At 42.0% G+C, this 284,070-nt stretch overlaps 1 protein-coding gene, 1 long non-coding RNA gene and 1 other non-coding gene across 7 annotated transcripts; 1 reads left to right on the top strand and 2 right to left on the bottom strand.

Moving 5' to 3' along the window:
• Positions 1-63,388: 63,388 nt before the first annotated feature.
• Positions 63,389-253,468, top strand: ABCC4 (ATP binding cassette subfamily C member 4 (PEL blood group)). 4 transcript variants are annotated; one of them, XM_010959689.3, is made up of 31 exons: positions 63,389-63,846; positions 101,522-101,632; positions 102,167-102,287; positions 111,525-111,749; positions 130,316-130,405; positions 131,407-131,570; positions 132,770-132,895; positions 134,018-134,267; positions 137,521-137,622; positions 140,666-140,755; positions 141,553-141,744; positions 145,239-145,333; positions 145,585-145,671; positions 150,725-150,821; positions 153,969-154,178; positions 155,485-155,625; positions 156,432-156,469; positions 156,855-156,949; positions 158,638-158,784; positions 192,952-193,031; positions 209,573-209,723; positions 211,341-211,460; positions 212,676-212,786; positions 213,694-213,794; positions 214,863-215,054; positions 222,808-222,963; positions 232,242-232,331; positions 233,991-234,163; positions 234,545-234,650; positions 242,662-242,796; positions 251,736-253,468. In XM_010959689.3, the coding sequence occupies exons 1-31, from the start codon at positions 63,773-63,775 to the stop codon at positions 251,841-251,843; spliced, it is 3,978 nt and encodes a 1,325-aa protein (XP_010957991.1). In that variant the 5' UTR covers positions 63,389-63,772; the 3' UTR covers positions 251,844-253,468. The 4 variants fall into 4 exon arrangements, with proteins under 4 accessions (XP_010957991.1, XP_045376129.1, XP_074234521.1 ...); XM_045520173.2 differs by lacking the exon at positions 63,389-63,846 and adding an exon at positions 82,386-82,926; XM_045520174.2 differs by lacking the exons at positions 63,389-63,846; positions 101,522-101,632 and adding an exon at positions 108,862-109,089 and having other exon boundaries at positions 102,170-102,287.
• Positions 69,864-93,706, bottom strand: LOC141579778 (uncharacterized). Of its 2 annotated transcripts, XR_012511751.1 has the most exons (3): positions 86,897-93,706; positions 77,579-77,660; positions 69,864-71,737 (listed from the first exon to the last, which is right to left on the bottom strand). It is a non-coding gene; the product is annotated as an uncharacterized LOC141579778 (long non-coding RNA). The 2 variants fall into 2 exon arrangements; XR_012511750.1 differs by lacking the exon at positions 77,579-77,660.
• On the bottom strand, positions 173,219-173,292 carry TRNAF-AAA (transfer RNA phenylalanine (anticodon AAA)). Its single transcript has one exon. It is a non-coding gene; the product is annotated as a tRNA-Phe (tRNA).
• Positions 253,469-284,070: the final 30,602 nt, after the last annotated feature.

Genomic DNA, 284,070 nt, shown 5'->3' with positions numbered 1-284,070 from the left:
CATATGTTCTGATTTTTAAATTTTTTTCTCTGCTCTGTATAATCTGCTGTTAACCCAACCATAGTTTCTAATTTCTATTACTCTCTCTTTTTTAATTTCTAGAAGTTCCATTTTATTCTTTTTCAAATCTGCCTGTTTCGTTTTTCTAATCTCTTGTTCTTTTGTCATAATTCAAGTGCCCTATTTTATTTTTTAAGCATTAATGTTATTTATTTTATATTCTGCAGCTCATTATTCTCATACCTGTAGTTTTTGCAGGTTGGGTTGACTATAATTTTTCCTAAAATTTTGACTCTCTTACACATTATGGTTTGTTAAAATATGTGCTCTGTGCTTTGTGATTGTGAGCTTGTGTTCTTTGCAACTTTAGTCATGGAAATGGAGGAGTGGAAGCAGAGAGGAAGGAAGGAGGGGAAGAAAGAAGGAAGGAGGGGAAGAAGAGGGTAAAGGATGTACACATCTTAGCTTGGAAGAGTAGTGTACTAAGTCTTCATGGAAGGCAGACACTCCAAGAGGTCCAGGAGAGGGAATTCTGAATACAGCCTGTGAACTGGGTAGTTTAGAGTGCGCCCTCTGCTGGTACAGAGAACAGCAAGTCCAAACAGAGCTTCAGGGAGACCTCTTCAGAGCAATGTACTTCTGTCTCCCAGGACAAGAATTCCCTTCTTTTTTTGCAGGCAGGTGGCAGTGTGAGGGGAAGACAGGATAGAAATAGGAAATACTGGACCTGTGACAAGAGATTATCATTTGATTCTGGAAAATATGAACTCCGTCACTTTTCCCCACCTTCCCCATCCCAACAAAAGCTGAAAACCTGAAACTATTTGTGTCCCCGGGGTTGAGGGGACTCACAGGACACAGGACATATCTATTGTTTTTCCCATATATATTTTCCTTTTGTTGTGTTTATCTTTAGCATGCCTTTCAGATGATCAACTGACTTATTAGCTTATTTAATATATCCTATTAGGCTTGCTTATGTTTCATAAGCTACTTGCTTACCCACTATCTACACTTAACATTATGAGTTTCATTTGTTCTGCCCATTTTCCTTGTCTCCTACAGCAGAAGTGACCATTGCCAAATAACACAGAAAAGGTACTATATGATACTTGAGAGGCAGGCTTTGGTCTCTAGCAAAGAAATTCCCAGCAGTCACGGTCATGTGGCAGAGATTTCTGGAAAACAAAGCACCTTCAAATTGTCCTGAAATCACCCCAGGCGGGGAAGTCGGTCGTAACTCTTCAGAGGAACCAGGGAAACTATCAGATGACCAAGTAAGATGAGTAAATGTATAACTGATAGTCCTCCTTCACATTTCACACTTATTGAAGTGGGGAATATAGCCATATAGGTATATGGAGAGGAAGGGCTGTTCTCACAATGCTATATAGTTCTGAAAAGAGCGACTGTCACAATACCTCTGCAGGACTGTATTTCTGTCTTTGAGTCAGGCCAGAAAAAGAGACGTCCAGACTACATTCATAACAAAATGCTCCTTGCAACATTGTCTTGCTCCTGCGGTCCTCCCCTTTTCCAATTTCTGTCAGCATATACAATTCCTTTTCCTACCATGAATCAGTAAAAATAGGAACACAAACTTTTTTGAGCATATGTGAATTAATGTTTAAAGAAAAGAAAGGAAAAGGTAAGGAAATAAAAGGAGAGGGGAGAGAAGAGAAGAGAAGACAAGACAAGACAAAAGAAAAGAGCTAAAGAGCCCCAAATAAAGCAGCAGTAATGTTTCCCAAATACAATAGATGTAGTGAGGATCCCTACAGTTACCTAGTTTGGCCACCAGGTGGCGCCATCCACCTGTAAGACACCATGGCTACCGCGGTGCAGGCTCTTCTGCAGGTTTGGGTCCCATGGAGGGGTGGTGACCCAGAGAAGGGACACAAACAGAATGAGGAACTCAAGGAAGTGAATGAAGGCTGAGACATGGAGGCAGTGCAGAGTAGAGGTGAAGAATGTAGACTGGGATCAGATTGCTTGCTTCCCATTCCCAGCTACCCCACCTTCCTAGCCATGGCCTTGGGCACCTTAGCTTTGATTCTCATTGAGAAACTAAGAGGACTTGCTCAGGGTAGGTCATTCGGTGGGAAACAAATGGGCTGATGCTGTCAAGCATCAAGCACAGCACCTGGAATTCACTAAGCATGCAGCACTGATGTGGGGGCTGGAACATGGTAGAAATTCAACTGTATTATGTTTGTTGAGGGGACAACACCAATGAGACTTTGCAAGTTATCTCTAATATTTCTCATTTTGCAGAAAGGAGAAACGAAAGCCGGATCCGTTGAACAGATTTATGCACAGCTTGTTCATAATGCCCCCGAAATGTCCCCTCTCCTCCGTCCTCTCTCTCTCCTTCCGTCTGTCAGCAGCACAGCTGGGAAAGTGTCCTGAGAGGAGGCGCTTGTTCCCCAGGAACTGCCCACAGGTGCTGCCCTCTCCCCAACCAACATGCAACTGCCTCGCCTGTGATTAAGGAGAATAAGGAGTTGTTGAGGGGGGTTGTTTCAGGGTATCGGTTTAATGATTTATTTATTTTGAAGAAGAGAAAGGAAAAGAACGAAGAAGAGAAAGGAAAAAACAAAGAAAAGAAAGTTCACCTGGCATGACACTGATTTTTTTTTCTTTTCCTTTTTCTATATGTGTATAAAAGCAAAGACGCAATTGCCTTCACGGCATGGATCACTTATAGGTCCCTTTCCCATTTTAAAATTAAGTTTTAAATACTTGAGCTTACCATTAACAATTGTACAGTTGAGCAGAAATAGAGACGCCTAAGAAAAACTAACCTTGGCTATAATTTGGTTGACATTCTTCTCTGTTGTTCATTTTGAATGAAAGTTGTGGTTTAGGAAAGATGTTTCATTCCTTCAAAAATAAAAAGGTAAAACAGTTTACATTTCAAGATGCTTACTTATTCAGTTATATATACCACAGTGCCACTAGAGTGCTTGACACTTTCTGCTCTGTCTCTGGTGGAGGCAATAGAAACGTGGTATCAAATTACCATAATTTATGTAAGAGGAAAAATAAATCTTCTCCTCCCACACTTTACCATCATGTCCAAGGGTGCTTGGGTTTTGTCAAGAATCACCTGGAGATCAGGGCACAGGCAGATGACAAGCACTTTGTTCTCTAGTTTGCCCTGTGGCCTGGGGGCCACCTGGAGCCAGAATCCTAAGGCCCCTGCTGGGGTGGGTGTGGTCCCCCCAGATCACCTGGGAAAGTCCAGAACTACCGCCTCTCCTTCCAATCCTGCACACCCAGACTTCTCCTTTTTACAGAGCTACTTCAGTGAAAACCACAGCTGTAATACCCAGCTGTGTCTCTGTCTTAGCGTGTATGTGTGCTCAAAATCTGTTTTTAAAGGAGCTTACCTGGGAATTGTTAAATAACGCACAACTATACTTAATCCCTCTTTCCTTCAAATCACAAATTTCAAATAATGATATTATTATCAGCACTTGACATTCTGGCCCAAACAAATCTCTTGAAGTTTTCAAAATCCTCTTCACTAATAGTGAGACAAGCCTGTTTTGAGAAGGCTGTTGGAGTAGGCTGTTTTGAGAAGTCTGTAGGCAGAAGATACAGCATAGACTGTGCAGTGACCAAAGAAGGATGGAGTCAAGAAATGTTTTGTAAGAGGGGAGGGTATAGCTCAAGTGGTAGGGTGCATGCTTCACATGCACGAGGTCCTGGGTTCAATCCCTAGAACCTCCTCTAAAAATAAACAAACCTAACTACCCCCCCCCAATACACACACACAAAATAAATTTTAAAAAAATAGTTTGTAGGTAGAAACGCCTGGACTCGGACATGGGCTGGAGGAGAGAGGGGCAGAGAAGACCAAGGCTGTGTCAATAATAATTGCAAGGTTCAGGGAATGCACGTCTGGGTGCCTGGCAGTGCCCCTTACTGATGTGAGGAAAAAGGCAGAGAATCGGTTTTAGAGGGGAAATCAGGGCTCAGATTCGGACCTGACAAGCCTGACAAGCGTGGGCCACATCCCAGTCAGATGATCAGTTGGAGATGAACGTGTGGAGCTCAGTCAGCGCTTCCTTCTGGACCAGATGGACCAGAGACCCAAAGGAAGACGAGGAGAGGGTCCTCTCAAGGAAGCTGGGAGAAGAAAGCATGTCAGTGGAGCCTGCAGGCAATGGCATCGGATGCCGTGAAGAGGCCGGCACATGAGGACTGGGAACGTCCGCTGGACATGGAACACCAAGGTCCCAGGGGATCCCTGCAGACGTGGGTTTTGTGGCATCCTGGAGGTGCAGGCAGACTGAGGTGGGTGGGGGAATGATTAAAAGTTGACAGAGTAGGAAGAGTAAATCGAGAAAAAAAATTTTAATGCTTTTCTGGGAAAATAAACAGACAAAAGGCAGTGACTAAAGGGGGATAAGGGTTTTAAAGAATTTGAGAGGTGTTTTCGGTTTGTTTTGCTTTTTGTTGAGATATAGTTGACATATAACCTTGTATTAGTTTCAGGTGTACAGCACAGCTATTTGACATACGCATACATTGCAAAGTGAACACCACAGTAAACCTAGTTAACATCTGTCACCACAGTTTCAAATTTTTTTCCTATAATGAGAAATCTTAAGATCAAATCTCTTAACAACTTTCAAATATAAAATACAGTATTGTTGAACATAGTCACATGCTGTACATTACATCCCCAGGGCTTATTTATCCTCTCACCCAAGTCCCACACCCGCTTCTCCCAACCACCAATCTGTTCTCTATATCCATGAGCTTGTTTTATTTGTTGTTTGTTTTTTAGATTCTGCATGTAAGTGAGATCATATGGTATTTGTCTTTCTCTGTTTGACTTCTTTCACTTAGCATAATGCCCTTGGGGTCCATGTTTTTCTTTCAAAGATGAGAAAAACTTCTGCGCCTTTATGTGCTGATGGGAATGATTCAGTAAAAAGGAAGAATTCGATGATGCAGAAGAGAGACTAGGGGAAACTGCAGGAGCCAAACTGTGAACAGGCTGGAAGGGATAAGTGGGAGCATCTGTGGCGCCACCGGCCTTTGTCAAAGGACCGGGGAGGGGTGGGCACAGCTGAGGCCCTTTCTGCTGGAGAAGGGCACCTGTCAAAGAGCCCACCTCCCACAGCCTCACTACAAAGTTAGAATAAAACAAGCTTCAGCCAGAGATATTTATTAGGCAAATAACTATTAGTACAGAAGGCACAATACAGTTCCTGCAACCAGGTCTGCAAGCTCAGCCCACTCAAAGCTCTGCAGCCTCGTGAGGTTGGAAGGTTGGATTTGTGTCCACATTCCTTGCTGCTGCCCCAGCCACCTTGAGCTTGGTCCTGTGGTTTGCTTTGGCCAAAGAAAGGTGAGTGGAAGTGATGTGTGTCTCTTCCAAGTAGAGGCTCTTAGTAAGATCCTTCCCTTGGTCCCTCTGCCTTGAGACCAGTGTGTCCCAGAGAGGGGCTGCTCCCCAGGCTCGGGGAACAAGGCGGATGTGGAGTAGGGCCTCAGACGACCTGCAGCCAACATGCCCTCCACTCTGGCTGCTGTCAGCCCTGAGGATCAGGGCACTGTCTGTTACCACAGCATAAACCAGCTAAGGCTGACCGACACCTAGGAATTCCAGCCTCCATTTTCCCACTCTAGAAGGATTCACTTGGGCAACTTTCCCAGGGCACCATTCTGCGCCCTCTCTCTGCTATCATGCAATCAGAAATCCTCCTAAACCAATGACTGGACACGGGACGCCATGAGCCTCGTCCGTAGCAGGTGCCGCCAGGAGGCTTTGGTGAACATTTGTCCATGATCAGGGAGGTGGGAGGTGGGGAGGTGTTTTCAATCTCTTTTAGTTTGTCCACATATATAAAATACTTTTAATATCCCCAAGAAGTGGCCTTTCTAACACCCACCACTCAAACTAACAGGCTGATAGTTTTGCCAATAAAAACACATTTCATAGCATCTTCTATATTAATAAGAGAAGGGTCAGTTCTGGACTAAGATAAGACACAATATCAACATTTATTGTGTTGGTACAGCCATTTTGGAAAACAGTATGGCGATTCCTCAAAAAAACTAAAAATAGACTTACTATATGATCTAGCTGCTGGGCATATATCCAGAAGAAACTCTAATTTAAAAAGATACATGTACCCAGTGTTCATAGCAGCACTACATATAATAGCCAAGACATGGAAACAACCTAAATGCCCATTGACAGATGACTGAATAAAGGAGTTGTATATTTATACAATGGAATACTACTCAGCCATAAAAATAACAAAACAATGCTATTTGCAGCAACATGGATGGACCTGGAGCATGTCATGTCATTCTAAATGAAGTAAGCCAGAAAGAGAAAGAAAAATACCATATAATATCACTTAAAGGTGGAATCTAAAAAAAAAAAAAAAAAAAAAAAAGGCACATGAACTTATTTACAAAATAGAAACAGACTCACAGACATAGAAAACAAACTTATGGTTACCAGGGGGAGAGGGAGTCAGAAGGGATAAATTGGGAGTTCGAGATTTGTGGGTATTAACTACTATATATAAAATAGATAAACCACAAATTTCTACTTTATAGCACAAGGCACTATATTCAATATCTTGTAGTAACCTATAATGAGAAAGAATATGAAAAGGAATATATGTATGTGTATGTATGATTAAAACATTATGCTGTACACCAGAAATTGACACAACATTGTAAACTGACTATACTTCAATTTTTAAAAATGGGTTTAAAAAAAAAAAGAACTGGTGTTAACCAGCCACCTCTGTTTTCATTCATAAGAGAGCTACCAATTTCCCTATGGAAAAGAGGTCTTGATCTCCACGATAAACCCAGAACATGGAAAGGATGGAATTAACTGAAGTTCCCTTTGGCCTTTGCCCAAGTTGGCTCTGGGAAGTTTGGCAAGGTACAGGGACATCACTTGGAGAACTCAGAGTAGACAAAAAACCACACAGGGGAGCTCCAGGGGAAGCAGATCAAATGAATTAAGAACTTGACCTGGAGTTAACTGGGGAACCTGGCAGGGACATCACGAGCAGGTGCAGCAAATGCCTCCCAGACCTAGAATAAAGAGAGGAGACTCTCCCTAAAGATCTCGCCAGGGCCATGCTTAACTTCGGGGTGCATCACTGTGCATGCATTTATGGCCACGCTTTTAAAACAGAGACACAGACAATTCTTCACTCCCCTTCCCCAGAATAGCAGGGCTGAGGCCAAGAGAAGGCTTGTCATGTCTACATCACCAGCCCCTGGATTGTTGAGAAAGCCCAGAACTGAGAGGTAGGGAAGAGGATGAAGTGAATTAGTGTCCTCCAGCCCCACGGCTGGTCCTGCCCCTGCCCTTACCTCCATCATCTCCCCTTTCTATTCCCTCTGCCCTTGTGTCTGCCCATGGACTTTCCCCTCACATCCACTCACGTCTCCCAGAGTTTTATGTCAGCGCTAAACTCTTTCTTAGGATAACTTCTCTGTTGTTTAAAAGCATATCCCTTGATATTTGAGTGGCTTTACTCAAAGAGCCAGGAGGGGAGGGTGAGGATGGAAAAGGCTTAAGGGTCCAAGGTGTTGATTAGTTTCTTCTCTCAGCTTTTAAATTAGGGTCTGGGGCATGTAACTTGCAGCAAAGGCAAACATCATAGTATTTTCACCAGAACCAGGTCCCCTACAATTGTGGCAGAGAGGTGTCGATGAAAAATTAATCAGTTGATCTAAGAAAGAAATGGAAAATTTATTTGAGCCAGATTTGAGGATTATAACCTAGGAAAAGCATCTCAGAAAGCTCTGAGAACTGTTCTGCTGGTTAGAAATCAAGGCACAGTTTTGTAAGCTTTTTGAGACAGAGGGCTGTACATCAAATGATGTATTATTGACAGTTGACATAATCCAGATCTAAGGGTCGTCCTGGTGGATCATGCGACCCCTACAATATCAAGAAGGAATGTTATCTTTTAAAGAGTTGTCTTGTGGATGCTGGGAGAATGTTGCTCTTCATGGTTCAGCAGGTATTCCTGCCAATGAGGGAGGTATGGTCCATGCATAACACAGACACACAGTGCACAGTGTGGACAGAGGAGGTCAGAGGGCAGAGAAGGAATTCTTTATGTTTGACTTTTTCTTGTCTTGCTATAAAATATGAATTTTATTTCACAGAGGAAAAGTTACCTTTGTTGACCCATGACCTCCATGTGGCAGCCCCTCCCACCACTCCAAGCCTTTGGTATGTTCATACCTCTCTCCAAAATCATTTGTAATTTCTGAGTTCAGATGTTGGGTGGAAACTATTTGATTAGGTTATTGTATTATAATGACAAAAGAAAAGGAGTGGTATCAAGATAAGACTGAAGCTGTTTATCCAGTGTTTCAAAGGGAAGAAATGAATCATTCCAGAATCTGCCATCACGTAAAATTCCAAAAAGTGCGCTATTAAATGGCTTGAGGCGATTTAGAAAAGGAAGCAGTGGTCATTAGAACAACCTCCTGCGTTCAATAAGTAAAGAAGTGTAACGCCAGATGAAATGCATTTGCTTATAAAGACTGACAGATCAGAAGAAAGCTATATAGCAAGATCCTGTGTAAAGATTTCAGCAGGCACCCGACCAAGTGTCTCAAGACGTTCTTGAGACACACACACACACACACTTGATGTAGTTAAGGTGATTATTAAATGTGATAATGGTACTATGGTTATCCATCATAAGTCTTCATCTATCAGAGATGTGTACTGGAGTGTCTGTGGGTGAAATTATCCGTATCCGGGAGTCGTGTCAAATCCTGGAGGCAACCCAGCAATAGTGGAGAGTTGAATGAAATAAGACGGACAACATGTTAGTAATTGTTGAAGCTTGTCTCAAGGAAGTTCACTGTACTATTCTACTTTTGGTTACGTTTGACATTTTCCACAATAAAAAGTTTAAACACATACTTCCCAGGATAGGATATAAATAAATGTTTGCTGAGTAGAAAAGAGTGAGTGGAATAAATTCCCTAAATTTTATAATTGTTATATAACTGTATCCCCACCCATATTTCTTTTTTTAAAGGCTTCTTTTAATTTTTATTTTTTTGTGTCAATTTCCGGCGTACAGCACAATGTCCCAGTCATGCATATATGTACATATATTCATTTTCATATTTTTTCATTAAAGGTTATTAAAGTTCCCTGTGCTATACAGCCCACTCACATTTCTAAAGCTAATTATATTTATCAATTTATCTAAAGTTAATTATATTTACCAAGCTATACATTATATCCCTAGTCCTTATTTATCTTATAACTGGAAGTCTATATATCTTTCGACTGCCTTCATCCAACCTCCTGACTTTCTGTGATTTTTTTAAAACTATGTAATATTTATCTTCTTTATCCCTAATAATGCTTTTTCTATTTTCCTTTTTCTTTTCTTTTTTTGCCACAGGCTCTATCTTATCTACTATTAATATATTAGTCAGTTAGGGCTGCCGTAACAAAACACAGACTGGGTGGCTAAAAATCTCAGAAATTAATTTTCTCACAGTTCTGGAGGCTGGAATTTTTAAATCAGAGTAGCAGCAAGGTTGGTTTCTAGTGAATATTCTTTCTGGCTTTCGGAGAGCTGCCTTTGCTCTGTACTCATATGGTCTTCCTCAGTGTGTCCTCATGGAGAGGGAGAGAGAGAGAGAAAAAGAGAGAGAGAGCCCTGGTTTCTCTCCTTCTTACAAGGACACTAATCCTACTGGATCAAAGCCCTATACCTCCCCAAACACATTCACACTGGGGTTTAGGGCTTCAACACATGAAGAGGGGTGGACACAAACATTCGGTCCGTAACACTCAATATTGCTATCCCAACTTTATAGGGGAAAGTGTTTTCTTCATATATCATTTCCCTGCCCTTTAAACCTTTGATCTCATTATGCTTTGGTTGGATTTCTTATAAATGGCATATATTAGGATGGTGCTTCTTGTCCAATCTGAAAATCTCTTTTATGACTGATGAATGTAATAATAAAATACACACATTATACATAGGAGAAGTAGAAAATACTATACTTAACATTTTTTTGTTCATTTTAAAATCCTATTTGAGATGGCTCCTGGTTTTCCTCAATTCTGGACAATTTTCTCTTCCAAAATGACCATTTTACCTATTCTCCCTCACTTCTCCTCTGGTTTCATACATGCCATCCTTCATTTCTCTTAGTCATGCTTTTGTATATTTCATCTCTTCATTTCTCTGTGCTATAATCCAAATAATTTCATATTTCTCTTCCAATTTACTAATTCACTTTTCAGCTACGTCTAAACTGCTACTGAATCTGGTAATTGGGATTTTACAAAGTGTAATGGCCTTCAAAGGAGATTATCTTCTCTATGGGAGTTCCATGTGACAGGGTTTGTGAAAGGTATTCTGTCTAGTGGTTTTAAGTTTGCTTCTGCTGGAGATGGGGGAGGGTCAGTGGTTCTGATTAAACCTCTCTTTCCCTCCCTCCCTCCCTCCCTCTCTCTCCTCTCTTTTTCAACTAATGCTTTAGTTTGGGTCTGTATAAATCAGGCTCCAATCAGGAAAAGAGAAATCATACTCGTACTTTAAACAGAGGGGATTTAATACAGAGAACTGGTTACTTAGGTATTGCAAATCTGAGAGCAAAACAGAGATGCTGAAGTGGCCCTGAAATAAATAACTGCAGGAAGTCAATAAAATCCCTTGGGCTGAGAACACAAAACAGAAGAGGTGGGGTGACCGGAGCTGGAGGCTTGAAAGAAGGTCACCACAGCTGCTGTTTCGACTCCTGAGGGGAGTGTACACACGACTGGTGCTCAGAAGGCGGACAAGGGCTGTTACTCAGCAGCTGTGAGGACCCTGAGAAAGAGGCCTGGCTCCACCACAGCGGCTCTGACCGCCAGGAGGCGAGTTCTGGGAAACGAGGAGTGTAGACGGGGCACCAGGGAGCTAGCTCCATGGCTCCTGACCTCACTGAGAAGGGGTTCAGACAGCTACTGGAGGAGCTGCAAGAAGCTGGCGGGTTTCTGGCAGAAGCCAACACATGAGGCCTCCTTTCCCTCCTCTGACCTTCAAGGCGCCCTCTGGTGCCTCCCGCTGACAGAATCTAACAGGAGCCAACCAGAAAGGGGGTCTGGGAAAGGGGGTCTCCAGAACCCTAGCCCAACACTCCAGAGGTATCTATTAAAGGATGGCTCTATACACAGCATGGAATTAATGTGGTAGAAATGTTTTTTTGGTTTTATCTCTTTCCCAGTCCCTAAATCACCACCCACTTTCTGTTGTTTGAATAGTAAAGGTGATACCAAGAAAGAGATTGTGGTGTAAACAGATGTGATAATGTTTGAGATCAAGAGATCAGCAGTTCTCTTAGGGCCATCATTGAAGATCTTGGGTTCTCGGACTGCCTTAAACTGAGTATTTAAAGTCCTGAGTTTGTCATTTTCTTTCTTTAAGGCTTTTTGGTACAGTCAGGAGTAATCATCCAACCTCATGGTCCTTGCACCATCATTCCCAACGAAATGTTAAATGCCACAGCCACTTGGTGTCCCAAAGCCTTGTCTTCAAAAAGCATTTCATCCAAGGCAATCACAGGCCATAATTCAAATACTTTTTTTTTTCTTTAATGGAGGTACTAGGGATTGGAGGTCCCCAGGACCTCATGCATGCGCTCAACCACTGAGCTATTTCCCTTTCCCCCAAACAACTCTTTTGCCATTGCATGCCATACCCTGCCCATGTCCTATTTTTCATCAGCCATAAGGTTGTTACTATATTCCAGACCAATCAATTTGCTGACCAATCTCAGATTCCCATCTTTGAAAGTCTGTTTTTTTTTTTTTGTGATCCTTTCCTGGTACCAAATACTGCAACAGTCAGTATCCAGCCCAGAAAAACATAACTGTGTATTTCCAAAACCATTCTTCTGCACTGAGGAAGACTGAGTGAGACTCAAGTTTCTTAGACACAGCGGGTAGGGAGAGCTTATGTGAAGATGCTCCAAGGAGAAGGGGACACACTGGACTTTTTGTAAATGGGGCACATGGGTACGCAAGAGTTTCTCTGGAAAAATGAAAGTGGGATGACTGTGCTTGTACTTGGACTGGATGAAGCAGGTCATACTGAAGAGCCTACATGATCTGCCTCTTAAACTGGAGACCATGGCATGGCCTTCATGTAAATTACTCTTGCTCTTTCTGACTCTTCCAGCCTTTGGGAACTGACATATGTTTATCTTTCTAAGAACGTATCCTGTCACCTTAATGAGATTTCAAACGTTGATGACAACAACCAGGAATTATTTCCTTCCCTAGACCTGTAACCTTAAAGCACAATGATTGATGCCTGAGGGGACAGGAAGAGACAAACTAATTCACCCTATTGGTCATCCCTTGGATCTCAGAAAACTGAAATTATAGATTAAAAACAACTTTAGTAATAGAAGTCACAAAATAGTAAATGATTTGCAGAAAGTAAGTCTAAAATGGATTACTAAAGCCAAACCAGTCAGGGTTTTTTGCTTGAGTAGCAAAGTCTCAATTCTCATCTGTTTTTGGGTCTTCTCAGTTTCCAGTTAATATTGTACAATTCATTGGTCCTCATGCACCCAGTTTCTATTTGCTAAACTAATAAATAGACAACTTCTATAACTTAACTCTTACAATGGGATGAGCAATTAAAAAATGTTAAATATTAACTTTTGGAGTGAGGGGGTAGGTCAGTGTCAATTCATTTAAAAAGTACAGAGTAATGAATTAATTATTGGGGGGAAGAACACAGACTTTACATTCAAACCCCTGACATTTTATTTTCAAAGCAATACAACTGAGCAGATTTGTGTTGGTAGCTAGAGGTAGGAGAAAATGAAACCAGAAACATCAGGTGACTTGGCCAAGGTTAAGCCATTTCCCTGGAAAAGCTGCAGCAGGGATACGGGTAACTTGGCGCTGAGCCTAGTGGGCACCCAGCCAGAGCTTCTCTTCACCGAAAGTCACTCCTCACTTTCCTGCCCTGCTCTGCACACACAACCATCATTTGAGGCTTCAGAACACACAGCTGCCAAAGTTTCTCTGTGTGATGTCACTGGGACTGATTAGAATATTTCGATAGAAAAAGGCAACCACATGTGCTTTCTGGGTAGGGCTGGTGGATGGGAGTGGGGAAGGTTTTCTGCTTCTGAAACTCTAGGAAAGGGAGAATGAGCCCCCAAGAACAATCTTATTTTTGATTAGGAATCATCCCTAAGTGATAAAGAAAGATGCTCATAAAGAAAGATGCTCAGTTGGGGAAAATGTTTATACCATTTACCTTTTGGTCTTAACTATTTCTATTCAGATCCTAGCAATCCTAAAAATTACTTTAAAATTAGAGAAAGGGGTGTTGGTAGAGTGTATTCTAAAAGAAAAATGGGGGGGTGTCTAGGGAAGATTCATCTAATTTTTGCCTATTATTACCTTTGAATAAAATTTAGTTTTCAAAAATATAACTTTGACAGATTTCTGCTTTCAGTCAAGATGGAATAACAGAGACTGGTTTTATTTTTCACTTGAAAGAAGAACAACAATAAATCAGAAAAAATATATGTGAAACTTTAACACACTAGACATCAAACAGAGAAGGGCAGTGACCCCTGAGACACAGAAAACCAAAGAGGTGAGCCAACAACTGATCCAACTTCCTGCCCTGAAATAGTTTCCAGGCCATGCACAGGGAGTGGGCACCGGGCAGAGCCCACAGGAGTCTCTGAGTCAAGGAGATTGAGCCAAGGGTCCTGGGAGCCCAAGATGACTAGAGAGCTCCACAGAGAGACTCCCTCAAGAATTCACCAGAATACTAATCAGCACATGCACGTGAGGAATGTGCAGCTTGAGAAAGAATCATCTGATAGGATGAGAAGTAACAAGCCTTGGTGCTTACACAGGACCAGGAATCATGTCTGTCATCACTAGTCAGACTGAAAAACTCATAATTCATGGGCATTTGGTAGAGTACTCAGGAAGCTCTTGCCTCAATAATGGGGAATAATTAGCTCTAGACTAAATATTACTCCAGAACTTCCTAACAAATTATAAAAACAAACCCTAAAGAATCTAATTTCTAAGCAACACATTGCAGAATAAAGCTTAAAAATATTCATAGGATTACAAAAATATCCAGCCTATAGCAGGAAGCATATAGCTCAGTAGTAAAATGTGTGCTTAGCATGCACAAGGTCCTGGGTTCAAATCCCAGTACCTCCACTAAACAACAACAACAACAACAATAATAATAATTCCAAATTTGTTGAAAATGTTAAAGCCGTGGATTACAGATGAACAATTAACTCCAACCACAAGAGACATGAAGAAAACTAAATTGAAGTGCCTCATAATCAAATTGCTCAATGCTAGTGACAAAGAGGAGAACTTAAATACATCCTGAGAGAAAAAGAGAAAAGGGACATGTTAAATACAGAGGAACAAAGATCAAGGTGACAACAAATTTTTTGTCAAAAACAAATGCAAGAAAAAACACACTGTTATAGAATCACTGAAATACTGAAGGAAAAGACCTGTGAAACTAGAATTCTATGATTAGCAAAACTATCTTTCAAAAGCAAAAGCGGAAACAACTTGGTACATTTACTGAAAATCACGGAATTGTACACCTGAAAGGAGGAAATTATATGATATGTAAGATATACCTTGATAAAGTTGCTTTTGAGTCCCTCTGTGAGGGCTTCGCTCTCCAATTTCCTTTTTAGGAGGAAAATCTCCTGCTCTGAAGGAAATTACCTTTGTTGCATCAAATTTATAAGAATTTCATAACATTAAAAACAAAAGACAAAATACTTCTGCATACATGCAAAAGCTGAAAGAATTCATCACCAGCAGACTCACACTACAAAAGTGTTATAGAAAGACCTTCATGCATAAGAAAGATATTATCAGATGGAAATCTGGATTAACAGTAATGAATGAAGAGCACTGGAAATGCTCACTACTTTGGAAGTATATATTAAGTACTAAATAATACTAACTACTAAATACTAAGACTTTTTTTCCTGAGTATTTAATCTTTAGAGGGAGGGTATAGATGAGTGGTAGAGTGCACACTTAGCATGCACAAGGTTCTAGGCTCAATCCCCAGTACCTCTGTTGAAATAAATAAATAAACCTAATTACCCCCCCAAAACCAAATAAATAAATAAATACTTTAAAAAACTCTTTGAAAGATAGATGACTGTTTAAACAAAGATAATATCAATGTATTATGGGATTTATAAAATATGTATAAGCAAAATGTATGACAATAGCAAAAACTTTGGGAGAGGAGAAACGGAAATATACAACTGAAATATTCTTATACTATATGTCAAGTGATATAATATCTCTTGAAGATAAATAAAGATCTGTTGATAAATAAAGAAAAATAAAAGTTTTTATCTTAAAGATAAAAAAGATAAGTAAAAGATTTATACTATCAACCTTTAGCAAACACTAAAATAATAAATAATTATGCAAATAATCCAACAATGCAGACAAACTGGAATTATTAAAAAAAAATACTCAGAAAAAAATAAGGCAGAAAAATAGGAAACAGAGAACAAAGACAGGATAAACAGAAAACAAATAACAAAATGAATAGACTCAAACCTAATCATACCAGTGATCACAAATGCAAATAGTCTAAACATCCCCAATTAAAAGCCAGCCATTGTATGATGTACACATTAAACATCTTACAGTTTTGTCATTTATACTTCAACAAAGTTGCAGGGAAAAAAGCCTGAGATTGTCAGATTAGACTTTTAAAAAGCAACTGTATGTTCCCTATAAGAAACAATGCATTTTACATATAAAGACACAAACAGGCTAAAAGTTAAAGGATTAAAAAAATATCTACCATGCTTATATCAGTCAAAATAAAGCTGGAGTAGCTTTGTTAGATTAGAGCAAAGAATATTACCAGGGATAAAGATGAGAGGGTCAACTAATCAAAAAGACCTAATAATCTTTAACATGTATGCCCTGAATGATATAGTTTCAAAATACATGAAGCAAAACCTGATAGAACTGCAAAGAGAAATACACAAATCTACAATTCTCAGAGATTTCAAAACTCTCTCCCATTAACGGACAGAACAGGTAGACAGAAGATCAGTAAGAATATAGTATATTTGAACAACATGACTAGCCAATGTAACCTAACTGACAAATTTATAGAATCCCATGGAACATTTACCAAGATAGACCATATTCTAGACTATAAAACAAGTCTCAATAAACTTAAAAGGATTCGAGTCATATAGAGAATAGTCTCTGATCACAACGGAATTGAATTAGAAATCAGTAACATAAAGATATCAGGAAAATCCCTAAATATTTGGAAATGAAATAATATACTTTTAAATAACCCATGGATCAAAGAATAAATCACAAGGAAAATTAGAAAATATTTTGAACTGATTGAAAGTAAGAACAGAACATACTGGAATTTGTAGAATGCCAGCAAAACAGTATCTTACCTAGGGAGAACTTATAGCACTAAATATCTATATTAGAAAGGCAAAAAGGATCTCAAATAATTGGTCTCAGCTTTTCCCTTAAGAAACTAGAAATGGTTGCATAACCATACCCAAATTAAGCAAGAAAGGAAATAATAGAGATCAAAGAATAAGTTGATTAAATACTAAGCAACAAAACAACTGTGAAAATGAAACCAAAGATCTTTGAGAGTATCAATAAAATTGTTAAATGTCTAGTGAAACATCATTTAAAAAAAAACTTTTATTTTTATCTCCTTAACAGAGGCATGGGGGATTGAACCCAGGACCTTGTGCATGCCAAGCATCCACTCTACTACTGAGCTATATACCCTGTCCCCCACCCCGAGACATCATTCTTGTATACTCTTTCCAATATCTTATAAATTGTTTTGAAGTCCAATGAAATAATTTTGTGAAAAATAATAATCAAGATGTGACTATAAGTTAATTTCTAAATGTCTAATTCTATGGTGCTACATTTTCTATAAATTACTAAATAACTTGAAATTGTAGAAAGTTAATAATTAAGGCAAAGTGCATTTATTGGTCAATTCTGTTAGATTTCACATAGCTTGGTCAACAAGGAGAAAAATGGGATTGTTTGACCCAGAACATGCCCATCTTGTCTCCATGATGCCAAACCATCTTTGTGGAGATTTCACAGAAGTCTGTTGCTTCCCATCCCAGAAAACTACAGATGGCAAAGCTAAAGCAAATATCCTATAATCCAAACCAAGATGAGTATTAAACATATCTTTTAAGCTCACACTGTGTGACACTCTGTGATATAAGAGAATGGATTTTGAAGCCAGATTTCTATGTTCAAATCTTAGCTCTGTCTTTTACTTGAGAAATGCATTAGACCTCTGTGCTTCAATATCATCATCTGAATACTTGAGAGAATACTGGGTCCCAATGCATAATTTATTTCTAACTATGGGTCCCAGTCGAATAAATGTGAAAGCCACTGGTGTAGTAGCTAAGAGCCTAAGACCTGGAGTCAGGAATCCACCTAGATCTGAATTCTTGTTTTGCAATTTATAACACAAAAGTTTTGGGGAATTTGCTTAAGTTCTCTGTGCCTCAATTTTTTAATCTGTATAATGGGAATAATCATAACAATTACCCCCAAAGGGTTGTGAGCTATACTTATAACATGAACTTGTTTTTATTAAGTACTTAGATCATTACCTGAGATAGAGTAAGTGAGCTATAACATAGGTTTTTTTTTGTCTTTGTTTCTTGGTTGGTTTGGGTGGGTACGTATCTCCTTGAGGAAAGGCTTGAGGATAGTGGGTAAGCATCCTAGCCAAGTACTGATCACAGAAAAAATTAAACCAAAACAATCAAAAACTTTTTTTTTTAACTTTAAGGCAACACATTCAATGTATGTTCTACAAAAACCATGCAAATTTCCCCATCTTTACGTTTCACCCAAAACACAATGATAACTTGATCACAAGGACTAAATCTTGTATTTACTTTTATCTCTGGCAGCTAACACGGTGGTTGATATGTAGACTTTTGGTTAAATCCAACTTCAAGAGCGTAAAATATAGCAGTGGCCAGGGCACAGGATAAGAATTGAATGTAAAGATTTGCAAAGGGGAAATAAACTACTTGCTTGACTAAATTAAAGAAGGAAGAAGCATGTGTTAAAGATGTTTGCTCTAGAATTAGGAGACCAGATTGGCAATCGATAGAGGAAAAAAGAGAAAGAGAGAGAGAGAAAGAGAAAGAGACTTGTCAAGAATGGCCTCCAGTTTGGCAGCAGGAAAACCAACTCAGGAATTTGAGATGCCTACAGCAGAGAGGGGAATGTCCAATATTCCCCTCATAGTGTGAATTACAAAGTCCAAAAGACACGGCGCTGCACCTTCTAGCAAGTTAACCACATAGTCTTGCCCTCATAGTTAGGATTCTTACAGGTATCCTGGAGTTTAGGGACAATCAAATGCCATCTGCCAGCATCTTCTTTGGAAGCATGTTCTCTTGCAAACTTCCCAGAACTGTTCCTACAGTACCAAAGGCTGGAGTAACTGCTGTCACAGAGTTGTGGGCACCACTGTAGAGACAGATAATGAGAGGGGAGAGGATGCAGGGGAACCCAAGTCTCACTTAGCTGAGTAAACATTTTCCAGCCACACTGGTTCAGGGATAAAGTAAGATCACGGAAACCTGGTAACAGTCCATGGTCTGGCCCCAATTTGTAAAATCAATAGATCCTAGCTGTTCCAAGTTTCAACAGGTATTCCTGGACATCCTCACATGTGCTCACGAGTGGCTCTGGCTCTCTCCCTGTGGTTAAAGGGTCAGCTGCTAACATCACGTGTCTCTCAGGGGTGTGGTGTCGGTGTCTAGCCTCTTGCCAGAAATGTGTTTGCTGTCCTTCCAAAACAACAGCTCCAGGAAAAACTCACTCAAGGGTGGGGAGAACCACTCTCCTGTTGGTGCACTAGGCACTGTCAGAAGTCACTCAGGAGGTGGTTTCCTGGTGCTTCCAGGCAGTGCAGCGCTTTATTTTCCATGTCAATGTAGCGTCCTCGGAACCAGACAGAGGTACTAACGGCTGGGCTGGTGTACCATCTGCATTGCACCACCCTCCCATTGCACATCCACAGTCCACATCCATATCCATCTCAAATTGCCTTCTTGTAAAGTCCTGGCATTTCCAAGACTGTCCTTCATATCACCAGGTAGAGGTGGTAGAAAGACAAACACAACACGGCTAGGAGAACAGGTCTTTTAACCACCCAAGGGAGGATCATGACTGGGGTCTTTCCAATCAAAAGGAGGAATCAGGTTTCACCCTGTGGCCCTTCTGAGCATTTGGTAGCCCAAGGTTAATCCCAGCTCTGAGGACCTCCCCTCAGCCCCTTCAGCAACACAGTTCTTGCCCTGTTGTATTTTCAAGTATTTAAGAATTCACAGTTGATAGAAATTGCAAGACAGTTTTCATTACATCTTGGCAATATTGCTTCTACTTCATATCACTAATTATATACTTGATATTAGGTCACGGCTTGTCTTCTTTGAATGGCATTGGCTTTCTGCTGATACTTTGCAGAGGACACTGATTTAAATCTACAACTAAATCAATGAATTCTCACCATTGTTACTGAAAAAAGTTTTATTTCATCGAAATATTTTTGCTAAGTCATCCTTACCTTTGAATTTTGAAAGGGAACACAAACTAGATCTTGCACGAATAGCCTCCTTTTTGGATTTTCTGACTCAGTTTGGTTCCAAATTCCAAGTGGGGTGAGCTCCAGGGCAAAGTATAGGCTCTTGTATCTCAGAGAGTGAATGCGTGGCCCAGATTAATGTGTAACTGTTCAGTCCCAATGTGCAGCCCCAGGTCACAGTACCGCTCAGTCTATGCCTAGCCAGCAAGCTTTTGATGCCTACAACTTAAAGTCAGTCCCTCTTACTTTTCTCAATTCAATCTGGAGTCCAAGTTAATGAATGCATCATATTATGCTGACTGCTGCTGTGGGATATATCACAACTGAGATGAGAACTAGCTTGAAGGGTTCCTATGACTCTAAAAAATGCCCAAGTGATCTGACCAGAAAAGAAAAATTGGGGCGCTTGTTTCAGGCGGAGTTTCTAGGACCTGCGCTGCTCCTAGGTAGACAGCACTTGACTTCAGCAGCAGCACCTGGAGTCAAGGATGTGCCAAGAGGCAATATCTGGAAGGAAACTGAAACAGAAAGGGAGACAGTGCCACTCAAGGCATCAATCAAAGGGACCAGGAGAAAAGCAGAAAGTGCAGGCCCAGGTTCAGGTCCAAAACATTCAGAATCAAGCTCATATAAGAGAGTTCAAGATGGAGACTGGGGACAGAGTCCACGGAGATCCCCAGAGCATCTAGAATGCAGCCTCAGCGATGATCCATGCCTTGCCTTTCACTGTTCCCATGGTAATGAGAACTGACCAAGGCAATATGGCTGTGCACAGCTATTAGATTCTTTTTGGTAGATTCTGCAGCTGCCAAAAGTTAAGTAGTAGAAAAAGGCTAACTACTCTCCCACAACCCTGCTACAGAATTTTAATGACAGCTGATTTCAGATGGAATTCTGCCATTCTTAAGAGTCAGTTATTATCAAACATTTATGAGCAAGCAAGCATAAAACCAGTTCACATAACTTGTTCTGTAAACTCCATGAAGTCTCAGCTCCCTGTCCTTGTATATGCTCTAACTACCCCTTAAGTGACAGGTTGACTGAAACAGATACAGCAATCTAGAGACAAAATGTAGCTAACCCATGGCAATCAAAATTCTCTGAAATCACGGCCGGTCACGCAAGACATTTCAGAAACATGCCTTGGGACCCATTCCAAAAGAAGAGAGAAGGAAGGCTTTCAAAGTCTGTTTACCCTGTTCATGTAAGATGTGGTTTACATGATGCTGTCCAAAGTATTTCAGCCTATTCCTGTAGTTTGAACACCACTGGATCACCAGTGAGGGTCTACTTCTAGCACCCAGTATGCCAGTTATGAGATAGACATTTCACCAGTGAAAACCCACTAGTGCACACTGGATTCTGTTTGTATGCAAGAGCTTTTAGCACTTGGTTTCCACGCTATAGGAGTGTTGTGTAATATGGCTTATCATTTAGGTCTTAGTTATCTATAATCTCTACAGAGATGCCATTCTCTCAGTCCTGATCTGTTGTGGGTTGAATTGTGACACCCCCCCAAATAGACTGAAGTTTAAACACCAATACCCCCACCTGTGAATGTGATCTTATTTGGAAACAGGGTCTTTGCAGATGTAGTCAGATTAAGGTGAAGTCATATTTGATTAGGGTGGGCCCTAAATCCAATGATTGGGGTCCTTAAAAGGAAAGAGTCTATCCTATTTATTGTATTTATTTCAAAGCACTTCCTATTATCTGAAGTTATTGTTTTTCCAGCTTTTTTTTTTTTTAAATGGAGGTCCTGGGGATTGAACCCAGGACCTTGGGCATGCTAAGCACACACATTTACCACTGACTATACCCCACCCTTCTTCTCACTTCTTTATACATACTCCTCTACTGGGCTGGAAAGGACCCTACTTACTTGTTTATTTCTGTATTCTTAAGAGTGATTAAGAGTCCTTAAGCGTGCTTAGTACATCACAGGTGCTCAATAATTATTTCTGAAATCAAGTATGAATGAATATGACCATACTAGTTTTCTAGGGCTATTGTAATGAAGTACTACAAACTGGGTGGTATGTAACAATCACCCAAACAAGAAATTTATTCTCTTGCAGTTCTGGAGACCAGAAGCAGCAATAGTTCTCAGCATGGGGGACGGGGGGCTGGGGGTGGAAATACAGACGAAGGTGCTTCCTCCTAGAGGAAAACCACCTAGTGAAAAAATAAAATCTGGTCTGGGTGATGCTAAGGTGAAACTGGAAGAATGTCTGTACTGAGGAAGTCAGGATCCAGTCAATTAGACATAATCTAGTGAAACTGAGGTAGAGAATTTGCAGCCCATAGCTCATGCACATGGTTAAGTGCAACAGAACTGGGTAAGGGATCTCCCAGCTGAGGCCATGACTGAGTGTTCAATAGACTATTCTATTCATCACCGTGGTGAAGGAGTACATGGTAAGACCAGTGAATCCATTACATTGCATTACTTCTTTTGCTATCAAAGAGTTCCTTAATCAGAATCAACTTTTTGAGGGGGAGGGTATAGCTTAGTGGTAGAGCACGTGCTTAGCATGCACTGGGTCCTGGGTTCAATCCCCAGTACCTCCATTATAAACAAATAAATAAATAAAAAAAATCTAATTACCCCCCAAATTTTGTTTTTAAAAAAGAATCAACTTTGGAATGAAATATATGATCTTGAATAAGGCATTCAGTAAGTCCCATGGATGGTGGAGCTGGCATAAGTATGGTGGAAGGGAAATCACATCCAAATCCAGTATGTGTCTATTCCACTGAGGACAAATTGCTGCCCTAGCTACAATGGAAAGGGCTGGCCACAAGATGGCTGGGGTGGCTTTGCATACCCAAGGTATGGTAGCATATTGAGGTTTCAGGGTTGGTTGCTGCTGCTGTGGGCAAGCTGGACATGCAGCAGTGCCAGCAACCAGGCTAGACTGGTGAGAGGGAATCTGTGTTACTGAGTCTAGGCACAGCTTCTATCCCTGGCACCTTTGCCATCTGGCTAAGTCTTGAAGAGGCTGAGCAAAGAGCTTTCGGAGAGTGGGAATACTGGACTTAAAAACATCCTCAGCAGTGAAGGACTTTCAGGGAGCATTCACTGAGGACGAAAATACTGTCTCACTGTGGGACTATGCCAAGAGATCCATGCATCCGTTCATATATCTCTGCCCTAGAACTTGTTACAAATCTTCCAACCATTAATTCCTACCATCTGGCTAAAATTTTAGCCATAATAGATAGACAGATCAGATAGAGAGAGAGAGAGAGAGAGAGGGAGGGAGGGAGGAAGAAAGGAAGGAAGGAAGGAAAGAAAGGAAGGAAGGAAGGAAGGAAAGGAGGAAAGGGCATATATCTTTATGTCAGATGTCAGGTCATCTTTCTCAGGCCATGCCATCTAGGCAAAGTGGGTAATGATGTATGCATACCACTCAAAGTTTTATTGACAGGGAAGATTTCCCATCAACTTATTCAGTTCTATTCCTAAGTGTGGCTGATACACCAAAGCAGTTCAGGTCTCCTTAAGATAAGCGTTTTGTGCAAAGCCTGCTACTTCCCACTCTATAGGCTCTACCAGCATGATGTCATCAGTGTAGTGGACCAGACTAATACCCTGTGTGACAATGAGATGATAAAAGTCACTGCAGACTAAATTATGGCAAAATGCCAGAAATTTGTCATTCTACATCAAGATAAAAGCCACTGCTTATTATGTTCCCTGTTTATTGGGTGAGAGGAAATAAACTGTCAGCTCAGTAGCTACATACCAGGTACCAGATGTTATGTTGATTTTCTCTAGGAAAGAATTCTATCTAGAACAGCAGCTGTTATTAGAGTTACCATCTGATTAAGTTCATAATAATCCACTGTTTTTATTCTAGATCGATCTGACTTCTGTGCTGGCTAAACTGGAGGAGTGGTAAGATTTGCCATCTATAGAAGAGTTATTAGTTATTTCCCAATGTCTTTTCTTCTCTTATTCCATAATAACAGAACCTTGTTTGTGGCTTGCTATATGGCTCTTCCAGCTAAGAATAGCGATGTGACTAATTTCTGGTTAATGGAATGTAAGTGGAAGATTTATGTGCTTATATTTAAGGGTGTTGTTGGGGACCTTCTCCTTCCCTTTTTTATTCCTCCTGATTAGAATGAGACTGTAGTCACTGGCCTTCCTGCAACTGCAGAGTCATAGGAGTGGATGAGATCACCTTGGAGATTAGTGCAGATGAGGAAAAGGAAAGTTCCATTGTTAGGAAACTGGAAATAAATCAAAAGAGGTGACTAACTGTAAGGTAGGAGGAGAATCAAAAGAGAGTTATGCCCTAGAGAGCAAGAGAATGAAGTGACTTACAGGTATTACAAAATACTTAAAGGCTGAGTAAAATCTGGAAAGAGAAATGATTACTGAATTTGGCAACATGAAGGTCCTTAGTGAATTTTAGGTTTATCTCTTGCCTTCTCATGATTAAATTCAGGTTACACATTTTTGGCAAGAGTACCACAGAAATTATGCTGTGTCATTCCAGAGAAAAAGAACTGATAGGAGATGAAATAAAAGTCATATATTATGGCAGGACAAGAAAATTTAAACGTAAAAATTTCCTGTCTGCTTGGGCCTTCTCCCTCCCCTTTAGTGTGTACATCAGCATTGACCAGACCTCCTTAGGAGATAACCTTCCTTCTTAATCTTATAAGGGGTCACATGTCCCACTACTTCTGTACCTGCAGATCTAAATTGTGTAACTGTCAATAGATCCTTTGAATATAACCCTTTTTCTCAAAAAGGTGTATAACTGTGCTTTGACATTTAATATGGCAGAACAGTCCTCAGAACTTTCTAAAATATTTTCTCCAGGGGTTACAATCCTCAGCCTGGCTCCAGTAAAATTTTCCATTTCTTTCTTAGATTGACAATTGATTTATTTTTTCATCAACATACACCTATATGTATATATACCTATATAAAGGAGATTTATTATGAAGAATTGGCTTACACGATTATGAGGGCTGAGAAGTCCCACAATCTGCCATCTGCAAACAGGAGACCCAGGAAAGCCAGTGGTGTAATTCAGTCCAAGTCCGAAGGCCTGAAAACCAAGGAAGCCAATGGTATAAATACCAATCCAAGAGCAGGAGAAGCTGAGGTGAGATGTCAGCTCAAGCCATGAGGCAGGAAAAAATAGAGTGAGTTCCTCCGCCTTCTGCCCTGTTTCTATTCAGGCCCTTAAGGGGTTGGATGATGCCCACCCATACTGGGCAAGGTGATCACCTTTACAAAGCCCACTGATTCAAATGCTAACCTCATTTAGAGACATCCTCACAGACATATCCAGAAACAATGTTTAATCTGAGCACTCTGTGGCCAGTCAAGCTGACTTCACAGCAGAAGACACATGATGTAGGTATGTTTCAATATTAGTGATCCTAACTCAATCACAGGTTTCTCCACTGTAAATTTACTATTTTTTCTTTCAACTAAGGACTTTGTGGGGATATACTTTAAATCTATGCAGATATTCTGTTTCTCATCATATTTTTGGCTATTAATTTTACCATTTATTCTTGCCTATAACTATTATTACTGTGATGTTTACCATATGGTAATTTTTAAAATTTCTGCCAACATTTCTACATTTATTCACTGGAATTTACTCTGAAAAAGAGTCTTCTGCCCACTTCTAAGTGAGAATGGATAGGACTGTGTTTTGGCTGCTGGCTGTGTTATTTGTGGTGATGATTCATGGTCACCTTTGTCCAGGAGGTAAGACAAAAAATTGGGAGGTAGATGGAAAGGCATTAGCCTTCTGACCATGGAGAAAAGAATTCACTTTCAGTTTTTCATATTGTTCTCTAAATTGTATGTGATTATACTGCCATAAATTTAATAACACTTTTACAGTAAAATAGAGCATAACATGATTGATTACCTTGTGGGTGACTATATCCACTAGGTCAGAAAGAAAAGAGTGGGGGTAGGGTAGAAATGAAATGAAAATTTTCCATTCAATTTCCCCTGCACATGAAAAGCAAAGAAAGGACAGACTTCTCAAGCTCAGCAGAATGAAAAGATGACCTTTATGAACCCTGGTAGCTTTAGATAATCTAACAAAGCCTTTTCATCTGACTTGGCTGGAGGCTCAGGAGGTGCTTTTGACTCAAGAACAAAACTTTGATTTGAAAGGGGCTTGGGGTTATATTTTTTCTTTATAGGAGTAGAAAACACAACCTTTCCTCTCCTACAGAAAACAGCACTCTATAGGTAGAGAAATAAGGGCAGAATCTTTAATCAGGTGAATTCCAAGTGTTTTGGAGTTGGGAACTCACCATTCTTCACAATACTTCCTTACAGGCAGCCAAGGGATAGAGAATTATTAGTCTTTGTGTAAAAACCAAGGGGAGAAGGGCACTACTGCAAAAACAAACAAACAAACAAACAAACAAACAAAAAAACCAAGCTGGCCTCTGTAGACAGGTAGGGACATCGGACAATTTCAGCCCTCGCTGCTAAGGTTTGTTGCCAGTGATTTATGCAAGTTCGTTCCAGAGCCCTCTCTCCACTGCTGTCTCTTCTCAGGATTTGCTCTTCAAATCTCCAGACTTCCCTCATTCAAAAATAAGCCTGGAAATACCCTGCCTTGCTAATCTTCAGTCAATTCCTTGATCAGACTTTTACCCTAGACGAGCGTTGCATCAACAAACTACAAAGGAGTGAAAATGAACTCTGTTACCCTTTTGCCAACTGACTATGAGTATTCCCCAACACAAACAATGTTGAAGAAGGGAAGCATAGAGGCGATTGAGGGAGGACTAGACCGCCGTGATGGGTCTGTCCACCTAAATACTGTTGAGTTCATCTTCTGGTCTCTCAAATCCCATCTGCTTATCTGAGCTCCACCTTCACCACTCAAGCCCAGGTGATGAATATTTCTCCCCTGGAAGACAGTAACAGTGACCTTCCAGCCCAGTGGTTCTCAACTGGGAATTGGCTCCCCCAGAGGGCATCTGGCAATGTCCGGACACGTTTTTGGTTGTCACAACTAAGGGAGGGCAGTGACTACTCTGACATATAGTGAGTAGGGGTCAGGGATGCTGCTACACATCCTGCAATGTACAGAACAGGTCCCACCACTGACAAAGAATTATCTAGTGCAAAATGTCACTAATGCCAATGTTGAGAAAGCCTGCTTCCATTCCCCCTGTAATACTGCTAATACACAGCCATGCTCTCTTTAAAGAGCAATTTGGATCGTGACATGCCACTGATTAAAAACTTTCAATTTTTCCCATTATTCCTACTATGAAGAATAACTAAAAAACACTTGGCTCCTTGAACATGAATGACTTGGCATCCACTCTCCCTCTTTTCTTATATTCTGTGCAGTAACCAAACTTATTTTATTCCCTTTTTTCTAGAAAGTATACTTCCTCCTATCTCACTGGGTCTTGGCACATGTTATTTCCTCTTATAAATCATTTCCCTCCCTCTTACCAGCCTCTCCCTCTTTTGCCTGCTCACTGCTGCCTTCCAATCCTTTAGCCAAGACCCCAGCTCAAAGTTTACTCCATCAGAGAATCTCTCCCTGACCACTAGGCTATAAACAGCCTAAGATGAAAGGCCATGAGGAGAGAGAAACCAGGCCATCCCAGCTCTTCCAACCATCCCAGTTCATGCCTAAAATGGAAGTGAGGTCCAGCTTGGACATCCAGTGCCAGCTGGGGCCCCCCAGCTGTCAGCAAGCCTGTGAGTGAGCCCAGTGAGGCCAGCAAGAAAACTGCCTCATGGACCCTCACAATTGTACTAAATAATAAATAAATCAGTGACTACTGTTTTAAGCCACTTATGTCTTGGGGTGGTTTATGTGGCAATAGAAACTGATTCATTCCTACTGGCGTTCTTGAGTTGCACGCTGAGAGCTCCCTGATACTAAGTGGAATTTCCCCCTCAGCTCCTGGCTCTGTCACCCTTCACAGGACTGTTGCTCAAGACTTGAGTTTCTGAGTCACAGTCCACTTGAAAGGATGACTTACTTCTCAGCAGGTCAGTGAGTACAGGTGGGGAAACTGTCCCCTCTCCCCACCTCAGCATCCTGCCTCTCAGCCTCCCTAGAACTGCAACACTACACTGGGCGGGCAGATTCTAACTTAGTTTCCTCAAGAGTTGGAATAAATTCAGAAGGGTATTTCAGTGCAGAAGAGAAGTGGCTAAAGGTTTTGACAGCTTGTTTTTTTCCCAGATTCTAAACGGGAAATCTCTTAAAGAATTTGGTCTTTAGCAAAAAGGTCCCTTCGTGGGAACTCGCTGACATCGTTCCTCTTGCCCGTTGTGAGGGCCCTCCTTCAACTCTCCACATGGATGTACGCCCATCTCCTTCCGGAAACCCATCCTCCTAGGAAAACCTCATTCCCATGAAGGTCTCATCCCCTGAATCAGGCTCTTTCCTCCCACCAGTCATGCAAGTCTCAAGTCTAAATCACTCCGCTATGAGTGACAGGGGCGTTCCCTGGGGGCGCAGGCTCGGGCATCTGATGGAGAAAATACTCTGATGCTATTGGCTCCTGGGGCTGGTGTGAGCCTGGATCTCTCAGACGATGGCTTTCCTTCAAGAATCCCACCTCTGAGAGGTTACAGAGTTCTTGAAGCCTTTGACCTGCTAGGATCAGGTCTATAAAACTCACCTGGCTTCTGTCAGGAGGTGAAGCACAAGTTTCCAAGGGCAGTCGTCACTTTTCAAGGGAATGGTGCAGACCACACTCGAAATTAAGAAACAGATTATGTCCCGTATCTCGGGCACTAGGAGACATCGCACGCAGTTCCTGGGCTAAGGGGGTTGCATCGCTTCCTGTTCTGTTACCGACCCTCCTGACTCGGTCCCAACAAGGGACCTTCTGCCTCGTGTCACCTAGAATGAGCACAAGTTCGGTTCAGGAACAAAGGAAAGCTTTCGTCTTTGATCAGAGAGGGAGAGATGGGCGCGTGAGCTCCAGAGCCCCTTGGCTGGCGGCTTTACCGCGTTCCTGTCAGCGGAGGCGGGGGATGGGCGAGTTCCGCCGGGGGAGGGGCGAGTTCCGGTGAGGCGGGGGCGGGGCGAGTTCCGGCGGGGGCGGGGGCACCGGAGGCGGGCCCAGCGGTGCTGCTCAAGTCGCTGTGCCCAGCAGCCTCTGCACACGGCCCGGGCCGCTGAGGTGTGGGCGCTGCTGTTCGGCATTCAGGACTCTGGTCTAAAGAGCTGGGTGCGAGGCCTCTGCACGAGCCTCTCTGTGGGCAAGTGAAACTCGACCTAGCACAAAAGAGAAAAAAAAGTTTAGACTTTATGACCGAGATTCTCCCAGGGAGTCATTGATGGGCTTTGCAGGTGACACATTCCTCCTCTGTCTCCGTCCTGCCTCTGGTCCTTGAGGGGCGCAGGTGGGTCATCTGTCTGTTTCTTGCAGAGTGTGGGCATCGTCGGGACCCAGGAGAGAAGCGGGTCTTCTCCCCATTGCCTGTAGACGTGTCTTGTTGTCCCTGGGCCTCAGACCTAACTCTTCTGACCTTGGGCAACCCCCATTTGGAGTTTTACAGATTCTAAGGGTCACTGAGGGGCCCAGGAAAGGGTCAAACCCAGTGGTGCTAGCGTGGCCCATGTGACCCATGCTCCAGACTTAGTCTGACAGATGAGGTGGCCTGGCTTCTGCCAGCCAAGTGGCTTCCCCAGGGGTAGCCTGTGCCCCCAGAGAATGCCCCTGTCGCTCACAGCTGAGTGATTTAGACTTGAGACTTGCATGACTGGTGGGCGGAATGAGCCTGATTCAGGGGATGAGACCTTCATGGGAATGAGGTTTTCCTAGGAGGATGGGTTTCCAGAAGGAGACCGGCTTCCTTTAGTCAGACCACTTGCATCCATATAAATACAGCTCTACGTCCTGGCCAGAACACAGACCCCTCCCTGGGGAAGCTAGCAGATGATCCGAGGCAACTCAGTCACCCAGGACCACACTAGCCCAGGAGTCAGCAGACTTGTGTCATGGCTGGAAGTCCAGGCTGGTCTCCTTAGCCACCGTCACCATGGTAGCTATTACCTTTTCTATGGTGGCAGTGTTGTATATGGCTCCCTGGCCAAGATCACTAGCTCCCCTCTGAGTGCAGTGATTCCTGCAATTAGAAGTCTCCTCTTTGGGGACACAATTTTGTTATTTTTCAGAAGAGAAGCTCCAAGTCAAAGAGAGGTTGACATGAGTAGTCAAGGAGATCTGTTACCCAAGTTGTCTCTCCGGAGGTTGGGGCTCTGGGCCCCCTTCACTTGAGTGTGATGTCCCCACAGAGTGACCCCCTGCAACTTCTGGGCTGATGGGTGATTAGCATCACCAAGTGTGGTCTATTCCCGTCAGGAGAGAGCAGGTCTTGTGGGCTGCTGGTTTTCCAGGTTTTTTAGAGACATCAGTCTCCTGGCCAGAATGGGTGGTGGACCAGGTCGGTGGGTGCGAGCAGCACCTGGTGACCATAGTTTCTCCTGCCTAGAGGGCACACTTGAGTTGCTCTGTTTCAAGGGGCTTAAGTGTCCCTTCTCTCGGGTTTGGAAAGTGGGTCTACCATACATGAGCTCAAATGCACTTAACTTTAAGTTACCCAGGGAAGAATTCAAGAGCAAGCCATAGTAAAGTGAAAGTGAATTTATTCAGGGAGATACACACTCCACAGAGTGCATGTGTCTCAGAGGGTGAGAGGCCCCAAATATGAGATTGTTGGTTTTTAGGAGTGGGTAATTTCATAGGCTGCCAAGTGGGAGGATTATTCCAACTATTTTGGGGAAGGGGCAGGGATTCTCTGGAATTGGATGCCCCCCCACACCTGCCTACTTTTTGGCCTTTTATGGCCAGCCTCAAAACTGTCATGTAACCTATGGGTGTGTCATTTAGCATGCTAATGTATTACAGAGAGAGTACAGTGAGGCTCAAGGTCTACCAGAAGTTGAATCTTCTGCCACCTTGGGCCTACTTAGTAGCTTCTAACCAGTTTTTGTCGTATCCTCAATGGCTGTGTCACTTTTTTAATGATTATGTCCTACCCTCTTCCCTCCTGTCTCAGGGGTGCATGCATGGGGAACCAAACCTGGGCTTATGGGTGGCAGGCTAAGATGATTTTATCAATATGGAAACAGTTTCTCTAGCCTGGTAATGTGAAGGATAAAGAATACGGATTGTAGATCTAACCTGATTACGAGTCAGATTATCTAGATTTAAGATGTTTTATTTATCTTCTTATTGTTTACTCTTAAACTTTAGCCACTTTCCTGGGCAGATGTTTTTAAAATTTCTTTTTAAAATCAACTCTGCCATGGGATTTTAAAGGAAGGATGTAAGTGAGTCTTCATCTATTCCTCAGCTGGAGGGTATGTGATTCATCTTCTTCTGTGGCCTTCTGTTATCCTGGCTCACAGATCTCTGTAAGCCTGCTGCTTCCCCCTTTCTGAATTTTGTGAATTAAAAATATTGCCTGCCAGAGCAGTAAACAGAGGACATTGCAGCCATTAAGCCATCACTTTGCTGCCACCTCCCCTCCCCAAGGGTGAGCTCTGAAGGAACACAGGGTGGAAACAGGACGCCCACCATCAAGTAGTCAGCCACTGCAGGCACTGCCAACAGTGCACCCTAAGGGGACTCAGGATGAGAAAGCACCGGATGCTGCCCTAGGTGGCTGAGGTGCATAGCAAAGGAATGATTTCAGCAAGCCCAGTCTCTTGCGCCTTCCCTTACACAGAAAAGCATTAAATTCTTTAACTTGAGATTTCTGGTTTTCTTTAATTAATCTTTTGATGTTCTGACTGTGTGGTTTATTGTTGCAAAATTCCTGTATATCCTGGCTCCTCCCTTACTTCTTGGGAGTAGTACCTTATAGCCATCTAGGAGGCTGACATATCTTAGATATGACATATCTTCTGTATCTTAGAGCCATCTGAGAGGGCTTGAAGTCCTCAGAAAATCCACCAAATAAAACGTAACTCTCAACTTTTCGGTTGTGGTTTTTTTTTTTCCAGTTGACAGTTTTCCAGACCCCAAGTGGGAAATCTGGGCTTTTCTACTTTACTTGTAACACAGGCTGATGGCATGGGAGTCTCCTCTACAAAGCTACCAACTTGCCTGGCAGATGTCAAGAGGTAAGGAACGAGCTGTGCTTGAAGGGGGTTCTCTCTTACTCTGTATATCCACTCTACCTTGATGTTGCCCAGGAGTTCGGGGATGGTGACAGCTGGGGACAAGGATCTCCAACTCTCTGCCTCTTGTTCTCAAAGCTTTGCTGTCCTCTGACTTGGGTTTTAATCGCTATTCTGTGGAGGAAAACTTGATTGGTTAAGTTTTCTTGCAAACTACACTGCCAGCACCAGTGCCTTTCACACTGAAAACTCAAGAATTCCATTCTTTCATTCCTTTTGCACTTCGTGTGGACTCCTATTTCTTCCATGACAAGTGGTGAAGAAGGAAGGGCCACATAGTGACAAAGGCATTACAGGTATGCAAAAATGACATCGCACAAGTATGTGAGAGGGCCTTTCTTTCAGTAATAAGAAAGCTTTTGACATCAGGTCATTCCCGTTGTTGCTCAGGAAGACAACAGGGATTATAAAGATGAGTATGTGACACACAGAATCAGGCAACAGGCTCCAAGAACTTCAGAAGCTGTTCAAGGAGGCAGAAGCTCCCATAGAAACTGTTGAAAGGGAAGAGGAATCCTCTGATACAACAGGCACATAATAGGGAGGAGTTAGGAAGCTGCCAAACAGGATTTAGCTCACAAAGAGCTTTAAAGTCCAACCCCTGAGTGTTCCTAGCCTCTGTAGCAGCAAAAGTGGCAAAGCTCTGAAATTGCCATGGGAACCTAAATCAGCTTTCCAAATGCTGGCTCCTGACCTGATTTCTGGAGTTCAAGTAAACAAAAGTTTTCTTCATCAGATAAAGTTCCCAGATCTCTGTGCTTTTAAGTGCTGTTGATCTAAGTAAGAGACTGATAACTACATAGAGACAAAAATATGAATTTAATATATTCTGAACAAAATAAGACATCCTAATAGCAAGAAGAAAACATTAGGCCACTATTTTTACTTTTTGGAGCAATTTAAAAAATTCAGTGGAAATAATGATTAAAGATAGATGGAAGGCTCAACACCCTGTGTGGCCCGTCGGTCAGCTGCAGCAGCACCTGGGAGAGGGTAAGAAATAGAAATTCTCAGGCCGCAACCCAAACCTACTGAATCAGAATCAACATTTTAGCAAGATTCCCAGGTGATTTTTGCAAATTAAATCTTGTGAAACACTATGCAACTTTAAAAGTATTATAAACAATAAAGGCACATATCTGTTCATAACAGCATATTGAAGTCTTTGGAACAATGCAGTTAATATGTTAAAATAATATTTATTTCATATAAATCCAACTGGTATTGTTCATTATAATTGTTTTTAAATCTTGCATAACAGATTTTAGAAATACACATTTACTTTTAGTTTCGAATCATTTATGTGTTGGGAAAATTAGCAAAGCTAAGTCACTTTGAATTTTCAGATCTTCAATTTCTTTTCTTTTTTTTTTTTTTTTTTTTTTAGTTTTTTTTTGGGTGGTAGGTAATTAGGTGTATTTAATAATTTTTTTGATAGCGGTATTGGGGATTGAACCCAGGACCTTGTACATGCACTCTACAACTTGAGCTATACCCTCCTTCACTAGAATCTTCAATTTGAAGAAAAATGTAAATGCTTTTTTTAATTGAGAGTAAAACCAAGGATCATTAAGGTCTTTTTTTTTTTGTATATACTTTTTTTATTGAAGTATAGTCAGTTTACAATGTTGTGTCAATTTCTGGTGTACAGCGTAATGCTTCAGTTATACATGAACATACATGAACTTACATATATTTGTTTTCATATTCTTTTTCACCATAGGTTACTACAAGATATTGAATATAGTTCCCTGTGCTGTGCTATACAGTATGAACTTGTTGTTTATCTATTATATATATACTTGTTACTATCTGCAAATCTTGCACTCCCAATTTATCCCTTCCCACCCTGGTAACCATAAGTTTGTCTTCTATGTCTGTGAGTCTGTTTCTGTTTTGTAAATAATTTTGTTTGTCTTTTTTAAAGATTCTGCATTTAAATGATATCATATGTTATTTTTCTTTCTTTCTCTTCTTGGTGATCGTTACGGTCTTGAAATGTAACTCCAACAGCTACTCAAGGATAAGAGGATGTGATAAAGGTTGTAAACTAGATATTGAGCTTGAGCTAGGGAGAAAAGGATTCTGACTATGAAGACATTAGGCTTACTCTATCTGAGAGCCAGGCACATCTGGACAAAATAACTGGTCTCATGGTCCTGGCTGCCTCTTTCGCGATGTATGTCGTTTCCCACAAGAAGACATGGTTGTTACCACAAATTTAAAAAGCACGACCAAATATGGCACGTCATCCTTATGCCAGTGGGCAATGCTTTATTTAGTTTTATTCACTGTCTTGAATCCACACCCACCCAGCAGAGGGCATGGTGTGGTTAAATTGTAAATCCTTAAAATACTTCCTACTTCCGGTGGAAGACATGTTCAGAGGGTGACACAGATAGCATTTGTCTTAAGCTGAAACCTGTTTTTGGAAATTACTTTTCCTGAGAACTAAACAGGATTTTGTACCCAGTTCCATTGTGACACTGGGCAGAAGGGCAGCAGACTATGAGCAGTGAGGCAAAGAGTCTGCTTGACCATGAGGCTTGCCCAGTCCACCCCTGGGTGATATATAAAATAGAAGGGCAGGCTTCTTTAGCAGAGTATTAGATGAAAGCAAACTCTCCCTAAAATCCCACTGAGTAAAAATCTGTTCTCAGTAAGACCCTTGAGCAAGTGTACACAGAAGCCAAAAAATCATTCTGTCATGAATATGAATGACTCTGAAAGAAGGAAGTAAATACCCTGGGGATCAGCACAAGAACCCCAGAGTACAATCAACAGACCTCAGATACAACAAGAACAATGGTCCATATCTGCCTGAGAATGTCCCCAGTTTCCTTATTAAAGAACAAAATATTAATATCAGAATCTCCACTATGTGTATTTACAGTTTGTTCTTTAAGGCTGTAGCAGCAAGTTTCAAAGTATGCTCTGAGGACTCCTAGGGCACCCAAGACCCTTTCACAAGGTCTTCAGGGTCCTCCCTTTTCCAGCTACATATCAGGGTGAGGCCAGATTTTCTGCATTTCCTTCAACAGAAACAACATGTAATGATGGACTGAATACAAAAACAAGTATGAGAGTCCAGCTGTTGTCTGTTATAATAATGGATATTAAAGAGATTTTTAAGTATGGAAAACTTTCATGCCAATCTGAATAGGTTTATGATTGTTATTTTTAAGTGACTTAATAAATATTTTAAACATTGCTTAGTGTTACTGTCTAATATGGTAAATATCAACAGATTTAACCATAAGAGGGAAATGAGGATTCTCAATAATATTTAAGAGAATGAAGGGGTTCTGTAACCAAACACTTTGAGAACCAGTTCTCTAGAGTTTCTCATTTCATAGTTTGAATCCCCATATTCTCTGTTTGTATGTTATTGCATTGAGAGATGTTTAAAAAGTCTTAAGTGAAAGAAGCCCTAGCTTTTTCAAGGGGCTCTCCATGTGACTTGGGAGCCTGAACTACCAGGATAAATCACAACTATGTCAGTTTGTCTGCTTTCTTCCTTGAAAAACCTCTCTGCCTCCCAAATTCTCTCTGTTACATTATCTGTAATCATTTATTATGGCAAATGGCTTCGAGATCATTCATAAGTGATGTCCATTGACTTGTGGTAATTCATTGTATTTGCAACCGTTTTTGGAATGTCTCTAGTACATTTCACCATCAAATAAAGAATAAAAATTAAACTCTGTTTGCCAGGTAAAAAACATGGACAGGTTATCTTCGCTGTGGAGTTTATCATTAGGATACAAGAGACATAGCAAGAAAAAGAGTGTCTCTAAACACAGAAACAGTCCTCTTGTTAATCAGGATAGTGGATGATCATTCAGGTGGTAGCACAGTTTGAACCACCAGTTTATCTGTTGCATCACATCTATAGGGACCTACTGTTTTTTGGACACTCAGCTGCTTTTTGTTTTTAATGTTTCTGCTAAAGGACTTAATATATATCCACTGAGAGAGAACTGATAATCCAGCCAGTAATCATTTAGCACAAGGAGTTTATGGGGAAGAACTTTAGGTCACTCCACCCATTGGTTACTGGCCAGCTTGTAAAGGATGATGAGTTAGGCACCCTCATCGTCTGGCAAAATGGTAGTCCATTTGGGACCAAACATGGGTACTCATGTGCAAAGAGCCATTCAGAAGGTGCTGTTGGCATTATAGGTGCTTTGAGGCTTCGAATAAGGGAGCTTGACCTGTCAATGTGAACAACCTTAGCCTATCATTCAACTGCCTTAAAAATCTAATTTCAATCTACTTTTCTAATCTTTCTCATCATTTCTCTTTCATTAATATCCTACATTTCAAAGAGCAAGGAATCTGGTGATTCTGATATACAAGAGTCATAGAGCACAGTTTGGAAAACCTTTCAGCCCTTTGAGTACAGGGACTCTGTTTTATTCACTAATGTATCACAAATTCCTGTGGCACATGGTCTATATGCAATGAGTAATTTGTAGGGTAGGAGGATGGATGGATGGATGGATATGTAGACTCAGGGACTTAAAAACAGGGTAAACCTGAGTAGAAAAAAGAACTTTAAGGTTTCTAGGGTCCAAAGATTCTTTGAACTTAATCTTTTTCTAAGAAAGTTTTTTTTTTTTTTTAATGGAAGGACTGGGGATTAAACCCAGGAACTTGTGCATACTCTTTACCACTGAGCTATATCCACCCCTCTGAACTTAATCTTAAATTTCTGATACAGCATATGTTGCATTTGCCCTCTGATTTTGTGCAACCTTTATTTAAATATCGTCTCCCTTTGTTAATAGATTTTTTTGGTTGTCATTTGAAATAAAAATGACATTTTTGTAAAATGGCTGTAAAAACCCAACCTCTACATTTCAGTTAGATGTGTACTCACTCAGTGTTCCTTTATAGTATCTCCTTTTTGCACATGTTGTTCTCTCCCTAGAATGCCACTTCTCTACCATTACAGTTAGGAGTTGTCTCATCCTTCAAGGCTCAGCACATGAAGCTTCCTTCATATGAACAGGATAGGAATGATGACCTTATTTTACAGGGAAGAAATCGAAGCTTGGATGCATTTGATGACGTGCCCCAGACATGTTCTTGGTGATACCAGGATTAGATCTCAGGCCTTTTGACTCTCTACTAGATCAGTGCTCACTTAGTTTAACAGAGAACCTTGTAAATGTAACATAAGTGCCAAATGATTGCAACCTGCTGTACTCTTAAAGACAATGCAAAAAAACAAGGCACAGTGATACAGATGTAACATTTTAATTAAAATTCAACTATTTTCTTGCTTAAGTGATTGTGGCATGGAAAGGTTAACATTGGAAAAACATTTCAAGGAGGATGGGTGTAGCTCAGTGGTAGAGCACATGTGTAGCATGCATGAGGTCCTGGGTTCAATCCATCAAAAAAAAAAAAATACACACACACATATAACGAAAAACACTTCAAAACTGTGAAAATAGTTCAAAGATTAAATAAGAATTTCTCTATTTAAAAAAGATGTTATTAGAGTTAGTTATGAACAAAAATTCCAAAAGGGAAAAACATAAGGTATTTAGATATCAGGAATTAAACTTGCTTCAAAGAATATAGCTATTGATTTTCTGTTTTAAAAATATTTGAGGGAGATTTGAGACTGAATAAGTACAATAAAACACAACATTAACACTCTGTTTTCAGGAGTCCATTGTCATCCCACTCTGTTCATTGAATTGGAATGGTCAATGGATGCACTTGACAAACTGAGAAGATTCAAGTGGGACTTGATCCTGGGGCTTTGGGCCCACCATTGGGCAGTCCCAGTCCCAGACAGCAGCCATGAGAATCCTTTTTTCTACAGAGGCCTGTTACCTTACTCTGTGTAGGTCACAGTAAATTATAATTCAGAACTTCCAATGATGACAATGGGAAGAGAAGGGCCATGTTCCCTTAATGAGTGTGACTGCCACCATCACATTCTGGCTCAAGCATGGCCACCAGTATCTTCTTTTATGTCTCATAGAAATGCAGCAACTGAATAGAGCTGAGGGGAAAAGAAAAGAAGAAAAAAAAAAAAAGCAACAAGGAGCTTATACAGAGCTATTACAGAAAAATTGAAGTTAAAAAAGACAGTAGCACTAATAAAATACTATCAATAGCTACAACAATAAGTCTACTCGTTGAGGTAAATGCATGAAGTGACTTCTAATTTTTTTCTTTCTTCCAAAAAAACTGGCTCAGCTAGTCTCTGTAGTCATCTTTCCTTTAATGAAATCTGACTAATGTTACATAGTTTGAGTTCATAAGACTCAGCCCTGTTCAATTACAACTTCAGTTTTACACTCTACTCAAGCTCTTCTCCTCACCTACCCATCAAGCTCCTTAGACCCTGGGCCCTATATCTGGGTCTCCCTATCTCAGCTCTGTTGACATTTAGGAGGGCTTTCCCAAGCATGCATTGTTGAATGTTCAACAGCATTCTTGACATCTGCCCACTAGACACTAGCAGCACCCTCCCAACTGTAGTGACACCAAAAAATGTCTCCAGGCATTGCCAGATGTCCCCTAGGGGGCCACATCTCCCTGAGTTGAGAACCATGGCCCAAGAAGTTTGGAATGTGTTATGAAAGTTGGGATATGTTCTGGTTCTCACACAACTCTCCCTGGTGCCAGAATTCTGTAGTCAAGAAATTGCAACCCAGCTGTCTATTTCCTTTTTGGAGGATTGGGGAATTGGTAGAGGGAAGGTACAGGGACTGTCTTAGTTCATTTCAGCTGCTACAACAAAATTCTGTAGAATGAGTACCTTATTAACAACAGAAATTTCTCACAGTTCCAGGAGGCTGGAAGTCTGAGAAGAGGGTGCCTGCATGGTTGGATGAGGGCCCTCTCTCAGGTTGCAGACTCCTCATTGTATCCTCACACGGTGGAAGACACATAAGCTCTCTGAAGCTTCTTTTACAAGGACAGTAACTCTTTCATGAGCCCTTAGGACTCAGACACCTCCCAAAGGCCCTACCTCATAACACCATCACCTTAGGGGTTAGTATTTCAACATATTTATTTGGGGTGGAGCGGGGACACAAACATTCAGACCAAAGCTAGGGACAAGCCAATTTCATATTCTGATGAAATATCTTGCCATAATAGCTTCCCCTTACTGAATATCTCCTATGTTTCAGGAACTGTAATAAGCACTGTCACATAAACAATAACTCTGTGAAGTAGATACTACTTTTTAGTGCCCAGTTTACAGATGAGAAACTGTAGTTTAGAGAATATGTGTCATTCAACCAGAGGTAGAAGAGTTGTAAAAGATGGAAGACGTGAATGTGGAGCTCCAAACATTTCGATCATGCTATTGGCAAAGGGAACAAACATAGCAATATTGGGAAACTAACTCAGTGTGTGCAGTGATACGTTAGAGCTGTTTATATGGTTTGCCTGACTATAATTTCACAATGGTATTGTATGATTCTTCTTGAGTTGAGGCTTCTGAATCAGTTACATGAAGAATGAGGACACTTCTATCACTCAAAGTTCCAAATGAATCTTTACCAGGTGTCCATGCCTGACAGCAACTCTAAACAGTTTATTCAAGGAGTGATCTTGTGACTTCTACAATTTTTGGAACTATGTTTTACCACATGGTCCCTCTGGAACAGAAGGAGAACTGCAACAAGGAGACACTCTGCTATGATCACCAGGATCAGCCAAGATAGAAAGAGATGATGGAGTTGATGGGTTTGAGCTCTATCTGAAGGTAACTTCAGCGGAAAGTCTATGTCTCTGCAGCACGGATAAGGGCCCGAGCTCAGGAAGGAGTTGCAGGAGGGATGTGCAGACCCATGACTCTGCTCATGTAGCAGATGCGGGCATCCTTGCCCTTTAACCATAGTCCATCTCATAATTGTCTCCAGATGTCTGAAGGCTTTCAGATGCCCCAAGCCTTCTAAAGGTTCATGTGGTTCCACATGGGTATTTCTTCTTGGGTGTATGGTTGTCTCATACTCTTATGAAGTTCATTCAAGATCATCTGAGGAGGCCAAGTCAAGACTGCTGCCCATAATACTCAGGGGAATACCAATGGCCAGTAGAGACCTCTGTCCTGTTCTGAGGACATTATCTTCAGTCTGCATATTCTGTAACATGTTTCTCAACAGCATCCAAACACTGACAAATCCACAGATTCATCATGTCCTGAGATGGTCCCCAGGAACCCATATGTTAGGACAGTTCAACCCCCTCTTTGCTGAATGGGTAAATGTGATAACAGAACTTGGCTTTATCATGAAATAGGAAAAGCTTGTCTTCGACCATTGTAGAACTTTCTCTTTTAGTATAGAACCTCCCCCTCCCGCCTTCCTGAGAGGTCCCCTGAGGCCACCCACAATGAGACAGAGAAAGGAAGATGACAGACCACAATGGAGTTGTCTTGCTCAGTTTACAAGGCCACTCCTTCCTTTGCAGGATTTAAATCAGAACTCCCAGGAAAGCAAAACTGAAGTTTCTGAGTTCAGCTTGGGTCATTCAAGCAAGAAAGTTTAAGCTCACACTGAGGATTTCCTGAGCTGTAAAATAGAACCAGTGAAATGAAGTTCTCCACTTGTGCGTCTGAGTTCTGATGGTTTTTTCATATGTGGCAGTCTGACTTAGCCCCTCATAAAGGGAAGGAAAATCAGACTCAGACTTACAAGAAACAGAATTCAACTTACTAAATCAGGAAACAAGTTATTATGGCTCTTGCATAATTCACAGAATGTCCAGTAGGGGGGATAAGTAGGATTGGAGGCTGTCCACAGGAAAAATATGTCCAACATTGTGCCACCCAACTAGGCTCGTGAAGATGCCCTTGCTACTGCCACTGACCTCTCACACTGTTTCTGGACCGTCGACCCTGCTATTAGAACCATGACCTCCACAGCTCTGCAAACTGGTGGTTGTAGCATTACCTGAGCCAGAATGGATTCCACCCAGGACTGTCTCTTGGCATCAGTAGTTCTCGGGTCAAAATCTTGTGTGATGAAGTCCAATTGACAGAGGTTGGACAGGTATCTGGCCAAGTGGGCAAGTGAAAGAACATTGCTAGTTATTACCCTTCTTCCTTGCTGGCCTAGCCCCAATTTTGTTCTGGTGTCAGTGGATCCAAGAACCTCAGGAGTGAATCTAGGCCCTTGCCAGTAGACATGTGATCCAATTTTAACAAATGAGATGTAAGGATAAGTCTGTTTCAGGAGGTACAAAAACCAAGACACTCACTTCTAATTTTAGCTGAACAAAACAAGAGAAAACAGGGCCCTAAGTATCCTCTGTACCAGAGATTTGTAGTCTCATGTGTTTTATCAATGACCTTTACTCTGTGTATGTGCTTGTGCGTGTGTATGTGCGCATGTGTATGTGTGAGGTATGGGGAGACAGCTGGCCTGCTCCCATAAAGCAACATGTCAGAGTGGGGGTGGGGGGTGCTCAGCACCACTTTTTCCCCCATTGAATGCCCCAGTCATAGCACATAGAGTCTCGAGTGTTACAGGAACCTATGCCGATATTTGGGTCCAAAAAGCAATTATCAGCTTCAAAATATCAAAAGAAAAACTACAATACTGAGATTTATAGTTATTTAATTATTCATACAACACACCCAGTAATGATTCTATTCATTGTGAATTTTAATATTTATAAAAGTTTTGTTATTGAAAGTGATTTGAAAGTTCTGATTTTCTCACTGCACAGGGATTTCTAAACATATACACTATTTGTAGGGATATCTAGGTTTAGAACTAGCAGAGCCAATCATAAAATAAATGAATTACTTGTAGCCACATAATTTCAAAGCAAAATACTTTCAAAAATGATTCCAATGTAAAACATATTTTCTATAGAATGTGAGTGCATCTTGATGTGGGATCAAATGTGGGGTGGGATCACATTAGAAGTGTCCAGAGTGAAGGCCAGCTTTGTGAACTTGTAGCCTGTTGTGAACGAAAATACTGCAACCATATCAGTAAACAAAGAATGCTGAAACCAAGTTGTCAGTGGCTGCAGCCACCCCTCAGTGAGGACAGGCCTGCAGCCCAGCTTCTGCAGCCACTCACAATGGTGCACTCTGAGCAGACTCAGAAAAAGAAAGAACAAAATAATGGCCATAGATAGCTAGATTCTTGTCAAAGGAATGAATTCAATGAGCCCAAATGTTTGCTTCCTCCCATACATAGAAAAGCACTAAATTCTTTAACTTAAGATGCCTGGTTTTCTTTAGATAACAAGTAATCTTTTATTGTTCCAACTACCTGGTCTTTGTTGTAAAGCTCATATATATTCTAGCTCCTCCCCTACCTCTTCGGGGCAGTTCCTCAGAGTGATCTGAGAGGCTGTCATCCCACCTCGAGTCCTCTAGCCAAATAAAACATAACTCTCCACTTTTAGGCTACGCATTTATTTCAGTCAACACTGTGTATTAGCGCAGGGCCCACTGTTCAGAAGCCTCCTGGGATTGGTCTGATGATCTGCTGTCATCGTCTTGGAAGTCATATATAATTTTTTTATACATTCTTTTTTTTTTTTTTTAATGTTTTCTTTTCCCTTAATGGAGGCACTGGAGATTGAACACAGGACCTTGTGTGTGCATGCACACCAAGCATGCACTCTACCACTGAGCTATACTCCTCACCCCCAGAAGTCATAATAATTTTCAAAAAATCACCCCCATATTTTCATTTTTCACTGGGCCTTCAAACTGTGTAGCCGGTCCTGTCCAGAACTTAATAAGATTTTTAAATAGCCCTGGGTGGAGCTATGCAGCATTCTAAAACAATGAAGCTGTTGCTTCCTTTGCTTTGGCTTCTTCTTAGGCCTGTGTTTAGTTCATTTGAAAAATGAATGAGATTTTATAATTCTTACAGTGTAGCCTAGATTTTAAATGTTGGGGAAATCACTAAACTACATGAAAAGACAAAAGTCCCATTAACTAAAAACGCACCAACATCAGAAGGCATTACAAACAGTACCAAGAATTTACAAAAAATAAAGGTTACTTCAGAATTAAATTCAGGCTAAGCACTTCATGAGGCATTGGAGGCCAAATTGCATGTAGATGTAGACTGGGAAGCAAGAGTGAACAAATACTTACCTCCACAAATTAAATTTTAAGTGGCTGCAGGACATTTTCATCTAGTTCAGAGAAATTTTTAATATCGTTATATCCACAATCCATCAAAGTACTGTCTAGACAAAGGGCTGCATTTTCTGTTTGGGGAAACCAGGGGAGGAAAAACCTCGGGGCCACATCCTGCTGATATCCTAGGAGACTCAATGGCAGGATAAGGCCCTGAGTGTTCACTTAACCCTCCCCTTTCCTCCCACGCCCTGAGGAGTCAAGGGCCAGGTGAGGACACTGCCATTTGTAGACATAAAAGGGAAACTCAGTCTGGAGACTGGTGAGCGGAGGCACACACACCCTAGGAGTCTCCAGTGTTCTTTGGACAGGGTGAAGGGAAGGGTAGCCAGTGGGCACGGGGTCAGCATCATCCTCATCAGTTTTATTCTTTAAATAAAATTTATTTTAATTTGCTGGCCATTTTTTTTTTACCCTAAAAATGGTATCTGTTCATCATGGAACACTTAAAAATATTTTCTAAAAAAAAGAAAAATAGGCTAGAGTGGTAAAAAATAGTTCAGTGGTATTGTACATACCTAGTATGCACAACGTCCTGGGTTCAGTCCCCAGGACTTCCATTAAAATAAATAAATAAAAACCTAATTTCCTACCCCCCAAAAAAACAAAAGAAAAAAGAAGAAAATATAGGGAAAAAATAGAAGGAACTACCCATAATTTCACTTCTTTAAGAAAAACCAAACATTATTAATACTTAAATATCTTTCCTTCTAGTCTCTCTTCCACAATAATGTTTATATTTATAAAGATTGTGTAAAATATATGTCCATTTTGTACATACATAATTTTATTTCCTTTTCCTCTTAAATGGCACAACATAATCAGGATAAATAAAAAATAAAATGGTTGAAATAAGTTCAAATATACCAGCTTTTATAATGAGTTAATACTGACTAGTTTTTCAAAATAATAGAAATAAATTGTCATATTGGATGAATAGCAAAAGCCAGACATGCTGTTTGCAAGAGACAGAACTAAACCATAAGGATCCATCAAGTTGAGAGAGAGAGAAAAAAAAAAAAAGGAACATTAATGACATATTAGGTAATAATAGCTAAAAGAAAGCAGTAGCCATAATCATATCATGCAAAATATATTTAATCCCTAAAATAATATCTTAAAAAATGAAAATATTGCCCATCAAATCTTATAGACTGTAGATAAACTGTACTTACCAGGAGTTGCCTGGTATCTGTCTCTTCAGCATCTGTACCTGGTATTTGGTTATCTGTATCTCTGCAACTACATAGTTGTTCCAAACTCCTTTGTATTCTTGGCACATGGGGGAAGTTTTATTTTGCCATTTTTAAATTAAAAAAATGTCATATTGAATTATGTACAGTAATATGTAAGTTACAGGTGTACAAGATATTGATTCACAATTTTTAAAGATTATACTCCATTTAAAGTTATTATAAAATATTGGCTATATTCACCATGTTGCACAATACATCTTTGTAGCTTATTTTATACCTAGTAGTTTATACCTCTTAATCCCCTGCACCTCTATTGCCCCCGCTTCCCTCTTTCCACGGGTAACCACTACTTTGTTCTGTGTGAGTCTGCTTTTTTGTTACATTCACTAGTTTGCTGTATTTTTTAGGTTCCACATGTAAGTGATAGCATACAGTATTTGTCTTTCTCCGTCTGACTTATTTCACTTTGCATAATTTGGCATATGTTCTCACTGCGTCCCATCTCTCTGGCCCCAGCCCTTTCCACACACACATTTTTGATATGGACAGGATCAAAGTAACCTTGTTTCGATAGTTGCTACAAGATGGTTACAGAAAAGGATATTTTCAATTTTTTCTAAATTAAAGAGGTTATTCACTTTAGACCTTTTGAATGCATTGAAGGAAATTAGTGAAGGAAAGGTAAGTTTCCCTCCCATCCTAGCCCCTTGATCACCGTCTCCAGAGGCAGCAACTGTTAAGTGTTGTAAAGTCCTTCGTCCACACACATGCAGGAATGATGCTCCTGTTTCTGTTTTTTCACAAAGGGGATAAATATATATAAGTACTATTTTCTCTCTTGCATTTTCTGATTTCGTGATATATTTTGGATAGCCTTGTATATCAGCACATAGAGTTCTACCTCATACTTTTTGTCTCCCTGGTATTCGACTGTATCAATGCCACATAATAATTTAACCTATCCTCCATGGCTGAGCACATATAGCATTTGGAATCCTTACTTTCACAGCCAATTCTTAAAATAACATCTTTCTTCAGAGATGTCAACCCACAGGCATGGCTATATCTTTAGGATGTGTCCCTGTTGTGTTGAAACACATGTCCATCAAAATTTTTATAGATTTATTTTTTCATAAAATGTCAGCAAGTCTTATAAAGATGTCTGTTTCCATATCCTAGCCAACACTACATTTTTTGATCTTTGGCACTTTGTAAGGTTAAAAAAATTGTATCTCATTATTTTAATTTGCGTTTCCCCAATTATGAGCAAGATATTGAGTACCTTTTCTCCAGTTAGTAAGCATTTTGCTTTTCTCCCCCTATGATAGACCTTCTGGATCTTTTGTTCAATTTTCAGTTGGGTTGTTAGTATTTTTCTTACTGATTTATCCAATATCACTGTAAATGAAAGGAACAACTCCCTTTATCTGCAGCATAGCCTGCAATTATTTTTTTTTCCTTCCATGTCATTTATATTTTGATTTTTCCTTATATGATTTTTGTCTTGTAACAAACTTCAATTTTTAGTAAATCCATTTTAGCAGTCTTGTTCCCCATGGTGTCTGGGTTTATGTCTTTTAAAGAAAGCCTTCTCAAAGGCAGGATTATTAGAAAGAAGTCACCTATGTTAATTTCTAGGACCTTTATAGATTCGTTTTTTAAATATTTAAATCTTTGATTCATAGATAGATAGATGGATAGATCGGTGTAAGATGACATATGTATCAAATTTTATCTTTTCCAAATAGCCTATTACTGCAACACTATTTATTGAAGAAGGTATCCATTCTACTGTGACTTGCTGCTTTTTATCAAACACTAAATTCCTTCATGGATAGTTGTCCCAAACTGGAATCTGTCATATTTTATTATTCTGTGGATGCTAAACTTGTGTCGGTCTTTTGCATTGCTTCTCTGAGGCGTCAACACACTTCTAGTCCATTTCTATTTTGTCTTATCTTTAGATTTCTTCTTGGAGCTTTTGTTTCAGAAAGCCATATTTGATTTAATGGATTCGAGTTTCCCCTAAATTTCATTCCATATTCTTGACATCTGCTGATTTCTGATGAAGGTTTAGCTCTGCAGGGCAAGGCTACTCCTTAGGTAAATAGGTAGGCTCCATTTTCCTGGGAGAAAGAGTGTTTATCTTGGAATTATCTCCATTGTGCAGGGAAGAGTCACTTGACTGGAGTCTCAATTATACAAGTGTATAGTAAGTAGGCCTCCAGTAATGTGGTTTATCTTGCTGTAACTTTGACTGATTAGCTTAGAACTATGTTTAAGTTGCTATGTAAGGTGACTAATATCATGTCAGGAAGTAAAGTTTAACTAGACTTTCTCTTTTAAGTGTCTTTGAAACAGAGCAGGACCCTGTGGGTCTTCCCTGATACAAATCCTTTCTGTGTCCCCATTTCTTTTTTGTAGGAAATAGGCTTCATTCATCCTCCTTGACTTTCCCTGAGTTCCAAAGGGCAGATTCAAAGAATTGTTAACCAGGGAAGGGAGGGAATGCAGAAAGAAGAGAGGAGTGGTCAAGAATTCAGTACAGCCTTGGGGCAGGGTCTGGTTCCTCCTCAAGGAATATACATATCTTTGAGTTCTTCTGCAGTAACTAAGGCCCCCACACAGGTGAAGGATGGCAACTTCAGGCTGAACACAAGATTCCTGAACACCACCGTTACCTCACCATCATACAATCAGAAGAAAATCACACACCTTCCAGTCCTCACCCAAAATTTTGCCTATAAAAACTTCCTCCCAAATCATCGGGGAGTTTAGGTTTTTCCAGCACGAGCCACGGATTCTCCTTGACTGGTCCTGCAGTAAACCTTCCTCCGCTCCAAACTCTAATATTTCAGTTTGTTTGGACTCACTGTGCATCAGTAACAGCTTTATCTGTTAAGAAGGAAGTGGGGGAAGGTGGGTCTGCCTGAGTCAACTGACTAGGACATTCCAGACCAAGCCCTTCAGAAGCTGGACTATACTTTAGACAGTGATTTGGTTTGTGAGGTAGGACAGATGCTGTCAGTGAACAAAATTTTTTGTGCTGGATCCACAGTGAGGTCAAACAAACCGAAACGTTGGAGTTTAGAGCAGAGAAAGCTTTGTTGCAGGACCAGTCAAGGAGAACCCATGGCTCATGCTGGAAAAACCTAAACTCCTTGATGATTTGGGAGGAAGTTTTTATAGGCAGAACTTGGGTTGAGGGTTGCCAGATGTGTGACTTCTGATTGGGTGGTGGTGAGGTAACAGGGTGGTGCTCCAGGAATCTTGTGCTCAACCTGAAGCTGCCATCTCAAAGAACTCAAAAGATAGAGTTATGTGTATTCCTTGAGGAGAAACCAGGACCCTGCCTGAAGGCTACACTATGTTTCTTGACTGTTTCTCCCTTGTTTCTGCGTTCCTTCCCTTCCCAGATTAGCAACTCTTTGAATCTGCCCCTTGGAACTCAGGGAAGGTCGAAGAAGCTGAATGAAGTCTATTTCCTACAAAAGAGAAATGGGGGACACAGAAAGGATTTGTACTAGGGAGGGACCCACAAAGTCGATTTATGCTCTGCTGTGTGCCTAGCCTGTTTGGATGTGAGGCCAACTTGACCTGAAGGAAAGCCTTCATACAGTCTCTGTGCAGTGGCTCCGCCCAGCAGCAGCTGTAGCCCTGGAAGCAGAGGATCATGCTTTCTCTATTATTCTCAGAGCAGACTCTGTTTTGGGAGACTCTGTTACACCGAATCCCTAGTGCCAAAGTCTCTGTACTTCTCCACTTTTTAGATAGGCTGGCCAGCTCCAGCTGCCCCTCAGCAGCCAGAAAACTACTTGGCCAGCCCAAGCTGGAAAGGAGGACTGAGAGGAAAGGTACTCCTTCCAGGGACCTCAAACTAAAGGTTCCCCTGATCCTTCCTGGAGGATCCCTGGTGAACGAAGGGGAGGAGGCTGGCAGGGGAGAACCTGGATGTCTTCCCTCAAAGCACTCTGGGGATGACTGGGACACACTACGCCCCAAATCAAAGAGAAACACCTCCACTGCCCCATTAACGAGTACACACTGAGGGTGTATAAACAGCCTTGGCATTGGACCCTAAGAAACTGATAGACAACATGGAGGAACTTGGAGGGTATTACGCTTAGTGAAATAAGTCAGACAGAGGAAGACAAATACTACATAATATCTCTTAATGTGGAGTCTAAAAAATATAACTAGTGAATGTAACAAAAAAGAAACAGACTCACAGGTATAGAAAACAAACTAGGGGTTTCCAGTGGGGAGAGGGTGTTACAGAAATGACAGGCCAGCCAAGAAACGAGCACCACTTGGAGGGTTGGAGTACTCAGATTTATTACGCCTGCGGGCTCAGAGGGGCTTCTGCTCTGAGGCTCTGAGCACCTCCAAGACGTGCGCATGAGGTTTTACAGGGTTAATTACAGGCTTGGGGTATTCGGCCAATAGGCATGGAACAGCTTTAGCAGCATCATTATCACAAAAGTAGAGGCAGGGAGGCAGCAAACCAACATTTCAAGGCCAGATATGTCTCTCTGAAAATCCAGCTGGCTAGCAAAAAAAACATGAGCAGGGAATCAGCAAACCGACACTTACTAACTTAGATTTACGAGTTAGCCCAGCTCGGCTTTTCCTTCACAAGGGAAGAGGGGAGGGGCCAGACAGTGATACAGGATTAAGAGGTACAAACTATATGTATAAAATAAATAAGCTACAAGAGTATATTGCACAGCACACAGAGTATAGCCAATAGTTTAAAATAACTCTAAATGGAGTATAATCTTTAAAAATTGTGAACCTGTAACTCATAACAGTGTACATCAGCTATATCTCAGTAACAACAACAAAAAGTAAAGGAGAAATAAAGACTTTTTCAGACTTCACAAATTGAGGGACTTTATTGCCAGCAGAACTGTCTTGCAAAAAATGTTAAAAGAAGTTCATTGTAAGGAAAAAAAGTAAGTCAGAAATTCAGATGTACATAAAGTAAGGAAGAGCATCGGAGGATTAAGTGAAGGGACATTTGTGCAAGAGGAAGAGGTAAAATGGTATTGACAGCTTTGAACAGTGGCCAAAATGAAAGAAGAATTTAGGAAACTCTATCCTGAGATTGAATCAGGACCCTGTGGCGTCCTCCCTGGGACAAATCCTTTTGATGTCCTCCATTTCCTTTCAGTAGGACAGAGGCTTCATTCAGTGTACTTGACCTTCCCTAAGTTCCAAAGGGCAGCTTCAAATAGTTCCCTCAGGAAAGAGAGCAGAGACAAGGGAGGTTCAGTCTAGAATCAGTGCAGCCTTGGGGCAGGGTCCTGGCTCCTCCTCAAGGAATATACATAACAATACTGTATCTGTGAGTTCTTCTGTGGAAACTAAGGTCCCCACCCAGGTGGAAGATGGCAACTTCAACCTGAGCACAAGACTCCTGGAGCACCACCCTGTTACCTCACCACCACCCAAACAGAAGAAACTCACACACCCTGCTGCCCCACACCAAGTTTTGCCTGTAAACCTTTCCCCCCAAAACCATCTGGAGGCTTAGGGTTTTCTAGCATGAGTCTCCCATCCTCCTTGCTTGGCCCTGCTGTAAACCCTTCTCTGCTCCAAATGCCAACGGTTGAGATTTGTTTGGACTCATAGTGCAGCAGGCACACGGACTTCTGTTCAATAACAAGAGTATAATGATGCAAGCAACTGAGAAGTTGTGATGTTCTAGTAAGGAGGGGATTAGCCTCTGCCTGCCATTCCTGTTCCTTCATTTCTCTTTAATGGCAACCACATGTTGTCTGTCACCTCACCTGTGGACTCAGGGTCAACCGGCTCCCTTCTTTGTATACTGACCCATGTTTACAGCACTGATGCCTAATATCTTTTATTGATTCAACTGTGGGCTCTTTCTGGATTCTGAACAGTTGACTATGGTACCTAAGGATATTACTCTTTTTCACTTTGCAGTAGGTTTTGCTGGATTCTGCCTGGGGATGGTATTGTACTACTGATCATAGTCTACCACACAGAGGACCCAAGATAAGGTAGTAGATTTGCATAAGAAGTAAGCAGGAAATGGCAGCTGGCATTTGCCCCAAAGCTGGTAGTTTTGGTCAGAAAGTCTGAGGTGCCACTTTTCCAAATGAACTAGTCTGTAAGTGCACATTTAACCCCATGTCACAGATCCATGCAAAGTTCAGAATCACACTGTGTGGTACAGCTGCTAGTATCCCGTCAGAGATATCCCATCCTCCCAGCGGAGAGGTTATAGCTCAAGTGGTAGAGCGCATGCTTAGCATGCACAAGGTCCTGGGTTCAATACCCAGTATCTCCTCTAAAACTAAATAAATAGATCAATCTAATTACCTCCCCCCTACCAAAAAAGTAAGAAAGAAAATACTCTATAGGGTATATCATAATGATGGAAATGTCATTATACATTTGTCCAAACCCACAGTATGCACACCACCAAGAGTGGACTTTGGGTGACTATGATGTGTCAATATAGATGCATCAATTGTAGTGAATGTAACACTCTGGTGGGTAGTGAAATGAAATTTATGTTTCACACTTTCACAAAGTTTATAACTTATACTGCAGTTCCCATCCTTAGCGTCACACATCTGGGTTAAGGCTTTTATTATAATGTAGACAACGGAAGTAAAGTCCATTACATTTCAATATCAAGACAAATGCTGTTAACTTTTTTGCCAGGCATTTTTCTAAAATGTAATGCTGATCTCCCTCCATTCCTAGAGTATGCAGAACATAATGACAAACGTTATTAATTATTTGGTATCACTACCAGCATCTAATATCATGCCACTTTGTACAATACTCTTAAGGGCCGAATGAAACACAGGTATAGGGTTTTATAGATTTACTTATACATATTTAATAATTACAACTTAACTTTTTAAAATTTCACATCTATTTTCTTCTATATTTTTAATACTTCTCTCTTTTCTAATGCTTTTTCTTTTTTACTATTTTTACTACTTTGGTATCCGCCCAAATAATCCAGTCATATTCTATAGCTGAGCCATATTTGGCAAATCTGTCCATGCATGTAAATCTTTCACTCAGCATTCTAAAGTAAAACTCTTAATTATGAGTAGGCAGCCAGAAGTCACTAGACATTTTAGAAACATGAAATTTAGACCCAAACAAACAAAAATAATAATTTGAAAGAAACAGTAATTTGCTACTTTTATACCTACAGCTCTCCTGAGTGCCATTGAAAATACATATCTAAAAGTAATGAAGACTCTTTCCAGAAAACCAAAAAGAATTCTACAGTTCTTTGTGTTTAGAAAGAGTACTTCAGCTTTTTAAGTCCTAAATTTAATATAATATACCCATGAGTATCCAAAACAGAGATTAAACATTAATAATATGTAATGCAAATTAATTTTGTTTCTTTCTTACCTCGAGTTTTATTTACCTTAGTTTTACATTTAACAAAAAGAAGAAAAAATTTTAATGAATCAAAAATGGACCCACTAATGTTAATTTGCAAGGGATGGAAAGGAGGTTATGATGATAACTTTGGTAGTGTTATATAAAGATTTTTTAATTGACATGAGAAAAGCTGTCTGGTCTTATTTTCTTGATTGAATCAACAAAACGTTGTACGTCTATGAGATGATATATAAGCTATGAAATTCTCTAAGGGATAAATGAGATATTTGATTAATATGAATCCCAATCTATAACAGTTTCAGAGGTTACATAATTTTACAAAGACTCTCACTGAAAAGCAACTCTTTCTACACTGTACTATTTTATTCTCCCAGAGGCAGCCACTTTCAACTATTTGGTGTTTCTTTCTCTTATCATCCCTATCATTCAATCAGATACCAAGATTCTTGGTTTGTATTTTTCAGTTTTAAGCATTGAGCATTGTGTATGTTTTTTTCTTTGGTAGGGGGAGAGCATTGTGTATTATTCCAATGGAACATATAAATTTAGATCATTTCATAACACCCTCCCCACCCACTACACACTTGCATGCACCACATATACTCAATACATACACTCACTGCAAACATGCAACCAGTGCATACATCCTCCCAATAGAATTCTAGCATAATTTTGGCTATACTGGTATTTAGCATTTATATTATGACAGTTTTCTTTAATAAGTTACTGTTTCTTTCAAATTATTATTTTTGTTTGTTTGGGTCTAAATTTCATGTTTCTAAAATGTCTAGTGACTTCTGGCTGCCTACTCATAATTAAGAGTTTTACTTTAGAATGCTGAGTGAAAGATTTACATGCATGGACAGATTTGCCAAATATGGCTCAGCTATAGAATATGACTGGATTATTTGGGCGGATACCAAAGTAGTAAAAATAGTAAAAAAGAAAAAGCATTAGAAAAGAGAGAAGTATTAAAAATATAGAAGAAAATAGATGTGAAATTTTAAAAAGTTAAGTTGTAATTATTAAATATGTATAAGTAAATCTATAAAACCCTATACCTGTGTTTCATTCGGCCCTTAAGAGTATTGTACAAAGTGGCATGATATTAGATGCTGGTAGTGATACCAAATAATTAATAACGTTTGTCATTATGTTCTGCATACTCTAGGAATGGAGGGAGATCAGCATTACATTTTAGAAAAATGCCTGGCAAAAAAGTTAACAGCATTTGTCTTGATATTGAAATGTAATGGACTTTACTTCCGTTGTCTACATTATAATAAAAGCCTTAACCCAGATGTGTGACGCTAAGGATGGGAACTGCAGTATAAGTTATAAACTTTGTGAAAGTGTGAAACATAAATTTCATTTCACTACCCACCAGAGTGTTACATTCACTACAATTGATGCATCTATATTGACACATCATAGTCACCCAAAGTCCACTCTTGGTGGTGTGCATACTGTGGGTTTGGACAAATGTATAATGACATTTCCATCATTATGATATACCCTATAGAGTATTTTCTTTCTTACTTTTTTGGTAGGGGGGAGGTAATTAGATTGATCTATTTATTTAGTTTTAGAGGAGATACTGGGTATTGAACCCAGGACCTTGTGCATGCTAAGCATGCGCTCTACCACTTGAGCTATAACCTCTCCGCTGGGAGGATGGGATATCTCTGACGGGATACTAGCAGCTGTACCACACAGTGTGATTCTGAACTTTGCATGGATCTGTGACATGGGGTTAAATGTGCACTTACAGACTAGTTCATTTGGAAAAGTGGCACCTCAGACTTTCTGACCAAAACTACCAGCTTTGGGGCAAATGCCAGCTGCCATTTCCTGCTTACTTCTTATGCAAATCTACTACCTTATCTTGGGTCCTCTGTGTGGTAGACTATGATCAGTAGTACAATACCATCCCCAGGCAGAATCCAGCAAAACCTACTGCAAAGTGAAAAAGAGTAATATCCTTAGGTACCATAGTCAACTGTTCAGAATCCAGAAAGAGCCCACAGTTGAATCAATAAATAAATATGAGAAAAATTAAACTAATTTGAAAACCTAAAAAAACCCAAAACAAACAAACAAAAAACTCCTGAACTCCCCGATAGGTTTTTTTTTAATTGAGGTATAGTCAGTTTATAATGTTGTGTCACCCAGATAGTTTTCAAGCAGTTTTTAATAGGCAAAATTTGGGATGAGGGCTGCAGGGTGTGTGAGTTTCTTCTGATGGGTTGGTGGTCCAGGAATGGGGCGCTGCTCCAGGAATCTGGTGCTCAGCCGGAAGCTGCCATCCGCCACCTGGGTGGGGGGTTCCTAGAGGAGGACTCAAGGATATTGTTATGTATATCCCTTGAGCAGGAACTAGGCTCCTGCTGTAACAGCTGCACTGTCCTTTCTTGATTGCTCCTCCTTTGTTTCTGCATTTCCTCACTTCCCTGTTTATAACTGTTTGAATCTGCTTTTTGGTATTCAGGAAGGTCTAGGAGGCTGAAGCCTTTTTCCACAAATGAGAAATGGAGGGCTTGGAAAGGCTTTTGTGCCCTGGAGGGTCCCACAGATCCTGCTCAGTTTCCTAAATATCGCATCAGTGCGGGAGGGTATATCTCAGTGATTGAGTGTGTGGTTAGCATGCAGGAAGTCCTGGGTTCAATTCCCAGTACCTCCATTAAAAAAAACAAATCTAACTACCTCCCCCAATTAAAAAAAAAAATAAGAATAGCATCAACATTTCTGATATGCTTGATGTAATTTAGAACCAGAGCCTTGCTGAGTAGAACGATTGGAACGCTGTGCTCTCTAAACCCTGGAACCAGGGACAGTATGATCACAGTAGCAGAGAAATCAACTTGTACAGCAGAGATATGGGTTTTTAAAAATTGCCCAGGCCAAGAAAACACAATTTTAAAATATATCAGAGCTTAAAGGGTTAAAAATGGCACAGATAATTACTTAATTACCTGTTGTAGAATAAATGTTTGGTCAGAATTAGATTCTTTAATCACACTTTACATGAGAACAGCTCTTACTTACCTACCTACCAGCAGTATTTACTTACAGGTAAAATGTAGACTAATCTTTAGGAGACAAGGGAGAAAGAATCCTGTTAGTTCCATTTTCAGCTTAAAAAAAAATGAGCTAGTAAGTGGATATCAGCATCAGAGGGAAATAAATAACTTCAGACTTTGTACCCATGTATGAAACCCATCTGAATATATATGTCAAGTTTTATCTGAAGAAAGTGCATTCAAAAGTTATTTCTGGAACGAATAATGAAAGAGTGGTATAAACATACAATAGCATATCATTCATCCTTAAAAACAAAGGAAATTTTTAAACATGCTGCAGCATTGATGAACCTTGAAGACTGTGAAATTGTGATTTTTAATTAGAAATATATTTGATCTTCACACTGTTCCTGGCACCGATCTCTTAAAACCCTTAGGAGCCCTACAACTAGAGTGACAAGGTTTCTTTTGTTATTTAGAATAAGCCCCTTTCAACCACACCTGAGTTTTTGTGAAAAGTCTGCTCATCAGGGAAACCACACACCTGTTTAAAAGGGTGAACCTTTCAGCTCCATCCCCCACCTCCCAGGAAGGGAGAACGGTTGGAAACTGAGTTCAGTCCTCAATGGCCAATCCTTTAAACAACTGTGCCTAGGTAATGAAACCTCTATAACAACCCCAAAACTATAGTATTCAGAGAGCTTCCAGGTTGGTGAACGTGTGGAGGTGCTGGGAAGGTGACTTGCCTGGAGAGGGCTTGGGACCTCCTGTCCCCTCCCCTATACCTAGCTCCATGCATCTCTTCCATCTGGCTGTTCCTTAGTTGAATCCACTTATAATATAAACTAGTAATCTAGTAAGTAAACCAGTTCCTGAATTGCAAGTCACTCTAGAAAATTACCAAACCTGTGGAAGGGTTGTGGGAACCCTGATTTATAACCAGTTTGTACGACATACAGGTGACAACCTGGATTTAGGACTGGCTTCTGAATTTGGGTAGGGGGCGCAGTCTTGTGGGACTGAGCCCTAACCTACGAGGTCTGATAACACAGGTAAATAGTGTCAGAACTGAGTTAAGTTGTAGGATGTACTGGTGTCTGGAGAGCTAGAGAATTGATAAGTGTGGGGAAAAAAAAATCCACACATTTGGTGGCCAGAAGTATTGAGAGCCACCAAAAGACAAATACTACGATTCCACTTATATGATGTACCTAGACTAGTCAAAGTCTTAGAGAAAGAAAGTGGAATGGTGCCTGCCAGGGGATGAAGTGGGTGGGGTGGGTGGGGAGTTGTTTAATGATACAGAGTTTCAGTTGGTGAAGATGAAAAAGGTCTGGAGATGGATGGTGGTGACAGTTGTACAACAGTGTAAATGTACTTAATGCCACAGAACAGTAAACTTAAAAAATGGTTAAAAATTTAAATTTTATGTTATGTATGTTTTACCATGTAGTGGAGGGGAAAATTCCTTTTTCCTCTACCTTTCTAGGTCCTCTGACTGGGGCCCTGGAAGTTCAACTGATACGAGACAGATGAACAAGAGAAAAACAGTCTATTGTCATGTGTAGCAAGTGCACATATGGGAGGAATGCATTGATGAGTAACTCAAAGGGGGTCCTCTCTGTATCTGTGAATCTGCTTCTTTTTTATTATATTCACTAGTTTGTTGTATTTTTTAGATTCCACATATAAGTAATAAAACACTGTATTTGTCTTTCTATTTCTGACTTATTTCACTAAGCATAGTCCCTTTCCTTTGCATTTGAAAGATCATTTCACAAGGTAGAGCATTCTAGGTTGGTGGTGCTTTCTCTCAACACAAAAATTTTCACTCCACTCTTCTTGTTTGCGTGTTTTCTGAGTTGGATGTAATCCTTACCTTTGTTCCTCCATAGCCAACATGTTTTCCTGTAGTTTAGAAATAATGGGGGAGGGTATAGCTTAAGTGGTAGTAAAAAGTAAACAAATAAACTGAATCCCCCCCCCCCCCAAAAAGGGAAAATAATCTGCCTAGGTTCAGGGGCTTTTTTGGACATATATTCTGCTTGGTGTTCTCTAAGCATCCTGGACCTGTTGTTTGGTGTTTGACATTAGTTGGGGGAAATTCTCAGTCATCATTTTTTCTAACATCTCTTTTGTTCATTTCTCTTTCTTCTTCTGGAATTCTCACTGTACAGATGTGGCATCTTTTGTATTTGTCCCTCAGTCTTTGGATATTCTGGGTTCTGGATATTACATTTTTGTTCTCTTTGCTTTTTGGCTTTTGTGGATTCTATTGATATATCCTCTGTTTTTTATTTTTATTACTATTTTTAATTAAAGTATAGTTGATTTACAATGTTAATTTCTGGTGTACAGCATAGTGATTTCAGTTATACATATATATACATATTCTTTTCTATTATAGATGATTACAAAGTATTGAATATAGTTCCTGTACTATACACTAGGACCTTGCTGTTCATCTTATTTTTTTTTTCACTCTTTTTTTTGAGGAGGGTAGGTAATTAGGTTTACTTATTTATTTCCTTTTAATGGAGGTACTGGGGGTTGAAACTAGGACCTCATGCATGCTAAACACGTGCTCTACCACTGAGCTATACCCTCCCCCATCTATTTTATATATAGTAGTATATATACTGCAAATCCCGAATTCTCAATTTATCCCTCCACCGTCGTGATATATCCTCTAGCTCAGAGATTCCTCCTTCAGCTGTGTCCAGTCTACTAATAAGCCCATCAGTGGCTTTCTTCATTTCCTTTACAGTGATTTTCATCTCTAGCATTTCATTTTGGTTCTTTCTTAGGATTTCCATTTCTCTGTGTACATTGCCCATCTGTTTTTTCATGCTGTCTAGTTTATCCATTAGATTGCTTGTATATTAATCATATTTGCTTTAAATTCTTGGTCTGATAATTCCAACATCTCCACCATGTCTGGTTCTGATGCACACTCTGTTAAAAAAAATTCTTATTTTTTTTGTTTTTTTTGTTTTTAGTATGCCTTGTAACTTTTTCTTGATATCCAGACATGATGTCCTGGGTTAAAGGAGCTGCTGCAACAAGGCCTTAGTAACGAGGTGGAAGGTGTGAGGGCAGGCAGTTCCCACAATTAGGTTTCAGTCTGTCAGTAAGTCTGTGCCTCTAGACGGTGAACTTTACAAGTATTTCTCATTTTATTCTCCCTTCACTCCTTTTATGTGGGACGGAGTTACAGCCAGCTGGAGTTGGATATGTCCCTTCCCCCGGGTGAGTTAGTCTCACTTAATACCCCTGCAGATTAGGCTCTGGTTAACTAGTTTCCCCTGAGGTTTGTGAAGAAGATTGAGTGTTCTGGTCTATTTCAGATTGGCTCCTTTTCCCCTCCCCTAGCAGGAAGGCTCAGGGAATTCTATTCACTCTGGATGCTGGTGGAGCTCCTGGAGGTCCCAACATTGTTGGACCCCCATGACTGGGTCCCCCTGGGGTTTTTTACCCTCAGACTTGTCCACACTGAGCCTCCAGCAATTTGTCAGTTAGGGTTCTGGTTCTCTTCCCCCAGCACGGTTCCCCTGGTGGTTTTCACTGAGTCTCTGTTCCAGGAAGCCTGGATGTCCTCTATTTCCCTGTCTGCCTCCCCAGTCTTGAGGGTGGCAATTTGCCTAGTGTCCTCTCCTTTCTTATAGATGCAAGAAGAGTTCCTACTTCTTAACTTTTTAATCTATAGTCACTCACATTATCTTATCCAATACCATGGACTTTTTGTTTTTATTCTTTGTTTTTTTTTTTTTTTGTTTGTTTGTTTTTGTTTTTGCTCCCAGATTTGTACAGGCCTGGCTCCTTCTTGGTTTTCCTCTTTCAGCTCAAGTCTCTTGTCCAAGCAGCCTTTTTTTTTTAAAAACACATTTATTGTGGTATAATTTCAGTACAGTAATCTACACATATTTTAGATGTACAGTTTGATGACTTTTGATAAATGTATCAAAATACAGCAGCCTTCTTGACTATTCAATTTAAATCAGGGCTGGTCAGCCATCCCCCACCATTCTCTTTCACTTCTGTTTATTTTCTTCATAGCCCTCATCAAACCTGATATTATCTTGTTTATTCATTTATTTGTTTACTGTCTATCTCCCACTACTTGAATGTAAACACCATGAGAAGATAAATCTTTTATCCCTTGTTTACCAGTGATCCCCAGTGCTTTGAAGGGTGACTGATGTATGGTAGGTATTCAAAAAGCACTTGTTTAAAAATGATTCGTGACATTTAATCATTCTGCCATTGCTGAACTTAGAAGTTAGGATGTTTCTTAATTCTATTATAATATTATAAGTACTGCTCTGAAAAACAAATTTTACATAAATAATTGTCTATACTGACTTTTTGCCTTAATAATCTTATAAATGGAAATCCTATAAGTAAAATTGAATCAAAGAGGATGAACATTTTTAAGACTCTTAATAAATATTACCAAACTGTTTTCTGAAAAGTCTATTCTAATTTTTATTTTAGAGAGTATATTACAGAGCCCATCACACTGTGCCTTCATTAGCATGCGGTATTCTGTTTTTTAAAAAGTATTGCTAATTTAATAAGTGCAAATGAATATATTTGTACATTTATTTTATTATTTGTATGATTTTGCTGTAATTTTCTTTTTACCTATTCTTTTCCTAGAGCGTGAGTCCCTAATGAAAGCAGGGATTTCTTCTTTTTAGGTATATCCTTTTCTTAGCACATCGTTATCAACTCAGCGGTTTCTGAACAACTTATCTCAATAATGGATTAGTTTCCCAAAAGACTGAAAACAGAATAACTCAAGCTTCCCATATTATCACACCCCAAAAGAAGACCAAATAGAATATACTAACCCAAATTGGCTTTTGTGAGCAGTTTTACTTAATTATTTATGCCAGTGGCTCTCTACAAAAGTGACATAATGCAAACATGACTGAGGTTCATTGGGAAGTGACACAAATTATCATTACTAATAACAAAGTTCTGAAATCTGAGGATAACTTCTTTTCATGAATGAGATCATATTCAAATTTATCTGTATAATAACATGAACCTTATTCATTTGCTTTCTTGAGTGGGAGAGAAATCTGTGGTGCTAGAGCCTGTCCATTGGTTATAGCCATGCTATCCATAGAAATATAAAGTAAACCACATCTGTAATTTTAAATTTGTAGTAGCCACATTAAAAAGTAAAAGTAAAAAAGTAAGACAAGTGAAAATAATATTAGTAAGATATCTTTGAACCAATGTGTCCAAAACACCATCAACATGTAATGAACGTAAAAATGGTTAATAAGACCAAAAAAATGTTTTATAGTGTCTTTAAAATCTATTGCATATTTTACAATTAAAACATTTCATTTTGAACCAAGTCCTCACAATCTTCATGTGAACAGTGCTGCTGTACTTGACAACTCAGGGTTTATAGTATTAGTTAGGACTTTTATGGGTACAAGGGAATGAGTGTATTTTTTAGTAATTGGAAGGATGTTCCTGGTAGGTGTCTTAGTTTGGGTTCCTCAGTCGCAGACCCTAAGATAAGGATTTGAGTGGAAGTAGTTTATTTTGTAAATGATCCCAGGAAGGCACTTGTAGGGAGTAGAGAATTGAGACAGAGAAGGGAAGGAAGCCAATAAAAGTGTGTTAACAAGCAAGTTACTACTGAGGCAACTGGACTCCTTCCTGCTGGGTAACCCTGGGAGACAGAATTATTCCATCTGACAGGCAAAGAGACTGGGGAAATTATCTACCAACTCCGCATTCATCACTGGTTGAATTCAAGGGTTTTGGCTTGCCTTGCCTATGGCCCCAATGTGCTTCCTTTGGCAGAAGACAGTTCTTGAGCAGAGAGTTGCAGATAAGCAGTGAGCTGCCTTAGTCCTGGAGAAGTGTCCAGAAGTGAAGCTTCTGCTACAGCAGGTCACACAATCCAAGTAGGGATCCTATTAGCCTCAGGATCCCAGAGACTTGATGCCACCAGGACTCTCCTTTATACCACTCATCCTGTTCACTTACGTATCCCTAGCTCCTGGAACAGTCTTGGCACACAGCAGGTGTTTAATAAATAGCCATTGACTATGTGACTTTCCTTTGGGTACCTGCTTTATTCTTTCAGGCCTCTTCATATAAATGGGGGACACGGCTACCAGCAGTTATGGGTCGTATCTTTATAACTTCGTCACCAGAAAGGAAAGAGAGGCTTTTCCTTTTCTAGCTCCAGGAAAACAAAACAAAACAAAACAAAGCAAACCTCAAGGAAGAAAGCCAGTTGGCCTGGCATGGACCTTGAGGTTTTCTCTGGGCCAAACACTTCGGACATGGACATGGCATATTATGTTGGATAGATTTAAGTTGGGTGCCAAATCCTGAGGTTACAGAGGTAGATCTATTACTAGAAGGTGTAGGGACAGAGAAATTGTCACCATATTCAGAAGCGTGGATAGCCACAGGGGTTATGCTGAAATTGTGAATGCCATTCATCCTACATGTTTTGGCAGAAACATGCTTGAGGACCAGAACTGTCTTAGCTGAACCACTAGTACTGCTTTTATAGCCACTGCAGATTTAACACTTGATGCTTTGACTGACAAGATATTGTAGACCATTTAATAATTTATAGTTTGCACAGGTACACATTTACATTATGTGTCCCTGAGGTTTGAGAATGAATCATCAAGTCCATCAAGATTGAATATCTCCTTAGAAGGTGCCTTATCCTCCTCATTGGAGTCAATGGCTGGCCTCATTAACTCAGCCCAGTGTTTTCAATGTTCGTCCACATTGTAGCATGCATCAGTATATCTACCATTTTAGTAAAATGCCAAATAATATTCCATTGCCTGTAATACCATGTTGTAATTTATCCATTTATCAGTTGATGGACACTAGGTTCCTCCCACCCCCAACTCACTTTTGGATTTTTATGAATAGCGCTGCTATGACATTTGTGTGTAAGGTTTCATGTGGACATGTGTTTTCATTTATCTGGGGTGGATACCTAAGAGCAGAATTGCTGGGTTACATGTACCATTGCAGCTCTACCGTTTTACATTCCCACCAGCAACCTGTGACAGCTTCAGTTTTGCCACATCTCTCTCAATACTTGTTATTTTCTTTCTAGTTTTAGTATTGGACGATTTAAGATCAGGAAGTGCAGACAGAGGTCTTACGACTCCTGCCCCATATTTGTAAACTCCATGTCTGGCCTAGTGGCCATGCACCTAGAAGGCATTCACTAGACATCTGTTCAGTGAAAAAAAAAAGAGCTTCTTTTATTTATATGTTGCCTTAGGTTTTACAAAGTATTTTACAAAGTACATTCACAAGTTGTGAGGGTCACAGTAACCCTGTAGGAAGTAGGAAGAGTGGGGATTTTGATTCTCATTTTACACCTGAGAAAGGTTGGGTAGTAAGTGAAGCATCTTAAATCTCTGGTCCCAACTCCAGATCCAATCTTCCCTGTACAATCCAACACTGGTTCTCAGTAACTCTTCTAAATAGCATATTAGTCAGTGTTCAGAATAGAACTCTAAGAAGTTTCAAAAAATCTCAAAAGTTTCAAAGAAATGAGGCTGAAGTGTTTTTGACAGTTTGAAAACTGCTAATTACGGTTCTGAGATAATTGTGGGGACTCAGTAGAGTGGTCTGGGGCAACTGACAAGGGAAGTTACTAGACTTCTAACTTTGGCATGCAAATTCTTCATTTTGGAAGTAGAACTGAAGCTAAAAGCCATTATTAATAATACTATTTTAGCCAAGGCATATGGGAAATTATCAAAGAATAATAAAGTGGTCTTGTTATCAGCACCAAGAAGTTTGGTCTTTCTTCATTTAAGCTGGAAGGGAAGAGAAGCTGCTGAGCTGGTTAAGACGGCTACACACATAATTAAATACTTAAGTGGGAGCCCAAGATTTGTTCATTCGGCCCTATAGTCATTCATTCATTCAAACAGCATATTCTAGGCACTTGTCACACACACTGTCCATTCACCAGTGAGACAAGACCACGCTGGACTCTCACTTGAGTTCAGATGAGGACTTTATTAATTCGAGTGCCTTGGACAAGTTCTGTTGTTGAACCTCATTGTTCTTGTCTGTAAAATAGGGACATTAATATCTTCTTGAATAGGGCATTGTTAGAATTAAAGTGAGATAAGGTCTCCAGAAATGAACATAAATGGGTGTTTTGTAACATATCTTTATTCCACTAGGATCTGAGCACATGATGAAAGAAATCATAAGGCAGTCTCTCTCCCCCCATATTCCCCTTTTCCAATTTATGAGGGCAGCAAAAAGCTCACAGAAGTTCTCCAAACAGTGCAACCTGTGAGATGCCAAAAGCCTGTCCCCAATGACAGCATGCATTCATCTTTCAAAATCATTTTTTTTTTCTAATCCTGTTATTTTTCTTTAGGTCTTGCAGCTCTATAAACATAATCTGTGCTAAGCCCTGCTGTTGTTCGAGGTCAAATGTTTGGCCGCAAGTTGGAGAACCTCCCACAGCACCCTAGTTTGGTCCTGATGAGGGCAGGGTGTCCAGAGGGCAGGCTGCAAACACCTTCTGCCAGATTTCTCTGGGTCTTCAGAAAGCCCCGGCTGAGGGGGCGTTTCTGAGCGGCAGGGGCGGGCAGAGCCGGCGCCTCCCCTCTCCACCTTCCGGGTGGGTACTTGGGTTGAAAGCACAAACTGAGGCCGACTTTGCATCCAGGTGCGTGCACGTGGGCGCCTAAGGCGCCGGCCGGGTGTGCTGCGCGGTCCGCCTACCCACCTCCATCCAACGGCGCCGGCCTCGCACCCGCGCTTGGCTCCGAGCAGCGTCCACCCGTCGGCCCCTTTGTCCCACCGCCCCCAGACCTGGCCCGCTGCTCCCGGCGGGATCCGTCAGCCTCGCGTAATCGGCGCCCCCGAGAAGGCCCGGGGAGGAGGCGCGGCCCAGGAGGCGGGGACCGGGCGGGCCGCAGGCGCTCCACTCCCGGAAACGTGTGGTTCTGCGGCTCCGCGGCGCGGATCCGTGCGGCAGCGTGAGGTCCAGCATCCCCGGCGGCTCTTCCAGGAGCAGCGGGAGCGGCACCGGCGCCGGAACAGCGCGACCTCGGCCCGCGCCGCCGCGGCTGGCAAGATGCAGCCCGTGTATCCGGAGGTGAAGCCCAACCCGCTGCAGGACGCGAACGTCTGCTCGCGCGTGTTCTTCTGGTGAGCACCCCGCCCGACCTGCGACTCCCGCTTTGGGCTGCGCTGACGCCGCCGCCGCCGCCTTTCGGGGGCGGAGGGTTGGTGCGAGGGAGCGCTTTCCGCTGGCGTCCGGGCCGCCTGGCTTCTTGCTGCGGTGGAGACACCCAACGCCGGCCGCGTGGTCCTCGCCTGCGTCCATGGGCGCGGGGGCTGGGGGACCAGGGCCACGGAGGGGGACCTGGGGACGGTCGCGCCGAGTCACCTTGCCTTGCCGCCGCGCCAGCCCCCGTGCTCGGGAGCAGCAGGCGGGGAGATGGAGAACCGAGTCAGCCCGGGGGCAGTCGCCGCCCAGTGGGAGAACGGACTGGATACCACATGCGCCACCCTTAGCCGGCTTCACCCGTACCGCTCAGGAACTCACAGTTCTGAACTAAAGCTTCCCCCTTTTTTTCCGTAAGCTAGCAACTTAGAAACAGCTTCCTTTAAATAAACCCTAGACCGTTGCCATCTTCCAATAAAGTCCTCGCCTTTTCCTGTGTTCCTTAGGTAACAGTTGTGTTCCAGCTCCACTGGTCTCCCTGTTTCCGTGTGTCCGTGACCGTGACTCTCCCTCTCTCCGTATGTTGTGGTGTCTAGTTGTGGCAAATTCCATGTGGTTAAAAAGACTAATGATTTTTATTTAATGAATGTGGGGACACTATTCTTGAACACGTTTTGATTTTGGTTGAGACAGTCTCGACTGGAGTATGTATTTGACCAGCCTCTTTTCTTGTTGGGACTATTTCCACCCCCACCTTTGAGGACCACTGTGGGGATGGGGTTCCTGAGTCCTTTGGACGTCTTATCCGGATCTCTAGCCTTTAGGAAAGGTCTGCGCAGGAGTCCTTTGGTTCTGAAACCACTAAAGGGCCTCTGAGCTGGGAAGAAACACAGATGGACAACAGCTCAGAGAGGTGAAGCTCTTTAAAGTTTCCCATCTAATAGCTGGCACTACTAAGTAGGTGGGCCTCAACCTTTGGGCTTTAATCACACTTGGGTGATTATTAGATGTTTTGTTTCTGGACCATAACCCAGTCATCTTTCCCTCAAACTCTGATATTTCCTTTTTTTTTTTTTTTTTTAAATGGGACATCTTAGGCGATCCCCAGGGGATGGGAGCTCTTATAACTTGTTTTGACTGGTGTATTCAGTGACTGTAGCTACATCTCTTGGCAGTTTGGTGGCCCTTAAGGAAAGGGGCCTTGAAGGAGGAATATGCCTGTGGTTACTGTAAATAATAATGAAGTAGGCAACTTTCTCCTTAACTTCAGGCAGGGCAGGGAACTCTCCAAGCACTTGCTGTTGGTAGATTTTCCAAATGCATGTGCATTCAAATGGGAAGGTGAGGACTTACTGATTTTATTAGGCACCCATTTCCAGTTGTCCTGCTGGAGGGAAAGGAGCTGTAACAATCGTATTTCACACCTGAAGGCACTGAAGCAGATAGGTTGAGTTAGTGGGGTGTCATTACAGGTAGTAAGTGGCGGAGCAGGGTCCCAAACCAGGCAGTCTGGCTCCGGAGCCAGTGTTCATCCCGTAGGTAACTGCTCTACTGAGCTGCTTCTATTGAGATAGTTATTCTTAAATGCATGGAGGCGATGCCAAACACACCTTTGTTGTTTTGGACAGGAGTGCTTTTAAGGGAAGTTCTTAAAGTTCTTGCTGTTGAAGATGATGCACGTGAAACATATCTCCAAACTTCAGGGGGACTGTTGTCAGAGTGAGTGCAGCATCCTCAGCACCTGGGAGCTTGTTAGAAATGCACAGCCCCCCACATTCATTTCTATACCTATTTTATAAAGTTAGAAACTCTGGGGATGTGGTTTCAACAAGCCTTCCAGGTGATTCTGATGGAAGGTTGAGACAGGCTACTTCTTTAAGCCACTCTTCCCATTAGCATTGCTAGTTCAGTGTTAACTTTAAAAAAAAAAAAAGGATCCAGACTTTGTGAATTTAGTTGATGACCATGATTGCCATCCTGTGGTTAAATTCTGAGGTACCTTAGTGATTTCCTCGTGTACCCCACACGCTGCCACTGAAAGCTAAATTGAGCCCAGCCAGGAGTGCTGCCCAGAGACAAGGGCCACCTTGTAGAGAAAAGCCTTGTAGAGTTTTCATCTTATCATTGGGTAATTACTTTCCCTCTTAAATTTCATCTGGGTTTTAGTGTTTTCACAGCGCAGTTTGGAGTGAGGGCCTAAGAAGAGTTACACGTTATGACTATTGGTTATTGCTGGGGTTTTTAGAAAAGATTTTTTTTCTGTAAGAAATCTTAAACTATAGAAAAAAAAGGAATAAGGATTTATTTTTATTAGCCAAGTACACTTGCTGATATTTTGGTTGTCTTTCCTCTAGAACTCTGGACATGTGCATGGGCACACATTTTTTTTCTATAAAATGAAATACTTTTGAATTCTCAATCCTTCTTAATTTTGTATGGTAAAGATTTATTTGTGGCATTAAATAATCTTTAAAACTTGGTATTTAATTCCAATTTACGCAGTGTCCACAGTTTATTTCTAATTATGATGTCATTCATACCCATGACCATATATTTCGGTGCATCTTTCCTTTTTCTAGTAGAATAGTAGTAGAATATCCGGTGGAAGACCAAATTGTTTTCTATCAGGTTCAAACCAATTTGCCCTCTTAGTGGTTGGTTGTGTGCTTATTTCATTGTCAACATTGAGTACCTGAATTACATTTTTCTAGATCAAAAGGCTAAAAATAATATCAAACAGTTTTGAATTTATTTGAATTCTGGTAATGGAACCTTTGTGTCCATTGACCATTTATTTGTATTTTTTTGAACTGTCTATTAATAGATATTTTCCCATTAGGCATTTATATTTTTAAAATAACTTGTAATAGTGCGTATAGTATTTTCCCAGATTTTCATTTGTCTCTTAATTTAGAGGTTTTAAATTAGATCATTATTTATATTGAGCTTTTCTTTTTGGTTTCTATTGCTTTTGTAATGTCTTTTTTAAATTCCAGCACCATGTAAGTCTCCATAAGCATTTTATTTTAACTCTTGTTTCATTTTTAACAGTAAAGGCAGCTAGAGTTTCTTTTAATGTTTGATATTTTTTCCTGAAACAGCCTATTTTCCCCTCATGATTTATTGAATAATTCTTACTTATCCCCATTATTGGAAATAAGTGGCATAGTTTATGAACCGTCCAGCTGGGTACTAGATGATCCAGTCTGCTGAGACTCTCCTGGCAATGTCCCTGCTCTCCTGCGCTGCAGGCCTCTGGGGTGTGCTCTGCATCTCTCTGGCCATCCTTGTCCCAGAGGCCAGCATGTTGGGTTTGCGCAAGACTTGTCCCCAGCAATGAGAGTTGATTGGTTAGACTCGGGCCAGATGCACTTGGCCCATCAGAGAGTGGTTAAATCCTCATTGCCCCGACACTGGCCATGTCTCAGTCAGTGAACTGTCACCTTGCAAAGGGAGGGCGGTTGTGGAAGCTGCCACTAGTGTCAAGACAGACTCTCAGAGAAAGATGATGACATGGGGGGATTTGAATTGACTGAGGGCCCTGATGTTTTAGAGAGGTTGGTTGTGTTAGGCCCTCAGTCACTGTGACCGTGAATGCATAGAAGTGTTTTCATTTCAAACTTGGCTTCTTTGCACCGTTTTCAGAACAGCCTTGTATTAATCTTGTTTATTAACAGTCAGAAATCCAATGTTGTGGGTGGAGGCTGGGTGAGTTTCCAGGGCTCTTTCTGTGGCCTGCCTGTTCCCCTTTCTTAAGTGTTTAGTTTGATGAGTTTTGGTAATTTTATACAAATCCAGCCCCAAACAAGATGCAGAACACTGCAAAGGTGTATTAAAATTTACTACTAAGTCCTTAGAATGAAATAAACAGTGTAACATATTAAGCTTATCTCCTGTCATTTATTCTTGATTTTTTAATTTTGTCTTTATAGTCCTGAGTCTGGTCGGCCTGAGAGGTGTCAATTAGTGTCCATTCAGATGAGTCAGGTAGATGATTTGCCTTTCTGAGTCGTCAGGGGTCCCCTAATTGTGTTGACTCCCTTCCCTCTGTTGACCTGAAACAAATAGACTCATATTTTCTCCAGCCAAGATGGGTTTATTTGGGATCAGCAGAGAATTACAGTTCAGGGTCTGAAACCATAGAGAACCACCTGCAAGTCCCTAAAGGGCAGAGGAAGGAGAACTCTTTTATAGAGGGGACAGGAGAGTTGGTGGGGCTGTAGAAAACGGAGTCCATGGCTTTTCATTGGCTGAGTCCTCACGGGGAAAGTAGAGTGTTTTTACTATTGGGCTCCGCTATTGTTGCAGGTGTGAGAGCTCCCCCTTCTGGTCTCCTGACTATTTAACTGAGGTTTGTGTTCATTGATTTTTTTTGTACCTCCCTGTCTCCTAGGCTATGTCTGCTCTGTGGCATATGGAGCACCTTTATCCTAAATCTAGCCTGCCTGTGACTTCAGTGGGCCCAGGGGACCCTGTCCCTCTTACCATGAGGATGTCTCCATGGGTTTCTTCCACTTTGTGTCAGATAAGCTCATGTAGATATTTTCTGTGTTTCTGTGTCCTGGATAGGGTATGGGTGGATGCCTGCAGTGCAGTGGGAAGGTCTGGGCTTCGAAATTGGATAGATTTAGGTATTGTCGGCCCTGCAAATTCTGTGTGGCTGCACGTGTGCATGGATCTCAGCCTCTGCCAGCTTAAAATTGGGAGGCTGGAGATGGTCCTAATGCAACTCACCCAGTGTCCAGAGTTAAGCCTCAGGTGGCTATGGTCAGGGGATGCCTGAAGACTAGAAGATAAGTTTCAGATCCATTTAAAGATGAATCCTTTTAAGATCTCTTTAAATTAGATACATACCTAAAGATAACTGAAAAGGGCAGAGTTACCCTTTTAATATTCTTTAGATGTTAACTTTTTTTTTATTTTTAAAGATGTTAACTCTTGTTTACCCATTTTCAGCAGTATTTTTTGAGAAGCTGTTAAAATGCAGATACAAGGCCCTTTCCCGCTTTGCCCCCGGATGTTCTGGTTCGGGTAGGTGTATGACCTGCATTTGTTACTTTAGGGCACCTGCTCCAGTTAGTCCTCAGAGATGGGATCATGTAGACAACAATACTGATAATCACTAACACCTATCAAAAGCCTCCCGTGGGCTCAGAATTTTGCTTACTGTTTTTACATTTATTATCTCCTTTCATCCTCAGATTCCTATGAGGCAGGCATCTTGTGAATACTTCACAAATGAGGAAATCCAGGTCTACCGAGGAGCGCAATAGCTGGAAGGTCTCAGTGCAGTGCCCCAGCTGGGACTCCACCCACATCCTCAGCACCTGGGGAGGCTAGCAGTGCTCAGGCTTCAGCTTTAGATCCCACAGGCTGAGCCAGTTATAAAGAATATGCTGGCTATCTAGCAGAGTTAAAAGTCATATTAGTTAATGGGAGGGTATACCTCAAGCACTAGAGCACATGCTTAGCATGCACAAAGTTCCTGGGTTCAATCTCCAGTACCTCCTCTAAAAATAAATAAATAAACCTAATTCTCCCACCAATAAAGAAAATAAAAATATTAAAAAAAAATTAGTGACTGAGTATGCTCTTTCCGTCCACATATATCTGGGGCATGTTTTCCTACCTTCTCTTTATTCTGCTGCCTCCTGAATTGCTGCGTGGGTTGTCCACATCCTTATCCATCTATTTCTTAAGGCATCAACCTGTCAGTTTCCCTTGACTTCTTCACCCTCATCTGCTGACATCAGATCCTATTGATTCAACTTTAAACTTGCCATTGGTGTCATTCATTCCTTCTTTCAGCAACTGTTTCCTGGATGTGGCTGTGTGGGGTCCACAGGGAAGGGAACCACAAAGATGCTCGCCTTCCTAGAGCTTGTGTCCCGCCCCATCCCTTCTCCAGCCTCACCTAACATTCTTGGCTTCTCTTCCTCCCAACGGGTCTGTTACGAAACATGCCTGTCGCACAATGAGGCCAAAACAAACCTCAGTGTCAGAGTTTGAAGCACAGAAAGGTTTATTGCAGGGTTGAGCAAGGAGAACAGGGTGGCTGCTGCTTGAAAACCCCTGAACTCCCCGATGGTTTTTGGGGAAGTTTTTCTAGGCAAAATTTGGGGTGAGGGCTGCAGGGTGTGTGACTTTCCTCTGATGGGTTGGTGGTAAGGTAACAGGGCGATGTTCAGGAATCTTGTGCTCCACCTGAAGCCTCCTCCACCTGGGTGGAGGCCTTAGTTCCTGCAGGAGAACTCACAGATGTTGTTATGTATATTCCTTCAGAGGAACCAAGACTCCGCCTTAAGGCTGCAGTATTGTTGACTGTTTATCCCTTGTTTCTGCATTCCCTCCTTTCCCTGATTAGCAACTCATTGAATCTACTCTTTGGAAGTCAGGGAAGGTCAAGGAGGCTGACTGAAGCCCATTTCCTACAAAAGAGAAATGGGGAACATGGAGAGGATTTGTACCAGGGGTTACCCCATAGGATCCTGCTGTTTCAGGTCTTCCTGCTACCAGCCTTTCCCCTAAACCAAGTCCCTGCCATCCTTCTGCTTAAAAACCTCTCCTGCCTCCCCACTGCTCTCAGGAGTAATTCTTTAGTGTGGCCTTAAAGGATTCTTCAGAATCTGCTTCCTTAGCCTCGTGTCCCATCATTTGTCACACTCTGGGCTGATGAGGTCAGGCAGATCTTATAGCTGTTCTGCCTTTGCAGGGCCATCAGAGCCAGGACTGGGCTCCTGCCTGATGAAAGGCAGGCACTTTTGAGTGAGTAGGGTTACCCTGGGCCATGGGAGTAAATGCAGGAAAGCAGGGCGATGCCCATGTTGGTTTCCCAGCACCATTGCCAGAAGCACATTTATACAACCCTGAGCCCTCATCCAGGTTGGGTGCAGTGAGTAACACCCCATCTGAAGCCTGATTGCTTGGGTATTTTGAATGAAAAATATTGCCTACAGTAGCACCATAGAAAGGATATTGCAGCCATCAAGCCATCACAATGCAGCCATCCCCCATGGTGAGCCCTGAGTGAACTCAGGATGGAAGGGACGGGATACTGGCTTAGAAGGCTCAGGTGCACATGAAGGAATGATTTCAGTGAGCCCAGGCTTTTGCATCTTCCCATCCATAGAGAAGAGCTAAATTCATTACCTTGAGACATCTGGATTTCTTTACCAGTAATCTTTTGATCCCCCTACCTAGTTTTTGCTACAAAACTCCTATGTATCCTGGCTTCTCCCTTACCTCTTCGGAGAAATCCGTTAGAGCTATCTGGGAGGCTGTCTTCCCGGCTTGAAGTCCTCAGAAAGTCCGCTGAATAAAACAAAATTCTTAGCTTTGAGGTTGTGCATTTTATTTCTGGTCCTCAGTGTAAATCTGAGCTCTGCTCCTCACCTGACCATTATACCTACCTCATAAAATTGGGAAGAGTATTAAGTGACACAAACAGTGGTGAAATGGTTAGAATAGTAAGCAGTAAACGAATATTGAAAGGTAACCGTGCCACCTTCTTCATACTTAGGAATTGTAAGCTAACATTTTTTGTTTGTAAATTGCCATGGTTGTTTCCCAGATAGGTTAAAAATATGATTTTCTGAGTCTCATTCCTTACGCATAATAAGATCGTAATCTCCTGGGGTTGGGGTTGGGGTTGGGGAGGAGGTAGCATCCTGAAATCTCAGTTTTGAAACATGCTTCCTGGGTGATTCAGATGCTCAGGTTTGCGAACCACTTCTCAGGTCTTTCTCAACCTTCAAAGTCCATTTCTATTTGAGCAGGAAGGAGGCCAAGGTACTGATTTGGTGCTGATTCTCTGTGGTTTGAATTACTCATTCAGCAAAGTCTTGCGTGCCTTCCTCATTGCTGTGTTCAGATCTGTAAAGATAAAAGAACATTTCTTTTCTCAAAGAGCTTACACGGCCTAGTCGGGGAGGTAGTCACGGTATTAGTTCTGTGAATAATGCTAGCTGCTGAGAAAACAAGCCCCAGATCTTAGTGGCTTAGTTGAAAAAAAAAAAAACAAAAAACCCAAAGCAAAACCATTCACCCTCATTTTGTATAGTCTGTATCGTCCATTTTGGGTTGGCTGGGGCAGGGGACTACACCCATTTATGCAGTAACTGGACTTTTTAATCTTGTCGGTCCTTGGGTCCTCTCTATTGAGTTCACTTTGCTTAGCTGCAAAGAGGTTGCATGTGGCTGGTTTTTGTGTTCCAGCGTTGGAAGTGACTCACATTATTTATACTCAAATCCTGTCAGCCAGGTCTTAGGTGGTCGCCTCTGACAATAAGTAAGGGCCAGAAACTCTGAGTGTCCAGCTGTCTGCTGCAAGAGTTAATCACCAAACTTTGGGGCATGTAGTAAGGGCTTGAGTAAGGTGTGCACCCATGGGAAGGTTCGAGGAGGGGTTGGATGGAGGAGGAGGGAGTCATTCCAGGCAGGTGACAAGCATGTACAAAGACAGTTGTGCAGAGGTGGTGTGTCCTGAAACAACCAGAAGTGTGTGGATGCCCCAGCTGGTGGTGTTTGATGCAGTCATTCAAGGTCACACTCCCCCCCTATTTCATCCCTGCCGGCTTTCAGACTTGACTTAACCCGTCCCCTAGTCCTGTACTCAGTGAACACCTGAAGTCCTTTTGTGATTTCTGGCTTATCTCCTTATTCCATTTCCTGGTTCCATGGGTACTTCTGTACTGGCCTCATCATTGGGCTAGTCTTTGTCAGGTCTTTCCCGCAGCCCAGCTCCTGTCTGCCCTACTTCCAGTGTTACGGGATCATAGGGTTGGAAGGGAGAGAGCTTCTATTCCGTACTCAATACAGGAATCTCTTCCAGATATTGTGCAATGGAAAAATTTACTGCTCTTATGTCTTCATATTAGAGTGCCAGAGTGTGGTCTATTGATCCAGTTTTCTTTTTGGCAATTTCTACCCATCTGTCTCCTTTTTAATTTTTTGTCAACACACAGGATGTTGACCCCCCCCCCTTCATATGATGGTCTTCTGATATTTAAGGACAACTGTCAGGGACCCACTAAGTATTGTCTTTTCAGAGAGCAGACGTCAGTTCCCATGCTGCCTTAAAGTGGCAGGATTTTCAGACCCTTTTCTGTTTGGTTGAACTGAATGCTGTTTAGTTTATCAATATGTTTATTCTTAAGCGGCATCTGGAACTGGACAGGCTTGATCTGGCCAAGGGTAGTGTTTTAACTGATTACGTAGGCAATTTAACCAGTAATTTGTGTGCTTTCTGTGTTCCAGGTTATGTTCTATACCAGGAGTTGTTGAACTATGACCCATAGGTCAAATCCAGCCCACTGTCTTTTTTTTGTAAGTGAAGTTTTATTGGAACACGACCAGGCTTATTCATGTTTATATTGTCTGTGGGTTACAACAGCAACTGAGACTGACCTGCAAAGGCTAAAATATTTATGATCTAGCTCTTTATAGAAAATGTTTGCCGCCCTGTTCTAGGTGTTCGGGATATAGCAGTGAGCAAAAAAATGACAGTACGTGCCTTCATGGGACTTAAACTCTAAATAAGATAAATAAGTAACATATAGTTAGTATAATAAGTAACATATAGTATGTTAGATAGTTTTAAGTGCTGAGGAGAGAAAACAAGGATCGGAAAGGGGTCAGGAGCGTGTGTGGTGGGGAAGAGAGATGACAGTTTGAAGGGGGCCACGGAGAGCTTCCCAGAGAAGACCACACAGCAGAGTGATGACCTGGAGGAGGTGAGGGAGTGAGTCATGCACGTTCAGGGGGAGGGACAAGTGTAGGAGAAGAGAGGTTGGGGATTCTGTTGGCCCTTGGAGGACTTGGGCCTTACAGGGAGCGAATGGAGCCCACTCAGAAGTTTTGAGAAGAGGTATGATACCACCTTAGGATTTAGTGAGAGCGCTCTGGTTGCTTTACTGGAAATAGACTAAAGAAAGGGGCAGAAATGGGGAGGCCAGCAGTAGTTCAGGCCAGAGATGCTGGTGGCTTTAACCAGAATGGGAGGAACAGCAGTGGTGAGTAGCTGGATTCAGGGAAGAGCTTATTTAAAGGTGGAGCTGGTTGGAGGGACGTGGCTTTGGTTGCTAGGTAGACAGTGGAACTTGAGAGGAAGAGGGTGTCAAGTTGCCTCTGTGGATTTGGCCTGAGCACCTGCAACGATGAAATCCCCATTAAATGAAATACTGAAGCCTGCAAGAGGAATGGGTTGGAGAATAGCAGGAGTTTGGTCTTGACTGTGTTAAGTTTGAGATGCCTGCTACCCATGGGAGAAGTTGAGCCAGGCAACTGGTTACGAGTCAAGGGCTCAGAGAAGTTGAGCTGGGATAAAATTTGGGTGTCATAAGCAATGCATACAGTTGAGATGGACCCACGGTAACTGACCTCACAGTTTATCCCTCTGCAGACTTGTGTTTTATTCCTTCTTAAGTTCATTTTGTTGATGTCAAAGTTCAGCATCTCACTGTTACCTGTAGAAAGTTCTTTGAAACCTTTTGTAGTTTTTATGTCAGAAAGGACAGGTCCTGTGACTGTCCTCCAGGGTTGTGGCTGATCCGCTAATGAACACCGTGGGCAGTGGATGAATTTGGCCACAGGTATCAGTAGAGGTCAGGAGTCTGTTGGTATCATATCTAATGGGCAGTCGTTCTGAAATCCTACAAAGACTTGAGGTTAGACATGATTTCCTCTTTTTGGGGGGATGGTAATTAAGTCTATTTAATTCTTTTTTTAAAATAGAGATACTGGGGATTGAATCCCAGGACCTCCTGCATGCTAAGCGTGCGCTCTACCACTTGAGCTATACCCTCCCCCAACATGATTTCCTCTTAATGAACACAGGCTGGCTCTTGGTGTTGTCTGTCCTGAATATACTTGTAAATTCCCTTCAAACAGTTGATGTGTGTACTTTCTATTAAGCTTGCTGGCTCTATCTTGTTTAAGTTCTTTCTAGTGAATACACAGCAGTTTCTTAGCCCTCAATATGATTGGATCACCTGGGCAGCCATAAAATTTGAATGCCTGCTTCCTCAGTTAGGCCAATTTGAATCATCATCTCTGGGCCTGGAACTCGGACATCAATATTTTTAAAAGATTCCCTACGGGTTTGATGGGCAACAAAGACCAAGAACCACTTCATTAACAGTTTCCAAAGGTCAAACACATTCCTGTGCAAATTTTCATTTCTCTGGCCGGGGATTCTGTTCTGACCTCATCTACATCCACTTTTCAGTTTCCTCTCGAAGCATAAGAACAACTGGCCCAATAGGGCTTGGCTTTTTCATCTCTGTGGGGCTCAGCAAGGGGCTTGTTCATCTCTGTGGGGACTCAGCAAGGGGCTGGGGAGGAAGGGGGCTTGCTCTGTGCAGGGATCTTAGACATGCTTGGTCCTTGGATCCTTCTAGTAACCCCTTGTTGAACCTGATTTAGTCCTCCCTTTACCGAAGTGGGACATTGTGGAGCTTGGAATTGAGTCAGGGTGACAAATTCCAGAGCATGAGCTATGGCCTCTTGTATTGCTGAGTTTATTTCCTCTCCCTGGGCAGACAAGGATGCCTGGATCCATTGAGCTTACGAGGGTAATTGAGTGGAAATCTCACACTTGTCAAATAAAAGCTGGTGAGCATAAAATTGTTCACCTAATAAATTGCTTTTATTTATAGACCCTTATTGGTGTGTTAAGTTGGTCAGGATGTGACTGAGATTATTTGATAAACCCAACTGGCTACTTCTTTAAATGTCTCCCACTGAAGGGTTCCTTCACCCAAGTAGGCAGTTCGTTCATGTGTTCTCTCTCTCTTTCTCTCTCCCTGTCGTACAAAAGGTGTCTGTCTTGTTTCAATAGAAGGGAGATTTATCAATGGCTTCAAACTTTAAACTGGGCCTGGAGGGATTGGGGTCTCAGTGTTGTAGAATCCAAATGTGGCATTTATAGGAGTTCTGAGTGTTCACCGAACAGCACAGTTTGTTTACCTGTGAAAGAGATGGCTTTTTGATAGACCTGGATATACCGGATTTACCTGGTATAGGACATATAAGTGCCTGCTGCATGCGAGGCCCTCAATAAATGGGGACTGTGGGGAATTTTGCAAAACTCAGCTTTCTATCATGTCTTTTTTTTTTTTTTATTGCTTTAAATGATTGAGTGTTATTTAAGTAAAGACATAAATTCATTTGTGACTTAAAAAAAAAACATTGTTAACTCTGAGGGCAGAAACTAGTGTCCTACATCTCTCGGTGCCTAGCTGATCATCTTGCCCTTAATAGGCTTACTCATTGATTGTAAATTACTTTAGTCTTTTCTAATTTGGAATCGCTGACACCTCTACCTTCGATGGGAACAAGCTGAGTATAAGGAGAGAGTGTCATACTGGAGCCAGGGGACCCGGGTCCTAGTCCATGATCTTATTATCTGTGTGACCTTAGGCAAGATACTTAACCACTCTGGGCTTTGGTACCTTCTCCTGGAAGTTTGGAAAATTAAACCTCATAATGTGTTCCAAAAATTAGATTTTGGATTTAGTACGGTAAATAATTAAAGCTATATACACTTATTTTTCTCTCCCACTTCCAATCCCGCAGGGCAAGACAGCGGGGAGGTAACATGGAAGTGGCACAGGGTGTAATATCTGTCTCTGGTGAATGGGAAAGTGACCCCTTAGTAACTGCCCCACAGAAATTAAGATCTATTAGAAAAAGCAACAGAGGGAAATGTATAATTTACACTTCGAGCCAGACCACCGTCTGTGGGAACACTTGGAAAATTGTAAGGTGGTGGTATTATATCTGCCGGAAGACTTCTGGAAAGCAGTCTCGCCCCAGAGCAATGTGGCCGAAACCGCACAAGTCAACTTCTGACAGTGTCATGCTTTCCCTTAATGGTGTCAACACTTTGATCTTGGCTTTCTAACCTCCAAAGCTGTGAGAGAATCTATTTCTGTTGTCCAAGTCCCTCTGTGGTGCTTTGTTAGGTAGCCTGAGCACATGAAATGCCCCAGGGGCCCCATGAAGGTCGTGGTCGGGCTAGTTCCCCTGGTCATTGACCCGCCTTGTATTGTGGTAGTTGTCCTGTAAGACTGGATTTGCCAAGGATTCTGACCCCACAGCCTCACCCTATATCTGCTCATTATTAGCACTGCTCCCACATATTTTTTGAGTTGAATTCAGGTATAATCCCTGAAACTCTTCAGACCTGGAGCCGATCCTCATAAGCCCTTCAGAGCGCTTTACTGGGGAGGAGAGTGCATCTGTCCCTGGACAGGCAGGCCTGGCGTTCTGAGTGTAATTTACTGCTCTTGAAATTAGATTCCTCATTGTTGCCATTAATCCCCCAGCACCAGGTGGGTAGGTCTTTGGGGTAAGGTGTCCAGTGTAAGTGCTTCTGTTCTTTCGTGCTATGAGGTAACTCAGACTCATGCTCTGAACCTTCTCTTTTTCATCTACATGCAAATTTACCAAATTGTTTTGCTTTTGGGAAAACCCCATGCAAGTCCTTAGAGAATCTGGCATTAATGGCTGACAAAAGAGATGGCTGTGTTCTCAGGCAAGCTCAAAGCCCTCTTTCTTCTCGCCCCTTAGAATATGATGTAGTCCTAGTTTTTCCTTAAAACAAATATTTTAAAGAGAAAACTAGTCCCTTTGAGTAAGCCAGATTAGGACCCCGCTCCTCTCTCCCTGCGTGTCTTGAGTGGATTTTGGTCATCCCTGCTCGGAGCCACTTACTTGGACAGTAAATGAAAGCCTTCTGAAGGGAAGTTCCACAGGGCTGCCTCATCAGCCCTGTTCCTCGGGAGGGATTCCTTTCCTGGAAGGGGGAGACACATTTTCTAAGAAACTCTTCAGGAAGGATGAGGAGCAGCAGGAAGGAGTCCCACAGGGCAGCAGCTCACAAACACAGAAAAGGGAGTTAGTGGCCTTTGGCTTCTGGGAACTGGCCTTTTTAGGGAGGGCGGAACAGCAGCTCCCGCTGCCCGTGTGTATCGGGCTGTGGAAACGGCGTTCCGTGGGGTCGAGATGAACTCACAAACCTCAGATGAACTGGAGGCTGGCTTAGCTACTCTGACTCCCTGTCACCTTAGGGTAATTCTCTTGGAAAGTCTTAGAGCTGAGAAATTGGTGACAGGCAAGCAGGGGAGGCCCAGACGGGTTGAAGTCGAGGAGCCCGGGGTCACTCAGGCAGAGAGTCTGGTCCAGAGTCACTGTGCGGTTTCCTCTGTCTCATGTGCTGAGGTTGGATTCCTGGCAAGAATTTCAAGGCAGGAACAAGTGGACACGAGCACTAAGGCAGCGCCCTGTGGGTGGAAGGACCCACCGTGCCAGGCTTGTGGAGAGCAGGGACCTGAGTGTGGCTGGGGTGTCCTTCAGGGTGGCTGTCCCCAGCAGGACAGGAAGCAGAGCAGGGCCTGCGGTCTCACTGCACACTTCCTGCCGCTCTGTACTCTCTTCCTCAGGCCTCTGTCTGCCTCCTGCCCCTGCCTTCTCCTGTGTTCTCGGGAACTGTTTCTGCTCCACACCCCCCTCCATTTACTGGTGTCCACAAAACCCCACGCGCAGTGAAGTTTGACGATCTCAGGAGATTCGGGTTGAGGATTATCAGGGGAAGGCCTTGCCCCTCTCCCCACAGCTCCCCTCCCTCTCCGAAGTAAGAGGCAGTGTCTCCCCTCCTCATAGGCACGGTCACTCTGACCACACCGGGACCCGCTGAGTCTTTCAGGATCACTTTTCTACCTTATGCACATTCCTACGGTACCAGGTGGAATGCTGCCATAACCATGATTCAGGTTTGTAAAGCCTGGCCAAGTGCAGCCATATGCTTTGCCTCCAGCTGAGGAGACTGAGGTGCAGAGAGGTCAAAAAATTTCGTGCCTAAAGCAACACAACTTAGTAAATGGGGTGAAGGTAGTAGCTCTCAGCTTCAGATGTTGGAAGTCCCAAGCTGAGGTCCTTGGAAGGCAGAGGAGGGAGACTTAACATTGAAACTTGTGTTTGCTTGAGGAGCTGGTGTGATCCAGGAACAGGACAGGTGGTGCTTGTGAAACTACATTGTATCTTAGTTTGTACAGAAATTCTCTTTCCTTAAATCCCTTAAGAAATGCACCTCCCAAAGCATACCACTCCATAGATGATGACTTCTTAGCTATGCTTAGCAACCTGGTGTCCATTTTCAGGCCCAGTCTTTATTTCTAAGGTGTCCCCTGGTTCCTGACAGTTTCAGCCCTTGGCTTGACTGTAGAGAAAAGGGTTTGCGATCTCTACACCCAGGTCTTTTGACAGGCTATGATCTTGTGTTGCGTCTATATTTTGGAAGGAAATGATTTGGTGTAGCAGCCTCCCTCCTGCCCCTCTCCCCCAAAAGGAAAAAAAAATATACCTTGACTTGATACAAAGTCAGATTAATAGTAATTTTTAATTGTCTGAGGTTATAGAGCTATTGTCAGTCTCTGTTTTTAAAAAGTGTTTTTCTTTTTACCTGTACCAAGTGCCTTGGCTATTTGTTTGGGCAGGACTATCCTGGTTTACACCCCTTATCACACTGTAATTATTAACAGCACCTTGTTTTACTCCTAAGAGTATCTTAGGTTGGATGATAAATAATATGATGGCTCTAATGGAGCTGAAGTTCATATTCCACAAAGTGTGCCCCTCCCCCGTGCCGTGGAGGATGGGCTGGAACTGTGGACAGGGTGATGCCAACATTTGCTGAACTTTTACCAAGGGTTACGACTAGTGAACACCTGTTACTATCCACACTTGAGCGGGTATCCTCCGAAGATAACCCCTGACCTGTGGTTGTTTGCAAGAGCGATGGCTGTGAAAGCTACAGGGAGAGCGTGTCGTCCTCGAAAGGTGGCACTTGGCAGGCCAGGTGGGTGGGCGTCTGGGTTGATTGGTTGAGCTGAGGGAATGTGGATGGTCACTGGGAAATCTCTTACCTCGTGGGTCTGGTCCATGGATCTCCTGAAGATGTGTGTGAGTCCAGTCAGTGAAGCCAGCTGAACAGGAAGCCGAAGTGAGGGGACTGTGAGCCGGCCGGGCACAAGGGAAGTCCTGGTTAGGTGGAGAGGCTGGCAGGCCCCCAGATGACTGGACCTTCGCTGTCTTAGCTAGCTTGGACGATACGCTGATTGCTGTGCTTTTACAGTGGGCCAGGAGGAAGAGTGGCCAAGAGCTCCGAGGGGCTGGGCGGCTCCCCTGTGCTGTTGGGGTCTGCAGAGGCTGATGGAAGAATCTTGGGTCTGCAGCAGGGCTCAGTAAGCTAGTTCAAACTCTGTTTGTGGTGTCTGTCCTGGCTGCTTCCAGCTGTGTGATCTCCAGCTGTGTGATCTCCGTGCAGTTACCATCCGAGCCAGTTTCTTTCTTTTTTTTTTTTAATGGAGATGCTGGGGATTGAACCTGGGACCTCATGCATGCTAATAAGCATGTGCTCTACCACTGATCTATACCCATCCCCTGAGCCAATAGCTCATATTAGTGTTAACTCTGGGGTGATGAAGACGTTAGCCACGTTTGCTGCTTTTTCTTCCGGGACCTGAAGCCCAGCTCCTTCTCCTAGGTTCCCTGATTCACTCCCTTTTCCAGGATATTCTTTTACAATTGCTCCTGAATTGGAGGCAAACACTTAGTACTGGAGGATTTTCCTTTAAGTGCTTTATGCATTTGAACTTCTGCACTTGGTGTTCTCTTTGCTTGGAACACGATGGACCCCGCTCTTGTCCTTCAGGTCTGGGTCCTGGCCTCCTCTGTGAGCTCTGCTTGGTCACCCATCTAAAATAGCTGCCATGTCTCCCTGTCTTAGTCTCTCTCTGGTCATTATTGTTGTTCTGAGCTTATCTTTTTAATTTTGTTATAGCCCCTCTTCCCTTCCTGAATTTGAGCTCTGTAAAAAAAAAGACCCTGTCTGACGTCCAGAACCTAGAAAAGTGCCTATTAAATGGTGGGTACTTTAGTTAATTTGAACTAATGACTGTTAGAATTCTGGATTCCCTATAGTCCTGTTGTTGAGATTCGTGGTGAAAAAAAGTGAGATGTGGGTGGCATCCTTTTTTTATTAATAAAGGGGTTGTGCATATGCGATTTGAGGGCAGCTTCCCTGGGGATGAGGAAGAACTCATTTGACTCTGGCCTCTTTGGAGGGAGGAAGAGGGGGTGGCACTTCCTTTGCTCTGGGGTCACACAAACTGGGTGCTGGGGAGTTGCCTTTTCACTGTTCTTAATCATTTGTATGTGGGAAGGTGGTCTGCCTTGCCTCTGTCCCACCTCTTCTTCTGATGAGGTACAGGTGACCTCCAGGGGAGGGGAGCAGGGAGCCTTGTGATGGAGAATCAGATTCCCTTAAAAATGGCATTCAGATCACGGGGCTGGTTTAACGCTGTGGGGAGACCAAGGACAGCCTGGAGCCCAAGTGACAGGCCATCTGTAAAGTATCTCCCACATAGCATTCACTTCCCTCACAAAACGTGTTGGTATTATTTTCAATTGTTTTTTTTTTTCTTTTCCCACCTCTGCAAGCTTTTGTGGTTCTTGTAGAATCTTTTTTTCTTTTTTCTTTTTTAAAGTGAATGGGAGAAGGTCCCAAAATTATTAAGGAAGCTGTTTTAGCCTGTCCTAGGATTCACTCTGGAGTTCTCTGTCTCAATTTACTTCCTACCAAATACGCCCTTTAATAGACCATGTACAGAGGCTTTTCAAAGAATGTTTTTGTTCTTTCTGAATACACAGCAATTCAAGCTGAGAGTTGGTATGTTCATAATTGACCTAATGCTTCAAAGAATGAACTGGTTTAGCTAGAATTTTCCTAAAGTCTGTCCTATTGACTTAGTATTGCCCAAATAGAAAAGTGTATGATTTATAATTAGCTTTTCCCTGTTGACTCTGAATAACAGGCAGAAAGGCTGTTACATTTTAAATTGGGGTTATTTTGGACAGCTCTTCTCAATACTGTGTATAAAATAGAGTACATGGTCTTATATTTGGGTATAATTATTTTTGCTTGTCAGAATATGGCTGGCAAATTCCACATTTCCAGGTCTGGAGTCAGTGCTGAGAGCTCTAAACAGTTGTCTAGAAGAAAGTTGGACAGGAGAGTCATAAAGGACTCACCTGGTGTGGAGGAGTGGTTTCATGTTCAAAGCCAGTGTGGGCACTGGGGATTTTCCCGTCACCTGGTGCCTCAAGGTATAAGGGCCTTGTATGTTTTGTTCATGGAGCTTAAGCAGTCTCTCAGTTATTAGCTTGTAGATAATTACCAGAAATATGAACTCCAATCGGTGCTTATTTATTTAACCCTTTGCCTTTTCTCCTAGTCATGTTGGTTGGTGACATTATGAAAACTTAATGAAAAAGTAGGCTCAACTATTTCATTAGCTGTTCTGTTGATTGACTTGGACTAAAATCATAGCTGTGTAATCAGCTGCCTTTCCTCTTCAAACCTCATTCCATTTGCCAAGAAATAATTTTAGATTGTAGGACAGCGTGGGCCAGGGGGCCGAAGTCTGTGTCAGAGTGTTTCTGTGGGACCTTAAATTTTAAAAAATGATTGCTTCTCTGTATGATGACATAGAAAAATCCCATGGCCAGGCCTGAGGAGAAGGAGGCTTGGGGAGGAACACACAGAGCTTCGAGCAGGTTGTTAAGCAAAACCTGGAGCTGGTGGAAGAGGCACTGACAAGAACAGGGGATCCAGGGCGCTCCAGCAAGGCCTCACCTTCCTCCACTCTCAGTAGCACAGAAGGAAATACACCAAATGCTGCCTCAGTGAACACGGTGCCTTTAATTTTAACTTTCTGTGTTTTGGAAGACTTACTCCTCTGGGGGAACTGCAGGCACAACTTGAGTCTGATAGGTGGACCTGAAGAGTCATGACCCCAAGGGGAGGGACCAGGAACCAAAGACAGCAGTAACAGGATGTTATTCAGGACTTCGCACCTGAGCCAAGCTGACCGAGCTCCGGGGAGCCTGGGCAAGATGGAATCGCACCCTGAAATTCACTCCGACGTTGAAGGGGGCCCAGGATCGTCCATGCTGAAAGAATCATCAGGAAAAGAAAAATGTCTAAAGATTAGAACTGTGCTGTATGTAGAATTTGGGAAAAAAGTTTTGAAGTTTTGGGGAGGTTCCAAATAAGTAGGGGCCTTGTTCTGAATACGTTGTTCTTGAATTATGAGAAATAATTGATTGTGATAGTTGCATCATCTTGATTTTTTTGTGGCAACACCTGTTGTTCTTTCTTGTCTCTTTTGAGGATGTAAAATAAATAGGGTCACTAATTGGGGATAGGTGTTTATTTTTGTGTTAAGTAGCAAGTATTTAGGTTTGCCCAGAACACACTTTGCATTATAAATCAGGTGCTGTGGGAGATGAAAACAGTAAAGACAGCCTGTGGCCTCCTGGGGTTTATAACTTCCAGTGGAGGGGATTGAGTTAGATTGCATGTTGGACTGAGATTTCTGGTGATTTCAGCAGCGGCTGGGCTGGCAGAAGAAGGTGCTTTCTTCCCTGCCCATGAAAGGTTTTTCCAAAGTATACGAACAGTATAAATTAGAAGCCCTGCACTCTAGAATGTTTTCCCTAAGGAACTTGTCTCAGGTACCTGGGATTAATTAGCTTGCACCTCTTAGTGTACATCCAATAATTTAGATTTCTCAAGATTTCCCATTCAAATGGCTTTTTCTTAGAGTTAGTGGCAGAGGCTTGTGATGGGAGTTCTTGGCAGGGAGAGGGTCAGAGCTTCCTAGGTGTCCAGCCTGTTTCCCAGGCTTTGGTCTAATGGTGATTATAGGCTGAGGGAATCCTGTTCTCTTCTGGTTTCATGCAAAGCCATGTCGTGCTGTGTGCCCTGTTTCTCTTGGGCTCAGAGTCTGTTATGTAAATAGCAAAAGTACATAAAGTTAAGTAAAGCTAACCCTAAATCCAAGAAAGTTCCACTGCAAGCCAGAGCATCTCCAAGTATCTGTGGTGGTTATTGCCAAATTCTCATCTGCTTCCTGCAAGTTTTGGACAGATGGGGATATTTGTATGCAGGTTTTATAAACACCGGACTCCTAGGATGTCCAGGGCTGAGGTGACGCAAATATTTGCCAAAGTTTTTATAGACAAATGGTCTGTTAATCATAGCTGCAGCCTCAGAGTAAGCAGCTTCCACATGGGCTTCTGTTGTAAGAACGGTATGGCTGGTGGGGCCTGTGTGTGAACCCAAGGCCCACGTGTGACCTCTTGTCCTCTGGTCCTCTGCTCCTATGCCAGTAGTCACTGTTCCGTGCTGCGGCAGTGACTGCCTGGGAGATCTCGCTGTTGACAGCCCTCTCCTCTGACTCAGGGTGGCAGATACTGTTTTTGATAGAACCCAGCCAACTCGTATCCTGTTGCACACAGTGATGTAATCCGTCTGCAGCTGTTTCTGGATTCATTTGCTTGCTGCTCTTTAAGACCCGAGTTAATCATAGGTCTGAGTTAAACTTTGTCATGGGTCAAGAGAGAAAGGCCAGCTGGCTATTTCTGGTTGGGACGTTTTTGGTGTGTCTTCCACTGCTCATTTGACTGCCTTCTCTTGAGGCATCAGAAATGAGAACTTCATTGGTGGGGAGCTCTGCCTGGAGCCTCGCTGCTCTGAGCTTGTCCGCAGACCAGCAGTGTTGCCATCACCTGAAGCTTGGGAGAAGCGTCTTGCCACAGACTTAGGGAGTCAGAGTTTGTATTTGACGTGGGGCTCCAGGTGACCCACATACAATGGGCCTAGGCCAGTCTCCGGTCGTCTGCTTGGTTGAAGCTGAGTTGCTTCCTCATCTGGGTTTGGAGAGTGTAGGGAAGGTGCTCATGGTTTTAAGGTCTGGGTCCTGCGTGTGAGTGGCACCCAGCCCTTCCTCTCCTGTGCATCGTGGTCCCACCTAACTCCAAGAGGGCTAGGAAATCGAGTCAGACCATGTGCCAGGAATGAGAAGAGGAAGGACAGACTCACAAATGGGCCAGGTGATGGACTGGGTGAGCCCCACTGAGGATGGAGTTCAGCTGTCGACATTACTCCTTTTGTTACTCCTTTACTGTTTGTTTTTCTTAAATCATTATACTTTTAAGTCTACTCATTGTTGATGAGAGAAAAAGATATTCATTTTATTTCTAACCATGGATAACACCAATATTAACTGTTGAGTGACTCACTTTGATCGAGAAAATACCCAACGTCTAAGACTATGCAGGTGTGGGTTTCCCCCTAGTCTGTCTTCTTCCTCTCCTCTCATGATGGAAAGTGACCAGCGTACACAAAAGCAGAGGGAGTGGTGGAATGAACCCCTGAGCACCCGACTGTGACTGTCAATATGTACATCCACTCATGGCTACTCTTGCTTCAACCCTCCACCGACTCACTTCCTGTCCTGGATGTGAAGTGTCCGTGTGTGTGTGTGTGTTGTGTGTGCGCAAGTTTGATGAGTAAAGAGTGGTGTTATGGGCTAAATTTTGTCCTTGCAAAACTCCTGTGTTGAAACCCCAGAGCCCAGTACCGCAGAAGTGACTGTTTGGACATAGGACCTTTAAAGAGGTGATTGAGTTAAAAAAATAAGATCAGGGTGGGTCCTAATCCAATACAGTTAGTGTCCTTGTAAGGAGAGAAAATTTGGACACACAGGCACATGCGTGGAGGAAGGGGTGGCCGTCTGCAAGCCAAGGAGAGAGGCCTCAGAGGAAAGCATCCCTGCCTTCACCTTCATCCCGGACTTCTAGCCTCCAGAACTGTGAGAAAGTACGTCGCTGCGGTTTCAGCCACTCAGTCTGTGGCATTTTGTTGTGGCAGCTCTAGCAAACTAATACAAAGTGCGTATCATTGCTGTTTTGTTTTTTTTTTTTAAAGGAAGAGCACCAAAACCCACTTTTGTTACTAAGTCATTAACGCATTTGTTAGGTAATTTTCACAAGTCTTTGTAGGAAAGGGTCAATATGATTATGTATACACATAAACACTTAATAAATCGTTGAAATCACATTGTACCTCTTCTCAAGTCACAATTTTTTTAGTTTTTATGTCATACAACAGGCACAAAATACTATATAAAGCAGAGGGATAGCTTTAGAGAATTATTATAAAGTTAACACCCTTGTAACCACCACCTAGGTCATGAAATAAGGGTCTGCTAGCTCTGCTCCCCCCCGACTTAAGGTGTCCCAATCACAAGCCCTTCCCTTTTCTCCAAACGAAAGTCAACATCAAACTCTTCATGGTCTGTGTTTCTTTTATATCTTCCTCAGTATACCTGTAGTGTATTTCTTTTTTCAGAGTTTTCATTAGCTTGCATACTTGGGTTCACATTCTACTTTTTAAAAATGTGGTGTTATTTAATTCAAGCAATGCCTTTTGATAACCCAGGTCCTATATTTATTTATCTTTTAAAACAACTCTAAAATAGGCTGACATGCTCATATATTTTAGCCATTTATCTGTTCGGGGGCATTTGCAATTTGGCTACTTTTGAAAGTAGAATTTTGAGTATAATCATCACCTCTGGACTGATTCTTTAATTCTGCACCATATAACCATTCATCCTGAAAACACACATCCAGCACCTTGTCTGCCACAGGAACTGGGAGCAGGCATAGAGGAAAGAAAGTGCTGGGCTTTTCCCATAAGCATTAAAGCTTAGCTCTGTAGAGTCCATTTCTAAAAGTTAAATCTGAGGCAAAGGATACACTGGCTTTGTAGGTTTAATTCAACAGAACGGGGTCATTTAAAAAAAATTGGATCAGTTTGAAATATGTCAGTCTTGTAAACGTGTCTGTGTTGACTCAGAGCCCGGCCAACATTGGAAGGGAAAATAAAACTGGGTCTGGCGTGGTACCTTCGAGTCAGTCTGATTCCCAGTAAGGCTGATGGTTTTGCAGCACCATTTCCTGCTGGGTTTTCTGAACAGGTCAACTCTCTATCTCTAATGGTCCCTTACCAGTGAGATAGGGCCAAGCTCTCTCCTCATTGGTGTCCCTGACTTGAATCCAACCCTCTTCTTGCTGGCGTGGCTGCAGGTGCTCATGCTCGTCCATCAAGAGCCCTTCTCCTACCTCATGCCAGTTGCTGCTGTCAGTTTCCACAGCTGTTCGGAGCCTTAGACCCGTTTCACTTCTTCTGAGCCAGTGGTCAGGGATGGTAGGACTGGCAGGTGTGAGGGGCCACTGGTGACGGGGCCCATGGTCCCCATTCAGTGGCTGGTGTCCTAGGCATCATCCTAAATCCTTTCGTCCCCGTCCTTCCCTCAGGCGTCTACCACAGCTAGATTCTAGGGGCAGGGAGGGATCTTTGACCTGCCCTTTGCAAAATCCCTCAGGCCAGGTACCCCGGAGCGTGAAATTTGGTTCTAGTTCAATCATTTAGCTGACCTTGACGTCTTGGGCCAGTGTTCCTCTCTGGGGTTCATGGGCTGTACTAGATTTTCCAAGATGTGTTCTAACTCTCACCCACTATGATCCAACAATCATTTACCACCCACTATCTTTCCTGGAGAGGTAATTCTCCATGCGGTTCCAGACCAAATCCATGAGGAATGCTTGTTTAAAATGAAGATTTTGAGGGGTGGGGTTCAGCTCAGTGGTAGAGCTCATTCTTAGCATGAGCAGGGTCCTGGGTTCAATCCCCAGTACCTCCGTTAAAAATAAAATAAAATATAGATTCTCAGTCTCCACCCTAGATCTGCAGACTCAGAACCTCAGTGAGTGGAGTCTGTTTTTAATGAGCTTCTCGTGTGACTTCATTGCAGATTAAAATTGTGAGACGTTCATCTTCGAGTTAGAGTGTGTGGCCACAAGGCAAGAGGAGGGAGCTCTTAAAACATCCCTAGTATCTTCCTTCAGTGCTGGCAGAGGGGTTCTTCATAGTGACAGCAGTGGGCTGGTGGGTGCCAGGTCTAGGACTGTGTTAACTGAGGTTGTGGGAGAAACAGGTGTTTAAAGCAGAGGCGCCAGTTGGTGTGGGACCTCACGGCCAGCAGAAGCTAAGCAGGTGGTGTCCTGAGATAAGAGCTGATGATGTGGGGTCTTAAGCTCTAGGGAAGAGTCCCCCTTGCACCAACTCCCTGGAGTTGACCCAAACCTCACAAGCGAGTGAAGGGCATGGTCCTCCACAAGGCTGCCCTCCCCTTCAGACACTAGCTCCAACCAGCGGTCCTAATGGCCACCCTCACTTCTGACCAACTAGCTGCAGTAAATTCAGGGGTTCCCACCACCCCTTCCAGTTTAATTACTTGTTAGAACACAATTACTGTTTTATTATGACAGATACAAAGTGGAACCAAAGGGAGAGAGTCCACAGGGTGAGTTCTGGGAGGATCTCAAAACTCTAAGCTTCTTTCTGTTGTCCCCGAGGGGGCAGGACATGTCACCCTCCTAGCACATCAGTGTGTGATAATACTCAAGAGTATGGCCAACCAGGAAATCTCCCCCAAGCTTTGGTGTCCAGGGTTTGTATTGGGTTTCATTATATAGGCATCATCAGTTTCACCATTGGCCATGTGACTGATCTCACCTCCAGCTCCCTCTATGGTGGTCAGGCTGATAGCATGTGACTCAAAAGGCCCAACCTTTTAATTCAAAGTTTGATCTTTCTTCTGTGTCTAGTCCCCATCCTGAGTCATTTGTTAGCATAACCTTTCTAGGGCCCAACCATGAGTCACCATGTTAGCATAAACAGTCAGGGCCCACACTTAGATTACTTGGGAAATTCCATGATTTAGAGGAATGAGGACAAGTACCAGCCAAAGTTTTTTTCCCCTACCTTTCCAGCTTTACTGAGGTATATTGACAAAATTGTAAGACATTTTAAGTTTACAGTGTAATGGAATGTAATGACTTGTGTGTGCATTGTGGAAAGATTCCTCCCATTGAGTTAATTAATACATCCATCACTTCATGGTCATCCTTTTTTGGGGTGTGTGTGTGTGTGAAAACATTTAAGGTCTATTTTAGCAAATATCAATTAAACAATATACTTTCATCAACTATAGTCACTCTGATTTTAATTAGATTCTCAGACCTTATTCATCTTAGAGCTGAAAGTATGTACCCTCTAACCAACCTCTCTCTTTTCATCTGTGCCTCTGTCCCTGCTCCCTCCATCACAACCACTTTTCTTCTGTTTCTGTAAGTTTGACTTTTTTTTGTAAGATTTTATATGTAAATGATACCATGCAGTATTTATCTTATTTCACAAAAAAAGCGTAATGCCCTCCAGGTTCATCCATGTTGTCACAAATGACAGGATTTCCTTCTCTTTTAAGACTGTAGAATATTCCATTGTGTGTATATGTGTGTGTGTGTGTGTACATATACACATCACATTCTCTTTATCCATTTGTTTGTTGATGGACATGTAGGTTGTTTCTTTACCTTGACTACTGTGAATAATGCTGCAGTGAACATGGGAGTACAAGTATCTCTTTGAGATACAGATTTCATGTCCTTTGAAATGAAACTACTACCAGAAGTACAATTGCTGGACCACTGTATGGTAGTTCTATTTTTAACTTTTTGAGGAATCTTCATATTGTTTTCCACAGTGGCTGTACCAATTTACATTCCCATCAACACTGCGTGAGGGTTCCCTTTTCTCCACCCCCTCTCCATTTGTTTCCTGTCTTTTTGATGATAGCCATTCTAACCAGTGTGAGGTGGTAACTCAGTGTGGTTTTGGTTTGTATTTCCCTAATGACTGGTGATGTTGAGCACCTTTTCATGTGTCTGTTGGCCATCTTTATGTCTCCTTTGGAAAAATGTCTATTCAGATCCACTGCCTACTTTTTTTTTTTTTTAACATTTTTTATTGAGTTATAATCATTTTACAATGTTGTGTCAAATTCCAGTGTAGAGCACAATTTTTTAGTTATACATGAACATATATATATTCATTGTCACATTTTTTTCTCTGTGACCTACCATACAATCTTGTATATATTTCCCTGTGCTATACAGTATAATCTTGTTTATCTAGTCTACATTTTGAATTCCAATCTGTCCCTTCCCACCCCCAGCCCCCTTGGCAACCACAAGTTTGTATTCTATGTCTATGAGTATTTCTGTTTTGTATTTATGCTTTTTTTTTTTTTTAAGATTCCACATATAAGCGATCTCATATGGTATTTTTCTTTCTCTTTCTGGCTTACTTCACTTAGAATGACATTCTCCAGGAACATCCATGTTGCTGCAAATGGCGTTATGTTGTCAGTTTTTATGGCTGAATAGTATTCCATTGTATAAATATACTACATGTTTATCCAGTCCTTTGTTAATGGACATTTAGGCTGTTCCCATGTCTTGGCTATTGTAAATAGTGCTGCTATGAACATTGGGGTGCAGGTGTCATTTTGAAATAGGGTTCCTTCTGATATATGCCCAGGAGCGGGATTCCTGGGTCTTATGGTAAGTCTATTCCTCATCTTCTGAGGAATCTCCATACTGTTTTCCACAGTGGCTCTACCAAATTGCATTCCCACCAGCAATGTAGGAGGGTTCCCTTTTCTCCACAGCCTCTCCAGCATTTGTCATTTGTGGATTTTTGAATGATGTCCACTGCCTACTTTTTAATCGAGAAGTTTTTTTGCTGGTTAAGTTGTGTGATTTCTTTATATTAGATATTAACCCCTTGTTGGATATGTGATTTGCAAATACCTTCTCACATTCAGTAGGTTTCCTTTTCATTTTGACGTTGGATTGCTTTGCTGTGCAGAAGCTTTTTAGTCCCACTTGTTCATTTTTGCTTTTGTTTCTCTTGCCTTTGGATCTTAGCAACAAGAATATTGCTAAGATTGATGTCAAGGAGGTTACTAGCTACATTTTCTAGGAATTTCATGGTTTCAGGTCTTATATTGAAATCTTTATTCCATTTTGAGTTAACTTTTGTCCCTGGTGTAAGATAATGCTCTAATTTCATTCTTTTGCATGTGACTGTGCAGTTTTCCTATCACTATTGAAGAGACTGTCTTTCTTCATTGTATGTTCTTGGCTCCTTTGTTGTAAATTAACTGTCTCTATATGTGTGGGTCTATTTCTGGGCTCTTAGTTCTGTTAGGCTGATCTCTGTGTTTTTAATGCCAGTGCCATACTGTTTTAATTACTATAGCCTTGTAATATAGTTTAAAACCAGAGAATGTGATGCCTCCAGCTTTGTTGTTCTTAGGATTGCTCTGGCTGTTTGGGACCTTTTGTGGTTACATACACATTTTAGAAACATTTATTCTAGTTCTCTGAAATATGCAATTGGAATTTTGATAAAGATTGCATTGAACTGAATCTGTAGATTGCTTTGAGTAGTATGGATATTTAAAAAATATTAATTCTTTGTATCCATGAACATGGAAAATTTTCCGTTTATTTGTGTCTTCAATTTCCTTCATTGGTGTCTTACAGTATAGAGGCCTTTGATTTCCTTGGGTTAAACTTATTCCTAAGTGTTTGTTCTTTTGATGCAACTGTAAATGGGATTGTTTTCTTAATATTTCTTTCTGATAGTTCATTATAAGTGTACAGAAATGGCACTGATTTCTGTAGACTGATTGTGCATAGATACTTGTATTCTTTTGATGAATTGACCCCTTTATCATTATATAATGACTTCCTTTGTCTCTTATTACAGTCTTTGGCTGGAAGTGTTTTTGTTTGTTTGTCTGTTTGTTTTTTGATGTAAGTATTGCTCCCCCTGCATTCTTTTGGTTTCCATTGGCATGGAGTATCTTTTTTCCATACCTTCATTTTCAGTTTGTGTGTGTCCTTATAAAACTGGTGTGAATCTCTTATGGACAACATATGGGTGGGTCTTGTTTTTTATCCATCCAACCACTTTGTGTCTTTTGATTGGAGAATTTGTTCTATACACATTTAAAGTAATTATAAATATGGAATTTTGCCATTTTGTTAATTGTTTTTTGGTTGTTTCTGCTTTGTTCCTTTCTTTTGCTTTCTTTGTGATTTGATTCTTTTCTGTAGTAACATACTTTGATTCCCTTATCTTTTATCTACCACAAGCTTTTGTGTTGTGGTCAATAAACAAAAGGTCTTGAGCCTTACATGATACATATTTAAAACAGTCTATTTTAAGCAGATAACTCCAAACACTTATAGAAGCTCTACCTTTTTACACTCCCACATTTTATGTTTCTGATATCACAATTTACATCATTTTACATTGTGTATATTAGGAAGTTTTAGTAAGTTTTTGTTGTTAGTTATTTTTAGTAATTTTGTCTTTCAACCTTCATACCGTAATTATGTGATTTACCCATCAGCATTATAATGTTGAGTGTTCTGAATTTAACTATATATTTACCTTTTCCAGTGGGTTTTATAGTTTCATGTTTTCCTGTTACTAATTAGCATCCATTGCAGCCTGAAGAACTCCCTTCGTTTCTTTGTAAGGCTGGTCCAGTAGTGATGAAATCTTTTGGCTTTTGTGTGTTTGGAAAACTCTTTGTCTCCTTCACTTCTGAAGGACTCATGCAGGTAGAGCATTCTTGGTTTTTTCTTTCAGCACTTTGAATATATCATGTCAGTCTCTTCTAACCTGCAAAGTTCTGCTGAAAGATCTGCCGATAGCCTTATGGAGTTTCCCTCTTATGTCACAAGTGGCTTTTCTCTTGTTGCTGTTAAGATTCTCTCCTTGTCTTTATTTTTGTATTTTACCTTGATAAGATTTTATTTTTATACTTTGTCTCTGTTTATGCGATTTTCGTTGTGTGTGTGTGTGTACAGATACTACTTTTAAACGAATACCATAGAGTTTTGATTGTCTTTGAAATGCTTTTAAAATCTGGTCATTTCTTTTAACTTTTTATTTGAAATAATTTCAAATTGACAGAAATGTTGTAACAGTCACAGAACTCCTCTATGCCCTTCACTCAGATTCCCTAATATTAGATCCTACCATATTTGCCATTTTCTCTATTCATGCATATTATTCCTTTTTTATCTGAAGTATTTGAACGTTTGAGGCTTGTAGACATGCTCCATTACCCCTAGACATTTCAGCATGTATTTCCTAAAAACAAGGACACTTACCTGCATAATCATTGTTTATCCGCCAAAAATCATAAATTATCATTAACACACTTCTGTCTAATCCTCAGACTGTGTAACTAGTTTTCCCACATTGCTGTTTTAGGCCCAGGATCATGTGTTGTATTTAGTTGTCATATCTCTTTAATGTCCTTCAATATAGAATGGCTCCACAGTGTCTCATGTCCTGGATAGTTTGGAAGAATATGTGGATCATTACTCTGTAGAATGCTCTTCAATTTGGGTTTGTCTGATGTTTCATCATAGCAGGAATTCAGTGAATCACCCAATGACCACTTGTCTCGTTACTCACGATGGTAACTTTTATCACTTGGTTAGGATGATGCTTGCCAGGTTTGTCCATTCTAAAGTTAATTACTAAACAAAACAAAACACCTTTTTAACCTCATATTCTTTGAAGGTAATATCTTAAATAAGTTTTCAACTGAAAACTTACACTGTCATTAGGATATAGTAATGCAGTTGATTTTTCTTTTTTTTTTTTTTTGGTTTGTATATTTTACATCTTACAATTCTTAGTTGGTAGTATTACTGTTGGTATTTTTGATATGTTTTGCTGGTAAGCAAAATTGCTCATGGATATAGTTTTTAATATATTTAAAATGTAAGTGTATAAAATGTAAATTATGGAATTTTTAATGTAACGCTTATGCTAATAAAGGAATTTAAGAATAAATCTGATATAGAGTTACAAATTCAGTTCATATTAAATAGCAATTAAAATTTTTTTAAAGGAGGACTTTAAGTTGCAATGTTTTTTCTTGTTTTGGCTTTCTAGAGTAAATTAGTAATCGGAAGTTGAATTTTAAACTCTGATTTCTGATTCACTTCGGTTATCTTTATGGTAGAGTGGAGGAGTTCCAGGGTTAGGACCAAGCAGAGGGAGGTGAGATGAGTGTTACTGGAGGGGGGAGTAAGGCTGGGAGATTGAATTGGATCTAGTGTACTTGAAATGTAGGAACATGGTTAATTGTATTGGTCATACCTTCTTATTGTGTCTTTCAACCAATTCCTGCCTGGTTTCCTTGCCTTCTTCAGTCTATCGCCTACAGAGCGGCTTAAAACTTGCACTAGTTCCCTTTCACCTTCAGGATAAAGTCCAAATTCTTAAGTTTGGAATATAGGCCCTTTGGTTCCCTTCTTAGCACAGAAACCCGTGCAGTTTTGAACCTGCTATCCCCAGGCAGTATGTCTTTGCAGTCTGGTTTAATTTTTCTGGAAGGTTTCTCTCCTCTTCCTCCTTGTCTTCTCCGTGAACAAAGTGACTCTCCTGGACTTGACTCAAGCTTTGTCTCTTCCTGGAAATCCTCCCTAGCCTCCCTCAAGGCTAATGGTTCCCAGGCCTGGCTGATGACCAGAGTTGTGCAGGGGGTGTTAAAAAGGCCACCAGCTGGGTTCCATCTTGACTCAGTCAGATGCATTCATTTGGGATGGGACTCCAGATACCTGTCGGTCTTTATTTTAAAACTCCCCAGTCTGAGCTGGGGATTTTGACTTAGCCAGGGTTGGGACCATTGGTATAAATACCAGACCAGGTATGCCAAGGTACACTCTATGGTGGGTTCTCAAACCTGAGCTGCCATCAGCATCACCTGGAAGACCTGGTTCCGGAAGACTGCTGGGACCCACTCTCAGAGTTTGGTTCATAGGTCGGGTAGGGCCTGAGGATTTGCATTTCTGACAAGTTAGGGGATGCAAATTTTGCTGCTCTGGGGACCACAGTTTGAGAACCTGTGCTGTACTGAAGATGGGTGGACTGGGCGATTGATCCCTTCGCCTTGCTTTGGTGGCTAAGGGACTGCTGCCACTGCCCCGTGGCTACTCTCTGAGCAATCTTTGAGGTAAAGCTTTTCCAGAAAGAAAAGAGTGGGTCAGTGGTTTTGATTCAGGAGATTTTGCTCCCCAGGCAATGTCTGAAGACATTTTTGGGTGTCACAGCTTAGGATGGGGGGATGCTCCTGGTATCCTGAGGAGAGAATCCAGGGGTGCTTGTCACTCTGTTACAAAGCAGGGGAGATCTCCCTCTAACCAAGAAGCACGCAGCCTGAAACGTGCTGAGCCTGCGAGGTTCTGCCTTAGGGTAGGTCTCTCTGTGAGATCTGTCTGCATGCCTCTCACTAGTCCTTTACCCCAGTCCCTGCTCCTGGACTCCCTGACCCAGATCACCCTAATCCCCTATGTGCCTGCCCCATGAACCTTGCCTAGGCTTGGCTCCAGGAGCCTCTTGTCATCAGGGCTGGCAGAATCTCCAGGAAAAACTAACCAATGATTAATAATTTGCCACTGCGAAAAGTGCTTTTAAAATGCGTTATTCTTTCAACAATAAATGAGTGACTTGAGTGCATGAGGACACTTGTTGAATGATTGACTGACCCTGGCTGACCCACACATTCCCTCCTCCTCATAGAGACATGTAGGGAGGGTTGTGCAAGTGAGCGTTCTCTGCCGCTGCTTCTCCACCAGCGAGTCACACGTTTACCTCATCAGCAGAGTTTTGAGTGACATGCTATGTGCCAAGCCCAGTGAACCACCACAGAAAGACTGGATCCTGCCCTCATGGAGCTCTTGTTCAAGAGGAGAGGGAGAAAAGAAATCAGTGATTTATTCTTTTCTCTCAACAAATAGATTGTCGTAAATGGGTGAAGAAAAGTTGGAAGAAGGAATGAGAGAATCGGGATTTGCTTTATTCTGGACAAAGCAGTCTAGACCTCGGGAGGCGATGATTAGCTTGAGACCTGGAAGAGAAAAGGTCCAATCATGGGGGAGAATGAGCCGGAGGTTCTGTTCCCAGCAAAGGGACAGCAGTCAGGAGCGGGGCAAGCTCTTGGGACCACAGCAGGACAGTGGGGCTGGAGATGGGTTGGGGAGCAGGGGGGCCCCGGCACGCACAACACTCCGTCAGGTGTGTAGGTGTAATTCTAGTGCAGAACAGCACGGTCTTGTACTTTGAATACATCATTTCTGGCTTCTCATAAAAGATCACGGGGAAGCCTAGTGGAGGCGGGCAGGTCAGTCAGCAGGCTCCTGCAGCTCTGAGAACCGCTGGTGACTTCGGCCTCACTAGGAGCAGCAGAGCTGCCAAGAAGAGGTTGGGGTCAGGCTGCGTTTTGGGGGTAGCAGCTGGGGGCCCAGGTGATGGGTTGGCTGGGTGGGTAAGGGGAAGGGAGGCATCAAGGGTGACAGGTTTCTGGTCTGAGCAGTGGGCTCTGTGAGGTTCACCTTCACAGAGATGGGGACAAGCAGTTTTGGTGGGAAAGCAGGTGGTCCCTTTTGGACATTAGAATGGAGATGCCTCTTAGACATTTGGGAGGAAATGACAAGAAGAAACATAACTGTAGGTGTCTGGAGTTTGGAGGAGTAGCCTGGCTGTAGACTTTAGGTGGTATTTGAGGGCACAGGAGATGGAAAGGTAAACCCCTGGGAAAGGTAGGGGGGCTCCGCTCAAGTCAGTGGCCTGCAGAGTAAATGAGAGGGTCTCAGGTGCAAGGTCACACCATCAGTGGGCATCGTAGGGGGTCTGAAAGCCCATCCTTATATGTTTAACGGAAGATAGAAATAGGTCCCAGAAGAGATGAGAACAAGAGAGTGAGCAGCTGGGGTTTCTGTTGGATGTGGAAGTGACTTGGACTGATGCTGGGAGTTGGGGTCAAGGGGAAGCCAGACCCAGCAGCTAAAGCTGCCGAAGAATAATAGGCAGAGACAGAATTTTCTGGAAGGTAGCCTGGGCCCTGGCCTTCATAGGTGTCAGAGGTCTTTACTGGTAGGTGGGGCATGGGGCCAGAAAATGGAATTGGAAACTGGAGGGCCACCCACAGGCTACAGGGAAGTCATGTCCCCAGGGGCCGAGAGCAGGGAGCTGAGGGTAGAGGGGTGTTTGCTAGTCACAGAGAGAGTTCCAGGGAGTTTGATGGGAGGCCGGGGAAAGGGGCCATATTGGGGGTGTAGAGGGAGGCTAGTGGCCTGGTTTTGGTGGAGGTGCAGGGGACTTACAGGGGAGTGGGGCGTGTGTGGCCCGTAGTGGGTCCAGAGGCTGCATGGAGAACATGCCCTTGGGCGGAGGGTTGGAGGGGGGTCAAAATAACAAACCCTTCACGGGGCACCGTTATTGGAAAACTGTGCCCACTTGATATTGAGAAAGTATAGCTGTGACGCCACTGCTTCTCCAGCTCTGTTCCCCGAGGCCCTTGAGTGAGAGGGGTGAAGGGGGCCCCTATGGAGTGTAGAAGTGTCAGCTGAAGCAGCTACCTGCAAGCACCGCAGGTCTTTGCCAATTTTTCTGTTTGTTCAGTGTTGACTTGTTTTTGGTTTTTTTTAAAAAGCTGTACAGTTTACTAAAACTTGCAGGACGATGTGCCACTGTTTCTGTGGCTCTGTGTGCTCCCGGGGCCCCTGTGAGTCCTCCCTGCAGTGTGGGCGCCCTCACTCAGGCACACGGCTCTGCAGGGCATTTGGCCTTTACAGCAGAGGGAACAGATTGTACTGGATGTTTGACATGTCACTTCCTTCTCACTTTATGGGAAACGAGACTCAGGAATGGTGGCCAAGTGTGAGCTGCGGAAGGAGGAGGCCTTCCTCAGAAGAGACCTCAGGTGTTCCCTCACCTTCACAGTGTCCTGGGAACCGAGTTGCTCAAGGAGGGCGCAAACTCTCTAGGACACCGTCCTGCCGTCGCGTGAGCCTGGTCTGTGGTGATAGTGCTAAGTGCTAAGCTACACCAGTGCTTTTAAAACATAAGACCTCAACCCATTAGTGGGTCATTACAACAGGTGTTTCTTTTTAAAAATAATTTAAAATAATTCTTTAAAAATTATTTTAAGAAATGTGGTAAATTACATGTAACACAATGTTTACCATCTTAACCATTTTTAAGTGTACAGTCAAGTGGCTTGAGTGGCATTATACCCCTGGGCAACCATCAACACCACGCACAGAATTCTTGGGAAAACTGAAACTCTGTACCCATTACTACAATTCCCTGTCGCCCCATTTCCTCATCCTCTGGCGGTCACCATTTTACTTTCTGTCTCTAGGTTTTTGACTCTTCTGGATACGTCACATAAGTTGAATCCTATGGTATTTGTCTATCCTCAGGGTTCATCCATGTTGTAGCAGGTGTCAGAATTTCCTTTTTAAGGCTGAATAATATTTCATTGTACAAGGATACCACACTTCGTTTATCCATTCGTTGGTTACTTGGGCCGCTTCCACCTTTTGGCTGCTGTGAACAATGCTATCATCATGGTATACCATGACCTGCATTTCTTTTTTTAATGGAGTAGGATAGAATGGCAAATATCAGAGTAGAATAGAAAATACCAGCGGAAACGTGTATGTAGTGTGGGTGGACCTTCTGAGTGTTCAAGAGCATTTGGGAATCTGGATTTTTATGGGAAATTTCCTTCTTTTAGCGATTATTTTTAATTTTTATTTTTTTAACATAGGTATTATTTTTTAAGATAATGTGCACCGTTATTATTACTTGTTTGTTGTAGGGATCTTGTGTGTGGGCGTCCAGTGAGTGACTTCCGGTATGAGAGGATATGTACCAAGGATTTTTGATAAGTGCTGCAGAAGCTGCCCATGGGTCCAGGGAAGGAGAGGTTTGCTGGAGAGAGGTCAGAGAGGACTCTACAAAGGGGCTAGAACTGAAGCAGGTATCGATTAAGTCGAATTTAAAAATAGGGGCAACAGGAACACTTATTGCTGGTGGGAGTGCAAAATGGCCCAGCTACTTTGGGAGACAGTTTGGCAGTTTCTCATGAAACTGAACATACTCTTATTATCTGATTCCAGCAGTTCCTCTCCTTGGCATTTACCCAAAGGAGCAGAAAACTTGACATCCACACAAAACCCTCCACACGGATGCTTATAGCAGCTTTATTCGTAATTACCAAAGCTTGGAAGCAACCAAGATGTTTTTTCATTCGTGAATGAATAAATGAACTGTGGTCCGTCCATACAATGGAATATTGTTCAATACTAAAAAGGAAAAAAAATGAGCTATCAAGCTATGAAAAGACATGGAGGGACCTTAAATGCTTATTATTCAGTGAAAGGAGCCAGTCTGAAGAGGCTACATAGTATGTGATTCCAATTATATGACATCCTGGAAAGGTGGAACTGTGGAGACAGTGAAAAGATCAGTGGTTGACAGGGGTTAGAGGGAGGGAAGGATGAGCAGGTGGAACATGGAGGATTTTCATGGTGGTGAAACGACTCTGTGATGCAATAATGATGGATATCTGTCAAAACCCATGGATGTACAGCCCCAGGAGTGAAGCCTAATGTAAACTGTAAACTTTGGTGATAATAATGTGTCAGTGTGGATTTATCAGTTGCAGCAAATGTACCACTCTGGGGGATGGTGGTAATGGGGAAGGCTGTGTGTATTTGGGGGGAAGGGGTACGTGGGAACTCTTGACTTTCTGCGCAGTGTTGCTGTGAACCTATTATGGCACTAAAAAAACAAAGTATTAAAAAGGATGAAGACCTTCTGGGGAGATAGTGCTGGGGGATAAAGGTAGTAGTGTCAGTGTGTGTTCACTGTGCCATAGGATGGCTATGAAAAAGGGTTTCTGCTGGGATAGAGGGATAGGTGACTGGAAAATCAGGTTTGGGCTACTGCAGATATGTAAGTACTTACATCAGTGATGCTTGTACTGGGGCACAAGGCTCGGCTTTGCAAGCTGCATGAGATGACATATCTTCTAAATTAACCAAAATGCACCGATGTTTATTTCCCATGGACTGATAAACTTCAAGCAGTCTGTGAGAGCCTCAGGGTAACGCACTAAATTCTATCAGTTATAGCAGCCCCCAGCGATCTTCCCCTTTGTATTAATTTTTTAAAAATTTTTTATTCTTTGGTGGGGGAGGTATCTAGGTTTATTTATTTTTAGAGGAGGTACTGGGGAGTGAACCCAGGACCTTGTGCATGCTAAGCACATGCTCTACCACTTGAGCTGTACAGCTCCCCCGACCCCCCATTCCCTTTGGAGCCAGTGTTGTGGCTGGACCGGCCCTTGTGGTGGTTATGATTGTGAGATGCGTCTCTGGAGGGTAGAGGGCACCCCTGGGGCCACACAGCGAGGTCCTGGGCAGAAGGAGAAAGAGTGCTGGGGATTGTATCTTTTTGGGGTTGTGGGTGGGGTTTCTGGAGTTTCCCAGATTCACTCTCTTTTGGTTAATTTAACACATAAGAGCAGGAATTAAAGTGCAGGAAGGGAGAAGCAAGCGTTCAGTGGGATGGTCGCTTATCAGGTCTCCTGGAGCTTTCTAAAAGGGAACTTCATGGGTGGGGTGGCCTGACTCATTTATTTTTTTTAATATCATTATTTTCTGTTAGTAATTCACTAAAAGACTTTGTTGTCAGAAGACCTAATTGCCCATCTTTTCTGTTAGTCTCCTGAGGGACAGTGGGTAAAAAGCACATCTGCTTGTGTGTGTGTGTTTGTGTGTGTGTACGTGTACTCAGAATTTAAAAAAAATTTAGTACAGTTTTAAAATGTTATTCTCCATTTGCAGTCAATACAAAATATTGGCTACCTCCCCCATGTTGTATAACACATCCTTGAGCCTGTCCTACACCCAGTAGTTTGTACCTCCCACTCCTCACCCCCTGGACTGCCCTCACTTCCCTCCTGTCCCCACCCACTGGTAACCACTAGTTTGTTCTATATCTGTGAATCTGCTTTTTTGTTGTTGTTGTTGTTGTTATGTACACTAGTTTGCTGTATTTTTGAGATTCCACATATAAGTGATATTGCACAGTACTTGCCTTTCTCTGTCTTATCTCATTTAGCACAGTGCCCTCCAAGTCCATCCACGTTGCGGACTCTTTATCTAGCTATGTAGCTGGCCTGTATTTATTCTGGACGGATGTCTTCGAAGTGGATGTCTCAGAAGCTTAATGTCAGGCACTTACAATCAAACAAGCTAATTGTCAGGTGCTTACACACACTGTCCCAACCATGGAATGAGTCATTGCTTAAAGATCCGTGTTTCCTTTTGGGGAAGAAGGATATTAAAAAGTCAAGATCTGGGTGAAGGGGGCCAAAAGGCATAAACTTCCAGTTATAAAATAAGTAAGTCATGGGGATGTGATGTCCAGCGTGGTGACCATAGCTCATCATACTGTATTGCATTTTTTTTTAATGGCAGGAGAGGAAATTTTAGGTTTATTTGTTTTTTTAAACAGAGGTACTGGGAATTGAACCCAGGACCTTGTTTGGCCGGGCATGCACTCTACCTCTGAGCTATACCCTCCCACTGGATTGCATTTTGAAAACTGCTGAGAGAGTAGACCTTAAAAGCTCTCATCAGAAGAAAAAATTGTGTATAGTAAAAACAAAAACAAGATCTGGGGGCTGAAATTCTTTGCTCCTGTTGTGTCATTGCTTCCAGGACATCTCAGTTAATAGAGTCAGGGAATATATTAAATACTTGTGTGTGTGTGTGTGTGTGTGTGTGTGTGTGTGTGTGTGTAAACCCGTCTAATTCCCCCTCATATCTGTACATATTTAAAAGGTAGACCTTTTTTTTTTTTTAACACAAAGTCCATGAATATAGGATTCTAATTAGAGATGTGTAATTTGGATATGTGTCACTTTACTTTTCTTTTACTTTTAACAGGTGGCTAAACCCCTTGTTTAAAATTGGTCACAAACGGAGATTAGAAGAAGATGACATGTACTCAGTGCTTCCAGAAGATCGCTCCAAGCACCTTGGAGAAGAGTTGCAAGGGTAAGCAGCTGGCCAGCAGTCAGGATAAGAGGAAGGAAGAGCGAGATTCTCCGTGTGGCTAATGAATGGTTTCAACTGGGTTTGCTTTCCTCTGGGTCCTTCTTCCCCTAACACTGCCAGGTCACCCCCTCAGGCTGGCCCCGGCCATGGCCTACACTGTGTTTCCAGTGCATTTTGTGGGAGGGGAGGGAGCTGGCAGCAAAGGGCCTGGATGCAGAGCTCGGTCCCTGGAGGTGGTGTGGCCAAAGGAGGTTGTCTGCCCTCTGGGGCGGCTCATGGCCCTGTGAATCCAGCAAAGCTTGGCAGCATCTTGCCTCCCAGGACTCCTTCCCTCAAGGTCTGTTTTTCTGGTGCTTAGGAGTTGGCCCTGCTTATCTTTCAGGAGCCCTGCAAGCTGTTAGCCAGCATTTGTAGGAAGAGCCACGATGTGCCCTGCAGTAAATGCCTCTCTTCCCTCTCCACCTCCCACCCCCTGGGCCCGTTTTACCCGAGATGGGCTCCCTGTTCTCCACTGTGCTTTGTTTCCCACTGCAGGTACTGGGATCAAGAAGTTTTAAGAGCCGAGAAAGACGCACGGGAGCCTTCTTTAACGAAAGCAATCATAAAGTGTTACTGGAAATCCTATTTAGTTTTGGGAATTTTTACGTTAATTGAGGTAAAAGCTTTTCCATACAGTGCATTGGTTTTCAGTGTAAGCGGATCAGTACTGCGATGGACGGGACCTGTGGGGAGAGAGGCCAGTAGTTTAAGGTCTGAGGAATCGTGACATAGCTCAGCAGTCGTCTTTATCTTTAGGATGGGAAAACACTTAAAGGACTGGACTTCTGAGCGATTACCGTTTTTCTTTTAATCCATTAAAATGCAGTGTCATGGCTGATGACACTGAAAAGACATTTTAAACCGTGTTAGGATGTTCTTGGTGCTACTAAATGATCTAAGCGCTAAGAGTGATCCTTATCCAAAAGAAGACCCTACATCCTCAAGGAATATGTGGTTTGGAAGTAAATTTGGACCCCAGCCCAGAAGAACTGAGGCATTTTATGAGTACTCAGAAACTAATTGTTAACCTGAGCAGGTCACGTCAGATAAATGCTTTTCTAAAGGCTGCAACTGATAGAGCTCGGGCCTCTCTTTCAGGAGGCTGGCTATTGGGCGGTCAGGGCAGAAATGTGGGGAGTAGAGGACCTGGCAAACGTGGGGGCTCACCCTCTAGCAGTGCTAGAAGTACTCACAGCACTAAAGGGGTCTCACACTCAGTAGTAGTGTTGGTGGCACTACTCTTACTGTAGTAATAATGTCACTTGCTGAAAAATCAGCCTTTGCACCCTGGAAAGTGAATTCAAATTCAGAGGCAGAGTTTTGGGAGCAAAGAGAAGAGCAGCTTTATTGCTTTGCCTGCAAAGGGATCACAGCAGGCTCATGCCTTAACGACTGTGAGCCCATCCTGGGGTTGGGGTCTTGAGGTTTTATAGAAAAACTGGATGGGACAGGAAAGGTGATAACAATCAGGGTGTTTTACAGGGTGCTACATTCCTCTTAACCTCTGTGTATCTTCAGGAGGAACCCCGGAGGGTCTGTCCATTCTTCTGAGATTATCAGCCTGTTATCTCCTTCCTGGAGTGTAGCCTCTGGGTTAAAGTTCTTCTCAGTAAAGAAGGAATCAGCAAACAGTTTCGCATCAGGGAAGTCAGTTTGTTAGTTTGCTTTATATTCCTTCAATAATAGAAGTGAGTACTTCTAAAATACTATGTTTTGGGAACTGCCAGGAGCACTCTGCAGTATCTCTTTGATTCCTCAGTGAAGAAGTAGGTATTATATTACAAATGAGCTTATTACAAACCGGCAGGCTTGTCCTCAGTAGCCCTAGAGGCAGTATGGGGGCCAGCAGTAGTGGTGGTGGGGGCGGCTGTAGTACGGTTGGTAATCTAGTAATACAGTAGTAAGTAGAGAAAAAATATTACGTATCGGGAGCTGCTATGAACACTTGTGTGATATCAGTTTTATTCCCTGGGCCAACTCGGTGAAGTCGTAGATATCATATTACCCCCATTTTAGGAAGGAGGACACTGAGTGCCAGGTAGTTACATAGCGTGTCTGTGGTCACACAAAGCACAAAGGACAGGCTGAGGTTCCATCTGATTTAGGATCCGGGCCATTTCAATGACTGATAGCTTGTCCAGTATCAGGAAAGCTCATCTTGAGAGTTCTGTCTTCAGGGTCTCAGACACATGCAACTTGGACTTGACCTGAGGATAATACGTAGGATGCTAAGAAGGCCCTGGAGCAGGAAGTCACATTGGGGAACATAAGTGAGGGCAGAGTCCAGGTGACCACTTCTCCGGGTGCTGGAAGTGACTAGGGCGTTCACACTAGCAGCAGGTCGTGCTGTGTTCAGTGTACCAGGAGCCCTTTAGGAAGGCATCTTCCACCGGACACCGTCCTGGAGTATATGAGGTTGTGCCTGCCCTGGTGAGCTAAGTTCTAAACATCCATCCAGACTGTTAAAACACCATTCCAGATCAGCTCCTTTAGATGGACTACTGGGAAGGTAGTGGGTCTTGGGTGGTGACTGCGTTGATTGTGATGATTCGGGCACAGGCCAAGTCCTGTGTGTTGTTACTTAGTGAGAGTGCCTGGTTGCTTGCTGACAGCTGGTGTCTGTGAATCTGGGGGTGCATTTGCTCGGTGGGAATGAGAACCCAAGTCAGTTCCTGGCCTGTGGAGCAGTTGTCCTGTTCCGTTGTCTGAATCCTCTTTCTCACATGCAGGTGTGCCGCAGGCTGAGGTCCTGGATGGCAGCTGGGTGGGACCAGACAGTCCCAGGGAGGGTAGCAGGTAAATCAGCCATCAGGTGGAGCTGGGCTTTCTCCCAGGAGGGTGATTGCTGTGCTCAGGCCAGTCTCGGTGGTTTATGGTATCAAGTTAGAAAGTGGCCTAGATTCCCTAGGTGAGCCTGGTGACTGCCGTGTGATCCTATTTCTAAAACTGTAGTTAGAATAATAAGTGGCAGAAATCTTCTAATACAGTCAAGTTCAGGGAGCTCCAGGCCATTAAAGCTGAATGAGAAGTAAATCTTGAATTTTTTCCTGGCAGCCAAAGAAACCTGAAATCCAACACAAATACTTCCCTTTTCCTAGGCTTCTTGTTGACACGCTGCTCCTTTGGAGAAGTTAGAGAGAAATGATTCCTTACGAGAAAGGTAGTAAGGATCTGTTACATTCCAAAAATCATTTACAGGTGCCGTTTTGAGTTTTTGGTGATTGAAACTAGTTACTGAGCTAGATGGATTGAATGTTAAAATAATTGATTTTATGAAGTAGTTTTCCATCTTGTGGTCTATCTATGCCGCTTGTTGGTCTTTGCATTTTAGATAGTAGAAGATCTAAACTCAGGCCAGGATTCTCTAAAATGTAAACACATGTCCTGTGTGTGGCCTCCAGCCCTCTTAATTCCTTTGGTGCACAGAATGCCTCGTAGATCACCCGTGATTCTCAAACAGCGCGCTGTTACCACCCACAGCGCAGGCCAGGCCGACCCTGGCACTGCTGACAGCACCAGCAGGAAGAGGCAGTCCAGGGTGAGGCTTCTGGGGTTAGGATTTTGAAGTATGAAAACCTCTGTCCTATGAGAATTGAGGAATGATGGTAACAGAGAAACAAGGACCAGGCTGCTGTTGAACGCCGAGCTCTTGCGGGCCATGGCTAGTTAGAACAGCCAGTGAGTTGCCAGCACTCCTGGCCCCTGTGTGTACCTCCATGGGGGACTGTGGGTGGGGAGGACAGGTCTCTACCTGCCCAGGGCCCTCGGAGTGGAAAGGAGGAGCCTGATGCCTCTGTATGGGCCAGAGACACAGAGGCCACCTCCCCATGGCATCTGAAGCCTTCTCTGTGAGAGATGAGGTCTCTACCTGCTGGTGTGTAAGTGGGGTGACCTCAGAGCAAGTGTGGGCTCACCCAGTCCCTTCCCCTGAGAGGGGAGGAGTGGCCAGGTTATGTCCTCATCCTGGGACCCTTAGAAATGGCCCGGCCTTGTCTGGTCACTTAGCCTTTGTCCAAGGCCGCTCTGCTGATCGTCTCTGGTCCAAGTGGAGCCTGTAGGAAGGCACACGCTCATGTAAATCTTCACTTTGGAACTCAGCTGATGCGCTGGAAGTAAACAGAATCCTCTGAGTTCCACAGTGGGATTGATGCCTCGACTCAGGGCTGGTTCCCAAGAGCTGTTCTGGGCCTTTGCAATTATTTCCCACCCCTTTCTTCCAAGTGTCCCTCACCTCCATTCAGCTCAGGAGGCTGAGACATGGCCACTGGTGGCAAAGATACTGTGGACAGAGAGCAAACACTGAGTACCACACAGCAAGGAAGAGGTAGAGGGGGCATTGAGAGAAGTGGACAGGGGCCCGGCAGAGCAGACCTGCTGTGTACACCCTGCTGGGTCTTGAGTGCATAGCGTTAGCTATTAGATATTCAAATATCTACAGTGATGACCTGAGTCATAAATGAGGGTTGTGCTTTTCAATCCATTTTGTTTTTTTCCCCAAAGTCTTAATTGTTGTATTAAAATTTTTAATTGAAATATAATTGACTTATATTAATTTCAGGTGTACAAAATAGTGATTCAATATTTTTATACAGTGTAAAATGATGACCATCATAAGTCTAGTTATCCTCTGTCACCATACAGAGTTACTCTGGCATCATTGACTGTATTCCCTATGCTGTATATTGCATCCCCATGACTTATTTTATAACTGGAAATTTGTACCTCTTAATTTCCCTCACCTACTTCACTGGTCCTCCCACCCACCTCAGGCCATTGTCTTGAAGTTAGGGAAGTAGGTGATATTTTTTTAAGGTTTGCATTCAAAATGGTTAAATTTTTAAGGCCTGCTTACAAGTGAAACTGTTAATTACTGTCTAGGAAAACAGGCTTTTATGAATGACTTCTCTCAATTTCTTTTTCTACCATGATCACCTGAAAGCAGTAATGAGTTTTCCAAGTCCTTTGTAAACCCTGCCTCTGCTATTAAGAATAGGTCTCTTCCCACAACTTGTGTTTAATAAAATTGATCGCAGCTTACGCTTATGTTTATGTTGGTTTCAGAGCACTTTGAGCTCTGGTGTCTCATTTAGCTGTCTCAGGATAGACAAGGCAAGTGTTTCTGCAGATAAGGACTTGGAGGTGTAGGAGGGTGCATGATGGACTTAGGGTCATGTGGCTTGCTGGTGGCTGACCTGGTTTCTGAAGCAAAAGGTTCTGATTCCTAGGCCAGTGCTGTTTGCGTTCTGTCCTGATGTTCCTCTCCTGGCACAGCCCCCACTGATGGGTCAGAGCCAAGAGAAGGTATTTTTTTCTGGCAACAGCTCTGTTCTCTGTCAACTGCTTCCTGCATTATTATTTTTTTTTCTTGTAGGTTTTAAAGAACATTTCAAAAATGTAAAAATAGAATAGGAGTGGTAGGTAGAGAATGCAACACCCTAGAATATACTTCTTTGGCATAAAGATTATTTTGAGCTGAATATTTTTTAAGAAATAGACACAAGGACATTTACATTGATAAAGGAAATCTCCATTTGTAAGGGTGTCTCCCTTTCTGTACTGGGAAGAGAAGGATGGCTGTAAATCACAAAAGAATCCTGTCCATGGAGAAGTTCTTAAGAAGACTTAAGTTTGCAGAATAAACCCAACCCTACCATTGTTCCCTTGCTTACCCTGCTTTTTGTTTGAAATTCTCCTAAGTCTCCCCTTTCTCCCATATTTTGTCTTTAGCTGGAGATGGTATTTAAGGTGGTGGCTTGGGTAATCTCAGGTTGTTACTCACTTCTTCTGTGTGTCTTCAATCTATACAGGAGGTATAGACTTAATAAACTTACTTTTTCTCTTGTTAGTCTATCTTTTATTACGAGGCATCTCAATCAAGAGCTCAGAAGTGTAGAGGGAAAACAGACCCTGTGTTAACACTAAGCCAGCTTCAATAATTACCAACTCATGAGCAGTCTTGATTTATCTGAACCGCCTACTCTTACCTCTCAAGATTATTATTATTTTTGAAACACCTTTATTGTGGTATAATTCCTGTACACATATTTCAGATATACAATTTGATGAATTTTGATAGACATATACACCTATGAAACCACCATCACAATCAAAATAGCTAACATTTCCATCACTCCCCAAAAGGTGCAAATTTGGAACTCCCAATTTATCTCTTCCCACCCCCTTTATTCAAAGATTATTTTGAAGTGGTTCTTAAATACCAAATCATTTTTATCTATAACTATTTTACTATGTGTCTTTACAGAATGTGGAATCATCCTCACGCATAATCCTAAACCCATTATTGTTCGTAAACATTAACTTTAATGTTAATGATATTAATGATATCCAGCAAGTGCTCACAGTTGTCTTTTCTTCCCCCTTATATCGAATAAGGTATATTTGGTTGATACAACTTGTATGGGCTCCTTTTCTGCCTCCCCCTCTTGTTTTCTTTCCCTCTCAGCTATTTGTTTTATTTTTTTTTTTAAATGTGGGAAGCCAGGTTGTTTGCCCTGTAGAGATTCAAATAGTCTCGATTTGGCTGATGGCTTCTCCCCGTGAGTCATTTAACATGTTCCCCTGGCACCGTGGATTGGTGGTTAGATCTAGAAGGTAGGTCTGACTCATTCAGATTGCATACACCCCTCAGCACCTCCTCTCCCCCACTTTGTAGGGTTGTAGGCTTGTGTATCTGCCTTATGAGATACATGTCTTGTATTTTTGTGTGTGTGATGTTAGGAGCTATTCACAATCATTGCTCAAGGTCCATTAATTCATTAGGGATTGCAAAATGTTGATGTTTTAATTCTAATTCTTTTATTTATTGGTGGAATTATTTTCATAAAGGGAAGCTTTGTCATTTTCAACTCTTGGTTACCCTGAGCTATGGTGTTTACAGGAAGGGCAGGGGAATTTCTTCATTTTCAACTTTTAAAAACTAATTTTCAAAGTGATTCAGTTCTCTTGGGTCTAATGAGTTTTGTTTGTTTGTTTTTGTTGTTAATTTGGTTTGGTTTTATGAGTGATGGGATGTGCTCCTGTCTAGAGTCCTGATGGTTATTGTTTCCCCGTGTTCACTGCTCTTCCTCCTTATCTCTCATTCTTTTCTATTTATATGTTTTACTCAAACATTTTTTCGCTATCTGATAGGTGGTTTCTATTTCCTATTTTTTCCCCCCCTCATAAACCAGAGAAGGTAGAGTTGGGCAAGGAGTGTTTCAAGTACATATGGAAAAAGGAGGAACTGTACTCACTGGGGAAGTTCAAGCACTGAACCGCATAAGAAGTTAACCTAAGAAGCAAGAAGTGAAGCCCAAATGTCTGGTGCTTTCAGAAGGCTGAATACCCAGGACTCCACCATGAAATGTCTGCTTCAGAGACTCAGACTCTCCTGGAACCTTCAATGTTGGGGCATTGTGGTATTATATTGGGCTGTTTTAAAAGTCCCCTGTGATTTCACAATTGTGAAGACTTCTTGTGAAGGAATAAGAACTATGTTCTCAGTTGGTTTGTGGCAGGAGTCTTTACTGGGTGGTGTCAGTGACAAAGGGTTCATGAGAACCATTTTTGACCTTGTTCCTGTTTGTCCAGGAAGTGTTTTTTTGTTTTTTTGTTTTTAACTTTTATTTTTTTGTGGGGGGGAAGTCATTAGTTTTTTGATTAGTTTTTTAAAATGGAGGCACTGGGGATTGAACCCAGGGCCTCATACATGCTAGGCATGTGCTCCACCACTTTAGCTATACCCTGCCCCCTAGAAAGTTTTAACTTGGTTAATTTGATTTCAAGTTTGATAAGTATTTTCTTACTTGTTTTATTTCTTACTAGTTGAGGGTTAGGATCATGACTGGACAGAGGAGTGGAAGCTATGGGCCATGAACTGGCTTTACTCCTTAACGAGGCTGTTTACTCAACCGGGTTATTAAGTACAAGTCTCTCAATGGAAAAATCCAGTTGCTTAGGCAGTAGTGACCTGCCTTCATTTTGTACTTTTTGCTGCATTTATTGCATCTTTCAGCATTGCCCTGGGTGGGTGGTATTTTTTTTTTTCCCCCTTGGTGGATGGTATTAATCTTACTTTCTCTTATAATTACACTGATGTTAGGCTGAAATGGAGAGCAGCTGAATAACAGGCAACAGATTCCCAAAGACAATGACAGGTTTTAGGAGAGTTTGGGACGGCAGGTGTTACCTCTGGGCTTCTGGAGAGCCCCACGTTTGCAGACTGGGCTGCCCTTGGCCATACCTGAGCTGTGATGCCCATGTATACAGTTTGACGTTCTTCCATGTGTAAGCTTCCAGCTTTCCATCTCAGTTTCTATAAACAGTGGGCTTTACAATCTACTGTAGGATGGGCTCTTCCATGAGCTCTTAGTGTCTCCTGGGATGAGTGAGTGGACATGCTAGAGCTGCCACAGTGAGCTTTTGTGTTCTTGAGAGCTGATCATCTTACTTACAGTTCTTCAACTAAACCGTACCCCCTTCTCTACAGTACGGGAAAACTTCCGTGACATCAGGAAAGGCAAGGCAGTTGGCTCAGGCTGTGAACGTGTGTGTTCATGTGTGTGGAGCAAGACGGGAATGTTGAGGTTTCATGTCACGCCCGTTTGAGGGGTGAGGACAGCTTTATGTAAATATGCTGATACGGACTCCAGTTGGTTGAGCAGAAAAAACGTGTTAGTTTGTTTCATGTTTGACGTTTTGGATTTTCCTTCCCTTCCTTTCCAAAGTCAAGTTCCTGAAAGATTGCCAACCTTGTGGCATTTGTGTTTTGAGAAGTCCGAGGAGGAAGTGATGCTGAGGGCCTAGGTGTTTACTGTTGGTTACTTGGATTTGTGTTGAGTGTTTGATGTTCCTTGCTGAGGCAGAAGGGCACCTCATAAGGGGTGACTAGGGGGAGAAAGTAGGTCGTGGGGTGCAGTGGCCGTTTGGCAGGATGGGCAAGTGTTGCTGTTTCTTTACCTTTAGTTTTGGGAAAGAAAATTGCTTTCCCTAAGTCTTACTCAGGAGATAAGCCCCAATGTCCCCCAGCTCTTCAGTTTAGTATTTTAATTTTTGTCTTAGGGAGTAGATGATTGGTAATTTTTCTTCCACACCAGCACCTGCGGTATATGTCAGATAGAGAACCACAGATAGATCATTTTTTTTGGTTTGGCTTCTGCCGTGTTTAGTATTTAACTCCAAGAAACATCCCAGCTTCTAGGAAGGTGGAGCCATACTGACACAGTGCCTCCTGGGGCTGAGAGCCTGGAGACCCCCCAAGCCCGGTTTCTTTGTGATACATACTCCAACAGCAGCTGGGCTCTGTTCTCTTGATCTACAGACCCACTGAGTTTGGGCTGGGAAAGATGGGACCTGTGTTGGTGCCAACGTCTCAAAGCGTAAAGTTTCTCAAAGCAGAAGGAGATGGTTAAGACCATGCCTTCCATACATGAGCCATCTTGACTTTTTGTTGGGCTGGGATGTTGAGAGAACAGGGGGCTTGTTCACATGTAAGCCAATTCCTTGCCTTTCTGCTGCCGCCTTTTCCCTTATTTGCCTTAGGCCAAGACTCAGAATTTTGCCAGATGCGTTCTGAAGCACTGGTTTTAATATTTATTGCAGATCCACAGTGTACCTAGTGTGCTGTACTAAAGCTTGATTGTCTTTGTAAAATTTTGGCTTAAGGTGAAAACTGTTGTCTGCTTGTCTTAGAGAAGAGAGTGGATCTACCTAGTTTTCTTTTAGATTAGCCATGAAAGTAGCATTTTGTCAAAATACGTTTTTAACTTGCGAATAATAAATGTAAAAGTTGTGTTAATCAAAAACTGGTATGGCTTATATTTCTAATTAGGGTTTTTTTTTCCTTTACTTTTAGGAAGGCACCAAAGTAGTTCAGCCCTTATTTTTGGGGAAAATCATTAATTATTTTGAAAACTATGATCCCAGCGATACTGTGGCTTTGCACGAAGCCTATGGCCACGCTGCAGTGCTGAGTACCTGCGTGCTCATCTTGGCCATCCTGCACCATTTATACTTCTACCACGTTCAGTGTGCGGGGATGCGGTTACGAGTAGCCATGTGCCATATGATTTACCGCAAGGTAAGTGTCATTCTGGACCAAAGTGTGTACATGAAGCACTGGAAGCATTTCGGTAAAGATTTCAGTAAATTAAAAATTTCGTTAACTAGTAAAAATTGTGAATCACTATATTCTACACCTGAAGGTTATATAATATCAATTGTACTTCAATACAGTTAATCTATGAGAAAAGATCTGTAAAATTTATAAATACAAAGTAGATCTAGAAAAGATTTCATGGATTGAATTTTTTATCTGTGAGGAGACTGTATTTGAGAAAGGGAATGATTATATTTTGAAGTGACCAATTTAATCATTCTATGTAATTGTGTTAATGAAAGAAAAATATATGCAGATAATAACTAATATATATAAAATAGATAACAGATTCATACTGTGTAAGCGCCGGGAGCTATATTCATTATCTTGAGTAACTTATGGTGAAAAGAATATGGAAACGAATATATGTATGTTCCTATATGACTGATGCATTGTGCTGTGCACCAGAAACTGACACAACATTGTAAACTGACTATACTTAAGTAAAAATAAAAGTTTAAAGAAAGAAAAAATATAGATGGAATCCACCCCACATACAGACTCATTCACTATATTCTATAGTTGTGATTAGTCTTAGAGTATTAGAGAAAATAGTTGGGTATTTGGGGTTAAACTTGAAATTTTACATTGATTTGATTGATTTTGGAGAGAATTTTGGTTGCTCTTTATTCAAGTTATTTTTCTAGTATAATTCTTTTTCTTTAGTATACATGATAGCAGTTTTAATAAGATCTGATTTGATGTGTCTGTGTTTTTGTATTGAGAAAATACCATAAAATCATTCCATAGTTTGCTCCGGTCTTAGCGGTAAGACGAGGAAGGATTTCAGGTGTCTTTACAAAGGAGCTGCCACAGATACACCAGTGTCACGATCTTAAGGGCTTCTTTTTTTTGTAATTCTCATTTGGCTGTGTTGTATACTTGAAATCTGCCTGCAGTAGAAGACACAGAAAAGGCTAGCTACGTGAGGTGATGGAGATGGTTAACTGGTTTAACTACAGTAATCGTTACCCAGTGTGTATTTGTATGAAAACATCATGTTATACATCTTAATATATATACACAATTTTCATTAAAAAAAAAATCCTAATTGAAGGCTAAAACCAAACAATGTAAATTAAAAGTACTGCTTCTGTACCTAATTGCTGCTTCTCTAGGATTTCTGTCTCTTGGGAGTGCTTTTCTCTGCCAAATGCAAGATGTTATCTCCTCATCTTTCCTTGAGCAGAGTCTTGTTAATCTTGGGGCTGTGTGAACCTGGACCCTGGCATCTCACTGTCGTGACTGGTGACAGCACGTGAGCAGGTTTCCTCTTGGGTGACGTGGACATGACTACAGGGCCCGTCCAGGGGTCTTCATTGTCCTTCATCATCCTCTTTGTTATTTTGTTGCACCTTCTACCATTTGGGAGATAGATACTCAGATTTCCCCACAAATTAGCCAGATGTTTGTCTTGGCAGATCATGCTTAGCTCCCGTAAATAAATAGGAAATTTCACTAGAATTCCACCAAAAACCTTAAGTTAGGTTTGAGGTGATGGTTCAGTCAAACAAAGCTCGCTCTTTGCTGCACAGGTGAGCCATTGTCCACCTGTTTTTCTTTGTCTTCCTGCTAACATTCTGTAACGGTGCCTTTGGGAAATCTGATCTGACCTGGCATGTTTGCTTATGTGAATGTAAACATCTCCCAAAGGTACTAATTTGCCATCATGATTAACCTGAGAGAATAGTCCCTTTATGAAGTCAGGAATTGTTGGGGTTAAACCGTAAATGTTATCTGAAATTCCAGAAACCTGGGAACGAAAATTTCCTCCTGCACAGCCTTGCATCTAGAATCCTGCTGAGGTGCAGAAACAAGACACTTCTTTGCAGGTTTCAGGTGCGGTGTTTCCTTAGGGCAAAAGCTGGCAAGAGACTGGCTGTGAAAGGCCCTTCCAAACATTGGTGGTTTTATGTTCAGGCCCCACCTCCTAATCTCTGGTCCTGGGAAAAAATCAGGTTGGGTGTTGTAAATGGAATGGCTGCTAAGCTCAGTCAGTAGCATGCAATTTTGAATGATCTTGTGGGATGTGTCATATGTAAAAATCACCTGTTATTTATTTACCTTTTTAAAACACAGTGATAAATTATGCACAACATAAAATTCACCATTTAACTCTTTTCCAATATATCATTTAGTGACATTAAGTACATCCACATTGATGTACGGCCATCACCACTATTTGTCTCCAGAACTTTTTGTCTTAACCAGTCTGAACATCCCATTAAACACTAACCCCCCAGCCCCCTCACCCCCACAGCCATCACCCTTCTGCTTCTTCTCTAGGAATTTGACTACTCTAGGCAACTCATATAATTGTAATCATACAGTGTTTGTCATTTTTGTGTGTTTGGCTTATGTCATTAGCACAGTATCTTCAAGGTCCATCCGTGTTGTAGCAGGCGTCAGAATTTAATTCCTTTTTAAGGCTGAATAATACTCCAGTATAGGTGCATTCAGCATTCTGTGTATCCATCCATTCATATGTCAGTGGACATTTGCGTTGTCTCCACCTTTTGGCTATTGTGAATAATGCTGCTGTGAACAAAGTTTTACAAATAGCTGTTCAAGTCCATGGTTTCAGTTCTTTTTACTGCATCCCCAGAAGTGGAGTTGCTGTAACTATATGCTAATTTTTTTGAAGAACTGGTGTACTCTCTTCCTTTGTGGCTACATCAGTTACATTCCCACTTGATCGTTAAATTTTATGTTTAACTTGAGACCTAAATTAAAAGTTACTGTGAACCATGACATTTTGTTTAAATCAGTGGCTCCAGTTGGATGGTCTCTTGAAACAGCTCATGGTGGTCTTTTCACATTCTTCAAATCTCTGGGGCATTTTCCAGAACGTTTTACCAAATAAAGGGATTGCACAATATAGGTTGTGGGTTTTTGTTTTTTATTTTTTGTTTTTGCTATGTCAGCAGGTTTTCGTTAAGAACACAGGTTTCTCAAAATGATAGTGTCTTGAGCCTTATATTCACTCATTTTAGAAAGTCTCCTCCAGTCCCTACTGAGATTCCCAGCATGCACTGCTTTCCTATCTGCAGTGGGAGCGGTGTCTTACTTCCTAGTTTTTTCTTGGTTGAGACACAGAAGGAGGACTGGTTCAGACCTCAAAGGGTAACACCCCCAGGTTAGAGCAAGGGAGGTGGCCCAGTGTGGGGTTAGATGGTGACCTCGGGCTAGGTGACCCTGGTGGAGGATGGCTAATGATTTCCAACCATAGTCACTAGTGGGCATGCACCTGCCATTTGCCAGTCTGCACCTTGTCTTTGGGGCTGAATGTTACAGGTGTCCAGACCTGGGACAGGCAGGATGACAGGCTTACTAATCAGGATGGTCTTGTCACATGGCATTTGATTTTATGGATTACAAAATGCATAATGCAGGGAGACTTTTCCTTAAGATCTTTATCCTAATGGGCTCTCGGTTTCCTGGCTTTGTGTCCAGCCCGTAGAATTGTGGTGGTTCCCCTACTGGATTCTGAGGATCGGTGGGTTTGCTCTGAATGCCTGCAGTGGGACCAGATAGTCCTTGAGATCCCTGGTTGTTCTCTGGTGCTTCCTTGTTACCTGGTGCAGGCTTTCCTATGAATCAGATCAGTTTGGCCTGATTTCTTACTCTACTTAAGAGTCTCGTCTTTACTCTCTTTATACCCAGAGGATAGTTTGCAGGAAGGTATTTGTTCTTTGCAGGGAGTCCACTCATCTTTGAAACAAACATCCTAGTTTCCCTTTATCTTTTATTGTAGAGCTGTCTTACAAGTATTTATGTACAGTCAGTCCTCCTTACTCGCTGGTTGTATATTTGTGTATTTGTCTACTTGCTAAAATTTATTTGTAATTCCAAAAATCAATATTCGAGGCTCTTTCATGGTCTTTTGTTGGTGTGTACATGGTCTGTCAAGGTTTGTATCACCTAAGACATGTATTCACTGGGGCTAAACAAGATATTTCAGCTCTTGAATTGTGGAACAAATGTCCCTTTTCTGGTCTGCTTAGTGCCCATGCTTTCTGCGCTTGTGTGCTATTTTGGGTGATTTTGTTGTTTAAAATGGCCCCTTGAACAAAGGGCTAAAGTTCTGTCGTGCTCGTAAACAGAAGACTGTGCTGTGCCTTGTGGAGAAAACACGTGGTGGTAAGCTTGGTTCAGGTATGAGCTACAGTGTCTTTGTTCAGGAATCCAGTGTTAATGAATCAACAATAGATACTAAATACAGTGTTGTTAAACAGAGACATACAGCAAACAAGGTTATGTAAGTATTGATCAGTTGATGAAGCTGTTGGTACCAAAGGGTGGCAGAACCCTAACCCTATATTTCCCTGAGGAGCCCTTAGAATCCACTAGTTCTTTCAGTGTAGAACACACCCGCTGCTGGTAATGAGGATCGGCTGCTGATGCTCATACAGAACATCTTAAGGTGGTGGCTTCTGTAGATCAGTATTCTGTTTAGAGAAATATTTTTGTGTACTTTACATCTATTTTTAATCATCTAAGTGATGCAGGTGTATTTGTAGAATTCTGTAATTTAGGGGTAATGCCTGTTCCTTGTATCCACACTATTTAGATTTTATGGTTGTAGGTAATAATCTTCATCTTTATGAGTCGTGGACTCTTCCTCTTTCCTTTAATCCTTTCTCTTAACACCCCAACCCTCCGACATCCTCTTGCAACCATTTTGTTTGTTTGTTTGCTTTTTTGGAGGGGGGTGGTAATTAGGTTTACTTATGTTTTTTGATGGAGGTAGTGGGGATTGAACCCAGGACCTTGCTAAGCATGTGCTCTACCACTTATACCCTCCCCTCTCCTTGCAACCATTTTACTTCTCCTTTCTAGAGAAGACGTTAATTGTGAGTGTCCTGGGGTCAGGGCAGCAGACATGCTTTCTCCCAGAGCTTCAGCAGGACATAGGGGTAGCCCTTCCAGCGTGCAGGGAGAGGCCAAGCTTACTGAGTTCTCCAGATCTATGTCTGCAGTCCTCTGTAGGAAATGGAGCCTGATGTTAAAAAAAAAAAATCTATGCAGTGAGCATGCCATGTGCCCAGGGTGAGAAAGGAAGGGATTGCCGCCTGCAGCGCACCCCCTCCCCTCTATGGGGGCCTGTCTACCCAAGCCCCCCAACCCATCCCTCTGAATTTGCTCCTTGGATTGTGGAAAGGCAGTTGATGGAAAACTTTGCTGGTGTTTCAGCCAGTGGATTTCATGTTCATAGTTCTCAGAACTTCTGTTTTTATTTAAAGCTAATTCTGTTTTGGTCTAGATGCAATATTGCTTTATGTTTACACTGGACAATATGAATTGGCAGCTGTTCAGTTGATGTGGGCTTACAGAACCGGCAAGTTCATATGATTCAATCTAACATCGTGCTAGTCTCTGGTCATACTTCCCTTCTGAAAGTATCGAGGGACTAGTGTCTTGAGGGTACTGGTAAAGTGAAAGTAGCAGTATGGTATTTATAGAAACAGTGACTCCCTGGAAGCATATGATACTTTGTTGGACTGTTCTGATATATTCTAACTCTCTGATAAAATCAGAATGAAACTAGTAATGCTTCTCACACTGTTTAACACTGTTAAACACACTTTTTTTTTCTCCATTTCTCTTTTATTTCTGATATAAACTTGAGTCGGACCTGTGCATTTTATAAGAAGTTAATCCCATTAAGGGACAATTGGTCAGCATTCTAGTTTTCTGGGGAAAGAGTTAAGAGGAGCCGGTGGGTACAGGTTTAATTTTCTGTGGGTAGGAGTTTGAGCTAACAAAGCAGGTTAAGGAAGGCACGCTGTTGTGGTTTAGATTTCTTCAAAGGGGGCGTTCCTGCTGCTGGAGTTACATGTGTCAGTGTCATTCTACCAGCTGATAATGGTCTGCTCTGTGGGGCTGCAGTGCAAACTGGAAGGGTACGCTTAGCTCAGTGGTTCCCAAACTGCTGTAAGTTGGGTTCATGTGGAGAAAATTTTAAAACAACACTGATTTCCTGGGCGCATTCCCCAGACATCCCATTTTAATTGGTATAGGGGGAGTTAGCAATTTTTTTTATGCCTTATAACCAAGATCTTTCAGTACATAGGGGTAGCATGAAGGTTGCAAGTTTCACTTCTGTCAGTGGCGAATACCCTTTGAAATGGTAGTTGTAAAACCTCAGGGATGCTTGCCCTTCATCAGTGCTTCTGTGTCTCAGATTCTGGGCTGGAAATCTGGTGTGCAATGAACGCTCATTTTTTGAGTCAGGTGCACAGTTACTTTGTAGAGGACCCCGTGGCAGGTCAGTTAGGGTAGAGACTGTGAGCATGGACTCTGCCGAGCACCTGGGACAGAGACATTAAATTCAGGAGGGTAGAGACATAGCAAGACTCTACTGTGACTGCTTTGGTATGAATTCTAGGTTTTTTCATCTTTGTAGATATTTGCCTTAGGCAAACTGCTCTGAGCTTAAATTTCCTCATTTGCAATTTTACCCAATTCTCCTGGTTGTGGTGAGGATTAAATGAGTCAATCTGTGCAAAGCATTTAACACAGTGCCTGGCACTTAGTGTTCAGGCTCTCCTGCCAAGCTCATTATTGGCACTCAGTCACAGGATGCTCGAGTACGTATCATTAAATGAAATAGCAGCTTGGGTGCTAAGTGCTGCACTTGTGTACGTTCTTAATGGTTTAGGGAAGGATCCCACTGATTGGTGAGGGGTGTGTGGGTGTGCAGGGGGCATTCGTGCATTGAACAATGTTGAGATGGAAAAGCTATAACAGTTTATGTGGAAAATGGTAGGAGCACAGTTGGCATAAGAATTTTGGAGAGCATTCGGTCCTGAGTAAATCCAGAAGGGAATATTGGGACTAGGGGATGGAGGACCTACATATGAAGTTCAGGTCCTTGGATTTATTTACTTGGCAGAAGGGAGCCCCTGAAAATTGTTTAGGCAGGTAGTGAAGGACCAGAGCGGTGATGTAGGATGATGTGATGTGTCTGAGGCCTACTACGTGGGGCTACATGTGAAGCGGCCTGGGGCCCAGATGGAGATAATGAGTGGAAAGGAGATCAGCTCTGGGAGGTGCAGGCTTAGTGTCTTCCAGGCCATTCATTCACTCACTCTTTCATTCATTCATTCATTCATTCATTCAGTCTTTAATAATTTGCCCATTTTGTGAGGCATTTAGTTCTCAGGAACTGCTGCTGATAATCCAACAAATGAGAGTTGTGAGCCATTGTGAGACAGTAACAGTTGTCTTATTTCATCTCATTGATGAACTGATCTGGTACAATAATGGGCAGAAATAAATGTTAGATAAAATAGCAAAATGAATTGGTATGTAGGCCTTTTAATGCCTTGTAATATTCATGAGAGAGGGGGGAGAGAACATTAGAAAGGAGTTTGCTCTGAGGGATTAGTTGAAGGGGAGGAGTGGCGGTTAGGAAATCATAGTTCTGATAGGAACCCGCAAAGCCAGTCAGTCTTGAAACTCAGGCAGTTTCTTAAGCATTGCTGCATTTCTTTACTATTACTCCAGAAACTTGGGCGGGGGCAGTACCCCCAAATAATGGGTGGTATCGTTTTTGCAGCTTCTTTTCCAATCTTTATCTAGCCTCACATATTCACAGTGTCAGTCTTATTATGTACAGAGCGTTGTCCAGCTTTATCACCGTGCTGACTTCACTCAACCGCCTCTCTGGCTGCGTTGATAATCCATCTAAAAGACTGCTTGTGTGTGCTTGTCTCAGGGTAAAAGCTGTCTAGGTCTGTGGCCTTACTTGGAATGTTTCTTTGGTCTGTGTGTTGGGCTGCATGTGCCAAAGTTACCTTCAGACGGAGGTTTTGTTTAATCTCCTATGGGTGGCTAAGTATGGCAGCGCACTGTTCCACCGAGCTCTGCAGTCTCGTAGTGGCATTGTGAGTAGTGCCCCCTGGAGGTGGGTTGTGTGTGACCTGGGGTAGTAGGTGTTTACTAGCTAGCCAGTTTCAAAGCAAACTGGCAATACTTGCTTCCTTTCAAAAATTCCCAAACTATGTATATAAAGCAGAGACACCAGAGAGACCACACTGTCCAACTAAAGACCACTCTCTGGAGCAGTGATTCTCACTGCCCCAGGGATATTTCATATCTTCTGGAGACATTACTGGTTGTTACAACTAGTAAGGTGCCACTGGCATCTGATGGGTGGAGGTGGCCTCAGATGCTGTTCACTATGCTACAGTGTGCAGGGTAGATAGATGTCCCTACTCATATATAGAATAGGTTTTTATTAGCCTCCTCCACCCATCAGATGCCAGCAGCACCTTGCTCTATACCAAGCTTGTTAATGATGTAGTAATGCGGTTTCTCCCCTCCACTGGGCAAGAACTCCAGCGATCCTGCTGTGCTCAAGCTTCTGTGTCTATGTTCGTGACGCCGCAGCACCAGCTCGCTGGTCACCCCTGGGCCGCCTGGACCTGGGCCTTTGCAACCCTCCTATTCGCTAAGCCCTTGCAGCAGCACCCCTGACCTTCCCCGAGGCTTGGTCCCCCAGCCGAGAGCTGGGGCAGTAGTGGTGTTCATCTTGGGAGTGTCCCTTCTCCCGAGGATGAGCCGTGCCCTGCATGCCATCCAGTGTCCAGTCAAGTGGTTCCTATGGCAGAGCTGGAGGCAGGGCTGTCCCACTGTCAGTTGCTCAGCCACTTTGCAGAGCAGATGTCTCGTCGCTGCTTTTAATAGCTGGGTATTTATGAGCCTGGCAGCTGGGAGCTCTGTGTACAGTATAGGGCGTGGTTGTTTGAGCTGCAGTACAAACATCTCGCTAAACAGATGAAGGATGAGGGTGTATGCTAGGCTCCGGTTCATCAAATTCTGGCACGAGTCACTTGTGCTTGGTAAAACCCAGAACCTCAGTCTAATCCCAGACCTACTCTACTCCCTTGGATTTTTTTAAGGAAAATCTGTGCACTTAACCTGTGCCTCAAGGATTCTTAGCATCATGAAAGCTTAGGAAACACTGGACTAGCGAATGGTGAAGGGAGCATAAACTGGAGCAGGGGGAGGCTGGTGCCTCCTTGGAAAGGGCAGGGGCAGTGTGAACACCTCCTTTCCCTGGGATTTATGCCGAAATCTTGAGTCATATTTATTTTTAAAACCTTTAATTAGTTAAGCAGTTTTCTTATTTGTTTGAATATATTCTTATTTTTCCCTTCTATTAAAATATTTCTCTAGGTTTAGAATTTTGGGTTGGTGGTTATTTGCTTTCAGGTCTTCAAAGGTAATTGTTTTTTAATTAAGTTTATTTATTTTTTGTTTTAATGGCAGTACTGAGGATTGAACCCAGGACCTCGTGCATGCTAAGCATGTGCTCCACCACTGAGCTATACCTTCCCCTCTGTAATTGTTCTTTAAATTACCAAAACAGTTTTTTTTCTAACTATGGTAATCAAACCACAGAATTGACTATGCTTACCATTTCTGAGTGTACAATTCAGTGATTTGTAAGTACATTTATGTTGTGCAACCATCACCCCTCATCTCCAGAACACTTTCCATCTTGTAAAATTGGAATTTTGCGCCCATCAAACGGCTTCCCATTCTACTTTCTCTCTCTGTGGGATCCTACAGGAGCTGTCCTGGGGTGACTGGCTTATTTCAGTTTGCATAATATCCTCAAGGCTCACCTAATTCTTTGAGAAGAGAGAGGTCATACATTCTCAGCGTTCATTGGAAAAAATTAACCATTCACCCTGATCCTCAGCTGTGGTGATGAATTTAGCTCTGGTGATGAATTTAGCTGCGGAGGGAAGGGAAGGCACGCCCTCTGGCTGCCTCTCTGAGCCCGTGGCTCTGCCTTGGCCCTGTTTTGAAGTCCTCATCTCCTCCTCCCTCCTCCCTCTGGGACTCATTACCTGAACTTCCCTGGTCATTGTCTTTGCTCAGTATCTCTGGGACTTTACAGCTGTGGGCACCCGGCTGCTGTTTGGTTTGCTCCACTCCAGTATGTAGGAAAACGTGGGATTTAGGAAGATGGAATTTGGAAAAAGTGTGAGAGAGGAGCTTTTCCTCATGGTTCTTCGTATTTTTCTCCTAATTCCTTCATAAGCATCAATGAGAAGAATTAAGGCATCACTCACTGCTCTTGATCTGTTTGGTTATAAAAATGTAGGTTGTGAATGAATCATTCTTTAGGCAGCATCTTTAAGTATTGTCTTTTAATCCCCCCCACCCCATTCTGCTACACAGATGTCTTCATTTCCTGAAAGCATCCAAGCTGGTGTTTTAGGGGAGGAGTAATGCGACTAGTTTTGCAATATCACAAAAGTACACACTGTTGGTTACTTCAGGTTTGTGGCTTATCCAGGCTCCGCGAGTTCAGTACTTTGATAAACATACACCATTAGGAAAAAGGAAAATTCGCACCTTGTAAAATACGCTCCTTTTGACAGCTTCTCTGTACAATTACATACCCTGGGGGAGTTTGTCGCGGGCATATTCCCTCTTGTCCTCTTTTGGTCTGAAAGAAGGCACGTGATAAAATAATTGGATTGCAGACACTGACTGGTATATATAAAATAGATGAACAGGTTTATTCTGTAACGCACAGGGAAATATATTCAACATCTTGTAGCTCATGGTGAAAAAGAGTATGAAAATGAATATATGCATATTCATGTATGACTGAAGAATTGTGCTGTACACCAGAAATTGACACAACATTGTAAACTGGCTATACCTCAGTAAAAAAAATTAAAAATAATTGGAAACTTCATTACAGACAAAAACGGTTCTTAGTATAGTTGCTATAAAAGACTTAACATACGGCCTCCTATATGAAGTTTTATGACTGAGCATGTCAGTTTTGAGAAGATAGATTTATAGAAATGTATATTTTCGAAATTGGGAAAAATGAAACATTTTAAAAGATGTTGATAGAAGCCATTTTTTCTCCTTTCTTTGGGGGGGTGAAGTTCATTTATATTCTCATTAAGATTATCTTCTAAAATTTGTATTTGTGTATATTCTGGGTCGCCTTCTTCTCCCCGCCTTCTTCTCCCCGCTGTGGGCTTTTCACACCCTGCCTGCTTTTCCTTCTTCCTGTTGCCTGCCCGCCCGCTCACCTTTGCTGCAGCTACTCTCCGGTGCTCATTTATCTTTCCCTCTCTTGATCAGCAAACCAGTAAGACAGGGCTTCTCTTTCAAACGAAGCAGTTGGTGGTGAGGAGGGTCTGGGGGTGAGGGGTTGGGTTTTGCAGTCATTATCTGGGGATGTGACCTCCCTTTGAACATCGACCATGAAATTTCCTTACGTGTTCTTTGCATTGATACCATGGACTTTGTTAAGTTGGAGTTAAGTTTCCTAGAACAATGTATGTTGACTACACCCGCCCCATGGAAACACCTATTTTTAGTTCCTTGATTCACATTTTCTGGAATGTTTCCAAGGACCTGGGGCACTTCCTGCCCCCCACGGTGAGGAGTGGTGTTTTGCATGTTGTGTGGTCCAGCAGCAAACAGCTGGGCATTCTGTGTGGCGGTTGTCAGATAGGGGCCTGGCCATGTTCTGCTTGTCACCTTGCTGGAGTGCTAGGGCCCGGGCGGGGGTAGTTACTAGGGCATCAGAGAGGCCAGCCTCAGGGACTCGGCCGAGAGGGGATCAGGTCAGGGAATGTGGAGAAACTCCTCCTGAGGAAGCCACTGTGGTTCTCGGGTCCACAGCGTGGCCCTGGGGTCCTCACACTCGGAGGCATCCTTGTCATTTCTGTGCATGGCTTTCTGGGCTCTAGTGGGTCACAGTGGTGTAAAGGTAAAAGGTGGCTATCAGAATTCAAATGAAAGTTAATGGTACTTCCAGGAGATAAATGCGTAGCGCTTTAGAATAGATGTCCTAGGTTTGGTGTCAGCCATGGAAAATCAGGCCCACGATGCCTCCACTGCCCCACCAAAAAAAAAAAAAAAAAAAAAAAAAAAAAAGCCAGTGGAATTGTCGGATCAGAGAACAGCAGGGGGAAGATATAGCTCAAGTGGTAGAGCACATGCCATGGCATGCACTAGTTCCTGGGTTCAATCCCCTGTACCTCCTCTAAAAATAAATAAATAAACAAACAAACAAACCTAATTACCTCCACCCAAAAATTAAAAAAAAAAAAAAAAAAGAAGATCAGAGAACGGCAGGTTGTTGACCTTGTATGGACTGTGTTTTTCATTTCCCTGAATCTGTTTTTTTCCTACAGAACCATAGAGGAAATCCAGTTAGTTTTGCAGAGGTCACCCATCATGCTCACGGGGACGGAAGGTAATAAATAGGCAGCTTGTGGGTCCTCCCCTCAGAAGCGGAGATTAATCGCTTTAGATCGTGCAGTCATGAAAGTAGGTGTGACAGCATTGCTAAGCAACTCTGGGCAACGATATGGGAAAAATACAGCAATTTTCTGCTTCGGGTGAGCTAACCATAGTTGCCTGTTGGAGTCATAGCCAGTGTACCTAGAAACTGCATCATCCCACAGGCTCAACTCCGGGGGAAGGGCCACAGACCAGGAAGTAAGTCAGAAATGCAAAACAAGTGACACACGTGCTTGTTTTCTGTTCTGAAGGCCTTTTAGAGCCTGCTTACTCGGACTCAAAATAGTATGAAGCCGTATCTTAGTGCAGAAACAGCAGTATGCAATGGTGAGATAGTCTATTGAAGGGATGGCCTGATGGCAAGGGACAGGATAGAATTATAACATACGGAAAACCCCAAAAGCATGGCCGCTGGGGGGGCTCTGTGCTGGAGAGGAGCCTCCACACACACTGAGGGGCACTGACGTTGGCTGAGAATCACGTCGGTGATGAGAAAATCTGCACCCTGAGGATGGTGCACTACAGTTTGCACTCTCTGTGTTACAGGGCTGCTGAAGAAGGGTTTGGGGAGAGTTTCCACTCAAATGGAGATTAGAGTCTTAAAGGGTAGTACTTTTCACCAGTCCTGAAAACTCAATTCTGTGAAAAGAACGTTCTTTTTCTCTGTTCCTTTCATAGTGATATTTACGTGTGCACACTGGGGTTTTGTGTTTCATGTCTACTGATTTAAAATAATTGAGAAACAGTTTGTTTTTCAAGTGAATGACAAATATTCTTTTTTTTTTTAAACCTTTTTAAAATTGAAGTATAGTCATTTTACAATGTTGTGTCAGTTTCTGGTGTGTGGACAAACATCTCATGCATTTATTGTTTTTAAAAAATTGAACAAATTAAGGTTTTGGCCTAGACTGTAGAGTTCTCTTATAACCCCATGTGTATTTTCATCACCCAGCCCCCCTTTCCCAGAGTAGGAACCAACCATAAGTGGATCCCTACTTAAATGGAATTTGCATTCCATAATTCATAATACTGTTCTTAATGGCCATGTGGATTCTATTGTAATCAGTAATTAGATATTTATTTTGTTTTATAATTTTTAGTAAGTTGATATTTAGATTGTTTTCTGGTTTGTATATATTAACAAACAGCAGTGTGATGAACCTGATTGAGGCTACACCTTTGGGGACATCCTTTATTTCTCAGGGTGTATACATTTGAAGCCTTTTAGTATACCAGATTTCCTTCTAGAGTTAACTGTTTAAATTCTATTAAAACAAGGTGTCCCCACACCCTTGCCAAGCATGGATGTTTTGAGGATTTTTGGATTTGAGTATTTGCAGATTTTCATTAGCCATTTGTGTTTTTCCTAAGTGGCTTTCCTGCACATATTCTTTGCCCTTTAAAAAAAAATGGTAGGCTTTTATAATTCTTTTGGTATTTACATGCTCTTGATTTATTAAAGAGATTAATTTTGGGTCTGTCATATATGGTGCAAATATTGTTTCTAGTTTGTTTTGTTTGCCTTTTATTGTTCTAATGGTGGAACTATTTTGTTTTCACAAGGAAAATTTAACCGAATAATATCCCTTTATAGCATGTCAACTTAAGCAAATAGAGAACCAAAACATTAGCATTAATTTGTATGTTGTTTTTCTCTATACTGGATGTGAATAGTTTTTGACTGTAACACATACATGTTATTAGAGCAAATTTTAGTTTTCTGCATTAATGAGGAACAGTGGTAACTTTGCTTTATTAAAAAAAAAGAGTGCCTATTCTCTGTCAGGTGTGAAGAGTTTCAGCTTATTTTCTTATCTGCAAAATAGGAATAATTTTTACTTTGTAGGGTTGTTTCCTATTCAGCGTCTGATACGCAGTATCTGCTCAGTAAATGGTAGCTAATTTTATGATCATGATGACATGAATGAATGCAACAGTTCTGTGCACTCAGCTAGCTGATAGCTCCTGAGGGCAACAGAGATGACATTGATTACTCATATTTCTTATTTCCCTTGTGATATTTTTTTGTGGCCCATAGTTATTTAGAAATGTATGGTTAATTTCCAAGTAGTTGGCTTTTAAGAGATATCTTACTGATTTCTAATTTAATTCTTTTGTCAACAGAGAATGTTCTTTGTAACATTTTTACATTTAGAAACTTATTGAGATTTATTTTATGGCCCCAGCATATGGTCTATGTTGGTGAACTTACAATGTGTACTTGAAAAAATTGTCCTACAATTGTGTGTGGTGGTCCATCACTGTCAGTTAGATTAAATTGGTTACTTACTATCTAAATCTTCTGTATCCTTATTGATTTACTTTTGGTCTACTTGTAATAATTACTGAGAAGAAGGATGTTGAAATCTCCTGTTATGATTGAGGGGTTTTCTGATTTTTCTCCATAGTTCTGTCTTTTTTTGTCCTATATATGTTGAAGCTCTGTAATTAGATCCATACACACTTAGGAGTGGTGAATTGACCACCATATTATTATGAAATGTACCTCTTAATCTCTGGTAATTTAATTCCTTGTCTCAAAATCAACATTATCTGATGATAATAATATAGCCACACCTGGCTTCTTGTGCCTACTGTTTGCCTGGCATATCTTTTCCCTTCCTTTTACTTTATTTAAATTGAATCTCACATGTACAGCAGGCTGGGTCTTTCTTTTCTTAATCCTATGTGACAGTCTCTGGCTTCTAATTGGAGTGTTAGTCTCTGCATTAAGTGTAAATACTGATGTGATTGGGTTTAAGCCTTTCACTTTACTACTTTCTATTTTGTTTCACCTGCTTTTGTTCTTTTTTTCTACTCGGACTTATTTCAGTCAGTTAGCTATATTTTAGTACTCCATTTTGAAATTCCTTTGCTTTTTAGCATTATCTCCTGTATTTTTAATGTTGCTTTAGGGATTAAAATAGGCATCTTATTACAGTCTTTTATTGTAAGTTAATATTGGGACACTTTACATAAAATATAAGAAACATAGTAGTAACATTCTATTGCTGTTCCTAGTCCCTTGTGCTATTGTTGTTTACACGTTTTTACATCTACATACACAATGCAGTGTTAACCTTTTTTTTTTTTTTTTTTTTTTTTTTTTTTTTGCTTTAAGCAGCCGTTTTTCAAATAAATTAAAAAGAAAGATAGAATTTGTGTTTACTTACTTATTTGCCAGTTTGGTTTTTCGTAATTTTTGTACATCTATGCCTTTCTACCTGGTCCTGTTTCCCTTTAGCTTAAGAAGAACATCTTTTATACTTTCTTATCCGCTGAAAGTCTCTCAGACTTTGTTTACCTGAGAATGTCATAATATCACCCTCATCATTTGAAGGACATTTTTGTTGGTTATAGAATTCTGCTATTTTCTTTTCAGCACTCTCAGCACTTCTTTTCTTCACTGTCTCCTTTTCTCCTTTTTTAAAATTGAGGTAAAATTGACATATAGCATGTTAGTTACAGGCATGCAGCATAATGATTCAGTATTTGTGCATACTGCAAAATGATCACCGCAGAAAGTCTAGTGAACATCCATCAGCACACATAGTTACAGAATGTTATTTTCCTTTGGTAAATGCTCTGTTTCTTGTCTCCATGGATTCTGGTAAGTCAGCTTGCTGTTGTATTGTTGTTCCTCTATAGGTAACGTGCCATAGGCACATCCTTGGGGGTTGCTGTCATTCTTAGGTATGCATGTTAATATTTTCTACCAAACTTGGAACATTTTGAACCATTATTCCTTCAAATATATATTTTTTTCTTCCCTATTTTGTCATCCAATTACGGGTGCTTCAGGGCTTGTGTTCTCCATTGAACCCTTAGGCTTTTTTCAATCCATCTTGCACTCAGTCTCTGTTTTCTGTTTGTTCATTAGATTGTAAGCTAAAAGAAAGCTTAATGAATCTGGGCGCAGATAAATGGGATTATCTGCTATTAAAAGTCATCTAGTGAATTTTTCAGGTTGTACTTTTTTACTTCTGTTATTCCCATTTGGCTCTTTTTGATGATATCCATCTGTCCTGAAATTGCCCATTCATTCACTGTTACAACCATATTTTGTTTCATTTTTCAATTTTATTGCGTAGAATTGTCACAATTTGACTGCACATATACAAGATACTGCATGCAAGCACATATACACAATACACCCCACATACTTTTTTTCAGTTTACATACAAGTACTGCTCATTGTTTCCAAGAATGTACAGAGCTTCAGCTTTCCAAACTTGCATAGTTATCAGAGGAGTAAAACCAACCACAAAATAAGAATCAATTAAAAAAGACACATACACCCCACTATTAATAGCAACACTATTTATAATTACCAAGATATGGAAGCATCCCAAGTGCACATCAATACATGAATGGATAAAGAAGATGCAGCATTTGTATGTAATGGAACACAACTCACCCACAAGGAAGAAGGATATTCTGCCATTTGCAGCCCCTCACTCACCCTCCTCTTTCTTCACTTCAAAATCCAGAACTCTACAACTGGCACAAACATTCCCATTGCATCAAAAGCAACAAAACAGCCAGAAACAAAGCTAATCAAGGAAGCCACCTACACTCTTAAAACTGAAACACTGATGAAGGAACATAGTTGTTTATAGTTCTTGTCTACTAATTCCAAATCTGGATCATCTTAGGGTCCACTTGTATTTTTCCCTCTTGATTATGGGTACAGCTTTCTTCTTTGCGTGTCTAATAATTGTCTTATTATGTTGGATGTTGTGAAGGATACATTATAGGGAGTCTGGATAAAAAGGCGTTGAGTTTGGTCCTTATGGGCAATTCCCGGTAGATTGATCCTGGCAGAACTGGTTCATTTGTTCTCTGTCTGTCTGTGTGTCTCGGGCAGTTATTTCCATTGTGAACTTAGTCCAAGCGTATGGCTCTTACTCTGGAGTGTGATTTTACTGTGGCCTTCCTGGCACTTCAGCTGAATGAACGTCTGAGGAGCTTATGAAGATCTCCTTTTTCTAGTTGGACAGAAGCTGCAGTGTCTACGGGCGCTGCATGACATCTCCGAGGCCTCACGGGGTCCCCGTTGCTCACGGGCAGTGAAGCTCTTGCAAAGTACCCTTGGGAAATCCCCATAAAAACTTCTACCTCTGTCAGAGGTCCTACCCTCTGTTACTCCTGCCCACAAATTCCAGACGTTAATGCAACTTGGAGCAGCCATCTCTTCCTCTTCAGTTCAGTCAAATCGCAGTTGTCTTCAGGTAGACGATGCCCCCAGGGAGAAAGCCAGTCCAGTCCCAGGGCTCACATCTCGTACGTTACTTGGACATGAAAAAACAGCCACTGTTCTGTGTTGCCTTCCGAAGTCTTTGGCTGTTTCCCAGCCCACCTTTTAGCCAGATTTTGGGTGTTTACCCAGCTGTCTCCACATTTTCCCTCTCCGATTCCCTGCGTGGGTTCCTCTCACCCACAGTGCCCTTCCTTTCTCTCCATAAATTTTCTCTTCTTCATCATCCACACTCGGTCCTTCCCGCAGTGTCACGGCTCAGCTGAAACCTTCCCCAGTTCCCTGCGCTGGTGTATCTACTACTGTTCAGTTCACACTTGAATTACAGGTGTTGGTACATGTCTTATCCCATCTCCAAAGACAGAAAGACGTGACTCATCAGCCATTTTGTCTCCTGGAGCACCAGGTGTTCTCCACATAATGGATAATAAATATTTGGCAGTTCGTTCTTATAGGAATCATGGTCTTATGCACAGTGAGGAGTGATTTCCATTCAAAGAATGAGAGAATTGAGACCAGAGTGCTTCAGTGACATCACACCCAGAATTAATGATTGATTTACAGATTGACAGTGTAAATCCCCTAATTTCTTTCTGCAAGGCAGCCTTGCATCTCTCATCGAATTTAACTCCAAATATGTTAGTTGGCTCCGATGTATAAACCTCCCTCCCTTTATACTCCGGGCATGTCCGAATTCATCAAAAAATGGGGGGATTTTGCTTCTACCTTCTATCCTCCCTTTGCTGCTCTTGTGGGGCGTGGCTGCGGCCACACGGAGGAGTTGAAGGCTGAATGTGGGTCTCCACTGTCAGGGGTCATCCTGCTTGTCCTGACACCACTCAAGACCCTGTGAAAATGTGTTCCATTTTGCTCCGTTCTAAGAATGACTTGGTGGTACCGTAGGAATCCAATATTCTGTTTCCCTTTCTCATTCCAGGCGCTTCGCCTGAGTAACGTGGCCATGGGGAAGACCACCACAGGCCAGATAGTCAACCTGCTGTCCAACGATGTGAACAAGTTTGATCAGGTAAGCTGCCCCTAAGGGATCCTCTTTCTTTTACCACCTTCTTCCTTGGTTTAGCTCATCAGGTGCCAGTGTCCTTCCGTTGAGGACAGAAGGCAAGGGTTCTTTTTATCCAGTGCTCATTGCTTTTGTGTTCAGATTAAATGCAATAATGTGTATTGTTCTGTGCATGAGAGTTTCGTTTTTCTAATGTTGCCTGTGACATAACTTCAGTAATAAATAGGCAGCTGTGTTCTTGCCCAGCTTGGTTAGTGTACCCGAGGGTCCTCCTGGGTGGTCCTCTTGGCTCGCGGTGTCAGTGTTGCTGCCTGAACTGTCTAACTTCTCTAGATGATGGGCACCTGGTGGGCACGGATCGTCCTTCTCCCTGAGCCCTGCACAAGCAGCCTTTGATCAGTGATGCCAATGGGTGGTCCCTAGCCAGGAGCAACCTACTCTGCTGTCTCACACTCTTAACTCATGAATAGATCACATTATCCAGAAGATTGTAGCTGTTGGTCCGATCAGTATTGCTGTAGACACTTCTGTCTCAGTTTCATCAAACATGAGGTCAAGCCCCTGCTCAGCTTCGGGGATGAATAGGCTTAGTTTCTGCCCTGGAGAAGCCACAGCTTGTCCGGGAGATACACACAGAAGTAATTACTGGACAGTGTGGTGTGTACCGTAATACAGGCTTTCCTAGCGTGCTGGGTAGCCCCAGGGGAGGGGGTGCTGAATGTTGGGGCAGAGAGAACTTGGGGGAACCCTGAGTTCATCTAGACAAAATCGAGACCAATGTCGTGGGTCTGGTTCTCCCTGGACGTCCCTGAAGCCGACCCTGTGCTCCCGGAACAGCGTCGTCTGTGGTGGGTGCTCGGATTTCTGCTTCAGTGGCTTTGAAACCCACAGTAGTCATTTCTGTTCGGGCTCCTTTCTGTTCCTTCAGAGCCGGTTGCTTCTATCCTGTGTCCTTAATGAATTTGTTTTGACACAGTTCTAAGAAGGCTTTGTCTTTTTCTTTTAAGGTAACGATCTTCTTGCACTTTCTGTGGGCAGGGCCACTGCAGGCTGTGCTAGTGACCGTCCTGCTCTGGATGGAAGTAGGAATTTCGTGTCTTGCCGGGATGGCAATCCTAATTATTCTTCTGCCTTTGCAAAGCTGCATTGGGAAGTTGTTTTCATCACTCCGGTAAGAGAAACACTGGTTTAAAAAATAGGTGATGTGTATTTGGTCACAGGCACAGTCTTCTTAACGCTTCTGTTCAAATCTAAAACAAATGCCTCCAGTGATGCCTGCTTTGCGCGCTGTAGACCCTTCCGGCTTAGCCGGGGGCGGCTCCAGCCTCATGCCGGGGGCTGATCTCGAGGCGAGGAACGGGAAGGCATGCGCCAGCTCCCCCGGCACCAGACCTCAATGCATGTTGTGTCCTTAGGCAGGATTTACCGATGTTGAAGTGATTTAAACGTTATTAAAAATAATAATCTTACAGGCCCATTTCTAGCTGCATATGTTTTTGTTAAACTTTGCGTGAGGGCCATCTTCAGGTGTTACATGTTTACCTGTTGTTTTTTAATTCAGTGTTTTCAGTAAGTTATCAGCGTCCAAGGGCAAGATCAACCGTAACTATGTCTTTATAAAGGCCCCTGGTCCCAGCAGCACGTGTGATAGAGAAGTGTCTGGTGAGGAAGAGCCTGACGGTGATGAGGCAGGTCCAGAGGGTTGGAGGCGGGTCACTGTCCAGGGGTTCAGGTCATGGAGATGTTGTGCTGTTTGAAGTGCACTGAGACTTTTTTTCTTTTGGAGGGGGGGCCCTTTTTTGTGTATGTGTGTATGTATTTATTTCCGGTGCCTTTATGCATAGCATTTTTCTCGACGTGGGGTTTCCTTTCCTCTCTTCGCCATGCAGATTTGCCATGCAGAGATGTTCCAATCCTTCGGGGCCCTATTCCAGTGCTGCTGGGTCTGTGGGGGATTTCTTGTTCTCGTTTCCTGGTGGCATGAACAGCTCCATCTTTCCTGTTCCCCAGCACTTGACTCCTGTTTTATGACATCACAGCCACTGTCCTGTTACATTCGGATGCCTTTCCGCCTTCCCTCCCCAGCCGTGACCTCCTGACGCAGACAGTTGGTATCTGACTCATTTCAGGCCCTCCTTAGCCGAGACCACAATTTCTCCAGATGACTTCTTGAATTGGACTGAACTGTCGGCCTACCTAATCGAAGTCCTTCTCTGCCTTTGTACTTTGAGTAGGGCCTGCCTGTGTTGTCAGCGCAAGAGCTGTAGGGGATCGTGTGAGCCCCGGTCCCTGCCTGTGTCTGCTGCTGCTGCTGCTAAGGGAATTGGACCGTGGTCACTGAGGCTCACCTCTCACGTGTGTCCCTTTCAGGAGTAAGACTGCAGCTTTCACAGACGTCAGGATCAGGACCATGAATGAAGTGATAACTGGCATCAGGATAATAAAAATGTATGCTTGGGAAAAGTCTTTTGCAGACCTCATCACTAATTTGAGAAGGTATGTTTATGTGTTTCTATGTATATCGCGCGCTAGTTTCGTGCTTTTTAAATTTCCTGTGTTTACTGAGTGACTTAGAAGTCTTACTAAGTTTTCACATTCAGGTGAATTTAAATACCATCCATCTACCCATTGCATATGACAATAGGGTTACGTGGAATAGTGGAGACGTCATTTTAACCTGCTTCTTAAAGGAGTAAGTGTACATGCTTCTTCCTTGTATAGAAATGAACGTTCAAATGCTTAATACTACAGATCCTGAACAAGCACTGGTTAGTATTTGAGGTGATGGCTTTTAAACTAAAACTAATTTATGCTAATGTAGCACAAATGAGGAGATTACAGAGATCTGGGTACCAGCATCGGGCCAGACTTTATGAGTGAGTATTCTTCATTCTAAACAGAGTCATGAGAATACTCTTCCTTTTTGCTTTTCTGTATGTTTGTAGAATTTTTTTCCCATCTTCTGTTTAAGTATCTAGTGAGTTTTTATTCTCCAGCACAGGGTACTTAGAATGTTCTGGTAGCACCTGTCACCTCTCCCGCTTTCCCCTTTGCGGGTGCACCTCCCTCTGCTTGGAATACACTCTTCCTCATTATTCCCTAGACTCTGCCCAGCCCGACTGCCTTCAGCTCATGCTCTCAGGTTCCACGTGCTGGAGACTTCCCCTGACTCCACTGCCCTGTGCTCCCACGGGGGCTGTGCTGGCTGCCTCTGTCTGACGTCTCTGGGCCTCATAATTTAGGGTTGCTTATTCCCTTCTTACGAGTTCATGAGCTCCTGGAAGGGTCGGGTTGTGTCTTTCTGTCATCCTCAAGGTGCCTGGCGCAGAACTTAGGCTGACAAATGTTGTTGAATGGGTCAGAACCAGTCTGATTGACCCAAAATGTTTGAAAGTGCAACATTGTCTCCTTGTAGTTGGCTGAGTGAAGTGGTGATGAAGTCTGTAGTCCCTGTGTCGGGGCAGACCCCCCAGTGTGCACTGTCTTATCCCCATGATGTGAGGGGAGGTTTATGTTGATCTGTGCCCACTCCCTTAAAATGGGCCACTCGCATGGGGCATTTGAATTCATGACATGGATGTCGACGCTTCCTATAAAACCCCTACCCTTCTCTTCCAGGAAGGAAATTTCTAAGATTCTGAGAAGTTCCTACCTTAGAGGAATGAATTTGGCGTCATTTTTCACTGCCAGCAAAATCATCGTTTTTGTCACCTTCACTACCTATGTGCTCCTTGGTAACGTGATCACAGCCAGCCGTGTGTTCGTGGCGGTGACACTGTATGGGGCTGTGCGGTTGACGGTCACCCTCTTCTTCCCTTCGGCCATCGAGAAGGTGTCAGAGGCAGTCGTCAGCATCCGAAGAATCAAGGTTTGATGACAAACAGGTTTTCTTTGTTGTAGGTGGACTTCATGTAAAATGCTTCCTTTTATACAGTGTCACTGTGTTCCAATTAGGTGAGATTTAACTCTCTTGGGGCCATTTGAAAGCTGGGAGTTTCTCTTTCAATACGCACACACTGAGCACTGAGTGTTTATGCCGTGGTATGCTTAAGCTGAAGTTGGACTTTGATTCTGTCTAGACAAGATGTGTGACATACATACCCCTTTTGCTTGTTGCTGTATCAGTTCAGACCGGGTAAGGCTGTAGCCATGCAGTCAGTGGTTGGGCTGATTTGAGCTAGTGATACAGTCTGTCCTCCTTTGGCAGACACCCTCGATGGCCCAACTCTGTGCAAGGCTTGGTCTCAGTTGGGGTTGGGACTGTGTCTGTAAGTAAGTGAATGACGTAGTGTCGCCCCTCTCTGTGACGCAACACCCCAGTGGGGATCAGAGGTAGGGAGGGCAGTGCCAGCCCAGGACATCCTGAGCTGGTTCCTGGAACGATGGGTGGGGTCCGTACTCAGGGATCCAGGCAGAGGCCACTTGGGGGCCGTGGACTTAGGTGCTGCTGGGTCACTGGAGGGTTTTCAGCCCGGTGGACATTCTCAGGGGTGCTGGAAAGGGATCAGGACGGAGTGGTGTTGGGACAGGTTCGGTGGTGTAGGGGAGTGCTGGGGAAGGAACCAGTGAAAGAACATTCTGTCAGTATTTGAAATGATCAATAGTAAGTGAGATTCTGAAATTACGTTTCAAGGAGAAAGGAGAATTGGGAGAGAGATGAATTGCAGCAGGCTCGTACCTGGCTGGTGAGGGGAGAGATGGTGTGGAGGGAGAGATCGGGCTGTGGTGGTTGAAAGCCTGCACACGCGTACTCCGCACCGCCTGTCCATCCCGTCGCCCTGCTGGACACGGGAGGTTGGAGTAGCGGTGCCTGGTCTCAAGGTTCTTTGGAGCCTGGACGAAAGGAGGCGTGAGGGAGCGGATCTTGTCTCGTGCCAGCTGGTCTTTCAGAGAAATGCAAGAATCATGTTTTCCTTTTCCTGCACGGAAGTCATTTTGCCCGCTCGGCTTTTACCGGTTGTTCTTCTGAAGTAGAACTTTGCTATCAAATTTGTAGCTTTGGGGCATGATCGTCTAGCGTGTCAAGGCCTCGAAGGGTGTTTGTGAGTTTTAGGCAGTGGGTTACTATTCGTGTGTTTTTTCTCAAACATCATCAGGTGCTTGTTTCATCCCTTTCCCCTTCCCCCGCGCCGTATTCGTGGGGATTCGGTTTGCCTGTGGGTCCTAGTGTTACCCACATTACGTCTGCTTACACAGGTAGCTTGTTTCTGTTACACAAGAATCCTTGTAAGGCTTTGTGTGGGTTCTCTGGGGCCGCCGTAGCAAAGTACACAAACCAGTAGCTCCGAATCACAGGAATTGTTTCCCAGTCCTGGAGGCTGGATGTTTGAAATCCCGGTGTCTGCACCGTCATGATCCCTCTGAATCGTATAAGGGGGAATCCTCCCTTCCCTCTTGTAGCTTTTAGTGGTTGCAGGCAATCCTTGTCCTGCCTTCCCTCGAAGCTACAAACACTCCAACCTCTACCTGTTTGCCTACCTGTGTGGCTCCCTTAGTATCTCTTTTTTTTTTTCCCTGTAAGGACACCAATCCTGTTGGATTCAGGGCCCACCCTACGCAGTATGATCTCATCTTAATTGAATACTTGTGCTATGACCACATTTTGAGGTACCTGGTGTTACGACTTCAACATATCCTTTGATGGCGGGGATACAGTGCCCCCCATAACAAATCCCATGGCTCGTGTGATCCCCTGAGGTGAGAGGGACCCAGACTCTTCCTCTCCTTACTCCTCTGCATGCGGCCTTGACCAAGCCGGCAGCCTCCAAGGCCTGGCCTTGGGAAGGGGGAAGGTTCCTGGCTGTGGTCCCTTTCTGCTGGCCTGGATTTAGTCACATGGCTACAACTATCTGCACAGGAGGCTGGAGAGAGGGGGACTCCTTCTAGGCTGCCAGGCACCAACTCAGAACCAGGGTTTTGTTCCAGGAGAATGAGAGCAGGCTTTGAGGACGTTCACAGCTCTTAGGTGGAGAGCGGGGGAGCAGTGAGGGCGCTCTCAGTTGTTTACTCCACGTCTGTAGCCTGTGTCTTTTCTTTGCAAAGTTGTGTCCAGCACGTGCGGGGTAAGAGGGAGTTTCCCTGTTGATGACCCTTAGCTTTGTGATGGTTCTCAGGACTTTGTTTTATGCAGCTGAATTGCACTGAGCAGCTGCTAAGTAGTGTGAAAAGCAGGGAGCGGAAGTTGTGGCCCTTCCTGCGGTCCAGGAGAGAGGCACTGACTACGGAGAAGACCCAAGTGAAAAGATACTTGTAAACAAATTCACACTGTGTAGCACAGGGAACCATATTCAACATCTTGTAGTAACTTATGGTGAAAAAGAGTATGAAAACAAACATACGTGTGTTCCTAGATGACTGAAGTGCTGTGCACCAGAGACTGACACAGCTCTGTATACTGACTATACTTAAATAAAAACATACTTTAAAAAAAGATGCTTGTAAAATATTTTTTGAAGTAGAAACTCGTTCTTTTTAGAAGGATGACCTAAGTGCTAGCTAATGACTGGCAGTGATGCGGATTTGCTGCGCACGGGGACTGAAGCAGAGAGCGTGTGGGGCTTTGAGTTGGAGTCTGTGCTGTAGGTTTTGTGTTCCCAGCCTGTCCTGTGCTCCCCTGATTCCTGACGGCCGGGGAACGGCCTTCCTCTGTGTTCCTGGTCTGCTGCATGGTGCTTAACACGTGGTGGGATTCAGTAAATATTTATGGAATCATTTCCTATCTACTCCTCTGTTTATTGTTAGTAACCCAAAAGTAAAACAGTAGAAATGTCCAGGTTCTAAAGGTGTTCAAGTTTGGAGCCATGTTTTCTCTTTAGGGGAAGAACTAGTACAGCTGGTGAGAAAGTTGCACTGAGCCTTATGGCCTGGAACTCTTCTGTATAAACACACACCCAATACCTATTAGGACTAGATATACTCTGTTGTATGCGTATATATACTGCATGCTCTAATAGTGTATTATATCCTGTATGTTAGTATTTTTGGTGTGTACCAACAGGAAATAGTTGTAAATGACATTTAGGCTGTATAAAGGTTTTTATTGCAAATTCCAAGGAAGTAATTCATTTGTTTGTGCTTTGTTCCTGTAGATTAAACCTTCTCTTTGTTTCCTTTTTCTGTAGAACTTTCTGTTGCTTGATGAGATCTCACAGTGCAACCCTCCGCTGCTGTCAGATGGTAAAACGATAGTGCACGTGCAAGATTTCACTGCTTTTTGGGAAAAGGTAAAAAATTTTCCATTCCCCGGTTGTGACTGGGGACCACTGTGAAGTCAGGAATACGTTTTGCGCCTCATGGAGATTGTGTGTCTAATCAGACTAAGGTCTTTGTCGTGTTGTTTATCTCATTTTGAAGAGAAGTTTTAAAGTATTAGCACGTTTTGAAGTTAAAGTTCATTTTGTAATTCAGAACTGACAGGGTTGGTTAAAATGCTGTGGTATGGAGCAGGTTAACTAACGAAGACATTTTGGGGAGTCAGTGTACATTTTTTGCCTTGATGATCTAAGGCCATCTTATTATGTACTGAGTGAGGCCATGGTTTGGTTCTTTGCTGTGGCGTAGGGTGGGGGCTCCCCCATCCTAAGCTTCTGGATGGTGCTGGTGCTTCAGTGGCAGCCAGGGGCAGGGAGGAGGCAGCAGGTGGGTGTCATACACACCAATGATTCCCATTGAAGTGTTTCACCGTGTAGCCATCAGACAGGTGGAACTGGAGATTTTCCAACACTTGGTTCATTTCTGACGTTCAGACAAAACAGAATAAAACAAAAGGAGCACTCTCAAGAAGTTCTCAAAATTGCACACCCAGTGTAGTCCCCTTTAGGGATAGCAGAAACCCCCAGCCTCCACGCAACCCCAGGTTCCTGGTCTTCTGTGCAGATCCTCCCATTGTCAGTAGGTTAATCAGGAAAACAACCCACACCACGGGAGATGGAATTCCATGCAGGGAATTAGTCACTTGGGTGACAAAAGAGCAAAAAGGGCAAAATGGTGGTGGGTGAGGCAACCCTGGGATTAGCAAAGGCAGGAAGCTGCTCCCATCCCCCAGGGCTGGAGGGACTCAGGGACGAGGTATCTCTATCCAAGGGTCCACTATCCGGAGCAGAGCCCAGGACCCGGCTGCCAGTGGGAGTGTGGACCACAGTGCAAGTGTCCAGACTCTGTAGACTCGTCCTGTCTCTTCATGCCTGTGACCCAGTGTTGTGCCACCTGCATTGTGTTCACCTGCTTCTGATTCAGTGCCTGCCGTCCCCACTGAGAGAACAATAGTGTGTTCCCAGATGTGTAAAACCACACCCCTGTACCTTCTGCACTCGGAAACTTACACAAGGTCTCTTACCTAACCTGACAGTTTCTCTTACCTTAACGGGATAGATTTACCTCCTATTTCATGTTTCATAATGCACTTGAAGCATTTATAGAAACCACCATTAAATTCCATTATAAGGGCGGATTCAGTGCATGCCTTTAACACTTACTATGTATGGGCCATTACCAAAGTTCTTTTGTAGCAAACAATGCAGTGTTGTAAAATGAGCTATTCTGTTCATCTGTTCTCAGACTCTTATGCAACTTGCACTGTAGTTCAGAATATCCTACTCTGTTGTCCTGGCCTTGTCTGTGGAAGGCTTCTCCCCCATGCTGGGGTCTTTAGTAACTGGGACCTGTCAGGTTAGGTCGTGGATGGGGGAGCCCTAGGGAAGGGGGAGGGACACAGACATTGGGAGTTTTGGAGAGAAGTTGAGTCTGAACGAAGCACATGCTGGTTGAGATGCAGGAGATAGACATGAGCTCCCTAACTTCCGACAGACAGCCAAGGGGCAGGTGGAGGTCTCTGGGAGCCAGGTCTCATTCATGAAACGAAGGGGCTCCAGATTTACACAGGGCAGGGATTTCACAATGTGTCTGGCACAGAGTCAGCTGATCATCCTTTCTGAATCAGTGTGGCTGAGCCTGGGTAACCAGGAGGGGATGCACTCCAGCAAGTCTGAGCTGTCGAGTGCTGCCCCCTTTTGGTCATGGCTCAGCAATACCTAATCTGAAGCCTGAACAGTTCCTTGCAAAGTAAGGTGCCCCAGATAGGAAGCTGATGAAAAGGAGTGGAGAGGCTTAAAAAAATATTTCTCATATAATAAAATGGTCTTCTCAATAAGGTTTATAATTTCTATAAAATCTGGGGCTAGTTTTCTTTGATGATTAAAAGTAATTGTTGTTGTTTTAGTATTTCGTATGTTCAGTTATTTCCAGAAAAATATTTCATTTAGAAAATCATTCAGACTTTTCATCCAGACCCTACACTTTTAGTCTTCTGGGCATTTTACTAATCGTATGTAAGCATTCTGTTTTTAAAAAAAACATTAGCAGTGATTGAGAATTTTCTTAACGCTCAGTGTATGTGAAGAGAATCTCATACCCTTGAGTCTCTTTACCTTAGAAGTTACAGCTTGTTCAGCGATAGGACTTGTGCTGGAGATGATGAGTACTTGGTCCTTCTCCCTTGAGTTGGATTGTGTGTTGTTGCACATACCTCCCCCGCCCCCCCCCCCCCTTTTTTTAAAGAGTAGATGTACTTAGTTGCCCCTGTTTAGCCAGGACAGGTAGATGCATGCAACAGGTATAAAGTTTAGGCTTTATAACTCCGACCCACCATGTCATACTTCATTTTTTAGAGCCTTGACTGTCACTTATAGGTGTTTATTTACCATGAATGACTTTGTCATGTAAAGTGCCTCTTTGCTTGCTGAGCATTACTGAGATTCATCCTTTATCAACTGAAAATGGAGAGTTTAGTGGAGATTCCAAATTATAGAGGGCCAGGTATGCCACATTCTGGTGCTGCCACCTTGTGAAGATTAGTGAAACAGGCATTTAAAACCAAAGGTCATGATGGAAACTTACTTAGTGAGTAAAAACCTCCCATACCGAACATTCTGTTAAGTATGTTATTTTAATAAGTTCGCATGCATCAAGAAGTTTTCAATTCAAGCAAGTGCCTTGTTATTTACAACTACTTAAATAATGTTGGTGTCTGGAGCCATGTCCATATGGAGATCTGATAAAAGGAGTCTTCTTAAAGCCAAGTAAAGCTGCTTCAAACCCTTAGAGAGAAGTGATTGGAGGAAGAGGCCATCAGGAAAGAATATCTTAAAACAGGAAAGAGAAAGATATGGCTTATGTTCATGTATCATTGACTGTCATTTTCTCCACTTTTTGCAGCGGTTTGTGTTACTTTGTTGAAATGGGCACAGTTTTGTAATCTTTAATTTGTAGGCATCAGAAACCCCAACCCTACGAGGCCTTTCCTTTACCGTCAGACCCGGTGAACTGTTAGCTGTGGTCGGACCTGTGGGAGCAGGAAAGGTAAGTTATAATGTCTCCTGGCTGCTTGGTGCAGTGCTGCAGCCCCTATTAAATTCTCAGAGTTGAGCCCAAAGTTGTGCGTAACACAGCACTGAACTGGGCGTATCTAGAACAACATTCCTCTAAGCGTGTTCCATGGAACATTAGTTTTGCAAGAAGGTTGCATGGCCAAATAAATCTGGTTAAATGCACACATTATGTATTCCTTCTTGGTGCTTCAAGTTGCACAGTTGGGAACACAGACATGCCACAATCATTATTCTGTAAAAGCTCTAAAGGAAATCTGCATGTGCAATTAGTATTGTGTGTTCTGCGCAACAAAATTCACAAGTCTGAATGTCAGATGTGTATGTGACAGGGAGATGGTTTCCTTAATGAAGAAGTTTCACTCTTCGGACGTAACTCACTTCAGAATTCTTTAAATAATAATCTTTGGATGTATCCTTCATACATAACTTTAAGAACAAGTATTTGTCAAGTAAAGGAGACCCAGCGTGCTGGGCTGTCCTGTTAGTTAGAATGTTAAACATTCTTAATCAGTCTTTGCTGGTTATAGCACTTCATTTGGGGGAAACTCTTGGGCAGGGCAGACCGTTATTTTGCATTGACCAGTAGTTATTTTTAGTTTAGTGTTTTTTTTGTTTTTTTGTTTTTTTGCTGTTGCTGCAACTGCCGGGGTTTTACTGTACCCTATTCTCAATGAAAGGGCTTTGCCAGTTACTAAGCCCCCAGGACTGGGGAAGGCTTGTTCCATCCTGACGTTGCCTGTGTATGTGTGTGTTTGCTGTCTGTTTCAGTCCTCACTGTTGAGTGCGGTGCTGGGGGAGCTGCCCCCGAGCCAGGGGCTGGTCAGCGTGCACGGGAGGATCGCATATGTTTCTCAGCAGCCCTGGGTGTTTTCAGGGACTGTGAGGAGCAATATTTTATTTGGGAAGAAATATGAAAAGGAACGATATGAAAAAGTAATAAAGGCTTGTGCTTTGAAAAAGGTGAGTAGTGACTTGTGAGTTGCATATACTCAGAGTTTAAATAATAGTGTTGGTTTAAACTACAAGGTTTTTTTTTTTTTTTAAATAATTATGAAAGATCTTTCAGTGTTGTTCCACACCTCAAGTTGGTCTTCTGGGTAAGTATGCATGCACATGCTACTGGTTTAATTCAGTGGTGAGCACAGAATGTGTTTTTTGGTGTGGAGGAGTTTCATTTTGTGAAGTTTTATTCACTTTTAACTTTTAAAGGGACAGTTAAAAAAATCTGCAAAAATAGAGAGCGTCCTGTAGTGAACCCTCAGGTACCCAATCCCCCAGGGTGAAGTGGTAACCAGTGGTGCTGCGTCTCGAACCACTGCCCTCAGCCTGTCCCACCCACCCCACCCCAAATTATTCTGAAGCAGATCCTAGAACTCAGATTAGTCCAGCTGTAAATATCTGATTAGTTTTTCTCTAAATGAAGAATGCCTTTGAGGGAAAAAAAATCACCACATTATGACACCTGAATACAATCCAAATTCTTGACTGTCATCAGCGATCTGGTCAGTGATTACATGGTTATCATCTCGCTGAGGAGTCTCGTTCGCCCTTGGTTTGAATCCAACTCCACGTGAGGTCTGCCCCCTGCACTTGGTGGTGTCTCCTCCATCCCTTTCAGTCTCTAGTTTTCGCTCTCTGCTTGGTTTTTGACTTGTGATTTATTATTTAAAGAAAACAGAATGCTTTCACGTTTCTTTGTATTACTGCATTGTTTGACTTGGGGAGAGATTGTTTTCAGAAATGGCACTGAGTTTCGTAGAACTGGCGAGATGAAACATAAATTAAACATTAAACAAAACTAGTGAATCAATGGGGAAAACTGAACTTACCTGATAGGAGGATATAATTTGGCAGAAAGAAAGAAATAAAAAATGACCTGATAAATACCATGTCACTCTCTTGGGTTATAAAGATCAGAGAATAATAGCGTTAAAGGGGTCTCCCCGGGTCTGTGCAGTGCAGCCTGGATGTCCCACTGTTCTGTTACACTGCGAGGAGAGCCTGGGGCAGACTTGCAGATTTGGTGTTAAAGGCTTCAGACCTGCTTTGTGAGGAAATAGTAATTTGCATGAGCATCACAGATGGTATCCACTAAGCAGCGTTTTATGGTCATGTGGACAAAACAGAATTTCCTGTTTAATGAGCTTCTATCTTTTAAGTTATTAAAGAAGAACTTTTTAAAAAATTGCTGATTGATAAAGTTGGGAGGTGGAGTACACAGGTCTCAGGCATTTCCCTTCGCCTTTAGTTCAGCTCCTGATGCCCAGGCCAGGGTGTGTGTGTTTCTTGGCACGCCCTTGCCTCTGTGGTGAGGCTGAGCCCTGTCTTCCTCCCCACACCTGAGCATCCCTGGAGGAGAGCAGGTGTGGGGGACACTGGGCACCATTCAGCATTTCCCCCTGGGGGTGGGTGATTGGCTGCAGCCTCGTGGGGTGATTGGACTAGGAACACAGCTGTGTTCTGGGCTTCACCCACCCTTGGGTGTCTGTGTGGCACGTGGACTCTGGTGGGAAGGGGCCCCTGCAGGATCAGGCTGCACAGTGATTCTTCTGTACGTGTTTATAAACATGGACCATTTACAGCAACCGCCCCCCCAGCCCCGAAATGTGTGCGTCTGTGCCAGGATCTGGCAAGTGAGGATTCTGAGCTATCTTAGTATAAAGCTTTCCAGTACAGCACTGTGGAACTTAAACCCGACCATTTTCTGTCCTTTTGGGGATGTTCTTGTCATCTTTTTTCCCTCAGGTAATCTGATTTGTCCATATTTTTAAAAAAGTAATACTCAAATGTAACTTTTGTCAGGGAGGGTGTAGCTCTGTGGTAGAGTTCAGGCTTAGCGTGCACAAGGTCCTGGGTTCAACCCCCAGCACCTCTGTTAAATGAATGAATAAATGAATGAATGAGTGAATAAATCTGTCTATCTAATGCCCCCCTCCAAAAAAGAAAAACAATCACAAGTGTGACTATTGAATAATTTACAGATCCTCAGGTCAAAATTTCCTGTCCTTCTTTGCTTTGTGTTTCCCTGCTTCCCCCGACAAGCATGTGCTTAGTCCAGGTGATCTGCTCTGAGTCCCTCGAGCAAGCTGTTTCTTTCGCTTTGGCTTTTCCTGCCCAGACTGCTCTTCCTCCTCTCATTTCCCATACAGATCTTGTCTGTCACTCTGTCACTTGTCCTAAGTAACACTGTGAAGACCCGGCTCAGGTGTTATCCCTTCTCTGAAAGTGGGATGCTGAGGCCGAGAGCAGCCAAACGGTCAGTTTAAGACACACTTACTCCTGGGAAAAATGAGTCCTGTGCCTTCCCCAGCCTGTGCCGCCAGCTGTCACACTTAGAGCTCTAGCACTGACCTTCACACTTGCATATCCAGCTGCAACGTGACGGCACAGAGAGGTCATCTCAGCTTGTCCACACCCAGAGTGTCCTAGACCTGCATCTGCCATCTTCCCCAACTCTGTCAGTGGAGACTCTGTTCTTCCCCTTCCTCCCGCCCAAAACAACTGTCTTCATCTTCCATCTTCTCATACACCCCCACCCAGCCTGTCAGCACCCCTGGGATCAGATCAGACTCCACCTTGGAAATGTGCCTGGAATGGGACCCCCTTCCCTCCACCCCCACTGCTCCCACTCTGATTCTCACCACCATCATCTCTCACCTGGATTACTGCAGTAGCCTCCTAACTTGTAGCCACCCTCACCCTTGGGTGTGCCCCCCCTCCCCCAGCCCAACACCTGTTTTCTACAAACAGGCCCTTAAAAAACCTCAGATCACGTCAGTCCTCCCCACCTCCCTCCCCATTTTACTGGGAGTGAAACCAGCCCCCCCCCCCCCCCTCTGTCTCTGTCCTCATTCCCCACATTCTTGGCTCCAGCTCTCCTGGCCGCATTGTTACTCTTGGAACCCCTTGGGCATCTGCCCCATGGGCCTTTGCACTCACTCATTACTCCGTGTGGAACACCCTCTCCAGGTCTGGGTGGGTCTGCTGAGACCCACTCTGAGTAGAGCCCTTCCCGACCCCAAGATTGACACATGTTCTGCCCTTCACACTCTGTCCCCCTAAGCCGGCTTCCTTTTCTTCTAGTCCTTAGTATTTGTACTCCTGTTAGTTTTCCATATTGTTCCTCTCCCACCTTGGAGAGAAACTCTGTTTTCCTTGCAGTGGAATTCATTGTGCCCAGAACAATGCCTGGCATATAGTTGATTCTCAGTAAATATCTGTTAAAATGGTCAAATGCATAAGTTCTGTGAAAAACTAGAGTGAAAACACATGAAAATCCCTGAGTTATTTTGTTTGTTTGTTTTGAATTGTTCAAGGTTACAATAGAGTCACTGAAATATACCCATTGCTGCTGCTGAAATACTTGTATGAAGAACTGATGCTAAAAGATTAGGACCACAGGAGAGCACATTTTAAATCTTTGTCTTTTTTTCCCCTCTTCTGTCTCCATGTAGGATTTACAGCTCTTGGAGGATGGAGATCTCACTGTAATAGGAGACCGGGGAACCACCCTGAGTGGAGGCCAGAAAGCCCGCGTCAACCTCGCAAGGTAAATCCGCTTTCAGCTGCCATCTGCCGGGCTCCTCCGTGGTGTCTAGTGATGCTGAGCCCGCCCGCCCCGCTCGCCTCGCTCACCCCACTCGCCCGGCTCACCGGGTGGGGCGCCCTGTGAAGCGGTGTCTCCACCCTTTGCATCACCTCTTGGAATAAGCACTGGTTTGTTGGACGCCAACATGATGCAGAGATGAGATCCACAAAGCATGAAGCGTTCTCCTCCTGACACCTCTTTCCGTTTTCTAGAGCAGTGTATCAGGATGCAGACATCTACCTCCTGGACGATCCGCTCAGCGCAGTGGATGCAGAAGTCAGCAGGCACTTGTTCGAACTGTGAGTTTGCTCCTGTTTTCTATCATTTCTTCCTTCCAGAAACCCTCTAGAGCTCAGGGAGCCTTGTGCTTCAGGGCACTCAGCTCGTTCTGCTCTGGTGTCCCTGTCTCCCCTCCCTTCCCTCCACAGAAGATCCACTGTCTAAAGATTCTGCATAACGATGAGGTGAAGGTAGGAGAACACAGAAGGTGCTTCCAGCGTGTGGAGGAGAGTGGGGTCCGAGCTTTGAGGAGTCGGGAAATAGACAGCAGATTTCGTCCTGCTGCTTACAGCCAGGACCCCGTGGATGGATCCAGACCCCAGGGATAAGAAAGATGATACATAGTTTTAAACTCAAAGAGTGGAACTCTGTTACCTGGTACTTGGCTGTCAGTTCTTTTTCTCCATCATTTGTTCAAGACACATTAATAGGGAAGTTTTCAGAACTGACATAAGATTTATCACTTATCACATATCACAGCAAAGTTTCAGTCATTTAATGTTGTTTCATGAATACTTAGTAGAATTAATCCTTGGGCCCCCAGTGTTCACTTGAATTTGAAACTTGGGATCTAGAGTCTGACTTGAGTCTTGATCTCATTTTTTGTTCCTGGAATTGGTTGACAGTGGCTCTTGTTTGGCCACCAAACCACTGAAGTAGAACAACTCTGATGCTTTTCTGTGTATCCTGTGCCCTAACACGTGCTGACTAACGCCTCTTACGGAGTCTAGACGGGCCTTTTTGAAAGCATCGTGACCTAGCTTTTGCTCAAGCAGCATGCACATCTAACCCATCTTCTAGAGCAGTGTATCAGGATGTTCACCCTGTTAGTTCACCCTGTTAGTTCACCTTGTTAAAGCCAACGAGCCATTCAGGTGCACTTAGTAGAGACCTACTGTGTGCAGTGAGGTCGTTCCCCTTATGGATGTTGTTGTGCAAAACCTCTTATTTCACAAAAGAGGACCGTGAGTCAAGAGCGGAGAAGGACCTACCCTGGGCAGAGTAAGGACGACTGAGGCGTTCAGCTCTCATTCCCGCCTCTAAAGCGTCTGTCTCTAAGGAGGGTTTGTTAAGATGGGAAAAGTTGAGCACACTCAAGGTTTAGAGGGTTTTGCTGCAGGGCAGTAAGTGCTAAATGGGGGAAGTGGCAGTGGTAGGCTTTTAGCTTGCATTGCAAAGGTCCCTGTGCATTGAGCTTGGCGGGAAGTGCCCTGTGAGCCTGTGGGCGGGGAAGGGCTTGTGGAGGCTGAGAACGGGATTCAGTTCCTTTTGCTAAAGGAAGAGTAGAATCTAGCGAAGGTGTAAGGGTGGGAAGAAGCCGGCTTGTGAGAGCAGGAGGCTGGTCCTTGCTGCAGGTTGTAGGGCAGAGAAGCTATTTGGAGATTCTCGCTGGCAGGGCCTGTGTTAGTTCGCTAGGCTGTGTCTGTCCAGGCTGCTCTGACAGGATACCAAGACCGGGCAGCTTATAAACCCTCAATTCTGCAGGCTGGGCAAGTCTAGGCTCAAGGCGCTGGCGGATTTGGTGTCTGGTGAGGGCCCGATTCCCACATCCTCACATGGCAGAAGGGGTGAGGGAGCTGTGTGGGTACCCCCCCCCCCCACTTTTTTTTTTTTTTTTTGGTGAGGATACTGTTCCCATTTATGAAGGCTCTACCCTCATGACGCAGTCACCTCCCATCCACCCCACCTCCACCACCATCACATTGAGGGGTAGTGCTGACTCCTTCGCAGCTTGAGAGAGCAGGGCAGCTGTCACATGGCATGGCCCCCCACTCTCTGATCTGACCCCCCTTTCCCGCCTCCTCCTGCTCGTGACTTGATGAATTTTCCCGTAGAGAAGTACCTATGGCTTGTACTACGTTCAGCGACAGGTCTCTACTGCTGTGACTGAGATTCCCCACCACGCACGCTCCTGGCATCATAGGTAGCCCAACCACTCTCTCCCCAGCGTCCCACCGTGAACTCGCAAATGTCAGCCACCCTGTCTTGTGTGCCTCTGCCCAAGTTCTCCATCACTCTGAGAACAGTTCGTTCTGGCCACTGTGTCCCTGTCATAGGGAGGAGAAAGAGGAAGGTGATCTGATTGCCAAGTACCAATGTGCTTATCACACAGGCTTTCCCAAGTTCTTCCTCACATGGGAGGTGTTTATAAAGTCCTCTCCAACCTTTTAGGTTTAAGGACTTTGGATGTACACGTGATAGATGCAAGCTTGCTAAGATTGTTGTTTGCTAATCAGAACCACATTCTCTGGGGAAACTCAGGGCAGGGAGCACGAATGCAATTTAGGAAATCACTCAGCAGCAACTGGAGAAGGTTCTCAACGAGTTAGAAAATTGGATGGAACAACATGCGATGGAAGATGGCGGTCGTGTCGAGGCTCAGTAATGGGGAGTGTTTGTATTAAAGGTGAATGAATAACATTTCAACTTGCCATTAACGGTTTCCTTTAGTCATGAATCTATATCCAAAGTTATTGAGGTTTTCGAGTTTTACAAGTATGTGTTGCAAACATTAAGGGGGTTCATTCACCTCCAGGAGGTTAGAGGCACTTAGGTGAACTGGTGTCAGTCTTTTCTCTGTCTAGCAGTGGATCCCCTTGTGTTCCAGAGAGCACCCCCCCACACACACATACACACCGACCACCACCTCCTGCGTCATCAGATCTTCAGGTCTGTCCTAACCAGAGCCACACGACTGCCTCTGCAAGTCACCTTCCTGCCCCAGCCCTTCCGCCCTTTGCAGACTCCCCCTCATGTTCAGGGTGTGGCTCCAAGTCCTCCAAAGGGAACAGCGTCTTCGCCATCTGCCCCCACTAGCCTTTCCAGTTCAGATGCTCCTCCTCTGTCCCTGAGTCAGGGGACAGTGTGACTGGGCAGAGAAGGAAGGAGAGTGTTGTGTCCCTGCCTTTCTGTCATGTTCCTGCAAGGGGAGACCGGATCCTTCGGTCACCGCACAGCCCCCACTGGGTGGTACTTGACCACTTATGTGTCTCCCCACCCCCGCTAAGCGGTGAATGCACAAACTTGCCTTAAGAGGTCATGTTCTGTCCCCAGACCCCTACACCTGCTGCTCTTCTTCCAAAGATCTTTCTCTCAGATGGTCTCAGCACCCCTGTGTCACCCCCTCTAAGACAGCACCCCCCCCCCCCCCCTTCTGAGCACACATCAGAGCCGACAATGCATTTTCTATACCCCTTCCGGGTTTCTCCCTGGACTCCATGCAGGGTATTGTCTGCTTTCTTCATCTGTGGCTCTGTTTTTGGCAAATAAAACATTTGGGGTTGTTCCATCTTGGACTTAGCAACACATCAGATTTGATTAACTTCCACCTTTAGGGATTATTGACAGGTAATTTTGAATTAGGAGAAACAACTGCATTAAAAGCTTTAGTGCTAAGTCTGAAGAATGGTTTTCTCAGTCAAGAACCTTAGTTCTGAAAGCTGAGCTAAGACATGTCAAAAGGGAAGAATGAATCCTTTCAGACTTAGTGAGTGGGATTGCTGGGTCATATGGTAAGTCTGTTTTTAGTCCTTTGAGGAATCTCCATACTGTCTGCCATAATGGCTGCACCAAACTGCATTCCCACCAGCAGTGTAGGAGGGTTCCCTTTTCTCCACACCCTCTCCAGCATTTGCCATTTGTGGACTTTTGAATGATGGCCATTCTGACTGGTGTGAGGTGATACCTGATGGTTATGTGTCTGCATCCTTGCTTCTGATCACAGGCCCAATGTACAAAAGTCTCCTTAGGGCTTGTCTGTCCTGAGCTGAAAGCACACAACCGCTTGTGGGTTTGGGAGGAGTGGGGAAGGGAGCTAACATTTGCTGAGCAGGTTAGTGCTTTTAGTTCTCAGAACACATGGATGAGTTGTCATTGGCCTTGTCTTGAGATGAAGAAACTGAGGTTCCGAGAGGTTTACTAGCTGGTCTGACGTTGTCAGGTTAGTAAGAAGGATTTGAGCTGCAGTCTTGTGTGTCTGGATCCCCCTGTCTGATTCACTCAGCAGGTTGGGCTGTGGCTCTTCTTCCTGAGATTTGCCCTATGAGGGACTCGGGCACTCAGAGCATGTGCCTGGAGCCCTGCCTGTGGTCACCTGGGCCCTGTGCCCGGCTACTCACTTCTCCAGAGGGGTTGTAGACCCTTGTGGGATGGGACTGGGGCTGAGTTCCTGGGTGTCTACATTTAAAATGTAGGAGCAGTTTGAGGGGTTAGTATAAAGAAAAACTGAAGGTTGAATACTGAGGGGATCTTGGCCAAAAGAATTTGGTGTGTCTTTTGAGCTTTTAGGTGATTTCCAGCATTTTGGGTTTTCATTTCTTATTTTCATACTCAAAGATTTTCAGGTTTTTTTGGTTTTTTTTAAATTGAAGTACAGTCAGTTACAGTGTGTCAATTTCTGGTGTACAACACAATCATGCATATACATACATATATTCCAAAGATTTTTAGTTTTGATGAAAGAACATTTGTCACCCAGTGGAACTGGGAATGTAGAGACTGACTAAGGTCCTGCTACCATTCATTTTCTATCTAATATTTTTGGGGAAGAAAGGTCTAGAAAACAGAGTCTGGCAAAGGTTACTGAGAAGCTACTATGTACATCATAAATAATCACCTTGGACACTGGCTAAGAAAAATGCCCACACTTTATATGACGTAGACCTGTCCTGTTCCCTTCCCACAGGGAGACAGAACAGTTAGCATTTTAGTTCAGTCTGGGCTTGAAGTCTCAGTATTGCTCAGTCGTTTTCCATCATGAAATATACAAATAACTGTTAAGATGAGTATTTGAAAAATAAACTTAGCAGTTGGTGGCCCTCTCGCTGGACTGTTTTTAGACTTTCTTAGTGGAGCTAGACTCGAGTTTGCTGCGGATGTATTCGAGAACCTGGTTGGATTCATTCATTGATCTGTATTTGTATTTAATTTGTATTTATATTCAAACTGGTATTTAAACTACCGGTTTTTGACTGTCGTGTTGTCTTTGTCTCATTATGTTTTCAAAATACGTGTTTTCAGTTTGGCGCAGCCCCGTTGATGTCCTTTTGCTTTCTGTCCCTTTTACGTTTGTAGGTGTATTTGTCAAGCCCTGCACGGGAAGATCACAATCTTAGTGACTCATCAGTTGCAGTACCTAAAAGCTGCAAGCCAGATTCTGATATTAAAAGATGTAAGTAATTTCTAGAAGTCTGTGGAAATTGCTAGCACTCCGGTGTGTTTAAGGACAGGCCTCCCTGCAGGTCATAGTCACCACCCTCCTTCCTTAGTTTCATGTCCCCTTCTTCTCAGTCCTGGTACTTGTGCCTTTGAAGATGAATCCAAAGACATGTGGAAATGTCACTCAATGCCATAAAACCCCTAAAGTATGTAAAACTGCTACCAGAGACTGACTGAACTACCACTGCTTAGTGAAATTTGTTAAGGATAATGGTGCTATTTTATTTAGAACTTTTTGTTTTTCTCGTCCATGACTTGAGTCAAAGTGTGTTATTTGGAAATTAGAGTTACTAAGATATGTTTGTGCCATGTGATTGTCATAGACAGCTTGCTTAAAGAGCATCTTCCATTAATACTAGAGGTGAGGTTGGGTAGCCGGGCAGCTCTGGCCAGGGACGCCTACTCTCTTTGTACAGGTGTTTGCCGGTCTCACTGTGCAGGTCTTTTAATGAGCCCAATATGTGTGGGATGGTGCAGCAGTAGGACAAGGTCCTGCCTTCATGGGGCTTCTGTACTTCTTGGGAGAGATGCACTGAGAGAGACAGGGCTGGGGGCTTGCATCCTGGTGGCCTCCCTGTGAGGTGTTGCCTCGTGGGGCCTGAGTGACTGGAAGGTGCGGGCCACGCAATCCCCCGGGGGAGAGGGTGGAAGGCAGAGGGTCCCAAGGAAGGAGCTGACCTGGCGAGCTGGAGGAGGGGCAGGAAGGCCAGCGTGTCTGAGGCAGAGTGAGCAGGAGGACGTGCCCGGGGCTGGTCTCCGAGCCGTGGGCAGCAGGCCTGGAAGTGGGGTGGAAGCCACCGGACGGTTCAGAGCCAGAGGAACAGTGTGATCTGATGCATGATTTTAAAGATCCCTCTGAGGTTCACTGGAGGGGCGACAGCAGAAGCAGTTTGAGGTCTTAGTAAAGTTGAGAAGACAGAAGTATGGGCGTAAGCTAGTGTATTGGTATCTAGAGCTTCTCTAACAAGTACCGCAAACTGGGTGGCTAAAAACAACAGAAAGTCATCTTCTCACCGTTGTGACTACGGGTCTGCATCAGGGTGCTGGCCGGGCTGTGCTGTCACTGAAGGCTCTAGGGGAGAGCCCTTCCTTCCAGCTTCTGGCGGCCTCCGGCCTGCCTGGTGCTCCTTGGCTTCCAGCTGCAGCGCTGTGCTCTCCGCCTCTGTTGTTCCATGGCCATCACCTCACTGTCTGTCTGGGTTTGTCCTCTTGGATGTGGGGTCACTGCACTCTGATGTGACTCCATCTTAACTTGACTACATTTACAAAGACACTGCTTCAAAATCAGATCACACTTACAGCTACATGTTTAGGGCTTGAAGATCTCTTTGTGGAACCACCATTCAGCCTCCAGCACCGAGCATGGTTTGGGGTGGGTTGGAGGTTTGTGAGAATTTTTCAGACTTGGTTTGATTCCCCACATTTGCTTTTGTGCCTCAGCACCCTGACATCCAACCCTGGTCTGTTCCAGTAGACCCTTGGTCAGATCCCTCACCTATGAACTTAATTGCTGCTCTAAGGAAAGTTATTAAAATGCAGATCCTTCACTCATTCGGGGTTGGGGATCTCAGGTTCTTCAGAATCGAGAAGAATGAATTTCCCGTGCAGAGGGTGATACTAGTGTGGTGAACCCCAGCATCGGCAGTGCTCACCGTCACTTAGGCGGGAGAGTGACCTGTGTAGCCAGTCCCTAGGTGTGTCAGGGGCCCCTTATTCTTTCGAGGACATCACCCCCTGTTTTAGTACCAGCAAAACAGCCATCTCTCCACCCATGAGCACTGCTGAAAGAGATGGATGCCGTCCTTACTGCTGTCTGGCCCCTCTCTTACAACAGAGAGGGGATGGCTGTCCCCTTGTCCCCTTGGGATTGTCAGTGCTTGGCTGTCTCTGTCGTGTCCTTGTGCATCTTACACATACGAAGTGGAAAGTGGTAATTTCATTTAATAAGGTGGATGAATTTTGCCTCCCAAGCGGAGCAGACAGGATACTGTTCAATTCCGCAGTGTCAGTCGGTGCCCACAGGCTTCACTGACTTTCTCCCCGTGGACCTTCTCGGGCGACAGAATGAGCGGAGGCACCAGCTAGGGCCCTGGGCCACCTTCTTCCACCTGACCTGCCTTCACCAGAGTTTTGTATCCTGGGATTTTTTCCCTAATGTTGTGTTAGACACTGAGTTCATCTGCTGAGTCTTGTTTATAGGATGAGAAGGTCATGAAAACATCTGCACGTTATTGTGTATAACTTTCTAAGGAGAGGAAGCTGTGTAGCGACATGTCACACGTGTTAGGAGAACATGGTTAGACTGGCTGTAGCATAAGTGGTTTGCTGCTTTGGGGGCAGCCTGGTTGGGTGTTTGTCATTCGTTGTTCTTCACATTTCCTCGGATTTGAGGGCACTGGTTCCTGCTTAGGTTTTGATTTGCTGGCGTGGGCTGCCAGGACTTGAGAGCCACCCCCGTCTCATGGCATCCTTGTTTAGTTACTTTAACAGGTGGAATTCTGAATTTTGGGAATTTCCTGAGTTTGTGGGGAAGTTGTGAAGACCATCAAGTCTCCACTCTTGGCCGGGGCTAGTGCTGTCCCAGCAGGGGGCGTGACACTGTGACAGTGTTCACTGAATATTTGTTGAGTGACCGTTACCTATGCAGGTGACCTTGTTCCCACTTCCGTGTCAAGTTTAACTTTCTGTCCTGGAATATCCTCCCCAACTGACTGTTTTTAAAGTTTTGCTTGTCACATGAGCGTTATTTCAATTTCCATGTTGTCTAAAACTGCTGATCCTTCCACCAAGCTCTGTACCTTTTGCTCCCCAAAATGCCCGTGGTAGTTACGTCAATGGCCCCCACTTTTAAACACAGGGTTCCACATTTCTTTCATATCCCCCAGCCCCTACCGCAGGGTTTGATAGGGAACAGAATGCTCAGTTCTTTGTCAGGTAGAACCAAACTACATTTGTCAACCAGAATTCCAAACCTGAGGATCACTTTTTTTAATGAAAATCATAATTTAAGACCAGATACCTACTCTTGGTTAGTATTTAATTTAGATTAATATTATCAAATGCAAATACACACCTATCAAATTCTTTATTTTTATTTTAGGGCGAAATGGTGCAAAAGGGAACTTACACTGAGTTCTTGAAATCCGGGGTAGATTTCGGGTCTATTTTGAAGAAGGAGAATGAGGAGGCTGAAGCCTCCGCAGCCCCCGGAACTCCCACTCTGAGGAATCGGACGTTTTCCGAGGCTTCGATTTGGTCTCAGCAGTCTTCCAGGCCCTCATTGAAAGATGGCACTCCGGAGGGCCCGGATGTGAGTTTCTCCCCCTGCAGCGTGCCCTGGGCCGCCCACCCTTCATGGCCTCGTGGACCCTCAGTCTGCTCCGCTCGTGACATCTTTGCTTGTCCCAAAGTAGACTCTAAGATTACTTGGCCTCCTTATTCGATGGAATTGGTAGAATTAAAAGAGTGTGACGAGAGCCAGCCTGACTGGGGTTCTCCTCCGGGTGTGGGGTGGAGGGTCTCAAGGAGGTCAGTAGCCGGTGAACCCCTATAAATTCCTGGCTGTTTGTGGCTCCAACTGAGGTTTAATTTGAAGACCCCATCGTACTGAGTCCAGCTGCGGCCCTCATTCAGTCAGCTATTTTTCCTGTATGTTGGAATGTTCTGGCGCTGCGGGCGACTGGTGGGTATGATTTTGCCTCGTCACGTGGTTTGTGATCGGCCAGAGGTAGCATGGCAAAGCCTCTGACACACAGCAGGCACTTCGGTGCTCGTTCTGGGCTTCCGTTCTTACCATTCTAGTCTGAGAGCCACATCTTATCTACCTTGAATCCCCAGTGGCAGCACAGAGCCCAGGACATCTTTGGCTCATGTGACTGTAATGTATTCTAAGCCCTCCAGACAGAATTGCAGAAATGCACTCGGTCTCCCCTAAGAACATGCACAGGTGTTCCTCGCTATCCAAACCCTCACTGTCCAAACCCAGGAGCCTGGGTGACTCTGATATGTATTCAGATTTAATCCCTCACATTCCAAACTCAAGAATCACTCTCCGAAATTCAGGAGCCAAATACATTCGGATCCTGTGCTCTTCCTTGGTATCCAAACACTCTTTATTCAAACAGCTGAAATTGCTGTTTGAACTCAGTTTACTATACACTACTAATATTTTGAGCCCTTATTGTGTATTAAATAGTTTCCACCACTGAGTGACAGAAATAATCTACAGGGGTATATTAGCTCCATTTCGTATATTATCTTGGAACAAGCTTCTGCCTTAATACAGAATTTATATCAGGTATGTTGTATGTGTTCTGCAAATCATATTGTTCTATTTTAAGCAAAGTCATGCAATGATGAATAACCTTGCAGCAATAATGTTTCCTTATTTCTGATAGATTCCTAAAAGTAGGATTGTTGGGTCCAGGGGCACATGCATATATGATGTGGCTGGGTATTTCCACACCGTCTCCATCAGAGATGGACCATTTTGCACTCCTATCAGTGTATGAGATGTGTCTGTTCTCCCACAGCTTTGCAATAGAGGGCATTGTTGTAGTTTTGAAATTTGGGGGTTCATTATTTAATATTTGGTCTCACTGCAATTTCCTTCCTAGACTGAGGATATACAAGTTACACTGCCAGAGGAGAGCCGTTCAGAAGGAAAAGTTGGTTTTAAGGCCTATAAGAATTACTTCACAGCTGGGGCACACTGGTTTATCATCATTTTCCTTATTCTTCTAAACATTGCAGCTCAGGTAAATAGGACATTTATTTTTTTATTTGTGTGCTAAGGTTGACATTTATAGTACTATTTATGCTGTTTTAATTTTGTTGTTATTTTTAATATTAAGAGATACATTTCAAAAAATTGGCTCATGAGATTGAAGGATCCCGCTGAGTGAATTTGAAATCTAAAAGGCAGTCCTGTAGGCTGGAATCTCAGGCAGGGGCTGACAGTGTAGTTCTGAGGCCAAATTTCTTCCTTCTCCCGGAAGCCTCAGACTTTGCTGTTAGGGCCTTCGCCTAACTGGGCGAGGCCCACCACATTATTGTGGCTAATCTCCTGTGCTGAAGTCCGATAACAGACATGAACCACATGTACAAAATACCTTCACAGCAATATTTTGGTTTTTGATTCAATCCCTAGAGACTGGCCTGGCCAAGCTGATGCATAAAACCGACCATTATAGTACCCCTCAAGGTTTTTTTCCTTTGGGAAAAAAACCCAACATTTATAATATTATTGCATTTTGCAGCCCACCTGAGTTGCACTGAAACACGTGATCTGTGGGGAGCAAAAGAAGTGATGTGTACAGGTGTCTCATGAGCAGGACAGATTTTCGAGGAAAAAAAGGATGTCTTTTAAAAAAGATTTTAAAGTGTCATATGCACTCCCCTTCCCTGCATTTATCTGGGACGTGGGGCTTGGCGCAGACCTGAGCCGGAGGGACCGCCTCTGTTTTCTGGCGGAGCCTTTGCATCCCCCAGGCTCTTGAGTGGGAGTCTGAGGGGGTCGGGGATGTCAGTCAGTGATTGATTGATTGTTGTTTCCCTGTTCTAGGCTTCCTATATCCTTCAGGATTGGTGGCTCTCATACTGGTGAGTGATTCCTGGACCCAAAGTGGTGTGAAACCTACAGAAAGCATCATTTTCCCTCGCAGTTAGGGGAGACGTGGGGCTTGTTCAGCTTCCTCTTCTGATCCTCACATAGTTTCCCTGAAAAAAAATTCAAGTTCTGCTCGTGGAGTGTGACCCTCCCCTGGTCTCTCCTCCTGATGTCTGACCCTTTGCAGCATCTTTACAGATGATTTGGGGATCCGAAAGTCATGATTAGTTTGCATTTTTATAAGGTAGAGGGACAGAGCCCTGTGAGCTGAGAACCACTTTCCAGGATAAAACACGTCTTCCAAATTGAGGTTAAAATTTTTAAAAAGTATTTATCTCGGTTCCCATCTATAGCATATTTTCTTTTCCTGTTCCATAGGGCGAATCAACAAGGAGCCCTGAACATCACTGTAAATGGAAAAGGAAACGAAACTGAGAAGCTTGATCTGAACTGGTACTTGGGGATTTATTCAGGTACAGTTGAATCATCTGGTTTCTTACATGCTAGTCTGAGGTGCTTACAGCAAGCCTGTGTGAGCAACTAGGGCTTCCAGGAGTAATTCAGTGATGTCTTAGCAGAGTAAGAGTCTGAGTCGCATTTACTTGGTGAATTAATTAGAATAATTATTTTTAAAATCTACTAGAAGAAAGAGGGTGAATGAAGACTCTTAATTTGCTCTGTACTGGATTTTGGAAGTTAAACCAGGATTGAGCGTTCAGAAAACCAGCCACTGGAAATATGTGGCTATTGTCTATTCTAATAGGTTGCTTTAGCTAAATCTTCTATCATTATATGGATGGGCAAGGGGATTAGAAACGGATCCCCACCCTGTGTTTCGGATTGTTCCAATTCTGTCTGAATAAACCTTGGCTTTTATTGAACTTGGTTGAAATCCTCTGGCAGCAAGAGCCCCATATGAAAAGCATTATTCCCTCGCAGGTGTGCAGAGCGCCCCGTCCCACACTGCTCGTCTCTTGGGCTTCACTACCTACCTAGGACAGAAGCTAAGCAGGGAGAATCCCAGTGTCTGGGAATTGGGATTCTTATTTTGAGATCGCAATGTTACCGCATCCCGATCGGTGTGATTAACATCTGGCTTGCCAGGCTAATATTAACCTGGCTCTCTGTTTTCATAGGAGTGCTTAGAGTATATGTGGTGTTACATACTTTTTAAAGGAAATCCTCATCTAAAATTTTAAATATTCCCACAGGAACTCTCCTCTTTCCTAAAGACAAAGTGAGTTATATCATTTTAAGAACTCACTCACTGAAATCTGGTGTTTATTTTGTTGATTACTTGCTACAGTACCTAAATCTGTTAGCTGTGCCCCTTCTGATGGGTGGACCAGATGGGACTGAGAGGAAGAAGGAAGGGATTCTGTTACACATTCATATAGGATGGCGGGGTAAGGGGAAATGCCTGTTGATGGAACTGAGGCATTTGAACAACTTTCTGAATTTAATTAACAGTGATGCAGGGGAGAGCAGTACCTGATGGAATATTTATTATAGAAGTTATATCCACTGTGTTTAGCAGCGTGAGTTCAAGAAACGTTACGTGGGTTATTTTAAGTTTTATGTATACAGTAGGTACTCATTTATGTCATCAACAAAATGTAGTTTTAATGATTATGTTCATTTAGGAATGTTTTGTGCATATAAAACAGAAGTGAGTTGCTCATTTAGATTAATTATGTCAAAATATAAGTTGTGTTTTCTTGTGATTCAGTTAAGATTAGATTATCTGCTTGCAAATTAATGGGATATTTTTATATTCGTTAAAGGGACTTGGGCTTTGTCTACACGGAAATGGTAGTAAATCATTTCTCCTGTTCCCCATTAATTCACATGCTGTTCACAAAGCACACCTCACTTTTAGATTATGAAACACGTTGTAAATAGCCAGATTTGAAATTCGAAGGGAAGATTTACTTTTTATAGTTATCCTTTTCTGAGTTTTTAGTAGAACTTGAAATTGAAGATAAGTGATTTTATATTTTTCTTTTTAAATGTATCTTGTGAATACATTGCATTCTGATAGAATCCGGTTGCTTTATGGAATGAACTGCATAATAGCTTCATAAACTACCTGACGTGTCCTACCATCACTGAAGAAAGGTCAGAGATCTTGTGTTGTCTGAGTAACACTTCTTTGTTTCAGGTTTAACTGTCGCTACCGTCCTTTTTGGCCTGGCCAGATCTCTGTTGGTTTTCTACGTCCTAGTTAGTTCTTCACAAACTTTGCACAACAAAATGTTCGAGTCCATTCTGAGAGCTCCGGTGTTGTTCTTCGATAGAAATCCAATAGGTAAGTCAGATACAAAGTTTCTCAGTAAATATGTTTTAACATACACTTAGACCCTGATTAGTTTTTGGTATTTGAAAATGGAGGAGATGGTTGGAAGAAAATCACTGTTTGTGTTGATTCATTTTCTACCAAAAGCTTCACTGATATTTTTCTCCTACCAGAGAAAATCTGAATACAGGAGCATTTAAGCTTTTATTCCAAGTTACGTGTGTGTAAAGATAAATGAACATTAATGTTGCAGAATGATTTAGGAATTAATTAGTTGTGTGGCTTATGAAACATCCTGCATTTGATGCAAATGTGGTTAAATGTCATTGCTAAAATATGGGCTGTATTACATAGCATTAAGCTAGGTTGTCCTCTAGGAAGGACCTTCTTGCAAGGAATCTCCCTACTCAAGATGGACTGTGTTTCTTTCATTGCCCATGCATTTCTGGAAACATAGATTCTTGGCATGTGCCCCGACTATAAGATTTAAGTAAAATGGTAACAAAAAATTACTAAAGACCCAAGCTGGGTGAAATGTAAAGATCCTCTTGAATAAAGTTATATTGTGCACTTTTGATTCCGTAGAAGAGGCTTTGTGGTACTTGGCAGGTGGACCTTGAGTAGTAAGTTTCTCGATCTGAGTGCACCTGAAGGTTTTCCAGTGGTTGATTCCTCCTTGAGGCCTTTGACATATCTTGTCGTGGAAGGTAGCCTCCTGACCTGGGTTTCTATGAAGAGTTAGTTCATCAGCCTACATGCCGGCTCTGTTCAGTTGTTTAGACTTGTGGTGAGGCCCAGGGCGGGCTTGTCTTTCAGGTGGTGATTGACAGGACCTGTTGAGACAGGGCGCTGGGCTGGAGAGAGCTCGGGGTGGCCTTGGCCTGGCCCTCAGTCGCCCTGTGACTGAAGTGGCGGGCGGTGCTGAGCTGGCAGATCTCAGGGCAGGGTGCTGTCATGGCTAGAGGTAGGGACTCTCGAGCCACCTGTCTGGGTTCACCCCGCTCTTAGTTACTCATGGTAACGCCTGGTTATAGTTACATTTATACCCACGTGCTGGTTACTTAATTCCTCTGTGAAGATTAAATGTGACTGGCTTGTAGGAATTTATTCAACACGTGTTGTTTAGTCTGGGCACCGAGTGGAGCGCAGGATGGTGGACTGCAGAGGCCCACACATTCCGTCTTATTACATACTATGAGGTTGCTGCATTTTGCTGGTAATCTGAAAGCTGCAGTCCTAAAGATGGGAGCATTAAGTGGGCCTGAATTTCTGTTATCACAGCCTCTGAATGCTGGTGACCACGGTTAACCAGGCTTTTCATATTCAAGACCTCAAGGCTTCTCCAGACGCTGATGTATTTATTATTCAAGGATTTGGGGCAAAGTTTAAATCTTCAAGGTCACTAATGTTTGAGCAGCAAGCACACCAGAGTTTATCTTGTCTCCCCCGTCCTAGATCTATTAGCAGAAATTCATTCCTTCAAGAAAATAGAAGCCCAAATAAGTACTCTAAAGATAAGTCCAGTTTGCCTAAAACGTTTAGGGGTCATGAATTATTTACTCTTTCAATGGTAGATTTAAAACATTCATTTTTGGGGGGCGGGGGGGGAACCTGAAAAGAAAATATATGCACGTATGTATGTATAAGTGAACTACTGTGCTGTACATCTGAAACTGTCACAGCATTGTAAATCAAGTATACTTCAGGCTTTATGTGGGAGATGTTAAATGTCCATTTGGATAAAAATTTTTGTATTTTTTACAGTGGGAAAAACAAGCCATAGGAATGATTACGCCTCATCATCAATATTAATTGACTGCAGACTCGAATGGTTATATAATTACAAAAAATTCCTGTCTACAGTAGAGAGGTAGACATGCTGTTTTCCCTTCTCATCTTTCGTCCCAGGTCCTCCTGCATTTTGCTAATCACTGTGGGACCCTTGACACTTATGCTGAGAAGCAGGCCTTCAGGGGAGGGTCCTGAAACGCCAGCTGTCCTACCGAAGTCCCAAGTTCACTTACATGCTTGTGAAGCAGAAGGGCAGAGTCAGGTTGCAAAATGCATGTTTCTCCTGAATGGTAGTTTCTCTGCTTGCAGTTTAGTCCTCCTGGAGAGCTGATCTGTCTCTCCAAACTCCGTGGCTAAGTTACTCTTCATTTTGAACCCATGTATGGTTAAATGAAGTTTACTTAGTTTGTTTATATAGTGTGATACCATATTGCCTACTGGTGTTTCATAACCCGATAAATCTTAAACTTTTTGGATAAAATTTTCATCAACTAGTGTGTGGTCTTAGAATGGCAAAAGCAAGGTTTCTTTTCTCCTTTTTACCTTCTTCCCTTTTTCTCATTGATTTATCTTTGTTGTGCTCTGTCCTTTGATGGATGTATTTTGGTAGTGATATTGTGCATGTTTATTGCAGATTTTCTGGAGCCCTGACATTTCCTACATGTTTTGATTGCAGCAGGAGTTGAGTCTGCCTTTTTGAAGGTGGTCAGTTATAGTAGTCTGTGTTCTTCTGGCCGCGTCTACCTGCTCCTAATCAACCTTTGTTTTCTAACACCAGAACCCTGATCACTTCTATCAGATCTTAATACATGGGTGACACAAATTCCAGGTCAACAGTAAATCTTTTAGAAATTCACAGGTGAATTCTATTTTAAATCCAAGTTGTTGTTTTACTGACTATATCTGGCACAAGAGGGCAGCATGATCTACATTATTTCAGGGATATAATGTAAGGATATAATGTACCTTATTGCCAACATCCTATTTTTATTTTAACGCTTTCTTGGAAATTCTATTTTTATCGCTTTGTATTTTGTAGTGTTGATAGGGACTTTTAAAAGCATTATCCTGGTTTATTACGTTAAACCATTAACCTCTTTATTAAAGAATCACTCCCAAGTGTTGTCCTGGAATGTCTAGCATTTTAAACAAAGTTATTTGGATTTGCTAATTGCCACCTTTATCCCCGGGTAACTGCAATAGGCTGCTGCTGATGTCTTGCCTGGATGCCTTTCAATTCCTGAAGGGTTGAATATGGTTGCTTGTAGGGCCTGAGTCCAATGTGAGTTTCAGGAGAAATGTGAGCGCAGCCTTCCGTTCTCTCGCACACCATCAGAGTCAGCAGGAGCCATTTACTCTCATCCAGTCCCTAGAATGTCACCCTTTGTTTTTGGTGAGAAGATGGGAGGGTAGTTGTCCTGTTTGTTCTTGCCTAATTATGGTGACATAACACTTGGCTGAGTACATGGACTGTAATGTATTTCAGATAAATATTTGTTTATTTGGTTTCAATTTATTAATTTGGCCTTAAGAAAGCGAGCCCCGGGTTCCGGGACCTGCTGTGTTTATTCTCTCAGGGAAATGCAAAGTTCACTGGGTCAGGGCCGGTATGTTCATGTTCGTACTACTGATTTCACTGCTGAGAGTGTGTGTGTGTTCACTTATTTATGCATACAGTGGGGAAAAAAGGTACAAATTTATATCCTTAATTTTCCTGTACAAATCAAATTAAGTTAGAGAGAATGCACTGTAAGAAGAGAAAAAGAAATGTACTTTTTGCTTTTCTTTTTTTTTTTTTTAATGGGGGGTAAGTAGGTTTGTTTGTTTATATTTGGAGGAGGTACTGGGGATTGAACCCATGGCCTCGTGCATGCTAAGCATGCGCTCTACCACTTGAGCTATACCCTCCCCCTAAGAAATGTACTGTTTGGGGTCATTTTAATTTTTCTGGTGGAGGGTGCTTATGCCTGTTGGGGTGCAGAATAGGAAGGGTAGGACCTCTACTTTAAGGGAAAACATATTCTTGTGTCCTCCCTAATGAAAAATCTAGAATTGCACTAAGGATGAAGATTCAATTTGACTGAGTGGGAAGTGAGGCTCTGGAGATTTCACACATGTAAAACACCCCAAACTGGGCTGTGCGATGTGTGGGAGTTGAGCGCTGGGGCGAGGACGAGGTGGTAAGGGTGTGAACTGTGGTTCTGTTTCTTGCACGTGGACTGGGACTTCTTAGCCTCCACTGCAAGTGTGTAATGATGTCACGGGGAAGAAGAAAGTTAATTGAAAGCAACACGGTGAGCTCTTTGTACTGTCAGGATGCCCATCTTGCTCTGTACTATTTATAAAATCAGTTGTCAACAGAGCACTGCCTTGCTGGAAAAGAAGAGTCATCAGTAGCGAAGAATAATAATTGCAGGGATGCCCGTCTGTTTATTCAGTGCAAATGACCACTGGGGTTAGTGCTAAATGCGTATTTTTAACAAGTATAATATTTCAGCACTGTCAAAATTACCTTGACGATAATAGGCCTGTGAAATTATAGCTCTATAAGTTAGGAGGTAAGAGGGCTCTGCTTAACACACGTTAATCTGTGCCTGTTCACACAAGTGATTCTGCTGAGCAGGTAGCATGTTAGAACAAGAAATACCGGTCCTGAAGCCTCTGATTTATGGTAGGTGTTGTTTTGACACAGCATCATTGAGACGATTTACAAGGCAAGGCTTCATGTTAAAATATTTCACCAGTGTCATCATTCGTCACCGACATAAATATTCAGTAGTGATGCTGGAAAATTGGTAATATGCCCATTCATGCCAAATCACTCGCTATGTTTCCTTTCAAGTGAGATCTGTTGTGGATATGGTTAAAAGAAACTGTGATTTTTTTTTTTCTTCCTTCAGAGCAGATGCGCCGTAAGAAATTGAGAGTAAGAATAACAACTATCCTGACAGCTTTCACGTATTCATCTTGCCTAGGTTGCTTTTAATGCTGGCTCAAGTCCTACAGCCCTCCGCCCTCCCCTTCCCTTTCTTTGCTTAGTGCACATTGTAAAGAATATATTTATATGTACATTAGTTAAAGAGGCTTTTTGTGTTCAAAGGAAGAAGTTAGTCATCACCAGAAAAGCTTTGTTGCAAAACAAAAACACACATTTCCCCTTTCATTTTTCCTTGTTAAAAATAACAAATGCAAGTGACTGTAAAGGCAGTAACACAAAAGATGGCATCAATCATAATGATTCTCAATAGCCACATAAATATTATTTTTCCAGGTTTGAATGAAACAGCTAATAGTTTGAAGTAGGTGTGGTAATTAAGTCCTGTCGGGTTGTGACATATTAAAAATAATGTTTCTCACATAACAATGGTTATATGTACTTAAGCTCTTATCAGGGTGATATTAAGTCATATTTTATTGGAGTTGCTCATTTACTGCTAATAGTATTGTAAAAGCCTTTGTTACGAGTTTAAATAGTTACATAGTTAGATGTATTTGGTTATTTTTGTCATTTTGTCAGTAATCTCTATAAAGGTGATTATTACAGCCCTTGTCTATAGTTGGTAAATATTACACCATTCTGGTGTACATTTTTAATCTATTAAAATGTTCTGATTACTCCTTATTCATTTTTTTCCCTCTGTACTAGTCATACATGGAAATATAGACAGCTTAGTAACAGAGAAAGCACTGTACCTGTGGTTGTCCAAATGTTGAAACGATGAGGTTGGGGAAGACTGTGCCTTGTTCAAAGTGGCAATTGTAGGGTCTTAGGAAATTATAAGGATGATTTTACTTAATTGTATTTTTAAATTTCCCAGCAGTGTATGTATTAAGTCATATGATATGTCATAATATATGTAAGTTCTCTACTTCGTTCTAATATCCATATTGTCTCAGCCTTCAGCAGACTTGGAGCCAGTCTTTGGCGCTCAGGACTCCCAGCTCCTGGTGTTCGGATGCTCAGTAATTTGGCATTACCTTATGGGATGTGTGAATTTTAGTACAGTCGTCCCTTGGTATCCTCGGGTCTTTGGTTCCAGGACCCTTGAGGATACCAGAATCTGAGAATGCTTGACATCCTTTACATAACCTTTGCACACCCTCCCATTGACTTTAGGTCGCCCCTGGATTACTTATACCTAAATGATATATATAGGAACTTTATGGAATTTTTTCCCCCAAATATTTTTGATGAATGCTCGGTTGAATCCAGGGACATGGAACACAAGGATATGGAGGACCAAGTGTAATTCAAATACTGTGCCCCACCCCCCAAGAAAAACATACCATTACTTCATCCTTATAGATTTTTGTCACGGTCAGAAAAATACATCGAAGTACCTTTATGACATAGTTCATTGCTTTTATACAGCCGTTTCAAGGGAAACCAGAAGAGTACTTCTGGGTCAGTTTCAACATGAATAATGAATGTCGGTAAGTATATTTGAAAACCGGACAACCTTCCAACAATAGGTGGGAGTCCATGGGAATTTGCTGGATTGAAATCCCACATGGTTTTGCTTTACAGCCAAGTCTTTCAAAGATCTGATTGCGAAGCTCTCCTCTGACACCATGGGGCAAATGTTTGATTTCCATTTTCTAATTGGAGCCTTCACCTTCTGTTACTCTGTCCTCTGCATGCGCCCCCCCCCCCCCATTTTAAACATCATTATTATTCCTGCCATGAAGATACTAGGGAAAAAAAATCCAGATATTTATGACATTGAGCCTTGATATTTTATTTCACATAAAGTTTAAAATTCCGTTGTGTGTTTAATCACATCTTTGTAGTGCTTGTCCCAATTGCAGGTGAGTTATAATTTAGGTAATTATGCATTGACTGCCTGTCTCTTCTCTTAGCCTTCTGTTCTCTGCCCTCCTGGAGAGTATCTATTGTGTTACTGCGAAAGCCTCCAGATCCAGGATTGGGCAGCCTGTAGCTGATTAGTAAGTACTTGCTGGCTGGATAGAAGAAGGGATGGTTTCAGGAGTGTATTTTAATTTCTCCATGCCGTGTTTTCAAAGAATAATGAAACTCCACAGTGTTGAAAGAGACTTAAAGCTATTTTTTTCTGACTCCTTGTGTTTATATTACATTGACCTCTTCCTTACAGTTTATTTTTAAAAGTAAAATTGGTAGTAGATTATTGATGGTGGACTTTGTTTCTGGTATGTGATGGCATGTAGGAAAAGCCAACATATTGGTTCTTTGGAGGCTGTGGTTCATGGAACCTGACTATGCAAGGTTCCAAGTGCCAGTCAGTCAAGGAAATGAAACTGTCAAACACCCAATACTTTTCCCCTGGGGTTTTCTTGTGCATTGAAAATGCATCTTGGCACTTATGTGGGTTAAATGTTTGATAGCTGGTAGTTTTACCTTATAAACTACGGGCCCTTAAGAAATAAAGAGGGAGAACTCATCCATTTTAAACATCGGTAGGCATTTAAAAACTATTATTGGATAGGGAGTTTTGAGATACAGGTGGAGATGTTGTGATGTCCTGGTTCTGCTGGAACATAGATTGGGAAGAGCTGTGCCAGCTGCTTCACTTCTCTTGGCCTCAGGTTTCTAACAAGTACGATGAGGGGTCTTTTTCACTAGTCAGATACTTATTGGTCATCTTCTGGTTGTCAGTTGTGACCCCAAACGCTTGGACAAAAAGTTCCTGTCTTCAAGGCATTTGGAAACTTAAGTAACTGCAGGCAGTGAATTGTTTCTTAAGAAACAAACAAAAAACTAGAGGCAATATCCTATGTTGGGCATATAGAAAAGATACAGATTGAGAATTTAATACAGCTGTAGACTAGAGATCTCTGTTCGTGTATAAACAAAACATAACCCCATGGTCTATTTCTGCTTCATAGTCAATTACGTGTTTCCCCTTGATTTCAAAAAATTTCCAAAGCAGTTCTCCTGGAACTTTAAAATGAATTATTTTCATGCATGGGGTCTTGGTTTAATCCCCAGCACCTCCTCTTAAAAAAAATAAATAAGTAAACCTAATTTAACTCCCCCACAAAAGTTAAAAAAAACCGAACAACTAAAAAGTTATTTTCAAAATGAAACTGCACCAGTGGGAGTGTGAGAGGAGTTTAGGAAATAAAAGTGAGTGGTTCTTTATCTAAAGATCACCATCTCTAATCTCACTGCAGACCAGGCCCTTGACCATTGTCACATGCTCTCCTGACCCCTCAGGGACTGGGCGCTAGAGCTCATCTTTGATAAGTGTATTAGGGAAAGAGGGGGGATGCCAGTGCTTCCAGTGTTGCCCTTTGTAAGTATCCCCACACACGTCTCTTTGGGATTTTTAAAAGTGTTACCAATGCTTTGACAGTGAGTAGAACGTAGGCAATGACAGTTTCTGCCTAAGTTGTGTTATCACGAAATCAACTATGATCTGTTGAGTGTTCTTTTCATTCCATTCTTGGCAACCAGGATTAATCTGTTAGAAATTTCCCCCTCATTTAGGGAGAAACTCTTTAATACTTAGAAAAAAGACATCAAGCTTCAAAAGTACACTTTGAGTGGAAGTTTATTGAAATACTGTGGTTAAATTGAAAGCTATCATAAAATCAGGTGCTCTGTTCTGGAAACACTTTCATTTCTTTTCTGCATTTGCATTTTAATAGATTGTGTCACATGGGGAAATGTTTCAATCTCTTGAACACCTGGAAAGTCTATTTTAGGCTTGTGATGTGTTTAAGAGTCTTTATCCAGACATTATTCCAAATACAGTCATGCTCCTCATGGTAGGAGAATCCTGCCTCGGGGTCTGCTGTGGGGAGAAAGCCGTGTGTAGAGCTTGGGTTGTTGATACATCAGTAGAAACCAGTGTATCTGCTCTGGTTGATTTTTTTAGCCAAAATTTGGGGCTGTTTAAGTCAATAATTAGTTAATGGTTTCTCTCTGTACTTCAAGTGGTTATTTCTATGTGTCCTGTTGGTTCAGTGACTGATCTTACCCTCTGCATGATCGAGGAATATAATCAAAAAGTAGAAAGATTTTTGAGGGTGTGGTAAGGAAAACAGTGCACCTACTTCTTTCTGTCCTACAGAGATATTTGAACAGACCCTGTAGTATATGTGGATTTGCCCTTAAATATATTTTTTTTACATAAATAATTCCATATATCAAGATCAGCAGTGCTTTGAGGCAGAATCATGGATTAATTTTTTTCATTACCTTCAAATATTTAAAGATAGATTAAGATGGAAATGGTTGCTTTCTGGTATGTAGTCATTTTTAGATTTTTTTTTTTCCTTTTTTCTTCTGTTGGTGTCAGACTGGCTTGGGCTCATAAAATTTATTTCCTTTAGGGGGAACTATAAATCTATTATTCTGACTTTTTCGAGAATAAAATGGCAATAACATCTTAAAATTATATCTCATCCTTCTATAAATCTTCTCTATATTTTCCTTTTTACTCAGCATAAAAATGAAAAGGGAGTCAAATAGGGCTTAATGAGTTCCACCAACGGGTGATACTGCAGATCAAAGTATTTCTCTTGGTACCAACTTTTAAATATTAGTCTTTACATAATCCTCTAAATGGAAGGAAAAGAAACATGTATTTCACAATGATGAGTCATCAGTGTTACTAGAAAATGGTTCTTCCTTGACTTCCAGATTAAATAAATACTTGTTGACATAAATAGAGTAATAAAAGGCAGCACCTGTGTAATCCAGACGGTCGGTGGTTTATGGTACAATCAGATAAGGTGCTATTTATTAACACATTGTCAAGTCTGTAGACACACATCAGGGAATTTTAAAAATTGCATGAAGAATTTTTCATTCCTCTTGATGCCAAATGTTCTAAATACATCTTTAACAAAGGAGACCCTACAGGGGTTTCATGCTTAATTGACCTGGCCTTCAGATATGTCTTCTCTTGATTCTTGCTATATCCAGGTCGCCAACTTTTCTAGATGAGATTAAGGTTTGAAATTTTAGGTAGGAAAATGTGTACCTTGTAACTCGGAGGTAAACATTCAGTATAATAGAAGCTTCTCTTTTCTCGCTCCTTGATTCTTACATTCATTTTTGTCAGAATTAGATGACATAAGAGAGACCTCTGGTTGTCATCAGTAGACGTTTTAAATGTATTCATGCACAGGGAGTTGGGGTGGAGGTGGAGGTGCTGCGATGTCTCAGATCTGCTGGCGGTGGAACTTTGGGAGAGCTGTGCCCATCATTTCACTGGCACAATGAAGATCCTCTCGATTGCAGCGTAGTAACCCTAAGTGGCATGGATACTGGGTTGGGTGTGTGTGCGTGTGACTTCCTTTGAGTTAGGATGTCACACCAGGATCAGATTCATATTATTGGATTCTGTTAAAGAAGTGTGAAATTTAAAGTTGGAAAATTAACCAGCGAGTAAAGTGATCTGTGACTTGACCAACACCAAAGTGAATGCATTTTCTTTATTTCTAATGATGGTTTTGAACCACTATGTTATATGGGATCCTTGGTGCCCTGTGGTAATGAAAACAGTCTTTGGAATCAACCCACCTGAACGTTAATCCCAGCCCTGCCAACATACCTTTGTCAAGTTATTTAACCTCTATCTGCCTCAACTCAGGTACAGTGAGGGTGATAGTCTGGAAATAGTCCCAGTCGTTTTCATGTGTGTGAGAATTAAGAGAATATATGTATATATATAAAGCATTTAAAGCAATGTCTAGGAAATAGCTGCCATTGATTTATTACTATTATTATTTTTTTTTTTTGGCAGGAGTGGGGGTCAGGTTTATTTTTTTAATAGCAGTACTGGGGATTGAACCCAGGACTTTGTGCTTGCTAGGCACCCATTCTGTACCCTCCCCCTAATTTATTTTTGACTAAGTGACATGATGAAATCTTAGGGATTCTTCTTTTTGCCTTTTTTCCCCCTACAAAATCCAAATGAATATGTTAATTTTTATAAAATGGTTGGGCATGGTGAAGTGTGTGTCTGTTTTCCCTGATGCAAGGAAAAACAGATAAATGACCAAGACTAACAAGCCACAAAACAAAATTGACAGCATGTTTGTTTGTTTGTTTGTTTGTGTCTTGTTTTTGTTTTCATCAGAGCTTAGCTTCATTCCTGAGTTCATTTTAATTTGGTTTTGCAGCAAGAGCTCAGTTTTGCATATAAGTACAAGACATCTGGTTTACTTTTTGTTTGGAGATGATATGGCTGAAATTTATTACAGAAGTCTATTTTGTAATTAAGGAAAGACAGTTGGAAATTTTATAAAATAATTTTCATTGCAATGGAACCTTGGAATTATTCCAGGGAAGTGGATGTGTTTCTTAAGAGTAGCAGGAACTTACCATTTTTTAGAAAATGCTGGTCAAAATGTAGAACTTCTATGTATTCACCTTTTTCAAAAAGCATGAAAAATGACAAATTTCACAAGTGAAAGTTAAAGTTGACCTAAGGCAGTTTTAGATTGTGGAGGCTTCAGATTTTATTCATGGGATGTTTTCAGAGACATTTCGTGGTTTGTTCACTCCAGTTAATTCCAGGCAGTCCTTCTGCATTTCTATCAGATGGGCATTCTGATACTTTAAAACTTCCTCTTGCTCAAAATGGGGTTGAAACAACCTGCGATGAAAATGAGATTCCCAGTTCTCATAAACTGTAGATGATATTTTTAATGCAGTTAAAGGCTAACACATACGACAGAACAGATACAATTCTACTATGCATATAGCCAAAATAGTGTTAATGAACTAACCATTTAAATTCCACAACTTACTGGCTGGTATGATGCATTCGGGTAGATGCAAAAATGCTTCTCTGTGGGTGGAGAGAGCTTAGTGAAGACAAAGAGCACTTACTCCATTAACCTGCCTGCCAGGTAGCTGTGTTGGTTGGGCAGGGAGCACCTACCTGTCCGAAGTCTTGGCATGCACCCTCAGTTATGTCCGAGAACCCTTTCTCTCTGAAATTCAGTGATTCTATCTTCCTGCAGAACTTGCTAAAAACAACTTGATGTAAAAGAAAACCAAAAATAGGTGGTAAGGACTTCAGAGGATTTTTATGATAGTCGTTTCCATACACTGTCTAATGTTTCAGAGATGAGCTGTATGACAGAGGTTTCGTCTGTTGGCAGCTACAATCTAGTTCCCTATCAAATTGAGCATCAGCCCGAAGTATGATTTGGACTCTTGCCCTTTATCTTGTCATTTCAGAGCAACATCATAAATTTATTTGACATTTTAAAACTTGTTACAGTACCGACACTTCCATTGTCTCATTTCATCTGTAATAGCAACAGAGTAACAAGAAGTCTGCTGCCATCTCCTCTGGCTGCAGACCTTGTGCACAGCAGACCCGTGTCCTTCTCTGCCGTCTCGTCCAACGCTCTTGTTACTGTCCCCGTCGGTTTTTATGTGGGAACCACAGAGATATGATGCCTGTAATTGAAAATTAAAGAACCAGGTTGCCCCAAATCATTCATCAGCACACAGATTACACCCATGAACATCAAGGAAGCATCTCCACGTGCCAGTGTGCTGGGAATTTTGCGCAAGGTAGAGACTGTATTCTGTATTCTCCCTGAGCGTTTTCTAAAGATAAGTCACCCTTTCTCATGTGTTACAGTATTTTACACAATAACGGCTGTTTTTTAGGTCAGGGTGAAATTATGTTTAGCATAGGATTTCCTATGACATGAGGACATCATCGTAATCACAAGTAGTTTCAGAAATTCGCCCAACCTCAACACTCCACCTAAAACCCGTGTTTCAGTGTGTGTGTGTGTGACAGCTGGTGACGTGTATCTGGGTATGTATGTGTGTATGTGTGTTGATACATAAACTGTAATTTGAGTTACAAGTATAAGAGTGAGAAATATTTTAATTCTTTGGTCTTCACTGTCCCCATTCTGTTTATCCAGTTTTTACATGAGCTTCTTTAATCAATTTTCACAGGGACTTGGCATTTGAAAAGGAATTAGTCCTAGAATGGGGGTGGGACATGGGTCTTTTTCATCTGTAGGAAAGATTACTGGTTCTGAAAACGAGATGATCACCTTAGCCTGTTGTTATGTCCCTACATTTTTGAGACATTTTCACTGATGCCTTGTTATGACTTTTTAACAAGGTATGTTTGTCAAACAACAGTGTATAAGTGGAATGTGTACGACATTGATTTGATATGTTTATACTGCAGTAGGATCGCTGTTGTAATGTCAGCCAACACCTATCACACCACATAATTATTCTCATGGTAGGAGTGATGAAGATCTAGTCTGTTACCAAATTTAATATTTGTAATATTGTTTTGTTGTCTATAACCACTGTACTGTGCATTAGGTCTCCAGGAGTTATTTGTCTGCCAGTTGCAAATATAGACATTTAAACAACATCTCTTATTCTCTCGCTGCCCCTGTCCCTCCTGCCCCTGGTAACTTCCACTTTACTCTCTGGTTTTATGAGTTTATTAATTTTTTAAGATTCTACGTATAAGTGCTATTATACAGTATTTATCTTTCTTTATCTGACTTATCTCTCTTAGCATAATGTCTTCAAGGTCCATCCATGTTGTTGCAAGTGGCAGAATTTACTTTTTTCTCATGGCTGAATAGTATTTTACTGTGTGTGTGAGAGAGAGACAGAGCCATGCATACCACATCTTTTTTCACTCACCTGTTGATAGGCATTTAGGTTGCTTCCATATCCCGGTTATTGTCAATAACGCTGCACTAAATATGGCAGTGCAGCTGTCTTCTATATACCCTGTTCCATTTCTGTTGTGACTTTGAAAATAAAGTTTTTAAATTTTATAATTGATCATAAGTTTGCAAGTTCTTAGCTCTAAAATTTGTTATTCTAAATTGTAATGGGAGGGATCATGGTATCATAGTGAGGTCTTATTTGTCATTCAAGCCCTTAGGAGTGAAAACAACGTAATACTTGTTATGAGCCTTTTTTTTTTTTTTAATACATAACTTAAAGTGGGAGGAGAAGTTAGTGGGAAAGGGAGTTTATTCTCAAATCCTTTCAGAATAGAAATACTGTTAAGCATTCTGAGATGTCTTTAAACATTTGCATAAAGACAGAGTTATCTTTATGTAGGCAATTTTGTAAATGTAGTTAATGTTTAATAGGGCTTGTATTGGACTTTTAAATGGAGAATAATATGGTTAGAGGACTTAATAATTGGAATTGACAGAATGAAGATCTGAGAAGGTTACTATTGGGCGAATCACAGCAAAATGACTTCTTATGTTAGAAGAATCCCATTCAGTTCTGCTGTAGATCTCAAGACAGAAGGGGGCTATAGAAGAACGGGTCAATTCCCCTGTTGGTGTAGTTCAGATAAATCGTGTTACTAACGTCTGGTGACTCAGCTCTAAACTCGGCAGGGGCTTAGAGCTTATGAGAACGGTAGCCTGGAGCCTTAGATGCATCAATCCAGATGAATTCCCACTTAAAAACACCTTTTTTCCTTTCTTACTCATTCAGGCTTTGAAAGAAGGTTTGCTTTTCTGTTCTTCCTGCCCAATTGGCATGCCATGGGGGCCCAGGCGCCGTGGGGCGCCTCCCCCCGCCCCCCACTTTTGGATCTCCTGCCCCTCACAAGTTTCCGGTGATGGAAAGACAAAGAGATTCTTCCATTGTCTGTTTTACTGTTTATTTCTTTTCTTTTTCTTTTTTCTTAAATGAAGGAAGTGAGGATTGAACTCAGGACCTCATGCATTTTAAGCATGCAGCTCTACCACTGAGCTACTTCCTTCTCCCCCTGCCCCAGCTGTGTGGTATAGAAATAAAAAAAAATTTGGAAATTTGCAGGAAAATAGTATCTAGAAAAATCTTACAATTTAGTCTCTACAAGGCTCAGTGTTTTATAGTGACACAGTTTTATTTTTGCTCATTCATCTTATCATGTTTGGGAAAGGCTCCAATCCCAATTTTAGCCATCATTTTGTTCTCTGTTGTAAACTTTTTTTGTAACATGTAATAAGGTTGCAGCATACCTTGTAACATAATTTAACAATTTTTAATGCAATTTATAACATGTGATAAGTTTTTTGTAATAAGTTTGTAACTGGATGTATCACTATTTCCCACGTCCTGGGAAAACCTGTGTTCAGTGTGCTTTGTATTTTGATGGTCTTAAATAGAAATTTGGAAAATTGGGTTCCTGAGCAAGGCTTCCCATTTGCTTTTGGGGCCCCAGATAGTTGGATCACATTCTCCTTTGTTGGGCTGAAGTAACTCAGCGCTATGGTCTCCATCCCCACACTTAACTTCTGTGGTTCTTTTGAAATAATTGGCTGAAACACATTAAGGTTTGCTTGTCAAAAATGTCGCTAATCTCCCCCCACCCCGTGTAATATTCACTTTAGTGAGAGAGGTTGTCTGTGGCGCTTCCTGTTCCCAGAATCTCTCCTGTGTTTTGTCTCCTTACGTTATACTTTGGACTTTTGGGCCTTTTTGTTTCCTTTGCTGAGACTGAGGCCACCCACCTGGCAAAAATGGCCGGGTGATCAAGACTGAGTCTGGACAAGACGGGAAAAAAATGATACCCAGGTGCAAAGTGAATTGACCTAAAAATCTGAGGATAAGGAGTAATGTGTTTTGATCTGAGAAAAGAAAACAGTGTTGGACTCTACTCCACGCCCGTTTTGATGACTTTTCACAGCATTTGAAGGCGCAGCCCATTCAGCCTTGAACCTTTTCTTGGCCTTCACGTTGTAACCTCCTGGCACTTTAAAGCTCTCTTACTCCTTTCTGATGAAAATATTAGCCATTCCGGATTTGTGACTAGTGAGTCCACTCAGCTCTGAGTAAAGCTTTCGGCGATGGGCAACACGGACTTTAAATCTGAGGCCTGTGAGCCCCTGACTGCCCGAGAGGCTGGGATCCTGCAGTGAACTGACTTCATTACAAGCCCGCACAGGCCTTATTTAATGCAACCAAGTTTGGAATGCTGGTAAGGAACACAGTTAAGGTCTTGGTCTGAGAGGACTTTGATGTCCTGCAGAAGCCTGATTTCCCCCTAATAAGCATGAACCGCATGTGCGGTGTAGCTCTCAGGAGATGAATATTTGTTCGTGTAGGATACAACTGCAGACATACCCTGAGAGTGATGGGAAGGTTGGGCAGGATATGCCTTTGGAGGAAAAAGAAGAACTAGTGTGCAAGGCTTTGCCAGGCAAATCCATAAATACCAGGCCAAGAGTACTCCTGCAAACGCGTCAGTTCGGGTTTTACCAGGAATGATGGACAGGCACTTGCAGGTTCTGCCAATAGAGAATTTCCTTCAAAGTTTAGCTACATGTCTTCTGTACAGATTTCAAACCCTCCTCAAGCCCCTTTCCCCTTACACAGACATTTCTACTCTCTTCTTAGTTCCTAGAGTTTTGTGTGGAAGAATGCGCGAGAGGCCATTATTCTGTGGTTGTCTTCTTAACTTTCCCAGAAGGAATGCACATTGAGTCCCAGGGCCGGTACCCTGTGCAGTCCTTGGTAGCCTGGATTGCTGAGAAGGCTTGCTGTTCATGTTGTTTACTTGTGCAAGGAGAAAGGTTTCAGTTCCACATCAGGTTTTCACACCCCTGCACATTCCTGGGGCAGCCTGTAGCTTGTCATCAGACCATCTTTGTTGCCTCTCGTCTAGAGGAGTCATGGAGGATCCGTGGACTGCCTGCCCTCCCCTCCAAGGGAGACAGGAGAAGGGACACACCCCCTCCCCACAGCTGAGGAAACGATGGGCCTGTGGGTGCATCCCTTATGCGGGGTGGTGGGGGGATGGTGGGCGCACACTGGGCTGGGGGTGATGTGGGAGATTTTGAGTGGGTGTGACTTCATGGTGAGGAGAGCCTTTGGAAGAAGGAGAGGCTGAGGCAAGGCTGGTGAAGTAGGACCATTCCTGATGGAGGGAGGGGGGATATTTGAGGCAGCACAGAATCCGGTCAGGCGGTGGACTGTAGAACATACCAGAATGAGCGCTGGAGCGGACCATCTTTTCCGTCTGGGTTGCTGCCGGCTTCAGGCCAGGGGACGCTGTGCAGTCTCGGGAGCACTTGTTGATGAAGGTGTGACCACCACTCAGATATTTGGCACCGAAATCTCTTCCTACTGGAACAGCTGCTGAGATGGGGAGTGGTACAGGATCGATCTGAGCGGAGACGCAGTATCGGATAACAACACTGGGATCCTTAGATACCTTGAAGCTGCAAAGAACAGAATTAGAATGAAGAGCAGGATGAAATCTTTTCTTTGTTAGGTTTAAACGATTTCCATAGGTGCTTCCTGCCTTGAGGCGTAGGCGGACTGGAACCATATACGGGTGCATGCTGTTTCTAACCGCTTAGGTCCACACTGGGTGTGGGTGGTGTAGTGTGGGTGCCCAGACAAGGGTGGGCTTGGAACTGGGGATGTCCCACCACCCCCCAGCTGGCCCTCCTGCTTTTGTCACAGGGCCATGTCTCTGAGTTGAGGTGGAACATTCCTGTGCATTTGAATTTGACCAGTGACTACCCCCACCCCCTTTTAAATTGATACCGACCTTTGGTGCCCTCTTTCATCGCTCCCTTGGGAGGTCAGTGCCAGTCTGCCTCAGCATTGGCCTCCATTCTCATCATGAGGTTCCCATAATGACTTTTCTAAACAGAGCAAAAAAAAAAAAAAACAAACAAACAAAAAAAAACACAACAGTTTCTAAACACATTCACTTAATCTTTCATCCATCTGGTGAGAAATACTTATCAAACCCTTAGCAGGAGGGCTCTCATTCCAAACCTGTGTGTGTTCTGCTGGACAGTGCATCTGTAACCATCGCAGTGTGGCTGTGATCGGCCATGTGAAAGGAGAGGCCCAGAGCGCTGTCTCTACTTTCAGGGTGACTTAAGCATACTTGGGGAGGGGCTGCTGTGGTGGAACCGACCAGAGAATGAGTTGGGTTATCCAGGAGGTGGGAATGGCTGGTTGCGGTGACCCTGACCTGGAAACCAGGGAATCCAGGCCGCTTGACCCGAGTGGAGGGAGTGTGGGCAGGAGCGGTGGGGGCCCAGCCAGGCGGGGGTGGGCTGTGCAGGGCACGGGAACGGTTTTCATCTCCATCCCTAGAGCAGCAGGATCTCCGTGGTGGGACGCCTCATCCCACACCTATCTGTGCGTCCCAAGGTCCCATCTCCTCGGGAACCTCATGATGGGGTAGATTGGGATTTTGAGGGGGTTTTCTCTTTTAAATCTTGAAAGTATTTCAACAAGTTTTGTATCTGAGTCCTAGTTCACACTTAGCCACATGGCTTATGGCCATTTGATTCTTCAGTTTTAATTTAATTGTATCGGGTGTAACCGAGGCAAATTCTGTCCTTATGACCGTTCAAAGCGACTCACAGGGAGAAAGCAAGCAACGTATTTTTGTGAACCTTAAACGCAGAAAATTATTGTATAATGAGTTAGAGTCTGTAAAATCTGTGCACACAATTTGAAACTCAGGACAGAGTGTTGCCTGGATTTATTTTTGTAGTTCTAAATAATGACTGATATTTCATAGGTACTCAGCTGTTGCTAGTTATATAAAAAGTGAATTGCAGTCACATCTCAGTTCTGGAAGAGCATGGAGGTTGCCTCTTTGTCGGGGGCAGTTACAGAACACCAGCCGCTCCCCCTTCCCTGTGGCTTACGGGTGTGAGCTTTCCAAAAGTGTATCAGAAGATTTATCATAAGGAAAACATAGGTCATTTTTCCATAAAAATAAAAATGCTATTCAGTGGGCATGTTTCCTCTTCCACCCCCAACCCTCCTTCTCTGGGAAAAAAAAAAACAGAAACTGGTGCTTAATCAGGGTTCCAGATGTTTGTATGTATTTATTTATTTCGATATTTATAGTGTTTTCTGTCAGGCAGTTTGCCTCCCTGGGTGCATTCCAGAAATTTTAGAAACATACATGGCAAAGCCACGAAGATCAAAGAGCCATGTCCCAGGAATGCTTTGCAGCACTAGGCCTGTCCCTGGAATGCTTTATATGACAGGAACCAAGCAGGAGCTCTCAATGTCCACGTCACGTGCTGAGCAGTGTTCCCCGTGGGGACCAGGCACCTGGTGAGGAACCCATCCCTGTGGGGGCGCTTCCTCTGCCCAGTGAGGGGCGTTCACCTGAAACCCTCCTGCAGGCCAGGGACTTCTGTGAGCTCACTGGGACATCTCCGGGCTCCTGTATCTCCTACATTTTATGGTTGATGTTTCTGTTATTTCTTCTTTGAAAAAAAAGGATTAATTATTTTTCCAACCTTCTTGAATATTAGTAGTTCTGCCACATAGACTTTTAAAGACTGCCCATTAGAAGTGTGAGTTTCATTTTCTATGTTACTTTAAAAATATGTAATAGCTACCTTCTAAATGGAAAACAGGAAGCCTTTTTCGTAGTAACTGATTACTGCCGCTGTGACCAACACTTCTGAACAAGGCAGCTCCCTCAGAAGTTGAGGAGGGAAGAGAATCAGCCAGAGTCAGGAGATGTGGAAGTTGCTTCCCTTCTGAGTCAGAAAGGCCCAGACACAACTGGCCATCCTGATAAGTTCTTCCCTGAATGTTTTAAGGATTGTGGACTTATAGGCTCATCCATCATTGTTATTCAAGTGATCAGCAGATATTCTCTTGCCTCTGCTCCTTAACCCCAGATCTCCTCTGGTTGGGAGTCAGGAGGGAGGTGGGGGAGGACAGGGCAGGGAGGTGTGTGAAAAGAAAGCATCTCAGTACCTTGGTTCCTGTCCTGAATGATGCATGCAGTGTTCTCCACAGAGAACACCACGTCAGGTATAATCTTTACCCTGCTTTCCTTCACCCTGGCCAACTCTAGGTGTCACCTGTCCGGAAGTCCGCAATGCTTTCGTGCACTAACCCAGGAACCTTTTTGCAGCAACCCAGGAACCTTTTTGCAGCAGCAGCTCAGCTGGTGTTAACCAGCTAAGGTGCTGGCAGGTTGGACAACCTTTGTCCTGGACCCTTCCCATGCCTCTTTACAATTTAAGGTGCTTGATTCTCCACCCACCTTTTTCCCCAGCATGTTTACCCCTTCTTAAGTGAGAGAGCTGAAAGGAGTTGCTCTCAAGCTTGGGGAAGTTATTGCAAAGGGCTGTGGAATTCTCCATCTCCTCCAGGATGGCCTAGTTGGAGAGGAACCTTTCTCCTTCATCTCCTTTGAGAATTCCAGCCTTGCCACCAGTGACTTCAAGGATATAACTTGACATAGGCTCCCATTGTCACCAATTCATGCAAGAAATACCATCAGAAATGCTGCTCCCTGCCCAAACCATGGTTACCCAACTTTTTTTGGTTTCCTTTTAATTTGAGACCTCCTTTCCTGCCCCAACAGACACCTCCGCCTTGGCCCTGACACACTGCACATTTCTAACCTAAGTTACCAGGAGTAGGTGGGCGTGACAGTTTGGATGGATTCTGAGAGGAGGATCAGCTTGAATCTTTCCTTCTACTCTATTCTTTTAAAAAAATTTTTTTTAGGTTATGGTAAAATACATGTACCATAAAATGTACCATCTTAATGATTTTTAAGTTCAGTGGCATTAGTTACATTCACATTGTTGTGCAGCCATCACTACCATCCAATCTTCAGAATTTTTTCATCTTCCTAGATTGAAACTCCTAGATTGAAACTTTGACGCCACTAAATAATAATTCCCCATGCCTGGCTTCCTGCCAGCGCCCACTCTACCTTCTGTCTCTGTGAATTTGAGTACTATTCTCACTATTCTAGGTTCCTACTTATAGAAAGTGGAATCATACAGTTTTTGTCCTTTTATGACTGGGGCTTATTTCACACAGCAGAACACCATTCCTCAGCGTTCACCCGCATTGCGGCGTGTCAGAGTTACCTTCCTTTAGGCTGAATAATACTCCGCTGCGTACATATATACACCACATTTCTGTTTTCTATTCAGTCATCGATGGACACTCGGGGTTGCTTCTGCTTTTGGAGATGGTGAATAATGCTGCCGTAAACATGGGTATATATGGATCTCTTTCACAAACCTGCTTTCAGCTCTTCCGAGTGTAGACCAAGAAGTAGAAATACTGGATCATATGATATAATTCTATGTTTCTTTTTCTTTTTCTTTTTTTTTTTTTGAAAATTTTTTTAAAGGAACAGCCATACTGCTTCCATAGCCCCTGCACCATTTTACATTCTCACCTACCTACAGTGTTTGGGGTTCCAGTTTCTCCACATCCTTGCCAGCATGTGTTTTCTAATTCATGTGTTTGTTTTTGATAGGAGTTATCTTAATGGGTGTGAGGTGGTCAAATTCTTTATTTCCTAGTAAATCCTAGGAGGTGGCTTTGGGCACCACTCCTCCGTGGCAGCAAGGACTAGGTCTCCTGGAAGAACTGAGAACACTTCCCTGAAGACAGGATGCCTATGTGGGTCTTGCCCTTGGAGTGCACGTTTCTTTGTTGCTGGTCTCCTTCCGTCGCCTTTTGCTTGGCATGCTTCCTCTTTTTTCAATCCTACACTTGAAAACGAGATCAAATGCAAACTCTGTTTAGCTTTATTTACAGTTTCTTCAGTCCTTTCCTGGCTTCCTTTTGACAGGCTTGGCAGAAGAAGTCACTTTAAAGTTGTAAGTTAATGTAGATGGCAAGCCCCCCACCTGAATTTTGTTACATGCTGGCAGTTTAGGTAAGTGGATGTTAATGATCTCAGCACCTTTCTGCCCAATGCCAGTGTGCTGGTTTGTGAGAGTCTACAAAAATGATCATATTTAGTCAGTTTGTGGACTAGAAGAAGAAGAAGAATGGCATCTATTTTTATTTGTATTTATAGGGGAAGCCGGAAGTGCCGTCTGGCAGTTCACGAGGCTAAATACACATGAAGAAAGATAAGAAACCCTAAGATGTTTTGTGGGCACAGGGGAGAAGAGAGGGTCCAGATCGGTAACTGTCAGCTGTGTGGGAGACACATTCTCCACTTCGACCTGATGGTTTCTTTTTTCACTTTCCCCTCGCCGTTTCCTTTAAGAATGTAGTCCTAGTTTTAATGACTTTATTGATTTGACGATTGGGTTACAATGTACTTTACTTACTGCTGAAACATTTCTCTCCTGTCAGCACTTAATGTGAATAAATCTACTTTTTGGCACCACTTTGATAGACTGTAGAACTGCTTATATTTGCAGGAAATTTTTTTTTTACTGTGGTCTTTATGTACAGATGCAGTGTGACTTCTTCTCGCCTTTCAAAATCATCATATGTCATAGTTTAGCTGAGAAACAGACACATGCAGGGCTGTTAGCATTGTAGAGTGTCAGAGCAGCGTTAAACAAAAGGTGGGTTTTATGGCTGAGGCACCACAAAAATAGATTTAATATTTATAATTAAAGTCATTTTCTCCCCTCTTGCTACTGTGTTAGTACGTTGCAGTTTTGGATTCATAGTTCATATATTTTTTTGAAATAATAAATATGCTGTATATACCACATACACTTATGATCTGCATATGAATTTAATATTTTGTATCCAGTGAGACCCAGTTAGAATGAATCTTTATTTCGTATCCAGTGAGACCCAGTTAGAATGAATCTTTATTTCGTATCACCGAGTTTATAAGCAGAATCGAAATGTATCTTGCTAATCATTTGTCCATGAAGTTTCTCAACGTTTTCATGAAAAACCATGTCACATATATTTAGCTTTGATCGATTATACGAAGTTCAACTTGGTAGGGGGAGAAGATCATTTACCATCCTTCAAATAATTTTTTATGAAACATGACTTCCCCTTCTAAAAATATTACGTAGTGTAAGTATTTTGTTATTAAATAAAAAGAAACATTGTAAACCGAGTACACTTCAATAAAAAAATAAAATTTTAAAGTTCATAAAATAAATTTGAAAAGATATATAATTTTATTTACACTAAAATTTTTATTCGTAAACGCATGATAAAAGAAGTAATGCGGCAGCATTCAATAAAGCCAGACCACGATCCCCTCTCCGAAGGGAGGCGAGTAGAATCTTCAGCAGCACCTGTATTTAAAGCATGATAAAGCCCATTTTCAGCCAAGTCTCAGGTCTCCAATTCGTATTAGAATCAGCAATGAAGGGCAGAAATCATGTATCTTACAAGCGGCGGCAGTCGTGAAACTGAAAGCGTGTACAGGCAAGAAACAGCTCAGACAGAGTGGTGGCGTTTTTCTGGATACTTTTTCCTTGAAAGAAATGAACTTGCAGGAATGCAATAGAGTCCTTCTTGGAAACGTCCTGCAAACGTGAGCAGTCTTTGGGAACTATCAGCTGACTTACAGTGGCCCTCTGGGTTCTCCTGGGGCGCTGTGTTCTGAGGGGACGAGTCATGGTGCGGCAAAGCACAAAGGTTGAACCAGTTTTTGCTGAACAGACAGTCCTGTCGGTCAAGGATTTTTCGGGTGGGGAACCACCTGCCGTGGGAGAAATGGCCAGAGCTTGCCTTTCCTTGGGGTGGAAGGTTGTCTTTTCCCTGCTCCGTGTGAATAAACATTTTAAGCTGGTGGGGTCAACTGTTGAACTCTTTTCATTTGGGAAGAAAAGAGTGGCTATTAAGAACCTGACCAGGGAGGACTGGCACATCCCTGCGTGCCTGGGAGCCTTTGGAGCGGCTCAGGGCATCCTGAATCATGCAAATTGAGCTGCCTGCTAAGTGAGGAAGGAAGGAATATCACACACAGGAGTTTGATGTCTTTTTATGAGAGAACAAAAGAGTTTCGATTCTTTTCACTTGGAGTTCAGCCTGGCCATTATGTGGCAGAGGAGGCTTAATGAATCATTGTTTAACTACCAATCCCGCCAGGTATTTGGCCATTAAATGGCCTCGTGTATAGAGTTCTTCTCTGACAGGCTCTTATGTGGCTGTGATTAATTGGCATTGAATTGTTATTTAATTACGTCCACAGAAATCTAAGAACAGTTTGTGTTCTGATTAAGTTATTTGATGTAGAAACACGCCCGGCGCTGGGGGAAGTCAGCTCTGTCCGGTACCTGCCTGAACTGCTGACAGGCCAACCTGAGCTCTCGGACCATCTAAGTATCAAAACCCACAGAGACTGGGATTTTAGTTTTTTTTTGTTTTTTTTTTTAAATATACTAAAGTACTTGGGGAACTCAGGTGGACTGTATAAGTCTGTAAATGTTTCCTTTTATGTTGAAATTCTTTTCAAGGTATTTATTGGCCCATGTTAAACATTTTCTGCAAGTATATTTGGCTTCCTCGGTTCATCCTGTGTTCCCGTGTGTGACAGATGTCCACCAGCTGGACACACTGACAGTGAAGAGTCAAGGGACAGACAGGACTGGGTGCAGGTTCTGGTTTGGGTGTCACCAATCTCTGAGGATGGAGCAGTGGGAGAGGGGAGGAGATGGCCCCTGGGGGATAGAGTTCCAAATACAAGGGGAGTCATTGCTTGTAGAGAATGAGCCAGGTAGCAGGAATGAACAGATTGAAAGAAAAATAATTACGTCCCAGAAACCAGCAGAGAGGAATATTTCAAAACAAAACAAAACAAAAACAAAAAGGTCATTAGAGTTGTGAGCTGTGCCAGAAAAAGTCAAGAAGAATGAGGTTGGAGGGAAAGTTGGCTGTTGGTTTCAGAAAGTCGAGGACAGGGAGTGACAAAGACAGAAGCTGCCTGGAAGGGATGTGTGGGGTATTTGAATGGGTCCTGATTCCGTGTGAGGAAGTGACAATGGTTTGGCTAAGAAGTAATGTGTCTTCTTATCCTTTATGACTGCCAAGACAAGGGGGACGGTATAGCTCAGTGGTAGAGTGCATGCTTATCATGCACAAGGTCCTGGGTTCAATCCTAGTAAAAGAAAACCTAATAACCACCTCCCACCCACCCCCTACCAAAAAAACAAAACAGAAACAACCAAACTGATGAGACATGTAGAATTGTCCCTCTTAGAGCAGTATTTCCAGTTCTTACAGTTTATATCTGAATTTTGTAAGAAGCAATACAGTGGTGGATACAGTAATACAGTGGCTTTTTTCATGGTGGTGTTCTTTTCTGGGCTCTTTTCCCCAACAGAGGTCCATGCACTTAACACAGCCCAGCCAGATTTGTGAAACATCCGTTGGCAGTTCCCAGATACTAAAATGATGCGCTGGAGATAAACTGCTGAGCAGATTTGGGTGTGGGTTGTTCTGTCTCCCGCTCATCTTCAGTCACTTTACATAGGGCTGCTTGTGGGAAGGACCATTGTCTTCAAGTCTGGTCACGTTCTCACCCCAGATGTTTGGTTGTCCTATTTCTTAGCACTGTGTGCACTTGTGTGTGCACTGGAGATGGGCGGGGCTGATTGCGCTCGCTGAATGGTGACTTCCTGATCCTTGCCTTTGTGGAAGTGTGAATTCTCTGCTCAGATCATCCCTTTATTAACAGGTGTTGCTGCAGCCCTCTCTGAGGGAACACGTTCCCCAGGCAAGACCGCTCCATGTTCTAACCCCCCACCCCCCAGTGCTCGTTCTGAGAGATACGAGAGAGATGTTTCACCTTGGAGGGCAGGCTGTGTGCACTGGGTCAGGAAAAAAGTCCTTCTCGGGGACAGAGTGGTGCACTCCTGGCAGGAGGTCTCAGCTGGTAGGTGGTGTTCTGAACTCTCCAAATCGGCAGTTCTTCCCTGGCCCTCATCCCTCTGGGGCCACCCCACAGTGGGCACGCTCCGTGGCTTTCATCACCCCCGCAGTGTTGCGGAGGCACTGAGAGATTTCTCTGTATTGCTGACCACTGGTCTGTCCATAACTGATCTTACAAGAGCCATGAGCCTGCATGCCAGCCTGTGCCACAGATCCAGGGATAAAGGAAGTAGCCTGGTTTAGTTTGCCTACTTTTCCCCCAATGCTTAGGAATAGCGATTCCTTCCTGTGTCAAAGCATTGATGGTGGCTGCCCCAGAGTGGTTTCCTGGGGCAGTTTGTGAGGTTGTATCCACTCCTTCAAGGTCAGTCCTTTCCCATCACAATGGGTGACGCCGATGGCCCTGGATCACAGGACAGGCGAAGGCCTGGCATGAGGTGGCTCTCAAGCCCCTGGATTTTCCCACTCATTTATGCTTTTGTTAGACCATCCGTCCTCATTCATTCTTTCAGTCATTTGTTTGCTTGTTTATCTATTCACTCAACATTCAATAACTTACGTAATTTAATTTTGAGGTGGCGTTATCTTAAATACTTTATGATTAGCCAAGAGAGAATTCCTGTAACTCCTTGAACTCTTTTAATATTCAAAGTTCTCAGCCTCCAGTGGAGCTGACATTAGCCAATCAGAAGGGGCCCAGGCTGGTTTGGCCATCACTGTTCATACCAGCTTAACACCAGCCCTGCCTGGGATTTTTATTGGCTCACCCTTATTAGAAGCTATTCAATGATGTGTCCAGTGAAATAATTACTTGGCATAGATGTGTTAACATAAATTTTCTTTGTCTCTGTAACACTGGATGCAAAGTCCCAGCTTGGCTACTTCACAAGTAACTCAAGTTTCCTTGAGTTAATTTCTTCCTGGCTCTTAGCCTCAGTTGCCTCTCCTGTACAATGGGGACAACATCTCACTTATGATGTGCACGCAGTGTGTGGCACATCCTCACGGCTCAGAAGGTGGTGGTGGTGGTCCAGAAACCAAGCATGAGTGAAGCAGAAGGACCACAGGACAAGATCCCGCCCAGGTGTCTGGTGTGTAGCACTGGCCCGCTGGCCAGTCTGCGCTCACAGACGCTGAGACCAGATTGGTCCTCAGAACTGGCTGTTTTCTGGGGAGCTCCCCCCCTTTCTCTAGCCTGTGTAGGATGTGTGATATGTCCCTTCATCCTCGCTCCTTCCAGCACCCCCCTCAGGATGTCCTCCTCACAACCGTGGCTTTGAAGAGAGAAGTCAGACCTCGTTCTGACCACAGGGAATTTTCAGCAGAGGCCCCTCCATGCTGCACCCTTGTCCACTCCCGTTCTCACCTGGTCTCTCCTTAGGTCCTGCCCTTTCCATCAGCTCGGCAAATATTTGTCCTCCCGTGGCCCTGTCCCACCTCTTAGTCCTCACAGGTGTGTTGTTCCTCCTGCTTGGACAAACTCCACTCTCCATCACTCCATCCTCTTCCCTCCTTCCAAGTGCTCAAGCTCTGTTTCCTCCATGAAAACTTGTCAGCCTAACCCTGGAAGTCACACCTTCTGGTGGCACCCACTGCTGCCGTTGCTCTGTCATTGTCACCTGCCTCCTGTGTGCTTCCGGCATTCTGGCCCCTGAATCTGCTGTGTCCCCTCCTGGGTATCCTGTTAACCTGCACCAACATTAGATTACAGATTCCCCCATAGACACTGAATACCAAATGTAAAATCCAAATTGCAAGCCCTGACGAGGGGTTAAAGACGCTTTCCCTGATTGGCAAGCAGGGCAAAGGGTACCAAGTAAGGCGATGTTGTGACCCAGAGGAAGGAAGACTTGAAGCTGAATGTGGACGGTGGATGGTGAGATCACTGTCTGTCTTCAAGGCATTCGGGTTTTTACAAGTCACGTTGCTTGGACAGTACCCCCTGGTATCTTTAGGTGGGGAAGGAAAATGAGAAAAATCTCATTCAAGATTTCAGACAAGGAAAGAGTACACGCATCCTTTTGAAACGCATTTCCTCTGATCTCTCATGTCACGTGGTGAAACCTTGGAACTACTGTTTGCAATACGTCTTAATTATATGAAAAGGCAAGAGACTGCTAGGCTTTGAACAGAGGGTGTAATTATTCTAGAAAGGCCTTCTTTCACATTGCTGGGGGAAAACCTGCCACCACTGTCCAGCGGTGTATCCCTTAGGCTAGTCCACCTGTGGTTTCCCCCTGCTCTGTCTGCCATTAAACTGGTGCCGCTAGAGCCAGCAGAAGACACGCCTGGGACCTGTCCCCAAGTTCAAGTTCTGGTGTTGGTTGGCGTGTAAGCAGGCAGGTGCGGTAGGCATAGGAAACCAGCATCTTCATGTGTGTTTATCCCACATACGCTGTGTCAGGGAAGCTGGGCCCTTTCAGAGCTGTCTGTAGGGGACAGTAGGCCTCTTCCTCAGGATGGGGTCAAGCTCCCCCTCTCCGGCCTCAGTACCTCGGTACAGCATCTCTGCACGCGGCCCGCTGAGCTGAGGCGCAGCAGATTCACGTAGAGACTGGGCTGAAGGGTGCGAGGCCTCTGCACGAGGTACCTGTGAGCAAGTGAAACTAGACTAAGCACAAAGGGAAAGGTTAGAATTTATTTTATGACCCAGATTCTATTGTTATTTCCCAGGAATTGTTAATGGGGTATGCCGGTGACAGTGTGACAGTTCATGTTACAACAAGAATTTCCCTAGGTCGGAGAGCAACAGCCAACCAAAAATGACTGCGTGAAATGTCAGTAGGGACTGAGATTTGGAAACAGGTCATTTATTTACAGCAGAAGGGCTTATTTCGTGGATTCACTCACATTGTACTCAAGTGCCTTCTGTGTGTGAGGCAGTGTTCCAGGCACTGGGGTAACAGCCGTGAGCGAAACAGATAAAACCCCTGCTCTGATAATGTCAGTATTCTGATTTAATTTGGGTGAATAAAAAGGAGACCAGTGGTCATTGTCTCCTGGAAACTAAGAATGGAATTCAAAAGGGTAATAATTACACATGTAGTAAGACAAGGTTAACTTAAAGGTTCTTGAGACAGAAGGAACGTCACCAGAAACATTCAGTTTCTTCCTTGTTACTCAAAGGGTGGCTGCTCGGCTAGCATCTGCATCGCCCGAGGGTTGTTAGGAATCCAGAATTTCAGAGACTGCACCCAAGCTCTTGAGAGTGTACATTTTAACCAGATCTCTCTGAGATTTGCGTCCAGATTATAGTTTAGAAGCACTGTTTTGTGCATGTTGGGCTATTTCTGATTGAACTTCACTCTATCTGATGGAGCCCTTCACGTCCTGGTAATTTCACCCTCGTGTTTACAACCTGCAGAAGACAAGAGTGTAGGCAGACTCCGCAGTGACCAGAATTAATCTTTCCAGCCATGTCCCCAATTGTCATGTAACAAGATGGCCACTGAGTGGGTTCCATGTCTTACAGTCTCTCTTCATTAAGAGCCACTTTTAAAATGTTCATTTCATAGATTTGCTGTGTTTTTGTTAAGAGTCCATCTGCACAGGTTTCCCATCTTAAATTTAAAAAGTTGGAAAGTCAGTAAGTTTATAATGTTTTATTATTAAATCCGTTTGAGCACAACCCTGCCCCGCCCGGTACTTTGCATTTTGTTATTGATAGTGTGTGAAGTGTGGTCCCTGCTTACTCAGGGTGTATAATCTAGATGTGAAGTCTGACTAATATACGTGGAAAGTAGTTAAACCACAAAATAGATTATATTGTGATGTGTTCTGAGAATATAGACTCCAGGTGTAATCTGGAAGCTCACTGAAACCATCTTTCTTATAGAAAGTGTCTGAAAAACTGTGTCTTTAAACATGAAAGTTGCTCATGTCTTTGCTGAGGGTGTATTGTCCTGTTTTAGACCCTGCTTGTTTGCCGGATCTCCTTAGTCCTCAGCACTAAAATGAGGATGGAGGTTGGAGGCAGGCTCTGGGCGTGTAAACTATTAGTTTAAAACAACCAGTGACACTCTAAATATTAGTTATATAGGTCATCAAGAAAATATGTAGTCCTCTTGAAAATGGTTAGTTTTTTTTTAATTTAACATTCTTTTATTGAGTTATAGTCATTTTACAATGTTGTGTTAAATTCCAGTGTAGAGCACAGTTTTTCAGTTATACATGAACATACGTATATTCATTGTCACTTTTTTCACTGTGAGCTACCACAAGATCTTGTGTATATTTCCCTGTGCTGTACAGTATAATCTTGTTTATCTACTCTGCATATGCCTGCCAGTATCTACAAATTTTGAACTCCCAGTCTGTCCCTTCCCACCCACCTCCCCCTTAGCAACCACAAGTTTGTATTCTATGTCTATGAGTCTGTTGCTGTTTTATATTTATGTTCTTTTTTTCTTTTTTTTGATTCCACATATGAGCAATCTCGTATGGTATTTTTCTTTCTCTTTCTGGCTTACTTCACTTAGGATGACATTCTCCAGGGACATCCACGTTGCTGCAAATGGCGTTAGGTTGTCGTTTTTTATGGCTGAATAGTATTCGAAAATGGTTAGTTTTTTGTTACAAGTTCTACCACTTCCCAACTAGTTTTAGTAAACAAGTCTCTTGTGATTGTTGGGTTGCTAGGGGCAGAATCTAGTTAGTTAGAATCCGTGTTAACAGTTCAGATGAGGAGGGCTGGATCGGAAGGAAGTGGGCATCGTGTGGAGCTGGAGCAGTGCTAACTTTGCTGGGAACTGGGTCCTTGTGGTACCCAGGGCCATTGCCCCAGGGCTCTTGGCCTCTCATCTCTGCTGGGTGAGGTGGGTCTGCTCCACTTCCCTTCTTCTCTTGTGGCCTCGATGTTCTTAAGAAGGGAAATTGAATAGCTTGATGGAGAATCAGTGGGTTAGCTCCCCCTGGGAACTTGTGGTCACTTAGCTGCGGCCAGGGCTATAGACGATTCCTGAGAGGGCAGCACTGTTATTCCAAGTGTGTCCAATAAAGATAAGGAAGTTCAAGTGCATGCCAGATTCCTGGAGCTACATTTATCAGCAAGAGTCTCAAGGAGGTAAAAGGGCTAAGGCAGAGATTTGGATACATGGGGCAAGGATTGAGGGACTTTTTTGGTGCATGCATAGAAGAGAGAGGAGATTTGGGATGCATAAGCAAATACGAAATCTTTGTAATGAACAGTGAGCAGAGTTTAGAAAGAGAACCAGAAGAAGAAAAAATGGTCAATGGCACTATCCTTAGGAAAAAAAAACTTAAGTGGCACAACAGATATTTATTGCAGGAAGCTGCCCTGACAAGTGAGGTTTCCGTGCCTTCACTCTCTGCTGTGTGGACATCCCACGATGGCTTGGCAGTAGCACCCACCCCAGTATGAAATACTATTACATCACCCTGAGCAAGGTTCGACCTTGTCTCCTTTGTCATGGGAACTTGGTCTGCAAAGGGATTTGAACATTTCTGTTAGCTGCCAAACCCTTTCTTGAAATGCTGTCTCTGTGAACAGCCAGATGCATGTAAGGGGCTCTGTTTGGGAGGGTTGGGTGTAAGGGAGACAGATGGAGTGTCTGGTCCTCCACTTCTCTTCTGCCTCATTCTCCAAGGCACTTCTTTTGAATGTCAGATGGTTCACAGGACGAAGTTTGGAAGCTACTGGCCCTGGTGACCCTTCATGCCCCTTAAAGCTCTAAAATCCCAGGATCATGTGACTGACACCTTGCACACTTGTCCTCCTTTACAATTTAGAAACTGCCTGTATGAGCGTGATCTCTTTTATCCTCATGATCATCTTCCTTTCACAGATAAGGGATTTGCGGATCAGTGGAGGCTCTTTTTATTTTATTTTATTTTGTTTTTTAAATAAGCTGCTGGGACATAAATCCCACTTCTCATCAGGACAGTCCTCCCCACCCCTCCACACTCCACTGGATTCAGAGCCTGGCCTGGGCCCTGCACTCTGCAGAGTGGCTTCTGATTCTCTGCAGGGCTGTCAAACCAATAGCCAATTCTTAACAAAAGGATTAATTTCTAGAACCACCTTAGATACATATAAAGAAATTCAGAAGATCAGATCACCTACAAAACACATCTGCTCTGCTGTTACCGTCATGGTCACTTGTTGTGTGGCCTGATCCAGGGATTTGTTTTTTTCCTCCCCCGCTGGTGCCAAAGACCATTTCTGGGATAAAGGATGGGGCTCAAAGAGACACGCTGCAACACGAGTAAACCTCAAAAACTGTAGGCTCTACATAATACATTACAGACTTGATTCATGCTTGTTCAGGTTATTTTCTACTTGTGACTTGACAGATACGCCACACTGAACATCTTTGATGTGCTCATTAACTCCTGGGGATACATTCCTAGAAATGGAATTTCTGGGTCAGAAGAGTTGCACTCTTAGAGTTGTTTACATAAGCAGTACAGATGGGAGCGACGTCGATTTTCATTGTAACCATGTCCAAAGTGTGATCTGGGCAACAGAATATTCCTTGATTGGCTATGCTTTGTGATTGGCTATGCAGGATGGGTAGGTGGTGATACCTCTTTGCCCCAAGGAAATCAAGCATTACCTGGGGCATTAATATTAATCCTGGGCACCAGGCATTAACTAAGACTGGCCATCTAAGTCTGGGCAAGAGATAGTGGCCAAGATAGGACACCGTGTCTTATGAGGGATCATTGAGGCACCAAGGAGTAGTCGCTGGAAAGGATATGATTCACTTTCTTCAAGTATTTGGAAGCCTGTCATATCAAGAGAAATTAGTTATACTTTGTGTGGTTATAAGGGCAGAATAAACAGCAGAAGTTGGATGTTCCATTCAGTTTAAAGTAAGAATGCCTTGTCTAACAGTCTGAAAATGGATTGGGTTCCCCCTGTTCGCCATGAACCCCCTTCCCTCTGTGTCCCTGGAGATATCACAGCAGGGGCCATGTGTTATTTGGATGAAGAGACATGCCATGTGTGAAGGGAATTGTTCATACGGCGTTCATCTGGAGACCTTTGAGGAAACTTTCAGACTTCAAGGCTGTGAACTTGAAATCACAGCTCTGATTGCAGCATAGTCAATCCAAAAGCTAGATGCAACATTCTGCAAACCCACCATTATTTTCCTTATTTTGCCATTGCTACTTTTGAGGAGTTATGATATGACAAGGTGGGCCACAGAATCCACAAGAATGTGTAAAAAGTCACCCAACTGATTTTAATGTTCTCAATGCACAGCTGGTTAAGTAAAACCCAGCCTCTTGCCTTTCACATCTCGGTCTGGAAGATAACAGAAAAGGCATGACCTGGGAATTTGGAAGAAATGCAGAATCTCTAGCTCCCCTGTAACTTTACTGAATCAGAATCTGAATTTTAACATTGCCCGTCCTGCAGGGCCTGGCCGACTCTCCCAGGTGATCTGCTGCATTACCTCTCACCTTGGTGCTTTGAGCACCTGTTAACTCACCTGGGTTGTGACTGGGTTCTTTCACATGCGTGAGCCCATTTAATCCTGAGAATCACCCTCTAAAGCAGGCATGCTTAGAGGCTCATGAAAATTGTCACTGGGCCTTCCAAAGGCATCACTAGAACTCAGTTTCTGGAGTCTGTACTTCCTAAGCCTGGGCCGGGAGAAGTGAGGCCCAGCCTGTAATGGCCTGGTCTGGCGTGGCCGAGAGCGGAAGCCCTCAGTCTCTCCAGCTCCTGGCTGGGACACACCCTGTGCTTCCGGCCAGCCAGGCGCCCTGTGGACGACCTCAGAGCCAGCACCTCCGGGCAGTGCAAACTCAGCCCCAGCCTCTGGTCGCTCAGGGTCTGGTTGTAGACGAATGTGAAGGGCCTGGGGAGGAAGTCACCTGAGACAGAGTCAGGAAGCGTAGGCAGAGGTCCCCCATCTCACCTGCAGGCCGCCTTCCTGAAGCCTCAGTTACAAAAGAAGTTCAGGGTCCCTAACACATTCTCACGAGTGTGTATGTGGGTGTTTGTGTACATATACTTTCTTTGACTTAAATCATTAAAAAGACTACATTCTTAATAGAACTTAAAAATAATAGAACTCAAGAGATTTAATTTCTATTAGTCCTCATGTTCCAGTTCAGCACCCTTTAGGATACACTGTCTTCATGGATTCTGAGAAGGGAAATAAAATCAGTGATGATAAATGATACTAAGTTGTAATTCTGTTTTCCTGCCTACATCCCTCTGGCCTTGGATGCTTACGCATGAGTCGTGAGTTGTTCACGCCCGGTGCACCTCTGGTGGTAACAACTTAATGACTGGTAGTAAACACACGACTTGGAAATTGAAGGAATCCAAAGTTTCCTGAAATGTGAGGTGCTGTGCACCATCCTTGTGGTTAAAAAATTGCCCAGACGTTATAATTACATTTATTTTAAAAGTATCATTTATCAAGATAAAAAATGCAAAATTGGGGGTACAGTTAGGATGTATTTATGTATTTTGCAGTTTATATACCAGTTTAGCACTTTGAAGTCTTAGGTCGGATGGATCTGAAAGGAGGAAATATTCTAAAATTCATCAATTCTCCTGGATACTGCCACAAAATATTCCACACACCCCCCCTTTTTTTTAAATTTAAAGATCAGTACCACGTTTCAGCTCCCCTACCACTGCCGTTTGGTGGTGTTTTTGTTTCTTTTTAAGTATCATCCTATTTTCTCTTCCTTTACCACTGATACCGTTTTATTTCATATGAATCGTAATATATTAAATATATATGCCTGTAAAATATTGTTTTAATTTGTTCATGAATTGTTTCTCTTAAAGGGACTACCTGGGGAAGTTAGTAATTTCTCATATCCTGTTGTTGCAGGAAGAATTTTAAATCGTTTCTCCAAAGACATTGGGCACATGGATGACTTGCTGCCCCTGACGTTTCTAGACTTCATCCAGGTAACGTAACCATCGTGTCAGGGTTCTCACAGGGAAAAGCAAAGTGCCTATTTTTCAAGGCCTTTTCACGGGGGTTGAGGGTGGGCCTTGCAGCTTGGCGCTGTGTCATGTTATCTTAAGCAAAAGGCCGTGTTTGTAAAAGAAAGGTGCGGTTGTGGTTGGGAGGCTGAGTTCCCGTGAGTAATGCCTGGTGGAGGCGTGGCTACACAGTCATGTCAAGGTTGGTTCGAAGCAGGGACATGCTTGGTAAGTGGTTCTCCCTCTGCCTTCCAGGTATCTGGCCTGGATTCCCTTCACTGTGAGCACATTTCATACTGTAGAAACAATCACCTCTCACGGAAAGATAGCCGAGATTAACTAAATTATGCATTGTATTACCACAAAGGACAAATATTTACTGCACCTTTTTTTTTTTTTTTTTTTTTTGGATAAAGCCAGGTGTGGTTACTTACAAAGAAAAGATTAGTAATAATAAGGTGAAAATAATACTTGAACAAGGACAATAGAGAGCAGTTATTGAGGATAAAAAGCCTTTAAAGGCAAGTTCGTTTAAGCCAATAATTTGAGTTTGGGATCAAAGTCATCTCAGAAAATGTTTTGTTTTTGTAGGCAGCTTTTCTTTTCACACGTTGATGCTCCAAGTCTTAAGGTGTCTTTTAAGAAAACCAACAACCCCACAGTAATACCTTCTATCCAGCCTTTGTTTTCTCTGTGAACTTGAGGTTCTGAAAAATGTGAGTGCCCCGTCTCTCAGCTCCTCTTGAAGGATCCTTGCTCACGTGGGATGTTTTTTCCCTTGTTGAATTCTACTTTTCAGTGATTTAGGCTGCGGGGACTTTCTTCTTCATTTCCAAGCGTTTATTTTGGAAATGAAATGCATTTGTGAAAAGCTGCACATATTCTCAAGTCCCAGTTGCTGTTGCTAAAGCTTCATGAGTTTGAACCTTTGTCACCTTCCATAGGTGCCAGTTTATAGCAGTCTAATCATGAACTCGTTCGAAGGCCAGGAAAAGGAAAGGCTGGAGTTGGAGTGTCCACTTTCGGTTACATCCTGTAGCTACCTGCCCCCAGTTTTTTGTTTTAGTGCTCAAATGATCTTTAAGTCAAGACTTAGGGTCACTTATGAAGCCATTGTTATAAAAGGAGCCAAAAACATATATTTTGGAACCTTAGCTATGTGAGAAAAATCAGTAGTAAGCCTGAAATGATTCTAGGCATTCCTGTCAGTCACACACAAATGTCCCAATGACTATCTGACTGCAAACAGCATAGCTAATGGGCAAAGGCATCTCTGTTTACCGATGTGCAGTAAGCGGAGTCTCAGAGGAAAAGGACTCTTACTATCTTACTACTAAGATGTCTGATTGTTTTTTTTCCCTTCACTTCTACAGACTTATTTTATAAATGTGTCCTCCTGGGCGTAGCTACGTAATTTATCCCCAGAAGCAATCTTTCAATAAAGCAGTGTCATGTTTTGACAGTGACTGTTGATTTCTTTGAGGTTTTGTGAGTGGTTCTGTTTCTTTGCTCCTGCAAGCTCGGCCAACGTTCGGCTTTTCCAAAGCTGGCTGGCCAGCTGTGTGCTTCGCACATGGTTAGTTTAGTCCTCATAATCCGAACCTGTCACAGATTTTTGCATGATGCACAGTAGGACAGGGATAGATGCTACCTGATTCTGGTGTAAAACATTGTCAGTACCGTGAGAAGAGAACTCTGGTCTCGCTGTTTTTCTCTTTGTCCTCAGAGACAAGGGGCTAACTTAATCTTGATGAGACTTTTCATTGTTGAATATGAGTAGTCCCAATTAGCTGATTCCCCCCACCCCCAATCTAATAGCGTTCGTAAATCTCAGTGTTATTGTCTTCAAGAAAGGAGTTTTTGTATAAAGGATGACTCAGTTATCAATTATGATAAAGATCTATTGTCACTTGTTTTGTTTGCAGGTGTCTTTAATAAAGCTTCCCTAATCCCTTCAGGAAGAAATATTTTCTCCTTTTAAAGATAGTATTAGCTGAATATAAAGGCTCTGATCCCTGCCATTGTTGTTCATTCTTTGAGGGACATTTCCCGACATTCATTTTTTAAATGGTTGTCAGGAGGAATCAAGTGAAACTTCATAAACAATACAGTGACTGGTTCATCTTACTTTGTGCGCGGAGGCCTTTCTTCAGAGGATTTGCATTCGATGAGTGGGCTTTTGCAGAGGTATCGCTGGGACCATTTTGAAGTGTTGGGGTCTGTTGCTGTATTAGCCAGTGAAGATTTTTATTAAAGCCGCAGAAATGATTTTAACCTGTCCTCAAAAGCCAACAAAAACCCAAATGTAAATTGATTTTTTTTTTTTTAAGTTGGATGGGATTCTGTAACGATGAAAACAACCTGGTGGTGATCTGGGACTCTTAATGGAATCATGTAAACTTAAAATAAACACTCTTATGGTAAGCACATAGAATGAAAACTAATTTTCCAAATCAAATACATTATATTCAATTCATTTTCCCCAATCAACCAAATGTTTAAAACCTGTTAGTTATAACAGCAATCTTCTGGAAATTAATTAGAAGCCTATTAGCTCTGCTAGCTGAGCCGAATGAAGTAGTTTGCTTGTTACATTTCTAAATAGGCTCCTGAATTAAAGCGCAGCAAGGTCAAAATGACACTTAGCTTGGCTCACCTTATGGTTTCGTTTAAGACATGGATCGATCGATCGATCGATTGATTGATGAGGTGGTTTAGTCCTTTGTAGGAAATTTTATCCACTTTGACTTAATCCTCTAATTTAAAAAGTCGGGTCAGAGCATACAGGTATCCTGAATATTATCTTTGCAAACAATAGCACCATCTCAAGTGCATGGGAATCTGAAATGGAAGTGATGTTCCGGTCTCTTGTATCGCCCATCAACTGTCTAAAGAGTTTTGTTAGCCCCTTTCAGAGTTGAGGTTGAGGTTTCCTGTCTGCCTTTGTATTTGGTGTTCTTAGTAAAACCTGCTGCTGACATCGGTTTTAATATCTCTCATCTGATTCTTCGGATAAGCATCTAATGACCAGCTGTACTCAAGGAAGTTGATGGAACTTGGGTCCTTCTAAATCTAACACTTGAGTTTAGGAAGGTTTGGGAATTTCCCTGTCAAGAAGTTTCCCTTGCTGGAGATTGTGGTCCATCCTGATCCACAAATCTTGGCAGAATTTATAGTAACAAAAAGAATGCACATCAAAATTCAAAGCTTAGGAATGTTTATGAATAGGGAGTTAAGATTTCCACTTAACAATGTTCAAACTAACATTGACATTAAAAATTTTTTTCTTACTGAAGATAAGCATATGATCATACTTTTCAGGAGAATTAAAGTCAAATAGATAGAGAAAAAGTATAATTATATTTATCCATGTAAACTTTTCAATCCGGAGCCTCCATGTTTGATTACTTTTTCTGTGAGACAATGATAGTTTTGTTGGTTTTGTAAGAGTTCAGAATCATGGACCATTGGGTTAGAACTTACTTTTGTTACCAATTAAGTCTGATGCTGAGGAATGGAGGAAAGGGAGCTGAGGACAGGGCCCTCTTTCTGTGTCACAGGCTAGAGCAGGGGCACTTGGAGGAAGCCAGGCTGAAGTCAGGGGCAGACTGTATTACTCCAGTAACAAATTGACTGAGATAAGAAAATTCTGCTTGAAGTGTCAGCCAATTTGCTGGCCAGGTGGTGAGTTCTATTCTGGATGAAATGGGAGACCACCACAGCATTTTAAGCACAGGAGGGACATAATGCTGAAAAAAAAAAAGTGTGTTTGACACTTTTGATAGGGTTATTAAAAAATTGTTTTGAATCACCAGTATTTGCGTAGTCCGTTAAAGGGAAGGCTCAGGGCTGAATTCTGTGTTATCCACTCACCCATAGCACAGCTTCATAAACTGAGGCAGATCAGTACTTAGGTCTTCTATCATTGATCTCCTGGAAACTGTACTTAGTCCGCGGACAGAAGTGGTTCTCTGCAGTCTTCTCCTTCCCCTCCCACATGTTAGGGCAGTGGCTTCCAGACACCAGTTGGCATCTAGCTGAGTTAAAGTGAAGAAATAAGGATGATGTAGGATTTTTTTTTTTTTTTTTTTTTTTTTTGCGAGGCTGAATTTACTCAGTCTTTTTGTTTCTTAATTTTGTAAATACACTCAAGAGGCTCTTACCCAGGTATTTTAAAGTCAGCACATAAGGTGAACGTCTTTGTAGTCCAGGTTACCTAGCTAACATCCTAGCTAACGTATAGTGACTGCTTCTTGGGTGCCAAGCCTCGTTTTAAATTTTTATAATCTCTCATTTCATCTTCCCTGGCAACCCCATGAGGTACATACAGTTGTTGTGCTGGTTTCAGAGATGAGGGAAACGAGGCCCAGAGAAGTTATGTCATTTGTCCGGGGTCACACAGCTAGTGAGTGATTAGTTGGAGATATTTATGTTACATTTCTGAGTTGTATTCTTTATGCCCTTGAGGGAGATGAAGATTGCCCGTGTTTTGATTGGAGGATTCTTAATGAGGGTAGCCCCAAGTGGAGTCTCTAGTAATATTTATATTTAAATTATTTGTCATCAGGTGCCTGTACCTCGTCCCCAAGTCATAGAAGTGTTCATAAATATGATCCCATGGTATTTGTGATCTAAACCTTTTTGAAATTGTGGTCCTGGACTTTTATTTATTTTATTTTGTCTTTTGAATTAAAGATAGACAAACCTCCTTACTTACCTTCTCCAAAAATTCTGTTAGAAATTTTTGCTGATTTGTAAAATCCCATAGTTTGGGAACTACTATTTTCAAGAACCTTCCTTGACTTTGTGATAAGCCTGGTCTTCAACTTGAGTATCAGAGAAGTTGTGATTGTTTTTGAGGCGTGAGTATCAGAAAGGTCAGGAAGTAGAGGGCACTCTGTTTACACAAATTTTCACGCACATTTGTTTGGACTGTGGCGTAAGTGGCTCTGTGGTAATACTATGTAAACAAGGAAGAATTAGCTGTGTCGAGAGCAAATTCGCAAATACTTGGGTTTTGTTTAAAACTAGAAACTTTACACTAAAACTTTATGAACAAGTGATTCAACATTCAACTAATACTAGTAATTGTAAATGTCCCCTTTATAGAGAAAATGGCATGTTTATACTTTTAACAAGTTAAATTATTAAATATTATTGTTAAAAATATATAAACTGCATGTAATCTATCATCCTATGGGGGAAAAAAAACCTTTGTGGCTTAATTGAACTGAATACCCAAGTAGCAGTTGAAATTTTGACTTCTCTGATAAACTATCAACAAAGGATCTGAACAATCTGTTGTTAGGGATCTGAACACCCAACTCCATGACTTTGTACTGTGGACAATAACGTTCTTTTCACTGAAGTTAGGAATTCAGATATATTTGATTTCAGACAGCAGAGCTCAGTGCTTTATCATTAGTGTGTGTGTATTAATGTGCACATGTGTAGACACAAATATACACACACACACCCTCAAGGAGCAAGCGCTTTGTTGATATGTAACCCTTTCAAAGCAAGTAGCTTGATGCACATCTTACTTTAAACTGTAAAGCAAAGAAAATAATGTTTGTGGCTGGTGCATATGGTTTGTGCAAGGCTCTACGTGAATCAAGGTCTATATTTTAGACAGCCTTGAGGACTTGCCTAGGAATTTGTATTTGAACATTTAGAGAGTTTGCCCCATCCAGGGCCTTTGAGCAGGAAACCAATCACCTGTGTGGTGTTTCTCTTTAAATATGTTATCTTTCCTCGTTTGTGAATTTCCCTGAAAATCAGTAAGGCCCCTAATCTGGTGTGTGTTGTACACACGTGGGACTTGCCCCCAAATTGTTTTCAGATTTCTGTCTCCTCTTTGTGGTCACCTAAACAAGTCTTTGTGGCAAGACTTCCTCTTCCCTGCTTGCTGGTCCAGCCGGCATCTGCTGTGGCATCTCAGGATGGGACAACAGGCCACCTCGTTCTGAGATGGGCTTCGCTGAGTATCACTGGGGTTTTTGACTCTGCTTCCCCCATTTTACTTCCTTGGACAGCAGTGCCAGGGCCCCAGGTTTACTGGAAACCTGATTGTGTTTCATGACCCTGAATCATTCCCTGAAGCTTTCCATTTTCAGGAGATTTATTGGTGAAGCCAGTGATACTAATGGCATTGCTAATATCATAGCTGGGTCTCATTTGAGTGAAGCTGAACATTGAGGCATTAACTGGAAACTTGTCCTTGAATCTTATCATCTGAACTGATAAACTAGGAATGCCAGGTAGAAGAGTTGTTTGGCAAGCTGAATGCTCTGGAAAGACTTTAAAAAAAGAAAAAAACTTCACTTAAAAAAACTAATTAGGTATTGATGAGACAACATATGTATAGGGGTGAGGGATGAATTGGAAAAATATAGAGGGTCCTGTGCAGAGAGCTTCACAAGTCTTAGAGGTTGTAGATGATGTATCATGGGTGTGATTTATACAAGAAAAATTCTGACACTTGTATCTGCTTTAAAATTAAACCAAAACTTTTTTGGGTGGTGAAGGGTGTGGGTTAGGTTTATCTATGTACTGAATTACTTTACTACTAATTAATTAATTAATGAAGGTACTGGGGATTGAACCCAGGACCTCATGCATGCTAGGCATGCATTCTACCACTGAGCTGTACATTCCTCCCTGAAACCAAAACTTATTTATTTTAGAGCTGGTCAACCACTTCAGATTGTAGCAGTCATAAGGGGGCATCTTCCAGAACCCAGCCAGGGGAGACTGGTGATGGCTTCCTGGTGATTCCTGAATCTCATGCAGGGATGGAGGGGGCACAAATGATGGGAAGTCCAGGAGAGTGTACGTTGTTGGCAGGGAGGACATAGTGTAGATTAGCTGGAGTGTGAAGTTTGAGATCAAATATCAGGTGAGATAAAGGTAGACAGGGTTGCAGAGAGGGCTGAGGGGTAGATCACATCATGTTTTATGTCTCAAGCACAGGAATTTGTATTTAGAGTGCCAGGTAGAAGTCTACAGAGAGGAAGAAGATATTACCAGCGCAGGGTTTTGCCAATGTAGAAAAGACAGGAAGAGGCACTGGTTTAGCCAAGTTTTTATTTGAGACAGTCAAGTCATGATGCCAGGTATTGCTGATGAAAACCCTGGATTCTGAATATGATCCACACTGCAGGACAGTCCATCCCCCCAGGTGATGTCATTCATAAGCCCATATTCCAATAGAGGGGCACTCACGAGTTTCTACCCCATCATGGACACAGGCTCTTAACAGCTACGAGATATGTTGCCGGTCCACATTAGAGTTGCTGGCCAGACTGGAGCTGTTTGCCGTTCAAACAGAAGAAGGAAGGCAGGGTATAACAAAGTGAATTTATGTAGTCTATTTAGTGTAAGTCCACCTACAGATGATAGAGTCTTGAAAATGGTTTTTCTCAGTGTTCTTGGTTCTCTAGGAAAAACTTCATGTTTAGTTAAGGTTGAGTGTGCTCCTGTAAATGATTATTTACGATGTAAGAGATTTAAATGGTGAATTGGGGAGTCCTGTCGTCTCCCTTTCCAAGTTTGAATCCTCCGTCTCCCTCTTACTGCCTCTGCCCCACCAAGCCACACTATCTGTATCAGTAAAATAGAGAACTTTACAAGGTTTGTTGGAAGACAAACGTATTTTAATGAGATTCTTTACATAACTAATCTAACTGCATGTTAAACACTAAATAGTTTTGAGTTAATTTTAAAGTACTGCATATATTTTTAAGTAGGAAAGAGTTTCATAATGGCATTGTGTTGCATTAAAGTAATTGTCACAGACAGTTTTCATAAACATTACCACATGAGTCTGTATCACAGAGATTCTAGGTTTGTAATCCATGAAGATTTTACCGGACACTTGCCCACGTAGACTCAACAGGAAAAAAAAAACAGTTGTTTTCGAAAGAAACCGTTGAGCACTAAATATTTCACATTCATATAATGTTCATACATTTTGCCAAGGCCCCAGATAACATTTAGTAATGAGTCTCAATTATCCCAGAATTCTTGCAATTATAACCACTGCTTCCCAGAAGTCTTCCTAGTAGTAAAACAAGTGAAAATGAAGGTAAGATGTGGAAGTTTAGATTTAGGTTCATTAATTTAAAAAAATTGGGATTGCCCTGAGCATACAGACTTACACACAGCAAAATGCTGTAATTTATTGAAGAAGACTGAGCAAAACCTTTCCTTCCCCACACACCCCGATCCACCCAAAAAAAAAAAAAAAAAAATCAACGGCTTGACTGAGCTTAAATAACTGACTTTTCACATCCTTTCATGGACACAAAGGGCTAATCCTAAGGCTACTTGAGCCACCAATGCTGACAGTGGTGGGGACCACCATGGAACGTGTCATTCCCTCCTCACCACACACAAAACACATCGACTGCAGCTTTATGAAGTGAGAACGCCCAAGAAAAAGAAAATGTGAAGGAGGTGTCCACAGTCATTTCTTTCTAGAGAGGGGAGCACTAAAGAAAAAGCTGCTGCATCTGGATATTGAGAACAAAGCAAGCCTGAGACTGGGGCATAATAGGCTGGGTCACTTGCTTTCATAGAAGCAAAAGAGTGGAACTGCCTTTACTTGTCTCAGTACCACTGACCCTTGCATTTCATTGTGTAGAGATGTCAGGGAAAGTGTGTAGAAAGCATTCCAGCCTCTTTGACTGAACAATGACTTTGTCATTTTGAGATTTCTATGGTGTGTTGACCCCTTCCCCTACCCCCGCCCTCGAATCCCTGGTGGACAAAAGAGATTGTTAGTCAGGCTGCCTTGCCCTGGTTTGAAAGATCTCTGTTTTACAGAATCTTTAAAAGTAAACCCATCCATTTTAACTGAAGCACAGCGTTTTCACGCCTTTAAAATCAACAAAAGTGTTTTAGTCGGGGCATTTGCTAGGATGGAATATTCCTTGAAAATGCTAGTCCCAGAGATCAAGATTCATACACACTGCCAAGTTAAAGAGGGTTTTCTTGTTAATAGAAAGGAGAATTGATGATAAGGGTTACTGGAAATATTTACAAACACTTGACCTTCGGGGCTTTGAGATCAGGGTTATATGAGTCAAACAAGCCCCCTCATAGGCTCCTTTTACCTTTTTCTTTCTTTTTTTAATGAAAGATGGGATGGTCGGTTTTTTTCCATCGTGATAGTTAGCACACTTAGGAAGCAGCACAGTCAACATCAGCCTGGTGACAGTTAATCACCGGAGACCTTCCCAGGCTGCCAACCAGTGTTCCAATTTGTCTGTCCCAGCATGTGTGCTGCAATGATAATGTTTATAGTTTAACATGAAGTTAATTAAGACCTAAAGAAAATAAAATTAGGATCTCATTTTTGTTAAGCCTGGCAGTGTTGTGTAGCGCGTAGAACTTTGTTATCGCACTCTTGGATGATGTCCACTGCTAAACAGTAGTGGCCATTCAGGGTACTTTGTCTCCTTGCTGTCTTGTACACTTTAGGAATGATAAAAGGGACAGTTGTTACTAGGCAGAGGAAAATGGCCAAATATTTGCTTTCGTTGAGGGCATTTATTGTGTCTATAAACTCTTCTTTATTGCATTTGTTCAATTTTATCTACCCAATGAATTTTCTTGATAAGATTAAGAACAAAGTGTGAGCTGGCAAACTTGCTTCAGTTTTAGGAAAATCTTGCAGGTGCTATTTTATGTGTGGATATATTTCTTGGTATCTGAGTTATGCAGGGCTCATAAAAAGACATCGGGAATGTTTCCATTTTGTGGTGGTCAGTTTTTTACATTTTGTTTTTTATTAAAGTTTAGTTGATTTACAGTGTTAGTTTCAGGGGTACAACAAAAACAAAGATTCGGTTTTTAAATATACATACATTTATATATATTGTTTTCTGATTCTTTTTAATTATATGTTGTTATAGGAAATTGAATATGGTTCCCAGTGCTCTGTAGTAGGGACTTTTTGCTTATCTATCATATATATGGTAATGTGTATCTATTAATCTTCAACTCCTGATTTATCCCTCCCCTTCTCTTTCCCCTTTGGTAACATAGTTTGTTTTCTATGTCTGTGAATCTATTTTTGGTTTGAAAATAAGGTTTGTAGCATTTCTTTTTAGATTCCACATGTAAGTGATGTTTTTCTCTGAGTTACTTCACTGTAAATATGGTAATCTCTAGATCCATCCATGATGCTGCAAATGGCAATATTTTTAGTTTCATTCTGGTGATCAGGTTATATGTCAATTTGGCCAGACTGCATTCTCTAGTTATTGAATCTGCGTGTTGCTGTGTAAGTGTTTTGTAGATGTGATTACAGTGCATAATCAGTTGACTTTAAATAAGGAAGATTATCCTAGATAGTCCAGGTGGGCCTGATTCAGTCAGTTGAAAGGCTTTAAGAGCTAAGATGTCCCTGAAGAAAAAGAAATTCTTTCTGTGGATAGCAGCATCAGCTCCTGCCCAAGAATTATAGCCTTTTCTTTGTAACAGCCAGCCCTATGGATTTTGGACTTGCCTAACCAAGTTTGATAGTAAAATATTATCCTTTCTATGTTCTTAGATTTAGTTTGTTGATAATGTTTATTGTTCTTAAGAGAGTTTGTAGTTTTTCTTTCTTTTAATGTCTTTGTCTTGTTTTTATATCATAATAATGCTGGACTTCAATTCTGTGGAGGGATTTGGTGAAACTTTTTTGTACCATCTACTTATGAAGTCCTCTGGGTTTGAAGTCTTTTCTCTGGGAAATAAAAATTATGGATTCAAATTCTTAAATTTATGGAGTTATTCAGATTTTCTATTTTTTTTATTACGTCAGATCTTTGTATGTTCTTTTTCAAGAAATTTGTCCTTTGCATTAAAATTCTTAAATGTTTCAGCACAATGTTTATCTTCTTTTTAATGCCTGTGGTATCTCTTGTGTTATCCTCATTTAATTCCCAATTGTGATTTTTCCCTCTTTTTTTTTTTTTTTTTCTTTTTTTCTTTTTTAACACTTTATTGGTACTTTCAAAGAACCAAGCTTTGGGTTTGTTCATTTTCCTCCTTGGATGTTAGTTTTCTATTTCATTAATGTTTACTTTTTAATTTTCACTCTTCTCCATAGTTTAGTTTAATATACTGGTAATATTTTTAAAATTATTTTAAAATGGATTTTAAGACCCTTGGCGCTTAGCCTTTTTTAAAAATAAGGCTTTTTGTTGTTGTTGTTGTTGTTGTTGTTGTTGTTGTTGTTGTTGTTGTTGTTGTTGTTGTTGTTGTTAGAGTAGTTTTTAGTCCACTAAAAAATCAAGAGGAAGGTACAGAGATTTCCCATGTATTCTCCGTAGCCTTAAAAAACAGTTCTTAATGCTATAAACTTACCTCTAAGCACAGCTTTAGTTTCATCCCTCAAATTTTAGTATTTGTAAATTTTCATTTTCTTTTATGTCAAAATACTTTCTAATTTTATTATAATTTTGAATTAGATATTTTGAGGTGTCGTATTAAACATTCAATCACAGTGATATTCCAGTTATCTTTTTGTGGTTGATTTCTTGTTTAATCAGCTTAGGTCAGAACACATTCTGTATAATTTCTTCAGATTGAAGTTTGTTGATAACTTGCTTTATAGTATAGCATATATGCAGTCGAAAAGGGCATCTTACGTTAATTACTGACTGCAGCATTGTGTATTTCTTAATTAGGCCAAGTGTCTCAGTGCTTCTAAAATCTTTTATATCTCTATTTTTTTATCTGCCTGCCCTATCAGTTATTGAGGTACATGGGTTTAAATCTCCTAGTATGAGTAATGGCATTGCCTGTTTCTACTGAATTCTGTCAGATTGTGCTTTATGTATATGTTTTGGAGTGATACTACTGGGTTTATAGAAATTGAGATTTTCTTTAATGTCTTCTAGATATATTGACCCTTTTTTCTTACAAAATATTTTCCTTTAGTTCTAGGACTCCTTCCTAACTTCATGTTTGTAGTTGTGTAGATAGATAATCCCTGCTTTCTTTTGGTTAATGTTTTACTGGGGTACCATTTTCAGCATTTCATTTAGACTTTTATGTGCTGTTATTTTTAAGGTGTGTCATTTAAACATAGCAAGCAGATGGACCCCTGTCTTGAATTTAAAAATGAGCTTGAACACTGAAAAAAGGTAGAAAGGAAGCTAATAAACAATGAGATAACATGGAACACCAAGGAAGGAAGTACTGCACTACATTTCCCTAATGCTTGGTTAATAAATTGTAAACCAAACCCACCATTCACTCTTCAGTGGAGTTGGATGATACAACTGAAGGATACATAGGTCCCAGAGATGGTGTGGATGTGAAAAAATCTGAAGCAGCCAAGTGAAACACAAAAGGCACAATTAGTGTATCCCAAGGAAAGAACACATTCAGAAAATCTTAGGGTTTGTACAGAGTTTGTGGAGTGTCTCGTACACATAAGACACACCCACGTTCACTTAGCTGTGTCAGCTGAGTGGGTGAGGTCACAATAAACAGAGGTAATATAGGAGTGATCTGGGAACCAGAGTTGATCTCTGAACTCCAAGGACTTGCAAGCTTATCAGCTTACACCTCCAGACTCAATACTAATCCTAGGTTGGTATTAATTTTAGGAACTTACATTTAAGAGCCTTCCCTATTTTTCCCTTTTATTCTTTTTATCCTATAATTGAAGGGTAATGAGTATTGCTTGATAGGAATTACATTTTATTTCTTAGTACTTAGAGAGTTTGTGTACCCTGTTCAGGATTTTACTTCCTCTACAAGAATCTGCTATTAGCCATCAGCACAATCTTTGTGATAGCCATTTCATCTAAAAGTTATTTTTTTATCTCAAGTTTCCAGAATAAATAGGAAATTCTCCCCTATACCCACATTAGTAAACAGCTTCCTGATCAAAACTAGGCTTCATTTTTTTCCTCTCTCAATCAGAAGAAAATCTTACTATGTGTTCTTGCCAAGAAGTGAATCTTGTTTTGTTTATTGCAGTTAAGTCATATCTTCCGCAAAATCAGTAATAGTTTAAGGCAATCTGGATGATTTGTACTTACCACAACTTGGAACGGAATTCTGAAGGGTCTGACAGATAGTAGAATTAAAAGCTCTGAAATTCTTTTGAGGTGTTAGCAATCTTAATGATCTTGACTTTATTTTTCAAAACTGCAAACAAATAATAAAAGCACTGTCTACTGATTGAGCGGCTTTGTGATTAAATACGTGTTTCACATTGTGCCTAGTATATATGTATGAGAGCGAGGAGAGAGTTGAAGTAGAAATGGAGTAAGCCAAAAGTATGGCTGGCATATTTATTTGCATAAAATAAGAGGAATAAATTTTTACTGCTGTTTATAGAAAACATGTTCTTTGGCACAGGCTTCACAAAGACTAGCAGGAACAGAATCCCATGGAATTAAGTTTAAAGTAAGATGTGGATAGATACCTAGGAATTCCTACAGGACTGGAAGCAATTTAGAAGTTAAATGTCAAACAGGCAACTAGGCCCTCATAGTTAAAACTTAGCTTGTGAAAGGAGTATGTTTAAAAAAAAAACCTGCAATATTAGAATACAGTGTTAATTCTAGAGGCAGAGACTTCCTGGGGAAATCTTAATCCAAATGTACATATTGAACATGTAAAATCCTTAGACTCATTTTGTCTCCTTGGGGTTTATGTATTTATTAAAATTAAATTCCTCCCCCGCCACCCCAGGTCATTTTGCTTTTTTGGGCTCAGACCTCATCTTTCTTATGAAATTTTTTTTCTTATTTAAAGAATAATTCTTAAAATGTGTTAGTGTGTTCTTTTAGTGAGCTTTTTTAAAAAAATTTTTTACCTTTTTATTGAATTATAATCAGTTAACAATGTTGTGTCAATTTCTGGTGTACAACATGTGTCAGTCATATATATACAGACGTATATTCCTAGCATTTTTAAGACCTTTTAATGATCAGCCAGATCTGTGAGCTGAGTAGCTGTTATTCTCTAATTAGCTTGGAATCTACAACTGGTCCCCACATGGGAGAGCCCATATACAACCCCAAGGAACCCAGGAAAACTAGAAAATGGAGACAAATTGAAAAGATAATTAAAAGAGAGTATATTTAGATGCTAACCTTTAAAATATGATTTTGTCTGACTATGGGATTCTCTGTCAGGGAGCAATGAAAAGATCAGGCTTGAGGCCATAATGACTGAATCGTGTGACTTTGGGCAAATGTCTAAACCTCTCTGAGGATCACTTTTCCCGCTTTGTAAATGGAGGAGTTCATTTCCCTTTCTCAGATTTGATGTGAAAATGAGATAAAATAATGCCCATAAAATACGTGAGGTCTGGGACACATGGCAAGCCTCCTGAAACGCCATCCGTTATTGGACTGGTATTTGAGAAGTTGGGGTAACTGTCACTTCTTTGGTTGACAAGTAGATCTAGAGACTAGTGGGATTTCTTCAGCATTGTGGGAAAATTTGCCATGGGCACTAGCAATAAAATAGTATCTTAGTTTTAAAATTTTTTGATTGGGCAGGTTTTTAAACAAAGCCATTAACATTTTTCACAAGCATTTTTTCCCCTTTTCTTTCCTGCTTTTATATGTATATATTTCATTAACAGTTCATTTAGATGTCAATGTGGTTTGTCAGAAACAGCTGCTCACAGGACCACAGCATCCTTTCTGAGGATGAGAGGTACTCATTAGGCTTCCCTTCCATAAGTGATGGTGACAGGGTCCTCTACCTTAGTCATCCAAACCAGGTTGCTTCCTTGCACCAAGAAGGCCGACCTGAAGTGGATACGATTGAAAGTCCTGGGATTCATTTGTTTACAAAATCTTGGTTTTGTATTTCCATTGATAACAATACATCAGTTCATGGTGCATGAAATAGAAGATGCCAAGTTGATCTTCTCTTTAGCATATGTTGAAAGATCAAATTTGTTTTTGTCGGTTCATAGGTCCACTAGTTTTCTCCCTTAGTCTCCCAGAAATACTCAACAGTTTCAGAGCAGTAAGTCTTCACTAAGAAGAAGCAAGGCTTGAAGTAGAAAACGGGTGGGTGATAAGAAACATCTCAAAAAATGTTGACTTGCCTCCATATCCCTGAGGTCATCAATTTGGAAGTCCTGGAGCTGGGAAGAAAATACAGAGAGGACAAAAGTTGTGGCAGGTGTAAAGTGTATCGGTCATATTATTTTAAAAATGCATCTTTAAACAAAACCAGCCTTCTGATACAGTATTCTCTGTAGGACAAACAGCAGCTGCGCTGGTACCTCGTTGGGCGGCACTGGGCTGTTCCACTGGTTGGAATGAGCTGTCTCTCAGGGTCCAACTTCATGAGAATCTTACGATTATTTGTGTCTGTTAATCTTTTAATACACCATCCATCATCCCCTGGCCGCTGGTAGGTATACAGGGCACACACAAGGGTGTTAATAATGGAGTTAGAGTTTCTGTTTGTTAGGAACGGGTGAGCACTCTATGTACATTATCTCATTTATTTCCCATCATCATCCATTTACGTTGCTGATTCAGCCCAGTATTTGCTGTGATTAGTAGTGGAAGAAAGTCTCACCCTTCCTGTTAATGTTCAGGAGGTTAGCCTTAACCCTGTCTCAGCGCAATACCCAGCTAATGGGATTGCCACTTCAGGTGTGGGGTGTCATTCGCTGCTAACTAAAGAATTACTCTGAATTGTGAAAAATCACCAAGTACTCTCAAGTTAAAGACCATCCAAGAACTGTTTGAAATGGACATTTTAAGGACTTAGCATAATAGTAGAAAGTTGACTCTATGTTGGGGACAAACTTTAACTTGTGGTAATATCTCCTGACTTTGGTTCTCCGGCTGTGGGACTTACACTCTGCAGTCCCTATCAAGCTGCTTCTCCTCTCCCTATGCCTCAGTGTCTCCATCTGTAAAATGAGATCACACTATTACTCAGTATTACTAAGGAGTTAATACGTGTGAAGTATTGAACGTGCAGCCCTGTGCACAGTCAGCACTTGGGAAATGTTAAATATGGATGAAAACCAGGAAAGAGGAATTCCCACTCCCAAAGGTCAGCATTTGAATTTTTCCTGCTTTTCCAGACTCTGAATTTCTAATTAACCACTTCTCTATCCCGCCTTGTATAGCTGAGGCTTCGGGACACCTCATCTGTGATACCAGCTCACTCGTCTCTCTAGTAAGACCTACTGGCTCATGATAATTTGGGATTCAACTCCCACTCTCTCTGAGTCTCAGATTTTCTCATCTGTTAAAAATAGTAATGCCTGCCTCAGAGGGCTACAGAGTATATCAAAAGAGCTAATACCTAGAGAGTTCTTATCATAGAATTTGGCACATATTAAGCCTGCCATAAATATCATGAGGACCACCCATGATCTTGTTATTTCTTTGGATAGAAAAGCATTCCGTGCCATTCCCACATGTCTCTCGAGGAAAAAACTTTAATCCTAAGAAAACAACCCATTAAAGTTTATTTTTGAAAAGAATGGGGTAAAGAGGCCTCTGTATGTGTTTTCACTATTCCAGACATTTCTACAAGTGATTGGTGTGGTGAGTGTGGCGGTGGCGGTGATTCCTTGGATTGCGATACCCCTGGTTCCCCTTGGCATCATTTTCTTTGTTCTTCGGCGATATTTCTTAGCGACATCAAGAGATGTCAAACGCCTGGAATCCACAAGTGAGTACCAAGGCTCTCAGGCTGGCTTCCATCTACGCTGCAATTAACCAGACCCTGAAATTATGCAGACTCTGTCTTCCAAATTTCTAAGTTAACATTAGGTCAGTGGGTATTATGGCCACCGTGAGTCAGTATGGTCCTTAGGCAAATGGAGCCGGTGGCGGGTCAGCTGCAGCTTTGTCTGTTGGCACACGGAGGATACATGGGAGCGCCATGAGGACAGGGACCGTTTCTGTCTTGTTTGTAACATACTTCCTAACAGAACAACCAGTCAGTAAACATTTTTCTAAAAAATAAAATACTTCATCACGTTGGAACTAAGGTGGAAGGGAAAAGGGGATTTTTCTTCACCTGAAGTTACTGGAAATGACAAGGAAAGAAAAAGAGTATGAAAAGAAAAGGAGATTTCAGGAAATGTATTTATATGTCAGAAGTAATGCATTTGAAAAATAGATTGTTTGACATACTCAAAAGATGGAGAAAAAGTTGCAGTTGTTAAGTGTCTTGAAAAGATAAGTTCTGTTATTTTCAGTTTGCTTTTTATCATCACCTCTATTTGGTATAATACCGCACTGTTTGTGGTCCTTCCTCCCCAAGGCTGTTCATACAAATGGATGCTGAAAAAAAAAAAAAATCCCCTTTGGAGGACACGGGAGGGGAGGGGTCTGTTCAGTACCCTGTTAATCTATTACTCCATTCAACTTCCTAGTTTAAGAATAATGAACATTCTTTATGAATAATCATTCTAGTCTACATGTAATCTGAGAGGATAAAATAATTTAGAGCTTATTACATTATTAATGCGCATATTCCATTGTTATTAAATCATAAGGAAAGTAGAAGTGTTATTTACTTATTCATTTTTTTAAAAAGCTACAAGGGCAATAGGCAAACAGTATAGAAGGAATGTGGTTGTATCAGAAGCCTTCAGCATGGATAGTTACTGCAAATTAATACCAACCTAACTTTCTTGAAGCCAAGCCAAGAAGAGATGCATATTGAGTTCCATGGTTCTCCATGTCTACTAAGTGGAAAAAATCTTAATTCATGAACATAAAGGAGTTTTTTGTTGTGGCTTTTGCATGTTTTCGTTTTTATATGTGTGTGGTTTTGTTTTTGTTTTTAAATAAACTCTTGAGAAGGGGACGGATAAATTAGGTTTGGGATTAACAGGAACACATTACCATATATAAAATAGATAAACCACAGGGACCTACTATAGTACAGGGAACTATGTTCAATTTCTTGTAATAACTTATAATGGAAAGGGATCTGGGAAAAAATATATATCTATACATACAATTGATTTGCTTTGCTGTACACCTGAAACTAACTATACTTCAGTAAAAATCAAGATAAAAGAAAAAAGAATTTCATTATCTAAATCTATGTCCGACTTGAATTTGGTCAAAGCTGGGTTCAAAGAGAAACTTACCAGGTCGGTAAAGTGAAGTTCGTTAAGAACAGGATTTTGAAGGTTGGCAAGCAGCATCATTCCTCCCCCAGGGAGCCCTCCAGGAAGACCTTGTTGTGCTGTTTGTTGTATCTTGCGACCTCAGAGGCTGTTGGTTTCCTTGCATACAGCTTCCCTGACTTTGTCTGTCTCTGCTTCCCCAGCACGGAGCCCGGTCTTTTCCCACTTGTCGTCTTCACTCCAAGGACTCTGGACCATTCGCGCGTACAAAGCCGAACAGAGGTTTCAGGAACTGTTCGACGCACACCAGGATTTGCATTCAGGTCTGTAAGTTTCTGGAAATGATTTCAAAGGTTGGGGTGTGTCACCTTCTGAGGTTTGACCTTCCTCTCAGGTGGCCTTGCTGGCCTGCACCTCTCTCTACGTTGTCCCACATCCACCTCTGCACCCCTTCCTTCCCCACCCCTTCCTCCCAGCATCCCCTGTGTGCCCCCCACTTCCCTGTCACACCCCCTGCTTTTTTCTACCCTGACTGGCTTGCATTGTCTTTCCATCACAGTGCCCCATGGCTTTCTGTCCCTTTAGGGCAAAAGTCAGCAGCAAACTCCCCCAACCCCTCCACCCCACTGCAAAGAGCCAGATACTAAATATTTTAGGCTTTGTGTGCCATACTGTCTGTGTTGTAACTACTGAACTTTTCTGTTGTAGCACCAAAGCAGGCAAAGATAATACATCAGCCAGTGTCTGTGGCTGTGTTCCAATAAAGCTTTATTTATAAAAGCAGGTGGTGCTGTTCTTGCCCGACAGGCTGTTATTTGCTGATCCTCTTTTCAGAGCCTACAGGGTGACTGACAAAAGTGATTGAGGAAGAGGATTTTCTGATTATCAGATTTGCCACCCACTTGATGTGTACACTTTGTAACAGTGAAGTTTTTCTCTAGGTAGAAAATTTAGAATTTCCCATAAGTCTTTAAAATTCTGGTCCACCTTTCCAGTCTTTATTGTATTTTGAAGATGAAATTGGCATTTTGAAAGCCACATGCAGATCTTGTTAGCTGATGGTCATTCAGATGGTGGCTCCTATGAAGAAGCACTGGGCAGGGCCCTGTAGGAGGTGCAGAAGGTGCTGGAGACAGAGTGTTAACTGCACCCTCTGCTGTGTGAGCACTCGAAACAGTCGACTGTGTGTGAGGATGACTCTCACGTGGAGGACCAGCTCTGCAAGAAATGCGCCGATGAGACCATTTTCCCACATTCTTCTTTGTTACCGTATTTCTCTTTATGACCTTTGTGGGTGGAAGTTGTCAATGCGTGCTTCCCCCATGGCCCCCGGACTGATTCCTTCGTGTAGCATGTGGTGTTCTGTGTCATAACCTAGCTTTCCGAAATCCTCAGGCTCCTTGGGTTTGTAACTTTGTTGTCCTACCTTGTGTAAAAAATCTCCTGCAGCTCAACTGAGCAAAATGCCTTCCCTCAATCAAAGCATCTAACTTTTTTTTCTCCTTATTCATTATGCTTATTTCGGGTCACAAATCCAGAGGCTTGGTTCTTGTTTTTGACCACGTCCCGGTGGTTCGCTGTGCGACTGGATGCCATCTGTGCCCTCTTTGTCATCGTCGTTGCCTTTGGGTCCCTGATCCTGGCAAAAAGTAAGTATAAATGTGAATTAGTTGCAGGATTACAGTTTATAGCTGCATTTATCCTTATTAAACTCTGTCATATACTGTTTCATTCTAATGAATTGTATTAAAGCATTTTCAGCGTGTGTTTCCATAGGGCGACCCACGTAGAAGAGTTATTTGGCTCTTGATGAGAGCTTTTATCCTTTTATCTTTCTTTGAGTGGGTTGAGGGCTACACAGCTGTAGCAAGCTGTCCCTCTGAACACTCCAGGTAGTGTTCGGCAGTTGGGAGCAGAGAACCAAGTTTCGCATTAAGCTTGTTGCCCAGTGTTGTGCTTTAAGTTTATAGCTTTAGGGCTACTTGGATTCCCTTGGTTGTAGGTGCCTGGTGCACTGGGGTGAGGAAGATTCTCTGTAAGGAAGAACACTGTCCTCACTGCTGTGTGATTACCAGGTGATCAGGTGTTGGCACACATGGCTTGAAATCGCCATCCCCACATATTCCATAGTAACAACACTGAATCATGATCTTTAATAGTGGAACCATAAGAGTAGTATTTTCGCTTTAAAAGTACAGGCTTTTAGAACCCATTGCCTTGTTTTTTGTGGTTTTCACTGTGGCTGCATTGGACGCAGAACATGAAATTACATAAGGGTATTTGAAACCATAGTGACGAAAATCTGAATAATGACATGATTCCTCACTTGTATGATAATGTCGGGGATTAGTAAACTTATTTAATAGATTTCTGAATTTCTAGTGCTCTTTTTCCTTTTTCTTTTTTCTTTTTCCCCTCTTTGTATCATCTCCTCTTTCAGTAGAGTGGTTATATGCAAGTGATTTAAACATTGTAAATTTGTCTTCTTGGTAAATTGTGCTGGGCTTGGGGTCAAGAATGGGACTGACTTTATTCCCTTGTTCCTTCCTCATTTAGCTTTGGATGCCGGGCGGGTTGGCCTGGCGCTGTCCTACGCCCTCACACTCATGGGGATGTTCCAGTGGTGCGTCCGGCAAAGCGCCGAAGTTGAGAATATGGTGACGTTTATCTTAACATTTTTAGCCTTCTCAACTCTCCTTGCCATTAAATGGCATAAAGGCAATTTTTTTTGTAAAATCCTAAAACTAATTTTTACATCATAGCTAACAGAATTTGTTAGATCCTTCCTCCATCTGTTTAAAGTTAATGTAAAGTAAAATACACACATCTTTTTCTCAGTCTCATGTATGCCATGTCAGCAGGTTTTATATTCATCACAGGCTGTCTTCAGATGTAGTAAGTGTCTCTGTAGGAGGGGGTTTCTGAAATCCTGGAGAGGATATAAACTGATTTTTTTTTAGAGGCTTGGTTATTTTAGTTTCCTAGTAGGTAATGACTCATTTTTGGTAAAAGAAGAATTCAGTATTTTGGGGTTGTGTATTTGTTTTAAGTATTCCCGCTCCCTATTTCAGCATTTATTCTTGTATGAGTTGAACACCTGAGTTTGCTAGTGTCCCTCCATTCTGGTTGGATTAGCCCCCTCTCAGAGTGAGCTGTCGAAGGTGTCACATTATGGTTGTTTAGGAAGCCTTAGACAATATGTAAATTATCTCCGTTTTTGAGTATTTGCAACTTCTAAAGGGAGAAAAACGAAATGAACTGTTTCCATTTCTCTGTAACAGAGCAAGAAGTAACTAATTATTAAATGAGGTTTAATAACCATCCAGTTCTAGTCTCCCATGACAGGTAACCCTTCTGTAGCAAAACACTACTGGTTGGGGTCCAAAAGTAGGCTTTCCTTTGACAAAGTTCACTTGTCTTTTAATATAGGTATGAAAAGTGGATCAATGAAACCTTAGTGTTCGTTCCTCTAGTTCTTCTAGTTTGAATATGTTTAAGGAGGTAGCCATGATAAAAGAGTTACAAGACAATGAACAAGTTAACAAATCATCAGTGCCCTTGTAAAAGCACTACTTCTGTCCTTTGGGGATGCTAAGACCTGAGATATTCCTAACCATATAATAGCAGGTATAAAGGTATGAACAAGAAGATCTCATTTACAGTCTCTAAACATCCAGAAACAAGAATCTCTGTTCCTAATCCACGTGATGTTATATGTGTTTCAGATGATTTCAGTGGAAAGGGTGATTGAATATACAGACCTTGAGAAGGAAGCGCCCTGGGAAAACCAGAAACGCCCGCCACCGTCCTGGCCCCAGGAAGGGGCGATTGTCTTTGACAATGTTAACTTCTCGTACAGCTTGGATGGCCCTCTGGTACTGAAGCATCTGACAGCGCTCATTAAATCTAGAGAAAAGGTTTGTTTCCGCCATTTGCCTATTTAAAAGTCCAGCTAAAGATTTAGCACCGCATCTGCTGTTGGCTTGTCAGTGTGTCAGGGAGACTCTTTGTCTCTCATGGATCCAGATTAGATCAGCGACCCTGCAGGTGAATCTTTCTTGGAAACTGACCATGGAATGGTCATTTCTTCCCCTGTGTTGTGCGCTGCCTCATGGTGGTTGGTGGGCCCTGGGTCCTGGGGTTGGAACTTAACCTGACCCAGAATACTATATTTTTATACCTGATTATTCATTTGGAGTCTTGGAAGTCAACCCTGGCTCCCTGTTGCTAACTTGCCAGTATCTCGTTCCTCTCCATCCTTTCTTCTTTGTATTTCTGAAATCTTCTCTTCCTCCCGTGGTTCCCTTTGGTTGCAACCTTCCTCTGTCCTTTTGCCCTTTTCCTCGAGTTGTCTTGACTAACACACTCTCTGCTGTCTTCCCCTGCTTTCCCTCCCTTAGCCTGCTTCTTGCTGAAGTGCAGATCTGACCTGTACTGGCCTGGGCGAGGTGCTGCTGGACCATAGCTCAGCCTCAAGTCCACTCCAGCTGGGGCTGAGTGGCCAGCTTGTAGCCACCTGGGAACAGCCCAGAGTCCATACCTAGCCATGGGCGAGGAACCAGATACCCTAGCTGGAGGCAGGGCTCGGAGAGCAGAAGGGTTTTGAAGAAGAGGCTAAACCAGAACAGACAAGGCAGTAGGAAGCCCTTCCCTACCTACCTCTGCAGCGAGAGTCCTGACGTTTGTGTGACCCCTGCACCCGCGTCGTGTGTAGATTCCCCCAGAACTCTGTGTCCTTGCTGTTCTAAGCTTGTGCCCCCTGCCCCTCTACCCCAGAGTCCCTTCCCTTCTGTCACCTGACTGATGAACACCTCCTCATTTTCAGAGTCAATGCTAATGCATCTGTTTCTGTGATACCCTCAATTGTAACTCAGCCCTTACATGATCTTTTAAGATAGGGTATATGGTACACCTGTGTTCATAGCGGCCAAAAGTTGGAAGCAATGAACTTGTTTATGATGAAAATGACCAATGAATGGATGAACAAAATGTGGTATATCCGTACAGTGAAATATTATTCAGCCTTAAAAAGAAAGGAAATTCCAACCTATAGATAATCAATAAGAAATGAAATAAGTCACACACAAAAGAAACCAATAAAGTGTGATTCCACTTGTATGAGATTCTTAGAGTAGTCAAATTCATAATGGAAGAAAGTAGAATGGTTGCCAGGGACTGGCCAAGGGGTGATGGGGAGTTGTTAAATGGCTGCAGAGATTCCGTTTGACAAGGCAAAAAATATTTTGGCAGGACAACAATATGTATGTGCTTAACAATAAACTGTGAATTTTATGTTACATGTATTTTACCACAGTTGAAGTAAAAGATGGCAGCTGTGGCATGCTTTGTCATTTTAGTCTGTATCTCACAGTGCCCCGTGTCTTCTTAAGGTCTATTTTTATCTTGGTACCCAAAACGTGGAATTCTGCAGGGCGTAGAGGGGCTGCTAAGGGTGCTGGCTGGGAGGGTGCGTAATACATGATAGGAGCAATCGGTAACCGAAACATACACACAAGAAAACTTCATAAACAACCTATTACCCAGACTTGTTAAATACTTGAGGAACTGCTCTTTACAAACTCTTTTCACCACAGATCCATCTAGTGGACTGTAGCCATCATTTAATGAATGATACCCTTGTGACATGAAAATGCCCAAGTGATACCCAGGAAGCAGTTTCAGTTAGCCACATGGCAAAAGCTCTCTCCTGATTATTTCCAGATTCATTGCAGGTCTGGAAGAAGGTGAGGACTCCTGAGTTGGGAAAACATTAACAGCAGCTCTAGATGAAATCCTGTCCCTGAGAGCGCTGTAAGCGATGTATGTTACCTAGCAGTCAATACATCCATCAGATTTCCCGTTGTAAACCTAATTTCGTTAATTTGCACTCATCTTCAGTTTGCCCCAAAGCCATAAAACACGAATTATCTAAGAAACTTTGTAGTACAACTTAGGAACATAGCAGATTTGTATTCTTCCATCTTAAAACCCCCAAATTGTAGGATCATCTGAGATTCCAACATGGTTGAGGCCACGTTGAATTTGGAACCTGCGTTAATGACTGCAGTGACTGAACTTCTGATTTGTGTCTTGGTCCACACACAGCATCACCATTCACTTCATTTCTGTGTTTGGAGGTTGTCCCCGGGGCGGAGCCGCGAAGTGATGTCACTGCCCACGTACATTCCCGGTTTCCTCTCCTGCCCACATGTTCCCGTCCCCGTTACCCCGGGACGTGCCTTTGGGGTTGGATTTGGCTGAAAGCAGCTGCTGTGGGGGAGGTCGGAGGAGTGTGCCGGCCCAGTGGATGTGGGCTTTATTCTCGTTCCCTCATGTCCTCTGCTGTCCTGATTCCTGGAAGTTAAGAGTCAACAGCGAAGTGTAATAGGTACTACTCAGGTTTCTAATGTACGGGAGAAATAGCAAGTAAAATTAAAGACCCAAAATGAGGTAAATAGTGCGCTGGGCTTTCTGGTGAGATTCTGAACATTGGCTGCATTTTTTCATTTAGATGATTTTGTGGTTGATTGGATCATTTTAGAGAGTACTGGGCCATTTTAAAGCATTTTCCAGCTCTCGAGGTAGATTGATTTTGGTTTGTTATTTTTTTTTTTCCCCTTACTCAGAGCTATTACTTGGATAATAGATTTTTACAGATGTTTGCTGGACCTTGCCATAATGTGTAAAATTGTTCATTTCCTACACTTTCTCCTTTTTTTTTTTTTAACCTAGTATTTTGTCAGAAACCCCTCCCCTCACTCCCAGATTGTCCCACCTCCCCTGCCGCCTCCTCATTCCTTGTGACTCAGAATGTGCTGCCAGGGCCAGCAGTTCCTGCACCACCCGGGAGCTTCTTGGAAAATGCAGACTCTCAGGTTCACCCAGACCTCTTGACTCAGTCACATTTGAACCCGACCTCGCAGTGAAGGCCTTTCTCTCTGGTGGGTGATTTTCAATGACTGGTAACCTGTGATTTCCAGGAAACATCCCTTGACAGTTTGGAATTGAGCTCCTGAATCACCCAAAACCCTCTGTGACTGAGCACGAGGCTCTGGAAAGTTCTGTGCCACTTACCCTACAGATTTTTTTATGTTTGTATTCTGCAAAGTGTGCCTTTACATTATAATCTAATTCTGTGTGACTCCAATGCATTTGTTTGCATCTTTTCAGTGCAGCGTGCCTTCATCACAGGCAGCTTTCACCCTGCTCGCTGGCCGTCCCCACGCCAGCCTCCTGCGGGGCTAGGGCTGTTCCAGCCCGGGCTCAGCCCTGGCTGGGCTCGGGGTCAGAGGCAGCCGAGCATAGCGGTGTGTGTGAGGCTCTCTTACCACCTGGTGGGATCAGAAATTGAGTCTTGCTGCCCCAAGCAGGGCAGAAGGTCCTTGTGGCCTATTTCCCAGGTACCATGTGCCCCACTTAGCCACAGGTTTCTCTCCCAGCCCAGCTGTGGGTGCCAGTTCTTCCTGTTGACAGCCCACCTGACCTCAGGTATCTGGTACCCTCTTTGCTCAGAGTCGTCAGCCCTCTGGTTCCACCACCATGTTGTTACTCGCCCGTATCCATGTCATGCAATAGGATCTATATGGCAGGCCTGTTCCTCTGACTGCAACTACACCTTTTCTCGCTATCTCTCTTCTAGCTAGACAGAAGGACATAGTAAAGTCTGAAGCCATCAGCAGAATGTAAAAGTGGCCAACAGACCAATGGATTTGAGTCCCATTCTGTGACTTATGGGCTCTGTTTTTTTCAGGCAGACTAATTAATCTTAGAAGCTCGATCTTCTCTTCTGCAAAATGGAAGTGGTAGGACCTAACCTCGAGGGTTGTTGTACAACTAAAGACATGTAAAGCACCCAGTATGGAGACCAGCACAGAGTAAATAAATGCTTGGACACAGATAGCTGTCATTTTCATAGGGCGTAAAATGACCATAACGACTTACACTGTGAAAATAGTTGTCTGACCCATGGAAATGAGGAGTTGGTCATTTGCAATCATATTTATGGCTCTAGGAGCCCTCTGCTGTGTCTCTCCATCCAGCTAATCCTATACCTAAACAATGTGGTAATAGAATTCCTGTAAATTTCTCCTGCCTGTGTTAAAAGCCTTAGCTCTCTCCAGAATACTTCTTTGCAAAGGACACCACAGGTAATACGAATAATACAAACTTGAATCCAACACAGATCCTGTTATCAGCACATACAGTCCAGTTGAAGAAATTTAAAAAGGATATACTAGCTTCAAAAGGCAGAAGGCTGTCACAATTTTTACAGAAGTTTAGAAAAAGATGACATAACATCCTTTTGGGTTGGGTGACGTCCACATGAGGGGTTAGGTAGAACAATTCTGAGGAATTAGGCATGTGAAACTGCGATGTGTTGTCAGAATTTCAGCGGGTGGAAATTCATATAAAAGAAATTCTGGGAGGTGGGATCTGCATAAGCAAAAGCGAGATGCCCCGATTCAGTGAATGAAGAACTGGGCACCTGCAGAGCATTCAGGGAAAAGAACCACCAAGTGTATAGCACACATTTTCATATTCAACCTTCCCAACTACCTGGTAATCCCTAGGAAGCTGACTGGTGGAGATGAAGAATGAAGTTAGTGGGGACAGTTTTGTGGAAGCGACTTCCTGGGTGTCAAGTGATAGGCATGGAGCCATTCTGCAAGTTTAATCTGAGAAGTGGGAAGACGCAGGGAACAGGGAGCCAGTATCCCTTGTGCAGCCCAGCGGGCGTCGTGGGAAAGTGATTCCACTTTTTGGAAATTGGACTGATGTCAATTAAAACAAAGTGATAACACACAGGTTTGTGAATGTGGAGGGAAATGGGTGAGAATAGGAAATGCTATCATATTTCTGGGGGGTAGGTTGGCAGTACTTAACAGCCTCCTTTGAAAATGTTCGCACCTGTTTCTCAGCAATTCTGCATTGGAGAATTTATCTTAAGGAAAGCGTTAAGATTGTTTGCAAAGATTCAACTTCAGGGATACTTATCACAGAGTTATTTATAATAGCAAAGTATTCAAAACCGACTAAATACCCACAGGGGGTTTGTTACGTAAGTGATCACATATTCTGTAATATGTACCCATTAAAGTAAATATTTTTAGGGAATCCTGACAACAGATTACCACAACATGTTCATATTAATCACAGTTTATTTTATGTATATGAGCTTATATCTGTAAGAACGCACAGACACACAAAGCTTGAAAGAAAATACATCAACATCTTAAGAATGGTTTTATCATAGTGCTGGGGTGATGGCTAGTATTTATTTACTTTTCAAATTCATGTGCATCAATTATTAAGGAAAAGGTTTCTATTTTGAAAGGTAATGCAGCCTTGCACTCAGGTAATGATTCTGGTCCTTAAAGTCTGAGTCATGGAAGTTCAGTCTTTGGCTTGGCACGCTGGACTCAGGGAGACCTGGAAATAAGCTGGACAGTTGACCCCTGTGCCTGGGAGAGAAGTAATGAGATTGAACTGGGAAAGTCAGAAAAAGCGGCTGTCTTGTGTGGGGCGTTCAGTGCTGATCATGTTAAGTTTGACACGTGAAGAGAGCTAGGTGCAAATGTCTAACAAGTTGGTGTGGTCTTCAGAGACCAGCCCTGGCCTGACTGGATAAACAGAAAGTCTCAAAGCAGGTAAAAGAAGACTGTCTTCAAGTGTCTTTAGTGTCAGGAGTGTAAACTTAGTGATACTGGGGTACTCTCCACTTGCAATTGGTAAAACCCATTGGTGACTGGGAAAGATTCCCAGACAATAATTTTGATGACTGAAGAGTAGATATAGTCACAGCTGGGCTTTCTTTCCCTTCCTTCCTTCTTTCCTTCCTTCCTTCCCTCCCTCCCTCCCTCCCTCCTTCCCTCCTTCCTTCCTACTTTAAATTTTTTAATTTTAATTTTTTTTAAATTTAAGTACAGTCACTTACAATGCATCAATCTCTGGTGTACAGCACAGTGTCCCAGTCATACATATACATACACAGCTAAGTTTTCTGAGTTGCCTTTTCCTTAAACTCCTCACCGGAGTTTGGAGTTCCCAGTCTTGTGGTCGTGAGCAGCCTGCCTTCCCTCTGCATATCATGTCCCATTTACCCCAAGTCTACAAGTGTTCCAGTTTGCACACATGGATCAGTTCCAGGAGAGCTGATAGCATGGGAACATAGTTTTCACAGACATAGTTCTCACAAATCCGCAATATCTTCAAGGTTTGTCTGTATACAGAACACGTGAGATATATATTTGTATATTTATGTGTACATATGTGTGTACATATATGTGTGTGTGTGTGTGTGTGTGTGTAATATGCCCTGGGACCTTCCTGTGCATGCAGAGAATGGCCCATCTATACTGTATATATTATGATTTACCATAAGGTACAAATGGCTACAAGATAAATGCACTAAGGCCACTTTTATTACATTTAATCTGTATAAAGATAATTTTTTTTGAAATGCCTTTATTGATTTCACACACCAAGCTTTGAATCTTTGGAGGTATTCAAGTGAGAAAATGTGTGTAGTTTTCAGTGTAAAATCAGTGCCCAGAAAGGTTTAGTTCTTTTCTTTTTAAAGCCATGAGTTTTTAAATTTTACTGAATTAATTTGCAAAGATTGAAAGCATATCTTAAGTCATCTCTTGGGAAATTCCCACTAGGGAATCTGCGGTTGGCCAACCTCATTGGTAAAAAAACAAAAGCCAGTTTCAGGATACTTGTTTGAATGCATACAGCTAAAAGCAAGTTTTTACATTACAGTTTCATTTCTGACCAGCATTTTACCTGCATTATATTGATTCATTGATCTTATTGTTAATGCACTTAATTTCCCTCTGCTTTGGTTTTAATAACTAGACTGATACTTAATATGTATCGTTCCAAGGGGCAGTTTTAGGTATTAATTGGTTTGTAAAACGCCGTTTGAGCTGCTGAGATGAAAGGTCCCATGTAAAATACCAAGTGTTGTTTGTGGTGTTGGTGTTGTTGATCTCATTATGTGTGTTTTGTGTACTTGCTACTGACTTTTAAGACACCGAGTCCTGTATTTTGCAACTATAAGTCATTTTCTGTCAAGACAGAGCATATTTAAGATGCCTACTATCAGGAAATGATTTAGTTTCTCTACCAAAGAATAATAATTCCTCTTAAATGATAGAACGCTGCCAAGCTGAATACTTGTTTGTATATAACACTTCTGACTAGACTTGTTGACATCTCTGTGAAATTACCCACCTAATTCTCAAGGTCAAAATACCCAGACAGCAGGAATAAAGCTAATTTAAAAGCTGACTTCTTATGAGCCACTTAGGAGACTGCTGGCTTTTTACTACTAGTAGATTGATTCTGTTATTTGTAACTCTTCTTTGGACCAGGGGATCTCAACCAGAGGACATTTGTCAATGTCTGACATTTCTAGTTGCCACATGTGGGTTTTTTTCCTGGAATCTAGTGGGTAGAGTCCACATATACGGCTATACAACCTACAGTACGTGGGAGAGCGTGTCCCCAACAATGAATTATCTGGCCCCAAATGTCAACCGCCACACGGTTGAGAAGCTTTTAGACTACACCCTGTATAAAACCTCTAAAATGCATATTCAACAACAGGGGTTCTCCATGGTTAGTTGCCCATTGTTAATTCTTAATCCCTCCTGGATCTGGTTACAGGTCGGCATTGTGGGAAGAACAGGAGCTGGAAAAAGTTCCCTCATCTCTGCCCTTTTTAGATTGTCAGAACCTGAAGGTAAAATTTGGATTGATAAGATCTTGACAACTGAAATTGGACTTCACGATTTAAGGAAGAAGATGTCAATCATACCTCAGGTATGCATTTCATGGCATTCCCTTGTGTTCTAAAGCAACTAACTTTAATTGCTTTTGATTTGTTGTTTTTTTTTAATTGAATGAAAGTGTTGATCTTTTCCCCTCCCTAGTAGAGAATATTTTTAACAGCAGGTATTTTCAACACACACTTTCATCAGATCCTAGGTTTTGTTTGTCTTTTCATTTATTTGTCTTACATGTATGTGATTTAATAGCTTACCCAGATTTCTAGACTGAAACTTCCCCAGGTGCCACAGTTTTAGCCACTGATAACCAGATAATTCTGAGAACAAAATGATAGTTTGTTTCTCAATGGAAAAACAATGGAGAGGTTTCTACAGGGAAACATGGATTTTGTCTTGATGGAATTCTGCTGGTAGGAAATAAAGATAACCTTTTCAAAGGTTATTATTAACATGGAGGACTTTCTGTTAAACTAGGGGTCTATGAGACTTAACAGGGTGTATCGATGCTTTTGGGAGACTTTCAGGATTCAGCCATGAGTAGATGATTTTAACCAGGGAGGCAGTACAGGTTAGTGAGGAGGGACATGGGGCATGGAAGCCCACCTCTGTGCACCTCAGTATTCTGGCCCTTACAAGGCAGCTAACAGTACCAGCTCCTCCTGCTGCTGTGAGGTCTAAATAGGTTAGTGCGTGTGGAGTGCTTCACGTAGATCCAGTTCGTGGTTGCTCTGATGACAGAGCTTTGAATTGATCATCTCTTCCTGGGCTCTGATTCTGTTTTCTTCTGTTCTGCTTTTTAAAGACTTTGAGAGAGTGTTTTGGAGACTGGATTAAATGCACAGTAGAGGCTCCTGTCATTCCTTGTGGTTCATTCACCCAACATAGTTCAGTGAATATTTACTGAGCAATTACTATCCTCCAGGTATATAGCCAAGGGCAATATAGGCCCTTTTCACATTGGCCTGGGCCACACATCTTCCATTCTGCCCTCTGCTTTGACAGGTTGGATCTTTTTTGTTTTGTTTTGTTTTTTTTGCTTTGTTTTGTTTGTCTGTTTGTTTGTTCATTTTTTGTTTAAATACTCTACCATCATCTGGCCATCAAAGGAAGCTCAGAAAAACACCCTCTTGAGATGAGAAACACAGAGGGGAAACCAGACAAAATGGGCCAGGAAAATGTGCTTCCTGGAGTGCAGGTGTAATGAGCTCTGAAATGCCTGTTTAATAGGAAGCATGCAGCACATGGTACCCAAAGGGGTGGCGTATGTGGACTAGTGAAGGAGTATGTGACTGGGTGCAGCTGTTGCTGCCAACCCCTGGCCTCTAAAATAACTGGAATTAGTCTCACTACTTTTGAAGTAAAGATGTTCCTTTTAGATCACAGTGAGATGCCATCTTACACCCTTAGTCTGTCTATTATCCAAAAAACCCCCCACAATTGAAGGAATTGGAATCACTGTTCATTGGTGGTAGAAATGTAAAGTAATACAGCAACTGTGGAAAATGGGATGAGGGTTCCTCAGAAGTATTAGAAGCAGAATTATTATATGATACAACAATTCCAATTTAGAGTATAAACCCAAAAGAATTGAAAATGGGATCTGAAAAAGATGAATGTAAAGAGAACATACCTATATGTGAATGTTCATAGCAGCATTATTCTCAATAGCAAAAGGTTAGAAGCACCTAAGGGTCTTGACAGTTAAATGGAAAAACAGATGTGATATATGCACAATGGAATATCATACAGCCTTTAAAAAGGAAGGAAATTCTAACATGTGCTACAACATGGATGAACCTTGATGACATTATGCAAAGTGAAATAAACTAGTCACAATAGACAAATAGCATATGATTCTACTTACATGAAGTACATAGTGGAGTCAATTCATGGAGAGAGCAAGTAGCATCGTGGTTGCCAGGGCTGCTGGGAGGGAGGAATAGGCAGTTGTTGTTTAATGGGTACAGAGGTTCAGTTTTGCAAGATGAAGGCAGTTCTATGATTGGATGGTGGTGATGGCTTTACAACAGTGAATGCATTTAATACCACTGAACTATACATTTAAACATACTGAAAGTGTGAAATGTTATATGTGTTTTACCACAATTAAAACTTTTTGAAAAAGATATCCATTTCAGGAAAAATGAAATTTTCAGCACATACAATCCTTATATTTCAAATTTCTTTCTAGCTTTTATGTTGGTGACTTAGAGATTACAGTAAAAAATAATTTTAGATTCCCAAGTTTTAGATTTTGATTGTACCCTTCTCTGAAATGGGCCACATAAGATTAGTTGGCAGAAATAATTGGTTTGTCTGTAAAGTCCTTTCATATCCTTGGATGGATGGATCTAGAAATGTGCCCCTACATTACTTTTAATGCTTCTTAATAAGAAAAAGTTGTATGCTGTGTACATAAAAGAACTCCATAAATGAAGAAATAACGTTAGATGATTCTTGGCTCTGCTAGTAATGTTTTGGAAGCACATCTGAGCAAAGACTGAACATACCTTGACATCACCAGGTTTTGGTTCTGTTCCATAGGTTTCCACCCTACTTTTTAGCATGCTCTGTGTACACACTGCTTAGAGCATGCTTACAAAACAGTGCTGAGCTTTGTATCCATGCAGATAATGATCAGCAACCATTGTCCTCCTAGAACCTATAGTTTCTCACTGTCTATGCCTTTGTCTCCAAGGAGAAAGGTTGGTTGATTAAAGAGAGAGAATCTGAAGAGACTGAGGAGTCCCAGGAAATCATTCAGGAGGCAGCCAGGGATAGAATGCTGAAGAGCTGAGACCGCGTCAACTTGAGCCACGTTTTTATTCTGTCTCTGTCTCCTCTGACTGTGGGCCCTTGATGGAGTTGCTTGGCTCCCAAGCTTCATAGTCCTCGCCCTGTAACCAGGTCTGGGAATTACTGCTGTACAGATTTGCTGTGAAGGTGCAACAGGGTGAGAAAATATTTGTAGTCCATGCCGGGCCCTTGGGATCGCTCAGTCATAGTAACGATTATTATTATTAGGGATCGGGGCACTGGCCTTTAGGATATTATTTCTACTTAAGTAAAAAGGGTAACACATTCTGGAATGGCTTTGGTCTTTAATTTCTGTTTATGTTTTTGTGATCCTTGGTGATTTTCTTTACATTTATGGCTTATCACATAAACTGTGTAGTTTACATAAATTTAAAGAGTGAAGCAAAAGAAAAAAAAGAAAATCAACATACTAGGAGTTTTAGGGGAAAGTTTAGGAGAGAAATTTATCTTAGGGTCTTTTTTCTCAGGAACAAGAGTCGAGAATATCACTGGCTCCCTTCCCACGAGGTTCTTTCCTGACTACCGCCCTGTTCCCACTGGTACTTTCCATCCTCCACCACAACCCCTGACTTTTTCTCAGCCCTTCTCACGTTCTTGACTATTTTCTTCCTCTCCTGGATGACAGGGCCTGAGTCTCTCATTTCTGTTGCTTTAGTGCTTGTTCCAGTCCCTCACCAGTTACACAAATATCAGTAATAATCCCTAACATTGGTGGAATCCGTAACAAGTTTTAGCCTCTTTCCCTACCATCTCCCACTTAATCCTCACAACAATTCTCCTGATATCTTTATCTGAGAGATTTAAAAACTGAAGCACTGGGAGCTTAACCAGCTTATCAAGTAAGCAGCAGAGAAGGATTCAGATTTCATTTAGAGAAAGTCTCAACTCCAGAGCCAGAGTAGCTAACCGGTCTGCTAGTGACTCAGCACACTGCTGACTGCGGTCCATGGTAGAACTGCTTCCTGTCATGACTTCTGTGTACACATGTACACACACACACACACACATACACACACACACACACACACACACACACACAGAGTCGCACACATGGGAACAAAGATTTCACAAAACAGTATTACTTGTACTCTGTACTCTGCGCTCTGATATTTTCTATTCTATCCATTCTACTGATTTATAGAAAGGACAAAATGATTATTATGAGCCACAAAATTGATTTCATGACCCATTGGCTGCACCTGCAGTTTGACGAACAGCGGCCCTCACTGTCTGCCTGCTGGGCTGGGCTCCTGGTCCATGATAGGGTCTTGCTGGGAGATTCATTGCTGTTCCAGATTCTTGCTGTAGCCTCACAAGGTTAGCCCCATTTTCCAGGAAGGGAACTGAGGCTTGGGGAGATTAATAACTTGAGTCAAAGAGCTAAAAAGCAGTAGAATCAGGACTTAGGAATCTCTGACTCCAGTGTTTTATATACACACACACACACATACATGTTTTTCCTTATATGGTTGTTGGACTGAATGATGTTCTCATCAGATGTTTTCCACATTTTTTCCTACCACACCGCTCATAGTATCAATTTAGAAACGAGTCTATTTGCTTATACATCACAGACTAATAAGTGTCAGGGGAAGATACTCAATATCACCCCTTCCCCAGCCAAGAGCCCTTTCTCTCCATGATGTCAGGCTGGCTGCAGAGGTGGAGCAGGTCTGCTGCCGTGGTTACTTGAAGTTGCTTGTCTAAACGTAGAAAGCTTCCGTCTGTCTTCACCCAAAACAAGTAGGAAGCAGTGTTGCTTCTGTCTCAACATCCTGATTTACAGGTTTTTAGGAAGTCGAGCATAGACTCTGCAAAGGGGGAGCCTAGTGCTGTTTCTTTGAGTCGCCCTGGAGCTTAGGTGAGCTGGGCCCCCATCGTCTTCCCTGACTCCCTCCTCCCTGTGATGTTGGGCACAGCAGCGAGCTTCCAGGCTGATCTCCCTCCCAGGCTCGCCCCTGCCACTCTTGACCCACCTTGAGCAGGTTAGAACTGGGGGAGATGTGATAGCAGCAAAAAATACTGTATTCTTAAGAAGGTACTCCTCAATTTGTTAGAAATTAGCAAAAAATGAAAGCACTTCCTAATTAATTTCTGTGAAGGTGAAGTGTGCACCCTTTCTGCTCAAGATCTGAAGTAGTTAAATATGTCCCCCAGAAAAAAACACTAATTGAGATTATATTCGGGGTGTAGCTTGCTTATCTTAATGGGTCTGGAAAAATAGACTTCAAAACTACTGAACTACTTTGGATGATTCTTCTACTTTGGATGATGCCTGAAGCTCCTTATCCTATTGGCACTATGAAAATGCTTTCAATTGAAGAGGGATTCCATGCAAATTCAGAATTTATGATTGCAGCCCAACAGTTGGCAAACATCAACAGCCATGATCTTCATCATGATTAAACAGTTTCATTTTTTATATTTAATAGGCTTTTTTTTTTAATTAAGGCAAAAGCTAGATGTTTTTTTAACAGTCCACTCTGGGCTTTTGGTATTTCCATTCCGAGTTTTCTTCAGTAGGTTGAAGAAGCTGTCTCTTTAAGGCTCCTTCTTGATTACCTGGTTTTCTTTCCCTTTTTCTCTTGTTGAGAACAAAACTCCAAGAGAGAAGAGTTGGATATGCTGTTACTAGTAAAGAAATACAACTGGATTCTAGCCTAATGCAGTCGGCCCTTTGTTTCTGACACTGAAGTCTTCATTAAATCCCGTGGAACTGCTCCCCGGAGCTCCTGAAAGAGGACTTTACACGACTTAAATTCTTTTTCCTTTGTTGGCGAACAATGTTCTTTTCTTTTGAATATGGATGACGATCAGTTCATTCAGAGGCTACAGGGTTTTTTTAAAAAATGGAAACCAAGATTTAAAGTGACTTCAGGTGACGCTTTTACTCTTAAAATATGGAGATGAGCAGCCCCTTTAAGAAATGTCCTTAGATTGGAGACCTAAATGTACCTCTCAGGACTCTGGGAAGCAGCATCAGTAGCCACTCTTCATATACTTCAGTGGAGGGCAGTTTCCTGGTTTGGGACTGAAATGATCAGGGTAAAGTGTTCTGCTTTATCTGCCTTGTTTGTAACCACTTGTTCAGTTTTTGTCTTGCTCCCGGGTCATTTTAAACGTCAGAAGGTTCGTGGGTCAGGTTTCTTTGTAAGATAATGAGAGTCTTGTCTTCCAGCAGCTTATACAAAAGGTCTGGTAAGACTGCAGTTTTCAGTGTGCAGTTGTGTTGAGGGATTATCAATTTACTACACTAAATGCTCTGATTCAGAGTGGCCATTTTTGGGTCACACACCTAATATGAATTTGCGTTATGTTAGTGAGAAAGGAAAAAAATTACTACTGAATATGGCACAAAGGATTGAATTTAAAAAGTATCAATTTTAAACCATGATGAAAAACAGGTTTGAAACTAATGCTTCATTCAAAATACTGCATTGAACAAGAGCGTTTGTTTTCCAATTGTGCTGAGCCAGCTAGCCCTTATTAAATGAGGTTTAATTGTGCACCCTCAGAAAAAATATATACTTAGGCTAATAAATTTAGTGTATGTTTACACGAAGGTTGTGTGTCCTACCATAAATCTCTACACTGAAGTGTTCTGCCTGCAAACATTTTTACAACACTTATTTATAAGATTAGTTTTATTAACTTCATTGTTTGGAGGTGGGTACTGTAAATCATAGTATCTATCAGAAATGATCGTTAATTTGACCCTTATCTGCCCTTGCAGTGTGTGTCTATTATGAGTGCTTTTATTTGAAAATTGTATAATGGTTTCTTACTTGGAATGAGTAGAAACTAAAATGAACACCACGCATAAAACACATTGACTTATTAAAACAGACGTTCACAAATTGCCTGTTGGCTTTTTAAAAAAAATAGCTTCAATTAGTTAATGTTTTAATAAATCATTCTTTTCATTCAACAAGTTTTCATTAAAACTTTACTGATTTTGATATATATATTGGCGTGCCATAACAAAGAGAAACATTCTTATTTCTAAACAATTTTCTTCCATCTAATGCTGCCAAATAAACAAGCATAATTGCCGAAACGTCCTTTTAGATCGACAAGAAGGCGGGCGGGTATAGCTCAGTGGCAGAGTGCATGATTAGCATGGAGGAGGTCCTGGGTTCAATCCCCAGTAACTGCATTTAAAACAAACAAACAAACTTAATCCCCCTCCTAAAAGAAAAGATACACGTGATTGCATGCATCCAGATATAACAAAAATAGATTGACAGTACAGACTTAAGTTTGCACCCTTATTGCAGTGGGAAATGCTTAAACTTAATTAAAAAAATTTTTTTTATTTGAGTCAGCAGTAATTTGGTGATAATTCATTCGCAGAACCTCCTCCAGGCCTCTGGAGTGTCTGAGGTCTGTTTAAAGCTCAGCATGAAGCTGCTGCAGGCGTTGGACAGGGGCTCAGAAGGGAGGGACTCCTCCTTGTGCCGAGAATCCCATTTTTGTCCCCTAGTCTTTGGAGAGACTCATCCACTTCAAGGAGTTTCGTAAAGAGAGGAAGGTTTGGGGGGTGACAACAGAGAGAGGCCCTGATTATGAAATCGGTGACGGAGCTTTAAATGGGCGTCCCTCTGCCTGTTGTCCTGAACCAGTGAAGCCACTGTTCCCAAACGTGCTGATGCTGTGAGTCCTTTCATGCTTAAGGGGTGGGGGGGAGGTTTGTCTTTTAAAATCGAAGCCATTTTTTTCTTAGACTAGCTTAAAGTAACGTCTCTCTAGAGTATACTTTAAAAACCTGGTGGACACTTCAGCAAACCTCGGACTTCTTACTGATGTGAATTTGCTCTATGAGAAGGATCTGAAGGAAAAAATGTTCAGGTCGTATTAGCCCTGGTGGGCTAAAACATGGTCCTGTTGTTACTATAAACAGAGACCCTGTCTCATTTCTCCCAGTGGCTTAAAACCGGTTCCTTAACTTGGCCTCTTTTGGCCTTGAACACCAGTCCTTGGAGAATCTCTCATTTTGGGCCTCAGAGTAAAATCCTGCCCACAGTTTAGAGCCTTGGAGGTGGGAGGCTAGAGGAGAATTAGAGGAAAGTGAAGAACATTGAGTATGAGCCTCCCCTAATTGTTTCTGTGAACCTCATGGAAGGAGCTAGAGGAAGAGAAATGGCCTAGCTTGTTGGACTCTTTGAGTTGATAATTACAAGGAGTTAGACGTTTGTTTTCAAAAACTGCAGTAGAATGTTGGTTATTCCCCTGACAATGAACTCTTACCGTTACATTGGTGGCTGTTTCCTCTTTGATCCTAAATTTAGCAGTAGAAAAAGGTATGGGAAACTCCTTCTTGTCCTTCTTCGTGGGTGGAGAAAAGAAATGTCTATCTTCTTCATCTTTCTTTTCTGACTTTTGTGAAGTGAGGAGGAACAAACTGTCCATCCCCAAGGCCAGGAGGGATTTGAGGCTGGGGTCCCTCGGGCATTTCCGGGCCCTTGTGGAAGAGTCAGGTCTCCTCCGGGTCCCACTGCTGTGCTTCCACACTGTTCTGTCCCCTTCCCTGAAAGTAGCCCTTTGGGCTCTTCTCTGCCACCTGTGTTCTTGTGTCCTGGTTACAGAGCCTTCCAGCAGAAAACGTAATGACCTGTATAAGCTTATGTACAAGACTTGCTTGAAACCCATAAGAAGGCATATATACTAACACAGGAATTTACTTGTGGCTCCTCTTGGAGCAGATGAATAGGAAGAGCTATTTAAATTTTAAAATAGTCTCATTATGGTGCACGTCACAATGGGTTTCAGGGTGTCTTGCCCTGACAGTTAATAATGAGGTTCTGTGAAGTGACATTGATGCACAGGTGAGATAACATGGGGTCGCCTGATGCAACATCAGAGGGCGTCTCTTCATGAACAGAGAAGCCACTGACCCCTGTATTTGATGTTCTCTTTGCACATGTGGGTAGATTCCAGTCACACATTTTGAGAGATTCCCCATCCAGAAACTGAGCAATGGAAAAAATATCCTAGTTTAATCTTCATTGCAAATGTACGTATATTTAACAATTTTGCTGTGGGGTACAAATTTCAAATAATCATGCTGTTGGCATTTTCCAGTAGCACACCAGGATTGACAATTAATTTATGAAGCTCTTGATATAACATTCCTCCAGTAATTATATCTTTTTTTTTCTATCTAAGCAGATATGACCAGGGAGACTTTTTTTTTTTTTTTTTAAATCAATCTTTCCTTTCTCTTCTTCAGTTTCTTCTTAAGATGACACACTTCAGCACTTTCTTCTGGTAGTGATCAGTGGTCTGGAGGATATTTTGAAGCATAAAATGATAAAATGGAAATTTAATAGTGATACTATTTTGTAAACAGGCATTTACCACCTTATTATTAATGATTGTAGTGAATTTTGTGTTTGGTTTTTTGTGTGTGTGGGGGGGGTTTGTATTTCTGTTTTTAAAGCATTAGAATTAAATGAAAAGAGGCTACCATGACATTCTATATTTTGTGGTATTTAGGAACCTGTTTTATTCACTGGAACAATGAGGAAAAATCTGGATCCTTTTAATGAGCATACGGATGAGGAGCTGTGGAATGCTTTAAAAGAGGTAGTTTATAAAATGTGATTAACTTGTTAACATAAGTATCTGTGTATGTACATGAGTAGCATTGCAGATAATGAAAGGGGAGCTTATTGGTTTAACCAACTTTCTTTCCCTTCTAGGAGAGCATTGATGACATGGGTGCAGTTAAATTGTGTGTATTGATGATGATGAAAACCAGCAATAAAGTGCCTCATGGTTTCATTTTAGCTTTTTTCCTAGAAACCAGAGCAAGTAGTTGCGTTATGTTGTCCTTAGCAGAGCACTTCACTTAGAAGTTTTAATTATGGATTCAAATTCTACCAGTGACCTAGTCAATTAATTACCCCAATTACCCTGCAGCATTCATTTTATTCCTCTGGTCTTGGGGAACATCTGCTGTGATGGTCATTATTAACTGAAAGATAAATGAGGTTCATGTCAATAAAATGCTGTGACGTTTCATAAGAAAGTGTTTATAAAGGTAAATTATATAGTTCGAATATGCTGATAATTATTGCCAGTCATGTCATTTTAACGCTGCACAGTGATTGCAGGTATCAGAACCCTGGAGCTTTTGCTCAGTTTTTATATGGACAGGATCCTTTCTAGAGGATTTTCTGTTATTTGTGTCATGTTTCCCTCTGGACCAGTTTTTTGAGTTTCCTCACCCTTGCATGACAGGGATTTAGACTTTTTTTCTTTTCTTTTCTTTTTTTTTTTTTGATGTGACGTCAGTATTTTATTACTTCCAGCCACATTCTGAGCATTCACTTGGGTGACCTGAAAGGAACAGGGAATTTAGAGGAAGGATAGTAACTGACATTAATTTAAAAGTACAAAAATGCTTGAAGGTTGGCACTCCTGATTTTCTCTCTCTCTCTCTCTTTTTGATTTTGACTCTTAAAGTGCTGCTGGTGTATACATTTTAATACCAATTATTTTGTGTATTTGCCCTACTTCTGCAAGCTGATTCTAAATTATGGATGGCAGAAACATTATCTAGACTTCTAAACCATAGACAGGCTTTTAATTCCTCATAGGACCTAGCTCTTTTGCTTTTAAAAAGTAAGCACTTATTAAATAGGTACTGAATGTTTGATTGATCTTTTCATTTCAGATTAGTGCAGTTTATTCCTTTAAAAAAAAAAAGAAAAGTTTTTTGGCATAAATTCTAGTGACCAGTTGCTCACGTTGTTGTTTTGAATTGGCACGTTTTGTCATTTAGTGTCACGCTTCCAGGGATAGCTGACATTTGTCGTTTATAGATGCACTTTGACTGGGAGCAAGCAGATTTGGAGGCTTGACAGTTTCCTGCCAGTGATTCTGGTTTCTGAGCGCATGTCTGCACTGTGTCTTTACACACCCACCCTGCTCCCCAGCAGCGGTGGGGATTTTATTTTCCTCAGGCCTATTGCTTTGCCTTCTCTTACTTGAATAGCAGTAGGCATCTGATTTTGTTTAGGTTTGTGAGTCTTTGTACAGTGAACTTCTAGAAGAGAAGAGATGGGGAGAGCAGTTAACTATCAAATACAAAACAAGAAGGATGATCCACTGATCTTGAAACCACAGGACAAATTTAAGCCATCACCTGAGTAAACATGTAAGCTATGTAAGAAGTCCTGAGGACCCCAAAACTGCAATAACTAAGAGGTTTGTTTAGGAAAATTCTTCATGTATCCACAGGTACAACTTAAAGAAGCCATTGAAGATCTCCCTGGCAAAATGGATACTGAATTAGCAGAATCAGGATCAAACTTCAGTGTTGGACAGAGACAACTGGTGTGCCTTGCCAGGGCTATTCTCAGGAAAAATCGGATACTGATTATTGATGAAGCCACAGCAAATGTGGATCCAAGGTATGGAGCTGAGGTCCCCTGTTACCTGGAATCTGAATCTTCAGTGTTGTAAATGGGAATCATTTAATGATGCTGAGAAGTGTTCCTAAGGGCTCTCTTTGCCCGAAAGACATCTCTTGGAACATTAATTCCAGAAAACGAAGAAATCAAAACAATTTCCAGTTCCTGTTCATTTCAAGCAATTTTGAGGGAAGGCTGTCTTCCGTTGTTTTATGAAAAACAGTAAATTTCTAAGGAGGCTTTTTAAACTCAGTTTGCCATGAACAAGATTATGCCTTGAAGTACTGATTTTTAAAAGCATTATAAAAATATCCTATATTTTTAAGTCTTAAGTTTGCTTTCCTTGTCTTTACTGAATTCAATCATCATCTTTGATTCCAGAACTGATGAGTTAATCCAGAAGACAATCCGTGAGAAATTTGCCCAGTGCACTGTGCTAACCATCGCTCACAGGTTGAACACCATTATCGACAGTGACAGGATAATGGTAAGACTCTCCTCCCCTGTGGAATTGGAATTACAGTAGTTTCCACTTACGTTCAGTTTTTCAATGTTTCCTTCCTTGTAAACATTCATAGGAACCTCTAATCAGTGAATTTGCTCTTAATGTTTTCCTCTCGTGCCAGACAGTAACTCAAGTATTTAACTGTACTTTCAGAACGGGCTGTTAAATAATACATCCAGTAATTTCATCTTTTAATATTAAAAGTTTAATCGTTTAATTAAATGGCCTTTTTTTTTTTAAGATGGTCAACCATGAAAATGTTATAAATTCAACATCTATCTCCATAATTCAGAGCGTCAGAACACAAGTCATTTTCCCTGCGTCATCATGGTTGTTTCAGCATTTTTGGATTCCCTTGATTGAAAAATTATCCTTTCATTTAGACTCCTCTGAGATTGCTGGGTAAGGCTGCAGAATTTCCCAGCTTTGGGGACACTCACAGTATGTGCTGTCAGAGGGGAAATCTATGAGAAGAAAGGTCCTAGTGAGAAAAACAAAAGTGACCTTTTATTCCTACGTTTTACCTGGCACCTTGTTGCTCTTGTCCCTCAGCATCGTATTTTGCAAACTCCCCAAAAGCATCCTTCTTCCATAGGAAGTGAATGATGCTGTGAAGGTTACCCGTTTCAAGCCCTTTGTCAGGCTTTAGAGGCAGTGGCAGAAAGATGGCTTGATATCCAGCTCTGTTGGGGGTCTGTTCACATAAAATGTTTGCTCCAAAATTTACCCTAGACATTTATTTTTGGTTTTTAGTATTACAACTTTGATGGTAGCAGCTTCCTTTTATTATCTAAGTCTTTGAAATACTGTCACCTTGGAACGTATGAATGTTTACGGACACAGTGATGCAGGACAGAATTTGGCAGATGCGCCAGTGGCTCACTCCTAAGTCTTCATCCATCAGCACTCGATCCACAGATAGGAACGTCCAGTTCCCAAGTATCCCCTTAACCAATCACCTTTGTTGCCTTTATCAAAATGTACCCATTAGAACTTTACTTATTAATATCTCCTGGTAAATTTCTGTAACCTGAAACTTTTCTCTCTTGGTGAGTGTCTTTACAGCCCACCCCTCCTCACTTCTGATTTTATCTCTCTCTGCTCTCCCTGTTTGCTTTATAGCAGAAGCTGTTTTGATGGCCTTTCAGTTCTCCAAATGCAATGTTCACTCTCTTGCAGCCCTGCGCCCTCTCTCGACTGTTGGTGACTTTGAGTAGTGAAACGGTTGGGTTTGGGATAGACAGCCAAGTGCAGCCAAGCGTACAGCATGATGGACTGCATGCGGGATATGAGGGCAGAGAGAGGGGTCCACGTTGGTTTCTAGGGGTGGAGCCTGAGCACCGTGGTGAGTGGGTAAGACTGAAGGGGAAGGGAAGTGTAAGGGTTCTCTTTGGAGCCTGTCACCTTTATGATGACCAACCGTGTTTTCTTTGGTGGACTTTGTCCTTCACCATGGAGCTGCCCTTCCCACCCCTGTGCTGGGAGACCTTCAGTTTAGGGCTCCCTGGCAAGAGTTCATCAGTGATGTCGCAGGGAGGCCCCACCAGATGTAAGCTTGGCCTCTTGTTTACATCTTGGGCCGAGCTGGTTTTGGTTGTTGACTCCTTTGGTAGAAAAGCCAGGATTAGACCTCAGGGGACCCAAGAGACAACTGCCCCTGAGCTTCATCCACTCCAGGTGTAAACCTTATATTTGATTCTAGAGCTTCTGATTACCAGCTGGCTTTCAGTTTGGCAAAACAACATAAGTGATGTTCTTTCTTGAACTTTTGATTTTGGAAACATTTTTTTCTTGCTTGCCATAGAAATACAGGCATACCTTGTTTTAGTGCACTTTGCAGACGTGCTTTTTACAAATTGGATGTTTGTTGCCACCCTCGTCGAGCAAGTCTTTCAGCAGCATCTTTTCAACAGCATTTGCTCACTCCGTGTTTCTGTCACATCTTGGTAATTCTCAGCAGTATTTCACATTTTTTCCCTATCATTGTGATCTGTGATCAGAGATCTTCGATGTTACTCCTCCCACTTGCTGAAGGCTCAGATGATGGTTAGCAATAACTTATTTTTAAATTAAGATATGTACATTATTTTTTAGACATAATGCTATTGCACACTTGCTGGGCTACAGTATAGTGTAAACATAACTTCTGTACACCCTGGGAAACCAGAAAATTCGTGTGACTCACTTAATTGCGGTATTTGCTTCTTTGTGGTGTTCTGAAACTAAACCCCCAAAATACACGCGGGATTCCTGTACCTGTTTCCTTTCCAGAAGGCAAGTGACTGTCTGTTCTGAAAGTTTGAAGGACATAAAGACAAGTCAATCCTTTCCAGAGCCTAAGGCCCCAGAGGGCGGGTAGCCAGCCTTGGGCAGTGGCTGGGGTGGATGCTGACAGATGCAGACGAAGGGCAGAACCCTCAGTGCCATCTCCATAACGTCGTGTAATTGCAAGCGCTTAGGGTGTAATAATTACATTTTGTTGCACTGGTGAATACTTCTGCACAGAGACGGGTATGGTTTTATTTACTGCGAGTAAATCAAACAAAAGGCTTGTTGAGAAACAACTGTGACCTAATTAATAGCTTTGTTTATGTGTTGTCTCTCCAGAGGGATTTACCCAGTTTGGGTTCATTAAGCACCATTAATGTGTTAGGCTTAGAATTCTGTTTTACAAAGACGTTCTCTCAATTTTAACTTTATTAAACATGATGTAGTCATAATGACAGCTAATTTAATCTTCCTTATTTGCTCCGTTGCCACAATACAGTGGAGGAAGACAGGCGAATGAGAAATCCTCTTTCTTCTAATAATCACCACTGTCTCTACACTAACGGCTTCTCTCTGGAGTTTTTGGAATTGGCTGATTGCTTCCAACCTGTTTTCTCTTCAGCCAGTAGCACAGCTCTCCCTCCCACCCTGCACACTCCAGTCTCCCTAACACCCCGGATTCCCCCTAGTAGGGTGAGTAAAGGAAGCATATGAAAATTGCAGTTGCTCTTAGAATAGTGTTGCCTGTGTTCAACATCTTCACTGTCGGCAGTTATGAGAATTCTTTGGAAACAAATGATGGAGGATCAGAACCAGGGCCAAGAAACTCAGATTTCCCCTCTTCTGTCTATAGACAATCTTATGGTTTGATATTCTTGACCTTGGCTTCCTCAACTCAAACTTCTTTTTAGTAGAATTTTCCCCAGAGATGTCAAGATCAGAATCCACTGTAATATACCCACCTGGAAAAGAATATAAACAGCTCATACCTAACTAGCATTTTAATTCAATTATATTTTTCACCTTCAAGGGACTTTTCTTTCATTTGCCTCCATGGCTGCAGTTAGAATATTTCAGAAGAGGAAAGCTGCTTCCAGAACATGCTAGTACAGGTCATTCACGTTTTCAGAGAGAAAATTAACTAAGAGGGAGGTAGTTATTTCAAGACCCCAGAAAGGATTTTGAGTTAATACTTGTCACATTGTCTAGTCACTGAGATAAATCACAGACACTCATTTTACCAATGAGGGACCCAACTTCCATGATTGGATAAGTGTCTCTGTGTCACCTGGCAGCCGGAACAGAGGTTGGAAATTCAGATGGTCCCCTCCCCACTCTACTTGTCGCTAAGTGGGGTCTCCCTTTATTGCCCGTCACCATACTGAAAACTGTTCTTGGCATCTCCTTGCTGTCTGTCATCAGGCTTTTCCTCCTGTCCTGCCCCCCACCCCTCCCTGCAGACACCCCATTATCACCGATGGCATCCTCCCAGTGAAATCAGGTCCAGTTATTTTGCAGTAGGTCCACTTACTTTTCGTGTCTAGGACCGCTACCTGGCATAGCTGCAGGTTCACAGGCCTGATAAACACATCTGCGCTGAGTTTATGTAACTGGCTGACTCATCCGACATAATGTATTTTTTTCTTGACCCCCTAGAGAGCGGCCCACAGCTCGAGGCTGGCGTTCCTGGAGGGATCCTGGGGTTGAGGGATTGTTCCCACACCAACTTGAATGTGTGGTTTAGTTTATAGTTTTACTTGGGTTATAGGTAGACCGGGGAATGGCGGGAGATTATTATAGGAGCCTTTTCTTGTGGGAATAATAAAGGATATTAAAAGAAAATTTCAAAATTAACCTATTTTCCTGTACATAAAGAAAACTTGGGAGTTCTGTTTTGTTTATTGGTTCTGAAATGTCTAGAATCTTTGATCAAACCAGTCAATGTAAAGGCTAAGTGGGTGCAAGTCTACTCCATGCCTTTTCTGAGTCTGCGTCCCAGTGCAGCTCTTGCAGCCCCGGATGTGAGCCTTGGCCACGCTGCATCCCTGCTCCTTTCAGCTCTTGATCCTCTCTGACTCCCCTTTTCTTCTTTCTCTTTTCCAATATTTGACATAAATAGTTTCGAGCCTCCGTTATCAAGTCTGGCTTTTCTCTATGTCATTTTCCCTCTCTCTCTCTCCGTCTTGCCTGTAGTCATCACCCTGAGCCATGTGGTCTTCCAAGCCTCCATCCCTCATCCTATAACGCCTGTATCCCATTGCCTTAGCTGTTTCCTGTGCTAGGAGACACGTTCCCGCCTTGGTCTCACCCTACAGTCTTGCCAAACTCCACTACTGGGTGGTCACACAATCATGCCCTGAATTTAGTTTCCTTCATATTAATCTTTCAGCCAGCATCCATTGTGTGCCTGTTACCTGTCGTGGTCATTGCCACAGCCCCGAGGTGCAACAGTGAACAAGGGAATCCACACAACCCTGCCCTTTAAGGAGTTGCCATGCTCGCCTCCAGCCCTGTAGGCCCATGTTGCTCCCTGTGTCTGGGATGACCTGTGCACCCACCCCGTTTCTGCATATTCCAAGGCCCAGTTCACTGTCCCCTCTCCTCCTTGAAGGTAGTTCTCACAACCTCTGGCCAGAAGTTATCTCTTCTGGTACTAAACTCCTCCTTTTGGTGCTTCTTTTCTTGTATTCTAGACACTTGAGGATTTTCTTCTCTTCTTTCAGTATAGCCTCCATAAAGGGCGGGGCCTGTGACTTGACGTCTGCCTGCTTCTTCCACAGCATCTCGCATAATGCCATCAGTGTAGCTTAATATGCAACAAATGTTTGCTGTGTAAATTTGGAAATTAATGAAAATTTACTTAAGTTTACCTTGAATGTCTGTTGGCTATGTGTTGCTTGCTCTTTGTCCTGAAAGTTCAGTAAAATTGGTTTTCTTTTTCTGTGAGTACACACTAGGCAGACAGTAAATAATTTGAGCCTGACATTTTGCAGTGGGAAATAAAAAGGGGAAATATTGATGTCTACAAGCATATTTTCTTAAATTGTATACAAAGTTAATTATGCACATGGAAAGGTATTTTCTAAAGTTGAATGTTTAAATTCTCATCTCCCTCATTTCACTTCTGATAAAAATTATCTAAAAGTGTCTTTCACTGGTAACTCACAAGGGGAGGGAAGAACACAGGTTCAGACCAGGGTTGAATTCCAACTCTCCATCTGTCCACTGATTTTACCGTCTCAGCCAGTGACTTAGCTGCATCCCAGTCGTCACCTCTGGCCCTGGGCTTCTTGATATGCTTTTGTTCATCTTTGGATGGATGGATGGAAGGGAAGATGGAAGGAAAGAAGAAAGGAATGTTGGATGGGTGGATGGATGGATGGTTGGAGGTAATTTATGTGGACTTTGTTTGTGTACTCGATTTCTAGAATTTGTGAGGACTAGAAAGCATGTGACACTATGAATGTTCATCTCACAGCTGTTTTTATTTTCCTTTTCAAATTCAAAGGCTGCTATTTTAGTTACGGGGTCATTTCACTGATTTTACAGTAGCCATAGTCTTTGTTACATTTCATTTACATGCCAGGGCTTCCCATCTGTTCAAACGTTGCGAATCTGTCCAGTTGGGGCTGTATTAATAAAGCCGTCTGTTTTAAGACACTGTCTTTTGTTTTAATGTATTTTGAAAGGGTATTAAAGTGTTAACAGAAAAAGGTAAACAAAATGTTGCTGTTACCTTTTTAAAGTGTTATCTTACAGAAGTTTAAAATTTAAGCATTGTAAGAAATGTTTCACAATTCTGTCACCCTGCGCAAAAAATAAAACCTGAACACTCCTCGTATAAAATACAATGCACAGCCAAATACCTGTAAGGCTCAAAATAATTTGACCAAAATGATATTTCTGCCATTTATATTGTTATCCTCATTGCTTTCTAAGAGCATTAATTGTTTTCTGGCTTTGACTTTTTAGATATTGGTCAAGTCTGAGAACTCCTCAGTGGCATTCGTGTGTTTTAAACAATAAGAGAGAAAATGGGAAGATTTACTGTTCATTCAAATTTGAATTAATAAAGTAGAAAGTTGGACAAGGACAAAATATTAGTAATACTTCTATTAAAAAATATATGCAGTCTTTATGGTCAGAGAACTCATTTCCACCACCTCTGAAGTGGTGATTTTTAAAAGTTGTTGCTTTTGCAGAATGTAAAGTTCTTTATTGTATGAAGTAACTTGATTTACTTAGTCTTTGTCATGAGAGAGATCTATGTTTTAAAGTTGCATATCTTTCTTCTTCAACATCAGGAGGAATGGTTACGTTCTATAATGTTAGCTTAGGAAAAATTACACATTCAGGGGATCTAAATTGGCATGCCAAATTATAGGAGATTTTACTAATTATGTGGACGTGATGGATTCATTTATTCTTGAACTCTTGAGAAAGCTGTCCTTAGCAGTGATTCACAGTAGTAAATAAAAGGAAAACAGGAGAATGGGCTTTATGAGACTTAATATTTCCGATGAAATACTGGGGGATGGAATTCCCTGCAATACCTAGATGTGGGGGAAAAAACCCCTGTGTCCCCCGTACAGTTTCAGCGTATTCTCTTAAGATGCATTTACTCTAAATATGACCTAAATGAAGAACTAAGCACCACTTAACATCAGAACTGTTTTCCTCGGTACATCATTTGGGCCAATTGTTTTAGGCTCTTTCTTCCCTCTCAAACCATTAACCAAAGCCTCTAGTAAGTAGAAAGGCAGCGTTAAGAGCCCCTACCTCTCCCTTTCAGTTACCAATTAGTGGACATATTAATGCACAATAAATGGGCTGAAAAGGCAGGCAGCTGAAGGAAAAGGGAAAAAGAAGCAACGAAGGATGATTTGTGAAAACAGAGTTTCAGATCCTAGGCATTCACATTGGGGCGCCCCGTGTGCTGTGCAGGCTGCGATCACTGGAATTTGGAGCTCGATTTCTTAATTGCCTCTTTAGTCTTATCCAGAGAGAAAATTGGATTTCTGTAGATTTCTTCTGTGCAGAGCAATTCTGCTAAAGCTGCTTGGGGTAGCGGCTCCTTTTGCCAGACTTTCACTCTCAGAAAAATACCCTCCAACAAAAGCCAACTTCAAAAATCACCTTAACCTCTCCGACAAGGGATTCTGTCTGCCCTTTGCAGCTGACACATTCCAGGACCCTAAAAATTCCAGAAGCATTTGCTTTTTCTTCCCTAAATATTGCTCAGATTGTGTCAGACTAATTCAGCAATTAATTTGCTGTCAGGTCATTGCCATCTGATTTGTATGACATCACCCTGCTTTTTAGGGAAATTGAGTTTGGTTTTCTTGAACTGAGAAATTTCCCAACTCTGAATGTCTATATTAATAGCCCTCAAAGCTCAGAGTCTGAGAGCTCAAAGCACTAAGGTTAAGAACCCCAAATGCCCTTGGCAGAATATAATATAATGCCAGACTGCTGAGTGCCGGTAATCATAGCCTAAAACTTTCATTTTCTTCCTTTCCTATAACATTATAATAATAAAAGGTCGGGTTAGGCCTTTGTCTCCCCAGTAGAACAGGGTAATCACACCATTTAAACACCAGCCAGGCCTCCCACCCAAACAGACTCTTATTCTCCCCGTCCTGGCCCTTTCCGTAGTATTGTCTGAGTTATGATATGTTCCTGCAAAACATTGTGCGCTAATGGGTTTCTTTCTGCTGATTAACAGGTTTTGGATTCAGGGAGACTGAAGGAATATGATGAGCCATATATTTTGCTGCAAAATAGAGACGGGCTGTTCTACAAGATGGTGCAACAACTGGGCAAGGCCGAGGCCGCTGCCCTCACTGAAACAGCAAAACAGGTGAGTCCGCGCAGGGAGTTGTAATTAAAGTTCGTCTCCAAGATTCACTCGTCACGATCTGGCACCAGGGGTCCGGTAACAAGCACTCTGTGCCCTTTTCAATTATAAGCCTCCAGAGACAAAGCTTCGTGACTGGGTCTTAACACGTTGCAGGTGGAGGGTGGGTCTGCTGAGAGTCTGCAGAAGTGGGGGTGGGGTGGGGGGGATGCAGGCTATTTGCACGCTCGCGTGCCTGCGAGACAGATTTTGGATTGGACTTGTCACACGCTTGGGCTCTGGGTTCAGAGTCTCAGAGCACAGAATATTCTCATTTTTCGATCCTTTTTGTTTGATCCTGATTGGTGCTCAGCACATTTGTGATGCAAATGCTTTCTAGGAACATCCTGGAAATGTTTAGAGTCTGAGAAAAAGAATGTGGGATGTAATTAATTGTGTCTAGAAAGATCTGTGAGGGAAAGGTGTAGGTCACTTCTGTTTCCTCATTTGTCAAGAGAACGCCTTTATGATACTGTCACTTTCTCCCGACTTCTTTATTCTTTAGAATTAGGTCCATGTGCCCCTCTGTGCTTCCTCTACTTTCTAGAAGATGAAGTTGTCATGAGGACAAATCAGGAATTCCCGGTACCTTAACAGTGTAGTCTGAATGGTGCTTGAAGGTTCACGAAGCATTTGCACAGAGAGGAGGTGTGGTGGAAGCACTGAGCACTGGGTATGGCGTGAAGAAGGTGCTGGAGGAACAGCATTCAGGTCACGTGGTATCATTCCCACAACAGTGAGGTGGTGATACCTCGTCCTGCAGGTGTGAAAACTGAGATCTGGTTTAAGGGACTTAGCCACTGTCGTGCAGCCACGTGTAATTCTTTCTAAAATAAGGTGGGAGTGGGTTTGATGGAAGGAGGGAGGGAGGGAAGGAAGGTCTGGTATTCTTGGCACTTGAGATGCATGGCTTGGGCTGGGATGAGGCTTCCCATCAAAACTTTGTCTCTGGACATTAAATTATAGGTGCATTTTTCCTTCTTCATGCTTTTCTGCATTTCCCAGATCTTCACTTGTAAGTTGAATAAAATTTCTTATGTAATATTTAAAATATGCCTTGAAGAAGACATGTTCCAGTGTCTGAATGCTTCTCTCTCTATGAGAGATTTGTCTAGAATGTACCTAAGTTCCCTCCATCACTGTTTCATCTCATTCCTCCCCATTAGAAATGAAGAGCTGACCCTTCCACTCTTCATAGGGTGGGGAGTTGCCCAGGGTCACAGAGTTGGCTGAAGAGCCAGCAGAGCTGGAGTTGAAATAGGTTTAGGGACAAGGAAGACTGTTCTGAACTTTTCATAAGTTCTTTCTTTCATGCAAATGTACAGAAGCTGCACTTGGAGCCCTATATTTTTTAAGCCTGAAATTCAGAGTGGTTTCACCTACTAGAGTGTCTCCCAGTTAGAGTTTCACTCCTAAGACCCCATCATTTATCTGGGATTCCCTGTATAACCTAGTCACAAAATAGCCAGGACACTAACAGAATCCTTTTTTCTTTGACCTTTGGCATTTCCCATCATAGGCATGTATCCTCACCTATGAATCAAAGTCTCCGTTTAAGAAATGTGTTATCATTATATATCATCAAACATTGAGTAATGAGAAACCAATTATAGAATTCTAAATTGGTCCAGATAGATTACAATGATAGCATTCAGCACCCTCATTTTACAGGTGAGGAAACTGGGCTCCTTGGAAGGAATGTGATCCCATATATATATCCAGTGCTAGTTAGATAGTTTGCAGGAGACACAAAATCAGAAATCTGCTCTTCCAGTAAATGTTTTAAATCATGGATAACACACATACATAACAGGTGTAGGTCACAGAATGAGAAATCTTGTGATTCCTGGCCTAATAATCTTGCACCTAATTTAACAATGTTAATGCTGAGTTGCATTGTGTAGGTCTTTATGATTTATGTTTTATAGTTCTCACATGTGTGATTTCACTTACTTCTCATGGTGGTCCTTTTTTATTACACCTCCTGGATGAGGAGATCGGGTTAAGGGCTTACCCAAGGTCACGGAGCTGGTCCAGGGAGCACAGAGGGGGACTGCACAGGGAGGCTGAGTGCCCCACTAGGTAATGGGTTGTGTGTCGAGTCTGAGAACTGCTCCTTTTGTGTGGCAGCCGGGCAGGACCTACTTTTCGAAGTTCACAGGGTGGCTGAACATCACTCTTGGATTTCAGCCTTACCTCTGGCTCAGGTCATCTCTACGGAAAAAGACATAAGGAAATACATAATCCTGATTCTCATCCCTGCTGAAATATCTTCTTGACGTTATTTCTGCATGTACTCAGTCCTCTTAAGAGAACAAGCTGTCAGAGTGTCAACTTCTCAAATCTGTGAGCATCAGGTATCAGTGCGTCATTAAGAACTGTGACACCGGGAGGATTAGCCTATGTCAACGAGCTTTTTATTCCAGCGGGTTAGAATTCATGCATTTGAAAAGAAAAGTCAACATCTGGGGAAAGTCACAATTTCTTGACAGTGTAGTTCCCTTTCTGTAAATGTTAGTGCAGGCGAGATGAATCACTGTTTGACGGACCCTTTTACATGATCCGTGAAATAGTCGAGAAAGTGCTTTTTAGATGCATAAAGCTGAAGGGTGCGTTCGTTTGCTAGGGCTGCCATACAGAATGTCACAGATGAGGCGGCTTCAACAACAGGAATTTGTTTCATCGCCGCCTTGGAAGCTGGAAGCCTGAGGTTACGGTGTTGGTGGGGTTGGTTTCCTCTCAGGCCTCTCTCCTTGGCTTATGGATTCTGTCTTCTCTCTGCCTCTTGACCTGGTCTTCCCTGTGTGTGCCGGTGCGCTAATCTCCTATACTGACACCGGCCCTATTGGATTAGGGCCCACCCATATCACTTTGTTTGAACTTAGCTGCCTCTTTAAAGACCCTATCTCCAAATACACTCACATTCCGAGGCACTGGGGAGTTTCAAGCTCCAACATACACAATTTGAGGGGATATATTTCATCCCATAACGAAGGATTCATGTCTGTCATTCATTGTCTTCTGTGATGAAGCAGATCTGACTGAGGCTTTTTGAAGTTTGTTCCCAGTGTGTAACAGTGATGTCATTTTATCTGTTCCTGAAATCAACCAGATACAACCCAAAAGTTATTGGACCCCAATATCCTAGATCTAGGAGCCTGGTCCAAGTAGGACCTGTGGAAGGGGTAACCAGCAGCCTCATGGCCTTACATCACCCAAGGTCTCTAAGCCTCAGGGTCCTCACCTGTATGTGGTGCAGGGATCACAGCCCTGCACCGTGTTTTCACCTGCCCTACGTCTTCACACTGTTATTACAGGGAGCAGATGAGAGAGCATTTGATTAAGTGCTTTGAAGAACAGAGCATTTTTTAGTATAAAAGTTGGATCCTTTTTTAAATGGCTGTAGCTTGAACCCTTATCTCCCAATAATAACCAAGTGTCCCCACAATTCTTCTAAGAAGCTCTAGAGATTCTAAGTAATTAAAATGCATTTTTAATCATCAGTTTTTAAACAAATGATACATCTAACTCTACAAAATCCTAAACCTTTACTTTTTAAAATAGGTTTTAAAATTTTATAAACAAGAAGTAAGTCACTCTTGCCGCTCCTGTGGTCACTCCTTCCCCAGGGTGGAGCCCGGCCCCATCTCTGACTGTTCTGTTATGTTCTGCGCATCAGTAAGAACCTGTGCATAGGTGGCCTTCCTGTTTTTAAGCACAAATGATAGTTGTTCTTGCTGTTTTCAGTTGATATTATATCTCAGATTATATCACTGTGTATAGTTACCTCATTCTTCTTAATGGCTATATAGTACTTTTGCTTTCTCCATATCCTCCTTTCTCCTAATCCTCATTTTCCTTCCAATTAATTCTTACAGCTTTATGTTTTTTTTCTTCCCAAAGGAGGAGCTCTCAATTTCACTTACTGCTTGTGTTCTCTTTTATCTTTCTGCTTTTATCTTTATTAATGCCTTCTTTTCATTTATTTTATTGTTGCTTCTTCTTGAATGCATTTGTTTTTATTCTTTCTTGTTTATTTATGAATACTTTAAGGCTGTGAACTTTGAATACTGTTCGAGCTGTACCCTGTAGGTCCTGGAGTGCGGCTTTCATCATAGTTACCGCTTTTATTTCTAGATTCTGCAATTTTGGTTTTCAGTTCCTCTTTAGTCCAAGAATTATTTGAGACCAAGATCTTTAAAACCTCCTGGGGGTGGGATTTTTTTTTTTTAATGTTCATTTGTTTTCTGTTACTTTTCAGTGTGGACTTTATTATCTTGTGATCAAAAAATAGTGTCTACTCTTTCCACCAAGAAACAGTATTTGTCGATTTTTTTTGTGTGTTCTGATATATATGCAGTTTTTGTGAATGTTCTTTGGGCATTTAAAAAGATAAGCTATTGTTTTTAAGTTATAGAGTTTAATTTTTAATTAGATTATTTAATTAATTGCATTATTTAGATTTTCTCTATCCTTATTTATTTTGGTCCATTTGATGTCACTTGGATGTACAGAGGCGAATTAGTCTCATATTGTTCCAAGTTTCACTGTAGTTCTTGGTGTTGGTTTTTGTTTTGTTTGGGTTTGTTTGTTTGTTTGTTTTTCTTTCCATGATTTTTTTTTCAATGCACACATGTATTCATAACTTGTTTTATCAGTATAAATTATATTTTCTACTTTTTTAAAGTTCCTTCTTTCATTATTTAATGTTCCTGGCCCTGAATCCAAGGTGGTTCAAAACTGAAATTGAGTCCCCTGCTTTCATTGTGTTTTCATTTGCCTGATGTGTCTTTCATTGTCTTTTAATATCGAGTTATTTATAGATGTGTCTCTTGCAATAGTGAGTAGGTAGGTTTAGCACTGAGATTTAATCTTAGTCTTTTTTAATAGACGAGTTTTGTCCATTTACATTCATTGAGATTATAGGTATGTTTTATGTTAGTTTGATTATGTTATACTGTCAAGTTTTTAGTGTTGTTTTAAAAAAGATTTTTTTTGTCCTGTAATTTGCATTTCTTTACTCATTTTATGTACCTTTCATTTCCTCTAGGAATACTTTGTTTCTTATTATTGGCTTCCCACTATAAACAGGACAACATACTTCTCTCCATTCTAATGCCACATTTTAGTAGTTTAAATAGTTTTTCTTCTGATGTTTATCTTCACATCTTTGAAAACACTTAAACCTCTATTATTTGAGTTACTTGTATTAAATGATACTTTCCCATCTCTTAGTTGGCTATGGTTTGTCCTCTGTTAAAGTGTTTTTAAAGCTTTGGGTTGTGATTATTCATTAGTGCGACTGTGAAATCCCTTTGGTCAGTTACGACCAGCGTGTTTTAAGAAATAGAAAAGAGCGGAATAGAAGAAAAGTAGCAAATGTGTCTTTCATAGTCATAGTAAATATTTCATGAGACTCCTTTCAGGATAGATAAATGTATATAGAGATAGATAGTCTATACCAAGACTCAATGTAGAGTTAAATGTACTTACTATTGTAGGTGGCTTTACAAATGAAATATGAAAACAAGTCTTTATAACGTCTTAAAGGAAGGTCCTTTGGAGTTAGAACGCCCTACTTACTGACTACATAGTTCACCCTTGAACAACTAGGGTTTGCACTTCAGCGGTGCACTTATGGGAGCGTTTTTCAGTAAATACGTGTTGCTGTACCACATGATCCGTCATTGGTTGAATCCGTGATGCAGAACTGCGGATATGAGAGGCCGCCTGTGAAGTTATCCTCGGGTTCTCAGCGACGTTGGGGGTGAGCATCCCTAACACCTTTGTTGCTCAAGGTCAACTGTATGAAGTGTTTTCCTCCTGCTTTCTAATTTAAGTTTTCTGGTTATAAAATTCTTGGGTGACCCTTCCTCTTACCTAGTGTGTTATATTTTTGCTCTAAGTCGGTTAGTTGGGGAACTGCGCTCTCCCGTGATTGCTGAGATCTGTTCCCCTTGGGTACCTCTCTCTGTCCTGCCACAGCCCGTTGGATCCAGTTGCATAAGGCAGCCCATTCAGGTATTTTGTCATTCAGGATTTCAAAAGACTCCTGATTTCAACAAACACTGGGCTTATTTTTAAATAATTTGGGGGGGGGCTTATTTTTTTATTTCCCAATATCCTTGTTGTTTAGGGTGGTTTCTGAGAGGTTGAGGGGAGGGAAAATTCATTATTCCACTAACATAAAAGCAGAAATCCTCTCTAACTCTCCAGGGCTCCTTGGTAATACACCTGCCAGCATGTACACCAAAGTTTGACCTGCTTTAGAGATGAGGAGTTTGAGGGTTACTGGGGTTGAAATAGGGCCATGCAGTTCGGTGAGAATGAACTGACAGTCTTCAGCCTGAATTCTACATATATTGAACCATCTATTGCTGGCCTTTATCCATGCAGCTTTTATTTCTCTGTTTGCTTTTAATAAGATCTAATTCCATGATGGTGGCTTTATTTACTAGCTGGAGTTTAAGTACACAGCTCAGTTTCAACCTACATTGGAGGAACCTCAATTAACCAAACCCAAGAGAAGGAGGGGGAGAGGGCCGCGAAGCCCCGCACTCACTGCTCTCATGTACCGCTTGCCCTGAGTTTGCTCCTTTCTGGTTCTGTGTCTTTTAATCCTCACACCCATTCTGAGCTGGCATTATTATCCCTCAGATGGAGAAACTGAGACAGAAGGGACAGACAGTAACTCCTCAAAGTCAGAGGTTAGAAAGTGTTAATAACCTTTTCACTGCCTTTCTGCCTCCCAAGTTAATCACGTTCACTCTCAACTTCGACTCTGGGCTTCTGTAAAGATAAAATCAGAAGATTCACAAAAGGGCCTCCCAGTGTTTTGTTTTCATCCTTCAAGCCGGTGATGCTGCTACTGTCCGTGGACTAAGGGGCCACGTCTCTGAGCAGCAACATAATCACACCCAGCACTTAGCTCAGCGTGTTTTCAACCTGCAGTTTGTAGCCGTCAATTAGTTCCTATGAGGTCAGTCATTGTCTCCTTTCACAAATGAGGCAGCCCCTGCGGAGAGAGCTTAAGTGATTTTTCCAGGATCAGCAGTGGTCCCAGGAGAGAGAGGTGAGACAGGGCCTCTCCATCCCAGGCTCAGCCCATCCATGAGGACTCTGCTGACAAGTGTTCAGTCGTCACAACTCCCTTCATAACCCGTGCTGTGACAAGGATGCCTTCTCTGACTTCCGCTGTCAGCCATTGTGGTCTACACCATGGCAACAGATGGGAAAGAGACAGGTCAAATCAAGGATTTCATACACAGGAAGCTCATTTTTACTATTCAGTTTCAGGTATTTCAGACCATGAAGCAAAGACCATTTTGATGAAAAGTTGCTAATAATATAACATTTTCTTTGTAAAAATTACATTGAGAAGGGCTGTTAGGAAAGGAACCAGCTAATTTTGCGAGGGCTGTCAAGAAGTAGAAAGTGAAATATATTTACTTTTGTTCTTTTGGCAGTTTTTAGTTTCACCAAGAGAGTTCTTAAATACATAGCCATACAAAGTATGGCTAGCTTAAAAAAACGGAGGAAGGAGATGATATGCAATTCGCTCCACCCTCCCTCCCAACTAAAGACCTTATTTTTTTAAATCCTTGCATTATAATGGAAATAGCCTCATATTTCACATTGGGGTCCGAGCATTCTTGGAGAATTTATTTTTCTCCTTAATTAACATTTTTATATATAGCATTTCATATATAGTGCTATTTTGGAGGTAGCAAGTATACAAACAAGAGAAAAAAAAATCACTTAATATGAAAGTAGGTGTCCCAGCGCTTTTCTGTTTCATATGTGAAGTCCATTATCTCCCATGATAACTTTGTTGACAGCACCCCCGAATGTATTTGGAGCCAGGTTTTATAAAATAGACCCAGAATCATATGACTAATCGACCCAGCTCATGACATCAGTCAGCCTCAGATAGATGGTACATTTTCTGTTTTAAAGACTCAAACAAAACTTTTCACATTTTTCTTTGGGGGAAAAAAAATTACATTTGAAGTCCTTTTTCACCCAAACACATTTAGAGATAAGAGCTCACAAGTCTTGACATTATTTCATTTTGTTCTGCGTATCTGTCAGGGAACTGAGATACGATACAGCTACTAAAAACTGACGATTGTGGAACAGAGAAACTTGACAGCATTTCATTTCCTTTATATTCTGATTATACATTTATCAGAAAACCTATATCTCTTCCAGTTCAGCTAGAAATTGGTAGAATTCAGGAACTCAAAGGCTTGGCAAAGGACTGTCCTATTATTTGGTATCATCTTACATTTTAGAGAAGTTGCTTGGTTGAGTCATTGTTAAAGCTTTTGATTCTCTTTTCATTCTTGTGACCCAGTATCCACAGATCACATTTCTGTAGGCCCTATAACTGCTCTGCTGCACAAATTAAACGCCAGGATGTTTCATACATATACGCCAGCGTTTGAATGCTTGTCAGTCAGTTTATAAAATACAGGGGTTACAATCTGATATTAACATCCACATCCATTGTGCTCATCTTGTGTGTGAAAATGAGAAACCTTCGTGCAGACACCCGATTTCCCAGCCTCTTTGTCACCCTGTTTTTAATTTATCTCCAGGTTTTGAGTCTGTGAGATGATTTTGCTTATCATTTTAATGTAGTGATAAAACATCTGTGAATCAGGATGATCAGAACTGAAGTGGAGCTACAGGTTGTTTGCCATGAAGCCCAGCCCCACTGAGGTTTTAGTGGGGCTCCCTCCTCCGTGGAACAAATACATCCCTGGTTTTTTAATTGTGCCTCCCCTAGAGATAATCATTCGCGTCACATGAAGAAGTGGACATAGAAGTGCATTGCCTTAGGGAGGAGGACTTTGTAACTTTTAAACATGTTTTTATACCTCTGTGTTTTTCCCCCCCAGGTGTACTTCAAAAGGAATTATCCAGATATTACTCACAATGGCCCTGTGGTTATGAACACCTCCAATGGACAGCCCTCAGCCTTAACAATTTTTGAGACAGCACTGTGATTCTACCATGATGTCAAGTCTGTTCCAAAGGCATTTTTTTCCCAATAGTTTTTGCACTGTGTAAACTGCATTTTACTTTTTTTTTTTTTACACAAGCAACAAATATTTACACATACAAGATGTTCAGTTATTTGAATTTTTTTCCTCCAACTTCACTGAATGATTTCATACTCTAACAAAATGATTTATTACTTTTATTTATATGTTCTACTTTTTTTTTTTTTTCCGTTATCTACATCACAGGTGCAGGCCACCAGTAAAATCTTACCAGGTTTTGTGCCTTAAAGACTCTAGAGCCAAAGTTTACTTTCTAAGGTGTAAGACAGCGTTGTCAAAGATGTTTTTTACTGCCCCTTAAGTCACATATTCCTTTCCAATTATATCAGGGATTCTATTTACTTGAAGACTGTGTGAAGCTGCCATTATCTCTCACTACTTTCTTGAACATAACTAGGACACTATTCCCTGCCAAAGGCCTGGTTAAAACAATACAGAAAAAACAAAAAATACACTGTAGTTTACGTGGCATTATAGTAGCAAGAGCTGCCCCTCCCCACCCCCTCAGGAAAGATAAACGGTTAAAATACAGGAGGACAATATTTAATTATGTTTAAAAGAGATGGATGAGAAAATAATGCTTTCTTAAAATAGGAGCCCTTCCAGGGGATTTGATAGTGAAGAACACACGTGTGATCATTGACCGTCTTCTAGATTTCATGGCTTTGACAGGATAACCGTTGACAGTTTCAGACTCAGCTTGGGGATAATTTCAAAAAAGGCCAAGCCACTAACTGTAGTTGCCCTCTGTATCGTGGTGGTTTTATTTGGATTTCTGTTTCCCTGACGGTTGACCCTCTGCTGCCTTTTGGGTTAGCATTCATTGAAATCCTTTCTAAATCACATGCTCAGGCTCTCCTGACTTGGTGAGAAAGAGAGAAAATCACTGCAGACGGTGACTGATTACACAGCGTGTTCTCAGGATGCGTCAAGAAGAGTCACTTCCATGAGCCCAGGACAGTTTACTTCTGACCACTAATAGGACTCTGTTTAGATCTTTCTAATCACTAGTTCAGCAAACCACAAGACTTCCTCGCGCCTCCTGTGCTTTATTTGAACCACGGCCCCTTAGTTTTTTTCGATGGTCGTGGCTGTTTTGTGTTGAGTTCAAGTTACTTAAGGTTTTACTGTCGTGGTTTTAAGTGGACCTTCGTGACGTCTCACAATGAGGTTTAACTGCCTTCAAATTGCATATGTTAATACATACGCCTTCTGATAGCGGGTTTTTGGTCTGTAACAGAGAAAAGGATGTTTTATAGAATCAAGCCTTAAAATGCACACACACAGCAAACCACCAAAATACATTGGGTGCAGTAGCAGTTTGACTCTTTGTGTTTAGAAATAATATGGTTAACGTTTAAAGTTGTGTGGTAGTCATGGTTCCTATTTCAGATGACTGAAATGGCTACAAGGATAATAATGAGGTTTGTTAAAACTGGAAATATTTGAAATGAAAATGTGTTCATCTTGTCTTTAGCGGTTAAAGGCAGTTAAATATGTTTCTGCTTTATTTCTGTTTTAATGTCATTATAGAATTTTTTAATAAAATAAAGTTCAATGGAAATAAATGACGTCTCCATAGATCTGTATTTTTGTTATTTGAGGTATAACTAACTCATGTCCTTGCTGTTGAAAGCCAGTGAATTCCAAAAATATCTTCTGTTATCAGCCAGTTCCCTTGGCCCTGTGGGTGCACCAGATGCTCCAAGCAGAGAGGTGGGCTTCAGATAGATTTACACAGTTGCTGTTGAAGTAAGCCCAGTTGTACCTCTTCCAAGAAGTGAAAGTATTAGCTTATGCCCCAGGCTTGACCCAAGTATTAAAATTGTTGAAGTTTTTGTTTTTTTGAAAAGTGACTTTGCCCTAAACTTGTAAGAAATCTCTATTGCTGCTACATTTAAAACACCTATAGGACGTTGGTTCTCAGGGTGTGGTCACTAGGCTACAGCATCAGCATTACCTGGGAACCTGTTAGAAATGCGCATTCTTATGTCTCACCCAGTATCTACTGAATCAGAAACACTGGTGGTAGAGACCAGTAGTCTGTGTCTTAACAAGCCCTAAACGTGGTCCTGATGCAGATGGAAGTCTGAACAGCAGTACCATTTCTACATAAAGAGCTCCTAAAACTCATTAAGAAAAACTCAGAAAGCCCAATTAGAGAAATGGATGAGAGATTCAAATAGGCATTTCACAAAAGCGAATATCCAAATGGCCAATAACTGGAGAAGAGCTCAGTCTCATTAGTTACCAGGGGAATGCAAATTAAAACTACAATGAGATACCACTAAAAGCCCAGTGGAACAGCAACATTTAAAAGGTTGAGAATACGAAATGAGCGCCTATGGAGCAGTGGAAACTCCTGCACTGCTGTTCACATGAAAAAGTGTATATTGGAAAATAAACTTTGGAAAACAGTTTGGCAGCATGTATTCAAGCTGCACACCCTGTGATCTATTAATTCTGCTCGAAACATATACATGTGTTCAAGGATGTTTCTAGAAACCTAATTCCTAATAGCCCCAAGGTGGGCATAATCGAAATGCTCATCAACCATGGAAGGAAAACGGACTGTAATGTAATAGAACATCCCACTGCAGTGAAAGCAGTTAAACACCAGCAGCGCAGGTGAATCGCAGACTTAAGCCTGACCCCTAAAGGGTATTTATGATTCCATTTGTACAAAGTTCAAACTTGGTTAAGGCCAGACCTTAGTGTTCAAATGAGTGCTTCACACTGTGGGGAGGTGGAAGGTGTTGGTAATTGGGAGAAATAGAAAGGTAGCTTCTGAGGTGCATGAAATGTTCTCCTGTTGGGGTGGTGGTTAGATGGGTTCGTTGGGCTCTCCAGTTACTTTCCACACTTCTTTGTTGCATGTCATACTTCACAATGGAGTGAACTAAGAAAAAAAACTTCTCAGCCTTGCTTTTATTTTAGAATCAGATTCACATTCAGTGGCTCAGTCATCCAAAAGTGAATCATCTGCGTGCAGGGAGTTATTTCTGCTAAGTTTTAAAAATATGGTACTGTTCAAGGGCTGTCTTATGGCTCAGCGAGTGGCCTCATTTGAATTTCTTGGTACAAGAGACATCGATGTCTGTATTTTCTAGAATAAAATAAATCCTATTTCCTCTCTCCAAATGGTTCTGATTTTTTAAAAAAATCCCTTTATTGAGTTGTGATTGATGTACCAAAAGCTTGTACATATTTCATGGAATATAACTAGATGAGTTTGGAGATAAGTATATACTCATGAAATCAGCCTCACAATCTATGCCATGAAAATACTCATCACTTCCAACATTTCCTTCCACCCTCGTAACTTTTCAATCTCTATTAGGAAAGAGATACAAATAAATCAGTTTAATGCTAAATGCTTTTGATAACACCACAAATGGTTAGTGTCTTGTGAAGAAACAAGTCAATTCCATGAGGCAGTGATTTAGACTTACTAAGTATTGTGACAATTTGGTTTTAACTGTTAATTGGTTGATTAAGTTTGACTGATGAAAATCTGTTTTTCTTAACGAAAGTTTGACCAGAAACATTAGAAGCCCTTCTCCTCAAACCTGAGTACTTGTTTGATATCTAATTCTGAAAAGTTTAATTCTGTTCAGAACTTTACGCCCTGAAGTGTGTTAGATTTACCACCTGAATGTGTAAGTTACTATCCACAACTGATTCTGTTTTGGAGTGTTTTCAAGACACATCTCGACTTAGAAAGTTGACATTTAGGACACCACATCTCAAGAAAAAGCTTCTTGTAATTTCACTTATGTAGTTCAGGCAATGGGTGAACTTACATTTGATTAAAAAGAAAGATATCTTTCACTTGGAATAAAAAAAACTGAGAAAGTTCAAATTAAAAACAAAAAATCCTAAGAGCCATGTTTATGATCAACCCAATTTAGTCACCAAATGACCTAATTCTCCAAAGTTCATTTATTGAAAATTGAATAAGCATCTGTCACTAAAGGAAATTCTCCATAAAAAAAGTACAGACTACATCATCACACAAGTATAGATTAAAAAATAACGTATGGGTTTCCTCAAAAACTGCAGTATTTATGGATTAATTGCCACAAAACTTGTGGCATATGCATTTAAATCCGTATCAAATTGAAGATTTTAAACCGGAGGGTAACCACTCACACACATCCCTGTTTCCATCATTTTGTATTCTGTTTTTGGATTTTAAACTTATTATGTGTATAGCCAGCAATTTTCAAATAAATATCCTCCCCGAGTACTGGAGTCTTTTTGATACATGTTGCATTTTTGGGTCTCTGAGATACAGACTTGGGTGGAATTTAGCGTTGGGATTTTTACCAGGGGTGCCCTTGGGATCAACACCTGTGGAACCAAGAGGGGAGAGATAGGACAGGCAGAGGGAAAAGTCAAGGTCCAACGCTGGCCAGACAACCTTAGGTGACTCCATCAGGGCTCCAGAGTGAAGATGGCCCCTCAGGGGTGTCCTGACCTGTCCGAGGGCCAGGCCTCTGTACCTCCACTTTGGTCAGTCATTGCATGTAGGCGGCCCCCGAGGGGCTGGTGGCTTAAAACTGCCCACTGGCACCACTCCCAGCAGCTGGAGCAATGGATCCTTGAAGGGAGGTCTGGGCAGCACGTCTCCGTGCCCCCATGGTGTGTGTCACAGCTCCAGAACTGGATGACTAGGATGTACTGTGATGGGAAACTTGGTGACTGGTGTTTAGTTCAAAATGTCTGATTAAGTGAGTGTCCTCAATACCTGTGGTCTAAAAAATAGAGAAGGTCCATGTGGGCAGGTCCCTCATTCTCTAGAGTCAGCCTAGTTTTCACCTCTTCTAGTTTTTCCATTAATACCTGGAACCACCTGTCATTTGTTAAACTGAACCATATTTGGGTTAATGTCTTTTTTTTTAACTTCCAACTTAACAATTTTATTTTCAAAAATTTTCCAGCTTTATTGAAGTTACGATTGACAAAAATTGTATTTAGGTTTCATATGATTTAAAGTACACAACACGATTATTTAGTATGCGATTATCGCAATAAACATCCATCACCTCACATGGTTACCAGTTACTGTCTGTGTGTGTGATGCGATCTGCTCTCAGCAGATTTCAAGTCTACAATCCAGTCTAGATCTCTACTGACTGTCCAAGAACGAGGAGGCTGTTGCTCATTTAAACTAAACACCTCCTCTTCCCTACATTCGTTTTGTTTTTTCAGCTGGTTACCTTTGTTCTATTTCTTTTCACCAACTTAAAAAATATATATCTTGAACCCCTAATTTGCAAGATGGTAATTATGGAAACAGCCGTCGTGCTTACTATGACCAGGCATTGTTCTAAGCCTTTTACATGTCACATCTTGAAACAGTTAATTTTTAAACAAGAGACCCTGTTTTTTCCATTTTGCACTGGGCCCTATAAATTATGTAGCCTTCCCTATGAGTATTCATAGCTGGTCTGTTTTCTCACTATACCAGGAGTGTCTAAAGAACTGTGAACTGTTCACTCTTTCATTGCATCTTCCAGCACAGTGTCTGTCACAAAGGAGGTGCTCAGTAAACGTTTGCTGAATGAATAAGTGATGACTGAGAACAAACCTTCCTTCTAAACGTTATAATTTTGTAATGTTAAGGGGTAGCCTGGGATAATAGGCCTGGCTTTGGAGTCCATCACACATCTCCGCATGCCAGTTCTATCTTTACCGCTTGATAGCAAGGTGGGTGCCCAAAGAATGAGTTATCTAAAGTGAGACACTTGAGAGAGAAGGAACAGTGATAACCAGCCAGGGCAATAAGCTGGCACCACCCCTGACAGAACGGGCTGTGGTCACCCTACAGCCACACAGCCTTAGTCGCATGCTTGCGTAGGTGTCTCAACCTCTTTGAATCGCAGCTTCTTCATCTGGAAAATGAGTACATTTCCTGCCCTTGCACACTGGCTTTGGTCGGAATGACTGATGGACAAAGTGCATCCAATGAAACAAAGTATGGACGCACCGACCTTGGTGATTCTTAATCCCCAGGAGAGGAGCGCAAGACAGGTGTGGATGAAGGTAGGTTTGTAGACTGTGGAAGGTGTATTTGAGGAGGTCCTCGCCTGGCGGCCTAAACCAAACTGTTCTTCTTTCACAGAGAGAGAAAATGAAGCGAGCACACAGGGAGGGAGGAGCCCCAGCTCTGGAGTCAGCCTTCCGGGGCCAAACACTGGCTTCTCTGGGCCCTGGCCGGCTGGGTTTGGACTCGAGTTCTGCCACCTGCTAATCGTGGGCTCTTAAGGTTGGAAGCACACTGCTTCAGTTCCTTTGTAAAGCTGAGGTGGGGGTGATACGTTTCTCAGAGGGCTGTTGCAAAAATTAAACATGACAGTGACACTCACAGTTTGGTCTGTGGACTAGTGCCAGTTTTTTTTTTTTAATAAAATACATTTTTTATTGAAGTATATTTGATTTACAGTGTTCTTGGTGTACAGCAGAGTGATTCAGCCTTACATAGATATAATACAGAAATTTCAAGAAAGCTAGAAATGTGTAGCCATCTGACAGTGCTCTGACATCCAGACTCAGGATGGGCGGAATCCCGAACGGGCCGGAGACCAGTCTGAGCGTGAACTTTCATGGTGAGGCGCATGTGGTTGAGCTGCACACAATCCATGCACAGTAGAATCATTTGTTAGTTTGCAGTGGGCTGAAAATTTTAAATAATTAAATAAAACTGATACTTAACTGCAGACAGCTGAGAACCACTGCCAGGTATGTGATTAGCTCTCAATCAACAGTGTCCCCTTTACTGTTGCCATGATATTTATATTTAAAATTAGACCATATAGGCTTTCAAAAGACCCCATTATATATTAGCAATATTTTTAATAGCATTAAAAAGTTAAAAATAATTAAATTCTGCTCAATGGTAGAAGTTTTTAAGTCTAAAAACAATACTGTGCATATGTTTACACTAGATTCTTAATCAACAGCGTGGTCTTGATATTGAAGAAGTTACCTGGAAACACATCAGGCCACTTTAAAACCTCCTCTGAGGACACCAGGTTTTATGTGTAAGCTATTGATTAAAAAAAAAAAAAAAACAGAATATGGATTAACTGAACTTTTGCTTTTTACATCTAATGTTCTAAGGAAATTCAGCTCTTTTTTAAAAAAAACTAAAACAGCAGTGTGTGGTTGAAAATCTGAGAGAAATGTTTCTTTGAATTTAGAGCTAAAAAAATCACATTAATGGAAGGAATAAGATGCCCAGCCCTGTGAGACCTTCGTCTACACTCCAGGCCCGTCTGACTTGCCTTGGGGGTCAACATTGGGGTTGTATGATTTTTCAAGAGGAACTAAGATCAAGACTTGCATTGAAAAAAAAAAAAAAAGAGACGGATACACTCAGGATGTTTTACAGAAAGCTTAGACTGGGCAGTTCTGACTAGTTTCACCCTTTCACTCCACACCCCTGCTTGTAAAACAAGCCAACTCACAATTATCCATCCCAACAGGTGGAAGCTTTGGGTATTCCAAAACAGTGTTTGATACAAAAGCTAATCATATTCAATTTTGGAGGACATTACATGAAAAACATTTTTAAAGTTAAATTTTGCAGACTACCTAGACAAAAATTAAAATGAGTCTCTGAGACAGAGTTTTTCCCACATTAGAAGTGTTGTAAGAAAGGAACAGTCAACAGAGGATTGAGGATTTTAAAATATTACTTCTTATAACAATGAATTTTTTAAAAAATCCATGAGTTTATACTGATTCTAATAAGATATATGATAGAAGGAAAGGAAAGCTCTTTCCTGCAGTAGAATGTTGACTGACAAATGTAGAAAGATTGACAAAAAGTATCATATGGCAGCACTGTCATAAGTAATTCAGACAAAATTCAATATTGGCTGGTAAATGAGTATAGGGTGGATGTCTGGAAGGTGGGGGGAAATAGGGGATTTTCATAGGCTGGAAGTATCTTCCCAGATTACTTTTTAAGGGAAGAATTGTTTCTTTAAAGTGCAAAAATCTGGCAAACACCACCCTAACCAAGTTAGCAGATTTAACATTACCAATAATGGAGCAGCTGACACCCTTTCCTCCTGGTGTGTGAGGTAATGACAATATTATTTCTACGGTATTCTTGCCCTGCCCCCCAAAAGAAGAAAAAAAGCAAAGCCTAAAACAAATCAACAATCAGACAAACCCAAATCGAGAAACTTCTATAAAACTGGTCTGCACGCTTTAAAAATGTCAGTGACAAAGGTTGAGAAAGTGTTTCAGATTAAATGGAAACTGAAAAGACATAACAATGGAATTCATTGTGTGATCCTGGATGTAAAAAAATGCAATAAGGACAGTACTGAGACAACTGGTAAAACGTAACAACTGTATATTAGATAATAAAGTTGTACCGATGTTAAATTTCCTGAATTTATTCATTATACCATGGTTATGTAACAGAATGTCTGTGAATGCTGACATATTTAGTGGTAAAGAATTATGTCTGCACTGACTCTCAAAAGGTTCAGCAAAAAAATGATTGTATATGTGTTATATAATATATTAAATGTTATAACATGTGATAGATATGTACATTGTAACATGTATAATATGTACCATATACACATAATAATTTTCATTACATATGTGATCCTGGATCCGAAACCACATGTGTATCTGTTCATCAGGAGAGAGCAAATGTAGGAAAAAATGTTAAGTGAGTGAACCTAGAGGAATGATTGCACAATTCAATGTACTATTACTGCAACTTTTCTGTACATTAAAATTTTTTCCAAGATAAAAAGTTAGAGAAAAACTTCTCACAGCTCAAACACAGAGAGAAGAATCAACAGTCAGATGAGCAAGGGTTGACTATGTGGCCCATAAAAGTCACCAGACAAGGCCTGGTTTTGTGAGTATCATTAGCACAGCTCCCCGAGTCTAGATTGGGGTGAAAGCTCCGAAATGTGCACAGCCTCGCAGTGGGGCAGGTGGAGTTGAGATGCTTCTGCTGACAAACTACTGCTCACAGAAGCAGGATACGGCATTAGGGGATTTTTTTTTTTTAAGGCTATAATAATGCCAAGTGCAGAATCACCCATGAGCCACATTCCCAGGACTGTGCCTTTCACTCCACTGTTGTTAGAGGGAGTGGCCCCTGTGGGGCGCCCTGTGCTCTGAGCAGGGCAGGGTGGGGGGGTCAGCCAACGGCAGAGCTGCAGTGAGGAGTGATGCCCGGGGCCCCCACGGGAAGCTGAAACAAATCGCTGCTCATTGCTGCTCAGCAGAAGCGCTGCAGACTCCCACAGAGTGTGTGTTCCAGTGTAAATTCATTTTCTCTAGAAGGCTCTCTTTTTTCCCATGACACATAGATCTTTCTACCTGGAGTTGTGCCGATTAAGTTTATTCCGCTATGCCTTTTTTTGATGACAATAAACCAGCTACTTTTCATTAGTTTTCTTAAAGACCTGGTGTAACTGATGCGACTCTGCCACTAGTGGACTTTACAAGGAAGCATCATTGTTCTTTTGATGCTACTTGTATATGTAGGGACCGAGCCAACACGCAAGCACACGGGAGAAGGTTAATGATTCTAGAATCCCTTTCCTCCAAGTGGGAAGCCATTTTCAAGAAAGTTCACCTTGGCAATGTGAGATAATGCTGAGAAACAGGGATGTCTGATTTCATACCTCTGGTCACTTTAAAGTTCTATTGCAATTTGCAGACTTCTTACACCAAATTTTCCAGTTTTGCCCTTCTTGTTTTATGGCAAACACAGTGAAAGTAATGAAGATACAATGTGTTCTCCAATTCACAGGGATTAAAACAGGCAATGTCCGCTGTTGGCATGGAAACAGCCAACTAAGCTCTTTCAGACAAGCTGGTAGAAATGTGAATTGTACACACTTTCTAAAGTGTCACATGGTAACACAAGTCAAGGTCCTTGAAATGTTTCAATATTTTGGCTCAAAAATTTCTCTTCTAGGAAACCATCCAAAGGATATATTTATAAATTCCAGCAACAACAAAAAATACATTCAAAGATATTTGCTGCTATTTTACTTATATCAAAAATGGAAATAAGCTAACTTCCAGAAAGTCCAAATTTGGTACACTCACGCAGTAAAATATTAAACAGCCAATAAAATATTCTTGGCAAAGATACTTTAATGATACAGGGTAAATACTCATTTTATAATATTAAGTAAGAAAAATTATCTAAATTTTTAACACTTTGTAAAGCACACATATCTTTGATAACTTTAAAATTAAATAATCAAAAGTTAACAATAGTTATCTCTGACTGGTTTGATTATCACTGATTTTTATTTTCATAGGTTTTCTGAATTCTCCAAATTACCTACAATGAACATGGGTTAATCTTAAAGTTCAGAAAATATGTAAAGAGAAGTCACAGTGCTTCCTTTCAGTTAGGATGAAGTGAGGAGTTTGTATTTTAGTTATGAACAATATCTCATCTATCCACACAGAAGCTCCTAGCTTCAATATCTTGACATCAGATACTCCCATTAACTCCTAAGTTGCATGACTCTTCAGAAAAGTTTTGTCATGGTCTGCATGCCTTTCCAGTGTCCCTTTTCTTTAGCAATATCTGGCCAGTTTGAAAATTCCCATGTATTCCCATTAAAAATATAGGCCATATGAATACTGGACTTATTAAGACTGCATTTAAAAATAATTTTGAATGACACTTAAAAATTTTTTTCATATTATATTTCCTTTAACCCAACATGTACCAAATATCATCATTTCAATATGTAATGATATTAAAATTATTAATGGGATATTTTACATTTAGAAAAATCCTATGTCTTTAAACTCCGGTATGTATTTTACACTTACAGCAGGTCAATTCAGATGTCAGATTTTCCTCAGAAATACTTGGTCAGTATTTAGTCTCATAAAACTTACAGTTGTAAAAGTAAATTCACATACTCAAGTTATTCTAGACACACTTGAAAGTTTTCTAATAACTTTTTAAAAAATATTTTTTATTGATTTATAATCATTTTACAATGTTGTATCATCTAATAACTTTTTGAGTCCTTGGGTCCACTTTTTATAATTTTCTCTCTCCTCCCTGCTGTACTTTTTTTTAAAATTATTTTTTCCTTTCAGTTTTACAGAGTTATAGGCTATATACAGCACTATATAAGTTTAAGGTGTACGCCATAATGATTTGACTTACGTACATCATGAAATGATTATCACGATACATTACATAAACATCCATCATCTCAGATACAAAATTAAAGATATAAAAAAAATACATTTTCCCCTGTGATGAGAACTTTTAAGATTTACTATTAAAAACCTCCATACATAGCACACAGCAGTGTTAATTGCACGTACCATGTTGTACATTACATCCTTAGTACTTATTTCTAACTGGAAGTTTGTTCTGTGTGACTGACTGACTACCTTCATCTATCTCCAGCCCCACCTCTCCACCCCTGGCTTCTGGTAACCACAGTTCTGATCTCTTTTTTAATGACTGAGTTTGTTTGCTTTTGTATAACTGACCTACAGCACTATGTTAGCTCCTGTTACACAACATAGTGATTCCATATTTCTACACAGTCCAAATCACTGTCATAAATCTAATGAACATCTGTCACCATACAAAGTTATTATATAATTATTGACGAGCTTCCCCACGCTGTGAGGACACTTTTAGGACATATAATCATTCATTTCTCAAATTTTGGAAAAAAATTTGTTATAAATACATAAATATCACTGTGAAAGAGCTAAGAAAACCAAGTTAACAGTGATGAAGACATCCTACATTGTCAATGCAACTTCCCAAACAGCCACGATAATGTTCTACCCTATGTCAGATCTAGTTTTTACTGAAATTTTGGCTTTGAAATTACACAATGAGTCTAGATATGCTGCCACATGTCTTCTGGGGGAGGCACCTAAAATCAGTCTTAAGGCAAAGAGGAAGGTTAGGCAAATTTCCCTGAGCAACTTGGTGTTTTTCCACATTGTAACAATGATCCAGCTTCTGATTTACATGTGTGGGGGTGAAAATGCCGATGACAATTGGGAACCTGAGACAATTACTCGTTTGGGTGGAATTTGGACTCTCAGGTCTTTCTTAAGCAGCTGGAGGTGAGGACTGGTGGGTAGACTGTATCAACAAGCCAGCCCAGCTCTGATGTCCACGGCTGGACCTCAACATGTCCAGTCCTCAGAGGAGAACAGGTTAGCTGTCTGTAGATAGGTAGCTTTTAGTTCCTGTTTTTACTTTCTCATCTTTCTACCCTCTCCCTCTAGTTAGAACATGACTCCAGCTTAAAGGATTTCCTGACTGTTAGTCTTTAGGATGGAGATGGATAGTCTTTTTGAGAATCAGTTCTATACTGGAGTCAACAGTAGTCATTCCTATCTGACAAATATATCAGTATAATGATTTCATCAGTGCTAGGAGTAGGTAGACCAGGTAGCCAACCATGTATTGTGCTTTAAGGAGCCCAGGGGAAAATCCTCTACACAATGTTCCTCACTGAAGATTCAAAGGCCATCATTGGTGATTCAACTTGTGCTCTTTCCTTGAGGTCCTTTTAAAACTAAGATCCTGTAATCTTATGAAGGTGTAAAACATTAAGTCACTAACACTTTAACTCTGAGTTTGCCATTTTGCTTTCTCTCTAATAGAAGATACCATGCATAATTTGGGAGAGTGGGTGTTTTGACTCATCTTGAAGGGAAGAATTCCTCCTCAGTAAACATGACAGAAACTTCAGTAAAGATATTTCAACAACCGGGTTGCACAATAATATTGAATCACAGTAAGAAAATTTCCAATGTCCTGGATAACACACAGGCAATTGAACTTGGCTTCAATCTGTGCAGCCAGATAGACAAATCTTGAGTACCACCTACCCACCAGTCTCACCTATTAGGCCAAAATAACACTCAAATCCACTCTGGATCAGAACTGGTTAAAGGATCTTCCAGCCTGTGACTTGGAGTTCATCATTCTGGGGAGAAGGAAGTTGAAGAAGAGGAGACGGCCAGCCTACTTCAGGGACCAAGGCAGTTTCTGAGGGCAGCCAGGTCTCTCTCACTCAGGCCTGGCTAAACACGGCTTCCAGACATGGCACAGCAGAAGAATAATCAGTGTTGGTGGAAAGAATGAATGGCTTTCATACTGAGTACTTGTTGAACAGATTGATCCTTATTTCAGGCAAAAAACTATCATCTACATCTCAACATCAAAAAATTCAGTGGTAGCTGTAACTTTTAGACAGCTGATTGGAGGCAGTGCATTTGTGTGTTGAGTGTGCTGAGTTACGCCAGTTCTGTCTCTGTTCCTTTCCCTCTGCTTTAGTGCAGGCAGTATCTACCAGCAGCCGGGCCCATCCCTAGTATTTCTGGCCCAGAGCAAAAGCACAAATGGAGACCTGCAGATCACATGTCTCAGTATGAAAAGCTATAAATCACACTCACGAAGTGTTCAATAAAATAGGTGTTATCCTCCCATCCTGATAATCCTTCCGAACTACCTGAAAGGCCTGATTCGAATTTAGAGTTCTTGGATTCTCAGAGTTCTTGCTGAAACGCAGAGGTGTGGGGAGAGCGGGCCCATGTCCTCAGCTCACACCTAAAAGGATCTCATTTACACAAGTAAAGACACCCCAGACGGCACAGGCAAGTTCCGTCCACCTCTCTACACTCGCAATGGGACCTCCCATGCCCAGGACTACTCACGCCTGTGGTGTCAGTGTGGCCTGGTGCAATCGCCCTTGGCAGGAGAGACTCAGGCAACAGGCCCGTGCGGGTTCTTGCTGTGGGCTGGGCCATTTGGGCAGCCCATTCCGGGATCCTGGGTACCTATAGGGTCTAGGTCAGTGCTTCTGGATCTTTACGGTACCTATAATCCAGCTGGGGATCTTGTTAAAATGCAGACTCTTGTTAATGGGCTAAGGGTCAGAGGGCAGGGCTGAGAGCCTGCATCGCTAACCAGCATCCAGGTGAAGCTGATACTGCTGATCTGAGGACCACACTTGGCCAAACGAGCACGCCTGAAGGAATGGGCTCTGGGTAGATGTGGCCCCTTGGCTCTCAGACGCTTCACCCCATAGGGACTGGCTGGGTCGGCAGAGGGGTAGACTGGGGTCCTCTGAAGTGTGAGGCTCAGGGCACAGGCCTCTTGCTCTGGTCTAAGGGTGGTCTCACATCCCCTTTGCATCAACGGGCTCAGTTCCCACACTGCCACCTGGGTCCTCCCCTCCCAGCTCTGCCACCGGCCTTTCATCTCCCACCTGCTCCCCCTAGTCAAGTTCCTCTTGGCTCCTTTCTCTGCTGGGTTCTCACTTCCTCCCCCGCTTTTCTCTTCCTCCAGGAAACAAATGTAAAAATAACACTTGAAAAATACTCAAAATTAATGCTGAGGAAATCAAGTTTTTGTTTTCTTGGGATGTAAGTAGGCAGTCACAACAACCAGAGACACAGCCTCCCCAGTCCAGTGCCTGGCTGTTTTCATGAACAGAATCCTATCTGCTCACGCATTACCTGAAATCAGGATTTCCAAACATAAATGTTCACCGGAGTAGAGCTGACTAGATTTTTCTCCTATATTTTTTATTTTGACAGGGCTAAAAAAGCTGCTGTCTCACTATCTCATGGAATCAAACAGGCTTCTAAAAATAATCCCTGCAAGTTTGTGTTACAGACGGGAGTCACATCTCCAGGCTCCTTACCTGTTACTGCAAGGACGCTTAATCCTTCGACTTGTGTTCAAGTATTTACACTGGTTTTGAGTTCTTTTCTTCTTTGCAAGGCTGCTTTTCACTATTTGCTTGAGTTATTTGAACAGGTGGCTTTGCACTACCGGTGTTCATGTGAGGCTTTTGTCTGCTTTGAGACTGCCTAGGGAAGCATTTGAGGGAGATGTTTCTATCTTGCTAAACTATTCACACCTGTTCTGATAATCACCTGCGTGGAACTTAAATACCCTTCCAGAGAGGTCTTCCCCTAACTGGACACGTGCTCATAAGGCAGAGGCCCTGCGGACGGTGGAAGTGGGAATCCGCCGTTTCCTCTTTTCTGGCTCACGTGACAAGCAGCCCAGGGGCTCCGTCCTGTGGCGCGGGGCTGGGGGCCTCTCTGGGGGATCCTCGCTGGATTTGGCCAGTGGCTGGTGCAGGGGGGCGCGCCAGCCTCCGGGGGCCGCAGCAGACCACGCCCTGTTTCCCATCCCCCGGCCCCCGCCGCCTTCGTCGCTTGGCGGGCGATCACAGGCGGCCGCCCCGGGACGCGCCGCGCGCGCTCCCTGGCCGCACATCACAGGCGCCCGCCCTCCGCGGGCTGGCCCGGGAGCCCGTCTGCTCGCTGGAACGCGATCACAGGCCGGGCCTCCGGGCCCCGAGGGCGGGGAGCGGCGCGCGCGGGCCGCGGGGGACGGCGAGCGTGGGCGCCTTCCCACGGGGACGTCCAGGGCTGGGCGACGGCTTCTCCCGGCTGCCCGCAGCGTGTCTTCCTCCGGTGGGAAGGCGGCGCGGGCAAGGGAGGCGAGCTTGCCAGCTCTGGGGCCAAATGGAGGCCCCCTGCTAAGCGGCCCCAGGAGGGGCTGTGTAGACACCACAGTCAAGGCCACGCGGTAGCCACGGAGTGTGGACTCCTAATCGGGGGCGCGCTGAGGATGGGCACTTCTAGAATGTTTTTTTGAGGGAGCCTGCACTCTTAGCTCTTAGTTCCCTGATCGCAAGAAAAGAAAAAATGAAGTGCGCGGGGAATAGGCACGGCCGGCTTGGATGTAGTTTGAAGCGATCCCATCCTGCCCACAGACGTGCGTGTGCTGATGCCCAGAGAGCTCTCACCTGGCCGCCATCCTCACCTGCGCGCTGTACGTGGGCTCCTGAGCTGCCTTCCCTTGTGTATTAACTGCAGGCTCGCAAGGCGCCTCAAGGAAGCAGGAGTGCCCAGCACTCTTCACCTCCATGGATGGCCCCATACCCACAATGACCATCCAGACCGCTGTCCTCTCTACTGGAGGGAGAGGAAAGCTGGCAGCTGGCGTGTGAATGTAGGGCTTCCCATCTAGTGGACAGCCCATCCGAGGACTCTCATCCTCTGGCCACAGTGCTTCTTTCAGAAATGAGCAGTGACCTGAGGCCTAAACCATCAGCATATGATAGGGTGAGTGGCAGGGGGGGCACAGGGGAAACCAGACGGAATATAATAAAAAAACACACAAGTATGAAATGCACTGACTGTAAGAAGCAGTAACACGTTCTGAACCCAGAAACACAGTGTACGTTAGGGAAGGCGGTAGATGGTGAGGCTGGAAGATAGGTTTAAGAGTGTGTTATGAGGAGTGCTTACAGGCACAGCATACGAATTTTATCTTAAAAGGGCCGGGGTGGGGGTAAAAAAACAAAAGTAATTTTTAAACTTAAAATTTACATGATTAGATTTGGGTTTTTGGAAAGTAATTTTGGTGTCACTGTGGAGAAGGGATGGATCTAAATGGAGAGAGATGAGGGCCAGACACTGATTAGGAGGTGGACGAAGTGGGCTGGGGAAGAAATTCTACAGAGCTGGGGAGTTACAAGACATTCTGGAAACTTAGAGGACATCCATGTCACTTGGATGAATGTGGTCGTGGTATAGAATTCGTCTTATCTTCTTCATGGTGGTTGATAATGTATTCTAAGGAGCAGAGACAGAAGGAGGGAAGGAAAGTTTCCAAACTTTTCTTAAACCACAGAATAACAAAAAAAAAATACCATATTGACATAACATTATCAGGAGTTCAAAAATGTCTCAGATTAAATGCATGAAATTATCAAAATTTGATTGATGTGCTTGTTTAAAGGTGGGTTTATTGAGGTATATTTTATATAAAAGAAAATTCACCAATTTTAAATGTACAATTTGATGAGTTTTGAAATGTATATAGTCATGTAACCAACCCCATAATCAATATATATAACATATCCAAATCCCTTATGTCCCTTTGAGATCAATCCCTTTCTTGTACCTCCAGCCCTTGGCCACCACTGATAAGGTTTCTATTTCTATACTGCTGCCTTTTCTAGTACATCATACAAATAATCATACGGTTTGTAGCCTTTTGAATCTGGCTTCTTTCACTTAGCAAAGTGCTTTTGAAATGCATCCATGTTGTTGCATTTACCAGTAGCTAGTTCTTTCTTATGGCTGTGTTATATTCCACTATATGGATGTATCACAATTTGTTTATCCATTCACTAGTTGATGGACATTTTGGTTGTGTAGTGGACTGAAGATACATTTTCATCCTAATCCACGGAACCTGTGAAAATGACAGTATGTGGCAAAAGATGTGATTAAGTTAAGGATCTCCAGAGGAGGGATTTATCCTGGATTCTCCAGGTGGGTCCTAAGTACCATCACATGTATTCTCATAAAAGAGAGGCTGAGAGAGTTTAGAGATAGGCACATGGAGGACAGGTGATGTGATGATGGAGCAGAGAGAGATGCAGCCCTGAGCCAAGGAATGCCATCAGCCACCAGAAGCTGGAAGATGAAGGATTCTCCACTAGAGCCTCCAGAGTGAGTGTGGCCCTGCTGGAACCTTGATTTTGGACTTCTGGCCTCCAGAACTGTAAGAAAATATATTTCTTTTGTGTTAAGCAATAAATGAGAATTCCATCTTCTCCATATCCTCACCAACACTTGGTATTGTGAGTCTTTTTAATTTTAGCCATTCTAATGCGTATGTGGTGGAATCTCAATTGGTTTTAATTTGCACGTCCTTAATGACTAGTGATGTTGAACATCTTTGCATCTGTTTATTTCCCATGTAGATTTTCTTTAGTGAGAGCTTTGTTCAAATACTTTGCTCAGTTTTTATTGAATTGTCTTTTTGTTATAGATAATGTAGATGCTTTTAACATACACTATAACTGACCATAACTTATACAAATTTAACTATATTTTATTGAGGACAAACTGCAAATTATATAAAGTATAAAATAAAGCATCTTTCAGTTTACACTTTATATTGTAAAACACAACATGCTGAATAGGTTTTTTTGAATTGAAATAGAGTTGAGTTACAATATTGTGTTAGTTTTAGGTGTATTTTATATATATACAATGGAATACTACTCAGCCATAAAAAGAATGAAATATTGCCATCTGCAGCAACATGGATTGTCCTGGAGGTTATCATACTAAGTGAAGTAAGTCAGAGAAAGACAAATATTATATCACTTATGATTGAAATCTAAAAAATAATACAAATGAATTTATTTATGAAACAGAAACAGACTCACAGACAGAGAAAACAAACTTATAGCTACCAAAAGGGGTGGTAGGGAGGGATAAATTAGGAGTCTGGGATTAACAGATACATACTGAGTAGATTTTTAACGAGCTCTATTTCATGTCCCTCCCTTTGTCAGGTGCTAACATTTAGAACAATGGGGCTGAGTCAGAACTTCATATCAGGTTCAACATCAAGTCTCTTCATTTATTTTGTTTTTGTTGGAGCACAGAGGGTGTTGTGGCAAAGGGAAGGAGAACACAAAGTGTGTGTTTTGCAATATTTGGGTATCTTTTCAATGGGCTGCTCCAAAAATCATTAATTATTTCATCTTGGATAGCTCACCTTCCAGTTTTTCAGGATCTGGAGACTGAACTTCTTCATCTTCATTCTGAATTGTTCAACTTTTTGTTTGTTCAGAGCCACAAGACTGGCTTTTTGTTTAAAACTGCCATCTTTCAGATCTATCCATGAGAGAAGTCAAGTAGAATAAATGTTTTAATACATAATGAGCACTGATACTCTCACAAATGTGTGCTGAGATTATAGGACTCACAACAGGCTGGTAATTGTTGAGCAGACAGCACGCTGCGTACCTGTCCATGGGCATCTTACATGGACACACCAGGTGTCCTTACTTCCTACTCCCCCCAGGTTGTTGTACCATTGCAAAAGGGAGATGTCCTATTTTAATAATAATCTCTGTATAAATATATTTAACATTGGTCTTATATATATTTAACACGTCTATTTAATAAGATACATTCTTGCATAGAATTTTTTTTTTTAAGAATTACCTATTAAGGTCATGGACCATTCTAAGAATTTCTGTACCAGGCAGATTCATACTAATTATTTAAACTCCAGATAAGTCGAATTCAAACTTTAGCAGGTGTCATAGTCTCCTGGGGAAGAGGCTGGTTACCATGGAGATTCCTGTTCCAGTCCCCACACACTCTACCCACTGGGCATTTGAGGACAGAGATACAATGAAGGCTCTCTCATCAAGCCTCCATTCGAATTTCCTGGAGCTCATTTCTGTAACCATTCAGACAGGTGAGGACTACTCTCTCAGCACATCCAGAAAGGAAAATTTAAAAAATTTCCCTTCTGAGTTCTTTCTGGAAAATATGAAGTTGCAAAATTCTTTCATAAAATAGTTCCCTAGGGAGCTGTTATCTTCAGGAACCTGCTCATATTCCCTTGAATTGCACCAGGCAATGAGTTTGTATGATACCATGCGGGGTCCAGCCACCCCTTTTCCCGTGCATCTGGGCAGAGAACAGTTCCACAACACATTCTTAACTTGGGGACTTTTTATATTCCACAGAAGGACCCTCTCAGGGACCTTTTCTTCCATTCGGCCAGACCCAAACTCAGGCATTTTGATTTTATTATGACTTATGATCAGCAAGAGAGACTTGAGTTTGGAAGAAACTCAGAGGTTCCTTGGCAACCACACCAAATTTCTCTTCCTATATCTTCCTAAAAAGTGTAGATTATACAGAAAAAAAGGAAATCCAAGAATAGGCTTGAGTAGCTCATAGTCCTCTTTGGAAAATATGCAAACAGACTCTAATAGGATACAAGAGAGCAAAACAATAAATGTTGCACAAAATGGTTTTCACAGACAAACCTGAAAACCGGGAATTTCTCGGTCAAATTGTGTCAGGTGGGAGAGGTCGCAGTGAAACATCCAAGTACAAGAAATGCCAACAGACTCACATTCAGAAGCACGTGGCTTGTGGGAAAGGCACCGACCAATACAGAGAGCTAAAGGAGATATTCTAAAGGAACATTTGAAGTATATCAGCATGTATATCTAAATTCCTTAATTATTGTGTTCAAAGGAGCAGATATGAAGGTGCCATAACTGTCTCCCAAAAATTTACTTTAGGGAGGAACCTTTGCATGCTCGCTTTTAATCCTTAGGCTGTTTTCAGAGAGAAAAAAAAAGTCAGATGAAGTCCTTCCAGCCACGTCTAATTATGCAAAGGAAGGAAATAATATGCCTTTCTTAATACAAAGAAGAAAAATTACAACTGACTTCACGTTCCTTTGATGAACATGATGCCTTTCATTGTGTCTCTGTGTGTGAAAGTTTTGGTGATGTATTTTTGTTTGTTCTGTGTTTTGTTTTGTTTTAGGGGGGAGTTAATTAGGTTTATTTTTTTATTTTTTAAAATGGAGGTAATGGGGATTGGACCCAGGACCTCATGCACCCAAGGCAACTACTCTATGACTGATATACACCCTCCCCCCGGTGATGTATTTTTAAGATGTAACTTTCTACAGGGAAAGGTCTAGGAGATCTCTTTCTTCAGTAAGCTCCTGGGTGATGATTGACCAAAAGAACCAGAGAAGGCGGGCAGAGCTGCAGACTAAGCTCATGCATTCATTCACTCACTCATTCATCCGTTCCCATATATAGTACTTAATAGGTGAGCAAATGAGCTAACAATCTGTCACCCTCTTGCAGTTTCCAGAGACTTGGTGGGGGAGTATAGAATGGGACCTGGCTTTCACAGCAGAAGACTGAGGGTCATTTCTGATCATTGAACGGAATTAACCTACTTCAGAGGACTTCCAAGGAAAGTGGAATACAGCACAGAAGCTAGGGGTTCAACTGAGAACCCCAGGGTTCACCAGTCCCAGCTGGACAGAAAGGTTGCCTGAGAAGCTTTTAAAAAAGCTAGACACCACCCCTCAAATCCTGCTTGTAGGTTCAGAGGTGACCTGGACATCAGTCATTTTTTAAAGCTCTCCAAGCAAATCTGATGTGTAGGCGGGGCTAAGAATCACTGACCCAAAGGCCATGGAGACATTCCATAATGAAGAGAAACTGGTAGATCTAATTTTAAGAATCTGCTTAGTAAACACATTTCAGGTAGAACATTTTGGAAGTTTCAAAACCTCTGTGACAGAGAAGCAAAGGGCAGTACTGGAGGCAGGAAAAGCTGTGTCTGATCACGGATTCCACCTCTAACTGGCACCAGCCTTTGACAAGATATTTCTTTAAGCCTGTATTGCCCCCGAAATAGGAACAATACCTCACAGGGCTTTTATAAGGAAATCAGATAGTCAGACGGTGTCTAGCATTGTGCCGAGTTCCCATCAATGGGGGAGGTTGAAAAATGACTCCCCCCCCCCAAAATATATGAAGTCAAATCCCTAGGATCTGTGAATGTTACCTCATCTAGAAAAAGGGTCTTTGCTGATGTGACTCAGGGTCTTGCGATGACAAGGTCATCCTGGATTAGCCAGGTGGGCCCTTAGTCCTATGACAAGTCTCCTTATAAGAGAGGCAGAGGGGGACTGAGAGGGGACACACAGAAGAGGAGGCCACATGAAGATGGGACAGGGATGGAGGACGCGGCTGCAGGCCCAGGAACACCGGAGCCAGGGGTGGCAGCTCCCCACCCCAGAGCCTCCAGAGACAGCCGACCCTGCCAGCACCTTCCTTCTGGACTCTGACCTCCTGAAGCAGGAGAGGATTCATTTCTGTCATCTTAAGCCACCAATTTTTTTCTGGCAGCCCCAGCAAACGAATGCAGTAAGAATTCAGTGAATGCCAGCTTAGTTCGTGACCAGCGTGGACCAGAAGGCTCTGGAGAGGCAGTGTTGGGGTTCACCTTCAGGCAGAAGCCAAGCCCATTGATGGTGGGTCTAAAGATGCTTCTGGAGCAGAATGAACACTCGGACACAGAGAACAGACCATTCACTCAACAAGTCCAAGTAGAGGGCGCTTAAAGTCCCCTCTCGGGCTTTCTTTCATAGGGAGACTGGGATGTGATTACAGACATGGTCCACAGTGACGTATCTACACACACCCACCGGAGTGGCTAAAGACGGACTATGCCAAGGGGTGGCAAGGACGTGGAGTGCCTGGCACTACTGTGGGTGTGTAAAATGGAAAACAGTACTTTCTTAAAAAGATAAACTTACCTCAACATGTTACCCAGCTATTCCACTCTCAGGCATTTACCCCAAAGAAATGAAAATATATATTCACACAAAGATTTGTACTAATTTTTCATAGCACTTAATTGTAATCCCCCTCAAATGGAAACAGCCCCAATGTCCCTCAACAGGTGAATAGATCAACAAAATTGTTGTGCATTCATACAATGAAATCCTGATTATCAATAAAAAGGAACCGTCTACTGATAGCCTTAACAACTTGAATGAACATCAAAGCCATTTTGCTGGGTTAAACAGATCAGATACAAAAGAGTCTACACTGTATTATTCCACTTCTATAAATTTTTAGAAAATGAAAACTAGTCTCTAATGATAGAAATCAGATGGGCGGTTGCCTGGGGATATGGGGCAGGGTTCAGAGGGAGCCGGGAGGGCTCCCAGGCCAAGGGGCACAGGGAAGCACTGGGAGTGATGCGACTGTGGTGTCTCATTAGTGGTTGTGATTTCCTGAGTGTATAAAGCTGCCGAAACGGTTCAAAATTCGTATTTAAAAAATGTGCAGTTCATTTCTTGTAAATTATGCCTCAAGAAAGTTGTCAAAAAAGAAATTTCAGCCCCCCCCACCTCTAGAAGAGCATGTAGGCCAACTGGAGGGCCATTGGGAATCCAAAACTTGAGAGAATTTAGAACCAACCGAAAGGAGTGATGGAAGGGAAGAGGCTCTGGATCAGTGTAATCAGAGGAGTAGTGAAAGTTGACATGTTTCACAGTTGTGCAATAATGATTTAAGTGGGTGAGTGAGCAATGCAGTGAGACACAGGGTTTCCCCATCTCAGTTTGGCTCTCCTTTCTTGAGGGCAGGAGACTTCCTGGGTGTTGCTCGAGTCCACTCCCTGCTGCCTGAAGAGGATCCTTGTTGGTTTGTGTGATCAGGGAGACGTTCCCTCCAGTGCTGCTGGTGGTTACTCCTCTCCTCCAGGCTCAGGCTGAGTGCAGGGCAGGGAGAGCTCGCCTGACCCTCTGACCTGGCTTCCCAGTGAAAGAAAGCCCCCAGAAGAACTACTAGCACCCCCACTCCAACTTCTTGAGTGGACGGTTTGTTCCTCTCTGTGTCTGAGGTGTATTCCGCTGCAGAAGCATCTTTAGACGCATCGCAAAAAGCCTTCTGTCTCTTTGAACATGGCGGAAGCATTGTTTTCACTTTAAAATGGGATAAAATGCTTATAAAGAAAGTTGCAAAATATTGGAAAGTGGGAATAAAGGGCAACATTTCTTGCCAGTCCCACCTTTCAAATAGACACACAAATAACTTTCATTTTCCCCCCATTTTTTTCTACTTGAAGGCTTTTTAAAAAAGCAATTGTCATTATACTACACACAGAGCTTTGCTTCCTGCTTCTTTATCGTTACCTCCTGACCACTTTTCTGTGTTATTACGCAGACTTCATAGATATCATCTTTAATGGCTGTGTGATATTTCATTGAGTGGATATGCCATTGTTAGCCAGGGCCCTTCTAGCAGAGAGTTTGAGACAGATGGTTAGATGGTGATTTCACACAAGACAGCCAGATTTCACTCAAGATGTAAAAGGAGGAGGCCCGAGGGGTGAATGATCCCTGGCCTGGAGTAGGTGTCAGACTTTGGTTCAGACTGAGTTATTAGCTGGTGACCTTGAACATGTGTCATTACCTCACTATGGCCTCTTACTTGCTTATCCATAAGTCATGTCCATGTAGCTGTTTAAGTTTCCTTCCAGCTTTAAGATTCTGGGATTCTATGATTTACACTACTAAACCAAAATGCCTGATTTTGGGCATCCAGGCTCCTTAACAATCCATTCATTCTTCATACACCTGAAAGATAGAAGGCATCTGATGGGTTATTTTATGTTGAGTTGAACTGAAATGAATATTTTATAGTGAATTGAATTGAATTGATTTGAGTTCAATAAACTTCCAGTAGATCTTACTTCAATAGACCTCAGTAGGAGGAGAAACAATTTACTTTAATTCCTTCATTTACAGAAATGAGTGTTTGGAAAGATGTGACTTGTTTCCTGTACATTCATTCACTCAGGATAGTCCTAATTCACTTCATGTCACATTGTTGAGAAAGACCAAAGTCAACACAACAAGTCTCAGTTTCAACAGTGCCACAGGAATCAGGCAACAGAAGAGACCAGGCGGACAAGGACACAGGCAAAGTACACATCTTATTAACATCTGTAATTAAAATAAATCTTCAGGCTTGGAAAGGCTCCTCTGAATTACACGGAGATCACTGGATTTGTTCCATACGTAACAACTTTAAATTTGCAAGATTGTACGCCTCCAAAAATAATAGGAGAGACTCCTGCCTGGCTGTCTGGAGCCCGATAAACAACTCCATTAATTAAAAGGTGCAAGTCATTAGCATATGTTACTACTATTAATCTGTACTTTAATGTAATTTACATTTGCTTCGTTATGCCAGGTTAAACTCTCTGCTTTTTCTGAGCTTTCTTTTTCTTGCTTTTTTGAACCAGCAGTTTTTATTTTATGTTTACTAAATCGTATTATTATGAGTAAGGGTAATCTATTTCTGTATGAGAACAAATCCAACATTAAGAATTTAACCACTCCTTAGAGAAATTAAAGATGCAAAGTAAATACTTCAAAAGCAAAAACATTAGTATCTAGAAATATAAAATCAGCACATACAAATGGCTATTTAACCACTTCTCCCAAATGATTTTGCCATGCAGTGGTTTTTAACTTCACCCAGAGTGTCACATCACGGCTAGAACAATAACAACAGAGAAGAATATAAGAAAATATAACAGGTATAAAATGATGGTGTGTCTTTGGTGTTCCTCAACAGGAAAAATGAGAGATGGGGGAAACAAAGTAAAAATACATTTCCCCTAAATGTCTTATAATTCTTAATAAAACACTTTAGCATAGCAAACTGTTTTCCTAAAACTAGGATAAAAATACAATCACCTCATTTTCTTTTAGTCTTCAGTTTGTTTTTCATGAATGGTAGAAGCTTTGGGTAATTGAACTCTTTAAATTGCTATGAAAGTCTGTACACTTTCTTTCCAGCCTGGAAAATAATTTTTAAGTTAGCAGAATCTTAAGATGATTACCAATTCATATTTTATATAAGTTCACTAAACTTTAAACAAGAGCCTTCTTAACTTTGCCAACTGAGTTCTAACTTATAAATTCCATTTGAGTTGATTGAAATGACCAGAAACAATATGTCTATTGATTTTTCAAGAAGCTAAGAAAAAAATGAAATTTTCCTGCTGCTCCGTGGATTTGCAAATGTCTTTATTTGCCACAAAAATGCATGACCTGTCTCACTCAATTACTGCAGGTATCTTAGTGTCGAAATTCATTCAATCAGGAGAGCCATTGATCAGTGAAGAAGTGGGAACCCCATCTGTTCTGCTCATTCATCCAGCACGCTACGGAGTGCTCCCTATGTGGCGACACACTGGAGGAAAATACTTATAATTCTGAAGTCTTAGCTTACAATCAGATGCTCCTGAAAATGACCATAAAGCCTTCCTGGACACACCCCATCCTAAAGTTTGGATTCTTAGAAGTAAGTGCAGCGACTGCTTTCACACATGTGACATATCCCTCCGTATATATCATCAATCATTGTTGACAGGGAGTCTCTGATGTACAAAAAGCTGTGGACGATTCAGAGATAAACACGGTAAATTCCCTACCATCCAAGGTTACCGCCAACAGTCCTGGGTGTCGAAGAGCTAAGTGTGCACAGGGCCTGCCAAAGCTCAGAGGAAGAAGACGTCATTACTGCTGTTTGGGGGCTGGATCATAACTACTTGTTAGGTTTTCTTTCTTTCCTGCTGCAGTGTAAGCTCTGTGAAATGAGGGCAAGGCTGCTGTGTCCGTCTTAGCTGAATCCTCAGGAACAAATGTGTACCTGACATATACTAGGTGCGCAAAAATATTTGTCTAATGAATGAACTTGGCATTTGATTTAGATGGTTAACACTTAGGATTTGGTCCCAGGGACAAGGGGGGAGGTGAGGGCGTTGCTGATGAGGGAAGTGTGACTAAAGGGGACGTTTCCAGGTGGAGTTAGTCGAGATAATTGACACAAGCTGCTTCAGTAGAAAAATCCCTGCATCTCAAAGGCTTAATACGATGATGTTTTATTTTCTCCAGGTCAGCACTTGTGTGGGTTGGGCCGTCCTGCCCCCACTCTGTTGTTACCACCTTTTGGAATTCAGAGCCTCCACGGTGGCTGTAGCAGAGGAGGAAAGGGATGGAGGAGTCCTCTGGGTCTTGGCTGCCTTGGCCTTGCACTCAGTCAGTGAGGACTAATCATGTAATCAATCTACCTGCCAGGGAGGCTGGGCATGTGGGGAAGGACGTGGAGTATTTGGTGAGCACCACGCCCTTGCCACTCAGGTCTATGTTTATTTGCATATCTTGTGTGTGTGTGTAATTTTCATTTGGCCACATTTCCTCTAGCTTTTCCCACACTGTAGATCAAAACTCTTACATCCTTTGTCACAACCACTGAGTAAAGGTAAGTGCTCTATCCAGCTGCTTGACAAATGCTGGTGATAATAAAGGTTACCTTCAAATCTCAAACTGTACACATGGATCATCTGAATTATATTCAGAAATACAAGAGGTAGATTCTCCACTATAGTTTATTTGATTAAAATGTATTTGAATTGAGTATATGACATAGAGGGATTTGCATTTGGAGCTACATTAGTTAATGTTTATAGCCAATCAACCTTTCGGTGCCTCAGTTAAATCAGATGAGAAATGGGATTATGATAATTCTTTATCAGATTCTTTGTTTCTTCAAATAACCCTAATGCTTTTATCAAGGCTGAACCATATAACGACTAAATACTTGATTTTTATACCGTTACAGTGAAAAACAAAACCGGAACTAGCCTTGAAATTTACCTGAGCAGACAAAACCAGTTTAGTCATATAAATAAAGCTTAATTTAGCTTATTTTGCAAGACTAACAACTTGACCTGGCTCATTTCTTGCTTATGCCTCTGGAAATTATAAGCAAAACTTGAACCGTTTCCCAAGGTTGATATGAGGTCATCGCTGAAAATTCTAATATTATAACAAATCATATTGAAGAATAAACAAGTCACTGATTTCTCACTGTATAAGCTGCTTTATAGCAACACACCCCCGAGCCTCATTCCATGTTTTGGATGGGATGTTCCCGGTTTGCAAACTATCATTCTGGTGTGTGCACAGTGAACTTTTACTAATTACTGCTTTGGTGATTCACTGGTTTTACTTCAGCTCTTCCTGAACTTTTGACAATACGTTATTCCTAAGCATGTAAAACAACTGGCAGGAAGAAAAGAACTTCATGGAGCAGCACAGATAAACGCAGCAGAAACTGGGACGAGGTGCTGTACAGCGTGTGTGTGGTCTTCGATGTTTTCCTGTGTTTTTCAAATTCTGTGTCTTGTGTTTTTGATTGTTTTTGATTTCCTTCGAGCATGGAAAATAAGCTGGATTAGGCTGGTGGATGTTTAATTAGGAAGGAATAAAAGGTAATGATTTCTCTGGAATTTAAACTGAAAAAAAAAAAAAAAGGAAGTGGCCAAGCTGAATTCCCTCCAGATTTGAATTAGACATGAATAGCCAAGTGTCAAAAAAATGTATGTACAAATGGGCAAAATCTCATATGAATTTTTCGAAAATCATAGGGTCTTAATTTTTGGACACAGGGTTTGTATGCAGTTAAAAAGAGATTTTGGTGGCAAAAACGTCCCCTAGAAAGAGAAGCCATCAGAAAAGGAGAAGCCAGTTGATAGACTTGCTTCTGGCTACCATACGTGAGAGTGTTTCTTTCCCTCAGCAGTTTTCAACTGTAGCGAGAATCCGAATTCCCAACCGCAGGGATTCTGACACTGTAGGTCTGAGGTGGGACCTGAGAACTTGCATTTCTAGCACGTGGTGCTGATGCTGTTGTTCTGAGGACAGTGTTTTATTTTTATTTTTCCAAATGACTTTTATTTTAATTAATTAATTAATTAATTGAAGTATAGTTAGTTTACTATGTTGTGTTAATTTCTGGTGTACAGCATAATGTTTCAGTCATGCATATACACACATATATTTCTTTTCATATTCTTTTTCATTAGAGGTTATTTCAAGATATTGAATATAGTTCCCTGGGCTACACAGCAGGACCTTGTTGTTTACCTATTTTATATATAGTAGCTAATATCTGCAAATCTCGAGCTCCCAATTTATCCCCTCCCACCTCATTTCCCCCCTCATAAGTTTATTTTCTATGTCTGTGAGTCTGTTTCTGTTTTGTAAATAAGTACACTTGTGTCTTTTTCTTAAATTCCACATATAAGTGATCTCATATGGTATTTTTCTTTCTCTTTCTGGCTTACTTTACTTAGAATGACATTCTCCATGTCTATCCATGTTGCTACAAATGGCATTATTTTATTCTTTTTTATGGCTGAGTAGTATTCCATTATATAAATATACCACAGCTTCTTTATCCAGTCATCTATTGACGGACATTTAGGTTGTTTCCATGTCTTAGCTATTGTAAATAGTGCTGCTATGAACATTGGGGTGCATGTGTCTTTTCAAATTGGAGTTTCCTCAGATATATGCCCAAGAGTGAGGATTGCTACATTATATGATAAGTCTATTTTTAGTTTTTTAAGGAATCTCCATACTGTTTTCCATAATGGCTGCATCAAACTACATTCCCACCAACAATGTAGGAGTGGGAACCAGTGTTTTAGATCCTTCTTTGCAAAGAGGACTTAATGAAGGTGATAATGAGAAACTGTACACTGAATAAATGTTTCTGGATGTCACACCCAGGTGGTACATCTTCCTGGTCACTCCACTGGCTGTAGTTGGGCGCACTCAGCATTTCTAGCTAATTTAATTTCTGCAGTGCAAAAGGGGTAAAGGTAAGGGTGGCAATTTGGATTGCTTGTGGATAGAGTCAAATGAGGAGATCACTTGTTTCCAGTTATTTCTTGGAATTTGGGGTCTGGGAGGGATGTTAAAAACTCTTAAGGAACAGGAGACTTTGGGAGGGGTGTACTGCGAGAGAGAATCAGGGCTCAGCTTAATCCATTTGGTTTATTAATAGGGTAAGAGATACAGTTGTAATCTGGTTCCATAGTCAACACAACACTTGCACTGACCTGGTCAGCATTCTGTAGGACAATGATTTTAAACCACATCTGGATGCAAGTTTGTAAAATTCACAGAGACTCTTTCATATTTCCAAATCAAAAACACCTTGATTTGGGAGAGACAAATTAAAAATTGAGATAAGTTTGTCCAAGAAGTTTTGCAGAAATCAGTCACTTAGATAGCTAAACAAGAAAGACTAACCTCCACGTTGCTAATTAAGTCATTATGCGTAGAGGAATATACCAACTTGTTTATAATCAGTCCCCTTTTACTGTAAACAAATAACGCTACCTAGTAATTCTTTTTTTTAAAACATTTTTTATTGATTTATAATCATTTTACAATGTTGTGTCAAATTCCAGTGTTCAGCACAATTTTTCAGTTATTCATGGACATATACACACTCATTGTCACATTTTTTTCTCTGTGAGTTATCATAACACTTTGTGTATATTTCCCTGTGCTATACAGTGTAGTCTATTCTACAATTTTGAAATCCCAGTCTATCCCTTCCCACCCTCCACCCCCCTGGTAACCACAAGTCTGTATTCTCTGTCTGTGAGTCTATTTCTGTCCTTTATTTATGCTTTGTTTTTGTTTGTTTGTTTGTTTTTGTTTTTGTTTCTTAGATTCCACATATGAGCGATCTCATATGGTATTTTTCTTTCTCTTTCTGGCTTACTTCACTTAGAATGACATTCTCCAGGAGCATCCATGTTGCTGCAAATGTCACTATGTTGTCGGTTTTTATGGCTGAGTTACCTAGTAATTCTTATTAATAGAGTTTCTGTATGTACAATACCACTTTTAAGTTTGATATCATATTACACAAGGGCCTTGTAAACTACGTAATAAACGCCCAAATTATAAGGAATATGGCGATGCTAAGGCAGCCTGGAAAATCAGCACAAAAATAAATTAGGCCACCGTAAGTTTTAATCACCCTGCCAGCCACTAGGCGGTTCATGTATAATAAAATAACGAAACCTCTATTGTCTTCGCCCTACCTGACATAAGCTGTTACTCTCCAAGGGCTCAGTGGGCACGTGGTCAGAAGCGAGGCGTGAGCACACCACAAATTACTTTTTTAGGGAGAAACTAAAGACATGAGCACATGTCATTTTTCACCCAGAGCCATTCTGGATATTAACTGGCTTAAAACCCACGCCTCTAAATTCCTTCTCGAGGCTGTAAGAGAAACTCACTGACAAGGAGGATATTTCCACAGAATCCGGAAAAATATTCAGGGCAAGATTCCAAACTCCACACATGGTTGGGCTTTTAAAAGTACCACTCGTTGGTGAAGGTTCTCTGGTGCAATGGCTCGGACCTTCTGTCTTTGTTCTAACCCTCCTTCCGTGTGTGATTAGAGGAAACACACACACACACACACACACACACACACACACACACACACACATACACACAGACTCATTCATTCATTCATTCATTCAGTCTCGGCAAATATTTGGATTAGGCAAACACTTCTTGCCCTTAGTTTAAGGGAATCACGGTTCATAATTAATGCAACTGCTTCTTTTGTAGAAACTCTATGAGATTCTTGGTACCTGGCCTCTTAACAATACCTTCGGTCTGCTAGCTTCCTTAGACCTGCCTCTGGCCTCCCCTGGCTCTCACAGGCTGATGTGTCTGTCTTGAACTGCTGGGCCCTGCTGTACCTTGCTTTGAGCTCCATAACCCTGTAATCCCTCTAAAACTTTGGCTGCCATGACCCACTTCTCAGCAAGACTTAATAACAGTGATTCAGTAAGGTCTCATAATACCAGGTCATCATTATTTGGATCCTATAGGCTGTTAAGAATTATCACAAATAATTGAAACTAAACTACACTTGTCAAAATAAAGGAACAAGGTACATGTCGTAGGGTGGCCGTGCTGGACGGTCCTTCCAGCTCCCAGTCGCTCACCTGGTGCAGGAAGTCGTTTTGCTTTGCTGGACTTTTTTTTTTTTTTTTCATTTTTTTTAATGGCGGTACTGGGGATTGAATCCAGGACTGTCTGCATGCTAAGCATGCGCTCTACCACTGAGCTCTACCCACCCCCTGCTTTGGTTTTTATTTGCTGATACTTAAAAATAATATCATGACATTTTAATAGATAGTATCTTAATAATCTGAACCCATATGCATAACATTCTTGCTAATAGACATTATCCAATTTCCTGAGAACAACCGAATTAAAGCGGATGGCAGTGGTGCATTAGAGCCATCTGAGTAACCATGAGAAAAAAAAGAGATGACTGGAATATGAGCCAAAGAGCATAGGAACATGGCCACGGGACCTCCAGTTTCCCCACGAATATTAATCACGGCTGCCATTCACTGAGTGCTACCCAAGTGCCACATTGTCATTGAAGAAACAGAGGTGTAGGATGGGTGACGTCTGAGGTCGCACAGTAATTGGTGGAGCTGAGCTGTGAGCACAGACAGGTCTGCATCAGTTTTGCAGGTAACTAACAGCACTGTCCCCTCCCTTAGTAGGAAAATGGAGATTCCATCTCTGGACCTCGCGCGGGGGATGCCGCACAGTGGTGGTGGTGCTCTCTCTGTCTTCTGCTGCAGGTCTCAGGCCAATGCCCTGACCCTCCTTGCCACACAAAAGTGCAGCCAGCGAGTCAAAGCTCCATGTCCTCGCGTGGGAATTTGGCAGGTTTTCTCATAGTTTTTCCTGGAGTATCTCTCTGCTGTTGCCATGCCAATTTGCAAAGATGGGTTTTCCTCTTGACCTTTGGTTAGGGACCACTCTCAATTACGGCGAGAGAGAGAGATGACA

The sequence above is a fragment of the Camelus bactrianus genome, chromosome 14 (genome assembly GCF_048773025.1).
Source record: "Camelus bactrianus isolate YW-2024 breed Bactrian camel chromosome 14, ASM4877302v1, whole genome shotgun sequence".
Taxonomy (NCBI): Eukaryota; Metazoa; Chordata; class Mammalia; order Artiodactyla; family Camelidae; genus Camelus; species Camelus bactrianus.
The sequence above is the reverse complement of the archived record's forward strand: the minus strand, read 5'-3'. Positions and strand labels throughout refer to the sequence as shown.

What these genes read in the sequence shown, in the direction of transcription:
- ABCC4 (XM_045520173.2), top strand. Translation starts at nt 82,760, where the DNA reads ATGTTATTCAGGACTTCGCACCTGAGCCAAGCTGACCGAGCTCCGGGG. An exon ending in GCACTCCGGAGGGCCCGGAT is followed by an intron (nt 154,179 to 155,484) that starts GTGAGTTTCTCC and finishes TTTCCTTCCTAG; the next exon opens with ACTGAGGATATACAAGTTAC. An exon ending in TCACTGAAACAGCAAAACAG is followed by an intron (nt 242,797 to 251,735) that starts GTGAGTCCGCGC and finishes TTTCCCCCCCAG; the next exon opens with GTGTACTTCAAAAGGAATTA.